We start from the raw sequence: 280,141 nt of genomic DNA, 5'->3' as shown, positions 1-280,141 counted from the left end.
GGATGTTTGATGCACCTTTATGGTCCCCACAAGGATAGTAAAAACAAAACAAACACACTGGGGCTAATGTGTTCCCGATCAACTTGTTGAGTTAGCTTTGTTAATCCGGCCCGCAGGATTCAGATAAGTTATTGTCATTGAATCTGCATAATTAGAAAACCACAAACGCTCCCCCTCCCTCTCCCCTAGCCTTGCAGTACACCAAGCATTAAAGACACACTCTGGAACTTTGGCGACTACTAAACTACATATACAAAAGTATGTGGACACCTCTTCAAATTAGTGGATTCGGCTATTTCAACCACACCTGTTGCTGACAGGTGTATAAAATCGAGCACACAGCCATGCAATCTCCATAGACAAACATTATCAATAGAATGGCCTTACTGAAGAGCTCAATGACTTTGAACGTGGCACCGTCATAGGATGTCACCTTTCCAACAAGTCAGTTCGTCAAAAGTCTGCCCTGCTAGAACTACCCCGTCAGCTATAAGTGCTGTTATTGTGAAGTGGTAACATCTAGGAGCAACAACGGCTCAGCTGCGAAGTGGTAGGCCACACAAGCTCACAGAACGGGACCGCCTAGTGCTGAAGCGCGTAGTTCGTTAAAAGCTGCTGTCCTCAGTTGCAACACTTACAACCGAGTTCCAAACTGCCTCCGTCAGCACATTAACTGTTCGTTGGGAGCTTCATGAAATGGGTTGATATGGCCGACCAGCCTCACAACAGCGTAAGATCACCATGCTCAATGCCAAACGTTGGCTGGAGTGGTGTAAAGCTCTGGAGCAGTGGAAATATGTTCTCTAGAGTGATGAATCACGCTTCACCATCTGGCAGTCCGACAGACGAATCTGGGTTTGGCGGTTGCCAGAAGAACGTTACCTGCCTCAGTGTAAAGTGCAAACTGTAAAGTTTGGTGGAGGAGGAATACTGGTCTGGGGCTGTTTTTCATGGTTCAGGCTAGGCCCCGTAGTTCCAGTGAAGGGAAATCTTAACGCTACAGCTTACTAGGTGATTCTATGCTTTTGAGGAAGGCCCTTTCCTGTTTTAACATGGTAATCCCCCGTGCACAAAGCGAGGTCCATATAGGAATGGTTTGTCGAGATCGGTGTGGAAGAACTTGATTGGCCTGAACAGAGCCCTGACCTGAACCAAATCGAACACCTTTAGGGTGAATTGGAATGCCAACTGTGAGCCAGGCCTAATCACCCAACATCAGTCCCCGCAGAAATGTTTCAAATCTAGTGGAAATCCTTCCCAGAAGAGTGGAGGACAAACTCCATTTTAATGCCCATGATTTTGGAATGTCTGACCGGCAGGTGTTCACATACTTTTGGTCATGTAGTGTAAAGTATTTGTTAAACCTCCCGCTTTGGGCCAAATGTGTCAATGTGTAGTTCATACATGTATAATCTATGAGCAGAATTACTGTCTTACTTCAATTAGCCACGAAATCCCTAGTTTGAAAGCATCTGTTTTTCTCAAAGTTGTGCTGTGCCATTTTCCCTACATTTTCCTCCATGTGGGCCAGCCCCCTAGCAATTTGATTTCAACCAATGAGCTTCAGCTCCCCGTCATTTGAGTGACAGCTAGCCAGATGCACCCACAGCAGAGCGAGAGAGAATAATGATGTGTAGCACATATTGTGACGCAGTTTTTTAAGGGACCACTTCTGGTTTGTGCGCGCTACTTTCAGAACTACTGGCTAAAAAGTATTCAAATGACCGGAGAATCTCTTGAATAATCATGAGATACACCCAGCACTGCAGGCAGAAAGGGCACTGCAAGGCAGACCTCGCTAAAACGCACTGTCTTTCTGTTCTGGAGGTCTTTTTCTCTATCTGTCTCTCTCTCTCTCTTTTTCTCTCCCTCTCTCGTGGTAAGATGCCCATCTTACACAACAGGTCTGGCGACTGCTGGGCTTTATCAGTGGAGCAGAGAGCTGCGTTAACTCTTAGTGCTCATTAGGGACATGTCATTCCCCTTGGGATCTGTGTGGTGCCCAATGAGAAGTGACAGCAAGGCTAGACAATGGAGCCGTCTTCACAGGCTCTTCACTGGCCCACACACACACACACACACACACACACATTGTTTTAGGGACAGAGGGTCGTTCAGCTGCACTACACATAGTTCGTGTTTAATAGTGCTAGACAGGTTTAATGTCCACTCAGTCACTCTCATCATTCATACAAACATGCTCTAGTTTCTGATGTAGTTCTTCTTTGCGATTTGTTTAATGCAGCCTAATGCCAAACTCTTCTATTCTTAGCCATGCTCTCCAAATAACCTCATAGCCGTAACCTGAATAACGTGATGCTTTGCTGCTCTCTGCTGGCACAAGTTTAAATTGCACTCAGCTCCTTTCCTTCCTTGGATTTGCTTGCTTTCAGTAGGGATGTTATAGTGATTGTTTGGTACCAAAGTAAATACAATGTAACTTACATAAATGCTTTTATCTTGTAGGATTCACCAGATTATACCAATGTGCAGGATCTGAAATACCTAGACATGGACATATCTGAGGCTCTGCGTCTCTATCCTCCTGGTTTCAGGTAAGTCTTCTCTCCGTGCAGTATGATAGTATGAAACGTAGTGATGCTATTGACATTATGTATGTTTAGAATGATTCCCGATCCCGACATAGCTTATTCTAATATTTCTCCTACTGGACATTGTGTTTTAGTTACACTGTTTATACACACCACATATTTGTATTTGTAAACTGGATTCTTGACATAGCTCTCTGTAATATAGCTGCTGCTGTACATATCATTCTTAGTTTAGCGTGTGTAAATCCCCCTGCTGTACATATTCTTAGTTTAGCGTGTGTAAATCCCCCTGCTGTACATATCATTCTTAGTTTAGCGTGTGTAAATCCCCCTGCTGTACATATCATTCTTAGTTTAGCGTGTGTAAATCCCCCTGGTGTACATATCATTCTTAGTTTAGCGTGTGTAAATCCCCCTGGTGTACATATCATTCTTAGTTTAGCGTGTATAAATCCCCCTGGTGTACATATCATTCTTAGTTTAGCGTGTGTAAATCCCCCTGGTGTACATATCATTCTTAGTTTAGCGTGTGTAAATCCCCCTGCTGTACATATCATTCTTAGTTTAGCGTGTGTAAATCCCCCTGCTGTACATATCATTCTTAGTTTAGCGTGTGTAAATCCCCCTGCTGTACATATCATTCTTAGTTTAGCGTGTGTAAATCCCCCTGCTGTACATATCATTCTTAGTTTAGCGTGTGTAAATCCCCCTGCTATACATATCATTCTTAGTTTAGCGTGTGTAAATCCCCCTGCTGTACATATCATTCTTTGTTTAGCGTGTGTAAATCCCCCTGCTGTACATATCATTCTTAGTTTAGCGTGTATAAATCCCCCTGCTGTACATATCATTCTTAGTTTAGCTTGTGTAAATCCCCCTGGTGTACATATCATTCTTAGTTTAGCGTGTGTAAATCCCCCTGCTGTACATATCATTCTTAGTTTAGCGTGTGTAAATCCCCCTGGTGTACATATCATTCTTAGTTTAGCGTGTGTAAATCCCCCTGCTGTACATATCATTCTTAGTTTAGCGTGTGTAAATCCCCCTGCTGTACATATCATTCTTAGTTTAGCGTGTGTAAATCCCCCTGGTGTACATATCATTCTTAGTTTAGCGTGTGTAAATCCCCCTGCTGTACATATAATTCTTAGTTTAGCGTGTGTAAATCCCCCTGCTGTACATATCATTCTTAGTTTAGCGTGTGTAAATCCCCCTGCTGTACATATCATTCTTAGTTTAGAGTGTGTAAATCCCCCTGCTGTACATATCATTCTTAGTTTAGCGTGTGTAAATCCCCCTGCTGTACATATCATTCTTAGTTTAGAGTGTGTAAATCCCCCTGCTGTACATATCATTCTTAGTTTAGCGTGTGTAAATCCCCCTGCTGTACATATCATTCTTAGTTTAGCGTGTGTAAATCCCCCTGCTGTACATATCATTCTTAGTTTAGCGTGTGTAAATCCCCCTGCTGTACATATCATTCTTAGTTTAGCGTGTGTAAATCCCCCTGCTGTACATATCATTCTTAGTTTAGCGTGTGTAAATCCCCCTGCTGTACATATCATTCTTAGTTTAGCGTGTGTAAATCCCCCTGGTGTACATATCATTCTTAGTTTAGCATGTGTAAATCCCCCTGCTGTACATATCATTCTTAGTTTAGCGTGTGTAAATCCCCCTGCTGTACATATCATTCTTAGTTTAGCGTGTGTAAATCCCCCTGGTGTACATATCATTCTTAGTTTAGCTTGTGTAAATCCCCCTGGTGTACATATCATTCTTAGTTTAGCGTGTGTAAATCCCCCTGCTGTACATATCATTCTTAGTTTAGCGTGTGTAAATCCCCCTGGTGTACATATCATTCTTAGTTTAGCGTGTGTAAATCCCCCTGCTGTACATATCATTCTTAGTTTAGCGTGTGTAAATCCCCCTGCTGTACATATCATTCTTAGTTTAGCGTGTGTAAATCCCCCTGGTGTACATATCATTCTTAGTTTAGCGTGTGTAAATCCCCCTGCTGTACATATCATTCTTAGTTTAGCGTGTGTAAATCCCCCTGCTGTACATATCATTCTTAGTTTAGCGTGTGTAAATCCCCCTGCTGTACATATCATTCTTAGTTTAGCGTGTGTAAATCCCCCTGCTGTACATATCATTCTTAGTTTAGCGTGTGTAAATCCCCCTGCTGTACATATCATTCTTAGTTTAGCGTGTGTAAATCCCCCTGGTGTACATATCATTCTTAGTTTAGCGTGTGTAAATCCCCCTGCTGTACATATCATTCTTAGTTTAGCGTGTGTAAATCCCCCTGCTGTACATATCATTCTTAGTTTAGCATGTGTAAATCCCCCTGCTGTACATATCATTCTTAGTTTAGCGTGTGTAAATCCCCCTGCTGTACATATCATTCTTAGTTTAGCGTGTGTAAATCCCCCTGCTGTACATATCATTCTTAGTTTAGCGTGTGTAAATCCCCCTGGTGTACATATCATTCTTAGTTTAGCATGTGTAAATCCCCCTGCTGTACATATCATTCTTAGTTTAGCGTGTGTAAATCCCCCTGCTGTACATATCATTCTTAGTTTAGCGTGTGTAAATCCCCCTGGTGTACATATCATTCTTAGTTTAGCTTGTGTAAATCCCCCTGGTGTACATATCATTCTTAGTTTAGCGTGTGTAAATCCCCCTGCTGTACATATCATTCTTAGTTTAGCGTGTGTAAATCCCCCTGGTGTACATATCATTCTTAGTTTAGCGTGTGTAAATCCCCCTGCTGTACATATCATTCTTAGTTTAGCGTGTGTAAATCCCCCTGCTGTACATATCATTCTTAGTTTAGCGTGTGTAAATCCCCCTGGTGTACATATCATTCTTAGTTTAGCGTGTGTAAATCCCCCTGCTGTACATATCATTCTTAGTTTAGCGTGTGTAAATCCCCCTGCTGTACATATCATTCTTAGTTTAGCGTGTGTAAATCCCCCTGCTGTACATATCATTCTTAGTTTAGCGTGTGTAAATCCCCCTGCTGTACATATCATTCTTAGTTTAGCGTGTGTAAATCCCCCTGCTGTACATATCATTCTTAGTTTAGCGTGTGTAAATCCCCCTGGTGTACATATCATTCTTAGTTTAGCGTGTGTAAATCCCCCTGCTGTACATATCATTCTTAGTTTAGCGTGTGTAAATCCCCCTGCTGTACATATCATTCTTAGTTTAGCATGTGTAAATCCCCCTGCTGTACATATAATTCTTAGTTCAGCGTGTGTAAATCCCCCTGCTGTACATATCATTCTTTGTTTAGCGTGTGTAAATCCCCCTGCTGTACATATCATTCTTAGTTTAGCTTGTGTAAATCCCCCTGGTGTACATATCATTCTTAGTTTAGCGTGTGTAAATCCCCCTGCTGTACATATCATTCTTAGTTTAGCTTGTGTAAATCCCCCTGGTGTACATATCATTCTTAGTTTAGCGTGTGTAAATCCCCCTGCTGTACATATCATTCTTAGTTTAGCGTGTGTAAATCCCCCTGGTGTACATATCATTCTTAGTTTAGCGTGTGTAAATCCCCCTGGTGTACATATCATTCTTAGTTTAGCGTGTGTAAATCCCCCTGCTGTACATATCATTCTTAGTTTAGCGTGTGTAAATTCCCCTGCTGTACATATCATTCTTAGTTTAGCGTGTGTAAATCCCCCTGCTGTACATATCATTCTTAGTTTAGCGTGTGTAAATCCCCCTGCTGTACATATCATTCTTAGTTTAGCGTGTGTAAATCCCCCTGCTGTACATATCATTCTTAGTTTAGCGTGTGTAAATCCCCCTGCTGTACATATCATTCTTAGTTTAGCGTGTGTAAATCCCCCTGCTGTACATATCATTCTTAGTTTAGCGTGTGTAAATCCCCCTGGTGTACAATGTGCATGGATTGCATTTTGATACCAAATGGATTCGTCCCACCGTTCTTGATTTCTTTCTTTTTTTGGTATATTTATTTTCTTAAAATTGTAGCTGTTTGACATTTGCATTGTTAGGAGCTAGTAACATAACCTTTCCCTGCACCACTATAACACCTGCTAAACTATTGATGCGACCAATAAACTTATCTTATGTACTGTACATGGCCGTGTCCCCCATGTTTCCACAGTTCACCATTTCTTATTCGCATTGTTGAAACTGAGCAGCCATTTTGTTTCAGGTTTGCCCGGTGACGTAGACGAGGACTGCATGGTCAACGGACAGTTCCTACCGAAGGGAGCCACTCTGGAGATCCCTGCAGGCTATCTGCATTATGATCCAGAGAACTGGGCCGAACCAGAGAAGTTCATCACTGACAGGTAGGAGACAGTCAGTCTACTGTAGCTCAGTATTCTTGTTCCATTACTCTGGGTCTAGTATAAAGATACCATAGACAAGTCCCAGCACAGTTACATCGTTACACAGCACAGCTACACTCAGTCATTGCCTCACGTTATGTCCCACTGTGGGTGTTCTGTACAACGGGGAGTGCTTTTACATTGACACAAGTGATAATACAATGATACAATACAGAATGCACGTTCAAGTGTCTATCAGAGTGTACACTCTATCAGAGTGTACTCCAGACTGACCACTAAAGGCCTCTACTCTCTCCCATGCAGATTCACAGCGGAGGCCAAGGCCAGCAGACACCCTTTTGTGTACCTGCCGTTTGGGGCGGGGCCCCGCAGCTGTATGGGCATGAGGCTGGCCCAGCTGGAGATCAAGATGGCCCTGGTGCACGTCTTCAGGAAGTTCAACATCGTGGCCAGCACAGACACTAAGGTGGGTTCAACCTGCGATGGCCCTGGTGCACGTCTTCAGGAAGTTCAACATCGTGGCCAACACAGACACTAAGGTGGGTTCGACCTGCCATGTCCCTGGTGCACGTCTTCAGGAAGTTCAACATCGTGGCCAGCACAGACACTAAGGTGGGTTCAACCTGCGATGTCCCTGGTGCACGTCTTCAGGAAGTTCAACATCGTGGCCAGCACAGACACTAAGGTGGGTTCGACCTGCGATGGCCGTGGTGCACGTCTTCAGGAAGTTCAACATCGTGGCCAGCACAGACACTAAGGTGGGTTCGACCTGCGATGGCCCTGGTGCACGTCTTCAGGAAGTTCAACATCGTGGCCAGCACAGACACTAAGGTGGGTTCGACCTGCGATGGCCCTGGTGCACGTCTTCAGGAAGTTCAACATCGTGGCCAGCACAGACACTAAGGTGGGTTCAACCTGCGATGGCCCTGGTGCACGTCTTCAGGAAGTTCAACATCGTGGCCAGCACAGACACTAAGGTGGGTTCAACCTGCGATGTCCCTGGTGCACGTCTTCAGGAAGTTCAACATCGTGGCCAGCACAGACACTAAGGTGGGTTCGACCTGCGATGGCCCTGGTGCACGTCTTCAGGAAGTTCAACATCGTGGCCAGCACAGACACTAAGGTGGGTTCAACCTGCGATGGCCCTGGTGCACGTCTTCAGGAAGTTCAACATCGTGGCCAGCACAGACACTAAGGTGATTCAACCTGCGATGGCCCTGGTGCACGTCTTCAGGAAGTTCAACATCGTGGCCAGCACAGACACTAAGGTGGGTTCAACCTGCGATGGCCCTGGTGCACGTCTTCAGGAAGTTCAACATCGTGGCCAGCACAGACACTAAGGTGGGTTCAACCTGCGATGTCCCTGGTGCACGTCTTCAGGAAGTTCAACATCGTGGCCAGCACAGACACTAAGGTGGGTTCGACCTGCGATGGCCCTGGTGCACGTCTTCAGGAAGTTCAACATCGTGGCCAGCACAGACACTAAGGTGGGTTCAACCTGCGATGGCCCTGGTGCACGTCTTCAGGAAGTTCAACATCGTGGCCAGCACAGACACTAAGGTGATTCAACCTGCGATGTCCCTGGTGCACGTCTTCAGGAAGTTCAACATCGTGGCCAGCACAGACACTAAGGTGGGTTCAACCTGCGATGGCCCTGGTGCACGTCTTCAGGAAGTTCAACATCGTGGCCAGCACAGACACTAAGGTGGGTTCAACCTGCGATGTCCCTGGTGCACGTCTTCAGGAAGTTCAACATCGTGGCCAGCACAGACACTAAGGTGGGTTCAACCTGCGATGGCCCTGGTGCACGTCTTCAGGAAGTTCAACATCGTGGCCAGCACAGACACTAAGGTGGGTTCGACCTGCGATGGCCCTGGTGCACGTCTTCAGGAAGTTCAACATCGTGGCCAGCACAGACACTAAGGTGGGTTCAACCTGCGATGGCCCTTCTTTTGACACTTATCTCAACCTAAGTGTTTAAAGGTCACTTAGTTGATTTCGTTAAAATATTGAAATACAGAGTCTAAGATTCCAACAAACCGTACTTCACTTGACGCTTAAAGGTAATTTACGCTTGAGCAGACATCCGAGACGTTTAGCGCAGATGCCATCTTTGAGAATGTCAGGGAAATGGACTTTAAAAGTCAAGTGCAGTGCAGCGTTGATGCAGTTTGTTTGTTTGAGTCCCCGTTTGAGTCATATGGAGACGGCTCGGTCTATGCTGTGACCTTGCTCTCTCTAACCTCTGCCCTATATTGCTCTTTATGTTCCAGGTTCCTCTGGAGTTGAAGTCTCACACCACGCTCGGTCCTAAGAATGGCATCTATGTTAAAATCACTAAAAGAGAGACAGAGGGGGAACCAGTGACTCCCCCTGCACAAAAAGAATAGAAGCTCTGTTCTCCTTTATCGGCTCTTATGAAACTGATACATCATCCATCCAATGACTGCTTATGTGAAGTAGCGCTAACCTAGCCTGGTCCCAGATCTGTTTTTGCTGTTTTGCTAACTTCTATGGTCATTCTCACCGGTTTGGTGCTGTCCCTTTAGATACTAGGACCGGGCTAGCATTAACCTCTTCTTTAACTAGAAAATCTCAATGCACGTGCCTATCCCTGAGGGAAGTGGACCGAGGAGCAGCAGCATTACTATGATAAATGACCATTAGCACATGAAAAGTGAGGTTGGGCCAGGGGCGGCTAACCTTTTTAATCAGGCAGTGTGCTGGACAGAGGTCAACACCTCATCAAGGCCCACGAGGCCCCTGCCAATGGCACATCGATCGCCAAGGTGATTCTGGAGGACTAGTGAGAGAGAGAAAGAAGCAGGCTGGGGGAAATCACATTGCTCATGTCTCCGCCCTAACAATGGGAGTCGTTGTCCCGAAAGCGGGAAGGCAGGCGACAAGCATAAGTCCAAAAGAAGACCATAGAGACGGGCTTATTTTGGCGAGAGTGAAACCTCTCGCTTCGCCTCTTCCTCTCTGGTTGGGGGGAGAGGAAGACTATGGAAAAGGCTGTTCTGATTACAATAGAACAACAACACACTTTGACCTCTGTATAATTTCATATTGGAGTATTGATGTTAACATGCCCGTGAACTATTAAATCATCACTGTATGTCTAATAAATCACTGTGTGTGTTTTCTACCATTTTGCCATCGAAATGCTGTCTGATCGTTTGGGCGGTTTGATACTATTGTAAATTTATTTACATACTCAGCCCTGATTGGCGGATAGGATCGTCTACTCTAGAGTCTACCTTGCTTACCCCTTCAAAGTAGGAAACATAAGTATTGGTCGGAATAATCAGATAAGATTGTGGCGTCATGCTGTGGTCCAAAAACAGCCCCATTTTCACAATTTCCGTGTTATTTCGACCCCATAGCGTGGAAATATCATTACAAGAACTGGAAAATCACATTGTTGACCGCACTGCCCCGTTAAAGGGATAGTTCATCCAAATGACAAAATAACATTTTGGATTTCCTGTAAGCAGTCTATGGACAAGGTAAGACTGCGGTCCATGCTTTGGTTTTGTTTACCTGGCCAGTCTCCCTTGTCCAAAGACTGTATACAGGATAAAGTAATGAGTGTAATTTTGTAATTTGGAGGAACTAACACTTTAATTATTTGCAAAGTCTCCACCAACTGCTCTATGGCAAGCAAGCGAGTTTAATCTTCCTCACAATCATCCATCCAATCAATCATAATATTGTATTGTAACAGTTCAGGTATTGACTCAATGTTATGTCATGGTCCAAACACACCACGATAGTCGTGAAGAGGGCACGACAACACCTTTTCCACCTAAGGAGACTGAAGAGATTTATCGTGGGTCCCCAGATCCTCAAAAAGTTCTACTGCTGCACCATCGAGAGCATCTCGACCGGTTGCATCACCGCCTGGTATGGCAACTGCTCAGCATCCGACCGTAAGGCACTACACAGAGGGTACGGCCCAGTATATCACTGGGGTCAAGTTTCCTGTCATCAGAGGAAGGCCCAAAGAATTGTCAGACTCCAGTCACCCAAATCATAGACTTCTCTCTGCTACCGCACGGCAAGGGGTACTGGAACATCAAGTCTAGGTCCAAAAGACTCTTTAACAGCTTCTACCCCCAAGCTAGAAGACTGCTAAACAATTAATTAAATGGCTACACGGTCTATTTACAATGATCCTCCCCCTACCGGTTTCCATGATGTTAATAACTGCACCTACCGGTTTCCATGATGTTAATAACTGCACCTACCGGTTTCCATGTCAATATCTGCACCTACCGGTTTTCATGATGTTAATAACTGCACCTACCGGTTTTCATGATGTTAATAACTGCACCTACCGGTTTTCATGATGTTAATAACTGCACCTACCGGTTTCCATGTCAATATCTGCACCTACCGGTTTTTATGATGTTAATAACTGCACCTACCGGTTTCCATGATGTTAATATCTGCACCTACCGGTTTCCATGATGTTGATATCTGCACCTACCGGTTTTCATGATAATATCTGCACCTACCGGTTTCCATGTTAATATCTGCACCTACCGGTTTCCATGTTAATAACTGCACCTACCGGTTTCCATGATGTTAATATCTTCACCTACCGGTTTCCATGATGTTAATATCTTCACCTAACCGTTTCCATGTTAATATCTGCACCTACCGGTTTTCATGTTAATATCTGCACCTACCGGTTTCCATGATGTTAATATCTGCACCTACCGGTTTCCATGTTAATATCTGCACCTACCGGTTTCCATGTTAATATCTGCACCTACCGGTTTCCATGTTAATATCTTCACCTACCGGTTTCCATGATGTTAATATCTGCACCTACCGGTTTCCATGATGTTAATATCTGCACCTACCGGTTTCCATGATGTTAATATCTTCACCTACCGGTTTCCATGATGTTAATATCTTCACCTACCGGTTTCCATGTTAATATCTGCACCTACCGGTTTCCATGTTAATATCTGCACCTACCGGTTTCCATGTTAATATCTTCACCTACCGGTTTCCATGATGTTAATATCTGCACCTACCGGTTTCCATGTTAATATCTGCACCCACCGGTTTCCATGTTAATATCTGCACCTACCGGTTTCCATGTTAATATCTTCACCTACCGGTTTCCATGTTAATATCTTCACCCACCGGTTTCCATGTTAATATCTGCACCTACCGGTTTCCATGTTAATATCTGCACCTACCGGTTTCCATGTTAATATCTTCACCTACCGGTTTCCATGATGTTAATATCTTCACCCACCGGTTTCCATGTTAATATCTGCACCTACCGGTTTCCATGTTAATATCTGCACCCACCGGTTTCCATGCTAATATCTGCACCTACCGGTTTCCATGTTAATATCTTCACCTACCGGTTTCCATGTTAATATCTTCACCCACCGGTTTCCATGTTAATATCTGCACCTACCGGTTTCCATGTTAATATCTTCACCTACCGGTTTCCATGTTAATATCTGCACCTACCGGTTTCCATGTTAATATCTTCACCCACCGGTTTCCATGTTAATATCTTCACCTACCGGTTTCCATGATGTTAATATCTGCACCTACCGGTTTCCATGTTAATATCTGCACCTACCGGTTTCCATGTTAATATCTGCACCTACCGGTTTCCATGTTAATATCTGCACCTACCGGTTTCCATGTTAATATCTGCACCTACCGGTTTCCATGATGTTAATATCTTCACCTACCGGTGTCCATGTTAATATCTGCATCTACCGGTTTCCATGTTAATATCTGCACCTACCGGTTTTCATGTTAATATCTACATCTACCGGTTTCCATGTTAATAACTGCACCTACCGGTTTCCATGTTAATATCTACACCTACCGGTTTCCATGTTAATATCTACACCTACCGGTTTCCATGTTAATAACTGCACCTACCGGTTTCCATGTTAATATCTGCACCTACCGGTTTCCATGTTAATATCTGCACCTACCGGTTTCCATGATGTTAATATCTTCACCTACCGGTTTCCATGTTAAGATCTGCACCTACCGGTTTCCATGTTAATATCTGCACCTACCGGTTTCCATGATGTTAATATCTTCACCTACCGGTTTCCATGTTAATATCTACACCAACCGGTTTCCATGTTAATAACTGCACCTACCGGTTTCCATGTTAATATCTTCATCTAACGGTTTCCATGTTAATATCTGCACCTACCGGTTTCCATGATGTTAATATCTTCACCTACCGGTTTCCATGTTAATATCTACACCTACCGGTTTCCATGTTAATAACTGCATCTACCTGTTTCCATGTTAATATCTTCACCCACCGGTTTCCATGTTAATATCTGCACCTACCGGTTTCCATGTTAATATCTGCACCTACCGGTTTCCATGTTAATATCTTCACCTACCGGTTTCCATGATGTTAATATCTTCACCTACCGGTTTCCATGTTAATATCTGCACCCACCGGTTTCCATGTTAATATCTGCACCTACCGGTTTCCATGTTAATATCTTCACCTACCGGTTTCCATGTTAATATCTTCACCCACCGGTTTCCATGTTAATATCTGCACCTACCGGTTTCCATGTTAATATCTGCACCCACCGGTTTCCATGTTAATATCTGCACCTACCGGTTTCCATGTTAATATCTTCACCTACCGGTTTCCATGTTAATATCTACACCTACCGGTTTCCATGTTAATAACTGCATCTACCTGTTTCCATGTTAATATCTTCACCCACCGGTTTCCATGTTAATATCTGCACCTACCGGTTTCCATGTTAATATCTGCACCTACCGGTTTCCATGTTAATATCTTCACCTACCGGTTTCCATGATGTTAATATCTTCACCTACCGGTTTCCATGTTAATATCTGCACCCACCGGTTTCCATGTTAATATCTGCACCTACCGGTTTCCATGTTAATATCTTCACCTACCGGTTTCCATGTTAATATCTTCACCCACCGGTTTCCATGTTAATATCTGCACCTACCGGTTTCCATGTTAATATCTGCACCCACCGGTTTCCATGTTAATATCTGCACCTACCGGTTTCCATGTTAATATCTTCACCTACCGGTTTCCATGTTAATATCTTCACCCAACGGTTTCCATGTTAATATCTGCACCTACCGGTTTCCATGTTAATATCTTCACCTACCGGTTTCCATGTTAATATCTGCACCTACCGGTTTCCATGTTAATATCTTCACCCACCGGTTTCCATGTTAATATCTTCACCTACCGGTTTCCATGATGTTAATATCTGCACCTACCGGTTTCCATGTTAATATCTGCACCCACCGGTTTCCATGTTAATATCTGCACCTACCGGTTTCCATGTTAATATCTGCACCTACCGGTTTCCATGTTAATATCTTCACCCACCGGTTTCCATGTTAATATCTGCACCTACCGGATCCATGTTAATATCTTCACCTACCGGTTTCCATGTTAATATCTTCACCCACCGGTTTCCATGTTAATATCTTCACCTACCGGTTTCCATGATGTTAATATCTGCACCTACCGGTTTCCATGTTAATATCTGCACCTACCGGTTTCCATGTTAATATCTGCACCTACCGGTTTCCATGATGTTAATATCTTCACCTACCGGTTTCCATGATGTTAATATCTTCACCTACCGGTTTCCATGATGTTAATATCTTCACCTACCGGTTTCCATGATGTTAATATCTTCACCTACCGGTTTCCATGTTAATATCTGCACCTACCGGTTTCCATGTTAATATCTGCACCTACCGGTTTCCATGTTAATATCTGCACCTACCGGTTTCCATGATGTTAATATCTTCACCTACCGGTGTCCATGTTAATATCTGCATCTACCGGTTTCCATGTTAATATCTGCACCTACCGGTTTTCATGTTAATATCTACATCTACCGGTTTCCATGTTAATAACTGCACCTACCGGTTTCCATGTTAATATCTACACCTACCGGTTTCCATGTTAATATCTACACCTACCGGTTTCCATGTTAATAAATGCACCTACCGGTTTCCATGTTAATATCTGCACCTACCGGTTTCCATGTTAATATCTGCACCTACCGGTTTCCATGATGTTAATATCTTCACCTACCGGTTTCCATGTTAATATCTGCACCTACCGGTTTCCATGTTAATATCTGCACCTACCGGTTTCCATGATGTTAATATCTTCACCTACCGGTTTCCATGTTAATATCTACACCAACCGGTTTCCATGTTAATAACTGCACCTACCGGTTTCCATGTTAATATCTTCATCTAACGGTTTCCATGTTAATATCTGCACCTACCGGTTTCCATGATGTTAATATCTTCACCTACCGGTTTCCATGTTAATATCTACACCTACCGGTTTCCATGTTAATAACTGCATCTACCGGTTTCCATGTTAATATCTGCACCTACCGGTTTCCATGTTAATATCTGCACCTACCGGTTTTCATGTTAATATCTACATCTACCGGTTTCCATGTTAATAACTGCACCTACCGGTTTCCATGTTAATATCTGCACCTACCGGTTTCCATGTTAATATCTGCACCTACCGGTTTCCATGTTAATATCTGCACCTACCGGTTTCCATGTTAATATCTGCTCCTACCGGTTTTCATGTTAATATCTACATCTACCGGTTTCCATGTTAATAACTGCACCTACCGGTTTCCATGTTAATATCTACACCTACCGGTTTCCATGTTAATATCTACACCTACCGGTTTCCATGTTAATAAATGCACCTACCGGTTTCCATGTTAATATCTGCACCTACCGGTTTCCATGTTAATATCTGCACCTACCGGTTTCCATGTTAATATCTGCACCTACCGGTTTCCATGATGTTAATATCTTCACCTACCGGTTTCCATGTTAATATCTACACCTACCGGTTTCCATGTTAATAACTGCACCTACCGGTTTCCATGTTAATATCTACATCTACCGGTTTCCATGTTAATATCTGCACCTACCGGTTTCCATGATGTTAATATCTTCACCTACCGGTTTCCATGTTAATATCTACACCTACCGGTTTCCATGTTAATAACTGCACCTACCGGTTTCCATGATGTTAATAACTGCACCTACCGGTTTCCATGTTAATATCTACATCTACCGGTTTCCATGTTAATATCTGCACCTACCGGTTTCCATGATGTTAATAACTGCACCTACCGGTTTCCATGTTAATATCTACACCTACCGGTTTCCATGTTAATAACTGCATCTACCGGTTTCCATGTTAATATCTGCACCTACCGGTTTCCATGTTAATATCTGCACCTACCGGTTTTCATGTTAATATCTACATCTACCGGTTTCCATGTTAATAACTGCACCTACCGGTTTCCATGTTAATATCTGCACCTACCGGTTTCCATGTTAATATCTGCACCTACCGGTTTCCATGTTAATATCTGCACCTACCGGTTTCCATGTTAATATCTGCACCTACCGGTTTCCATGTTAATATCTGCACCTACCGGTTTTCATGTTAATATCTGCACCTACCGGTTTCCATGTTAATTTCTTTACCTACCGGTTTCCATGAAGTTAATATCTGCACCTACCGGTTTCCATGTTAATATCTGCACCTACCGGTTTCCATGTTAATATCTGCACCTACCGGTTTTCATGTTAATATCTGCACCTACCGGTTTCCATGTTAATATCGGCACTTACCGGTTTTCATGTTAATATCTACATCTACCGGTTTCCATGTTAATAACTGCACCTACCGGTTTCCATGTTAATAACTGCACCTACCGGTTTCCATGTTAATATCTGCACCTACCGGTTTTCATGTTAATATCTACATCTACCGGTTTCCATGTTAATATCTGCACCTACCAGTTTCCATGATGTTAATATCTGCACCTACCAGTTTCCATGTTAATATCTACACCTACCGGTTTCCATGATGTTAATATCTGCACCTACCGGTTTCCATGATGTTAATATCTGCACCTACCGGTTTTCATGATGTTAATATCTGCACCTACCGGTTTTCATGATGTTAATATCTGCACCTACCGGTTTCCATGTTAATATCTGCACCCACCGGTTTCCATGTTAATATCTTCACCTACCGGTTTCCATGATGTTAATATCTGCACCTACCGGTTTCCATGTTAATATCTGCACCTACCGTTTTCCATGTTAATATCTGCACCCACCGGTTTCCATGTTAATATCTTCACCTACCGGTTTCCATGATGTTAATAACTGCACCTACCGGTTTCCATGTTAATATCTGCACCTACCGGTTTCCATGTTAATATCTGCACCCACCGGTTTCCATGATGTTAATATCTGCACCTACCGGTTTCCATGATGTTAATATCTTCACCTACCGGTTTCCATGTTAATATCTGCACCCACCGGTTTCCATGTTAATATCTGCACCCACCGGTTTCCATGTTAATATCTGCACCTACCGGTTTCCATGATGTTAATATCTGCACCTACCGGTTTCCATGATGTTAATATCTTCACCTACCGGTTTCCATGTTAATATCTGCACCTACCGGTTTCCATGTTAATATCTACATCTACCGGTTTCCATGTTAATATCTGCACCTACCGGTTTCCATGATGTAATATCTTCACCTACCGGTTTCCATGTTAATATCTACACCTACCGGTTTCCATGTTAATAACTGCATCTACCGGTTTCCATGTTAATATCTGCACCTACCGGTTTCCATGTTAATATCTGCACCTACCGGTTTTCATGTTAATATCTACATCTACCGGTTTCCATGTTAATAACTGCACCTACCGGTTTCCATGTTAATATCTGCACCTACCGGTTTCCATGTTAATATCTGCACCTACCCGTTTCCATGTTAATATCTGCACCTACCGGTTTCCATGTTAATATCTGCACCAACCGGTTTCCGTGTTAATATCTGCACCTACCGGTTTCCATGTTAATATCTGCACCTACCGGTTTTCATGTTAATATCTGCACCTACCGGTTTCCATGTTAATTTCTTTACCTACCGGTTTCCATGATGTTAATATCTGCACCTACCGGTTTCCATGTTAATATCTGCACCTACCGGTTTCCATGTTAATATCTGCACCTACCGGTTTTCATGTTAATATCTGCACCTACCGGTTTCCATGTTAATATCGGCACCTACCGGTTTTCATGTTAATATCTACATCTACCGGTTTCCATGTTAATAACTGCACCTACCGGTTTCCATGTTAATAACTGCACCTACCGGTTTCCATGTTAATATCTGCACCTACCGGTTTTCATGTTAATATCTACATCTACCGGTTTCCATGATGTTAATATCTGCACCTACCGGTTTCCATGTTAATATCTACACCTACCGGTTTCCATGATGTTAATATCTGCACCTACCGGTTTCCATGTTAATATCTGCACCTACCGGTTTCCATGATGTTAATATCTGCACCTACCGGTTTCCATGTTAACATCTGCACCTACCGGTTTCCATGATGTTAATATCTGCACCTACCGGTTTTCATGTTAATATCTGCACCTACCGGTTTCCATGATGTTAATATCTGCACCTACCGGTTTTCATGATAATATCTGCACCTACCGGTTTCCATGATGTTAATATCTGCACCTACCGGTTTCCATGTTAATATCTGCACCCACCGGTTTCCATGTTAATATCTTCACCTACCGGTTTCCATGATGTTAATATCTGCACCTACCGGTTTCCATGTTAATATCTGCACCTACCGTTTTCCATGTTAATATCTGCACCCACCGGTTTCCATGTTAATATCTTCACCTACCGGTTTCCATGATGTTAATAACTGCACCTACCGGTTTCCATGTTAATATCTGCACCTACCGGTTTCCATGTTAATATCTGCACCCACCGGTTTCCATGATGTTAATATCTGCACCCACCGGTTTCCATGATGTTAATATCTTCACCTACCGGTTTCCATGTTAATATCTGCACCCACCGGTTTCCATGATGTTAATATCTGCACCTACCGTTTTCCATGTTAATATCTGCACCCACCGGTTTCCATGTTAATATCTTCACCTACCGGTTTCCATGATGTTAATAACTGCACCTACCGGTTTCCATGTCAATATCTGCACCTACCGGTTTCCATGTTAATATCTGCACCCACCGGTTTCCATGATGTTAATATCTGCACCTACCGGTTTCCATGATGTTAATATCTTCACCTACCGGTTTCCATGTTAATATCTGCACCCACCGGTTTCCATGTTAATATCTGCACCCACCGGTTTCCATGTTAATATCTGCACCTACCGGTTTCCATGATGTTAATATCTGCACCTACCGGTTTCCATGATGTTAATATCTTCACCTACCGGTTTCCATGTTAATATCTGCACCTACCGGTTTCCATGTTAATATCTACATCTACCGGTTTCCATGTTAATATCTGCACCTACCGGTTTCCATGATGTAATATCTTCACCTACCGGTTTCCATGTTAATATCTACACCTACCGGTTTCCATGTTAATAACTGCATCTACCGGTTTCCATGTTAATATCTGCACCTACCGGTTTCCATGTTAATATCTGCACCTACCGGTTTTCATGTTAATATCTACATCTACCGGTTTCCATGTTAATAACTGCACCTACCGGTTTCCATGTTAATATCTGCACCTACCGGTTTCCATGTTAATATCTGCACCTACCCGTTTCCATGTTAACCTTTCTGATCTCCCCATCCCGGATCCGGGTTCGTGAATACAGACTCAAGCTCATTACCATAACGCAACGTTAACTATTCATGAAAATCGCAAATGAAATGAAATAAATATGCTAGCTCTCAAGCTTAGCCTTTTGTTAACAACACTGTCATCTCAGATTTTCAAAATATGCTTCTCAACCATTGCAAAACAAGCATTTGTGTAACAGTATTGATGGCTAACGTAGCATTTAGCATTAACATTCAGCTGGCAACATTTACACAAAAAAACAGAAAAGCATTCAAAAAAATCATTTACCTTTGAAGAACTTCAGATGTTTTCAATGAGGAGACTCTCAGATAGCAAATGTTCAGTTTTTCCTGAAAGATTATTTGTTTAGGACAAATCGCTCCGTTTTCTGCGTCACGTTTAGCTATGAAAAAAACCCTGTATCCAGGATTGTGTAAATCTATCAGCAAGCTCATTAGCATAACACAACGTTAACTATTTATGAAAATCGCAAATGAAATGAAATAAATATGCCATCTCTCAAGCTTAGCCTTTTGTAAACAACACTGTCATCTCAGATTTTCAAAATATGCTTCTCAACCATAGGAAAACAATAATTTGTGTAAAAGTAGCTAGCTAGAGTTAGCATTTCGCGTTAGCATTTAGCGTTAGCATTAGCGTTAGCATCCAGCACGCAACATTAACAAAAACATAAAAGCCTTCAAATAAAATCATTTACCTTTGAAGAACTTCTGATGTTTTCAATGAGGATACTCTCAGTTAGATAGCAGATGCTCAGTTTTTCCAAAAAGATTCCTTGTGTATTAGAAATAGCTCCGTTTTATACATCACATTTGGCCACCAAAAAAAATCCATAAATTCAGTCCTCAAAACGCAAACTTTTTTCCAAATTAACTCCATAATATCGACTGAAAACATGGCAAACGTTGTTTAGAATCAATCATCAAGGTGTTTTTCACATATCTCTTCATTGATACATCGTTCTTGGACACATGCTTTCTCCCCTGAATCAAATGGTAAAGTGGAAGCAGCTGGCAATTGCGCACCGAATTCGACGCAGGACACCAGGCGGACACTTGGGAAATGTAGTCTCTTATGGTCAATCTTCCAATGATATGCCTACAAATACGTCACAATGCTGCTAAGACCTTGGGCGAACGACAGAAAGTGTAGGCTCATTCGTTGCGCAATCACAGCCATATAAGGAGAGAATGGAAAACAGAGCTTCAGAAATTCTGCTAATTCCTGGGTGATGCATCATCTTGGTTTCGCCTGTAGAATGAGTTCTGGGGCACTTACAGACAAAATCTTTGCAGATTCTGAAACTTCAGAGTGTTTTCTTTCTGATCTCCCCATCCCGGATCCGGGTTCGTGAATACAGACTCAAGCTCATTACCATAACGCAACGTTAACTATTCATGAAAATCGCAAATGAAATGAAATAAATATGCTAGCTCTCAAGCTTAGCCTTTTGTTAACAACACTGTCATCTCAGATTTTCAAAATATGCTTCTCAACCATTGCAAAACAAGCATTTGTGTAACAGTATTGATGGCTAACGTAGCATTTAGCATTAACATTCAGCTGGCAACATTTACACAAAAAAACAGAAAAGCATTCAAAAAAATCATTTACCTTTGAAGAACTTCAGATGTTTTCAATGAGGAGACTCTCAGATAGCAAATGTTCAGTTTTTCCTGAAAGATTATTTGTTTAGGACAAATCGCTCCGTTTTCTGCGTCACGTTTAGCTATGAAAAAAACCCTGTATCCAGGATTGTGTAAATCTATCAGCAAGCTCATTAGCATAACACAACGTTAACTATTTATGAAAATCGCAAATGAAATGAAATAAATATGCCATCTCTCAAGCTTAGCCTTTTGTAAACAACACTGTCATCTCAGATTTTCAAAATATGCTTCTCAACCATAGGAAAACAATAATTTGTGTAAAAGTAGCTAGCTAGAGTTAGCATTTCGCGTTAGCATTTAGCGTTAGCATTAGCGTTAGCATCCAGCACGCAACATTAACAAAAACATAAAAGCCTTCAAATAAAATCATTTACCTTTGAAGAACTTCTGATGTTTTCAATGAGGATACTCTCAGTTAGATAGCAGATGCTCAGTTTTTCCAAAAAGATTCCTTGTGTATTAGAAATAGCTCCGTTTTATACATCACATTTGGCCACCAAAAAAAATCCATAAATTCAGTCCTCAAAACGCAAACTTTTTTCCAAATTAACTCCATAATATCGACTGAAAACATGGCAAACGTTGTTTAGAATCAATCATCAAGGTGTTTTTCACATATCTCTTCATTGATACATCGTTCTTGGACACATGCTTTCTCCCCTGAATCAAATGGTAAAGTGGAAGCAGCTGGCAATTGCGCACCGAATTCGACGCAGGACACCAGGCGGACACTTGGGAAATGTAGTCTCTTATGGTCAATCTTCCAATGATATGCCTACAAATACGTCACAATGCTGCTAAGACCTTGGGCGAACGACAGAAAGTGTAGGCTCATTCGTTGCGCAATCACAGCCATATAAGGAGAGAATGGAAAACAGAGCTTCAGAAATTCTGCTAATTCCTGGGTGATGCATCATCTTGGTTTCGCCTGTAGAATGAGTTCTGGGGCACTTACAGACAAAATCTTTGCAGATTCTGAAACTTCAGAGTGTTTTCTTTCCAAAACTGTCAAGAATATGCATAGTCGAGCATCTTTTCGTGACAAAATATCGCGCTTAAAACGGGAACGTTTTTTATCCAAAAATGAAATAGCGCCCCTAGAGCTCTAACAGGTTAATATCTGCACCTACCGGTTTCCATGTTAATATCTGCACCAACCGGTTTCCGTGTTAATATCTGCACCTACCGGTTTCCATGTTAATATCTGCACCTACCGGTTTTCATGTTAATATCTGCACCTACCGGTTTCCATGTTAATTTCTTTACCTACCGGTTTCCATGATGTTAATATCTGCACCTACCTGTTTCCATGTTAATATCTGCACCTACCGGTTTTCATGTTAATATCTGCACCTACCGGTTTCCATGTTAATATCGGCACCTACCGGTTTTCATGTTAATATCTACATCTACCGGTTTCCATGTTAATAACTGCACCTACCGGTTTCCATGTTAATAACTGCACCTACCGGTTTCCATGTTAATATCTGCACCTACCGGTTTTCATGTTAATATCTACATCTACCGGTTTCCATGATGTTAATATCTGCACCTACCGGTTTCCATGTTAATATCTACACCTACCGGTTTCCATGATGTTAATATCTGCACCTACCGGTTTCCATGTTAATATCTGCACCTACCGGTTTCCATGATGTTAATATCTGCACCTACCGGTTTCCATGTTAACATCTGCACCTACCGGTTTCCATGATGTTAATATCTGCACCTACCGGTTTTCATGTTAATATCTGCACCTACCGGTTTCCATGATGTTAATATCTGCACCTACCGGTTTTCATGATAATATCTGCACCTACCGGTTTCCATGATGTTAATATCTGCACCTACCGGTTTCCATGTTAATATCTGCACCCACCGGTTTCCATGTTAATATCTTCACCTACCGGTTTCCATGATGTTAATATCTGCACCTACCGGTTTCCATGTTAATATCTGCACCTACCGTTTTCCATGTTAATATCTGCACCCACCGGTTTCCATGTTAATATCTTCACCTACCGGTTTCCATGATGTTAATAACTGCACCTACCGGTTTCCATGTTAATATCTGCACCTACCGGTTTCCATGTTAATATCTGCACCCACCGGTTTCCATGATGTTAATATCTGCACCTACCGGTTTCCATGATGTTAATATCTTCACCTACCGGTTTCCATGTTAATATCTGCACCCACCGGTTTCCATGTTAATATCTGCACCCACCGGTTTCCATGTTAATATCTGCACCTACCGGTTTCCATGATGTTAATATCTGCACCTACCGGTTTCCATGATGTTAATATCTGCACCTACCGGTTTCCATGTTAATATCTGCACCTACCGGTTTTCATGTTAATATCTTCACCTACCGGTTTCCATGTTAATATCTGCATCCACCGGTTTCCATGATGTTAATATCTGCACCTACCGGTTTCCATGATGTTAATATCTGGACCTACCGGTTTCCATGTTAATATCTGCACCTACCGGTTTTCATGTTAATATCTTCACCTACCGGTTTCCATGTTAATATCTGCATCCACCGGTTTCCATGATGTTAATATCTGCACCTACCGGTTTCCATGATGTTAATATCTGCACCTACCGGTTTCCATGTTAATATCTGCACCCACCGGTTTCCATGTTAATATCTGCACCTACCGGTTTCCATGATGTTAATATCTGCACCTATCGGTTTTCATGTTAATATCTGCACCTACCGGTTTTCATGTTAATATCTTCACCTACCGGTTTCCATGTTAATATCTGCACCCACCGGTTTCCATGATATTAATATCTGCACCCACCGGTTTCCATGATGTTAATATCTGCACCTACCGGTTTCCATGTTAACATCTGCACCTACCGGTTTCCATGATGTTAATATCTGCACCTACCGGTTTTCATGTTAATATCTGCACCTACCGGTTTCCATGATGTTAATATCTGCACCTACCGGTTTTCATGATAATATCTGCACCTACCGGTTTCCATGATGTTAATATCTGCACCTACCGGTTTCCATGTTAATATCTGCACCCACCGGTTTCCATGTTAATATCTTCACCTACCGGTTTCCATGATGTTAATATCTGCACCTACCGGTTTCCATGTTAATATCTGCACCTACCGTTTTCCATGTTAATATCTGCACCCACCGGTTTCCATGTTAATATCTTCACCTACCGGTTTCCATGATGTTAATAACTGCACCTACCGGTTTCCATGTTAATATCTGCACCTACCGGTTTCCATGTTAATATCTGCACCCACCGGTTTCCATGATGTTAATATCTGCACCTACCGGTTTCCATGATGTTAATATCTTCACCTACCGGTTTCCATGTTAATATCTGCACCCACCGGTTTCCATGTTAATATCTGCACCCACCGGTTTCCATGTTAATATCTGCACCTACCGGTTTCCATGATGTTAATATCTGCACCTACCGGTTTCCATGATGTTAATATCTGCACCTACCGGTTTCCATGTTAATATCTGCACCTACCGGTTTTCATGTTAATATCTTCACCTACCGGTTTCCATGTTAATATCTGCATCCACCGGTTTCCATGATGTTAATATCTGCACCTACCGGTTTCCATGATGTTAATATCTGGACCTACCGGTTTCCATGTTAATATCTGCACCTACCGGTTTTCATGTTAATATCTTCACCTACCGGTTTCCATGTTAATATCTGCATCCACCGGTTTCCATGATGTTAATATCTGCACCTACCGGTTTCCATGATGTTAATATCTGCACCTACCGGTTTCCATGTTAATATCTGCACCCACCGGTTTCCATGTTAATATCTGCACCTACCGGTTTCCATGATGTTAATATCTGCACCTATCGGTTTTCATGTTAATATCTGCACCTACCGGTTTTCATGTTAATATCTTCACCTACCGGTTTCCATGTTAATATCTGCACCCACCGGTTTCCATGATATTAATATCTGCACCCACCGGTTTCCATGATGTTAATATCTGCACCTACCGGTTTCCATGATGTTAATATCTGCACCTACCGGTTTCCATGATGTTAATATCTGCACCTACCGGTTTCCATGTTAATATCTGCACCTACCGGTTTCCATGATGTTAATATCTGCTCCTATCGGTTTTCATGTTAATATCTGCACCTACCGGTTTTCATGTTAATATCTTCACCTACCGGTTTCCATGTTAATATCTGCACCCACCGGTTTCCATGATGTTAATATCTGCACCCACCGGTTTCCATGATGTTAATATCTGCACCTACCGGTTTCCATTATGTTAATATCTGCACCTACCGGTTTCCATGATGTTAATATCTGCACCTACCGGTTTCCATGATGTTAATATCTGCACCTACCGGTTTCCATGTTAATATCTGCACCTACCGGTTTCCATGATGTTAATATCTGCACCTATCGGTTTTCATGTTAATATCTGCACCTACCGGTTTTCATGTTAATATCTTCACCTACCGGTTTCCATGTTAATATCTGCACCCACCGGTTTCCATGATGTTAATATCTGCACCTACCGTTTTCCATGTTAATATCTGCACCCACCGGTTTCCATGTTAATATCTTCACCTACCGGTTTCCATGATGTTAATAACTGCACCTACCGGTTTCCATGTTAATATCTGCACCTACCGGTTTCCATGTTAATATCTGCACCCACCGGTTTCCATGATGTTAATATCTGCACCTACCGGTTTCCATGATGTTAATATCTTCACCTACCGGTTTCCATGTTAATATCTGCACCCACCGGTTTCCATGTTAATATCTGCACCCACCGGTTTCCATGTTAATATCTGCACCTACCGGTTTCCATGTTAAGATCTGCACCTACCGGTTTTCATGTTAATATCTGCACCTACCGGTTTCCATGATGTTAATATCTGCACCTACCGGTTTCCATGATGTTAATATCTGCACCTACCGGTTTCCATGTTAATATCTGCACCTACCGGTTTCCATGATGTTAATAACTGCACCTACCGGTTTCCATGTTAATATCTGCACCTACCGGTTTCCATGTTAATATCTGCACCCACCAGTTTCCATGATGTTAATATCTGCACCTACCGGTTTCCATGATGTTAATATCTTCACCTACCGGTTTCCATGTTAATATCTGCACCCACCGGTTTCCATGTTAATATCTGCACCCACCGGTTTCCATGTTAATATCTGCACCTACCGGTTTCCATGTTAATATCTGCACCTACCGGTTTTCATGTTAATATCTGCACCTACCGGTTTCCATGATGTTAATATCTGCACCTACCGGTTTCCATGATGTTAATATCTGCACCTACCGGTTTCCATGTTACAACAGTGGTAGGCTTGATTACCAACAACGATGAGACGGCCTACAGGGAGGAGGTGAGGGCCCTCGGAGTGTGGTGTCAGGAAAATAACCTCACACTCAACGTCAACAAAACTAAGGAGATGATTGTGGACTTCAGGAAACAGCAGAGGGAACACCCCCCTATCCACATCGATGGAACAGTAGTGGAGAGGGTAGCAAGTTTTAAGTTCCTCGGCATACACATCACAGACAAACTGAACTGGTCCACTCACACAGACAGCATCGTGAAGAAGGCGCAGCAGCGCCTCTTCAACCTCAGGAGGCTGAAGAAATTCGGCTTGTCACCAAAAGCACTCACAAACTTCTACAGATGCACAATCGAGAGCATCCTGGCGGGCTGTATCACCGCCTGGTATGGCAACTGCACCGCCCTCAACCGTAAGGCTCTCCAGAGGGTAGTGAGGTCTGCACAACGCATCACCGGGGGCAAACTACCTGCCCTCCAGGACACCTACACCACCCGATGTCACAGGAAGGCCATAAAGATCATCAAGGACATCAACCACCCGAGCCACTGCCTGTTCACCCCGCTATCATCCAGAAGGCGAGGTCAGTACAGGTGCATCAAAGCTGGGACCGAGAGACTGAAAAACAGCTTCTATCTCAAGGCCATCAGACTGTTAAACAGCCACCACTAACACTGACACTGACTCAACTCCAGCCACTTGAATAATGGGAATTGATGGGAAATGACGTAAATATATCACTAGCCACTTTAAACAATGCTACCTTATATAAATGTTACTTACCCTACATTATTCATCTCATATGCATACGTATATACTGTACTCTATATCATCGACGGTATCCTTATGTAATACATGTATCACTAGCCACTTTATACTATACTATGCCACTTTGTTTACATACTCATCTCATTTGTACATACTGTACTCGATACCATCTACTGTATCTTGCCTATGCTGCTCTGTACCATCACTCATTCATATCCTTATGTACATATTCTTTATCCCCTTACACTGTGTACAAGACAGTAGTTTTGGAATTGTTAGTTAGATTACTTGTTATTACTGCATTGTCGGAACTAGAAGCACAAGCATTTCGCTACACTCGCACTAACATCTGCTAACCATGTGTATGTGACAAATAAAATTTGATTTGATTTGATTTGATTTAATATCTGCACCTACGGGTTTTCATGTTAATATCTTCACCTACCGGTTTCCATGTTAATATCTGCATCCACCGGTTTCCATGATGTTAATATCTGCACCTACCGGTTTCCATGATGTTAATATCTGCACCTACCGGTTTCCATGTTAATATCTGCACCTACCGGTTTTCATGTTAATATCTTCACCTACCGGTTTCCATGTTAATATCTGCATCCACCGGTTTCCATGATGTTAATATCTGCACCTACCGGTTTCCATGATGTTAATATCTGCACCTACCGGTTTCCATGTTAATATCTGCACCCACCGGTTTCCATGTTAATATCTGCACCTACCGGTTTCCATGATGTTAATATCTGCACCTATCGGTTTTCATGTTAATATCTGCACCTACCGGTTTTCATGTTAATATCTTCACCTACCGGTTTCCATGTTAATATCTGCACCCACCGGTTTCCATGATGTTAATATCTGCACCCACCGGTTTCCATGATGTTAATATCTGCACCTACCGGTTTCCATGATGTTAATATCTGCACCTACCGGTTTCCATGATGTTAATATCTGCACCTACCGGTTTCCATGTTAATATCTGCACCTACCGGTTTCCATGATGTTAATATCTGCACCTATCGGTTTTCATGTTAATATCTGCACCTACCGGTTTTCATGTTAATATCTTCACCTACCGGTTTCCATGTTAATATCTGCACCCACAGCAGATATCTCTCATCCACAAGTTTCCCTCCATTCTTCACCTTCATCTGTTCCTTCTGCCTGGCCACAAACACACCAACCAACACATCCATGAGGCACTCCTATAAGTGGACAGTTTAAAACCTAAATGTTCCCTCTGCACTCCAACGTTACCGTCTTTACCACTAAACCAACACTAACATAGTGTAGTGTACATACCACTGGAAGACCCTCCAGAGTGAGGGGTTCTGGATCCTGTTGATTTTGTGGATGGTGCTGGTGGACATGGTACGTTTGAACAGACTCTGCACCATTTGGTACTCTGTCATCAGGCCTAAGACTGGAACCAGCTGAAGGAAACAGATTAATCATTTGGATTGCGTGTGTGTGTGTGTGTGTGTGTAACCGTATCAGCATATTATGACTGGGAGTACCTTGTATGTGAAGTCAGGCAGGGCTCCCTTGTCCCAGTGTGGAGGGACAGACACAGTAGAAGAGCTGGTGCTCTCTGGAGATCCACTACCATGGAGACAGAAATACAGGAAGTTCAAAAAGGGAAGCTTTCTGTTTTGATTGATTCAGAGATATATCCAACAGGGCTTCCTCTACAAACCCTAACTACAACATTTCCACTTCAAATAAAATAACATTTTAGATAACAAACTAGTAAACTTACGTTGTGGAAATTACCACCAGGGACACTAGAAGTCAATCTTAAATGAATCATTCTTTATTAACAGCAAGTTGGAGAGGTCACGGTCAAACTTAGATGCATAAAGTACGGGTCTGAAGTGAGCTTCTATGGGGCAGTCCCGTTAGTTCTCTTATATACTGCTTACAGACAAGCTACATAGGCATGGTTCATAGGGTTGGTTCCTGCATGTGTCTAGCACCGTCTCCCATCTTAACTTATAGAACATATTCTGGGGGTTCTGCCAAAAGGTCTGAGGAGGGAGTCATGACCGTCTCCCCCAAATACCTCTACCCAGCACCTACAGGAACTCATGATTTTATGAGACAAGATGTACAGTTCAAGGCTCTCTCTTCAGACAACAGAGATTCCCACACACTTGTACAATCTTTAGTAGTATTACAGTCAGTAAATATCCTGATGATGTTTTGAAGGAAAACATGAAATACTAAATCGCGATGAACGATTTCGCTCTAAACGAAGAGCTATAATAACAGGTTTCCATGTTAATATCTGCACCTACCGGTTTCCATGATGTTAATATCTTCACCTACCGGTTTCCATGTTAATATCTACACCTACCGGTTTCCATGTTAATAACTGCATCTACCGGTTTCCATGTTAATATCTGCACCTACCGGTTTCCATGTTAATATCTGCACCTACCGGTTTTCATGTTAATATCTACATCTACCGGTTTCCATGTTAATAACTGCACCTACCGGTTTCCATGTTAATATCTGCACCTACCGGTTTCCATGTTAATATCTGCACCTACCGGTTTCCATGTTAATATCTGCACCTACCGGTTTCCATGTTAATATCTGCACCTACCGGTTTCCATGTTAATATCTGCACCTACCGGTTTTCATGTTAATATCTGCACCTACCGGTTTCCATGTTAATTTCTTTACCTACCGGTTTCCATGAAGTTAATATCTGCACCTACCGGTTTCCATGTTAATATCTGCACCTACCGGTTTCCATGTTAATATCTGCACCTACCGGTTTTCATGTTAATATCTGCACCTACCGGTTTCCATGTTAATATCGGCACTTACCGGTTTTCATGTTAATATCTACATCTACCGGTTTCCATGTTAATAACTGCACCTACCGGTTTCCATGTTAATAACTGCACCTACCGGTTTCCATGTTAATATCTGCACCTACCGGTTTTCATGTTAATATCTACATCTACCGGTTTCCATGTTAATATCTGCACCTACCAGTTTCTGCACCTACCGGTTTCCATGATGTTAATATCTGCACCTACCGGTTTCCATGATGTTAATATCTGCACCTACCGGTTTCCATGTTAATATCTGCACCTACCGGTTTCCATGATGTTAATATCTGCACCTATCGGTTTTCATGTTAATATCTGCACCTACTGGTTTTCATGTTAATATCTTCACCTACCGGTTTCCATGTTAATATCTGCACCTACCGGTTTCCATGATGTTAATATCTGCACCTACCGTTTTCCATGTTAATATCTGCACCCACCGGTTTCCATGTTAATATCTTCACCTACCGGTTTCCATGATGTTAATAACTGCACCTACCGGTTTCCATGTTAATATCTGCACCTACCGGTTTCCATGTTAATATCTGCACCCACCGGTTTCCATGATGTTAATATCTGCACCTACCGGTTTCCATTATGTTAATATCTGCACCTACCGGTTTCCATGATGTTAATATCTGCACCTACCGGTTTCCATGATGTTAATATCTGCACCTACCGGTTTCCATGTTAATATCTGCACCTACCGGTTTCCATGATGTTAATATCTGCACCTATCGGTTTTCATGTTAATATCTGCACCTACCGGTTTTCATGTTAATATCTTCACCTACCGGTTTCCATGTTAATATCTGCACCCACCGGTTTCCATGATGTTAATATCTGCACCTACCGTTTTCCATGTTAATATCTGCACCCACCGGTTTCCATGTTAATATCTTCACCTACCGGTTTCCATGATGTTAATAACTGCACCTACCGGTTTCCATGTTAATATCTGCACCTACCGGTTTCCATGTTAATATCTGCACCCACCGGTTTCCATGATGTTAATATCTGCACCTACCGGTTTCCATGATGTTAATATCTTCACCTACCGGTTTCCATGTTAATATCTGCACCCACCGGTTTCCATGTTAATATCTGCACCCACCGGTTTCCATGTTAATATCTGCACCTACCGGTTTCCATGTTAAGATCTGCACCTACCGGTTTTCATGTTAATATCTGCACCTACCGGTTTCCATGATGTTAATATCTGCACCTACCGGTTTCCATGATGTTAATATCTGCACCTACCGGTTTCCATGTTAATATCTGCACCTACCGGTTTCCATGATGTTAATAACTGCACCCACCGGTTTCCATGTTAATATCTGCACCTACCGGTTTCCATGTTAATATCTGCACCCACCAGTTTCCATGATGTTAATATCTGCACCTACCGGTTTCCATGATGTTAATATCTTCACCTACCGGTTTCCATGTTAATATCTGCACCCACCGGTTTCCATGTTAATATCTGCACCCACCGGTTTCCATGTTAATATCTGCACCTACCGGTTTCCATGTTAATATCTGCACCTACCGGTTTTCATGTTAATATCTGCACCTACCGGTTTCCATGATGTTAATATCTGCACCTACCGGTTTCCATGATGTTAATATCTGCACCTACCGGTTTCCATGTTACAACAGTGGTAGGCTTGATTACCAACAACGATGAGACGGCCTACAGGGAGGAGGTGAGGGCCCTCGGAGTGTGGTGTCAGGAAAATAACCTCACACTCAACGTCAACAAAACTAAGGAGATGATTGTGGACTTCAGGAAACAGCAGAGGGAACACCCCCCTATCCACATCGATGGAACAGTAGTGGAGGGGGTAGCAAGTTTTAAGTTCCTCGGCATACACATCACAGACAAACTGAACTGGTCCACTCACACAGACAGCATCGTGAAGAAGGCGCAGCAGCGCCTCTTCAACCTCAGGAGGCTGAAGAAATTCGGCTTGTCACCAAAAGCACTCACAAACTTCTACAGATGCACAATCGAGAGCATCCTGGCGGGCTGTATCACCGCCTGGTATGGCAACAGCACCGCCCTCAACCGTAAGGCTCTCCAGAGGGTAGTGAGGTCTGCACAACGCATCACCGGGGGCAAACTACCTGCCCTCCAGGACACCTACACCACCCGATGTCACAGGAAGGCCATAAAGATCATCAAGGACATCAACCACCCGAGCCACTGCCTGTTCACCCCGCTATCATCCAGAAGGCGAGGTCAGTACAGGTGCATCAAAGCTGGGACCGAGAGACTGAAAAACAGCTTCTATCTCAAGGCCATCAGACTGTTAAACAGCCACCACTAACACTGACACTGACTCAACTCCAGCCACTTGAATAATGGGAATTGATGGGAAATGACGTAAATATATCACTAGCCACTTTAAACAATGCTACCTTATATAAATGTTACTTACCCTACATTATTCATCTCATATGCATACGTATATACTGTACTCTATATCATCGACGGTATCCTTATGTAATACATGTATCACTAGCCACTTTATACTATACTATGCCACTTTGTTTACATACTCATCTCATTTGTACATACTGTACTCGATACCATCTACTGTATCTTGCCTATGCTGCTCTGTACCATCACTCATTCATATCCTTATGTACATATTCTTTATCCCCTTACACTGTGTACAAGACAGTAGTTTTGGAATTGTTAGTTAGATTACTTGTTATTACTGCATTGTCGGAACTAGAAGCACAAGCATTTCGCTACACTCGCACTAACATCTGCTAACCATGTGTATGTGACAAATAAAATTTGATTTGATTTGATTTGATTTAATATCTGCACCTACGGGTTTTCATGTTAATATCTTCACCTACCGGTTTCCATGTTAATATCTTCACCTACCGGTTTCCATGTTAATATCTGCACCCACCGGTTTCCATGATGTTAATATCTGCACCTACCGTTTTCCATGTTAATATCTGCACCCACCGGTTTCCATGTTAATATCTTCACCTACCGGTTTCCATGATGTTAATAACTGCACCTACCGGTTTCCATGTTAATATCTGCACCTACCGGTTTCCATGTTAATATCTGCACCCACCGGTTTCCATGATGTTAATATCTGCACCTACCGGTTTCCATGATGTTAATATCTTCACCTACCGGTTTCCATGTTAATATCTGCACCCACCGGTTTCCATGTTAATATCTGCACCCACCGGTTTCCATGTTAATATCTGCACCTACCGGTTTCCATGTTAAGATCTGCACCTACCGGTTTTCATGTTAATATCTGCACCTACCGGTTTCCATGATGTTAATATCTGCACCTACCGGTTTCCATGATGTTAATATCTGCACCTACCGGTTTCCATGTTAATATCTGCACCTACCGGTTTCCATGATGTTAATAACTGCACCCACCGGTTTCCATGTTAATATCTGCACCTACCGGTTTCCATGTTAATATCTGCACCCACCAGTTTCCATGATGTTAATATCTGCACCTACCGGTTTCCATGATGTTAATATCTTCACCTACCGGTTTCCATGTTAATATCTGCACCCACCGGTTTCCATGTTAATATCTGCACCCACCGGTTTCCATGTTAATATCTGCACCTACCGGTTTCCATGTTAATATTTGCACCTACCGGTTTTCATGTTAATATCTGCACCTACCGGTTTCCATGATGTTAATATCTGCACCTACCGGTTTCCATGATGTTAATATCTGCACCTACCGGTTTCCATGTTACAACAGTGGTAGGCTTGATTACCAACAACGATGAGACGGCCTACAGGGAGGAGGTGAGGGCCCTCGGAGTGTGGTGTCAGGAAAATAACCTCACACTCAACGTCAACAAAACTAAGGAGATGATTGTGGACTTCAGGAAACAGCAGAGGGAACACCCCCCTATCCACATCGATGGAACAGTAGTGGAGGGGGTAGCAAGTTTTAAGTTCCTCGGCATACACATCACAGACAAACTGAACTGGTCCACTCACACAGACAGCATCGTGAAGAAGGCGCAGCAGCGCCTCTTCAACCTCAGGAGGCTGAAGAAATTCGGCTTGTCACCAAAAGCACTCACAAACTTCTACAGATGCACAATCGAGAGCATCCTGGCGGGCTGTATCACCGCCTGGTATGGCAACAGCACCGCCCTCAACCGTAAGGCTCTCCAGAGGGTAGTGAGGTCTGCACAACGCATCACCGGGGGCAAACTACCTGCCCTCCAGGACACCTACACCACCCGATGTCACAGGAAGGCCATAAAGATCATCAAGGACATCAACCACCCGAGCCACTGCCTGTTCACCCCGCTATCATCCAGAAGGCGAGGTCAGTACAGGTGCATCAAAGCTGGGACCGAGAGACTGAAAAACAGCTTCTATCTCAAGGCCATCAGACTGTTAAACAGCCACCACTAACACTGACACTGACTCAACTCCAGCCACTTGAATAATGGGAATTGATGGGAAATGACGTAAATATATCACTAGCCACTTTAAACAATGCTACCTTATATAAATGTTACTTACCCTACATTATTCATCTCATATGCATACGTATATACTGTACTCTATATCATCGACGGTATCCTTATGTAATACATGTATCACTAGCCACTTTATACTATACTATGCCACTTTGTTTACATACTCATCTCATTTGTACATACTGTACTCGATACCATCTACTGTATCTTGCCTATGCTGCTCTGTACCATCACTCATTCATATCCTTATGTACATATTCTTTATCCCCTTACACTGTGTACAAGACAGTAGTTTTGGAATTGTTAGTTAGATTACTTGTTATTACTGCATTGTCGGAACTAGAAGCACAAGCATTTCGCTACACTCGCACTAACATCTGCTAACCATGTGTATGTGACAAATAAAATTTGATTTGATTTGATTTGATTTAATATCTGCACCTACGGGTTTTCATGTTAATATCTTCACCTACCGGTTTCCATGTTAATATCTTCACCTACCGGTTTCCATGTTAATATCTGCATCCACCGGTTTCCATGATGTTAATATCTGCACCTACCGGTTTCCATGATGTTAATATCTGCACCTACCGGTTTCCATGATGTTAATATCTGCACCTACCGGTTTTCATGTTAATATCTTCACCTACCGGTTTCCATGTTAATATCTGCATCCACCGGTTTCCATGATGTTAATATCTGCACCTACCGGTTTCCATGATGTTAATATCTGCACCTACCGGTTTCCATGTTAATATCTGCACCTACCGGTTTTCATGTTAATATCTTCACCTACCGGTTTCCATGTTAATATCTGCATCCACCGGTTTCCATGATGTTAATATCTGCACCTACCGGTTTCCATGATGTTAATATCTGCACCTACCGGTTTCCATGTTAATATCTGCACCCACCGGTTTCCATGTTAATATCTGCACCTACCGGTTTCCATGATGTTAATATCTGCACCTATCGGTTTTCATGTTAATATCTGCACCTACCGGTTTTCATGTTAATATCTTCACCTACCGGTTTCCATGTTAATATCTGCACCCACCGGTTTCCATGATGTTAATATCTGCACCTACCGGTTTCCATGATGTTAATATCTGCACCTACCGGTTTCCATGATGTTAATATCTGCACCTACCGGTTTCCATGATGTTAATATCTGCACCTACCGGTTTCCATGTTAATATCTGCACCTACCGGTTTCCATGATGTTAATATCTGCACCTATCGGTTTTCATGTTAATATCTGCACCTACCGGTTTTCATGTTAATATCTTCACCTACCGGTTTCCATGTTAATATCTGCACCCACCGGTTTCCATGATGTTAATATCTGCACCCACCGGTTTCCATGATGTTAATATCTGCACCTACCGGTTTCCATGATGTTAATATCTGCACCTACCGGTTTCCATGATGTTAATATCTGCACCTACCGGTTTCCATGATGTTAATATCTGCACCTACCGGTTTCCATGTTAATATCTGCACCTACCGGTTTCCATGATGTTAATATCTGCACCTACCGGTTTCCATGTTAATATCTGCACCTACCGGTTTCCATGTTAATATCTACATCTACCGGTTTTCATGTTAATATCTACATTACCGGTTTCCATGTTAATAACTGCACCTACCGGTTTCCATGTTAATATCTGCACCTACCGGTTTCCATGTTAATAACTGCACCTACCGGTTTCCATTTTAATATCTACATCTACCAGTTTCCATGTTAATATCTTTACCTACCGGTTTCCATGTTAATATCTACACCTACCGGTTTCCATGTTAATATCTACATCTACCGGTTTCCATGGCCTCTCCAGTTGAAAAGCTTGGATGTCGCTGTGTATGATATTTTAAGCTTGACTGTATACCTTTCTTACTCATGGGATGGTGTAACTTCTGTTGATTTGGAGTGTTGCTCTGCTATTTTATGTTGCATATGAGATGTGGTCAACAAACAAAAAAAATCTGGAAAAGAATGTGTAACCAGTATAATTTCAGAAAATCTTTTTATGATTGAAAGGGAAAACGACATGCCATGGAAGAGTACATGCAATGGTGAAATACATGTTGAAATGGGACACCTCATGAATAAAGTTTTATTCCAGTAGGTGCACACTGTATAACTTTGGAAAAATACATATCAAGTTAACAGTGTGCTTATAGTAATATAGTGTTTATAGTAATGCCATGTGAGTTTAAAAAAAATGCTTTTTTGTTTTACTGACAAGACATTTATATATTTTACACTTTGAAGAAATTACTCAACTACTTTAGCTAAAATGTTTTTAATTAAAAAAAAATGGTACACCACATATTGTACTTTCGTATTACAGGAATAAGGTTGATGTTTCATCTACCTGAGAGAAAAAACACAAGTCATCATAATAAAAATCATACACATCTGGTTACATAGGGCCTTTACACATTCATTGGCACTAAATCCTATGACCTTGGTATAAGTCACCAAAACAGTAGTTTTGAACCCAGTAAAAGAGAAACCCCTAAACTGTTTTTATATTCTGAAGAATGATTTTCAAAAAATTCTCCCACAATAATGGATGCATTTGCAACGTGTCTAAAAACATACTTGATGACCACACAATTACTCGTTTTCATAAAAACATGATGCTACGCACTACCGTGGATTCTACGAGTACTCAATGATGAATTCTGGGTAAATCTGCTGTTTCTCAAACACAACAAAAATGGCTGGGTTGCTTTCGGAGTCGACACAGCTGTCGTAGAGCCCCTTGCTGGTGCCTTTCTGAGGGGGGCGAAGGTAGTCCCTGTTTCCCTTAGTGAACTCCCCGACCAGCACCAGAGCCACAAACATGATCTTCTTGCCAGAGGCCGAAGACTTGGAGTATCTATTAGAGTACGAGGCATCTCTGGCAAAATAGCTTCCTGGAAAATAATCGTAAACATGTTAGAGTAAAACGAAAAACATGCTTAAAAACGTTCTCAGAAGCAGTGGATATTAGTCATTGATATAGCTGTATAAACATTCACCTTTGCCGTAATGTGTTCCATGGATGCCACAGACCCTCCAGTCAAAGTTCTGTTCACAGATGGCATCTAAGATGGGCAGTTCTGTGCCGTGGAACAAGTGTCTCTCATCCACAAGTTTCCCTCCATTCTTCACCTTCATCTGTTCCTTCTGCCTGGCCACAAACACACCAACCAACACATCCATGAGGCACTCCTATAAGTGGACAGTTTAAAACCTAAATGTTCCCTCTGCACTCCAACGTTACCGTCTTTACCACTAAACCAACACTAACATAGTGTAGTGTACATACCACTGGAAGACCCTCCAGAGTGAGGGGTTCTGGATCCTGTTGATTTTGTGGATGGTGCTGGTGGACATGGTACGTTTGAACAGACTCTGCACCATTTGGTACTCTGTCATCAGGCCTAAGACTGGAACCAGCTGAAGGAAACAGATTAATCATTTGGATTGCGTGTGTGTGTGTGTGTGTGTGTGTGTGTAACCGTATCAGCATATTATGACTGGGAGTACCTTGTATGTGAAGTCAGGCAGGGCTCCCTTGTCCCAGTGTGGAGGGACAGACACAGTAGAAGAGCTGGTGCTCTCTGGAGATCCACTACCATGGAGACAGAAATACAGGAAGTTCAAAAAGGGAAGCTTTCTGTTTTGATTGATTCAGAGATATATCCAACAGGGCTTCCTCTACAAACCCTAACTACAACATTTCCACTTCAAATAAAATAACATTTTAGATAACAAACTAGTAAACTTACGTTGTGGAAATTACCACCAGGGACACCAGAAGTCAATCTTAAATGAATCATTCTTTATTAACAGCAAGCTGGAGAGGTCACGGTCAAACTTAGATGCATAAAGTACGGGTCTGAAGTGAGCTTCTATGGGGCAGTCCCGTTAGTTCTCTTATATACTGCTTACAGACAAGCTACATAGGCATGGTTCATAGGGTTGGTTCCTGCATGTGTCTAGCACCGTCTCCCATCTTAACTTATAGAACATATTCTGGGGGTTCTGCCAAAAGGTCTGAGGAGGGAGTCATGACCGTCTCCCCCAAATACCTCTACCCAGCACCTACAGGAACTCATGATTTTATGAGACAAGATGTACAGTTCAAGGCTCTCTCTTCAGACAACAGAGATTCCCACACACTTGTACAATCTTTAGTAGTATTACGGTCAGTAAATATCCTGATGATGTTTTGAAGGAAAACATGAAATACTAAATCGCGATGAACGATTTCGCTCTAAACGAAGAGCTATAATAACAGGCCAAGATGAGGAACATGAGTTATGGTGTGGGAGGACATTAACATTACATAGGCCTACAGTAGAGTGATGAAGGACAGTCATAATAGGCGTACTGTACCTCTTCAGCTTGGCCTCCACATCCTGTCCAGAGAGAAAGCAGGGTCTCCTACGAACCTCTCTTTTGGTTTTGAATCTAACATTCTGCTGATACATCTCTGAAATAGAGAATCTATCAAAATGCATCTAGTATGACAAAACAGTTTACGGGGTTGTTTACTGACGAACGTTTAACCAGGTAAGTTATTGAAAACAAATTATATTTTGTAATAATGGCAAATAGCTGCTGAAAGGCTACATAGTTGTCCCAAACTGTTTACAGTACCTTTGAAATAGAGAATGTACTGGTTATGGCCAGATCCAAATGGAATCTCGCTGTCCGAGTCAGCTTGGTATACATTCTCCAGGGTCTTGGATGTGACAGAGGCCACTTTCTCCTTATCATCATACATCTACATAGAATACGAACAAAGCTCATATAAACCCACAATGAAAACATTCCCTAACACATTAAAACGGTACAACTTGCACTTATTCCTGTGTAGTAACACTGGTTACTATAGTAACAGCATTGCTCAACTCCATTGTCCATTAACTTAACAGAGAACTGAAACTTTACTTTATGCACAACCCAACCCCCAGAGACAGAGACAGACACACACACACACATCACCCCCGAAGGGCTGGAAGCAAATGGGTCAGCCACAGTGCAGTGCCAAAGGAGCAATTATAGGTGGCTAAGTGCCTTGCAAGGGCACAACGGCAGGTGATGGTTTCTAGGATAATACTAACAACCCTCCGGTTGCAGGCTCATTCCGCACCAGATTTTCCTGTCTGAGCTGGGATTCACACCCCGCTTCTTGAACCACTGGGCTACCTTCCGCCAGTTATAATGCAGTTACTAAAGTACCACGTAACATGTTAAAATAACAGTGTTGTTCTCTGAAGGACAGGACCTAGAAGTATTAATTGAACCGACCTCCTGGCCATACTCTATCCACTGTCCCAGCTCACCCGACCAGTACCACAGCCATTCTGTGGTAAGGATGAAGTGAGGAGGTTTGGTGACCGACGACACAGTGGACAGACGACGCACTGGAGACCTTCCACATGTCATGGTGAGGAAGTTCACTGGCTGGACACCTCCACTAGGGGCAACAGAGAGAGAATGCTGTACTCCAACAGTCAAATAAAAACAACATGTTGTCACATGCGAACACAACAGGTGTAGAATTTAACGGGAAACACTTACTTACGAGCCCTTTCCCAACAATGCAGAGATAAAAAGTTAGACAAAAAGGTCAAATGTAGGTAGGGGTAAAGTGACTAGTCGCAGCAGCGTATGTGAAGAGTTAAAAAGTGTGTGTAAGTGTCCGTTTGTGGTGTCAATATGCATGTGTATGTGTGTATGTTTTGTGTGTGTGAGCATATGTAGTGTGTGTGTTGGGAGTGGGTGTCAGCGTGTGGGTAGAGTCCACTGAGTGTGCATAGAGCCGGTGCAAGAGAATCAGTGCAAATAAAAAGGGGCTCAATGATAATAGTCCAGGTAGCCATTTGATTCATTATTCAGCAGTCTTACGGTTTGGGGGTAGAAGCTGTTCAGCAGTCTTACGGCTTGGGGGTAGAAGCTGTTCAGCAGTCTTACGGCTTGGGGGTAGAAGCTGTTCAGCAGTCTTACGGCTTGGGGGTAGAAGCTGTTCAGCAGTCTTACGGCTTGGGGGTAGAAGCTGTTCAGCAGTCTTACGGCTTGGGTGTAGAAGCTGTTCAGCAGTCTTACGGCTTGGGGGTAGAAGCTGTTCAGCAGTCTTACGGCTTGGGGGTAGAAGCTGTTAAGGAACCTTTTGGTCCCAGACTTGGCGCTCTGGTACCGCTTGCCGTACGGTAGCAGAGAGAACAGTCTATGACTAGGGTGGCTAGAGTCTGACGATTTTTAGGGCCTTCCTCTAACACCGCCTGGTATAAAGGTCCTGGATGTCATGGAGCTCGGCCCCAGTGATGTAGTGGACCATACGAACTACCCTCTATAACGCCTTATGGTCAGATGCCAGGCAGTTGCCATACCAGGCGGTGGGTGATGCAGCAAGTCAAGATTCTCTCAATGGTGCAGTTGTAGAACTTTAAGGATTTGAGGGGCCCATGCCGATCTCTTCAGCCTCCTAAGTGGGAAGAGGCATCGTCGTGCCCTATTCACGACTGTGTTGGTGTGTTTGGACCATGATAGGTCCTTAGTGATGTGGACACTGCGGAACTTGAAGCTCTCGACCCGCTCCACTACAGCCCTACCGTTGTGAACGGGGTTGTGCTCGACCCTCCATTTCCTGTAGTCCTTTTTCTTGCTGACGTTGAGGGAGAGGTAGTTGTCCTGGCAGTGTCTCTGACCTCCTCCCTATAGGCTGTCTCATCATTGTCAGTGATCATGCCTACCACCGTCGTGTCATCGGCAAACATAATGATGGTGTTGGAGGGAGGTGTTCAATCTCAGGGTCCTTAGCTTACTGATGAGCTTGGAGGGCACTATAGTGTTGAATGCTGAGCTATAGTCAATGAACAGCTTTCTCACGTAGGTGTTCCTTTTGTCCATGTGGTAAAGGGCGGTGTGGAGTGCAATAGAGATTGCGTCATCTGTGGTTCTGTTGGAGTGGGTCCAGTGTGTTTGGATTGATGGTGTTGATGTGAGCCATGCCTTTCGAAACATTTCATTGCTACAGATGAGTTCATTGCGACAGGTTATGTTGGTGTTCTTGGGCACAAGGACTATGGTGGGCTGCTTGAAACATGTATGTATTACAGACTAGGTCTGGGAGAGGATGAAAATATCATTGAAGACATATGCCAGCTGGTCAGTGTATGCTCCAACTACATGTCTTGGTAATCCGTCTGTGAGTGTTAACCTGTTTAAAGGTCTTGGCTACAGAGAACATGATCACACAGTTGTCCGGAACAGCTGGAGCTCTCATGCATGGTTCAATGTTGCTAGCCTCAAAGCAAGCATTTCGCTTGTCTGGTAGGCTTGCGTCACTGGGCAGCTTACGGCTGGGTTTCCCTTTCAATCCGTGATAGTTTACAAGCCCTACCACATCCGACGAGCGTCAGAACCGGTGTAGTAGGATTATATCTTAGTCTTGTATTGACACTGCTTGTTTGATGGTTCGTCTGAGGGTGTAGCGGAATTTCTTATAAGCGTCCGGATTAGTGTCCCACTCCAAGGCGGCGGCAGCTCTAGCCTTTAGCTCAGTAAGGAGGTTTCCTTTAATCCATGGCTTCTGGTTGGTATATGTAGGTATGGCACTGTGGGGATGACATCGTCGATGCACTTATTAATGAAGCTGGTGACTGACGTGGTAAACTCCTCAATGCCATCGGATGAATCCCAGAACATATTCCAAATCGGTGCTAGCGAAACAATCCGGTATCTTAGCATCCGCTTAATCGCACAACTTCCATATTGAGCACGTCACTAGTCGAGTGTAGTACATTAAATAGGATTTTGTTTGTATTTAAAAAATATGTTTAAAAAAATAACATCTGATATGACGACAACTGTACCTTGTATCTTTTCCTGGGATACAGTAGGCCTTTTCAATCTCCTCCACATTGGGCAGGTCTCTCCAAGTCACTCCATCTCTCTCTAAGATCTGCCATTTGTAAGGCAGGTGGTAGTGGATACGGACACACTTCTCTGACAGCACACACAGCCACAGAAACACATGTAAACACTTCAAACACAGTACTGTAAACTAAAATGTTGATAAAGTAGGTTTAGTTCATGTTACCTTTGAAGCTGCAGTGTCTGCGGATGAAGAAGAGGCAGATTTCATTCCTGTCGGTTTCACTGATGGAGCGGGACGAAGACTTACGAGAACGCTCTTTCCCAACTGGCTCTATGGCTGGGGCAGGGGAGGGTACTACAACTAGACACAGGACAAACACAGTTACTACATTATATTACAATGATATTTCCATTGATTCTACCTGGTCATTTCCTTACCAGATGGCTTTTCTTCGTGACTCTGACCGATGATGATGAATTTGTTATTGTAGATCTTGTCGAGGATGCTGATGTTCTCTTGGCTGAATCCTCTGCCATTTAGGATCTTCATGGTGGTGGCGTCAAATGTGTGGGCCCTCTTACATCCAGCACCAAACTTACAGTCTCCCTGGAGGAAGTGCAGGCAGAGGTGGAGGCTGGTGCAACTGGTTTTAAACTTGCAGGAGCCATGCTCACCAACACCCTTGTTGTAATGGGAGCAGATCTGGAAAGAGTTGAAAGGAGATGGTAAAACATCCAGATACTACTGTAGACTACATGCAAATCACATTTGGCAAGGCATTTGGCAAGGCATACTCGTTTTCCTCATACAAGTAGGCCTACATGAATGCATGCATATCTATTGAAGTTGAAAAACAGGACTAACTGAATGTGAAACTTGCAAAAGCCAGTCACCCAGTCAACCGATTGGTACATGTCTAGCCCTGAAATAAGTTTGATATGTGTAACAATATGGCAGGTATACCCTTAAAATGGCAAGTTATCCAAGATAGGAAACAATTAGGCGGCCAGTACGATGCAAAACACTTCATTTAAATATTTACAGAGAATACATAAGTAGAAGCAGATCAGCCTATAGTTTACACATGTATCTGCATTTTGTTTTTACCCCTTTTTTCTCCCCAATTTCATGGTATCCAATTGGTAGTAGTTAGTCTTGTCTCGTCGCTGCAACTCCCGTACGGACTCTGGAGAGGCGAAGGTCGAGAGCCATGCGTCCTCCGAAACACAACCCGCACTGCTTCTTGACACAATGCACATCCAACCCGGAAGCCAGCCGCACCAATGTGTAGGAGGAAACACCGTACACCTGGCGACCTGGTCAGCGTGCACTGCGCCCAGGATATCCCTGCCGGCCAAACCCTCCCGGCCAAACCCTCCCTAACCTGGACAACGCTGGGCCAATTGTACGCCGCCCCATGGGTCTCCCGGTCGCGGCCTGCTGCAGAGCCTGGACTCGAACCCAGAATCTCTGGTTAGCCTTAGACCACTGCGCCACATGAGAGGCCCTTGACTGAAGACCTTTTTAATGCCACTTGGAATGCAATATAATACAAATTCTGAGGTCTGTGCACACCACATAACTGCGAATATTCTCCTCCAGAAATTAGCCCATGTTGGCAAAAAGTAGCATTTTTAGGGCTAGCTCTTTCAGCAAAGGCTATAGCCTACATGGCTCATATTACTAGGGAGATGGCCTTTACCGATGTACAGTAGTAGTATAGCGGTCAGGCTATAAAATGGTTGAAACATGGAGTTGCCCATCTGCATTTGTTTAGGCTACCGCAATGGGCTAATCATTAGCTAGATCCCAATTTCTAAGTGTTCAGAATGTTGGCTTCAATACCAATACCAGCTATACTGATACTCAATAACATACCAATACCACTGAACAAATGCCTTAAAGTCAAATATTACAGCACCGTTACTGTATAAAACCTGTGGTCAGCTAGTCGCCTGTGCAGGATTTTGATCCAGCCCTGCTTTAAAAGGTCCTGTTGAGCAGTTGATTTGTAGAACACGGCGTGCTAGAGTGGGGCTGGAACAACAAGTCGACACCCAGTGGCTCTCCTGAAGGTAAATGCGCTATAACATTAGAACACTAGCCTACAACAAGCAAAAAATCATTCAGTGAATCAGGTATCAGATGGCTATACCTCGAAGCAAGGTACTTAAGCGGGAGGGCTCTAGACTGACTTTTTCCAGGGCCAAGTAAGACATAGAAGACGTTAGTTATTTCATCTAACATGTTCAGGGAATGCATGGTGGATATGTGCAACATGTTAAATAGGATCAAGAACAATCTGATATACTTTTTGAAATTAAATTGCCTGCATATTCTTTTGTGCATATTGGCCAATTATTCTACATAATTTACCACCTGAGGAAGTGGGACCTCAAAACACATTAGCTAGATCGCTAACTCTAAATATGATATTGCTGCTAGATAGCAATGCAAGTGATCTAACATTATGTCCTACAAAAACATTCCATTGGTACGCTACATGATGTAGGCCTATTCACTGCATATGGAGTGCTATGCTCCATTCCACTGGCGCATGATCTCAATTACATACGCCATTTGTAAAGTGGTGTTATTTACTCTATCGTCAGTTGTGAAACAATGTTTAGAGTCACATAAAGTTGAGGCTCCTCTATTTTAAAAGTACAGTAATTGTTTAAATAAAGGTCTTTCCCGCAATTACATTTCGAAATGTTGCTCAACTGTCAGTACGCTTCCGTTTATCTGCATCTCTCCCTTTATATCTTGTGCAAAGGGGGGAGCGGGAATGAGAGCCAGCAGCAAAACAGGAACAGGGCCATAGCTGCGGGAAGTATACTTTTCAGGAGACTGACAAGATTTGGCATGGGTCCCCAGATCCTCAAAAAGTTCTACAGCTGCACCATCGAGAGCATCCTGACCGGTTGCATCACCGCCTGGTATGGCAACTGCTCGGCATCTGACCATAAGGCAGTACAGAGGGTAGTGCGTACGGCCCAGTACATCACTGCTGCCAAGTTTCCTGCAATCCAGGACCTATATAAAAAGGCGGTGTCAGAGAAAAGCCCATAAAATTGTCAGAGACTCCAGTCACCAAAGTCATAGACTGTTCTCTCTGCTACCGCACAACAAGCGGTACCGAAGCACCAAGTATAGAACCAAAAGGCTCCTTAACAGCTTCTACCCCAAGCCATAAGACTGCTGAACAACTAATCAAATGGCCACCGGGCTATTACCCCCTCCCCCCCCCCCCCCCTCTCATTTGTTTTGTACAGTGCTGCTACTCGCTGTTTATTATCTATGCATAGTCACTTCACCCCTATCTACATGTACAAGTTACCTTTAACCTGTACCCGCACACACTGACTCGGTACCTTCTGTATAGAGCCTCGTTATTGTGTTACTTTTTAATTTATTTTTTAACTTTAGTTTATTTGGTAAATATTTTCTTAACTCTTCTTGAACTACACTGATGGTTAAGGGCTTGTAAATAAGCATGTCACGGTAAGGTTGACACTTGTTGTATTCGGCGCATGTGACAAATAAAGTTTGAATTGAAGTAGGGGTGCTGCAGCCAACTCTTATAAATCGTAAAAAAATTATCTTATAAATCATAAAAAAATTATAAAACCCCGATCAGGTGTCCACATAGTTTTTATCATTTACTGTAACTTCAGCAATTGCACTCGTCATATTACTCTGTAGGCTACTGACCGATGCAAAGCTTCCTCCTTGGTCAGTAGCCTACAGAGTGGTATGAGAAGAGGGCCATCCTCCTGCATCTCACATCTACCTGTTGTTATTGAACTCTGCCTGCTGGACCCATGGGTTGAGGCAAACTCTGTCATATCCAGGATGGAGTGTCATGCATTCCACCTCTCCTGCTACCTGGCTGCACCTGTCCATAACCTGTAATCCATTACATACAGTAGATGGCACACACTGGAGACCTCACCCAGAGAGCTGTGCATGTCAGTGAGTGGTTAGACAGCCAAATCCTTAGATTAGGCCAAACAGACAAATGCCTTACCAGTTCTGGTTAGACAGCTGAAGTTGTGTGTAGAGTACAACTTATTTGTATTTGCTAGGTAAGTGTAAGAATACTGTCTTTATATCACAAAGCTATGTTAACTAACATTAGCTGCTGTCAGCTTGGCTAAACACAAGGTCAGCGCAGGCTTTAGAACTGAATTAGCTGACCATCTTGAGATAGTCAGTCATTCAGGAGGGGAGAAGTCCTCAACTTCAAAACTTTGTTCAAGCTGGCTTGGCTTACCTTGCTGTACTCGCTACTAACCTTGTTTGTTGTGATTGAATGGCAAAGACAAACCTAAGAAACACCCACATGAAGCCACACCCCCAAGACAAATCTCTCAAGTTATTTTGTTGAGATCATCAAAAGTACCACGCATCATCCATTCATTTGTTCAGATGCATGAGACAACCACTTCAGCAAGGAGTCCTGCTGCAGTGTTGATCTCAATGCTGGGCATTTAAGCCCTGAACAATGCCTGACAGGCAAGTATTCTCCCAGCTAACTTGGCTAGTCTTGCGAGCTAGCTAGTTGGTCTTGTTGACTAGCTAGCTTGTTATCTATGCTGGTTGTTAGCTTGCATAACTGATGTGTATAAGGGACACTTCATGTTTTGTGGATAATATAAAACATGTACAGTGGCTGAGCTCCATTCCAGACAGGCTGATCAAATTCCATTTATTAAGTGGCTCATAAGTCAGGTTGTTGCCAGGCAAGGAGGGTGGTTCGGTCAGCCCAACCCATCACTTGGGGCACACTGCCTGCCTTCCAGAACATCTACAGCACCCGTGTTAAAGGAAAGCTAAGAATATCATCAAGGACCGCAACCACCCGAGCCAGGACCTGTTCACCTCGCTACCATCTACAAGACAGAGACAGTGCAGGTGCATCAAAGCTGGGACCGAGAGACCCTGAAAAAATGGCTTCCATCTTCAGGCCATCAGACTGTTAAATAGTCAACACTAGCCGGCCTCTGCCCACTATAGCCTTCCCTGAATTTAGTCACTGTTACTAGCCGGCTACCACCCAGAACTCTACCCTGCACCATAGAGACTTCTGCCCTATGTATATAGTCAAGGCTGCATTGAGACAATGACTTATCAGTGGCCCAAACCCTGCTCAGATAATCCCTACCATTGTGTCGCTGAGTGGTCGTAATGCTGCTGCAAATGTACATTGTCCTGCGCCAAATACAACAGTTGTAGAACTTACCGTGAAATGCTTACTTACAAGCCCTTAACCAACAATGCAGTTAAGAAAATATTTACTGAAATATTTTTACTCTAAGTAAAAAAAAATATAATAATAACAACAACAATTTAAAAAAAGTTATAATAAATAATAATGAGGCTATATACAGGGAGTACCGGTACAGGTCAATGTACAGGGGTACAGGTTAGTCAAGGTTATTTGAACATGTAGGTAGGGGTAAAGTGACTATGCATAGATAAAACTGAGTAGCAGCAGTATAAAAACAAAAAGGGGGAGGGTATCAATGTAATAGTCCAGGTGACCATTTGATTAATTGTTCAGCAGTCTTATGGCTTGGGGGTAGAAGCTGTTAAGGAGCCTTTTGGACCTAGAGTTGGCGCTCCGGTACTGCTTGCCGTGCAGTAGCAGATAGAACAGTCCAGGACTTGGGTGACTGGAGTCTTCGACAATTTTATGAGTCTTCCTCTGACACCGCCTAGTATACAATTTAGGTCCTGGATGGCAGGAAGCTTGGCCCCAGTGATGTACTGGGCCGTACGCACTGCCCTCTGTAGTGCCTTATGGTCAGATGCCGAGCAGTTGCCATACCAGGCAACCGGTGATGCAACCGGTCAGGATGCTCTCGATGTTGCAGCTGTAGAACTTTGAGGATCTGGGGAACCATGTTAAATCTTTTCAGTTTCCTGAGGGGGAAAATGCATTGTCGTGCCCTTTTCAGAACTGCCTTGTTGTGTTTGGACCATGATAGTTTGTTGGTGATGTGGACACTAAGGAACTTGAAAGTCTCGACTCGCTCCACGACACCCCCATCGATGTTAATGGGGGTGTGCCATGTCCTCTTTTTCCTGTAGTCCACGATCATCTCCTTTGTCTTGCTCATGTTGAGGGAGAGGTTACTGTCCTGGCACCACACTGTCAGGTCTCTGACCTCCACCCTATAGGCTGTCTCATTGTTGTCGGTGATCAGGCCTACCACCGTTGTGTCGTCAGCAAACTAGATGTTGGAGTCGTGCTTGGCCACACAGTCGTGGGTGAACAGGGAGTACAGGAGGGGACTACGCACGCACCCCTGATTGGAGTGGGTCTAGGGTTCCTGGGATAATGGTGTTGATGTGAGCCTTGACCAGCCTTTCAAAGCACTTCATGGCTACCGGCATGAGTGCTAGGGGGCGGGACTCATTTAGGTTGGTTACCTTCACTTTCTTGGGCACATGGACTATGGTGGTCTGCTTGAAACGTGCAGGTATTACAAACTCGGTCAGATAGAGGTTGAAAATGTCAGTGAAGACGCATGCCAGTTGGTCCGCGCATGCTCCGAGTACACGTCCTAGTAATCCGTCTGGCCCTGCGGCCTTGTGAATGTTGACCTGTTTAAAAAGTCTTGCTCACGTCGGCTACGGAGAACGTGATCACACAGTCGTCCGGAACAGCTGGTGCACTCATGCATGCGTCAGTGTTGCTTGCCTTGAAGCGAGCATAAAAAGGCATTTAGCTCTTCTGGTAGGCTCGCATCACTGGGCAGCTCGCGGCTGGGTTTCCCTTTGTAGTCCGTAATAGTTTGCCTGCCCTCCCAAATCCGATGAGCATCAGAGCCGACAAATAAGACACACACCACCACCCCTCGTCTTACCGGATGAGGGTGATCAATCCTGCCGATGCACGGAAAATCCAGCCAACTGTATATTATCTGTGTTATTGTTCAGCCACGACTCAGTGAAAAATAAGATATTACCGTTTTTTAATGTCCCATTGGTAGGATAGTCTCGAACGGCGCTCATCCAGCTTATTCTCCAGTGATTCCACGTTTGGCAATAGCACAGATGGTAGAGGCGGGTTACCCACTCGCCAACAAATTCTCACAAGTCATCTGCGCCCCCTGTATCTCCATCTTTTCTTCATGCGAATGATGGGGATTTGGGCCAGGGAGAAACATTATATTTCTTCAAATCAGACTCTGCATCTCAAGTCAGACACTGAATCTCAGTGCTTGAGGCGTCTCTACAGACCCTGGTTCGATTCCAGGCTGTATCACAGGCTGTATCACAGAAAACGGGCTCCTCCCAATCGCACAATTGGCCCAGCATCTCCTGGGTTTGGCCGGTGTAGGCCATCATTGTAAATAAGAATTTGTTAACTGACTTGCCTAATTAAATAAAGGTAACGATTTTTTAAAATGTTTTATCTTAAAATCTAGGAAAACCAAAGTTCCAAAGGTTGGGCCTAATAGTGTATAAGGAGGTCATGCAATACAAGTATTGTAATGATTCCTACAGTTTGTTGAAGATTAAAATCATATTTTCTAGTCTGTGGTGTGTAATGAGAAGCAACCAGACGCTGTACTTGACACATTTATGAAAATGCTTATTACAGTTACTAATAAGCATGCACCCATTAAGAAAGGGAATGTTAAAACTGAGGAAAAAGGAATGGAAAATAAGTTTGGCTGCATCGCTCTGGATGGGAAGCTGTTAGATGACTAATGTGATGTCGTTGTTGAGTGGCCTCACTGCAAGTATATTGTATGTTTTAAATTTAAAAAATATATATATAAAAGAAAAAGTCTGGCTGTACAGCCGATTGACAAAGTACTGTAAATTGAGGAATCATGTGACTACACTGAACAAAAAGACGAAGAAACTTTACTATGAAATAAAGAACAATTATATCATGAATAATAGTAAAGCCTTCAAATAAAATTGTACGCAAAAATACTCCATTCATTGAATCAGATGTCTCACTCAACACAAAGCCCACTGATATTGCCAACTACTTAAAAAAAATAATAATAGGCAAGATTAGCAAATGTAGGCATGATATGCTAACAACATGTGACCGACCGGCTCGATTCTGTCTCATGAAGAAACATTTGAAATGGTGTTTATTTTTTTTTATACATTGGATCACACACTACAGTTGAGGAACAATGTGAAAGTAATTCTGTCTTTGAAAGTTGAACTTCACTTCTGAGAAAATGGCCTTTGACTGAATGTTTTGTTACACCTACTGGAGAGCTCTTCTTTGTCAACACCTATTCAGCACGTTCACACTCTCTTAAGCTTTAGCCCCACCCATCTCTGTAAAGGGTTGATCCGAACATTCTGTTCTAACAACAGTAGTCAAGCACCCAAGCTAACTGGCTAACGTTGGCTAGCTAATTCCAGACACAAATGAGAGAATAGCGCACTGACAATTTCACTCGCCCTAGCAGAGCTAGTTAGGCTGTTGTGTTATCTAGAGCGTTTGTGACTGCAACTGTGCTGCTGGAAAAAATGTATGCCTTTTTGCCAACTTTTACTGACACCGGCCATATTCAACGGGTGTTGAGCGTACGTTCATTCGTCAGTTATTTTGAGCTCTGGCACACTCAGACCAGAGTACTCTGAAATTGGAATTTAGCAGTTATGTCTATCAACAGCTGTTGCAGTGACATCATGAGCATTCTATTGAAATGGATACTTGCATATTGGAGTCTTTTGTTAAGACATGTAGCTAGCTAGCTAAACAATTAACCATAATCTCAACTCATGACGTTACTACCCTGCATGAATCTGCAGGTAGCTAACCAACCAGATTCAATGTTAGCTAGCTAACATTAGGCTATAACTAAACAAAGCAAATGGCGCCAAGAACCAAATAATATTACTACATAGATCATACACGTAACGTTAGCTAGCAAGCCAGCCAGCTAATGTTAGCTAGCTAGCTAACAGTACACTAACTTTAAATGAAAACAACTTTATGACAAAATTAGAAATGTGTAATATCTGAAAATGTAGCTCATATACATCTTACGTATACATGGATGGACGCTTCTCCCTCTCTGTCACGGATGCCACTATTATTATGAACCTACTCATCCATGCATATCTGACCAAATTATGAAAGACAAGCATTGTAATTCAGAATTCCGTAAAGGGTGTGGAGAAAAAAATTGTAGTCTAACAATGACGAGCCACCTGAGTCTGACAACATGGATTGAAAATTACTGCGAATGATAGTGGAGAATATTGCCACTACTTTTTTGCCATCTCTTCCATCTAAGCCTACAGGAAAGTGTGTGCACTCAGGCCTGGCGGGAAGCAAAGCACACTTTACTGGCTCAAACAGCCGACCAATCAGCCTGTTCCCCACCCGTAGTAAACTATTGGAAATAAATTGTGTTTAACCAGATAATTAGTTTACTGTGAAATACAATGCTAACAGATTTTCAGAATGCTTATAGGGAAGGGCATTCAATATGTACAGCACTTACACAAATGACTGATGATTGGCTGACAAATTGATAATAAATTATTGTGGGAGTGGTTGTGTTAGACTTCAGTGCAGCTTTTGACATTATCGATCATAATCTGCTGCTGGAAAAACTTGTGTTAAGGCTTTACATCCCCTGCTATAATGACCTGTCACTGACTCTGGGCAAAGCCTGTGTGTCTATGTATGCTGATTAGAGGTCGACCGATTAAATCGGAATGGCCGATTAATTAGGGCCGATTTCAAGTTTTCATAACAATTGGAAATCTGTATTTTTGGGCGCCGATTTTTTTAAACACCTTTATTTAATCTTTATTTAACTTGGCAAGTCCGTTAAGAACACATTCTTATTTTCAGAGACGGCCTAGAAATGGTGGGTTAACTGCCTCGTGAAAATCTGTCGTTCTGCCCCTGAACCTTGTCAGCCCGGGGGATCCAATCTTGCAACATTACAGTTAACTAGTCCAACGCAATAATGACCTGCCTCTCTCGTTGCACTCCACAAGGAGACTGTCTGTTACGCAAATGCAATAAGCCAAGGTAAGTTGCTAGCTAGCATTAAACTTCTCATAAAAAACAATCAATCATAATAGTTAACTACACGTGTCCTTTGTTGCATATAATCTGACTGAGCATCTAACTCCGCTCTGACTGAGCGGTGGTAGGCAGAAGCAGGCGCGTAAACATTCATTCAAACAGAACTTTTGTGCGTTTTGCCAGCAGCTCTTCGTTGTGCGTCAAGCGTTGTGCTGTTTATGACTTCAAGCCTATCAACTCCCGAGATGAGGCTGGTGTAACCGAAGTGAAATGGCTGGCTAGTTAGCCTGCGCTAATAGCATTTCAAACTTCACTCGCTCTGAGCCTTGGGGTGGTTGTTTCCCTTGCTCTGCATGGGTAACCCTGCTTCGATGTGGTGGCTGTTGTCGTAGTGTTGCTGGTTCGAGCCCAGGGAGGAGCGAGGAGAGGAACGGAAGCTATACTGTTACACTGGCAATACTAAAGTGACTATAAGAACATCCAATAGTCAACGGTTAATTAAATACAAAATGGTATAGAGGGAAATAGTCCTATAATTCCTATAATAACTACAACCTAAAATGTCTTACCTGGGAATATTGAAGACTGTTAAGGAACCACCAGCTTTCATATGTTCTCATGTTCTGAGCAAGGAACTGAAACGTTAACTTTCTTACATAGCACATATTGCACTTTTACTTTCTTCTCCAACACTTTGTTTTTGCATTATTTAAACCAAATTGAACATGTTTCATTATTTACTTGAGGATAAATAGATTTTATTGATGTATTAAGTTAAAATAAGTGTTCATTCAGTATTGTTGTAATTGCCATTATTACAAATCCATAAAAAATAAATAATAATATATTTTTTTTTAAATCGGCTTTTTTGGTCCTCCAATAATCGTCGTTGAAAAATCATAATCTGTCGACCTCTAATGCTCATGACTCAACACTATACACATCAGCTACCAAAGCAAATTAAATCAATGCAACACTTAGAGCTGCAGTCAGTTTCAGAATGTGTGGCAAGAAATAAGTTCATCCTAAATATTTCAAAAACTAAATGCATTGTTTTTGGGACAAATCGTTCACTAAACCTCAACTAAATCTTGTACTGAATAATGTGGAAATTGAGCAAGTTGAGGAGACTAAACTGCTTTGAGTAACCCTAGTTTGTATACTGTCATGGTCAAAACATATTGATGCAAAAGTAGCCAAGATGCGGAGAAGTCCGTCCATAATAAAGCGCTGCTCTGCCTTCTTAACAGCGCTATCAACAAGGCAGGTCTTACAGACCATACTGTAGTTTTGTTGCACCTGGACTACTGTCTAGTTGTGTGGTCAGGTGCCACAAAGAGTGACTTAAATGTACACAGAGCTAACATTACGGTCTGTCCATGTTAAACTTTCCTGGCTCAAAGTAGAGGAGAGATTGACTTCATCACTACGTGTATTTTGAGAAGTATTGGCATGTTGAATGCACCGCGCTGTCTGTTTAAACTACTGGCACACAGTTCAGACACCAATGAATACCCCACAAGACATGCCACCGGGGACTGTGAACAGACCTGTGAGGTCAGAACAGAGTATGGGAGGTGCACAGTACTATTCCACATCAAGTAACTCATGCAAGCAGTAAATAATATTTTTTTTTAAATATGAAAATGAATCTTATGGAACAGCGGGGAATGTGAAGCGATAACGCACACACACACAGATTTTGTGTTGTAGATATGTGGTAGTAGAGTAGTGGCCTGAGGGCACACACTTAATGCTTTGTGAAATGTAATGTAATTAGTATATACACCACCGTTCAAAAGTTGAGTCACTTAGAAATGTCCTTGTTTTTGAAAGAAAAAAAATTGCCTTTCTCCATTAAAATAACATCAAATTGATCAGAAATACAGTGTAGACATTGTTAATGTTGTAAATGACTATTGTAGCTGGAAACGACAGATTTTTTAAATGGAATATGTACATAGGCGTACAGAGGCCCATTATCAGCAACCATCACTCCTGTATTCCAATGGCACGGTGTGTTAGCCTTTTAAAATTATAAACTTGGATTAGCTAACTGATCATTAGAAAACAGCACAGCTGCACAACTGTTGTTCTGATTAAAGAAGCAATAAAACTGTCTTTCTTTAGACTAGTTGAGTATCTGGAGCATCAGCATTTGTGGGTTCGATTACAGGCTCAAATTGGCCAGAAACAAATACATTTCTTATGAAACTCGTCAGTCTATTCTTGTTCTGAGAAATGAAGGCTATTCCATGCGAGAAATTGCTAAGAAACTGAAGATCTTGTAAAACGCTGTGTACTACTCCCTTCACAGAACAGGGCAAACTGGCTCTAACCAGAATAGAAAGAGGAGTGGGAGGCCCCCGTGCACAACTGAGCAAGGGGACAAGTACATTAGAGTGTCTAGTGTGAGAAACAGACGCCTCACAAGTCCTCAACTGGCAGCTTCATTAAATAGTACCCAGTCTTAACATCAACAACGAAGAGGCAACTCCGGCATGCTGGCCTTCTAGGCAGAGTTGCAAAGAAAAAGCCATATCTCAGACTGGCCAATAAAAAGAAAAGCTGGGCAAAAGAACACAGATACTGGACAGAGGGAGATTGGAAAAAAAGTGTTATGGACAGACGCAGATGAAATGAAAAGAGGATGGAGTGCTTGACGCCATCTGGCAAGCATGGTGGAGGCAATGTGATGGTCTGGGGGTGCTTTGGTGTTGGTAAAGTGGGATATTTGTACAGGGTAAAATGGATCTTTAAGAAGAAAGGCTATCACTCTATTTTGCAACGCCATGCCATACCCGGTAGATGGCACTTAATTGGAGCCAATTTCCTCCTACAACAGGACAATGACCCAAAGCACAGCTCCAAACTATGCAATACCTATTTAGGGAAGAAGCAGTCAGCTGGTATTGTGTCTATAATGGAGTGGCCAGTCACTGGATGTCAACCCTATTGAGCTGTTGTGGGAGCAGCTTGACTGTATGGTACGTAAGAAGTGCCCATCAAGCCAATCCAACTTGTGGGAGGTGCTTCAGGAAGCATGGGGTGAAATATCTTCAGATTACCTAAACAAATTGACAACTAGAATGCCAAAGGTCTGCAAGGCTGTAATTGCTGCAAATGGAGGATTCTTTGACAAAAGCAAAGTTTGAAGGACACAATTATTATTTCAATTAAAAATCATTATTTATAACCATGTCAACGTCTTGACTATGTTTCCTATTCATTTTGCAACTCATTTCATGTATGTTTTCATGGAAAACAAGGACATTTCTAAGTGACCCCAAACTCTTGCACGGTAATGTAACTGCCTTAATGTTGCTGGACCCCAGGAAGAGTAGCTGCTCTGCCTTGGTAGCAGGTGATGGGTATCCATAATCAATTAATACATATAAAACAGGCATTGAACACTGGTCACTTTAATAATGTTTACATGTACCATTTTACCCACTTCATATGTACAGCATATAACGTAATTCCATACTGTATACACACCATCATACAGTATGTAGACATTCTAAACAGTGTTTTGATAACTTTCAAGTCTAACAGTTCCATGTAGAATAAGCCATACTTCACATTATACTTTAAAAGTAGTTCTGCTGTGTGCAAATATAATACCTTCATGTATGGTGTTCCGTATTAGACAGGACTTCCCTGACATGTTTGAAGAACATACAGTACAATTCGATTCAATAATAACAAAAGACGACAGAAAGTAATAGATGTGTCTTGTTTAATTGTCGTGCAAGGTCTCTCCCAATACAGACATCAGTATCAACCTTTCTTTCAAAGGACTCCATTTAAAAAGCATCTATTCTGCCCATCTGTAGAAAAACAAGGAAGAGTTGACGAGTGACACGTATTGAAAAGGTGATATTACTAAACACTTGTGATGTACTGTCTTATTAGTAATCACCTTCTGTCCCTTCTGAGGTGTTTGCCAATGCCTGATGGGCATGGCAGAGTAGATCAGCTCCAGGCCACTCATCATAGATACTGGTCATGAAGGAGCCTGACTTCAGCTCCTATATCACACAGACAGTCACCATACAGTCATAGAAGCCAACAGTAAACACACGGTTGAACATAGCTGTGAATTAGGATCTCTGATTGGCTAATTCACAAGGGACACGTGCCAGCATGGCACTGACTGGTTGGCATTACTCACTCAGGCCCAGGAGCAATGTTCCCTCAAAGCTGCAAGCGCAGGCGAGCCGCTTCCCTCGACTGCTGTGCAGAAGTAGTATCAGCCCACTCAGAGAAGCACTAGAGTTTTACGTTTCGCTCTAGTGTGGGAATTGTGATCAAATCACTTTCAATGTTACATACCAAAACAAAAACGAACATAGTATGCAAAACTAACTTTGCAAGAGATTTTCTTGTAGGCAGAGTGCATTGGAGTAGGATTCTATTGCATTGACAGGCACAGACCGGTGCACCATAACCAGTAAGAGCTGCAGTCGGCCTATATGTAAATATCCATTGCCATATATGGATCTGTGCCATTCACTTTAAACTGGACTGTGTTTAGGCTACAGCATGAGCGGTAGTGAGCAGATGCGCTTGTTTTGAGACGAAAGCGAGAGCTGCATGTAGCCACGTGCACATTTTTTCATATTCTAAACTAGTAGGTGAGTTATTAGCCCAGTTATAGCTAATTTCTAGTCAATAATGGGGGAGTGATTGCTTCCTACAAGAGCACAAAATGTGTGCATTTCTAGAAATCTTTGAAAAACTAGCCAGGTAAAGAGCTTTTTTGTGTCTTAAAATGGGCAGTGTTGTATTTTGAAACTTTTTGAATGCTAAGTAGCCAACAGGCAGAACGTAGCATAATTTATCTGATTCTCTAATAAATGGTATGGCAATAATAATGATCTTTATTTTGAAAGTGGTTTCTTGCATCAAACATTTTCAGTCATGTCCTTCTCTGAAAGACAAGTGGATAAGCAGGTTAATGTCAAGCCTGCATGTGTTTTTCAAAGGTCTCTACATTGAACACCACACATTGGTTGCTACTGTAGATTGAATGATAGAACAGCTATTTCCATGTTAAAATGTTATGGGATGCATTTTCTCCATTGTTTCTGATGGTAGGCCACTCTGGAAGGTCTACATTATGATCAAATTGCCACAGTAGACTACTTGGCCACTGTTAAACCTGTAACTGAAAAAGAGGATACAACCTCAGTGTTCACAGTAAACGCGTACCGGAAGTTGCTCAGTGCGGATTTTTTTTTTTGGGGGGGGGGGGACATTGCCCAATAGTAGTCCATAGTCACAGTGGAAGCGGACAACATACAAGACACACAGCACTGATTACATTATCAATGGTGTTTAGGTGAATTCCAGGACGGACCACAATGCTGCTGAACAACAAATCCACCAGGTTTTGTATGTGGCCTGTGAATTAAATATCGTCACTCAAACATATAGTGAGAAAATAAATCTAGTTTAGAAGTAATGTACAGTACCAGTCAAAAGTTTGGACACACCTATTCATTCCAGGGGTTTTCTTTATTTTTTGCATTGTAGAATAATAGTGAAGACATCAAAACAATGAAATAACAAATAAGGAATCATGTAGCAACCAAAAAAGGTGTTAAACATGAATATATTTTTTTACATTTGAGATTCTTCAAAGTAGCCACCCTTCACAGCTTCACATTATCTCAAACAGCATCATGAGGTAATCACCTGGAATGCATTTCAATTAACAGGTGTGCCTAGTTAAAAGTAAATATGTGGAATTTTTTTCCTTCTTAATGCATTTGAGCCAATCAATTGTGTTGTGAAAAGGTAGGGTTGGTTCGACAACATACGGTGATCGCTACATAAATAGTCATATTAAACATTCATGAAAATACAAGTGTCTCACATGTTTCGAAAGCCTAGAATCTTGCTAATCCAACTGCGTTGTCAGATTTAAAAAAGGATTTACTGCGAAAGAATACGATGTGATTATCTGAGGATAGAGCCCCATAAAAAACAACTATTTCAACCAGCACAGGCGTGACAAAATCACAAACTGCAATAAAATAAAATTGTTTACCTTTGACGATCTTCCTCTGTTTGCAATACCAATGTTCACTGTTACCCAATGAATGTTTTTTTGTTTGATAAAATCCATTTTTATAGCCTAACACGAAACATTTTGTGAACCGCTTGTGTCGTGAATTCCGTCTCATTCCATTTTCGACGACACATTCGAGGTAAATATACACACAAAACGTGACTTTTCCAGTCATGTTTGGTTTCATTGCAATCAACTAGTTTTGGGTCATTTCGCAGGACGTATTGCTCATATATTTTTTGAACGGAGAGGACATCGTTTTGGACTGGTAAAGTCTTCTCATGCTAATGCCGTTGTATGAAATTAATAATATACAATTTTATTTGTGAAATGAAATAGCCTATTTGAGGCTGTTGAGGGGAGGGCAGGCCCACAACAATGGCCAAAGTGAAATGGAGACAGTAGATACAGCTGGTCTGTTGTAATATAATAAAGACAGTAGATCTAGCCGGTCTGTCATAATATAATAGAGACAGTAGATCTAGCTGAAATGTCATAATATAAATGAGACAGTAGATCTAGCAGGTCTATAATAATATATTCAACCTTATGTTCCCTGTACTCATATACAGTGCCTTGCGAAAGTATTCGGCCCCCTTGAACTTTGCGACCTTTTGCCACATTTCAGGCTTCAAACATAAAGATATAAAACTATTTTTTTGTGAAGAATCAACAACAAGTGGGACACAATCATGAAGTGGAACGACATTTATTGGATATTTCAAACTTTTTTAACAAATCAAAAACTGAAAAATTTGGGCGTGCAAAATTATTCAGCCCCTTTACTTTCAGTGCAGCAAACTCTCTCCAGAAGTTCAGTGAGGATCTCTGAATGATCCAATGTTGACCTAAATGACTAATGATGATAAATACAATCCACCTGTGTGTAATCAAGTCTCCGTATAAATGCACCTGCACTGTGATAGTCTCAGAGGTCCGTTAAAAGCGCAGAGAGCATCATGAAGAACAAGGAACACACCAGGCAGGTCCGAGATACTGTTGTGAAGAAGTTTAAAGCCGGATTTGGATACAAAAACATTTCCCAAGCTTTAAACATCCCAAGGAGCACTGTGCAAGCGATAATATTTAAATGGAAGGAGTATCAGACCACTGCAAATCTACCAAGACCTGGCCGTCCCTCTAAACTTTCAGCTCATACAAGAAGAAGACTGATCAGAGATGCAGCCAAGAGGCCCATGATCACTCTGGATGAACTGCAGAGATCTACAGCTGAGGTGGGAGACTCTGTCCATAGGACAACAATCAGTCGTATATTGCACAAATCTGGCCTTTATGGAAGAGTGGCAAGAAGAAAGCCATTTCTTAAAGATATCCATAAAAAGTGTTGTTTAAAGTTTGCCACAAGCCACCTGGGAGACACACCAAACATGTGGAAGAAGGTGCTCTGGTCAGATGAAACCAAAATTGAACTTTTTGGCAACAATGCAAAACGTTATGTTTGGCGTAAAAGCAACACAGCTGAACACAGCATCCCCACTGTCAAACATGGTGGTGGCAGCATCATGGTTTGGGCCTGCTTTTCTTCAGCAGGGACAGGGAAGATGGTTAAAATTGATGGGAAGATGGATGGAGCCAAATACAGGACCATTCTGGAAGAAAACCTGATGGAGTCTGCAAAAGACCTGAGACTGGGACGGAGATTTGTCTTCCAACAAGACAATGATCCAAAACATAAAGCAAAATCTACAATGGAATGGTTCAAAAATAAACATATCCAGGTGTTAGAATGGCCAAGTCAAAGTCCAGACCTGAATCCAATCGAGAATCTGTGGAAAGAACTGAAAACTGCTGTTCACAAATGCTCTCCATCCAACCTCACTGAGCTCGAGCTGTTTTGCAAGGAGGAATGGGAAAAAATGTCAGTCTCTCGATGTGCAAAACTGATAGAGACATACCCCAAGCGACTTACAGCTGTAATCGCAGCAAAAGGTGGCGCTACAAAGTATTAACTTAAGGGGGCTGAATAATTTTGCACGCCCAATTTTTCAGTTTTTGATTTGTTAAAAAGTTTGAAATATCCAATAAATGTCGTTCCACTTCATGATTGTGTCCCACTTGTTGTTGATTCTTCACAAAAAAATACAGTTTTATATCTTTATGTTTGAAGCCTGAAATGTGGCAAAAGGTTGCAAAGTTCAAGGGGGCCGAATACTTTCGCAAGGCACTGTGTATATATATATATATATATATATATATATATATATATATATATGTTTATTATACCTGTTGATACAGGGCTCATATGTGAAACTATTCTAACTGGACATTTTCTTTCACATTGACACTGAATCTGAAAGAGAGCCCCCAGTCCCAAGGTGTCCACCCCACACTGAAGCTGGTTCATCCAGCTCCTGCCACAAGTGGTGTTCATCTGCCCAAATGTATTTCTGCAGGCATGGATGTGCTATGGCACCTGGCATCAGCAGTATAATATTGTGTAGAGGACTGAGGGTCTTCCAAATATTGAAAGTGTTATTTTGTAAATGTATATTTTTTTGGGGGGGGGGTCAGAATACCATTTTGGTATTTTGTATATAGTTATTCCATTCAAAATGTATAACTTCACCAATTTGGACACTTGGGTACATTTGGGCTACTTGTGTGGGACACCTGGGTGACTTCATGATAAATGTCATGTAGCACACTCATTTTGGAAGTTATCATTCTGAAACTTTGCACAAGTACTGTTGCCCTCTATGTTTTTCACTGAAATTCCCATCATCCTATCTGAATGTTTGTTTTATCTTGTTCATTTTAAAGATGATACAACAATAAAAAATAATGTTTTTTTTCATTGTATTATCTAAACCAGATCTATTGTGTTATATTCTCCTACATTCAATTCACATTTACACAAACTTCAGAGTGTTTTCTTTCAAATGGTACCAAGAATATGCAGCTACAGGCAGTTAGAGTTGGGTGTTTCTTCAGGAGGAAATTGAAAAAAGTAGGGGGTAGCTCTAAGAGGTTATTAACCAGCATGGCTACCACAGCATTTTGTGCTTCGTGGGACTATCACTTGTTTTTCAACAGGACAATGACCCAACACACCTGCAGGCTGTGTATGGACTATTTGACCAAGAAGGAGAGTGATGGAGTTCTGCATCAGATGACATGGCCTCCACAATCACCCAATCTCAACCCAATTGAAATGGTTTGGAGGGAGTTGGACCGCAGAGTGAAGGAAAAGCAGCCAACAATTGCTTAGCATATGTGGGAACTCCTTCAAGACTGTTGAAAAAACATTCCAGGTGAGCTGGTTGAGAGAATGCCAAGAGTGTGGAAAGCTGTCATCAAGGCAAAGGGTGGCTACACTCATGCAGACTTGACAACAAAGTGTCCACATGGCAACCCTCTAGTACAGGGGTGTCAAACTCAAATACCCAGTGGGCCAAAATGTAAAACCTGAACAAAGTCACGGGCCAACATTGAACAAATTAACCTTTTAATATGGACCCAAACAAGTTTTGCTTTAACATTGAATATGGAACAAGCATCGCTTATTACCATACAATATATAATTTAATAGTGGAGACATGCAAAATCGAATTTCAAATGAAAAAACACATCAATGGCATTCATTTATTAAATAAATAAAATGTAAATAAAAATTGTATGCCTCTTTTCTATTTGCAGCCTTCTGATTTAAATACCAAAATAAACTTTTCCACTGGCTAATAATTTTACAAATAAAATGATAATAAATCAATCAACCATTCAAGCCCATGCCTTGTAGCAAAAAAAAGTGCATAAAGAAAACGTTAATTATTGCACACTGGTCTAATCTGATGTGCCCAAGCCAGATACCTGGCATCTCTTCTTGGATGCTAGTTCATCAATGTCTGGGCTCAAGCTCTGAGCTAAAGAAATCCTCAGTATCGAGCGAAGACGTCAGTCAGACGTCTCCTGTGAGTTGTTTTGGTCATCTTCATCGAGGAGAAAAGTTGCTCGCATAGATAAGTGCTGCCGAACATGGAGAGCATCTGAGCAGCTTGGTTGCGGAGCTGAGGCATTGTGTCAGGGATGAACCGTGGAAACTGTGCGGCGCCCACAGCATCATACTTTGACTTCAGCGTGTCGTTGCACTGGAGTTCAATCAGCTCCATTTGGATGTTGGTTGGTGCATTTTCCACATCAACTGCAAAGGGATTACTAAGCAGTTCAAACTTGCATTTCTGGGCATCGAAGTCGGCAAATCGCCGGCTAAACTCAGCGGTGAGAACACTGAGTTTTTCAGCAAACTGTGCGCATGGGTTCACGGCGGTAGAGATCTGCGCTTTTATGGATTGGCAGCAGGGAAAATGGCAAGGGTTTCCTTGCAGCATCTGATTCTCCCACAGGCACAGTTTAGTTTTGAAGGCCCTCACTGCAGCGTACATGTCTGTGATGATGCGCCCCCGCCCCTGAAGCTGCAGGTTCAGCGCATCGAGATGGCTCGAGATGTCACAGAGAAAGGCCAGCTCACACAGGAACTTTTGCTCCCGGAGCTCTGCTGTATCCTTCCCTTTGGTTTCCAGGAATTGACATATTTCCTCACGCAGCTCGAAACATCTGTTCAGTACTTTTCCTCTGCTTAGCCATCTCACCTCTGTGTGATACGGCACGTCTGCGTATTCCGAACCACACTCCTCCAGAAAAGATTTAAACTGGCGGTGATTTAGACCTTTGGCTCTTATAAAGTTAACTACCTGTGTTACTGTGGTCATAACATGTTCCATCTTTAGGGCTTTGGCACACAGTGCTTCCTGATGTATGATGCAGTGGTAAACAGTTAGCTCACCTGCACAGTTCTCTTCCCGCATCTTCTCCCGAACCATGCCCACCAGTCCACTCTTTTTACCGCACATCGCTGGCGCACCATCTGTCGTTAATCCAACGAGTTTATCCCATGGCAGCTTTATTTCAGTTACACATTTGGAAACCTCCTCAAAGATTTCCTTTCCTGTGGTTGTGCCATGCATTGATTTGAATCCTAATAGCTCCTCCGTAACACACAGATTTGAGTCCACTCCACGGATGAAGACTGACAGCTGAGCAGTATCAGATGCGTCGCAGCTCTCATCCACAGCGAGGGAGAACGCAACAAAATCTTTTCCCTTTTCCATCAGCTGGTCATACAGATTGGTGGCAAGATCACATGTGCGATCAGCTACTGTGTTCCTGCTCAGGCTCACGTTTGAAAATGCTTGTTTTTTCTCTGGGCATACATACGAGGTCACAAACCTTCATCATGCACTTTTTCATGAACTCTCCCTCATTAAAGGGCCTGATTTTGCGATCTCTGCTGCCACTATATAACTAGCCTTTACAGCAGCCTCGCTTTGTGATGTGGCTTTTTTAAACATATTCTGTTGTGAAACCAAACTTATTTTCATCTCCTCTACTTTCTGGCTCCTTTGAGTCATGTCCAGGTCCTTGTATTTGTCATGGTGTTTTGTTTCATAGTGTCATCTAATGTTGTACTCCTTACTTACAGCCACGTTGACTCCACAAACAAGACAAACAGGTTTGTCTTTTACATATGTAAACAGATATTCTGCCTCCCACTTGTCCAGAAAGCTCCTGTTTTCAGCCTTTCTTTTCGCCATTTTTGGGAAGGGTTAGCTCGCTGACAGTTGTAGCGTCTATGTTGCTATGACTACTGTCACAGAGGAGAGAGCGTTTCTGGGTCCTGTCCTGATTGGCGCGCGAAAACAGCAGAGCATTATGGGATTCGTAGTATTAGTGGTGAATGCGCTGTATAATACCGGCGGGCCAGCTCTAGTAGTAATTTGGTATTGTCTCGCGGGCCAAATATAATTACCCCGCGGGCCAAATTTGGCCCACGGGCCAGAGTTTGACACCCATGCTCAAGTAAGTCGCGATGAACTCACAATTTTGACACTATAATTAATGTTTGACTCATATCGATGCCATATAGGCCATTTAAAACCAGAGAAGTTGATTCTAAAGGCCAGTTGACCTTTAATAAACAGTATGGCAGAAATTCCAGCTATTACAGAGTAAGGAGGTGACCTTACAGTATTACCTTATTGCTAACCTTCCCAGTAACCTATCCAATCTTTTTAGATCCACTAATTGGTAGAGGTCATTTTGGGAGCCACCCACCTCAGGCATCAGGTAGGGGTCATTCTGCAGCAGTAGTGGAAACAGCTCTGCCTCCCCCAGCTCATGGTGATCCACACTCCTTATAAGAGCTGTGTTGTGTGGGGAATCTAGACTGTGGGCATTTTTGCACTTGTTCCTTGAGTTTAAAGAGAAATGCGAACAATGTAAGTACATTGACAAAATATGAGCAAATTAAACCAAGACAACAGAAGAGTCACATTACTAACTTTCAAGCATTAGTCAGGTCAACAAATGCTGTTGGCTCCTCAGCAAAAATATGTTGTTGTTATATCTATTCACTAACTAGTCCAATCAAAGCTTATATCTGATACTCATTGCTTGAGATACCAAATAAATGAGTCACAGGGCCAGTTACAACAGGTGTGTTTGTGGTCAAAGTGTAACAATAACAGATTCTACACCCGAATTATCAACATACATTACTAAATTCGGTTTACCACTTAGGTAAAAATGTTTTTATATTGGATATTCAGTTCTCTCTGTCAATAGCATGTAAACAAATCGTGCCGTGACTATGAAAGTGATATATTCTGAATCAAGGGAAGATGGAGAAAATCCACACCTTTTTTGTTGTTGAAATGTATATTTTATTTTTCTGGATTTCAATCTTCAATAGCTCTTAAATAAAGCGTGCCGTGACTATGAAAATTATATATCCTGGATCATGGGAAGATGGAGAAAACTCCATCCTCCATCTCCCTTGATTCAGAATACATGATTTTCATAGTCACGGCACGCTTTGTTTTAAGAACTATTCAAGATTTTAATTCCATTTTGTTATTAAAAATAAAAGTAGTGGATTGTTCACCATTCACCTGGTACAGAATATACAATTTGTATAGCCATAGTATGCCTGGTTCAATAGCTATTGATGAGAGAACCGAATATCCAATATAAAACTAATTTGACCTCAGTATTTACCTATGATATGAAACATCTGCAGTTCCACTATGAGATAAAAAAAAATATATGTTTATAGTCTCACAGAACATGACACCTACCCGAACCTGCAGTTACCGCATACAAAGTATCTGCACAAGTGTAAGTTCTCGCAATGAAGACAATCGCCAGGAGGGCTTTGACAGACTCGCAGTGAAGTCTTTGCAACAATAACACTGTTCTGGCTTATAGCGAGACGCGAGGCCTTTCCTTCGCCTTTACTGATGGCATATTTTCCTCTGTCACAAAGTATTCCAAGTAGGACGTCATCTGCAACAGTGAACTTTTGACCAACGATCCGGTCAAGCTGCTTGAAGTCCAAGCATCCTTGATTTCCACACAGAATTTGTGTTACATATCGAGACACGACAGACGACATCGTGTTTCGGTCGGGGAAATTATATTTTTTGATCCTCACCTCACCCAACTTGCAATTGGACGTCAGTCACGCTTCCGGAGAAACGAAACTCAAAGTCAAAGCCCTTTAAAACTGGTTCCACAGGATTTCACAGCCATAACGTCAAAACGTTCTATAATATTGTAAAAATTAATGAAAAAAAATATAATTATGTATTTTTGGTTAGGCACAAGGTTAGCAGTGAGGTTAAGGTTAGGTTTAACATTTAAAGTAGATATAGGCGGGGTTTATGACTGTGGAAGCTAGTGACCAGCTCCTAGTGACGACACTTTAAACCTCTGCTTTCAACATGGACAATTTGGTAGTTGTTGAAAATTCACACCACCAGGTCCTCTGTTTATATGACCAACATAGGATTTTGCATAACCTCTGCTTTTTATTCCACTGTGTTATGTAAAACATGAAATACATAAATTCATGTAATAATACCTAATGGTCACACGATGGCAGTACAGTATAGCAATGAACAATAGACCTCCGCAGGCAACTTTTGTTACCTGTCAAGTTGCTTCTACAAAGTATTGACTCAGGGGTGTGAATACTTATGTAAATGAGAAATTTCTAATAAATTACTAAACATTTGTAAAAACTTGTTTTCACTTTGTCAATATGGGGTATCGTGTGTAGGTGGTGGATAATAAAATATTGAATTCAGTCTGTAGCACAGCAAAATGTGGAGTAAGTCAAGGGGCATGAATACTTTCGGAATGAACTATAAAGCAGCAGCACTAAATCTACGTCAGATTTAAATATGGACTAGCCGCTAGAGAATAAGGAACTGAATTGCATTTACTATATGTAACACCTTAATTTGCGTGCATTGAATGGTGTGGTTTATTCTTATGGACTTTCAAACATATCAGCAGCTTAGGTCTTATACAGTTGAAGTCTGAAGTTTACATATACCTTAGCCAAATATATTTAAACTCAGTTTCACAATTCCTGAAATGTCATCCTAGTAAAAATTCCCTGTCTTAGGTCAGTTAGGATCACCACTTTATTTTAAGAATGTGAAATGTCAGAATAATAGTAGAGAGAATGATTTATTTCAGATTGTATTTCTTTCATCACATTCCCAGTGCGTCAGATGCTTACATACATTCAATTAGTATTTGGTAGCATTGCCTTTAAATTGTTTAACTTGGGTCAAACGTTTCAAGTAGCCTTCCACAAGCTTCCCACAATAAGTTGGGTGAATTTTGGCCCATTCCTCTTGACATAGCTGGTGTAACTGAGTCATGTTTGTAGGCCTTCTTGCTCACACACACACTTTTTCAGTTCTGCCCACAAATGTTGTATAGGATAGAGGTCAGGGCTTTGTGATGGCCACTCCAATACCTTGACTTTGTTGTCCTTAAGCCATTTTGCCACAACTTTGGAAGTATGCTTGGGGTCATTGTTCATTTGGAAGACACATTTGCGACCAAGCTTTAACTTCCTGACGGATGTCTTGAGATGTTGCTTCAATATATCCACATAGTTTTCCATCCTCATGATGCCATCTATTTTATGAAGTGCACCTGTCCCTCCTTCAGCAATGCACCCCCACAACATGAATCTGCCACCCCTGTGCTTCACAGTTGGGATGGAGTTCTTCGGGTTGCAAGCCTCCCCCTTTTTCCTCCAAACATAACAATGGTCATTATGGCCAAACAGATCTATTTTTGTTTCATCAGACCAGAGGACATTTCTCCAAAAAGTAAGATTTTTTTCCCCCATGTGCAGTTGCAAACCGCAGTCTGGCGTTATTGTGGCAGTTTTGGAGCAGTGACTTCTTCCTTGTTGAGCGGCCTTTTAGGTTATGTCAGTATATGACTCGTTTTACTGTGAAAATAGATAGTTTTGTACCGGTTTCCTCCAGCATCTTCCCAGGGTCCTTTGCGGTTGTTCTGGGATTGATTGGCACTTTTCACACCAAAGTATGTTCATCTCTAGGAGAGAGAACGCATCTCCTTCCTGAGCGGTATGACAGCTGTGTGGTCCCATGGTGTTTATACTTGCGTACTATTGTTTGTACAGATGAACGTGGTACCTTCAGGTGTTTGGAAATTGCTCCTAAGGATGAACCAGACTTTTTCTGAGGTCTTGGCTGATTTCTTTTGATTTTCCCATGATGTCAAGCAAAGAGGCACTGAGTTTGAAGGTCGGCCTTGAAATACATCCACAGGTAAACCTCCAATTAACTCAAATTATGTCAATTAGCCTATCAGAAGCTTCTAAAGCCATGACATCATCTGGAATTTTCCAAGCTGTTACATACACTAAGTTGACTGTGCCTTTAAACTTCCGACCCACTGGAATTGTGATACTGTGAATTATAAGTGAAATAATCTGTCTGTAAATAATTGTTGGAAAATGTGTCATGCACACAGTAGATGTCCTAACCAACTTGACAAAACTATAGTTTTTTTGAACAAGAAATGTGTGGAGTGGTTGAAAAACGAGTTAATGACTCCAACCTAAGTGTATGTAAACTTCCGACTTCAACTGTACCCATTTTCCTCAGAGTAAGATATAATGTACATTAACTTGAAAATGAGTTGTAAATAGTGAAGTATTTCCTGTAACACAATGACCAGAGGTTTAGAGTGCTGCTGACAACATGCACAGTGCTAATTTTATCAGAAGAGGACAAAAGACCACTTCAGACTGAACAATTGCCTTTATTAGAAAGAAAAACCCTTGAGGAACAACCCTCAAATAGCTCTAAAAGTTAAGATATTTCATGCCAAATATACAGTTCTATACATAAAAGTGCATTGTCACAATGTATAAGCAGTATCTTTATTATTCAATAATTAATAACTTTTTCTAAAATGGCATCATCATTATTAATTCATTCATCTCGCTTCCTACTGCTCTTAACACAGGGTCTGAAATGAGAATGCAACAGTACAGAACATAGTTCAAGTTCCTCTAAAACATTTTCAAAGGCACTTTCACGTGTACATACTACAGATGTACAAGGACACAAGGTTAGTCAACAGGCAGGATACTACTGTGTATGATTGGCATAGAGAGAAAACACAGAATACAACAGGGTCATGTTCATTAGGAGACACTGTAGCAAAACGGAAAACTAAATGAGTGTTTCTTCTTGGTACTCCCTCCGTTTGTCAGTTCTCTTCCATTTGGTGTCGAATGAATACGATCCGGGTTTGGGTGGGACACCTGCAACTTAAGACATTTTTGAATTTCTACATCCTTCGTTCAAAAAATCCTATCCAATTCTAACAAAACTAAAATCGTAAACAAATAAACATTACAGAACTCAGAAAAAAGGGTTGTAAATCCAGAATTCAGATCATATTCACTTTTAATATACATAAATGTTTTGCAATAGACAAAAATAAACCTGTTGCAGTTTGTATTTCAAGGAAAACATTGCTTATTGGGAATTTGTTTTTGTTTGTCCTTGCTCTTTAACCAGATGCAAGCTTCCCCACACATGCACCTATCAGTCTTCTTTCTTCAGCTACACAGACAGACTTCTAGAGGGCACTGTCACAGAATTGGAAAACAGGGGGGCATTCAGTTCCAGTATGAGTAGGCCAGTTCCCTTGGTGGTCAGTTGTCACATACACCCACATCATGTGACATGGTCTTCAGTGAACATGCGAGTATGTATTCCCCAGGACCAAATCAATCATTCAAGAGGGGGTTTATCACATACATGTAATGACAAATTCCTGATGGAGAATCTAAACATCAGTCACATCTCCCCCACAGAGTAATGGACCAGCCCATCTCTCTATCCACAACACAAGGATTAGCCTACATGGTCAGAGGGGGCTATTGGGATAGAAAGCTCCTCACACACTGACATTGACAAGAAACACAAGAAGCAGTATGATGAACAAGGTAGTATTTTACAGTAACAGTCAGTTAGTCCATGGCTACTGGCAGCACTCCGTCGTTGGGAGAGTTGCCGTGAGTCTTTCCACAAGTTTCTGGAGTCTTGCACAAGGAGAGAAAGAGAGAGTAACATCCATGCTCTAAAACTATGATTCATTTGGACAGAGAAAGCCAGGCATTGTGTGTTGTTGTACAGTAAAGCAAGCTCTTGTGTGTTGTGTATAACATTGGTCATATGCATTGTGGGGCGTCTATAGTACAGCAAACCATTCTCAACCGGCCCCTTGATTCTAAAAACAGAAGGCCAACGAAGGTTCGACACAGGTCTTTAGGAGTATATAACAATTTTCACAGAATTTCCATAATGGGTAATATTTCACATAGTGGTTGTATCCTCGTCTCCCTCCAGACCTTGTTTAGAACGATGCTGCTGTGTTAAAATAAAGCCATGTGAAATCAACATGTACAACTTATATCTTGTACAAGTTTTCATAATTCATATATATATATGAGTGTACCCTTATGATCACACACATATCTGGACTCTTCCACTCCCTGCTTCAGTCTCTGTTTCAATCTCAGCTATAAATATTAGTTAGCTACACCCATACTTCCAGCAGCTTTCGATTGGTGGTTTGAACACTATTGACAGCTTATATTTCTGAGTGGCAGTAAGGCCTTACGATCAGTACTCTAAACCTAAGTATTTTTCATCTAAGTGAGAAGCGAACTCCAGTCACAGCCGACACGGACTACATTTCCCATAGTTCCCCTGGCTGAGTAGTAAACAAAACGTGCACCACTTTGTTTCTTTAGTGTTCATTCTTTTGTAGTTCTCTAGTTTCTGTAACCTCGAAGGAAGCCTTTGTGATTTGTTACGGTGTATAGTAATGATGAAGAAAAAGTTGACTTATCTAGCGATGCAAGGCATTTCAGCAGATTCTACAGTATTTTCCACATGATCTTGACAAACTATTTGTCTGTTGAAAATATTCACACTGAAACATGCCCTTTTCTTTGTGGTAGTTCAGTCTGTTTAGCAGACCAGAGAATATCCCTATGTTGTCGTTGTCAATAAATGTGGTTAACTTCTAGACACTGCAAGAAAACAAATCCACCTCACAAAGAAAACAAATACAGCATCCTTGCTTACTTGAATGTCTCAGATCTCTTTAATCAATGTCCAGGCAATGGACTGTTCTTATACTGTCCTCACAATGTTATAATTATTATTAGAATCTATAGACATCGATAACATGTTGCTACTGTATCCCATTGGCCTCTGCTCCCGTCCCAGAGTTCAGCGTTCACATGGTGCACGACTTGTCCAGGGGGTCCTGGGGAGGGGGTGCGGCGGGGAGGTGGGTCGGGCCCGTCTTGGGCAGAACCAGGGGCTTTGGTCTCAGAGCGGGCGGCTTGAGCTGCACCCCCATGCGGGGCACCACCACCGGCTTGAAGGTGCTCATGGTGTCACTGGAGGAGCTGGTGCTGCGGCGCATCGGCGCCCCCCCGGCCCCGCCGGTCTGGGCCCTCAGCAGGATGTTGTGGAGGGGGCTGAGGGACTCGCTGGAACTAGCTGGGGTGGGGCCCCCGGTCGACTGCCTCTGCTCCAGAGTGTCCAGCACAACGTCGGGGGCGTGCTTGGCTGAACTCTGCCTCTCGAGCTCCCGCAGCTCGTTCAGCGCCGTGTTCATTGTCTCCTCTATGTCCTGAAGGGAGAGAGAGCAAGCGGTAGGTAAACAGAGAGGGAAAAGACAGAGAAGTTAATAAATATACAGTGACATCCTTATGGGACTCCCAATCACTGCCGGATGTGATACAGCCTGGAATCGAAACAGGGACTGTAGTGACGCCTCTTGCACTGAGATGCAGTGCCTCAGACCTCTGCGCATGCGAGCTCAGTCAGGACAAGAGTGCTGCTTGAGACTGAAATCCCTGGGCATGTGCCCGACTTCGAATACCAAAGACAAGATGCAGAGATGACAAGACATTCATCAGGGCATCTCCCTACTAGACAGAGACAGACAACCCAATGGAGAGAGACATCATCCTCTTTTTGACCATCAGCTTCCTAATTAGAAGTCTCTTCACACTGCTGATGGCTTCTCATGATTTCCCACAATGCATACTGTTACCGCCAAGACGCATCGCATTGTTATCAGAGCTCTGATAAGGTAATTGTGGCCTGTAACGACACAAAGTATCACCATGCAGACACTGATGCCTGCTTTGAAATAATGACTTTCTATTTTCTGTTCTGACAAGCGGCACTCGGACCAGATTAACAGCTTGTGTGACGGTGTGGAACATTACAAAAATAGATACTCGATTCTCAAAAGCGATTTAACTCCACGTCAATATCCCAGAAGCTATATGAAGCAACAAAAACACATTTTTTGTGTTATTCTTACTAGCGCTGCGGTTGCTGCTAGCAGCAATTCTTTAAAGCAAGTTTTACTTGCAATGATGGTGACATGTGGTTGTCTCGTCTCACCTACATTTGTTGACTTCACTTATTGTAAGTCACTCTGTATAGGAGCATCTTGATAACATGACAACTAGATTGTCAATGTGAATGTGTTTGGGAGTGATGTGACAGAGGTGTTCAGGAGCAGAATACAGAATTAGCACTGACTAGGTTTACAGGGCGGTGCAGGGCTGTGGTGCTGGAGTGAGCTGTGCTCGTCCCTCGTTGCTGATGCTGACCTGTGCGATGGTCTCCGGGTCCAGGGGCTTGCCGCCACCACCGTGCGGGTGTGGGTGGGGCTCCTGGAACACGGCTGTGTACTGGCCAGAACTCGTGGAGCGTCGGATGGGCGGGCTCTCCATCTTCTTCAGCGACTCGTGGCGGCTGATGTTGGTCAGGCTGCCGTGGCCGGTACGCCGCCGGCGCTCTGGGCTGTCCATGGGCAGCTGGCCGTGGTTGCGGCTCCGCAGCAGATCCCGGGGGCTGAAGGAGTGACCTAGCACCGGAGAACCCATCTCAGGGGTGTGAACCTGGCCCCCGTGGATCTGCTGGGAGTGCACTACGCAGTGGACGTCACTGGGGCGGACAGGGGGGCGGCGGGATGGGGGCTCCGTCCTCTTTCTGTGCCTGCCGTGGGAGGGGTGGTGCAAAGACACAGAGGTCAGGTTATTTTATTTAACCTTTATTTAAAACTAGGCAGGTCTATGGCGTTATACTTTATAAATGTTGCCTTGTCTTGCAGACGGGCCGTGGTAATGTAGCTACAGTCCCTCACTGACTCTTAGTCACTAAGTGGATCGAGACACCAGGCAGAGTTGTTGAAGCCTTCTGTCTGAATTTAGTGTTCAGATGTAAACCTATATGGCAGTCCCAAAGTGCTCCTAGTAGCTTGTTCAGAGCCCAGGTATAGTGAGGGCTGGCAGGGCTCACGCTGCAGCACTGAGAGGCCTGCAGGCTGGGTCATTATCAGCACCTCCAGCCACAGCAGGCCCCCTGCCTGGGAGAAGGTACAGCTGGCTCAGCATTAGAGCTGTCCTCCATCTGAACCTGGCTGTCTCAACACACCCTCCGGAACATAGATATAGACACACGCAAGCACACACACAAGTCATTTCTACCGGGGCTCTAAAAAGACACTGCTCTGATCCGCATATTTATAACACCCAGCCAGCCTAGCAGGAGACAGCAAAGTGTGTGTGTGAGTCATAACGTTATATCACACAACCTGATCAGCACTAAACACTGAAGGCTGGCTTGTTGGCAAGACAGCACAAAACAGATGTGGGACCAGGCTAGCTGCACATCACTTCCTGTCTCATATCATTGTTGTGACAAAACCTTTATCTCCATGAAATGTCATTCATGAGTCTAGCAGCTATTCATTCCTTAATCATCCCTCCCAGGCTTTTCAGAGTGTTTCAAGTCCCAGTCTAATTCCTGCCTAATGAACACTGTCTCAGCCACCGTCATTAAGAGCCTGAGGGAGAGGGACCTTCATCATTGAGCTAAATATGGGCCATGATGTGTTCTGGTACAGTATGGAGGACTGGCTGGGGGTTGGGAGAGGAGTGTGTTACTGCAGGGGGTAAACAAGTGCAGGGACTCATCATGACCAGTAGGGGGGAGTAAAATCACAACTTAATCTATGAACAGGCTTATAAGGAGGAAGATAACTGCTACAGTACAACCCATAGACAGTCATTGTGTACTTTTAAACCCTATTATACACTAGCTATTCATCCAAGATTCTACAGTAAATGATATGCATTCCTGTCTATCAACACAATACAGAGACAACGGTTCACTGATATGACGGCATTCCTTCCCATCTTATTGATGTCATACAAATGCAAACCAGATAATACAATAATGTCTGGCTGACTGACTACAATTCTATGCTGTAATTAATACAGTTGTATAACAGAAATTATGTACATCGCCTGACGACAAACCAGGCACTTCAGGGCTTTTGACTAGCTAGTGAGTGCATCATTGTTGATCGCGAACAGTGGGAGTAGATGTCTAAATAAAGCCAAAGATATGAATGATTCAACAGTGCCGAGCCATGTCTGCATAGAACAGTGGAGAGAGGCGAGAGAGAGAGGGGCGAGAGAGAGAGAGAGGGGCGAGAGAGAGAGAGAGAGGGGCGAGAGAGAGAGAGAGAGGGGCGAGAGAGAGAGAGAGAGGGGCGAGAGAGAGAGAGAGAGGGGCGAGAGAGAGAGAGAGGGTAGAGAGAGGGGAGCGAGAGAGGGGCGAGAGAGAGAGAGAGGGGAGAGAGAGGGGAGAGAGAGGGGCGAGAGAGAGAGGGGAGAGAGAGGGGCGAGAGAGAGAGGGGAGAGAGAGAGGGCGAGAGAGAGGGGCGAGAGAGAGAGAGAGGGGCGAGAGAGGGGCGAGAGAGAGAGGGGCGAGAGAGAGAGAGGGGCGAGAGAGAGAGAGGGGCGAGAGAGAGAGAGAGGGGCGAGAGAGAGAGAGGGGCGAGAGAGAGAGAGAGAGGGGCGAGAGAGAGAGAGAGAGGGGCGAGAGAGAGGGGCGAGAGAGAGGGGCGAGAGAGAGAGAGAGAGGGGCGAGAGAGAGAGGAGCGAGAGAGAGGGGCGAGAGAGAGGGGCGAGAGAGAGGGGCGAGAGAGAGAGAGAGGGAGAGAGAGGGGCGAGAGAGAGAGAGAGGGGCGAGAGAGAGAGAGAGGGGCGAGAGAGAGAGAGAGGGGCGAGAGAGAGAGAGAGGGGCGAGAGAGAGAGAGAGGGGCGAGAGAGAGAGAGAGGGGCGAGAGAGAGAGAGAGGGGCGAGAGAGAGGGGCGAGAGAGAGAGGAGCGAGAGAGAGAGAGAGAGGGGCGAGAGAGAGAGGGGCGAGAGAGAGAGGGGCGAGAGAGAGGGGCGAGAGAGAGGGGCGAGAGAGAGGGGCGAGAGAGAGGGGCGAGAGAGAGGGGCGAGAGAGAGGGGCGAGAGAGAGGGGCGAGAGAGAGGGGCGAGAGAGAGGGGCGAGAGAGAGGGGCGAGAGAGAGAGGAGCGAGAGAGAGAGGAGCGAGAGAGAGAGAGCGAGAGAGAGGAGAGAGAGAGGCGAGAGAGAGAGGAGCGAGAGAGAGGCGAGAGAGGAGCGAGAGAGAGAGAGAGAGGAGCGAGAGAGAGAGAGAGAGGAGCGAGAGAGAGAGGAGCGAGAGAGAGAGAGAGAGAGAAAGGAGCGAGAGAGAGAGAGGAGCGAGAGAGAGAGAGAGAGAGAGAGAGAGAGAGAGAGAGAGAGGGGAGCGAGAGAGAGAGATGGAGGAGCGAGAGAGAGAGCGAGAGAGGAGCGAGAGAGAGGAGCGAGAGAGAGAGAGAGAGAGAGAGGGGAACGAGAGAGAGAGAGAGAGGGGAACGAGAGAGAGAGAGAGGGGGGAACGAGAGAGAGAGAGAGAGGGGAGCGAGAGAGAGGGGAGCGAGAGAGAGGGGAGCGAGAGAGAGGGGAGCGAGAGAGAGGGGAGCGAGAGAGGGGAGCGAGAGAGAGAGAGAGAGGGGAGCGAGAGAGAGAGAGAGAGAGGGGAGCGAGAGAGAGAGAGAGAGAGAGAGGGGAGCGAGAGAGAGAGAGAGAGAGGGGAGCGAGAGAGAGAGAGAGAGAGAGAGAGAGAGAGAGGGGAGCGAGAGAGAGAGAGAGAGAGAGAGGGGAGAGAGAGAGAGAGGGGGGAGAGAGAGAGAGGGGAGAAAGAGGGGATTGAGAGGGGAGCGAGAGAGAGAGAGGGGAGCGAGAGAGAGAGAGGGGAGCGAGAGAGAGAGAGGGGAGCGAGAGAGAGAGAGGGGAGCGAGAGAGAGAGAGAGGGGAGCGCGAGAGAGAGAGAGGGGAGCGCGAGAGAGAGAGAGGGGAGCGAGAGAGAGAGAGAGGGGAGCGAGAGAGAGGGAGAGAGGGGAGCGAGATAGAGGGAGAGAGGGGAGCGAGAGAGAGAGAGGGGAGCGAGAGAGAGGGGAGCGAGAAAGAGAGAGGGGAGCGAGAGAGAGAGGGGAGCGAGAAAGAGAGAGGGGAGCGAGAAAGAGAGAGGGGAGCGAGAGAGAGAGAGAGAGGGGAGCGAGAGAGAGAGAGGGGAGCGAGAGAGAGAGAGAGAGGGGAGCGAGAGAGAGAGAGGGGAGCGAGAGAGAGAGGGGAGCGAGAGAGAGAGAGGGAGCGAGAGAAAGAGGGGAGCGAGAGAGAGAGAGAGGGGAGCGAGAGAGAGAGAGAGGGGAGCGAGAGAGAGCGAGAGAGGGGAGCGAGAGAGCGAGAGAGAGGGGAGCGAGAGAGCGAGAGAGGGGAGCGAGAGAGCGAGAGAGGGGAGCGAGAGAGCGAGAGAGGGGAGCGAGAGAGCGAGAGAGAGAGGGGAGCGAGCGAGAGAGAGAGGGGAGCGAGCGAGAGAGGGGAGCGAGAGAGAGGGGAGCGAGCGAGAGAGAGAGGGGAGCGAGCGAGAGAGAGAGGGGAGCGAGCGAGAGAGAGAGGGGAGCGAGCGAGAGAGAGAGGGGAGCGAGCGAGAGAGAGGGGAGCGAGCGAGAGAGAGAGGGGAGCGAGCGAGAGAGAGAGGGGAGCGAGCGAGAGAGAGAGGAGCGAGCGAGAGAGAGGGGAGCGAGCGAGAGAGAGAGGGGAGCGAGCGAGAGAGAGAGGAGCGAGCGAGAGAGAGGGGAGCGAGCGAGAGAGGGGAGCGAGAGAGGGGAGCGAGAGAGGGGAGCGAGAGAGGGGAGCGAGAGAGCGAGAGAGGGGAGCGAGCGAGAGAGCGAGAGAGGGGAGCGAGAGAGGGGAGCGAGGGAGAGAGAGAGGGGAGCGAGGGAGAGAGAGAGGGGAGCGAGGGAGAGAGAGAGAGGGGAGCGAGCGAGAGAGAGAGGGGAGCGAGCGAGAGAGAGAGGGGAGCGAGCGAGAGAGAGAGGGGAGCGAGCGAGAGAGAGAGAGAGAGAGGAGCGAGCGAGAGAAAGAGAGAGAGGGGAGCGAGAGAGAGAGAGAGAGGGGAGCGAGAGAGAGAGAGAGGGGAGCGAGCGAGAGAGAGAGGGGAGCGAGCGAGAGAGAGAGAGGGGAGCGAGCGAGAGAGAGAGAGGGGAGCGAGCGAGAGAGAGAGAGGGGAGCGAGCGAGAGAGAGAGAGGGGAGCGAGCGAGAGAGAGAGAGGGGAGCGAGCGAGAGAGAGAGAGGGGAGCGAGCGAGAGAGAGAGAGGGGAGCGAGCGAGAGAGAGAGAGAGGGGAGCAAGAGAGAGAGAGAGGGGAGCAAGAGAGAGAGAGAGGGGAGCGAGAGAGAGAGAGGGGAGCGAGAGAGAGAGAGAGAGGGGAGCGAAAGAGAGAGAGAGAGAGAGGGGAGCGAGAGAGAGAGAGCGAGAGAGAGAGAGAGAGAGAGAGAGAGAGGGGAGCGAGAGAGGGAGAGAGAGAGAGGGGAGCGAGAGAGAGAGAGAGAGAGAGGGGAGCGAGAGAGAGAGAGAGGGGAGCGAGAGAGAGAGAGAGAGGGGAGCGAGAGAGACAGAGAGGGGAGCGAGAGAGAGAGAGAGAGAGGGGAACGAGAGAGAGAGAGAGGGGAGCGAGAGAGAGAGAGGGGAGCGAGAGAGAGAGAGAGAGAGCGAGAGAGAGAGAGAGAGAGAGGGGAGCGAGCGAGAGAGAGAGAGGGGAGCGAGCGAGAGAGAGAGAGGGGAGCGAGCGAGAGAGAGAGGGGAGCGAGCGAGAGAGAGAGAGGGGAGCGAGAGAGAGAGAGAGGGGAGCAAGAGAGAGAGAGAGAGGGGAGCAAGAGAGAGAGAGAGGGGAGCGAGCGAGAGAGAGGGGAGCGAGAGAGAGAGAGGGGAGCGAGAGAGAGAGAGGGGAGCGAGAGAGAGAGAGGGGAGCGAGAGGGGAGCGAGCGAGAGAGAGGGGGAGCGAGCGAGAGAGAGAGAGGGGAGCGAGCGAGAGAGAGAGAGAGGAGCGAGCGAGAGAGAGAGAGAGGAGCGAGCGAGAGAGAGAGAGAGGGGAGCGAGAGAGAGAGAGAGAGGGGAGCGAGAGAGAGAGAGAGAGGGGAGCGAGAGAGAGAGAGAGGGGAGCGAGAGAGAGAGAGAGAGGGGAGCGAGCGAGAGAGAGAGAGGGGAGCGAGCGAGAGAGAGAGAGGGGAGCGAGCGAGAGAGGAGCGAGCGAGAGAGAGAGAGAGAGGGGAGCGAGAGAGAGAGAGAGAGGGGAGAGAGAGAGAGAGAGAGAGGGGAGCGAGCGAGAGAGAGAGAGGGGAGCGAGCGAGAGAGAGAGAGGGGAGCAAGAGAGAGAGAGAGAGGGGAGCAAGAGAGAGAGAGAGAGGGGAGCAAGAGAGAGAGAGAGGGGAGCGAGCGAGAGAGAGGGGAGCGAGAGAGAGAGAGGGGAGCGAGAGAGAGAGAGAGAGGGGAGCAAGAGAGAGAGAGAGGGGAGCAAGAGAGAGAGAGAGGGGAGCAAGAGAGAGAGAGGGGAGCGAGAGAGAGAGAGGGGAGCGAGAGAGAGAGAGGGGAGCGAGAGAGAGAGAGAGAGGGGGGAGCGAAAGAGAGAGAGAGAGAGAGAGGGGAGCGAGAGAGAGAGAGGGCGAGAGAGAGAGAGAGAGGGGAGCGAGAGAGAGAGAGCGAGAGAGAGAGAGAGGGGAGCGAGAGAGAGAGAGAGAGAGAGGGGAGCGAGAGAGAGAGAGAGAGAGAGGGGAGCGAGAGAGAGAGAGAGAGAGGGGAGAGAGAGAGAGAGAGAGGGGAGAGAGAGAGAGAGAGGGGAGCGAGAGAGAGAGAGAGAGAGGGGAGCGAGAGAGACAGAGAGGGGAGCGAGAGAGAGAGAGAGAGAGAGAGGGGAACGAGAGAGAGAGAGAGAGAGGGGAGCGAGAGAGAGAGAGAGAGAGGGGAGCGAGAGAGAGAGAGAGAGGGGAGCGAGAGAGAGAGAGAGAGGGGAGCGAGAGAGAGAGAGGAGAGCGAGAGAGAGAGAGAGAGGAGCGAGAGAGAGGGGAGCGAGAGAGAGGGGAGCGAGAGAGAGAGGGGAGCGAGAGAGAGAGGGGAGCGAGAGAGAGAGAGGGGAGCGAGAGAGAGAGAGGGGAGCGAGCGAGAGAGAGAGAGGGGAGCGAGAGAGAGAGAGGGGAGCGAGAGAGAGAGAGGGGAGCGAGCGAGAGAGAGAGAGGGGAGCGAGCGAGAGAGAGAGAGAGGGGAGCAAGAGAGAGAGAGAGGGGAGCGAGAGAGAGAGAGAGGGAGAGAGAGAGAACGAGAGAGAGAGAGATAATTATTAATGTTTACTGTAGACTGTTACCATTTTATTGTTATTATTTTTGTATTTAATTTTGTATTATTATTTACTACCATTTTATATTATTATTTGCTATCATTTATAATTTTGTTACAATGTATATTGTATACATTGTTGCTTTGGCAATATTGACACAATGTTTTTCATGCCAATAAAGCAGCTTGAATTTGAGAGAGAGAGAGAGGGGAGCGAGAGAGAGAGAGAGAGGGGAGCGAGAGAGAGAGAGGGGAGCGAGAGAGAGAGAGAGAGAGAGGGGAGAGAGAGAGAGAGGGGAGAGAGAGAGAGAGAGAGAGGGGAGCGAGAGAGAGAGAGAGAGGGGAGCGAGAGAGAGAGAGAGAGAGAGGGGAGCGAGAGAGAGAGAGAGAGAGAGAGAGAGAGAGGGGAGCGAGAGAGAGAGAGAGAGGGGAGCGAGAGAGAGAGAGAGAGGGGAGCGAGAGAGAGAGAGAGGGGAGCAAGAGAGAGAGAGAGGGGAGCGAGAGAGAGAGAGAGGGGAGCGAGAGAGAGAGAGAGAGAGGGGAGCGAGAGAGAGAGAGAGAGGAGCGAGAGAGAGAGAGAGAGGGGAGCGAGAGAGAGAGAGAGAGAGGGGAACGAGAGAGAGAGAGAGAGGGGAGCGAGAGAGAGAGAGAGAGGGGAGCGAGAGAGAGAGAGAGAGAGGGGAGCGAGAGAGAGAGAGAGAGGGGAGCGAGAGAGAGAGAGAGAGAGGGGAGCGAGAGAGAGAGGGGAGCGAGAGAGAGAGGGGAGCGAGAGAGAGAGAGAGAGGGGAGCGAGAGAGAGAGAGAGGGGAGCGAGAGAGAGAGGGGAGCGCGAGAGAGAGAGGAGAGCGAGAGAGAGAGAGGAGAGAGAGAGGAGCGAGAGAGAGGGGAGCGAGAGAGAGGGGAGCGAGAGAGAGAGGGGAGCGAGAGAGAGAGGGGAGCGAGAGAGAGAGGGGAGCGAGAGAGAGAGGGGAGCGAGAGAGAGAGAGAGAGGGGAGCGAGAGAGAGAGAGAGAGGGGAGCGAGCGAGAGAGAGAGAGGGGAGCGAGCGAGAGAGAGAGAGAGGGGAGCAAGAGAGAGAGAGAGGGGAGCGAGAGAGAGAGAGGGGAGCGAGAGAGAGAGAGGGGAGCGAGCGAGAGAGAGAGAGGGGAGCGAGAGAGAGAGAGGGGAGCGAGAGAGAGAGAGGGGAGCGAGCGAGAGAGAGAGAGGGGAGCGAGCGAGAGAGAGAGAGAGGGGAGCAAGAGAGAGAGAGAGGAGAGCGAGAGAGAGAGAGAGAGAGGGGAGCGAGAGAGAGAGAGGGGAGCGAGAGAGAGAGAGAGAGGGGAGCGAGCGAGAGAGAGAGAGAGGGGAGCAAGAGAGAGAGAGAGGGGAGCGAGAGAGAGAGAGGGGAGCGAGAGAGAGAGAGAGAGAGGGGAGCGAGAGAGAGAGAGAGGGGAGCGAGAGAGAGCGAGAGAGAGAGAGGGGAGCGAGAGAGAGAGAGAGGGGAGCGAGAGAGAGAGAGAGGGGAGCGAGAGAGAGAGAGAGAGAGGGGAGCGAGAGAGAGAGAGGGGAGCGAGAGAGAGAGAGGGGAGCGAGAGAGAGAGAGAGAGAGGGGAGCGAGAGAGAGAGAGAGAGAGGGGAGCGAGAGAGAGAGAGAGAGAGGGGAGCGAGAGAGAGAGAGAGAGGGGAGCGAGAGAGAGAGAGAGGGGAGCGAGAGAGAGAGGGGAGCGAGAGAGAGAGGGGAGCGAGAGAGAGAGGGGAGCGAGAGAGAGAGGGGAGCGAGAGAGAGAGAGAGAGGAGCGAGAGAGAGAGAGAGAGGAGCGAGAGAGAGAGAGAGGAGCGAGAGAGAGAGAGAGAGGAGCGAGAGAGAGGGGAGCGAGAGAGAGGGGAGCGAGAGAGAGGGGAGCGAGAGAGAGGGGAGCGAGAGAGAGAGGGGAGCGAGAGAGAGAGGGGAGCGAGAGAGAGAGGGGAGCGAGAGAGAGAGGGGAGCGAGAGAGAGAGGGGAGCGAGAGAGAGAGGGGAGCGAGAGAGAGAGAGAGAGAGAGAGAGGGGAGCGAGAGAGAGAGAGGGGAGCGAGAGAGAGAGAGGGGAGCGAGAGAGAGAGAGAGAGAGGGGAGCGAGAGAGAGAGAGAGAGAGGGGAGCGAGAGAGAGAGAGAGAGAGGGGAGCGAGAGAGAGAGAGAGAGAGGGGAGCGAGAGAGAGAGAGAGAGGGGAGCGAGAGAGAGAGAGAGGGGAGCGAGAGAGAGAGAGAGGGGAGCGAGAGAGAGAGGGGAGCGAGAGAGAGAGGGGAGCGAGAGAGAGAGGGGAGCGAGAGAGAGAGAGGAGCGAGAGAGAGAGAGAGAGGAGCGAGAGAGAGAGAGAGGAGCGAGAGAGAGAGAGAGAGGAGCGAGAGAGAGGGGAGCGAGAGAGAGAGAGAGAGGGGAGCGAGAGAGAGAGGGGAGCGAGAGAGAGAGGGGAGCGAGAGAGAGAGGGGAGCGAGAGAGAGAGGGGAGCGAGAGAGAGAGGGGAGCGAGAGAGAGAGGGGAGCGAGAGAGAGAGGGGAGCGAGAGAGAGAGAGGAGCGAGAGAGAGAGAGGAGCGAGAGAGAGAGAGAGAGGAGCGAGAGAGAGGGGAGCGAGAGAGAGGGGAGCGAGAGAGAGAGAGAGAGGGGAGCGAGAGAGAGAGAGAGAGGGGAGCGAGAGAGAGAGAGAGAGGGGAGCGAGAGAGAGGGGAGCGAGAGAGGGGAGCGAGAGAGAGAGGAGCGAGAGAGAGAGGAGCGAGAGAGAGAGGAGCGAGAGAGAGGGGAGCGAGAGAGAGAGGAGCGAGAGAGAGAGAGGGGAGCGAGAGAGAGAGAGGGGAGCGAGAGAGAGAGAGGGGAGCGAGAGAGAGAGAGGGGAGCGAGAGAGAGAGAGGGGAGCGAGAGAGAGAGAGAGGGGAGCGAGAGAGAGAGAGAGGGGAGCGAGAGAGAGAGAGAGAGGGGAGCGAGAGAGCGAGAGAGGGGAGCCAGATAGAGAGAGAGAGGGGAGCCAGAGAGAGAGAGAGGGGAGCCAGAGAGAGAGAGAGGGGAGCGAGAGAGAGAGAGAGGGGAGCGAGAGAGACGTGAGTGAGAGAGAGAGAGAGAGAGGGGATCGAGAGAGAGGGGAGCGAGAGAGAGAGAGAGGGGAGAGAGAGAGTAGCGAGAGGAGCGAGAGAGGAGCGAGAGGATAGAGAGAGTAGCGAGAGGATAGAGAGAGGCGAGAGGAGAGCGAGAGAAGAGAGAGAGAGGGGAGCGAGAGAGGGGAGCGAGAGAGGGGAGCGAGAGAGGGGAGCGAGAGAGGGGAGCGAGAGAGGGGAGCGAGAGAGGGGAGCGAGAGAGAGTAGCGAGAGGAGAGAGAGAGAGAGAGAGTAGCAGCGAGAGGAGAGAGAGAGTAGCAGCGAGAGGAGAGAGAGAGTAGCAGCGAGAGGAGAGAGAGAGTAGCAGCGAGAGGAGAGAGAGTAGCAGCGAGAGGAGAGAGAGAGAGAAGCGAGAGAGAGAGTAGCGAGAGAGAGTAGCGAGAGAGAGTAGCGAGAGAGAGTAGCGAGAGAGAGGAGCGAGAGAGTAGTGAGAGAGAGTAGCGAGAGAGAGGAGAGAGAGAGTAGCGAGAGGAGAGAGAGTAGCGAGAGGATAGAGAGAGTAGCGAGAGGATAGAGAGTAGCGAGAGGAGAGAGAGAGGAGCGAGAGGAGAGAGAGAGGAGCGAGAGGAGAGAGAGAGGAGCGAGAGGAGAGAGAGAAGAGAGAGAGAGAGAGAGAGAGAGAGAGAGGAGCGAGAGAGGAGCGAGAGAAGAGAGAGAGAGAGGAGCGAGAGAAGAGAGAGAGAGAAAGAGGAAATGGAGGGCTGCCAGGAGCGAGGGAGGGGATAACAACTTGGACACGGCAAGGGAATTGGGAGTGGAGCGGGGGTGTGGGGAGGGGAGAGACAGGAAATGACTATGGAACATGATTGGAGAAGGTGACTGAGGCTCTGAATCTGCAGAATGGAACACATAGCTAGGATACTACAAAACACAGTATGATTCATCAACATTCTCTCCAGCAGAGAGACAAGTGAGCAAGCCCTTTAATAAAACAGTATCTTAACTTGCATTTGGGCCGATGCCAGTGGTATATTCTCCAAGGTCGCCTACACCGCCACACAAACTAGAATGCAGCAATGAATGGAAGATAAAAATAGGAAATACTAGCGCTCTCCCAGAAGCCAACATAGTCCCTGCCAAAAGGATACACCAGGAGAGTGAGTGTGTCCAAGCCCTGGACTGGTCTGAGAATGACCAAGCACCACCATTAAAAAAAAAACGTCTAATGTATTTACAACATACTCCCTAAAGCCGACTCATTTGAAAACTGAAATGACCCACTGACTGGGACAACTCATTAACGAGAACTCTATTGGCCATTACGCTGAGAGAGTAGGTGGGAGTGGGACAGGACAGGGAAACAGGGCCCGTAATTCAAACATTCTCTTAGAGGAGTAGGAGTGCTGATCTAGAATCAGGTCCCGCTGTCCACATAATAATCTTTCTAAAAAAGGCAAGCTCTACTTTCCTAGACTGTTTGTGAATACGGGCCCAGGTTTCGAAGTGTGGAAGCATCTGGTCATTCTGACGCAATGACTTACTCCAATAACCCCTCAGTCGTAACCAGATGTAAAGCCAGGAATGCACAACCTCTTTTCCTTCATTGGAACTCATAGATTCATTTTTTACATTTCATGTGCCACTTTTGCCTTTTAAACTCTAGTTGCCCACAGGCAGTACAGTGGAGTCAGAAGAGGGTGTGGTGGTGCTGGTGGTAGTCCGAGCCAGAGCCCTGGCAGACAGACCGTCCCCATCAGTCAGGCAGTTATTGGCTTGGCCATATAACATTAGCTAAATGCTTGAGAGGATACCACAGTGAGATGTCAAGGTGTGCTGGGGGGGGGGGGGGGGGGGGGGGTCACACAAGGGTTGCCATCCTCGGTAGGCTAGTGTGTGTGTGTGTGGCAGGTGGGCAAGCAGCATAAAACGTTTTAAAATATTTTGCAACAGAAAACAGAAATGCACGTCCAAGTAGCCCCCCCCCCATGTTTAATTCCGTCTTCTTCCGTTTAATAAATACACCCTCACTACATGAGGTAGAGGTCAGATGTGGTCGAACTCGCCTGCCAATGTAGGCGTCAGGGATCTTGGTGTCTGTAGGGGAGCCCATGTCTTTGCCTGAACACATGTCTTTGTCCTCAGCTCCATGACCGCTGCTGGCCTCACTGTCAGCCTTCTGACTTAGTGTGTCTGAGAAATTATCGTCCCTGTAACACACACACACAAAAAATTATTTGTTTCCCTTTTTTTGTTTATGCAAAAAAAGCTTAGAAGTGGAAAGCTTTTGACCACAGTGCATTCAGTTAATAATAATACTAAAACCCATTTGGCAGACACTTTCATCCAAAGCGACTTAACCCTGGCGTTACAAGTGCCACGCTCTATCCAACTGAGCTACAAAGGAGCTCAGTCAATCATACCTAACTAGCCTCTCCTCCAGGTTCATGTTGACTCATAGGCCTGCATCTATTAGCATGCCATTAGTCATGGTGTGTCCAGGACTGCCAGGCAGCTTGACCAGTGCCAGCTGTCTGGTTTATCTCAGTGGGCTGCCTGTGTGACTGAGCGGAGCTGAGCGCTAGCTGCAGACACTGCAATTGGTGCCCGTTCCTGTCAGGTGGCAGCAATCAGACCTGCTTACTAGCCACTGAGTCTGGTGGAGGGGTGACTAATGGACTGGCTGATAAACCACGCACGCTGCAGTGCACGTATCACAAGAAGGATGACCGTGGCCCAGCCATCTGATACGCAAAGCTATATCTTACTGTATTTCAACCAAGTGCTCAGACAGTACACACCATGCTGTGAATTTGCTCAGTCGTGCCTTAGAGTTCCCCAGGCCCCACAGCGCAGCTCTGAAAGAGGATACCCTGGCTGCTAAACAGAGACAGAGAAAGGGCGAGATATCTCCCAGACATCACTTTATTCTGGGCCCTTTGATGGGGCCGTGTGTCTCGGAGCCCTCTAGTACATTATGCTATGTTACGGGACACATGGCAGTAAGTTCTCTGGGCCGTTCCATTAACTAAGAAAACAGCCATCAGAGGGACAGCTGGAAAAGGACCCGCAGCACTGAGGGAGGAGGGGCCTTCTGACCATCTTGCCCTCTTAATGAGGATTTAGATCCATCCCATTAGGCAGCAACTGTTGCTGGGGAGGAGGGATGGTTCCCGGGGCAGAGGGATGGTTCCCGGGGCAGAGGGACGGTTCCCAGGGGAGGAGAGGTGCTCCAGGGGAGGAGAGGTGCTCCAGGGGAGGAGAGGTGCTCCAGGGGGGGGAGAGGTGCTCCAGGGGGGGATGAGGATGACAGATGGGGTAGTTAAGGACCCCTAGAGGACACCCGGGAAAGACGGACGGAGGCCTGCAGCCCAGGGCCCTGCTTTACACAGCCCCAGAGCCTTGGCCAAGGCCCCTCAAAGTCAGTGTCAGGGAGGACTTGACCACCAAGACGGGGACAGTGCAGTGATTAATCCAGAGAGAGAACATTAAATATGGACGGGTGACGGCACTTTCACTATGAAAAAGGACCCTAAATGGGATTAAGGGAGGTTGGGTTTCCTCTGTTTTAAGAGTAAAAATACAATACAAAATGCAGTACAACGTGATTGATTTATTAACTGATTGGTCAGTTATGCAGGAGGGCGGTTATACTGCTGTACTGAGGAGTCCTCCTCAAGAATGTAGACACATTTACTGCATGCAAGAGTCGCTAATCGACAGTCTAACGTATTGGTAAGGGAATAGGAGTCTAGACTTCAAGGATGGTGACATATCGTAATGTTGTGCAACTACAAATCCTGCCCCACTAACAATTCCTGTGCAAAACTGCTTGTCTGGATTGTACCGTCTTTGGAAAAATAATAGATTTAATTCAACATATTGTCATGTCACCAGATTGATGGATAATACCAGTCCATTGATGTCTGAAATGGAATAAGAACATGAGCGTAACATACTGTATGTGATAGTAGCTCTAGAAGCTGTGCGTTTGGCTGCATACTCACATGTCCTGCACCACAATGTACTGGTGAGGCACCAGGCCATCGATGCCGTTGTGCCGGCCCTCCCACCAGTCGTCCGATGCCCGCTGGTACAGCAGCAGGGAGGCGCCCTTCTTGAAGGACAGCTCGCGGGCCGAGCGTCCCACGTAGTCAAATTTGGCGATCGCTTCGATGGGCTCACTTTCTGCAGGAGACGAGGAGGAGCAGCACACGATCAGGGGTGTCAAACTAACGGCTGATAAAGTACCAGGAAACTTTGTCATCACGGAGATTGTCGATCACTCTGGCAATACACTGTCACTTGTTAAATCCACTTCAAATCAGTGTTAATGAAGGGGAGGAGACAGGTTAAAGAATAATTTTTAAGCCTTGAGACATGGGTGACAAAATACTTCAGTGCCTTTGAATGGGATATGGTAGTATTTTTGTATTTATTTATTTAACCTTTATTTAACTAAGCAAGTCAGTTAAGAACTAATTCTTATTTACAATGACGGCCTACCCCGGCCAAACCCGGACGACGCTGGGCCAATTGTGCACTGCCCTATGGGATTCCCAATCACGGCCGGATGTGATACAGCCTGGATTCAAACCAGGGCCTGTAGTGACGCCTCTTGCACTGAGATGCAGTGCCTCAGACCTCTGCGCATGCGAGCTCAGTCAGGACAAGAGTGCTGCTTGAGACTGAAATCCCTGGGCATGTGCCCGACTTCGAATACCAAAGACAAGATGCAGAGATGACAAGACATTCATCAGGGCATCTCCCTACTAGACAAAGACAGACAGCGCAGCGTTTTGAGTGTGTCAAGAACTGCAATGCTGCTGGGTTTTTCACGCTCAACAGCTTTATGTGTGTATGTCAGGAAAGGTCCACCACCCGAAGCACATCCAGCCAATCTTGACACAACTGTGGGAAGCATTGGAGTCAACATGGGCCAGAATCCCTGTAGAATGCTTTTCACCCCTTTCAGAGTCCACGCTCTGACGAATTGAGGCTGTTCTGAGGGCAAAAGGGATATGTTTTGTACAGTGTATGTGTTTGTACAGTGTATGTCAGTATTATGTAGTCTGTATGTCACAGTTATGTATGTCTGAATTATGTCACAAATTGGTATGGTATTGTTGATCTATGATTGAAGGTAGCAGTCAGCCTATTTTAGTCAGTGTCAATTTTTATTTTTTATTTTATTTCACCTTTATTTAACCAGGTAGGCTAGTTGAGAACAAGTTCTCATTTGCAACTGCGACCTGGCCAAGATAAAGCATAGCAGTATGAGCAGACAACACAGAGTTACACATGGAGTAAACAATTAACAAGTCAATAACACAGTAGAAAACAAAGGGGGAGTCTATATACAATGTGTGCAAAAGGCATGAGGTAGGCGAATAATTACAATTTTGCAGATTAACACTGGAGTGATAAATGATCAGATGGTCATGTACAGGTAGAGATATTGGTGTGCAAAAGAGCAGAAAAGTAAATAAATAAAAACAGTATGGGGATGAGGTAGGTGAAAATGGGTGGGCTATTTACCAATAGACTATGTACAGCTGCAGCGATCGGTTAGCTGCTCAGATAGCTGATGTTTGAAGTTGGTGAGGGAGATAAAAGTCTCCAACTTCAGCGATTTTTGCAATTCGTTCCAGTCACAGGCAGCAGAGTACTGGAACGAAAGGCGGCCAAATGAGGTGTTGGCTTTAGGGATGATCAGTGAGATACACCTGCTGGAGCGCGTGACCAGTGAGCTGAGATAAGGCGGAGCTTTACCTGGCATGGACTTGTAGATGACCTGGAGCCAGTGGGTCTGGCGACGAATATGTAGCGAGGGCCAGCCGACTAGAGCATACAAGTCGCAGTGGTGGGTGGTATAAGGTGCTTTAGTGACAAAACGGATGGCACTGTGATAGACTGCATCCAGTTTGCTGAGTAGAGTGTTGGAAGCCATTTTGTAGATGACATCGCCGAAGTCGAGGATCGGTAGGATAGTCAGTAATAACAACCGAGCTAAACACAGAGGAGCCAGGACAACAGGCCCTAAAGGCCCTGAACAGGGATATTTATAGTGCAGGGACATCTACTCTACTCAGTACTGAGGTTAAACTACTACACACCAGAGAGTATGTATCCAAACTACAAGCTATCACACATATCTATGGAGATTTGGCATGGGATGTCCAAGATGTCAATTTTAAGGTCAACAATAGAAACACTGTCATCAAATAAAATGCAGAACGAGCTCTATTTGTGGCGGCATTCTCTGGTACATTCGGTGTAGATTCCATCCGAAATACACAGCTAAATGATTGAATACTTTAACGACTTTACCTCACAGATTGGTAAAATCAGCTGTGACATTGACTAGCGGTAAAATGTATCTATAATCTATAATCAATAGCCTAACTATTAAATGTGCCTGGCTTTATAAATCCTCCTTATATGGTGACTCGTTTCAGGAAACTAGGAGGATGTCAAGCATCACTACTACACAGAAGAGCCATTTGAACGTAAACTTTTTTTTAAATTTTAATCAAAATGCATTTTTTGGCAGAAATGCCTTCTGGAACATGTGAACTTTCATGTGCCTTAATAACAAACGTATGTGCCATCTGTAAATATGAATAAAATTGTTCAATTGCGAGCCTAGGTGTTTTAGCCACAGAAAAAGGGAGCAACCTTCCCGCTAGCCATGATTGGCTGAGATAATGAGTGGGCTGGACATGCCGAGAGATGAGTTTAGATTGGTCTGCCATGTAGCACGCTTCTGTCTATTTGAGCTAGTCAGTATATGTAGGTAATCCTGTCTAATGCAGTTAAAAAAATATATTGCGTAGTAGAACTACATAAGTGTTGCTCTCTACTTTCTGGTGGACCGAGTTTTGAAATCAGTGGAATTAGAATATACTAGCTAAAGAGATGGAGAAAACACCTGTCTCCATATTAAATCTTCAAAATAAGGGCAACCACGGCATACATGACAGAGGTCCATCCATGCTAGCTACATTTTCAGTTATTACACGTTTCTAATTTTCTCAGAAAGTCGTTTTAATTTCAAGTTAAAGTGTACTGTTAGCTAGCTAACGTTACGTGTATGATCTGTGTAGTAATATTATTCGTATTTCAGAACCATTTGCTTTGTTAGTTATAGCCTAATGTTAGCTAGGTAACATTAAACCAGGTTGGTTAGCTACCTGAAAATTCATGCAGGGTAGTAACGTCATGAGTTGGGATTATGGTTAATTGTTTAGCTAGCTAGCTACATGTCTTAACAAAAGACTCCAATATGCAAGTATCCATTTCAATAGAATGTTCACTGCGACAGCTGTTGATAGACCTAACTGGTAAATTCGCTCTGGCGTAGAATTACTGACGAATTTACAAACGCTCAACACCCGTTGAATACAGCCGGTGTCAGTAAGCTTTGGCAAAAAAATAAATAATAATTGTTGCCAGGAGCACAGTTGCAGTCACCAACGCTCTAGATAACATAGAAACAGCCTAACCAGCTCGGCTAGGGCAAGTAAAATGGTCAGAGTGAGATGTTCTCTCATTTGTGTCTGGAAGTAGCTAGCAAGCTAGCCAATTAGCTTGGGTGATTGACTACTGTTGTTAGAACCGAACACTCGGATCAACCCTTAAAGAGATGGGTGGGGCTAAAGCTTAAGAGGGTGTGAACGATGCCGAATGAGTGTAGACACAGAGCTCTTCACTAGATACCAAAACATTCAAAGGCCATTTTCTCAAAAGTGAGGATACAAGTTGATCAACTTTCAAAGCAGAATTACTTTCCCATTACTCCTCAACTGTAGTGTATGCCATACCATTTTCTACCTCAGTCTCTACTTTTATCCAATGTAAAAAAAAAAAAAAAACATTACAAATTTTGCTACATAAGACCGAATCAAGCCGGTCGGCTTGTGGACCAAAGTGCAGCGTGGTCATGATTCTTTATTAAATCCGAACGCCAAACAAAACAACAAAGAACAACATCACGTTCCGTAGGCTACGCAGAGCTAACTAAAAACAACATCCCACAACCTAAAGTGGCAAAACAGGCTGCCTAAGTATGATTCCCAATCAGAGACAACGATAGACAGCTGTCCCTGATTGAGAACCATACCCGGCCAAAACATAGAAATAAAGAACATAGAATACCCACCCAAATCACACCCTTACCAAAACAAATAGAGACATAAAAAGGCTCTCTAAGGTCAGGGCGTGACGCATCCTGCTTCTGTTGCCTAAATACACGTGTTTGTTTAATATTCCGAAAGCACCAAGCCTCACACAACCACAACATGTAGGATAAACCATTAAAAAAATTAGGCTGTTTTTTAATCTTTGCTATGCTGTAATGAAGGCGTCACACTTGTTTTTCTTCGTTTGAACAACCTCTCTGGTATTACTTATAATTGATTTAGTGTTGTTTACACTGTTCCAAATTGTGAGGAACTACTATTACATTGTGAGGAACTACTATTACATTTATAATAATAATAAATTATTAATCTCCTTATTGTTATTATTACTATAATGACCATCATTATAATAATAAGTAACGTCATCATCATTAGTAGGCTTAGTATAAAGCAGCCTTGTGTAACCACCGTCGAGCTGTAGGCTTAAGAGCGCATCCTGTTTAATCTTACTTAGGCCTATGTTGTGATACTACTGTATCAATCATTCATTTATTCATTGATGCATTCATGTCATCACACAGAATACGAGTCACTCCTAATTTAAAAAACAAACGAGCATTTTAGTTGTAAAATAAAATAAAGCGGCCCTTGAATAATTAGCGTAATAAATCGTTCCATTTCAGCAATTGTATTCACCAATGCAATGCAGCAGTTTTTAGTGTTTGCTGTAAGAAAGGCGTTACAAAAAATACACACAAAAAAACCAACCGTACAGACTATCTGGTACGCTTATTTATTTTGGGTTGTTTACATTGTTCCAAACAGGCAGAAAAACAGCACCTGTTTGGGACACATAATATGCATGCAGAGCTTGCTCCTTACCACCCCTTCTTTATCTCCAGTATTTTCCACAATTAGTCAAATTTATTCCGCAGATTTTACTTCCCCTTTAACGCATGAGCAACCAGTTCCCATTTTGAGTTTGTGTCAAGTCCTCTGCATTCCATTTTGAGTTTGTGTCAAGTCCTCTGCATTCCATTTGGAGTTTGTGTCAAGTCCTCTGCATTCCATTTTGAGTTTGTGTCAAGTCCTCTGCATTCCATTTGGAGTTTGTGTCAAGTCCTCTGCATTCCATTTTGAGTTTGTGTCAAGTCCTCTGCATTCCATTTGGAGTTTGTGTCAAGTCCTCTGCATTCCATTTTGAGTTTGTGTCAAGTCCTCTGCATTCCATTTTGAGTTTGTGTCAAGTCCTCTGCATTCCATTTTGAGTTTGTGTCAAGTCCTCTGCATTCCATTTTGAGTTTGTGTCAAGTCCTCTGCATTCCATTTTGAGTTTGTATCAAGTCCTCTGCATTCCATTTTGAGTTTGTGTCAAGTCCTCTGCATTCCATTTTGCGGTCACATGTGTTATGGTGTTTGGAGTTTGTTATAACTCATTTATTGGTGTGTTTATGATATGATATAGGTCAGGCTTTCTTGGTCACATGCATGCGATGCAAACGTGTCACGTAAAGAGTTAAGGGAAGAGGGAATGTTTTTCCTGAACTAATTAGGGATTTCGGTAACAGAACTTTTCAGTCAGAAACAGCCAATTATGTTGCAGCTTCAGCATAACACAGACAGTGCAATAAACACTGTTGATGTTCTGTAGTGGTCGCTGTAGCAGGGAGGAGAGAGAGACAATGGGTGTTACTCAGTCACTCGCTGTCATTCTTTTTTACACAGCCTGGCACAATCAAATGAATTGCAGTCGGGCTCCCTCTAGTCATTTGTGTGTCTTATTTAATCAATCAGTGCGCTTAAAGCATCAGACAAGTTCAGTGCATGTAGTTGATTAAAACACATAGGATTTGTCTATATATGGAAAAATACACATTAAAAGAATTTCGACTCATGGGTAACCACAATTATTATTATTTAATTTTTTTGTCGGGGACAGATCTAGATTCAAGTCATATTTACAGTTTTACTGCACGTTTTGAATTGTTCTTCGAATTCTGTATTTTATGGTCAATGCTGCTATAAAGAGACAAATGTGATACTTTGTCATTTGTTTATTGTGGCAAAAACCTAAGAAAAAGGTTGTGTTCTCTCAAGTGAACTTGGATTCCCTGTTGAGAATCATAGAACTGCAGGAAAATGTATTTTAAAATCTACAGGGGGAGGATCCCCGGACCCCCCGCCAGATTGTGCACCACCATTTTTATACAGTCAAGCTCCCATGAATAGACATACAGGTATGATTGAAGAACGAAGCAGGCGCTAAACACAGGCTTTGCTACACAGAAAACAAACAGTTCACTCACTATTCCATTGTCAACACTTTAATTGAATCATTAGGCCAATATCAATATCTTTAATAATGTCATAAACAGTGCCCTCCACAGTTATTGGGACAGCGAAGCATTTTTTATTATTTTGTCTCTCTGCTCCAAAAGTCTGGATTTGAAATGAAACCGTGAGGTTAAAGTGCAGACTTCCCATTTTAATTTAGGGTATTTTCATCCATATTCAGTGGACAGTTTAGAAATTACAGCACTTTTTACATAACCACCCCAAATATTACAGGACCAAAAGTATTGGTTTGATTTATGTATGATTTATGAATAGCAAAGGAGTTTTCTAGCCCATTACCTGCAATTCTATACTTATTGTCATGTCTATTCATGTCATATTTGAGTGATTCAAACATTACAATAATCTATGGGCTAAAAAACCTAGCTAAAAATGTTGGCTGACATGGGCTAGTTGATCTGGACACTTCTTACAAGTTCTAAATATCTCTCGAAGGTATGCAATGACTAGCATGACAAGAGGAACTGATGATGTACTACCCAATTTCGAAATTGCACCTTGTGCATTCTACTATTACAACTTTCAAGAGTAAGTTGAAAGCCGGACTGAGTTTCTTAAGGCACCATGTGTACCCTGCCCACAGTTTGGGAACCATTAAACAGGTCAACACAAGCTGTTCGTCGAAAATCAAATAGTAAATAGCCTATGCCCCCCAACTCCAAGTCTGTCGAAAGGCATATAAAACACTAGTTAATTTTTTTAAATAAAAAAGCCACAAAACAATACTTTTGTGGATTTCAACTCATCTTTACCACTTACAAGGTACATGTAAATTCCCTCACAGAAAACAATGAAGAAGCATTATGGTCTCCCTCCTCCGTGAAAAGAAATTAGACCGCAGCCAACCACAACGCACAAACATAACACAGGTAGCCTACCGAGAGGCGGGACTGACCTCTCCTATCAATAAATCACTAGAAGATGCATACAAGTGCGGCAAAAAAGTATTTAGTCAGCCACCAATTGTGCAAGTTCTCCAACTTAAAAAGATGAGGCCTGTAATTTTCATCATAGGTACACTTCAACTATGACAGACAAAATTAGGGGAAAAAAATCCAGAAAATCCCATTGTAGGATTTTTAATGAATTTATTTGCAAATGATGGTGGAAAATAAGTATTGGAATGTTTTCTTGGTGTTTTAGAAACTTTAAGAGTGTTTTCTATCCAAATCTATATGCATATCCTAGCTTCTGGGCCTGAGTGGCAGGCAGTTTACTTTGGGCAGGCTTTTCATCCGGACGTGAAAATACCGCCAGCTATACCAAAAAAGTTAATAAAGTGGAGAAACACTGGTATGGAAAACACTGCTCTCTTAGGAGACCCATGCCAAACTCCCGACTAATGACAACACAGCAATGAAACAAACGAAGCCAAAAATAGCTCATATTCTTTTATCCCCCCTCTAATTAAGTAATGCCCCCCAGAACATCCAACCACCAGAACCCATTAAACCAGACAGTGGGTCCCTGGACACTGACATTCACTTTTGCTGCTCCTCTGCACAGCTTCATCAATAGGAAGAATGTCACTGGAGAAGCACCATAGAGCTGAGATAGCAGGAACCTGAGCATGTGTGAAAAGACACCATGATATTCTTTTAACAGGAACAACTCAGTACCATTCCCTGGTGAGCATCCTGGGGAGGGAAGCAGTGGAGCGAGGACAGTGATTCCACATGTATCTCGGTTCTCTCCCCCTCTCCCTCCTGGGGAATGACAGGCGTGTTGTGGAGTCAATGAGATGTGACAAGCAGGAATTTAGTCTGTCTGATTTAATAAAGGTGACAGATCTGAGATCAATACAGGACGTCTCTCTCTCTCTCCATAGGTACATGTGTGTATGTGAGAGAGGGTGTGTGTTTCAAGTTTCACATTTTTATTGTCACAAGCACTAGTACAGTGAAATGCCCTTCTTGCTCTTTCCCAACAATGCAGTAATCAATATTATAGTCAATGGGAGTGGGTGAGAGGGTGTGCGAGAAAGAGAGAGCGAGAGGTGTGCGAGAGAGCGAGAGAGGTGTGGGGGGAGAGAAAGGGAGAGGTTGTGGGGAGAGAAAGAGAGGGTGTGGGAGGGAGGGAGAGAAGGAGAGAAAGAGATGGAGGGAGGGAGAGGGTGTGAGAGGGAGGAGAGAGGGTAAGGGAGGGAGTGGGGAAGGGTGGGAGTGAGGGAGAGGGTGAGGGGGTGTGGGGGGGAAAGGGTAAGGGAGGGAGGACAGAGGGTAAGGGAGGGGAGGGTGTGAGAGAGAGAGAGGGAGAGAGTGTAGGAGGGAGGGAGGGAGGGAGGGAGGGAGGGAGGGAGGGAGGGAGGGAGGGAGGGAGGGAGGGAGGGAGGGAGGGAGGGAGGGAGGGAGAGAGAGGGTGTAGGAGGGAGGGAGGAAGAGAGAGGGTGTAGAAGGGAGGGAGGAAGAGAGAGGGTGTAGGAGGGAGGGAGGAAGAGAGAGGGTGTAGGAGGGAGGGAGGAAGAGAGAGGGTGTAGGAGGGAGGGAGGAAGAGAGAGGGTGGAGGGAGGGAGGAAGAGAGAGGGTGTAGGAGGGAGGGAGGAAGAGAGAGGGTGGAGGGAGGGAGGAAGAGAGAGGGTGGAGGGAGGGAGGAAGAGAGAGAGAGCGAGAGCTGTGTGCAAGTGAAAAACTTCAAGAACATTGATAACAGGGAGGAGGCCTGCTGAAACATTGATAACAGGGAGGAGGAGGCCTGCTGAAACATTGATAACAGGGAGGAGGAGGCCTGTTGAAACATTGATAACATGGAGGATGAGGCCTGCTGAAACATTGATAAGAGTGAGTAGGCCTGCTGAAACATTGATAAGAGTGAGTAGGCCTGCTGAAACATTGATAACAGGGAGGAGGCCTGCTGAAACATTGATAAGAGTGAGTAGGCCTGCTGAAACATTGATAAGAGTGAGTAGGCCTGCTGAAACATTGATAAGAGTGAGTAGGCCTGATGAAACATTGATAAGAGTGAGTAGGCCTGCTGAAACATTGATAAGCGTGAGTAGGCCTGCTGAAACATTGATAAGAGTGAGTAGGACTGCTGAAACATTGATAAGAGGGAGTAGAATTACTGAAACATTGATAAGAGTGAGTAGGACTGCTGAAACATTGATAAGAGGGAGTAGAATTACTGAAACATTGATAAGAGGGAGTAGGACTACTGAAACATAGCTACAGCTATAAAATGCTCCATATGTTAGTGACTTTGGTGTTGTTTATGGTAAATGTTATTAAACCATTCTGATGTAGATAATTGTGTTTCCGTCCCTTACAGTCAAAGCATAGCATGTCTAACTCAATGCACTGCTTTTTAAATGGAAAAATCTTTCCAAATTTGAGCAAATTCAAAAACGGTGATTAATCGCAATTAACTAATGTCATTAATTCAATTATTTGAATGGTTTGACAGCCCTACTCCAGATATGTTTACACACTGAGATGAACAACCGTACAGGGTAGGATGCCGTTACACCCCAGGTGGAGCAGCCCCATGGCTCGCTCTGCTCAGTGTTCATGTGCATGCATGCGAATAGGGACTGCAACCTTGGGAGTGAGATATGGCTACAATCAATAACGCAAGAGACAGAAAAAGAGCAGCCAGGCAGGCCCCAATGAATCCACTCTCTCTCGTTACCTCGCTCTCCAGACAAACATAAATCTAAGGTCCTGTTTATTCATGGCTACAGCATGGCTACAGAACAGGACACACCATTCTGATCAGAGACAGATGTGTGGGTGTGTCTGTCTGTGTGTGTGTCTGTGTGTGTGTGTGTGTGTGTGTCTCTCTCTTAGAGGAAAAGTAATGACCTTTTCAGTGTATACTACACTGGGTAGAGAAAATGCACTACTCCAACCACAGCTGTCCCAACATTCAGCTACCAGGGTTTGACATGAAACAGCACGCGGAGATAAAAATCACTTTTGACCCTATAGTGTTATACCAGAAGAGGGTACACCAATGTATTGACAGGGAGGGAGAAATGGCCGTCTAAATAAAGATTATGCAGCGTTGTCGTGCATGTCATTGCCGTCCAGAAACGTGTTGCAGGAGCTGATGGGATGCGGTTCATTAAGAATGAGTTCTGTCTGTAGCATGTGAAAGAGTTACCAGACACGGGGAAATTACAATGTCTGGGACGTAGTAGGTTGTCTGGGACGTAGTAGGTTGTAAACGATTTTCTTCTGCCTTACATGACCACACAGACAGAGGGTTGTTGTTGGTGTCAGGTCTGTAAATGTGGCCTCTTCAGGTATAGTCCATCAGAATAAATGGGCTCTGACACACGCCAGCGGGGGCTGAGCCTCCCAGCCAAAGGAATTTCCGGACAGCTACTTAGACCAACACGTGGAATGACTTTCCTTATTTTTCTTATTCAGTTTCTCTCTCCCTCTCTATCCTGAGTAAAGAGGACAGACACATTTGCATTGAAGAGGAGAAGGGATTGAGGGGGAAGCGGAGGAGGGATTGAGGGGGAAGCGGAGGAGGGATTGAGGGGGAGGGGAAGAAGAATGGAAAAGAGGGAGAGGGAGGGAAGAGGAGGGCACTTGGCCTTATTTCAAGTATTGGTAGCTGCAGCCCAATATGGTGAACGAAGTATGGGCGAGTGGGTGTATGGAAAGTGAATCAGCTAACTGGGCACATTTGTTGCCACTGAAGAGTTTGTGCGGCTGATTGGGCTGCAGAACGGGTCGATAAGCCGGTGCGAATGACTAGTGCACCAGTGTTGTATCGACGTGCCTGCCAAACTGAGGTGCTTCCCACCGGGCAGCTGTATCATGGTGTCGCGACCGGGAGACCCATGAGGCGGCGCACAATTGGCCCAGCGTTGTCGGGTTAGGGGAGGGTTTGGCTGGCAGAGATGTCCCTGTCCCATCGCGCACTAGCAACTCCTGTGGTGGGCCAGGCGCAATGCATGCTGACAAGGTCGACAGGTGTACGGTGTTTCCTCCGACACATTGGTGCGGATGGCTTCCGGGTTAAGCGGTGGGACAAGAAGCAATGCGGCTTGGCAGGGTCGTGTTTCGGAGGACGCATGGCTCTAGACCTTCGCCTCTCCCAAGTCTGTACGGGAGTTACAGCGATGGGACAAGACTAACTACTACTTTGTACTAAAAAGTACAAAAATAAGTAAATTTTAAAACTGAAATCGTACAATTATTTGTGTAAAACAGTGAAATACGATTCAGACATCCTCTGGATTCAAAACAGATGTCCGTTGTATAATTAAAAAAATATATTTTTTTAACACAGCTCAACATAGAGCAGAGTACTTTAGACACACCCACTCCTTTCCTTTCCACACACCCACTCCTTTCCTTTCCACACACCCACTCCTTTCCTTTCCACACACCCACTCCTTTCCTTTCCACACACCCACTCCTTTCCTTTCCACACACCCACTCCTTTCCACACACCCACTCCTTTCCACACACCCACTCCTTTCCTTTAGACACACTCACACTCTGGTCGCCATATTGGGCTGCAGCTACACCCTTCACCCTTATTGGCTAGTTACAGAGGTGAGCTTAATCCCTGAATCCCTGAATACAGCTAGGATCTAACATTGACGTCATACAGCAGAACTGTACATTTTCATACGGTAACACTAAAGAAACAAATCATTCAGTGACTCTGTAAATCTGAGTAAGATCCTAAAGTATTTTCAACTACTAACCCGGGACAATAGGCCTGTGAACGGACTTGATAGGCCCACCGGGAATGACAATAACATAGGGGTCAGAAAGGGCTTCCGCTCAAACGGACAGGGAGACAATATTTGGACAAAAACCATGGTAGCCCGAGTTAGAAACCATATGAACCTAAGGTTTGCTTGTCCTTAATTAATAGCTTTGCAATAGATCGCTAAAAATGTGTGTTCTAGTTTTAGAATGGAAAACTGTGATGTAGCCTACGTGCCCTAGTCTGTACTATCCGGTGTCATTCATTAGGGCATTTAACGGAAAACGGTTTTTAAATGTTTTGCAGCAAAAAAAAAATAGTCCATTAGAAGCCGAATGAACACGACCCAGGTGTCTTCATTAGTTGGAATGGACATGTGGATGAATGTGTCTGACTGAAAGATGGTGTGCTAGTAAAGCTATGTAATGAGAACTATGGCCTACATTTCCATCCTGGAGCTCTTGTATAAATTCTGTCTACAGACTGATGATAAATGGCTATTATTGTGATTAGGCTACTAACGTGTGTTTATTATTACCATGGAAACGAAAAGGGTTTGGAAGTTCGGGTTGAAAGAGTTGCCGCCCACACTGTCTGCCCTCCCAAAAAACATTTTTGAAACATAATTGACCAGGTTTCGTGAGGTTTCTGTGACGTTTCCCTGAGAAACGACCGGTTTCTGGACTTCTACTCAGGCCACCTGAACCTTTAGTAGTCCGCTGAGGGAGTGAGTCAGTGTGTTTGATTTGGAACAGAGCAACTCCATCGCACCCCCACCCCCCCGTCTGAGACCAGGTCCAACAGACCAGGTGGAAGAGCAAGCAGACATCTGGGCGGGGGGGGGGCTGCTTGTGTCTCTGAGGCTGGTGTGAGTGAGGCCTATCATATGAACACATGGTGAAGTAATTTAAAAAGCAGGGACAATACAGATGGTATTATTATGCTAGTCTGGAAAGTCTGAAGTTGTATAGACCAACTCTCACATCAAAACAATCATTCATCCTCATCACTCCTCATTCCAGGTTGGAGTTCAAAAGGTAACCGATTGAGAACTCGCCAAAAAGTAGTTAAATATGCTGGGGATACTTGAGTGGCCAACCCATAGAATTAAGAGTTCTTTAGAATTCTATGGGCTGACCCCCAAAAAATTAAACCCGAAGGGGTCCAGAGGGGTGCAGAAGTGCCCACCAGGGGCCTGTGAGGGGGGTGTGCAGCAGGGGCCTGGGAGGGGGGGGGGGTGCAGCAGGGGCCTGGGAGGGGGGGTGCAGCAGGGGCCTGGGAGGAGGGGTGCTGCTGCCAGCGTGTGACCCAGGTCCCATGGGGAGATGGTGATGCAAAAATCATTTGAATATCAATAGACACCCACATCTCTGGTGTCCAGTTCCCTGCCCCTTTAAGGTCATTCCATTTAGCAGGCTGAAAGGCAGGATTATCCACACAGACCAGTGTGCTCTGGGTTTAAGAAAGTGTATGCTTTTCCCATGATGTTCACATCTGGTATGTCATTACATCATAGCCTTACGAGGGTGCTTGAAGGGTACTCACCGTCCTCGCTGGTATGTGTCTCTGTCCCTCCCTCGTTGTCCACCTCCTCAATGGCCCCATGTTCACTGTAGGGACTCTCACTGTGTGTGTGTGGGGGGTCAGAGGTCAGAGTTTATAGGTTAGGGTCAGGGTCCGGCTACCATGGATACAACCGTACCAGCTACTCAATTTCATTTCAGCCTATGGGCGTATCTTAATAGTGTGAAGTGGATTCCCCTCCTCGTCTCCTTTCCTTCTACGGGCACTGATGTGACATTGGACTGGATTGGTGAAAGCAAATACCTGGTAAGTGGAACACCTCATATAGATCTCGACCGTCTAATACTTTTAGTGTAGATGAAGGGGAGCAGGCAAGCAGTGGACTTTAGACGGCTGAGATGCATCTACAGCCACATTAAGAGGTAGCCACCGACTATTGATATGCACAAATCGAGGGCATCGGCAGTATTCCCATGACACAGCCTGGGTTTGAATGATCTGTTTTCAGCCAATGTCCCCAGGAACCCTGTGGCATGAACCTGGAACTAACACCCCTTACATCTTCCACAGATTACCCCCGGCTGGCACTTAGCGCCATTTCCCAGGGTAACACACCACCGCCACCCGCCTTCCATCACCCACTGGGGGAGGAAGCGAAGACAGAAAATCTCCACGGGTTTGATGTGCCTCGGTCAGGGACGGCGTCCTGACGGCTGTGACTGGTGATTAGCTCTGGCGGAGCTAACGCTAACACTCCGCCAAGGAACAGAGAGAGAGAGAGAGAGAGAGAGAGAGAGATAGGGACAGAGAAACAGAGAGAGAGACGTGCTCGTCAGAGGAAGCAAGTGATAGGCTGTCATCCTCACAGCTGTGGAACGTCTTGACTCTGGTCTGTTTTAATGGACTGTACTTCTATGTGCTGCACTTTAGGTTAGAGTTTCCTTACTGACCTCGTCAAGGCCGATATGTAAAGCTAAGGAGTTGTCAATACAGCACTAACAGATGTGGGACCGGGCTAGTGCTCTTCGGGGGTAGATGACGCTAACCTCTCGCTGCTCAGCTGTGGAGCTAGTTGGCTTGGGAACTTTACTCTGCTCTGTTTTAACATAGGGCTACGTGCTCCACTACTTAACATTATAATGATGACAGTTTCCTTGCCAAGTGACTTGTCTCCTTTCCTCTACCCCGATGAAGGGTCTTTACGGTGATCGTTTAGTCCGTCTCACCTCGTCGAGGCAGATACCGAAAGATTCAAGATCTCGAACGCATATTTTCTCACCAAAGACACCTCATCATTTAGCCTAATTAGCTGCATTAACTCTCGCTAATAATGTATTGAGACAGCTGTGGCCCTTGGACGGGCTCCACACCGCGTGCGTACATACCTGCAGCATGGAGCATTATGTCCCTTATGAAGGGGTCATTTGGCTGCGAGCCGGAGTTAGACTACAATCACAGGATGGGAATGAGAAAAACACCCACGACTTTGTAAAGAGCTCCCCGGCCAACACCTCACCTTGCACATCTGTGAAGCTCGTCTAAATGACATCATCACAAGTTGCCCGTATCGGGTTTCACTAACGAATGACCCCTGACCCCCTAAACGGGTGACCCTGCTCACTCAATCATTTCACAGGGTCCCACAGGTCAGGGAACTTATGGAATATCAGGGAAATTTTGATTTCAGACAGGGAAAGTCAGGGAATTTAACACATTACATTGAAAACTTGTGGAATTCATAGTGTCGAACAGTGGGAACCCTGACCTCACCAGTAGTCTCCGCCGGCTATGCATGTAAACGGGCTCATCCAGGTCCATTCTAGTAGTTATATTTCGAAGCTCAGGTCTATGTTCTAGTAATTACATTTCTATGTTCAGCTCACCAGTAGTCTCCCCCGGCCATGCACTTCTCGTAGACGGGCCCGTCCAGCTCCTTGGCGTCGGGGAAGATGGTCTCGTGGTGGATGATGACCGTCTTGATGACCTCGTTGACGTGCGCCTGGCATGACACCTGGTCCTCGATGTTGGGCGTGGGCATGAGGGTGGGGCCGAAGCAGATTGCCAGGTTATAGGGGTCCATCATGTTCTCATCACTGTACTGGGACAGGCTGGGGGAGGGGGGGGGAATAGAAAGATACAGGGTTTACACAGATAACTTGGCGTAATCTTGTCAACAAGACAACTTTGCCCTTCACAAAACACAGCATTTTAATTTGTTTGTGTACAGACAGAAATGGGTTCAGCCGTGGTACAGCTGTATTTTCAGCCGAGGCACCAGACAGCCTGCGTATCCTCTCACTGTCTGGGTAGTGATCAATTCTCCAACCTTGAAATAACCTAAAGGAGTTCACGGCGTCATGACGCTCCTCCCTGTATCACCTAAACAGTGAATGAACAATGACAGCCTTTCAGGTAGAGTAAATTACTAAGGAATGAATACATCTCTCCAGTCACTCCTTATTAGTGGACACGTCTAACTTAACGCTAGCTTATCATTTTCTCTCCCGCTCTCTGCATACAGTTTCAAACCAGAGTGTACTCTACAATGATCTTAAAAGGTTCAAGTTTAGGGCTACTTGGTGATTGACTTACATGTCCCCCATACAGTAGTACAGTCAATGTGTGTTTTGTACTTACTAATGGTATATCAAATAATGAAGAGTTAGTGAACAAGCCTGGGTTATATTATTCATTAGGGCACACAATGGAAAACAAACATTTGGAGTTTCCTATTGGACAAGTCCCTTGCAGTCAATTGTCATCCGTTTGATGCCTAGTGAATATGACCCTGCACTGGTTGGTGAGGACTTACTGGTTGAGAAAGGCGAAGAGGTAGCGCATCACGACGAGGACAGACCTGGGCACGGCGGTCAGGAGGATCTTACGGATGTACAGGGATCTTTCATACAGGTTCTCTATTCCTGAGAGAGCGATCGAGCGGGAGAGAGAGAGAGGGAGAGATGTATTAAATCAATCACTATTGCACATCATGTAAATACAGACCGGAGCCATTTAGGCTACAATGATTTAGATTCAGGTTGAACAGTTTTTAGCTTGACCTATATTTCTTATTAGTATGCATAAAGCTATTTAAAATACATGTGTCCGAGGTGGTGTGTGTGTGTGTGTGTGTGTGTGTGTGTGTGTGTGTGTGTGTGTGTGTCACACACGCGAACGTATCAGCCATTAAGCTGATTAAAGTCTTCCTGTCACAGTGAATCGGGTGACATTCAGGGACAATCTCTGTCTGTGCGTCGTCCCTGATCTTCTCTAAAATGTGCCTGACATGCCACTTTGCAGGGCTGCATATTTAATGGCGGATATCCATCTGAATGTGCCCACTCACTCATTGATACCCAGTGTGCCTGCAGCTGTAAGCAGCATATTAAGGGCGAGACCATTAGAATAAGGCCCAACTCTCTATAGCAGGGGGGCCAGAACATAATTATAATAATTTGTGCACTGCGTATTTTAAAATAACAATATTTCATACCTTGATTACATTGAGACACGATCCCATGTCTCTCTTTTTTTGTTGGGGGTGGGGTGGGGGGGGGGGGGGGAGTAGTACTTGGGAACAGATTTTCTATAATATTCCTTGTCTTTTTTTTACAATTTTATTTCAACCAAAAACTCAAATACAACCCCCCCTCTCAATGAAATCACTTGTGGGCTGGATATGGCACACCTGTTGCAGGCTCCTGCTCTATAGCCTGGTTGAACCAGATTGAATGCTACATTCACTCTGGTTTAATCAGGCTACAATCTCATGGGCCCTCACAAATACTTACTAACCATAGATGAAGCTCTGAGCAGCTCCAAATACCAGTAAGGATACTCACGGTTCTTAAAACCGTTAGAAATATCATTGAGGACAATTCCACAGTTATAAATCACACTGGAATAAATGCTGCCGTTTCCAGTTCTGTTGCTGCCCTAAATATCACAAGAAAGTGACACTAACAGATGGGAAAGGGAGCGTGCGTGCACATGCATGCGTACCTACTTTAGTTTAAAAAAAGCACTGATTGTAAGTGCTTGGGCAAGAGTGTCTACTAAAGGACGAAAGTACAAATGTACCTCGCACTGTTTCTCTCTCTCTTTGTATCTCTCTCTGTTATCATCTCCCTCTTGATTCTCTCTTGCGAAGAACATTTTTTAAATAAACTGCCGTATTGATCCATTTTTTGTCACTGCTGCAATAATTATGACAAAGCATCTCACAAAACTTTAGTCTTGTGTCAGAACGATCATACAAAGCGTTGAGCGCTGCTCAATTACGCGTTAACCCGCCCATCTCCTCTGTTCCAAAGCAGCCCATTTCATGTTTTTCCATTGGCCACGACGATGGCTTCCTGAAATAGCGCTGTCACCATGAAACGAGTTTGGGCCATCTGGGAGATGGGCTTTAGGGAATACTTGTGATGTTATTCATCTTACGTGAGTTCTCTTCTGCATGGTTCCTGAACACTTCAGAAGGATGCTATTTAAAGAACTGCCCCCCCCCCCCCCCCCCCCCCCCCCGCTCTTTCCTCACGATCACCCCACCTCACTCGCTGTGGAAGACAGTAGACAGACAAGGCAGAAACGTGCAACTATACAACCTCATGTACAGACACGTGTGTTTGTCCAATCTTGACACTGTGCTGGAGACAGGGTTTTATTCATATGGAGACTGCTGGCTGGGCATGAGGCCCACTCTCCAAGCGCTGGTATGTTAGGCCTTAGAGAATGTAAACAACAGGGAATCCCCATCCCTCACAAGTGTAAGCCAATGCCATATCTCGCTCACTCACACACACACACACACACACACACACACACACCACCAAAGGCATTACATCACACGTCGAGTACAGTACATGTGACTCACACTAGCCAGTTTATTGTTCTTGAACAACAGTGGCTACTCCACTAGTCCACCCTCAAAGCCCTCACATGACATCTTATAAGGTCAGAGCGAATCCCACAAAGGCCTGACTGAACTACGTCAGACCGTGTCACACCACTGTTACGGTAAGAGAACAATATGGCCGTCTGTGTGAGAGTAGCAAAGTCACCACTGTTTGGTTTGATGTAAACACTACTGTACTTCTGCCTTTCTACATTTCATCACCCAACACCAGGCTGTACGGTGAGCTTCGTGTCCCAGCTCATCCCATGAATGCTCTAGTCAGCGGAGAAGACCGAAGGACACACAGTGGTACTATTCACACCCGGGCACAAAGACAGGGTAACACAGCAGCATGCTATTGACGACCGGGAGGTCCGTGGGGCGACGCACAATTGGCCTAGCGTCATCCGGGTTAGGGAGGGTTTGGCCGGTAGGGATATCCTTCTCTCATCGCGCACCAGCGACTCCTGTGGCGGGCTGGATGCAGTGCGCGCTAACCAAGGTTGCCAGGTGCACGGTGTCCGACACATTGGTGCGGCTGGCTTCCGGGTTGGATGCGCGCTGTGTAAAGAAGCAGTGAGGCTTGGTTGGGTTGTGTATCGGAGGACGCATGACTTTCAACCTTCGTCTCTCCCGAGCCCGTACGGGAGTTGTAGCAATGAGACAAGATAGTAGCTACTAAACAATTGGATTCCACGAAATTGGGGAGAAAAAGGGGTAAAATTGAAAAAAAAAAAAACAACTTACTGATACAGGAGAGGAGGTCGTTAAATCTTTCCTTGGGCAGGAGGGACTTTTCCAGGCCCCGGAAGTAGAGTTTGAGAACACCGGCCACTGAGTTGATGTCGTGGTTGTTCTCGTCATCTGTCAACGGGTCGTTACCTGGGAGACCGATAAGTGTATGTGAGGGATATGTATGCAGGCAATGATGTGATTTCCCCTCACTAGAAGGAAGTTAAACTTACACACTGGCAACGCCTCAGGACTACCTGGCCTGATGACTCCTTTGCTGTCCCCAGTCCACCTGGTCGTGCTGCTGCTCCAGTTTCAACTGTTCTGCCTGCGGCTAACATGCAACCTTGTCCCAGACCTGCTGTTCTCAGCTCTCTCCTCCTCCCTCGTCACTCACTCTTTTTAATGCGCCTGCTGTCTCAACCTCTGAATGGTCAGCTATGAAAACCCAACTGACATTTACTCCTGAGGTACTGACCTGGTGCACCATCTACAAACACTGTGATTATTATTTGACCCTGCTTGTCATCTATGAATGTTTGAACATCTTAAAGAAAGATTTGGCTTTAATAATGGCCATGTACTCTTATAATCTCCACCCAGCACAGCCAGAAGAGGACTGGCCACCGTGCTTCTACACCTGCATTGCTTGCTGTTTGGGGGTTTTAGGCTGGGTTTCTGTATAAGCACTTTGTGACATCTGCTGATGTAAGAAGGGCTTTAGAAATACATTTGATAAGTTCCTACCAGTGTAAACAAATGATTTTAAAATAGTAAATGAAGTGGCAACTAGACCAAGTCAAAGTCTGTAGCTCAAAAGTATTATATAATCAATTAAAGTCCACTCATATCCATTCATTTCAAAATGTGTGAAGTGTCAATTGACTGTAACATGTTAATAACATCCCACCTCTCTCGAATGAGTTCTTTATGTCATTGATTTCCATCTGAGACCCGGACACACGGAATATCCCTTGATGTTGAAGGCCTGAAGAGAACAAAGAACAGAGCGAGAAAGAGAGGAGATAGAGACACACACACACACACACTTAGTTCATGATGACAGGCAGCCATTACAAAAAAAAACACCAGTGAAAAAAGCCAGTTTAAATCCCAACTAAAAGGCCACATCCCGTTCCTCCACACTTCACTTTTCCAATTAAAGATAATTCAGGAGCGAGAGAGACCGCAATCAAGTCTCACTAAAGTGTCCTCCAGCCGGGATTTAATAAGGAGATAGGTCAGAGGTTAGCGCAGAGCTTAATTAGCCGATGTCTTCCCCGTCACAAGACGGCCGCCCCAGTATTGTAAGACGTTGCCGGTGTCCGCAAAACATGGAAAGAGGTCATTAGCGTCAAAAGATTAAGCTGACATGTTCTGTAGGAGTTTTATTAACGTTACTTACAGTAATAGCCTAACTAACCTATTTGACAGCGTGTGTGAAGGAAGTGTGTGTTGCATCGTTAAGAGATGTATAGAGAACTCAGGTGCCCAAAAGCCTGTTATAGCATGGGCAGCACCATTGAGGACTTTCAACCATTTTGAAGTAGTCAACTGGGTGGGACTTCCTATGGGTTAAGGAAGGATCACATAATTCCATCCAGGTCATCAGGAGGGATCACACCCTTTCAGTTTGTTTACCAACTCATTGAAGTAGTAGAATGAAATTGACTACTTCAAAATGGAGATGGCCTCAATGGCGCTTCCTGCGTGCTCACAGACACCAAAAAAAGGGACAGATACAATAAAAGGGACAGATACAATGTTGCGATCGCTCTACATCTCTACGGTTGCATCCCATTGGCTGTATGGATGGTTGCAGTAAGCAAGATGGTATCTGCGTAGTCTTTCCCATGACGGACTAAAATTAAACGGATTCTAACACTGACACGGGAAGAATGGACACACGCAAACAATGAACACTGAAATTGACAGAATGTTACATTTGACCAAACTTGGAAAGGTCAAGCATTGAACAGGTTAAACATTGAACAGGTTGAACACAATTCACGCTTTTAAAAAGAGAAAAATCTGCACCAAATAGCAATTTGACTGTTACACTTGGTTGGCCTGCAAGAGTTGTGAAATTGAAAGAAAACCATAGCTGTTGCATTGCGAAATATTAGTAAGTCACGGGTGATCAACTCACCATACAGATTGATGAATCGAATACAGCTCTCGACCACGCGGGGGATAGCTTGTCCAGAGTCCTTCACAACAAGAGGAATGGCATGTCATTAGTGATAGATGGATCATCCTGACCTCCGACGCAACATATTATATAGACTTTACACACACATTTTTATCTACATGCATGTCCACCATTGGACTGATAATGATCGGTAACATTTTACTGAAGCCCCCCTTATGTATGCATTTATAAAGCCTTTATAACAACTATATAAGACATTATACCGTCTGTCATAGGCATGAGAGGGACTACAGTAGTGTTACTAATGATCATATTGAAAGTTTACAGAGACGGACTGGAGTTTTGCAGCTGTAGAACCATTCACTCCCCTCAACAACATCTCCATGAGTTTAATAGATCACTAACTCTACAGTGGTGACTCACTGACCACAACGACAAGCCTGTGCAAGTGTTCCTCTTACCCAATACAACTCTACGGGGCTCCAGAGGTGCAAAAGAAATGGCCCCTTTATCATGTTAATGTTTTACGTCAACACTCGAGCACACTTGGGAGTGATAAGTGATGGGAGGTTATGTAACGGTGCTACTAACACACTCCTATGGAGTGGAGAGTGAGAAAGGGGAAGAGGAGGAGCTGTCCCTTTACAGCAGGGGTCCCCAATTACATTCATCCGGGGACAGATTTTTCCCTGACCGGATGGAAGGGGGACTTGAACATTGTTATAAATCATTTGTACAGTGCAAACTGACCTCAAGATTCCCAAACAGATTGAGTATTTGACAAAAACATAATAATTTCAACCCTTGATTACATTGGGATGAGTCTTTATGCGTGGGAATAGTTGGGAACAGATTTTCTAAATTAAATTAACCTGATTTAATTAAGCTAATTTCCTGGTGATTTCACAAAAATATAAAACACAACATGTAAAGCGTTGGTCCCATGTTTCATGAGCTGAAATAAAAGATCACAGACATTTTCCATACGCACAAAAAGCTAATTCCTCAACAACAAAAACTGCACAAATATGTGAACATCCCTGTTAGTCAGAATTTCTCCTTTGCCAACATAATCCATATATAAGAGGTTCATTAAACAGAATTACCATTATACAGCTGCACCTTGTGCTGCGGACAATAAAACGCCACTCTAAAATATGAAACTGCCCGGGTGGCTGGTCTCAGACGAGCACGCAGGTGAAGAACTCAGATGTGGAGGTCCTGGGCTGGCGTGGTTGTTAGGCCAGTTTAATGTACTGCCAAATTCTCTAAAACGACGTTGGAGGTGGCTGCCAATTGCACGCTCCCTCAAAACTTGAGACATCTGTGGCGTTGTGTGACAAAACTACACATTTTAGAGTGGGCGTTTATTGTCTGCAGCACAAAGTGCACCTATGTAATGATCATGCTGTTTAATCTGATATGCCACACCTGTCAGCTGGATGGATTATCATGGCAAAGGAGAAATGCTCACTAACAGGGATGTAAACACATTTGTGCACAACATTTGAATAAACTAATTGTGCATTTGGAAAATATCTGGGATGTTTTATTTCAGCTCATGAAATAATGGGACCAACACTTCACATGTTGAGTTTACACACTTACACACAGGCACACACACACACAGGCACACACACCTACACATTTTTCTTTATTTTTACTTTTTTCTACATTGTAGAATAATAGTGAAGACATCAAAACTATGAAATAACATGGAATCATGTAGTAACCAAAAAAGTGTTAACCAAATCAAAATATATTTAATATTTGAGATTCTTCAAAGTAGCCACCCTTTGATGACAGCCTTGCACACTCTCGGCATTGTCTCACAACCAGCTTCATGCGGAATACTTTTCCAACAGTCTTGAATGAGTTCCCACATATGCTGAGCACTTGTTGGCTGCTTTTCCTTCACTCTGCAGTCCAACTCATCCCAAACCATCTCAATTGGGTTGAGGTCGGGTGAATGTGGAGGCCAGGTCATCTGATGCAGCACTCCACCACTCTCCTTATTGGTCAAATAACCCTTACACAGCCTGGAGGTATGTTGGGTCATTGTCCTGTTGAAAAACAAATGATAGTTCCACTAAGCACAAACCAGATGGGATGGCCTATTGCTGCAGAAGGTCGTGGTAGCCATGCTGGTTAAGTGTGCCCTGAATTCTAAATAAATCACACAGTGTCACCAGCAAAACACCATCACACCTCCTCCATGCTTCACGGTGGGAACCACACATGCGGAGATCATCCGTTCACCTACTCTGCGTCTCACAAAAACGCGACAGTTGGAACCAAAAATCTCACATTTGGACTCATCAGACCAAAGGACAGATTTCCATTGGTCTAAAGTTCATTGAAAGTGTCTTCTTCGTATTGGTGTCCTTTAGTAGTGTTTCTTTGCAGCAATTTGACCATGAAGGCCTGATTCACGCAGTTGATGTTGAGATGTGTCTGTTACTTGAACTCTGTGAAGCATTTATTTGGGCTGCAATCTGAGGCGCAGTTAACTCTAATGAACTCATCCTCTGCAGCAGAGGTAACTCTGGGTCTTCCTTTCCTGTGGCGGTCCTCATGAGAGCCAGTTTCATCATAGCACTTGATGGTTTTTGCGACTTGAAGAAACTTTCAAAGGTCTTGCAATTTCCCGGATTGACTGACCTTCATGTCTTAAAGTAATGATGGATTGTCGTTTCTCTTTGCTTAGTTGAGCTGTTATTTCAATAATATGGACTTGGTATTTTACCAAATAGGGCTATCTTCTGTATACCACCACTACCTTGTCACAACACATTGAGGAAATAAATTCCACAAATTAACTTAAGACACACCTGTTAATTGAAATGCATGTGTTATTTCATAGTTTATGTCTTTACTATTATTCTACATTGTAGAAAATAGTAAAAATAAAGAAACACCCTGGAATGTGTAGGTGTGTCCAAACTTTTGACTGGTACTGTATTATTTGTGTTTGCTCAGAAAACTTAAGGGGCCAAACAAACGCACCGGGCACGGGCTGACCATTGGGGAACACTGCATTAAAGAAAACACATTCCTCCCTCCCTCAGAGAGTAGCTTACACTTTGCAGAAGTACCAGCTGCCATCTCTCTGCTAAGGCAGAGAACTCTTACAAGCTTCTAATAATGTTTTGGCTCTGTTTTCACCCCAGGGAATATATACACACGGCCCCAAACACAGAAATCATGACAGGATTCCAGGAATCACCGGCTACCAATGCTCCGTAGCGGAGATGGACAGGGCCTGGGCCACTATAGTGCATGCTGATGTAATACAATCACATGTGACGTGAGCACTAAGCCAGATGGGTATTGGATTTCTCCCAACATATACTATCAATGTAGATGTTGGAAGGTTTAAAATAACTGTTGGGTATTCTAATAATTGTACAATGTAATCTGAGCCAAATTGTAAGAACGGGGTAGATGTGGAATTTATTGGGTACGGGCCAAGTTATACTTCAGTATCCAGCTCAACCATGGATATAAGGATTTAGGATATCAAATGAAATCTATAGATGTGGGCAGTTCAGTCTTTCAGATCAAACCTCCAGGGAGTTAGTAGTGCACATCAACACACACAGGTCCAAGGTTTTCACAGACAGGAAGTGGCAGTGGTGTTAGGGGCAGGGCAGAAAAGGAGACAAACAGACAGGAGGGAAGTCAATATAGACAGACAGGCAGCAGTAGGGATCGGTCCCTTTAGACTCCAGGTTCTCCACCCTACCTGGTGTCTGGCGTGCGAGTTCCGTCGTCCACGGCTACAAGGAAGAATAAAAGGAAGCAGAGAGAGCAGGAGGAGAGAGAGGCGAAACCCAGATTAAATCACCACAGCAGCCACCTACAGTACCACAGCCGAGCCCAGCCCTCACTGAGTACAGAGCGGCTATCAAACGCGGGGGAAGGAACAGGGAGGACAGCAGGGCACTATGAGGTGGTGAATCCCTTATCACTCTGGCCACCGTCCCCTGGCTGTCACATATATCCTGCTGACTATGGCTGCTTTTATGCCAGAGAGGGGGGGGGGAGAGAGAGAGAGAGGGGGGGGAAGAGAGAGAGAGAGGGGGGGGGGGGAGAGAGAGAGAGAGAGGGGGGGGAAGAGAGAGAGAGAGGGGGGGGGAGAGAGAGAGAGAGGGGGGGAAGAGAGAGAGAGAGGGGGGGGAAGAGAGAGAGAGAGGGGGGGGAAGAGAGAGAGAGAGGGGGGGGAAGAGAGAGAGAGAGGGGGGGGAGAGAGAGAGGGGGGGGGGGGGGAGAGAGAGAGAGAGACAAAGACAAAGACAAAGAGAGGGAGAAATACCAATGCCATAGCTGACAGCATGGACTCCGGAGGAAAGATGGAGACAAACATCTCCCCTCAATCCTCTCCTCCTTCACCCCCCCCACTCTGTTATCGCGTGCCCTCTGCTCTGCCATTATTCCACCTCCCCTGGATTCACCCTGTCAGTACCAATGCTGTCTCTGTGCTTCCCCAGCGTTTGAGACTACACAGCTGCAGAGAAAACCCAGAAAAAAATAGAACCACAGAGTTGTAGTCGGCGTAATGATCAAACCCCAGGAAAAAGGCCAAGCGAGAGTGGTTGAGTTACGATCATCATTATGGTAACGGTCGGAGAGACGGTCGGTCGCGGTGCGAGGCCGGACTTGACCAGTACCTTGACAAAGGACTCCAGATTGCCATTAAACAACTTGACGTTAAAGACCGAGCGGGGCCTAGCTCTCCTATTCGTGCCACCGTGAGGTTTTGGCGGCACATTGGGAGGCCTAGAAGATGGAGATGCTGTTACAGAAGCTAGAGAAATCGTCCACCATGAACATACAGTGTAGATAGTTTGGTAAAACATTCTGACATTGAGAGTCCAGATGCTCAGACAAAGTAAACACGCATTTTCTAAACTATGGCAAAAAAGTGACTTGTTGTGTTGTCGCTTATGGGGTCAGTCAGGGACCGATAAGCCTGTTCTGAGAGTTTCCGAGTGTTCGTCGTGAAATGATGCTGGGCCCCGATCGGATATCCCCACTAGTCTCATTGAGCGGTCACCAACTCCTATAGTTAGAGGGTTTGATATCCTTCCTTTTCCTTTCCACCAAACATCAAAAGGTCATGAAAATAACAGGCCTGCTGGGGGGAGTGTGAGGGGGCGCCGTGCGGTAGCATCCACCTCACGACATGTCCCGGTGGGTGAGGGTGTGTGTGGCACCCAGGGCGGGGGTGGTTGTCCCGTGAGTTAGTTCAGTAATCTCACGACAGTTACTAGCGGGGTTGTCCCTCTAGTCATCCCCCGTTGCTCCCCTACCCATACTGATATTAACTACTGTCAATCTCATAGTTTCCACTGGAATAGGCAAGAGAAAAATGCTCATGGAGCATAACTAACGAAATGACAGTTAACTAAAATGTACGCTTAATCCAGTCTGAAGTAATATAGAGAATTTATTATACAAGAGACAAAATTGACAAGTTCTACAGCACAATGGCAGAGTCATGTCTCAAGTGTAAAAGGAATGACTCAATCCATGCTCTCTGGGAATGCTGTGAAGTCCGGAAGTTGTGGGCGGACCTAGAAAGTTTGCTGTCAAAAGTATTACAATGTAAACTTTGTTTTAATCCGTCTGTCTGCATATTTCAAGACATGTCATATGGGGGTGTAGTGAGATACACAATGGGCTGGACAATTCTCTTCTCATCTCTCATCTTGAAATATTGTATACTAAAAAGTAGGAAGTCAATCAATCTGCCATCATTAAAACAATGGAAAAATCAAATGATTTATTATTGAAATAGCATGGGCAACCGAGAAAAACTAATTGGTACAATTTAAGGCCAGGTTACAAACAACAATACAGGCACTAGGGATGGGGGTGTGAGCATGTGGGTCTGGGCAGATGAGATGTAGTCATTGTTTATATGTCTAAGTTGTCATTCGTAATTATAAGTTTGTATGTGGAGTAAACCATTTTACTCCACATACAAAGTGTCAAAACAATCAATATATCAGACTGCTTAAAGTGGAGAGAAATGTTTCATTATTCATAGAATCACCCGTAACTTTAAATGTGATCCGTTTCACCTCACTACTTCACAGGCGAGACATTTTAATTATCAAAATGCATTTTTTGGGCAGAAATGGTACATGTGAACATTCATGTGCCTTAATAACAAACTTGTATGCCATCTGTAAATACAAATAAAATGGTCAAATTACGAGCCTAGTTGCTTTAGCCATGGAAAAAGTCACAACCTTACCGCTAGCCATGATTGGCTGAGATAATGAGTGGGCTGGACATGCCGAGAGATAATTTCGGATTGGTCTTCCATGTAGCATACTTCTGTCTATAACATGAGCTTCTAAGTATGTGTACATACAACGCGGCATTAGAGTTGGGATTATGGCTCATTGTTTAGCTAGCTAGATGTCTAAACCAAAGACTCCACTGTGCAAGTAACCATTTCACTGTACTGTTTACACCTTCTGTATCCTGTGCATGTGACACATTTATATTTGATATAGTTTCTGTTTACCAGAGACGGTAATGCGAAGAACATGACCTGCACCAAAATCAGATTAGGATACAGGGCAAGGACTAGAGTGTATTTTTACTACTACTTTTTGCTTCAACTTCCACCACGTTTAGTCTTGAAAATCTTTGGTTATTTACTACACTACCGTACTCACTCTGTTTAGCAAATGGCCTCACATGTGAACCCTTAAAGAGATGGGTGGGGCTAAGGCTTTAAAGGGTGTGAACGATGCTGAATGGGTGTTGATAAAAGAAGAGCTCTCCAGTCGGTGTACCAAAACATTCAGGGGCCATTTTCAAAAAAAATGGGGTTACAAGTTTATCAACTTTCAAAGCAGAATTACTTCCCCATTGTTCCTTAACTGTAGTGATATACCATTTTCTAGCTCTGAGTCTCTACTTTTATCCAATGTAAAAACGCCATTTCAAATTTAGGACTGAATCCAGGTGGTGGGTCACAAATAATCCCTCCAAAGGGACTTTGATCTTGATACTAACACACAGTGCATTTGCATGCAAATGACAGTATTTATCCCTCTCTCTCCCCCTGTGAAAGAACATTGCTTTGCTATCTCAGAAAATTCAAAGGGGGGGGGATTCGGAATAATTTCCATGCCATGCTAGGCATATGGCAAATTAAATCCCAGGGGAGTCCAGAGCAGTAACATCTGCTCTCTCTGCTCTCTATCTCTCCAAGGTCAGGAGTTAGGGTACAGTAGGGATTTCTTCACTGTGCACATAGTGCTAAGGGAGAAACTTTTCAGATGCCTAACTTTTATTTTCTTTACAAACCAGTGTAAATGTGTCTAGACGTTATTGGAAATTTGACTCTAGGAGGATAATGATAAATAGTGTTCGGAATGGAAAGTACAATGACTTTTGGGGAAGGTTTTTAAAGAACTGAATGTGGACAACTCAGTCTTATAAAGGGTCTTAGTAAAACCTAAGAGGTCTGTATATGAGATAGTGGTAGTGTCTTACCTTGTGGTCATATAGTCCCCTCTGTGACCTGTGGAGATCGAGGGGAGAAAAGGGGAAGAGAGAGCGATTAGAGGGGGGATATGAGATGAGACTTGGGACACGTCCCCGAGACACTGCAGTGCTTTGTGCACACGCTCAGTAAAGCACGATGCAGCCCTGCCATCTGCCCATAACCTTTGGCCTCATTATTATACTCTTAGGTAAAGAGTATTGATTTTTAGGGCAATCTCAGTAGACATGGTACAAAAAGAGAGGGTAAAGACCCTCGTGACACATCACAGTAAAATTGAAGGATGTATTGTATAAGGAAATGGTAAAATACTGGTAAAAGAGCAGTTACTCTGTGGACATCTGAGGGGTGGAATTAAGATTTTTAATTTATCCGTTATTTTACCAGGTAGGTTGACTGAGAACACATTCTCATTTGCAGAGATGACCTGGGGAATAGATACAGGGGAGAGGAGGGGGATGAATGAGCCAATTGTAAACTGGGGATTATTAGGTGACCGTGATGGTTTGAGGGCCAGATTGGGAATTTAGCCAGGACACCGGGGTTAACACCCCTACTCTTACGATAAGTGCCATGGGATCTTTAATGACCTCAGAGAGTCAGGACACCCGTTTAACGTCCCATCTGAAAGACAGCACCCTACACAGGGCAGTGTCCCCAATCACTGCCCTGGGGCATTGGGATATTTTTTTAGACCAGAGGAAAGAGTGCCTCCTACTGGCCCTCCAACACCACTTCCAGCAGTATCTGGTCTCCCATCCAGGGACTGACCAGGACCAACCCCACTTAGCTTCAGAAGCAAGCCAGCAGTGGTATGCAGGGTGGTATGCTGCTGGCCAAAAGATTAGCGGGATTTGCCGATGCACTTGGGAGTCCAGTAAAAATAGGAAGAGGCTATATGTATGTATATTGAATGTTTACGTTTTCCACCAGGTCCTCCAACCAGGGGAGGGGGTGGTTAAAATTAATACAAATAAAAGATAAAGATGCATGACGACTCACAAACAGTAACACACACACACACACACTCCCGCAACTGAAAGCTTTGTAGAAGGCAGGGTCCCTTGGCTCGTCATAGTGACGAGCCAAGGGATCCCAATTCTCCATCTCAACTCCCTGTACAGTCAACAGATTGACAAAGACCGACCGATTGAGACCACCCTGGGAGCAGCCTTTATTGCTGCGATCAGGAACAGGAGGAGCAGCTCAGTGTTGACAGAAGCTTAGTCAAAGGCCTTGAGGAGATATACCACCGTTGTAGAACACAGGGACCCCAGACATAACAGTAATATGCGCTAATGCTGCCGGGCCATTAAGCTAACCGCTAATCAATCTCTAAGAGGGATAATACAGCAGCAGTCCCTTTAGCTCTGACTTGGCTCGCTAATGGTGAGATTATTTCTCAGTCGTGAGACCCGATGGAGAAAGTAGCACAAGGGAAATGTTACCACATCCAGAGGAGATTGAAATGGACCATTTTAGAATCAACCAAGTATGTTTTTAACTAGCTGAGTTCTAAAGCACAGTATTTTGTTCAGAAAGTGCATGCAATCTTTCTCTTTCACTTAGCCAGGAGGTCCTTTACAAACCCCAGCCCACTGAAAACAGACAATAGCCAAGAATTTGAGTCAGTGTACTGTTTAATACATATGGAAACCTGCTTAGTTAACTGAGCCAAACCAAGCCCAGTCATTTTCCTCCTGTCTTGATGGACCGACCGAGGGGAGACAGACATGAAGTAGGCCATGACACTGGGGTCTCTGACCCCTTACCTTCTCCCAGAGTCCTCTTCAGCAGGTCGTGCTTGGCCTGCAGTTTGGAGATGAGATTGCTGCCCTCCAGAAACTCCCGGAATTTCTGTGGAGAATTCAGAGTAATTACTAGGGCTGATGAGCCAAGTGAGCGTTGCCTGCCCTTAAGACACCAATCTCTGATAAGGCAGCCAAGGGCAAAGGACACAACGACAATGGGAGGTTTTAAAAAAATAAATAAATAATAATAAAAAAAAAAAAAAAAAGCTTTATCGCACCATGTCCATCTTTAGACAGCCAGGAGGACACAATAACAGAGAATAGCCTAGTCGCTCACTAAGGAAGATATACTTTTGGAGAGCTTTGTGTCAGAGTTACATTGCCCAGAGAGGGAATACATAATATAAATCAGCATTTTACTAGAAAAACAAGTACAGTGAGCACATATTTATGTCACATGCTCTATTACTAAGATACTTTACAACTACTATCACGACACCACGGATCACAACGATCCAACGTTGTCCACATGTATTCATATTTTCCAGCCAATCGATCAACAGGAGCAATTTCTATAGCGACTGTCAGTCTGAATTCAAAGTCAGTACAAAACTTACTGAAAAAATGTTTGCTACTGTGTTCAATGAATATGACCCTGACCAGTTCTCTCCAGTCATAACCCAGAGGTTGCCATTAGCGGGCGCTCCACTCACCATGAAGTAGAACTGCTCCGTCTCCTGCTGGTTGGCCCTCCGCTTGGCGATGCTGGGCTTGCTGAGGTAGGTCTCCGACACGGTGGACTTGACCGACTCGGTGGAGCGGCTGTGGTGGAAACACTCGGACACGTCATAGTCCTCGATGGTCACCATATCCTGGATGGTGGTCAGGGTGGCCTCTGACGTCTTCTTTATCTGAACAGAACACAAGAGGGGACCACAACTTTGCCACAGGTGTAAACACACATTCAACTGTAGGTTGCTTTCCCTCGAGTAGCGACCACTGACCCAAGATCCAGGAGACCGAGGTTATGACCCCTAAACTACAGGCACTGGCTGGGAGGGTGCATGAGTAAGTTGCAGAAGTTATCTAGCGCTGGAGAGACTTAGTGTTACGACAACGCAGTTAATCAATATTTATCTATTTAACTGTGTTAAGCCTACCAACACGACCCAACAGTAGCCAAGTCTGAGCGCTATCAGAGTACAGCATGGTTGGTACCATATTGTAACCAGGGCTCCCGAGTGGCGCAGTGGTCTAAGACACTGCATCTCAGCGCTGGAGGCGTCACTACAGACCCTGTTTCGATTCCAGGGCTGAATCACAACCGGCCGTGATTGGGTGTCCCATAGGGCGGCGCACAATTGGCGGCCGTCAATGTAAAAAATTATTTGTTCTTAACTGACTTGCTTAGTTAAATAAAGGTTAAATAAATACAAATAAAAAAACAATTCAAATAACTTATAATAACCACCCTCTTAATGTGAGAAATTCATGGCTTTCTGCCAGCCTCAGGCGCAGCATGACAAATACACCAGTCCTTGAGCATGACTCCAGACCAGGGCAATCAATTTACAGACAGATAGAATAGAGCTGGAAGGTAGGTAGGTAGAGAGGAATGGTGCTCAGTCCCAGGCTTTTCATTCTTATCTCCATAGCCGCCACTTCACTGTCAGCGATTGCTTTTCCAAGAGCTTATAAAACGCCAGGGCTTGGCCAAGCATATCCCATCACCTCCAACAGAGGGAGGACACCACAATGCAAGATTCCACTAGACACTGACGGTAACCGTGACTAAGTCAACAAGATACTCCCTTCCAGGGGGTGATATATGCATTGTGTTAAAGCTTTAATGAAATGCATGTTATTCGCAAACAAACTCTTCCCACCTTCAAAGAGGTCTCACTCAGAGACGTTTAGGCTCCTGAAAACACTCCCATTCCACTGATGCCCTGATGTGATACATTTGGGGGGGAGGACTGAAGGAGAGAGATGAAAGAGAGAGAGAGAGAGACTAAGAAGAGAGTTAAGAGGTAGACAGACGGGGGAAAGGATGGTGCTGCATGCCAAGGGCTCACATGATTTCAGAGAGCATGTGTTCACCTGATGACAGGGTTCAGAGAGCATATGAGAGAGAGAGATACCTGCCAAAACCTGAGATTGACTGTCGAATGTGTCAGCGTGAGTCATCGACACAGAAAAGATGCAGAGAGAGAAAGAAGAGCGAGAGGGGGAGAGAGATAAAGGAGAGCGAGAGGGGGAGAGAAAAAGAAGGAGTGAGAAAGAAGGAGAGCGAGAGAGAGAAATAAGGAGAGAGATAAAGGAGAGAGAATGTCAGAGAGAGCGAGGCCAACTCGCAAAGAACAGAAAAAGCCTAACCACCATCTGAAGCAGAAAACGCCACTCTGCATACAACACAGAATTCTGACAGGGAGGTTAAGGCGTGTGACCATCAGTCAGAAGGCATGTACTTCTGATAGACAAGCTAGTAACTAGTCGAGATGTGAGTGCTTGAATGAGAAATCTCAATGAAAACCATGACTACATTGGCGTTACATGGTTTCACATGTAACTACGACACACAGAGACAGGAACAGATTATAGCTCGCCTTACTAATTGTCTGACCCATGACTCATTCAACCTTTGACCCACCTGAGAAAAAAAGGGTGGTATGAATGAACCCAAGGCTCTCTTTCTCTCAACTCCCCTTTCATCTGTGTGTTACGTTTAACGGATCACACAACTGATTCTGCGTACGCACGCACACACACACACACACACACACACACACACACACACACACACACACAGAGCGGCTGTAGTTACTGTCATTCATCGCTATGTGGAGCAAAGAAACAAAAATGACACACCATGCCGAGAAAGCATGCCAAGTCCCACTGGCATTCGTCACTATGTTAAGCAAAAAACAGAAATGGCACAACATGCCAAGAAAGAGAGGCCATCTGGTGGGCAGGACACAGAGCAGTGGTTCCCTGTCTTGACCTGTGTGGGGCATCCGTTTCATCCAGGCAGACAAGGTCACGCAGCACAATGGCTTTTCACGACCCCCCACGCAGAGGGGTGCTGCCTGCACTGACTGCATACAGCCAGTGTGAAAGCACCAGCTGGGCTTAGGTGTACACAACAACTCCCCGTTCAGAAATACATTACACACCCAGTGTGATAGCCTGAGCCTTGTAGCCCAGCATGAAATACCCCAGTTAAACCACAAACATACAGTACTACAACACAGGTCTGGACAGGGAGAATGACAGTGTACGATAGGAAATTGAGGGTTGGCAGGCGATTAAGCTTCTCATAACTTCTCACAAACTTTTCAGGCTATCACTATTATAGTACTACCTTCAATTACTAAGGAAACTGGATCATCTGAACGTTTCAGATGAGTGGTGATACCGAGTGGAATGAGGAGGAGTGATGATACCGAGTGGAATGAGTAGGAGTGGTTATACCGAGTGGAATGAGGAGGAGTGGTGATACCGAGTGGAATGAGGAGGAGTGGTGATACCGAGTGGAATGAGGAGGAGTGGTGATACCGAGTGGAATGAGGAGGAGTGGTGATACCGAGTGGAATGAGGAGGAGTGATGATGATACTGAGTGGAGTGATGATGATACTGAGTGGAATGATGATGATACTGAGTGGAATGATGATGATACTGAGTGGAATGATGATGATACTGAGTGGAATGAGGAGGAGTGATGATGATACTGAGTGGAATGAGGAGGAGTGGTTATACCGAGTGGAATGAGGAGGAGTGGTGATACTGAGTGGAATGAGGAGGAGTGGTGATGATACTGAGTGGAGTGATGATGATACTGAGTGGAATGATGATGATACTGAGTGGAATGATGATGATACTGAGTGGAATGATGATGATACTGAGTGGAATGAGGAGGAGTGATGATGATACTGAGTGGAATGAGGAGGAGTGATGATGATACTGAGTGGAATGAGGAGGAGTGATGATGATACTGAGTGGAATGAGGAGGAGTGGTGATGATACTGAGTGGAATGAGGAGGAGTGATGATGATACTGAGTGGAATGAGGAGTGGTGATGATACTGAGTGGAATGAGGAGGAGTGGTGATGATACTGAGTGGAATGAGGAGGAGTGGTGATGATACTGAGTGGAATGAGGAGGAGTGGTGATGATACTGAGTGGAATGAGGAGGAGTGGTGATGATACTGAGTGGAATGAGGAGGGATGATACTGAGTGGAATGAGGAGGAGTGGTGATGATACTGGGTGGAATGAGGAGGAGTGGTGATGATACTGAGTGGAATGAGGAGGAGTGGTGATACCGAGTGGAATGAGGAGGAGTGGTGATACCGAGTGGAATGAGGAGGAGTGATGATGATACTGAGTGGAGTGATGATGATACTGAGTGGAATGATGATGATACTGAGTGGAATGATGATGATACTGAGTGGAATGATGATGATACTGAGTGGAATGAGGAGGAGTGATGATGATACTGAGTGGAATGAGGAGGAGTGGTTATACCGAGTGGAATGAGGAGGAGTGGTGATACTGAGTGGAATGAGGAGGAGTGGTGATGATACTGAGTGGAGTGATGATGATACTGAGTGGAATGATGATGATACTGAGTGGAATGATGATGATACTGAGTGGAATGATGATGATACTGAGTGGAATGAGGAGGAGTGATGATGATACTGAGTGGAATGAGGAGGAGTGATGATGATACTGAGTGGAATGAGGAGGAGTGATGATGATACTGAGTGGAATGAGGAGGAGTGGTGATGATACTGAGTGGAATGAGGAGGAGTGATGATGATACTGAGTGGAATGAGGAGTGGTGATGATACTGAGTGGAATGAGGAGGAGTGGTGATGATACTGAGTGGAATGAGGAGGAGTGGTGATGATACTGAGTGGAATGAGGAGGAGTGGTGATGATACTGAGTGGAATGAGGAGGAGTGGTGATGATACTGAGTGGAATGAGGAGGGATGATACTGAGTGGAATGAGGAGGAGTGGTGATGATACTGGGTGGAATGAGGAGGAGTGGTGATGATACTGAGTGGAATGAGGAGGAGTGGTGATGATACTGAGTGGAATGAGGAGGAGTGGTGATACCGAGTGGAATGAGGAGGAGTGATGATACCGAGTGGAATGAGGAGGAGTGGTGATGATACCGAGTGGAATGAGGAGGAGTGGTGATGATACTGAGTGGAATGAGGAGTGGTGATACTGAGTGGAATGAGGAGTGGTGATGATACTGAGTGGAATGAGGAGTGGTGATACTGAGTGGAATGAGGAGTGGTGATACTGAGTGGAATGAGGAGTAATGATACTGAGTGGAATGAGGAGTGATGATACTGAGTGGAATGAGGAGTGATGATACTGAGTGGAATGAGGAGGAGTGGTGATGATACTGAGTGGAATGAGGAGGAGTGGTGATGATACTGGGTGGAATGAGGAGGAGTGGTGATGTTACTGAGTGGAATGAGGAGGAGTGGTGATACCGAGTGGAATGAGGAGGAGTGATGATACTGAATGGAATGAGGAGGAGTGGTGATACTGAGTGGAATGAGGAGGAGTGGTGATACTGAGTGGAATGAGGAGTGATGATGATACTGAGTGGAATGAGGAGGAGTGGTGATAGTGAGTGGAATGAGGAGGAGTGGTGATACTGAGTGGAATGAGGAGTGATGATACTGAGTGGAATGAGGAGGAGTGATGATACTGAGTGGAATGAGGAGGAGTGATGATACTGAGTGGAATGAGGAGGAGTGGTGATACTGAGTGGAATGAGGAGGAGTGGTGATACTGAGTGGAATGAGGAGGAGTGGTGATACTGAGTGGAATGAGGAGGAGTGGTGATACTGAGTGGAATGAGGAGGAGTGGTGATACTGAGTGGAATGAGGAGGAGTGGTGATACTGAGTGGAATGAGGAGTGATGATGATACTGAGTGGAATGAGGAGTGATGATGATACTGAGTGGAATGAGGAGTGATGATGATACTGAGTGGAATGAGGAGTGATGATGATACTGAGTGGAATGAGGAGGAGTGATGATGATACTGAGTGGAATGAGGAGGAGTGGTGATACTGAGTGGAATGAGGAGGAGTGGTGATACTGAGTGGAATGAGAAAGAGTGGTGATACTGAGTGGAATGAGGAGGAGTGGTGATACTGAGTGGAATGAGGAGGAGTGGTGATACTGAGTGGAATGAGGAGTGATGATGATACTGAGTGGAATGAGGAGTGATGATGATACTGAGTGGAATGAGGAGTGATGATGATACTGAGTGGAATGAGGAGTGATGATGATACTGAGTGGAATGAGGAGGAGTGGTGATACTGAGTGGAATGAGGAGTGATGATATTGAGTGGAATGAGGGTGTTTAAAATTCCCTTCCTTTCGCGTGACAGGATTGACCAACATTCTGCTTTGATGGGACCCAAAAGACCTGCGTCTTCCTTAGCACTCCTTCTACGAGAGACGCTTTGTGAATACGGGTCCAGAGTTGCACTGTTTAGGACCAGCCCATGGGTTCCATCACCTCCGTGCCCTTGGCACGGGAGTACAGTACCTTTCCTAACAAACTCCTGGGTATGAGACGAGCCCCCTCTTTCCCCAGCCTCTCCTGGGTGGGCATGTGGAGGCCAATGGGCCCAGCTGTCACAGTATGGAGAGGACCCACGCATGCGAGAGAATCGCTCCCAGCTAAAAAGCTGTTGAAAGTCCCTGTATTATTCAGCAGACTACTAGTTACCAGTGTTGACTGCTAGGCTCAATTACAGCCCGGTCTTTTAGACAGAGGCGCTCACTGGGATATGCCCATTGGGGCCCAGCAGGATTAGAGCAGGAGGCCTGGATGTGATCCCTGTGACTGCTGGGGGGGGGGGGGGGGGACGGACTATGAGGCCATAGTGAGAAAGATACTTGTCCCTTATGGAATATAGACATATCTTATCACCTTGATTCTAGAACTACAGACCTTCTTGACATTTGGCATTTAGGGTCTTCAAGGTGTATTTGGCTTCTGAACTCCGGGGTTGAATATAATAATAATTAATAATAATGTATTTAGCAGACACTTATCCAAAGTGACATACAATCGAGAGCATACATTTTACGTATGGGTGGTCCTGAGAATCGAACCCACTACCCTGGCATTACCAGTATACTGGAGATGTGTCAGTTGTGAATTCACTTGCCATGCTCTACCAACTGAGCTACAAAAGGACCATGGGCAGGACCATGGGCAGCCTGACAAGTGACTTCACAACTAACACATCTCCAGTATAAAACTTGTCTGGTGAGGAGCAGGACTTCTATCCACCAGGGCCCGTAGTGAGGAGCAGGACTTCTATCCACCAGGGCCCGTGGTGAGGAGCAGGACTTCTATCCACCAGGGCCTGTGGTGAGGAGCAGGACTTCTATCCACCAGGGCCTGTGGTGAGGAGCAGGACTTCTATCCATCAGGGCCTGTGGTGAGGAGCAGGACTTCTATCCATCAGGGCCTGTGGTGAGGAGCAGGACTTCTATCCATCAGGGCCTGTGGTGAGGAGCAGGACTTCTATCCATCAGGGCCTGTGGTGAGGAGCAGGACTTCTATCCATCAGGGCCTGTGGTGAGGAGCAGGACTTCTATCCATCAGGGCCTGTGGTGAGGAGCAGGACTTCTATCCATCAGGGCCTGTGGTGAGGAGCAGGACTTCTATCCATCAGAGCCTGTGGTGAGGAGCAGGACTTCTATCCATCAGGGCCTGTGGTGAGGAGCAGGACATCTATCCATCAGAGCCTGTGGTGAGGAGCAGGCTAATCTCCTGATCAGTGAGTCAGGGCTGCGGCTGGCCAACACTAAGCTAACACTGAACACACATCTCCTCGGCTTTGATGTGCCACCCTGAGGTTTATCTGTAGAAAAACAAACACTGGCTCCCTACAAAGGAGACCGTATTGGATTGCCAGGGTTAGTGCAAAACGCCTGGAGAATATGCATTAAGTTCGGTACACATCTAGCGAGAGAGAGAGAGAGAGGAGGAAAGAGACTCCGTCTGTATCTATCTAAAGCCGTGTTTCATCCAAATCTCCGAGGCAAAGGGAATTTAAATAACTGGATTAATAGCTTGCTCTGAGAAACACCCACATTGAATGGCGAAGGAATTGTAATAAACAAAACTCTGTCCTCTAAGAAGGGTAGAGGTTTAACCAACACAGCATAACATATTCCAGAATTTCTGCAAATATATCTGCATATATACACCCAGACCACAGTGGGCCGTCCCATACCAAATAGCTCCCAGAGTCTTCCATCTCTGACGATAATAAATCATCTTATCCATGTTTTCTTACACCCTCTCATGGTGTCAAGGGTCGAGGAAACAGCTGCATGTCAATTGATAGCAGAAAACAAAAAACTGCTTTTCACTTCCTGTCTGGAACAGATCTTGGTCAGTCAAATCCTTGCCTCCTCTGTCCTTGTTTCCTCAATTCCTTTCAAAGGGCATTGGAGGAGAGGATCCAAGGTCCCTCCCTCAGACCTCCTCCTCCAATGAGCTTGGAGATTAATTGAGAAAACAAGGACGGAAGAAGCAAGGAATTGACAGTTTGAAATAGCCAATGTGTGTACAGTTCTGCTTCAGTGTTTTGACAGCCCCTGGAAAGGCCTTTTCAATTACACACCATGCCAAGAAAGAGGCCATCTGGTGGAAGAGAGAAAGAGGCCATTTGAGCAGTGGTTCCCCGTCCTGACCTGTATGGGGCATCCGTTTCATCCAGGCAGACAAGGTCACGCAGCACAATGGCTTTTCACGACCCCCCACGCAGAGGGGTGCTGCCTGCACTGACTGCATACAGCCAGTGTGAAAGCACCAGCTGGGCTTAGGTGTACACAACAACTCCCCGTTCAGAAATACATTACACACAGCAGAGTGATAGCCTGAGCCTTGTAGCCCAGCATGAAATACCCCAGTTAAACCACAAACATACAGTACTACAACACTATAGGTCTGGACAGGGAGAATGACAGTGTACGATAGGAAATTGAGGGTTGGCAGGCGATTAAGCTTCTCATAACTTAGACAGTACTAGACCCTACAATAGAAACGTTTAAAAAGATACTGAGAACTTGCAGACATATCATGCATCATCTCTGACAAAAACACATATCTATCAACTTTATTTAGTTGTATAATCAAGCCAGTCTGAAATCTCTTGAAGCAGCAGAAACTGACTGACACATTCACAAGCATTCATTCCTAAGTCCTTATTTCTTTGTGATATCAAAGAGAGAAGGCTGTGCGCACTGATGTGAGACGAGTGGAGATAGCAGGTCAGACGGGAGACAACGTGAGACACAAGAAGCCAGACTGATGGACGTGATTGCACTCCCTAACACCGCAGCAGCAGACAGACATTTCCTTCCAGTTGTCTTTTTACTTAGCAAGCACTCAGGCATGCCAGCCAGCACTGGTCTGATTAAAATGTTACAGCCAGGGATGGATCGCCAATGTCAAAACCGAGAGGTGGGGCACAGAGTGTTCAAATAGAATATATAGTGTGTGTGTGTGTGTGTGTGTGTGTGTGTGTGTGATAGTGAGAGAGAGTGAGAGAGACAGTGATTTTTTTCCCACCATTGGGACAAGGGAAAAACATCTCTGTGTGGTACTGAAGGCTGCCTGCAGGGCATGAGAGGTTTTTGTTGTACGGTAATTATTCCAACTTCGATATCTAAATTATTTAAGCCATCAACTCTCCTTGGCTGACTTCTGACTTAAGGTAACTTTTCACACAGCATTTTACTTCCTTCCCAACATGTGACCACAATGGACCCAAACAGTTGTGTTCATTAAGCTCCAAGTAAAACATATTTTTTTAAAGGACTAAAACAGGGAGGACCACCTGACCTTCAGGACTAATTGGTCCAATAATCAACACTCATTTGCGTTTTCCATGGCATCACTTTTTCTGTTGCATGGCTGACTAAATAGGACCACGGTATGTCAGAGCTGGACTCTCTCTTACCTCCTCGTTCTCAATGTTGAGAGTGGCCAGGCGGGACTGGAGCTGCTGGAACCTCAGCATTAGCTCGCCATTCACCGGGGGCTGCATCGCAATCTGACACACCTGTGCAGGAAGAGGAAATGCATCATCACTGAACAGGAAGTCACTTCATCACCGCCGTCGGACAAATGGCAAATTAACCTAAGAAATAAATCAGTTTAAACTACACCACAAACCACAATGGTTTCCAATGACCCAGATCTGAATCCAGACAGCCGCAGAACAATAGTTTGTGAACAAACATGATGTCAGGGACGCCAGAGCCAACGACTCCTCAGTAAAACGTATTGTACTCGGCTTAAGGCTGAGAAATGAGACATGCTTATCATTGGCTTCGGCCTATAAAAACCTGCTCTGCCGGCTTAGACACAGTAAAGTTATGCAATTAAGCCACCAAAACCAGGGCTCATTTAGTACGAGACATAATCAAATTCTAATTCAATTCCACACTGTGAAGCATTTAGGACTGAACATATTGATTCTAGTATAAACATGGAGGTGTCTTCAACCATTTTGACAAACAGCACTAGCCTTCACTACAATAACGGATGAATGAAAGAGCAGATGACAAATTAACTCGGTGTCTCACCTCGTCGCCCATGTGGGGCTGGAACTCAAACTTCATGGGCGGGCAAAAAGCAGTGGGGTACAACTCCATGAAGCGCTGGCGGTCGCTGCGGGGGTCCAGGCTGTCCACGGCGTTCTCGATGATGTCCAGGCCCTCGTGGCGACTAGTCTCCAGGTTGTACTCCGCTGACAGGTAGGTTCTCAGGGCCCGGTTCAGGCTGGCGTGGTAGCCCAGATCACAGCACTGGTAGAGGGGAAGAGGAAACTATACTTGGATCAGGAAGTCCCGTTTACTGGATCTTCTGGTAAACTGATAGTAAGCCAGAATGTTCCAGGCACTAAAAGGTTATGCCCAAACACAGTTGAGAGTTTAGTCAAGGTGGTTGATGTCCTTTGGGTGGTGGATCATTATTGTTGGGAGTGGAAAAACCAGCAGCATTGCAGTTCTTGACACACTTAAACTGGTGCGCCTGGCAACTACCTACTACCATACCCCGTTCAAATGAACGTCAATGTTTTCTCTGGCCCATTCACCCTCTGAATGGCACACATAGACAATCCATGTCTCAATTGTCTCAAGACTTAAAAATCCTTCTTTAACCTGTCTCCTCCCCTTCATCTACACAGATTGAAGTGGATTTAACAGGTGACACCAATAAGGGATCATGGCTTTCACCTGAATTCACCTGGTCAGTCTATGTCATGGTGTTCCAGTTTGTTTATGGAAAAACCAACAACTTTGTAACAGTTTCAACAAAGTCGACAATGTATGCTCTCTTAGTCTTTCCACACACTGTAGTCATTAACATTATTGGCCGTTAAGGGAATAGTCTGATACTTTCTCTGACAGCTGCCTTGGCCCTGAGTCATAGAACCTGAATACTGTTTCCAACATGAATAGTTCCTTCAGCATCTGACGCTGGATCTCATTAACTAGGACATCGGTTAGCCAGGGCCTGTGAGTTCACACGGACAGCATTGGAAGCTGGTGGAAGACACCCAGACTCAGAAGCACTGTGCCAGGCAAGCTAACCGCCCGGTTTGTCTAGCCTAAATAACACTGGATCAAGATAGGTCCAATTCATCAAATCCAACTTTTTTGAAACCCTGTCCTGTTACCTCCAAGACAGATCACAAGTGTGTGTGAACACCAGCACAAACACAATTAAAGCAGAAGGAAGGCAATTTTAGCACCCAGCATGGAGGCTTGGTCGAAAATATAAAGGTGAGGACGTGAGGATTCTAATAAAAAACATCTAGTATTCATAAATGTGGAAGAATTCTAAACAAAGGGGACTAGCAATACTGGAAGTAAATGTTCAGTACGGAAAGTTCTCCATCAAATTGGAAAAGAAACACATTCCTAGTGAATTTCAGCTAACTAGTCTGCAAGCACATAACTGTTTTACAGTCATTCAATTCATTTAAACGTTGTTCAAATTATCTACAGCCATTTCATTACTTTTCCTGACCACTGGTCACGTTTTCAATGATAATCCTGTGGAATCAGCAACGGTGATGGTCCAATGAATTTGTTGATTTTTGAACGCTGCCACATGGAATTATTACATTGTTGTTACCTCTATGTTTTCAACCTAGCATGGAGGTCACATTTCTCACGGATCCCCTTCCTTACTGACTATCTGGAATTGATTTATTTATCTGTTATTTTAACAGGTAAGTTGACTGAGAACACGTTCTCAATTGCAGCAACGACTTGGGGAATAGTTACAGGGGAGAGGAGGGGGATGAATGAGCCAATTGTAAACTGGGGATTATTAGGTGACCGTGATGGTGTGAGAGCCAGATTGGGAATTTAGCCAGGACACCGGGGTTAACACCCCTACTCTTACGATAAGTGCCATGGGATCTTTAATGACCTCAGAGAGTCAGGACAGCCGTTTAACGTCCCATCCGAAAGACAGCACCCTACACAGGGCAATGTCCCCAATCACTGCCCTGGGGCATTGGGATATTTTTTTAGACCAGAGGAAAGAATGCCTCCTACTGGCCCTCCAACACCACTTCCAGCAGTATCTGGTCTCCCATCCAGGGACTGACCAGGACCAACCCTGCTTAGCTTCAGAAGCCCGCCAGCAGTGGTATGCAGGGTGGTATGCTGCTGGCTAATACACCATCACTAAAAGTACCCAGCGTTCTCCGGGGCTGTGCTGGCAACTCCAGAGACACGGTACAGTACATATTTTACTAAAGGGGAAAAATTATATCCCAGGTAGGCCAGTGTATAAATAACTAACTGGGTTCTGGAGAAGCAAACAAAGTAATCTGCTGGGTAGACAGAGTACAGAGCACATAGTAGTACTGAGTACAGAGTGGTGATATGAGGGATGGGACTGCTGAACTACAACATATATCGAAAAATGTGTTTCAGGAGTAGGGCTTTTTCCCACACCCCATTCAAGCTAAAGATGTGATGAAGTGTGTGTGTAGGTGCGTCTGTCTGTACTGTCCGTCATGCAGTACTGTGTATAACATGAGGACATGGATGGTAGAATAGTAGAATAGCTTGAGTCACAAGCGCTACTAGACCACTGGGCTTTTTATTTCTCTTCCTCCAGTCATTTCTATCCCACAGTTTGTTGTGTCTGTTCACCATCGTTCATATTTCAGCTCTCCTGCTAAACTCATCAGTTTCATTCTACAGACCCAGATATTAGGTCTGGAAAGGACCTAGAAAAATACTGCTGAATGGCAGGGTGTCTTCAACATTACGAGGATCGAAAAAGAGCGTAATACAATTTACCTTAGCAGTGAGACGCGTTTTTGTTTTTAAACACATACCGTATGATTGGGTGTGCAGACGACTTAATTTGAAGTCTGGGGAATGGGAGAGGCTTAGACTGAGAAGCGGCTCTCAGTTTGTGGCAGAGTGAATCTCTCTGCGGCTTGTGTTATGGAGTAATGTGTACATTCCCTCAGATCTTTAGGAATGTATGAGTGAACATCATTAAGCATGCTAAGAAGGCTATGTCTAAAATGGCACCCTATTCACTTTATAGTGCACTACTTTTGACCCGAGGCAATTGGGCTCGGGTCAAAAGTCGTGCACTAGGTAGGGCATAGGGTGCCATTTTGGATGCAACCAAGGGCTTATTAACGAGAGAAGAGGGAGTAGAGACGCTGTTTGGTAACACACTTTCTAATTTGGCCTTGACAACCAAACTTTCCCAGTTATACAGTGCAGATAAATGAGTGTCTGTTCTTTAGCTGGAAGGTTCTCCCAACTAAAAACAAGTCATGCGGTTTACTTACATCAATTAAGTCAGACAAGTCGTGGATGTAGTACTTGAAGATGGAGGAATTTGTCGCCTCCAGCGTCAGCAGGTACTCGTTTCGCGCTTTGATTGACTTCAGCTTATTCTCAGAGTACTTGGCCTGGCGCTGATATGAGAGAGAGTGAGGGCGTGAGGGTGAGAGTGAGAGAAAGGGAGGAAGAGAGCGAGAGAAACAGAGAAATGAATGATAAAAAATGCCTTTAGTGACAGTGGCGCATGCTGTCATGTCTCCATGCACACTGTACGGCGGCTCTCACGTAACACATTTCAGGATGACTGGCAAACAGGAGCTGGCGCAGATAGACAACTGCGGAGCGGAGGGCAAATAACAGCTACTACGGCAACAAAAAAAGAACAAAAACACAATGGGCCTAAACTATGCATGCTTAAAATCGACCTTCACAACATCTAGGATTAGCCACTTCCCAGCCCAGCTGTGCTCATTCTGACTTACTCTTAAGTCTGCCTGACAGACGGACCGTTAGTCACCAGCCAATGACCAATGAACATTGACTCACATACGGACATGGTCTTAGATATTTTAACGCTTTGCAGGAGCCTGTGAATAAAATGCTGTTCCCGTGGCCATTAAACCATTGGTCACAGAGCTCTAACAGAAAACAGGCCTGCTCCTTCTGAGAAGAACACAAAGCAATCTGGCTGTTAAGTGACAGTGTGGTTTCCATCACACACATGGGAGAGAGAGACACACACACACACACACACACACACACACACACAACAGCAGGGCTGCTTCTGATACAAAATGGAGGTCTGTTTCTGTTACAAATGATGAACACTTTCAGGCACACCTGGACGGCAACGTAAGTTCCTCAAAGTTGGGGCCGTAGAAAGTGAAAATATACACTATTAATGTAGAGGAGAGCTTGACCATAGAAATATAATCTATGTGCGTGACTAATCACAGCTGGCCAACTGTGTTAAATGAGAAGACATTCCAACATTCCCTACAGCAACCATTATCATCATTAACAGTGTAAAGACCTTCACAATACACATCGTCTCACACCGTTGTGCCTTCCCAAACCATACTGTGCTGGCTTGATTACGTTCACCTGGTCCTTTCAAGCACGGTTCCAGCAAATATGATGGATGTGTAACCAGGCCCGTGCAGAACAGCTTGGCTTGGCCCATTCGTGTCAAGCAGGCAATAAGTGTGCTGTACCTTCTCCTTCATCTTCTCGATCTTCTTGACGGAGCTGCGTCTCTGGTGCTTGTCCTCCAGACGGATACTGAAGACGGGCTCGGCCCGGCCGATCTGCTTCTCCTCCTGCTTCTCCGCCTCTTTCAGCTTGCTCTCGGCGCTGATGCTCTCCGTGTGGTACATGTGGTAGGTCTTCATCACCTGGGGGGGGGGGGGGGGGGGGGGGGGGGGGGGGTTGGAGGAAGAGGTCAGAGGTCAAGGGTCAGTCATTCAACCTCACAGTAAGAGGCTGCTTTGAACCAAACAAAGCTTTCATCTACTTCCCACCCACTCTTCACAGACCGATTCAGCTCTACTTCACAGTGGGACATTCTTATTTCACCACCACAAATTAAAGGCAGATTGTCTCGCTCTGTTTTTATATGAGGCTCTTATACAGTATGAACTCAACAATCACGATTCACTGCCATTCCCATTTACCATATTGCTCTGCATTTGAAATTCCATTGACAGAGAACTCCATCTACACTTAACAGCTTGCTGGAATCACCACCACCACCGTTTAATATGGGATGACAATTCCATCGGATGCGTATAGGTAATGCTACAGCTCTGTAATGGGGCACCCAGGGACAGACACACAATCATCCCTGGCTGCCATAGCCCAAGACGAAGTGCCATCAGTGGGGTGCCAGCAGGCAGGCAGGGCCCATGTCAGATCAGGTGGAGGTGGTGACGGACGTACAGACTAAACCACATTCACAACAATCCTGTTCCCTCCCCTTTGAAGTGGAGAGCTATGATCCCTCAAAGGTAATGTAAAATTCCTGAGGCCAGGAGTTTCAAAAGACACCAAATTGTAAATAAGTTTGGCATGAGGTGATACGCAGACCTGGGTTCAAACACTATTTGAAATCATTTCAAATACTGTTGCTGTGCTTGATTGAGCTTCCCTGTTGCAAGGGAATCAATAGAACAGTACCTAAAAGTGCAAGCACTGCCCATCTGGCACTCCAGGCAGGCTAAAGCAAACACTCAAAGTAATTAAAAGATTTAGTCATGTAATCAGATCTGGTGATACACTACATTTTAAGTGGGTATGCTCCCCTTGTCAATGCATCTGAACCAGAATTGAGGAAGAGTGATGGAGGCATAGTGGGAAATGCATTACCACCACAGCAAAACACAGATTAAAGCGGCTTCCTCTGGTTTGACTCATTGTTATCCAAACAGGAGGGAGCTATTACCATGACTCACACAACTGTAGAATACATTAGGAAGTGGCTCATGAGTAGCCAGGTACAACTGCTGCTCAAGTAAACCATGATTTCTTCAAGGGCCGTGACAAGTTCATAAGAGACTATTTATGACACATCCTAATGGCTCTTTGAGTGTAGGGATTGGAATGGAAAGCTGACATAGGCAGTCACTGAATGAGACGAATCACCAAATCAAAACAAACTTTATTTGTCACATGCGCCGAATACATCAAGTCTAGACTTCACTGTGAAATGCTTTCCAGACCAACGGGAGTCACAACTGACAACCACACATGCACTCTACTAAAGTTTTTGTAAACACTGCTTTCATCCGGACACGAGCAGCTAGCTTGTTAAGCCACCCAAAAGCGATAAGATCTCTGACCTCTGAAAAAACGCACATCTCTCTCCTTCCGGACCTTCAGAGGTCATTGACAGTGTGGCCATAGGATGGGGGAGGTACTGACAGAAGGCTGCTGGGGAGAGGAAAATACCTTAGCCTGGCTTTCACTGTAACCCTGTTGGGTCTGAGAGAATCAGTCCCCTTCCCCTGCTGGGGCAGGCCAGCCCTAGCCTGAGTCCTAGATCTGTTTCTACGGTCTTGCCAACTTCTTTGCTGTCAGTAGTAGGGCTAGCCTGTGTCCTAGATTTGTTTGTGCTGTCTTGCCAACAAACAATAACAAGTTGGCGAGAGCACAAACTGAACTAGGACTTGCCATGGCTGTCGCTGCCAAGGCTGTCCTTAAACCCACTACTGACGCAAGACCAGCCACTGAAAATAAAGTCACCCTGAAGCTGACGGAAAAAAGTGATCCCACGGCTTAACCCAGTAAATTACAGTTACATCGTCCGTATACATTAGAAAATCGGTCTGCATAACCTCAATCGGAATCAAAATACAGACCTAAAACCTAAACATCTCCGCTCCACCCCCCAAAAACAAGATATTTTCATAACGGGTGGACAGACTTTGCAATGCTTGTCTTGTGCTGGTGGCCAGAGCCACGTAATAGGAACCAGTGGAACGAGCCTGGAGGGGCGACCAACCACAGGCCATACTACTGACTTACTGGTCTGGAGCCCTGGTCTGTTAAAGTTAACTCTCCTCTGCTTCTTTTAGAGGGACAGATTTAGAACAACTGGGACCAGACCTGTTATTTCACAGGCCCTGAGGCAGCAGGTAGCCTGGTGGTTAGAGCGTTGGACGTGTAACCGAAAGGTTGCAAGATCGAATCATAACATGATACAGGTAACTGCCAAAATAAAGGAAACAGTATCCGAATACCCATACTAGTGTACTACAACATACTTAAACTGCATTCCTATTACTCATCGTCCATACTATTTAGCGCCTACTGTTCAGTAAAACGTATCCTGTATGCCACGGCCGCAACGCAGTAGCGGCTCCTGATTGGCTGAGTAAGTGGGGCCGAGTTCGGGTGTTCGAAATTAAACAGATATACATCGCATTAACCAGCCTGATAATGTCTCATTTCCAATTTGATACATTTGGGTAAACTCAATAGAATATAAATTGATATTTATAGCTACTCAGGCTGGTTATAGGCAGACTATCACATTCAACACATACCACAGATGACCATGTAGCCCATATAGAATATTTTAAAAAGACTGAAGACAGAAACAGATCATTTGGTTCCATTTCAACATGCTGTAACATATCAAATAGCCTGGTACACACACCAAAACTCTTCAAATGTATTGCACAGAAAAACATAGGACAGTTGGGTGCTTCGCAAACTCTCTGGACCTCTGGACAGCAACATAATAAATTAAAGCACTGATCATTGGGAATGAGATCAGAAAGACTGCGAGGGACTTGATCCAGAAATTAAATCATTTAAAAAGGTAGCTTAGCCTACAAAACTAAAATAATCCATATGTTCAAATCAAAAGGCCTGTTTAACATGACATCATTAACGCAGCCACATCCCGAGTCCCCGGTGCCGACACATTTAGAAATCAAAAGATGGTTTAGTATTTAGTTTAACTTCTTTGGGTATATGGGGCAGTATTTTCACATCCGGATGAAAAGCATGCCCAGAGTAAAGTGCCTGCTACTCAGGCCCAGATCCTAGGATATGCATATATTATTAGTCGATTTTGATAGAAAACACTCAAGTTTCTAAAACTGTTTGAATGATGTCCATGAGTTTAACAGAACTCATATGGCAGGCAAAAACCTAAGAATAAATCCAACCAGGAAGTGGGAAATCTGAGTTTGTAGGTTTTCAACTCTTTGCTTATCCAAGATAGTGGAAATGGGGTCATGTTGCACTTCCTAAGGCTTCCACTAGATGTCAACCGTCTTTAGAACCTTGTCTACTGTGAAGTGGGGCTGAATGAGAGGGGAATGAGTCAGGTTTCTGGCAGAGAGCCACGGGCTCATGACGCGCATTCATGTGAAAGTTACCTCGCGTTCCATTGACCCTAATCATGGTGGGATGTTAATGGCTTAATTAACTCAGGAACCACACCTGTGCAGAAGCACCTGCTTTCAATATACTTTGTATCCCTTATTTACTCAAGTGTTTGCTTTATTTTGGAAGTTACCTGCATCTTTGAGGGTTACACACCTAAATAGATTATCTAAATTGTCACCGAGCACTTACAACCTGCAGTGCAGAGTGATGCATTTAATTTGACGTTATTGATTTGACGCAAAATTATTACCTCAGAATCGCTCTCCAACAACAGTGTTTTTGACCGTGACTACCTTCTGCTTCAGAAGACTGAAAAGGCAGGAGAGAACACTTTACCATATGTCTTTATACAAGACAATATTGTTAAATAGGAAAAAATTATCTGTTTTTAGATTTATTTTAGATTGACATGGCTAACTACTTATTTACCTCAGCTAGCCAGACAGCTATCTAGCTAACGTTAGCTAAATAAACCAAAGTGTTATTGTAGCTTTCTGTTTGTATGTAGCTTGCACTTTAATGGCATTAATGAGATTTTATTTTATCTTCCCAACCAGGAGAATTACTATGAAGGCACCACTGATTTCGACATTGAAGCAACATTCGTAGGAGGGCAGACAAATTCACAATTCAGGGTAACATTAAGCAGTCAACTTCTATTATATCACAAAGTATTTGTGTACAACCATTTTTCAACAACCATTTTGCATTTATGATGTATCCCCATTAGCTGCTGCCAAGGCAGTAATATACATAATAAAAATGTTTAACATTAAAATACATTTTACAACAGATTTCACAATACATTAAGTGCGTACATACATACCCCAACCAGAAGCCATGGATTACAGGCAACATTCACACTGAGCTAAAGGGTAGAGTTGTCGCTTTCAATGTGCGGGACTCTAACCCGGAAGCTTACAAGAAATAATGCTATGCCCTGCGACAAATCATCAAGCAGGCAAAGCGTCAATACAGAGCTAAGATTGAATCATACTACACCGGCTCCGACGCTCGTCTTATGTGGCACGGCTTGCAAACTATTACAGACTACAAAGGGAAGCACAGCTGCGAGCTGCCCAGTGACACGAGCCTACCAGACAAGCTATATCACTTCTATGCTTGTTTCGAGGCAAGCAACACTGAGTCATGCATGAGAGCATCAGCTGTTCCGAACGACTGTGTGAACACGTTCTCCGTAGCCGACGTGAGTAAAACATACACAAGGCTGCGGGGCCAGACAGACAACCAGGACGTGTGCTCCGGGCATGTGCTGACCAACTGGCAGGTGTCTTCACTGATGTTTTCAACATGTCCCCGATTGAGTCTGTAATACCAACATGTTTCAAGCAGACCACCATAATCCCTGTGCCCAAGAAAACAAAGGCAACCTGCCTAAATGACTACAGACCCGTAGCACTCACATCCATAGACATGAAGTGCTTTGCAAGGTAGGTAATGGCTCACATCAACACCATTATCCCAGAAACCCTAGACCCACTCCAATTTGCATACCGCCCAAACAGATCCACAGATGACGCAATCTCTATTGCACTCCAAACTGACCATTCCCACCTGGACAAAAGGAACACTTAATGTGAGAATGCTATTCATTGACTTAAGCTCAGCGTTCAACACCCTCAAAGCTCATCACTAAGCTAAGGATCCTGGGACTAAACACCCCCCTCTGCAACTAGATCCTGGACTTCCTGACGGGCCACCCCCAGGTGGTGAGGGTAGGAAGCAACACATCTGCCACGCTGATCCTCAACACTGGAGCTCCCCCCAGGGGTGCGTGCTCAGTCCCCTCCTGTACTCCCTGTTCACCCACAACAGCATGGTCAGGCATGACTCCAACACCATCATTAAGTTTGCAGACGACACAACAGTGGTAGGCCTGATCACCAACAACGACGAGACAGCCTGTAGAGGGAGGAGGTCAGAGACCTGGTCGGGTGGTGCCAGAATAACAACCTATCCCTCAACGTAACCAAGACTAAGGAGATTATTGTGGACTACAGGAAAAGGAGGACCGAGCACACTCATCGACGGGGCTGTAGTGGAGCAAGTTGAGAGCTTCAAGTTCCTTGGTGTCCACATCAACAACAAACTAGAATGGTCCAAACACACCAAGACAGTCGTGAATAGGGAACGACAAAGCCTATTTCCCCTTAGGAAACTAAAAATATTTGGCATGGATCCTGAGATCCTCGAAAGGTTCTACAGCTGCAACATTGAGAGCATCACTGCCTGGTTGCATCACTGCCTGGTACGACAATTGCTCGGCCTCTGACCGCAAGGCACTACAGAGGGTAATGCATAGTACATCACCGGGGCCAAGCTTCCTGCCATCCAGGACCTCTACACCAGGCGGTGTCAGAGGAAGGCCCTAAAAATGTTCAAAGACCCCAGCCACCCCAGTTATAGAATGTTCTCTCTACTACCGCATGGCAAGTGGTACCGGTGTGCCAAGTCAAGGACAAAAAGGCTTCTCAAAAGTTTTTACCCCCAAGCCACAAGACTCCTGAACAGGTAATCAAATGGCTCCCCGGACTATTTGCATTGTGTACCCCCCCCCCCCCCCCCCCCCCCCCCCCCCAACCCAACCCAACCCAACCCAACCCCTCTTTTTAGGCTGCTGCTACTCTCTGTTTATCATATATGCATAGTCACTTTAACTATACATTCATGTACATACTACCTCAATTGGGCCGACCAACCAGTGCTCCCACACATTGGCTAACCGGGCTATCTGCATTGTGTCCCGCCACCCGCCAACCCCTCTTTCACGCTACTGCTACTCTCTGTTCATCATAAATGCATAATCACTTTAACCATATCTACATGTACATACTACTTCAAATCAGCCTGACTAACCAGTGTCTGTATGTAGCCTCGCTACTTTTATAGCCTTGCTACTGTATATAGCCTGTATTTTTACTGTTGTTTTAATTCTTTACTTACCTATTGTTCACCTAATTCCTTTTTTTGCACTATTGGTTAGAGCCTGTAAGTAAGCATTTCACTGTAAGGTCTACACTATACTTATTTTCCACCATAATTTGCAAATAAATTCATTAAAAATCCTACAATGTGATTTTCTGGATTTTTTTTCTCATCTTGTCTGTCATAGTTGAAGTGTACCTATGATGAAAATTACAGGCCTCTCTCATCTTTTTAAGTGGGAGAACTTGCACAATTGGTGGCTGACTAAATACTTTTTTGTCCCACTGTATAATGTCAAAAGCCGCAGTGAAGTAAAAAAAAAACAACAAAAAAACAGCTCAATCTTTTTATTATTTTCCATCTAGCTAGTTGGGAGGACAACCTGTAGGCAATTCTGTTTTCACCCAACAGCAGCGTCCAGGCCTCCACTGAGTATTCACCATTCGCCTAGTGTACGGATGGGAGCTTCAGCTGTTGACTGAGGTAAACAAAGTACTGTATATACAATTATTGCAATTGATTGACTTAGTGTTGTTTGTCTATTGCTATTTTTGCATAACATACTTTGCATCAACGTTTGACTGGTACTGTACATTTTTTTATAAAGGCACACATAGCATACATATCAATACATATAAACTATCTAGGTCAAATAGGGGAGAGGTGTAATGTTTTTTTTACACCAGGATTGCTGTTTATTTGAAAAAAATGAGAAAGAACGGTTCTATGCAATAATGGATCTATATAATACTGTACGCTTTCTTGAATTTGTTCTGGATTTGGGTAATGTGAAAAGACCCCTGGTGGCGTGTCTGGTTGGATAAGTGTGTGCGTCAGAGCTGTGTGTAAATTGACTATGCAAACAATTTGGGATTTTAAACACATTCATGTTTCTTATAAAAAGTGAGGCAGTCAGTAGCTTCTCAACTCTTAGCCAAGCGAGACTGGCATGCATAATATTTATATCAGCCCTCTGATTACAATGAAGAGCAAAACGTACCACTCCGATGCTATGCCAGCTTCAGCTTAACTAGGTCTTTCCTTGCAGCACTGGACGACACGACTGGACAATAATCAAGAGAAAACTAAACTAGAGCCCGCAGAAATGGCTTTTTGGAGTGCAGTGTCAAAAAAGCAGAGCATCTCTTTATTACGGACAGACCTCTCCCCATCTTTACAACCATTAAATCTACATGTTTTGACCATGACAGTTTACAATTTAAGGAATGATTTGTACCAAATACAATGCTCTTAGTTTTATATATGTTCAGGACCAGTTTATTACTAGCCACCCATTCCAAAACAGAACTCTTTGTTAAGGGTTTCAGTGACTTCATTAGCTGTGGTAGCTCATGCGTATATGGTTGAATCATCAGCATACATGGACACATATGCTTTGCTTAATGCCAGTGGCAGGCCATTGGTAAACATAGAAAAGAGGGCCTAGAGAGCTGCCCTGCAGTACACCCCACTTTACATGTTTGACAGAGAATCCTCCATTAAAGAAAACCCTTTGAATTATATTTTATAGATAGCTCTGAATCCACAATATGGCAGAGGTTGAAAAGCCAAAACACACATTTTTTTCAACAGGTTATTGTCAATAATATCAAAGGCGTCACTGAAATCTAACAGTACAGCTCCCACAATCATCATTTTACCAATTTCTTTCAACCAATCATCAGTAATGTGTCAGTGCAGTACATGTTGAGTGCCCTTCTCTATAAGCATGCTGAAAGTCTTTTTTTAAATTGATTACAGAGAAATAGCATTGTATTTGGTCAAACCATTTTATCTAACAGTTTGCTAAGAGCTGGGAACAAGCTGATTGGTCTGCTGTTAGAACCAGTAAAGGCTGCTTTACCACTCTTGTGTAGCGGAATTGCTTTTGCTTCCCTCCAGGCCTGAGGACAAAGACTTTCCTCTAGGCTCAGATTAAATATATGACAGATAGGAGTGCCTACAGAGTCAGCTACCATCCTCAGTAGCTTTCCATCTAAGTTGTCAATGCCAATACTTTTTCCACCTCTCCCACGCTAATTCAAACCTGCAATGCTTTTCTTTCATTATTAGTTTTTTTATGCATGAACACGATGGCTCACTGTTCGTTGGCATTTGCTGCATAAGTTTGCCAATGAAGTAATAATTTGGATGAAGGACGAGACCTATGAATCCTCGCTGCTCTTTCGCTCCTAGCTGGGGTCACGATATGTTAAGGTGAATATAAAAATGTCAGACAACTATTTGCATTTGCACTCAAAATAACCCAAAGCTAGTTTTAGTTTTCCTATCACTGATATTTTTATCTTTGTCTTCCTAGGGTTACCTCGGTGGAAGCCAACAATCTTCTCCAGTTGGAGTAGTTGGACGGTCGACCACTGAAAGCCCTGACGCTCCCTACACTTTGGTGAAGCCCATGGGACAAAGTATGTCAAAGCTAACCACTGGGTCACGGTAAGTAACCTCCGCTGCCAGGTAGGTACTATTAAGGTGTATGACTCCAGTGGTCATGACACCACCCCAAACTCCCCTCTCTCTTATCTTCTCCAGGGACCATCCCTTACCTCCTTCCTAAACCCTGCTGATGTAAAAAAATAAAATACAGAGTTATGATTTCTTTCTTTTCTGTCTGCATTTAACATTATTGCATGTCTAATCGAACATTTAATTTAAATAAATCTGTAGAAATGTATTTTTATATACCTGATCTACCTGGAACCTGACTGCCTATGTCGGTTATGCCTCGAGCCAGCAGTGCCGGTTCAACAAAATCTTCCTCCAAAAGGTTAGAAAGTCTAACACTGCAGATAGCATGGTCACCAGATTAATGGGAAAGTACATAAACTACATGTCACACAATATATGTGAGTAGGTTATCTTCTTGATGCACCCATCCCGTTAGCAGGATCATTTACGTCAACATCAGCTGGAAATTCAAATTAAATTACTAAAGATATTTTATTTTGATGAAATCACAAGTGCAATATAGCAAAACACAGCTTAGCTTGTTGTTAATCCACCTGGCGTGTCAGATTTCAATAAAGCTTTTCGGCGAAAGCTTTCCAAGCGTTTATGTAAGAACATCCCTCTCAGTAGACAAAATATTACAAACAGCTAGCCGCCAAGTAGATTGGTCACGAAAGTCAGAAAAGCAATAAATTAAATCGCTTACCTTTGATGATCTTCGGATGTTAGCACTCACGAGATTCCCAGTTACACAATAAATGTTCCTTTTGTTCCATAAAGATTATTTTTATATCCAAAATACCTCCATTTGTTTGGCGCGTTATGTTCAGAAATCCATAGGCGCGAGCGGTCACGTCGCAGACGAAAATTCCAAATAGTATCCGTAATGTCCACAGAAACATGTCAAACGTTTTTTATAATCAATCCTCAGGTTGTTTTTTCAATATATAATCGATAATATATCAACCGGGACTTTAGCTTGGTCAATAGGAGAGAGAGACACACAATGGCTGCTCCAAACTGTTGCGCAAGCAAAATTCTGGGGACACCCAGCTATACACTGACGCGATGTGATCTTTCTCGCTCATTCTTCAAAATAAAAGCCTGAAACTATGTCTAAAGACTGTTCACAATATGGGGAAGCCGTAGGAAAAGGAATCTGGTTGATATCTCTTTAAATGGAGGGAAGGCATTCAATGGAACATGGAGCTTTCAAAATAGAGGCCACTTCCTGGTTGAATTTTCCTCAGGTTTTTGCCTGCAATATCAGTTCTGTTATACTCACAGACAATATTTTGACAGTTTTGGAAACTTTGGAGTGTTTTCTATCCTAATCTCACAATTATATACATATTCAAGATTCTGGGCCTGAGAAATAGGCAGTTCAATTTGGGTATGTTTTTCATCCAAAAATCTAAATACTGCCCCCTACACGCAACAGGTTATACAAAAGGGAAGATGCCAAGACCATATAGACCACAAAAGCCATTCCCTTCTACCTGAGGAAGTATTAGAACGTCGGGGTCTTCAGGGCCACCTGGGGAACATGAATCTCAGCTGCCACTATTCCAGGCCTGATGGCAGCAATTAAAGCTACTGAATTAACTATTGATTAGTGGTTTAAGCACCCTGCTCTCCCCCAAGGTCAGAGACCTGAAGTGGAATTATCCACATAGGCTGGTCCCAGATCTGCTTGTAACAATGACCATAAGAGTTGGTATGCAGCTACTTTAAGGCCAGACCAGGTAGGCCCTGATCTGAGAGGCCTGCCTTAACGCCCGAATCATGATTTATCATTCAGGCTGAGAGTTGTTCCCAACTGTGACCTGATCAGGAAAAACTTGATACACTATTTTTACAGTACAGTGATACAGCAAAACAGGAACCAGGAAATTAAATGACAACTTACAGTGTAGAGCTCGTTGAGGACCTTCATCAAGTCTTCCTGGAGCTGAAACGTTATCTCCTTACTCTGAAAAAGAGAAAACAAAGAACATGTTCAATGTGAGATATCTGTCGACTTTGCAGTACAGTAACATATTCATACATGGAACAAACAAGCAGTGTCAGGAGTACAGTAGGGCATAGAGCTGGAACGAGGATATCAAACAGAGACACAGTTGCCCATAGAGCCCGCTGTCTGCAGTGTGAGTGATCTCAAATGAATAAATTCAATCAGCCATCCCATGACACAAGATTCACTCAATGACATCAGACATTAGCCCACAATTGATAATTCTGAGATTTTGGTTAAAGCAGGGGTCTCAAACTGACGGCCTGCAGACCAGATGTGGCCCGGTGAAAATAGAATATGGCCCCCGGGCAAAATTGGTTTCAAACCCCTGGGTTAAAGGTACTTTTACTACGCATGCCACCTATTTTTTCACTATGTAACATACAAGTCATGGGGTGGGTTTATGCGATATATAATAAGGTCTGACAAAGCATTTGGATATCCCTTTCAACGTATGTATTACCTGGGTGTTATCACACAGTCTTCCACTGCACTTAAAGTCTCCCACTAACCCACTTATCTGGACCCTAATCTTATTGTTGAGGCCTTTCCCAGCAACAGGGCCTCAGAGGGCAGTGACAATTTGGTCTATCCCACCACCACTATCCAAATTGAGGGAGAGAAGGGGCTTAGATCTGATCTGGAGTTAGTAGGGGTAGTCGTCTCGATCACAGAGCTTACAACGACTCTTATAGGCAACCTCTGTGCCCACCTTAACAGTCAGTCAAACTGGGTTAACAGAGAGGAGGACAGATCTTTCAATGCACCAAACACCCAAACGCTGTGCCGCTTACCACAAGTAAATAAAGTTGGGTGGATTTTAACTTGATTCTCACTATACATATGAATCATACTGGGTGCCAGTAGTTATATTTCAAAGGCACACATTTGTACAATAACAGTGTGTCATTTGAGAGAAGCACATATCTGATAGGAGAGGTCCTGTCCAGGGTTACTGTAGTTCAACATGGGGTTTCATACAGCCTTGTAATACACATGTGGTTTCCTGTGGTTGTGACCAATGAGGAAGTGTCTCTGCTGAGGTCACCAACCTCACTGATCCAGGTGGATCCGTACACATCCTAGTTGGCAACTGCAGATACAGTCAATGATACTCCAATAGAAATGACTGACCACTGAGGAATTCCCCAGGTCGAAGTAGTGAATCTCTAACCTGGCCGCCAGAACTGAATAATATGCATTATCCAACACCACTTTGATGCTTGTTGTCATGACATACATGTTTGGCGTGACAACGAACACAACATAACAGGGGAGTTGGCTGAAGCACCAAAAGACATGCAACAAAGCCATGATTAGGGTGAAAGGCGTGCTCTTAGTCAGATCATAATTTGATTGTTTGAAGGAGGAAGTTAGTACACAAATAAACACAGGTCCATCCCAAAAAGAGCTACACTCTAAATCCTGCTGACTGACTGACTGACTGACTGACTCCGGTAGAAAGGGTAGTGCCAGTCCAGACATGTGGGCGTAAACCAGAGAGGATTAGTTCTCGTCGTTTGTGCGTGTGTTTGTGCATGAGTAAGTAATCAGCCAGTCTCCTCGGGCTGACCTAGTCTAGTCAACACCTCCTGTCCTGGCCCTCACCTCCACCTACTCAGCCAGCTCTCTGTTTTACTTACCTATTCACACAGGCACCGGACAAATAGACTTAGCCCTGTATAAATAGAACTAAGTCACCGAAGCTTAAGCTAGGGTGCTCTCACGCACATTTAGAGAACGGAGGGCAGGATCTATAGGCTGGTTGGGGCACTGAGTTTTGGGCCAGGTAGGTTGCTGAGGCTGCTGAAGGGAGGGCGGCTCATAATAATGGCTTGAACGCAGTGAATGGAATCAAACACATGGAAACGTGTTTGGTGTATTTGATACCTTTCCACTTATTCCGCTCCAGCTGTTCCCACGAGTCTGTCATCCCCAATTAAGGTGCCACCAACCTCCTGTGGTAGGTTATGGACTGGTGAGATCGTTCCTCTTGCCCAAGTTTGTGAAGCAGGCTGCAAATCTAAATAAATGTACAAGTCTATGTTGTTCATTCTGGGCCGAGAATAGAGCTTTAATGCAACATTAAAGCGTTATTCTCGGCCCAGAATGAACAACGTAGACTTGTCCATAACTGTATTCATGAACATTACCAACAGCTGAATTGGGCTGCAAAGTGAGATCTTTGCTGAAATTACTCGCACTTTCTCCCCAGGGAAGAGCCATTAGAAGCATCCGTTCAGAGAAGAGGACCTCAGTCAACTTGTTAGATCTAACACTTGTTAGCCCTTCCCTATTGAGAGAACTGGGAAGCAGTCCAGTGGTCAATGAAAAGGCCTCTCAGGAGAGCTTGGGCACAGCTCCGACAGCTCATCCATTTCCTGGCTCTGCAGATGCCCCAATTATGTGACCTGGGCAGGGCCTCTGACAGGAAGCAGCCACCTCAGCCACTCCACTGGTCACTGAAGACACAGTAAATCAGAGAAGAACATCTGAAGTACAAACCATTCACTTTGGGAGTGAACGTTAATTATAATAAGGGTTAAAAGGAGAAAATCGGACCTCTCAGAAATAAAAATGGATGGCCCTCCCTTTAGCAAAATATATTTTACCTAAACCCTCCCTAAATGCTTGAAAATTATTTTGCAATTTCACTGAATTTGAAAAAGCATGACCCTCCCCCATTTTCCGCCAGGAACCCATTATGTACATTTAAATCCATCCTTTAATGATTCATTATAACTGTAAAAAATTTGCCTTGGAGCCGTAATCACTCTTGGCCTGTACGTTTTGCAACGATGCCCACCAATGTTATGATTCAATTTAAAAGGGTAGGAAGCATGAGTTTTTAGTCAAAGTAACACAGTGTGGCCAGACCCATTTGTGACCAAGCTTTAACTTCCTGGCTGATGTCTTGAGATGTTGCTTCAATATATCCACATCATTTTCCAACCTCATGATGCCATCTATTTTGTGAAGTGTACCAGTCCCTCCTGCAACAAAGCACCTCCACAACATGATGCTGCCACCCCCGTGCTTCACGGTTGGGATGGTGTTCTTTGGCTTGCATGCCTCCCCCTTTTTCCTCCAAACATAACGATGGTAATTATGGCCAAACAGTTCTATTTTTGTTTCATCAGACCAGAGGACATGTCTCTAATACGTACAATTTTTGTCCCCATGTGCAGTTTTTATGGCAGTTTTGTAGCAGTGGCTTCTTCCTTGCTAAGCGGCCTTTCAGGTTATGTAAATATAGAACTCTTTTTACTGTGGATATACATACTTTTGTACTCGTTTCCTCCAGCATCTTCACAAGGTCCTTTGCTGTTGTTCTGGGATTGATTTGCACTTTTTACACCAAAGTATGTTTAACTCTAGGAGACAGAACGCGTCTCCTTCCTGGGCAGTATGACGGCGCATGGTCCCATGGTGTTTATACTTGCGTAGTATTGTTTGTACAGATGAACGTGGTAACTTCAGGCGTTTGGAAATTGCTCCCAAGGATGAATCAGACTTGTGGAGGTCTACAATTTTTTCTGAGGTCTTGGCTGATTTCTTTTGATTTCCCCATGATGTCAAACAAAGAGGCACTGAATTTGAAGGTAGGCCTTGAAATACATCCGCAGGTACACCTCCAATTGACTCAAATTATGTCAATTAACCTATCAGAAGCTTCTAAAGCCATGACATCGTTTTCTGGAATTTTCCAAGCTGTTTAAAGGCACGGTCAACTTAGTGTATGTAAACTTCTGACCCACTGGAATTGTGAAACAGTTATAATTATAAGTGAATATTTAGTGAAATAATCTGCCTGTAAACAATTGTTAGAAAAATTACTTGTGTCATGCACAAAGTCGATGTTCTAACCGACTTGCCAAAACTATAGTTTGTTAACAAGCAATGTGTGGACTGGTTGAAAAACGAGTTTTATTGACTCCAACCTAAGTGTATGTAAACTTCCGACTTCAACTGTAAGTTAAGTCTCCTGTGCATTTGATAGTTGTAGTAAAGTGAGCGAGTTAGTGTTGTCGTATTTTTCTTTGGCTTGTAGCTAGTGCAGTAATACCCACATGGTGCAGTAATACCCACAAGGATGGATGGAGTTACAACTCATTTGTGGCCCAAAAATGAGAAGCAAGCTTTAAAGTCGGAACGGTTTGTCAGGTTGAATCGACGGACCTCTATTTCCTACCGACCTACCGGTACATCAAGAGTGTCAGCAGTGATGGAGATAAAATTGGTAAAGTCGATGTGGATTTACCTCAAAACGCTATTCTATTAGCTAGCCGACTCTCCCTCTAAAAGGCCTCGCTCTTCTTTGACTTTGGTAGCCAACTCAGCAGTCAATCGGTAAGTCTCCGCTCTCTACTTTATATCTGATAGATATTTTTGTTGCGTTCTGTGGATTCCTGCCAAATCATTTGCACTCATGACTACTCGTTTCAATACAATTTTCAGCCAACTTACAAGCAAATACAATAAATTCATAAAGTATTTGCTGTTGGATGAAAGTTGGATGAAAATGATATTGAAACAAGTAGTCATAAGCACAAATGATTTGGTTTAATTTGACGTTATACATTGCAATGTTGCTAGCCAACTAGCCTGCTAACATTACGTTAGCTCTGCGTGAGTCAGGTCCTCCATATTAAGTCACATCCCGCAAATGTTTTTTTCCGGCATGACTTCGACATTCTTCAGAATTCTCATCAGTTTTATATAAAAACTCGAAAAATGTAAAAGTGAGGTGTAACTTTGCATTGAGACTTTTGATATTTATTCTAATGCAAATTCATATGTTACATGTGGTTATGTTTATTCTACCTACAAAGGCCATGCTCCCTCTTAATTGAAAGACCAATGCAGCAGTTTTCATCCAAATATCAAGGACGGTAATGGTGTGGTCTGAGTGAGGGGCCTAACTGAGCGAGCCTAATGGGATTGATCAGTAACCTAAAAACTAGCTGCATTGGCAGAGAGGTTTGAAACTTGTTATTGATCGATTAACTTACACCGCCTGGTGATGTCACCATGCAGGCCAAAACTCCATCCCATCAAAAAAAGTGCATTATCAGCATTTTCACAATTTCAGTATTATTCCCACCTCAGTGTGGAAATACACACAACTGTTCAAAAGTTGTGTCACTTAGACATTTCCTTGTTTTACATGAAAATATACATGAAATGAGTTACAAAATATAGTCACGGTGTTGACAAGGTTATAATGATTTTTAATTTAAATAATTGTATCCTTTGCTTTCGTCAAAGAATCCTCCATTTGCAGCAATTACAGCCTTGTAGACCTTTGGCATTCTAGTCATCAATTTGTTGAGGTAATCTGAAGAGATTTCACCCCATGCTTCCTGAAGCACCTCCCCAAGTTGGATTGGTTTGATTGGCACTTTTTACGTACCATACAGTCAAGCTGCTCCCACAACAGCGCAATAGGGTTGAGATCCAGTGACTGTGCTGGCCACTCCATTATAGACAGAATACCACCTGACTGCTTCTTCCCTAAATAGTTATTGCATAGATTGGAGCTGTGCTTTGGGTCATTGTCCTGTTGTAGGAGGAAATTGGCTCCAATTAAGCGCCATCCACAGGATTTTGGCATGACTTTGAAAAATGGAAGTGATAGCCTTCCTTCTTCAAGATCCCCTTTACCCTGTACAAATCTCCCACTTTACAACCACCAAAGCAACCCCAGACCATCACACTGCCTCCCCCATGCTTGACAAATGGTGTCAAGCACTCCTCCAGCATCTTTTCATTTTTTTCTGCGTCTCACAAATGTTCTTCTTTGTGATCCAAAGACCTCAAACTAAGATTTGTCTGTCCATAACACTTTTTTCTAATCTTCCTCTGTCCAGTGTCTGTTCTTTTGCTCATCTTAATCTTTTATTTTTATTGGCTAGTTTGCGCTGTTTTGTCAAGGGAGTAGTGCACAGCGTTGTATGAGATCTTCAGTTTCTTGGCAATTTCTCACATGGAATGGACTTAATTTCTCAGAACAAGAATAGACTGACGAGTTTCAGAAGAAATGTATTTGTTTCTGGCCATTTTGAGCCTGTAATCGAACCCACAAATGCTGATGCTCCAGATACTCAACTAGTCTAAAGAAGGCCAGTTGTATTGCTTCTTTAATCAGAACAACACTTTTCAGCTGTGGTAACATAATTCCAAAAGGGTTTTCTAATGATTAATCAGCCTTTTAAAATTATAAACTTGGATTAGCTAACAATGTGCCATTGGAACACTGGAGTGATGGTTGCTGATAATGGGTTTCTGTACACCTATGTAGAGATTCCATATAAAAAAATATATATATATTTTTTAAATCAGGCATTTCCAGCTACAATAGTCATCTACTACATTAACAATGTCTACACTATATTTCTGACAAATTTCTTTGCATTTCTTTCAAAAACAAGGACATTTCTAAGTGACCCCAAACCTTTGAACGGTAGTGTATATAAAACACATGATCACGTTTTGACTGCACTAGGCCTTTTGAAAGGGGAATGCCAACTGGGGATTTTCCAATACGGATAATTGTCCCCCACGATTAAATCGGGGAGGGGACTATTCATCCGTACGTTCATTCATACTTACATTTGTAAGTTAGCCACACGTGATATCTCAGAAAGCACTTTCCCCATTTTTACGAAACTTGGTTGAATGATGCGTCTTGCCATAGAGATCCGGCATTTACAAAATTACACTGATTGGACCAAGTTAGGCGCTGCATAATTTGTGGGGGACGACATGTTTACTGTTGTTAAGTTTATTAGAGGACTAGCACAAATAGGCTTCCCCTTTAAGGGTACTGTTTGTGAGTGACGCTAGCCACATCTGAGAGAGAAGGCTGGGAGAGACTGGAATCCACTAAACCACGTGGGGGGTGGGCATGGAATTCACATTGCCTCCAACATCAATCAGGCCCCAGAGAGGGGCCGTACTCCTAGGGTCCATGTCTGGTGGGTAGCGCACCAGGGGCATGACTGCTCCATATGGCAAAACTCTAGTGAGAGTCGACACAAATCATATTGGCTCCTACACAGTCAGCTCAAAAATGATTGCCACCCTTAAAGATGAGCAAAAAAGACAGTATAAAATAAATACAAATACTGAGCTATTATTGTATGCCACCCCCCACCACCACCCAAACAAAAAGTTCTTATTTTATACTAGTACAATTGCTCAAAGAAAAGAGATTGTTTATCAAGTAATGATTATTTTTCTTAAAAAGAATGGGTCAAAATTATTGGCACCCCTGTTTTCAATACTCCGGCACCCTCCCCTTCAAAAGGATAATGGCACTGAGCATTTTTGTTAAATGTTTTATATTGATTGGAGAACACATTGGGAGAGATCTTAGACCACGCCTCCATGCAGTGTCTTTCCAGATCCTTGATTTTCTTTGTCTGTGCTTATAGACTGCCCTTCAATTCAAACCACAGGAGAGATGGCCATTGCAAAATGTTCAATTCTTGGTAAATTAACAATTTATTTGTGGAGATATTACCCTTGAGCAAGGCACTTAACCCTCATTTGCTCCAGGGGTGCCGTACTACAATTGCTGACCCTGTAAAACAACACATTTCACTGCACCTCTCTGGTGTATGTGACAATAAAACATGTTTTTTTTGTGTCTTGCTGAAAGATCCACGTTAGTATAAGATCCGCTTCTTATACTAAAAAGTCAAGTTTCAGCCTCCTGGCAGAAGCAACCAGGTTCTTGGCTAAAACTTGCTGGTAATAGGCAATTTTCTTAGTTTAAAAATACTAACTTCTGTTCTGCATACACTACATATACAATACAGCTCAGTATTTGTAATATTTATTGTATGCAGTCTTTTTTTCCTCATCTTTATCAAGGGTGCCAATAATTGTTGACCTGATTGTACTATACAGAAGCAGCCCAGGAAGGTAGTCTAGTGATGGACTCCACCAAGCCAGGCAGTAAACTGTCAAGCTTTAAAAACACATTGCACTCCGCTTGATCAAATGCCAATACCAATTTAGTAGTACCTGGTGCTGTTTCATGTTTCCCCTCACCCTCCTTCCTACCTACCACTGTAGCGAATCAATTTGCAATGTAGGAACTAGATGAACGAATCCCTTCCTTCCGCCATACAGCTAAGGCTTTCAAGCCCTGGGATCTCAGTTCCACCAGAATGTGACCTCCATAAATAAAATATGACTGAGTAAAAAACAAAGAACCAGTTGTATGAATGAGGAAGAGAATACATGTGATAAGACCTGCCCGACCAATCAATGGACTGCGTGACAAGACTTGTATTTAGAGGTTTCGGCATCGAACAAAAGACACAATTCGAGGTAAGCTGTGACTTTTAAAAATGACGCTAAAACATGAGAGCACCCGCAGCACAGAGAGCTCAGACCCATTTGTCCACAGTACTACTCATAAATAAAACAACTACTGCCGAAGGCATGAACACAAATCAACTGACTATTTTCAAAAGGTCCACCATGCTGAAGCCTGATAGGATATGTCATTTAAGGTCCTGTACGGATTCAACTCATAACTTTAAAAAAGTTAGAAAACATAAGAATTTGGAAATATAAAAAACACTGCTCTTTGATGTCAGGATGACAAAACAGCATCTGTCTCGTGTTAAAACAAGACGACCTGTACTGACTGTGTTGTAACTGGGGGGCCTCCCCTGGTGTTTGTCTATCTTTACTGGAGCTCAGCGGAGATCAAAGACAATGGGATGTACTAATTAGAGGGCAGGGGTGTCTCTGCTCCCCTGTGACAGACTGCACCCCACGAGGGGGATGGCGTTTGATTTGGCCCCCGGCTGCCAAACGTCACTATACCAGCCAGAGGGGAGACACAAACACACACACACACACACTGAAGATTTACTGTAAGTGCAGGTCATTGCCTGTTGTGCACAAGGCCAACCAACAACTAATTGGTAGAGCAATAAGGAAAGTTGGTACATGAGGGGAAAAATGATCTGTGTGTAATGTCAATGCAAACCTCTTTATATGAGGGATGCTATGAACTAAACTTCATACATTAAAAAGTCTTGATTGAAATGCCTAAAAATGAATACATACAGTGGATGTATTCAGGTCTGGACTTTGACTTGGCCATTCTAACACCTGGATATGTTTATTTTTGAACCATTCCATTGTAGATTTTGCTTTATGTTTTGGATCATTGTCTTGTTGGAAGACAAATCTCCGTCCCAGTCTCAGGTCTTTTGCAGACTCCATCAGGTTCTTCCAGAATGGTCCTGTATTTGGCTCCATCCATCTTCCCATCAATTTTAACCATCTTCCCTGTCCCTGCTGAAGAAAAGCAGGCCCAAACCATGATGCTGCCACCACCATGTTTGACAGTGGGGATGGTGTGTTCAGCTGTGTTGCTTTTACGCCAAACATAACATTTAGCATTGTTGCCAAAAAGTTCCATTTTGGTTTCATCTGACCAGAGCACCTTCTTCCACATGTTTGGTGTGTCTCCCAGGTGGCTTGTGGCAAACTTTAAACAACACTTTTTATGGATATCTTTAAGAAATGTCTTTCTTCTTGCCACTCTTCCATAAATGCCAGATTTGTGCAATATACGACTGATTGTTGTCCTATGGACAGAGTCTCCCACCTCAGCTGTAGATCTCTGCAGTTCATCCAGAGTGATCATGGGCCTCTTGGCTGCATCTCTGATCTGTCTTCTCCTTGTATGAGCTGAAAGTTTAGAGGGACGGCCAGGTCTTGGTAGATTTGCAGTGGTCTGATACTCCTTCCATTTTAATATTATCGCTTGCACAGTGCTCCTTGGGATGTTTAAAGCTTGGGAAATCTTTTTGTATCCAAATCCGGCTTTAAACTTCTTCACAACAGTATCTCGGACCTGCCTGGTGTGTTCCTTGTTCTTCGTGATGCTCTCTGCGCTTTTAACGGACCTCTGAGACTATCACAGTGCAGGTGCATTTATACGGAGACTTGATTACACACAGGTGGATTGTATTTATCATCATTAGTCATTTAGGTCAACATTGGATCATTCAGAGATCCTCACTGAACTTCTGGAGAGAGTTTGCTGCACTGAAAGTAAAGGGGCTGAATAATTTTGCACGCCCAATTTTTCAGTTTTTGATTTGTTAAAAAAGTTTGAAATATCCAATAAATGTCGTTCCACTTCATGATTGTGTCCCACTTGTTGTTGATTCTTCACAAAAAAATACAGTTTTATATCTTTATGTTTGAAGCCTGAAATGTGGCAAAAGGTCGCAAAGTTCAAGGGGGCCGAATACTTTCGCAAGGCACTGTATCATTGGGAACACATTGATGAGTTTAGTAGTCTGTCATTTTAAACATCAGTAATGTGGATTGAGTCGGGGGGGGGAGAAAGAAACATCTGACAAACCACTTCGCTCCAGCTTCACATCTGGCCCATTAGTAAACCAGGAGCCTCGAACTACGACCAAAGGGAAATTACTGCCTTAACTTCCTGTGTGTGTTGCAGTTGTTTGAGCAGAGGATTGGAGTGGGGTGGGGTGCAGAGCAGACCACTCCTCTGTACAAGCCAGATGAAACCACCAACATCAAGAGACAATAATGACTTTAAGATGAATAAAATAACTATTTTCTCTGTCTCCATCTAGCAGACGGATCTAAAGACCCCGCAGCGAAAGAGAGAAAAAAAGCCAAACACGTTGACGCTAAGCACCCCACTGAAACAGGCTCTGGTTTGTCATTTTCGGGACTGTGGTCAGTTCATGTGACTCCTAGTGCATAAGAGAGCTCAAAATCTGGTAGGGAGTGGTCCGAGTGAAACAGGCGGCAGCAGCATTAACAGGGTTTCGGTCACGAGGCGACCGACTTCGGATGGGAGGGTTAGATAGGGCGTTCAGTCTTATGATCAAGGCTGTGTAGGAAGAGGGTTCTTCTCTCTCAGCATAGAGATTCACAGAACTAAACCACAACCCAATCATTGAACTGCTATCAAGATGTCATCAAACAACTTGTAATGTAATATGTTAAACCTACATCCAGCCAAACATCACATCTGAGTGCAGTCCAGTGCCTGGTTTACTTAAAAATGGGCAATCAGCAGCTGCTACATGTATTGTTGGACTTATAAATTAATGATATATATCCATTGATACGTGAAGAATATAACTTACAAATGCTTCATGAGCTTAGTTCAACTGTCACACTCCATGAGAACCCAAAATATAAACTTTTTTACTCCAACTTCTGTAAACAAAGCCAATGTAAACAAACACTATATAGCCTCAAAACATAGATAATCCATAATAGAAAAATTACAGTTTTATCAGTCAGTGCATCCATAGCTCTGCCCATGAATTTGAGAGGGGTTACATTTCTCCAGCCCCTCAGCTTTTTACCAAAACAGGAGCAGGGAGTGTGCTTTGTTATAATTTTAACTGCCGATCGCCGCTTTAAGGCTGTAGGATGATAGACGTATCATTAGCAGCAGGGCCCAGAGTTTTCTCCTGACTATGTGAATGTGCCAAGGATATATCCAATATAACGAGGTACCAGAGTTCTCCCTGTTCATTTCAAGACAAGAAACTACTTCCGTCAGATCAGTGGGATCTCACCTGGTCTGACCTCTTACCTCTACAGAAGAGCTTACCTTTTTGAGCAAGCGCGTCGAGTCCTCGCTGATCTGCATGAAGCGCATGATGACGTTGTTCAGGTAGATGTCACTGAGGGTGGCGTGGTCCTTGCTCTCCCTCCTCACCTGGTTCAGCAGCAGGTACCAGCAGTTGACCGGTGACAGCAGGTTCTGGTCCTTCCTTATAGGGGGACACAGCAATCAATCAACTGGGTTGTATTCCTTAGACACCAAAACATATGAAAAAAGACCGAAACGGGGATGGACTAAACTGCTCATTGGCATTTTTCGTTGCAAAACGTTTTGCTACAGAGTGCCCTAATGAATATGACCCTGACCTCCTTACAGAAACTGCTTCCCCTGACTGCTCAGGTTCATTCATACAAAAAAAACACACTCAAAAAAAGAGACAGGTCAGTTAAGGTAGCTTATTCATTATACATTTCACTGGTGATCACACAGAGAGAGAAACAAGAGACAGGCACAAGAAGAGGCGGGGACATGTAGGGAAGTATTCATGCTCCCTGAGAGACAGAGAGAGCGAGTATGCCTGTGCGCACATGTGTATGTGCGCGTGCATTCGTGTGTCCTCGCCTGGATCTCTGCCGGCTGTCTTTGCAATCTGTGCTGAGAGATCAAGGTCTCAGCTACCTGACAGCTCTATCCTGTCAGCCTAACTGTCCTCATCTAGCGAGATGTTTTAAGACTTCCTAAAGTGGATCAAGTCCCATCATAAAAGTAATAGCTAGTGGGGATGTTTCTTCCACAGCCCTCCCCTGGTGATGAATGCCCTATATAATAGCATGCACTCTATATAATCAGCACCGAGTGCATACTGCACCTGAAGGAGAGTTTGTATCAACGACATTTCTGGGGCATAGCCGGAGGAGCGATGTTCTGAGTGGATCGGACTTCTCGCAACAGGGGAGAGCGCCCTCCACAAGTAAGCTTAGGAGACTCGAGACTTCCTTGTAAAATAATTTGTTAGAGAAGGTACTTTACATGTAGTAAAGTTTTGGAATAGTGCATTACAAGAAACAAGACAGGAAGAGAGAGAGAGAGGGGAGGAGAGGCGTTTCCCCGATAGTGCGCCTGCCTGTCCGCATACTGCGGGATATTGTCCAGGCCTGAGCGAGAGCGAGAGAGACAGACACAGAGTGAGCCACGGCTGTGCATAAGCAACGGCCTGCAGCAGGCTGACTCCGTTGAATCTAAAACATTCCTCCTGCTATGGAGCTAGCCAAGGGAAGGCAGGAGGCCAGAAGAGAGGCCAGGGCCTGAGGCTTTAGGGCCAGCAGGGAGGAACCATATGGAAACCCTCCTCTGGAACTCTGGAAGGGCTTCCCCCTGAACGTCAGTCAAAGACAGGCAAACACAACAGGTGAAACTTTGTACATTCACCCTGGCCCACGACTCATGCTGCAGCCCTTAACTACATATCTCTATGATGATAGCTGCTGGAAGAGCAGATGTTTTTCTCCTGACAGACAGTGGACAAAACATTCCAGACCACAGAGCTGAAACATTGTCTCTCCCTCTCTTGGAAAACAGGAAATGGTGCATGTGACAAAAGACAGGACTGGAAATGAAAAACATCCCGGCGAAACGCAAGGCCATTTTTCATAGACGATGTAAAATAAGGAATAATCCAATTTAGCTAAAAGTGGTGCGTGGGGGCAACATGTACAGACCTGCATTCAGAGGGAAGTTACCAAGAAGAAACAGTTACTGTGACTTCAGAAAGTATTCACACCCCTCGACTCCTTCCACATTTTGCTGTGTTACAATGTGGGGTTAAAACGGATTTAATTAGATTTTTTTTGTGGAGGATCACAAAGTACTCGAATGTCAAAACGTAAGAAACCCCCCCCCCAAAAAAAAATCTTGATTAGATAAGTATTCAAACCCATGAGTCAATACATGTTAGAATCACCGTTGGCAGCGATTACAGCTGTGACTCTTTCTGGGTAAGTCTCTAACAGCTTTGCACACCTGGATTGTGCAACATTTATGACTCGTTTCAAGAAACTACTACTTCACAGAAACATTTGAATGTAATTTTATTTATATGTTTTTGAAGATAAATTCCTTCATAACAACCTTGTATGCCATCTGTAAATCATAATGAAATTGTTAAATAATGAGCATAGTTAGATTTGCCACGGTAACCTTCCCGCTAGCCATGATCGGCTGAGATAATGGAGAGGCGGGACATGCCGAGAGATGACTTCGGATTGGTCTTCCATGTAGCTTGCTTCTGTCTATAACACGAGCTGCTAAGTATGCGGGGATAATCCTGTCTACCACAGCTTTTTTTGAAAGCTCAGTGGGAAAATGTTGTGAAGGACTACTTTCTGGAGGATGATCGTGTTTGACTTTCTTGGACTCTGAAAATTAATCAAACAATGGAGGAAATCCCTGATTTAGGTAAAAATATTTTAATTGAACGAGACAATATAGCGTCTTCTGATAACAATGTTGGGGAAGAAACAGTGTCGTTGTCACGGAAGAAGTTGACCGAGTTTTGAAATCAGTGGAATGCCTGGTGGAAGCAGAGAGATGATTGCCAAATGCGGAGAGCCCAAAACAGAGAACACAGAAAGAAGACTGATGTATAAAACACCTGTCTCTGGATTACATCTTTAAACTAAGGGCAACCAGGGCATCCGTGACAGAGGGATGTATACAGGTTAGAGTCTAGCTACATTTTCAGATAGTATACATTTCTAATTTTGTCAGAAAGGTGTTTTTATTACAAGTTAAAGCATACTATTAGCTAGCTAGCTAACGTTAGATGCATGATCTATGTAGGAGTTCAAGAAAGAGGCCCAAGTTCCAGTTGGAATTCTGAGTTGGATGACCGTTCAAATCGATATTTTCCAGTCCAAGTGTTTTTTTCTTCTCCGGAGTTCGCAGTTGTTTTGAAAGTGGCATTAGAGTTGGGATTATGGTTCATTGTTTAGCTAGCTAGCTACATGTCTAAACAAAAGACTCCACTATGGAAGTAATCATTTCACTAACATTTACACCTTCTGTATCCTGTGCATGTGAGAAATAAAGGTTGATTTTATTTGATATAGTGTGTGTTTACAAGAGATGGTAATGTGAAGAACAACATGAGTAGCACCAAAGGACTATATTTAAACAAATTACTACTACTTTTTGCTACAACTTTCACCAATTTTAGGGTTGAAATCTTTGGTTGTTTACTACACTGTGAATCCTTAAAGAGATGGGTGAGCCGGAGGCTTAAGGTGTGAACGATGCTGAATAGGTTTAGACAAGTCCTCTCCAGTAGGTGTACCAAAACATTCACAGGCCATTTTTCAAAAGTTGGGTTACAAGTTTCTAAAATTTGAAAGCAGAATTACTTTCTCGTTGTTCCTCAACTGCAGTTTCTAATATACCATTTTGTAGCTCTGAGTCTCTACTTTGTTCAATGTAAAAAACACAAAATCAAATGTTGCTACATTGGACCGAATCCAGGTGGTGCGCATTATTATTTTAAAATTCTTCAAGTTCTGGCAAAATGGTTGTTGATCATTGCTAGACAAACATTTTCAGGTCTTGCCATTGATTTTCAAGCAGATTTAAGTAAAAAATTGTAGCTCGGACACTCAGGAACATTCACTGTTCTTTTGGATTGCAACCCCAGTGAAGATCTGGCCTTGTGTTTTAGACTATTGTCCTGCTGAAAGGTGAATTAATCTCCCAGTGTCTGGAAGAAAGAAGACAACCACATTTCCCTCTAGGACTTTGCCTGTGCTTAGCTCCATTCGTTTCTTTTTTTATCCTGAAAAACTCCCCAGTCATTAACAATTACAAGATACTCATAACATGATGCAACCACCACTATGCTTGAAAATATGGAGAGCTTTACTCAGTAATATGTTGTATTGGATTTGACCCAAACATAACACTTTGTATTCAGGAGAAAAAGTGAATTGCTTTACCATATCTTTTGCAGTATTAGTTTAGTACCGTGTTGCAAACAAGATGCATGTTTTTAAATATTTGTATTCTGTATAGGCTTCCTTCTTTTCACTCTGTCAATTAGGTTATTATTGTGGAGTAACTACAATGTTGTTGCTCCAACCTGTTTTCTCCTGTCACAGCCATTAACTCTGTAACTGTTTAAAGTCACCATTGGCATCATGGTGAAATCCCTGAGCGGTTTCCTTCCACTCCGGCAACCGAGTAAGGAAGGATGCCTGTATCTTTGTAGTGACTGGGTGTATTGATACACCATCCAAAGTGTAATTATTTACTCCACTATGCTCAAAGGAATATTCCATGTCTGTGTTTTATTTTCACCCATCTACCAATAGGTGCCCTTCTTTGCAAGGCATTGGAAAACATCCCTGGTCTTTGTGGTTGAATCGGTGTTTGAAATTCCCTGCTCGACTGGACCTTACAGATAATTGTATGTGTAATTGTATGTGTGGTGTACAGAGATGAGGTATTCATTCAAAAATCATGTTGAACACTATTATTACAGAGTGAGTCTATGCAACTTATGTGACTTGTTAAGCACATGTTTACTCCTTTATTTAGGCTTGCCATGACAAAGGGCTTAAATACGTATTTACTCAAGACATTTAAACTTTTCATTTGTATTAATTTGTAAAAAAATGTTTTAAGAATAATAAATAAATACAAATCTATAAAGGACATGATGGGGTATTGTGTGTAGGCCAGTGAAAAACATCTAAATGTAATCCATTTTAAATTCAAGCTGTAACAACAAAATGTGTAAGGAGTCAAGGGGTTTGATACATTCTGAAGGGACTGTATGGCAATTGAAGAGTTGTGGCAGAGTTGCTGGACAGCGTCACACACACACTGTCAAGACTGGAGTTACCGTAAATCCTTTCTGCCTTATGCTGGAGTGGAGTGCCAATCTCTCATTTCTCCTCTGTTTCTGCGCATGTGTGCGTGGATATAGCCTAGAGTGTATGGGAGGGAGAGGCTTGTCAGCAAGTGGTGAGTGTGTGAGAAGAGGGTGTGTTTCCTTAAAACACCCCCAAATGAGGGAGACAGTGGTCAAAACTGATTACCCACCAGAGAAAAGGAAAACGTTCTTGGATAAGGTCCTGTGGGAGGGGGGGGGGGGGGGGAATGAGCTCAATGCAGTGTTACGTACAAATGTGGCTCATTTACCCACCCCTACACAGGACAAAGATTAAACATCAATGGCCTGATTACCTGCATGCCCACCAATGTTGTTTACATGTTGAAATGACCTTGTGGTCTGTCCTACATTGGGAAAACCAGCAGAAGGTTTAAGACTTAAATATTTATCACATTCCTCATGTGTGGTTCAATATTTTGATATTGAACGTTGATATTGTGAAATCAAATCAAATCAAATTTTATTTGTCACATACACATGGTTAGCAGATGTTAATGCGAGTGTAGCGAAATGCTTGTGCTTCTAGTTCCGACAATGCAGTAATAACCAACGAGTAATCTAACTAACAATTCCAAAACTACTGTCTTGTACACAGTGTAAGGGGATTAAGAATATGTACATAAGGATATATGAATGAGTGATGGTACAGAGCAGCATAGGCAAGATACAGTAGATGGTATCGAGTACAGTATATACATGAGGTGAGTATGTAAACAAAGTGGCATAGTTAAAGTGGCTAGTGATACATGTATTACATAAGGATACCGTCGATGATATAGAGTACAGTACATACGTATGCATATGAGATGAATAATGTAGGGTAAGTAACATTATATAAGGTAGCATTGTTTAAAGTGGCTAGTGATATATTTACATAATTTCCCATCAATTCCCATTATTAAAGTGAAGCGATATTATACATTTTTACCTCCCGTTACAGGAAGTGATGTCACTGAGCACTGCCCCTATATATAGGACCTTCCATCCCCACCTGGGATATGGATGCCTGATGAAGACCTAAGAGTCTAAACGTTGTTATAAATAAAATCACCTGGGAGCCTGAACAGCAGTGTGCAGCGTTTTCCTCTTTATTTTTTCAGTTCATATAAACACCAGCACCTGCAATTTATTATTATTATTTTTTTTAATCCCTGGACGTGCATATATATGTTCTCCAGCTTTTTGTGTGCGTTTCTACTATTCTATCTCTGTGTGTGCGCATGTACGTGAGTATGTGATTGGCATGTCTCGAACTGTAATGAGCTTGGGCAAGGGACATCAGCTGTGACCGGAGGGTTATATAACTGGGCACTGTGCACTAGTGTGTGTCCAACCCACCGACCCTCTCTGGCTCGCCTCAGTGCACAGAGCGGCACAGTGGGGCCCAGGCGCTGTGAATGGAGTGACCCGATTCGCCAGACAACGCACGCCACGGCCCAGTTCCTCATGAATACAGACAGTGCACTAAATGGCTCCCTATATAGTGCACTCGTATAGGCCCCTGGTCAAACGTTTTGCACTATATAGGGATTGTAAATAGGGTGCAATTTGGGATGCATTCTTTCACCCCTTGCTATAACACATCCAATACAATGAAGAACAGACGGGAACTTACAATCACAGTCTCCGAAAAGTCAGCGCGAATGGAGGAAACGGGGTCATTATTCCAAATGCGGGACTTAGTGTAGATGGAAACACCACAGGGAGCCATTGAATGAACACTAGCCATTCCAATAAATCAATGGCCAAACAGTGGGGCTGTGTGCTGGCTAATGAGACAACCTGCTGGACCAAATGACAGGCCATGCGCGCGAGCTTGTGTGTGTGTGTGTGTGTGTGTGTGTGCAGAGAGGGCCATGGCAGCAGTGACCTCAGGGACTCTACTACCTAGCCTACATAACTGGCAGGAAACTCTCTCAATGTCATAACTTCCCCACAATGCAGGGATTAGGTCAGACAGACAGGTATAGACAGGAGGGTGAGAACTACGGTCCTCAGAGGAGAGGAGAAAGAAAGACAGAGAGAGTGTGCGTGTGTTTAGGAGTGAGCTTACAATTGCATACAGGTGTGTGTGTGTGTGTTCTCACATACATGCATGCATGACATTGCAGTGCATTCAGAAAGTATTCAGACCCCTTGACTCCTTCCACGTTGTTACGTTACATCCTTACTCTAAAACTGATTAAATTGTTTTTTCCTCGTCAATCTACACACAATGCACCATAATGATAAAGCAAAAAAAAATAAAAATATCACATTTACATAATTATTCAGACCCATTAGTCAGGACTTTGTTGTAGCACTTTTGGCAGCGATTACATCCTTGAGTCTTCTTGGGTATGACGCTACAAGCTTAGCACACCTACAGTACCAGTCAAGACTTTGGACACCTACTAATGCAAAGGTTTTTCTTTATTTTTACTATTTTCTACATTGTAAATTAATGGTGAATACATCAAAACTATCAAATAAACACATATGGAATCATGTAGAAACCACAAGTGTTAAAAAAATCAACATTTTATATTTGAGATTATTCAAATAGCCACCCTTTGCCTAGATGACAGCTCTGCACACTCTTGGCATTCTCTCAACCAGCTCATGAGGTAGTCACCTGGAATGCATTTCAATTGACAGTTAGTTAATTTGTGGAATTTCTTTCCTTCTTAATTCTTCATGCATTTGAGCCAATCAGTTGTCATGACAAGGTACTGTAGTGGTGGTGTACAGAAGATAGACCTATTTGGTAAAAGACCAAGTCTATATTATTGCAAGAACAGTTCAAATAAGTAAATAGAAATAACAGTCCATCATATCTTTAAGACATGAAGGTCAGTCAATGCAAAAATGTAAAAGAACTTTGAAAAAAACATCAAGCGCTATGATGAAACTGGCTCTCATGAGAACCGCCACAGGAAAGGAAGACCCAGAGTTACCTCTGCTGCAGAGGATACACTCATTAGATTTACCAGCCTCAGAAATAGGCAATTAACTGCACCTCAGTTTGCAGCCCAAATAAATGGTTCAGAGTTCAAGTAACAGACATCTCAACATCAACTGTGTGACTCAGACCTTCATGGTCAAATTGCTGCAAAGAAACCACTACTAAAGGACACCAATAAGAAGAAGAGACTTGCTTGGGCCAAGAAACACGAGCGGTGGAAATCTGTCCTGCGGTCTGATGAGTCCAAATTTTGTTTCCAACAGCTGTGTCTTTGAGAGACGGAGAGTAAGTGAAAGTTGATCTCCGCATGTGTGGTTCCCACCGTAAAGCATGGAGGTGATGGTGTGAGGGTGCTTTGCTGGTGACAAGGTCACTGATTTATTTGGAATTTAAAAAATAGGTACACTTAACCAGCATGGCTACCCCTACATTCTGCAGCAATACGCCATCCCATCTAGTTTGCGCTTAGTTTTTCAACAGGACAATGGCCCAAAACACATATCCAGGCTGTGTAAGGGCTATTTGACCAAGAAGGAGAGTGATGGAGTGCTGCATCAGATGACCTGGCCTCCACAATCACCCAACCTCAACCCAATTTAGATGGTTTGGGATGAGTTGGACCGCAGAGTGAAGGAAAAGCAGCCAACAAGTGCGCAGCGTATGTGGGAACTTCAAGACTGTTGGAAAATCATTCCAGATGACTACCTCGAAGTTGGGTGAGTGAATGCAAAGAGTGTGCAAAGCGTTCAAAGCAAAGGGTGTCTACTTTGAAGAATCAAAAATATATTTGACACTTTTTGGTTAATACACGATTCCAGGTGTTATTTAATAGTTTGATGCCTTCACTATTATTCTACAATGTAGAAAATGTTGTTTTTTTAAAACTTGAATGAGAAGGTGTCCAAACTTTTGACTGGTATTGTATATTTGGGGAGTTTCTCCCATTCTTCTCTGCAGATCCTGTCAAGCTCAGTCAGGTTGGATCGGGAGCGTCGCCGCACAGCTATTTTCAGGTCTCTCCAGAGATGTTCGATTGGGTTCAAGTCCGGGCTCTGGCTGGGCCACTCAAGGACATTCAGGCTTGTCCCGAAGCCACCCCTGCATTGTCTTGGCTGTGTGCTTAGGGTCGTTGTCCTGATGGAAGGTGAACCTTCGCCCCAGTCTGAGGTCCAGAGCGCTCAAGCAGGTTTTCATCAAGGATCTCTGTATATTTCTCCCTTAATCTTTCCCTCAATTCTGACTAGTCTCCCAGTCCCTGCCGCTGAAAAACATCCCCACAGCATGATGCTGCTACCACCATGCTTCACCGTAGGGATGGTGCCAGGTTTTCTCCAGACGTGACGCTTGGCATTCAGGCCAAAGAGTTCAATCTTGGTTTCATCAGACCAGAGAATCTGGTTTCTCATGGCCCGAGAGTCCTTTACGTGCCTGTTGGCAAACTCCAAGAGGGCTGTCATATGCCATTTGCTGAGGAGTGGCTTCAGTCTGGCCACTCTACCATAAAGGCCTGATTGCTAGAGTGATGCAGAGAGGGTTGTCCTTCTGGAAGGTCCTCCCATCACCACAGCGGAACTCTGGAGCTCTGTCAGAGTGACCATTAGGTTCTTGGTAAACTCCCTGACCAAGGCCCTTCTCCCTCGACTGCTCAGTTTGGCCAGGCGGCCAGCTCTAGGAAGAGTCTTGGTGGTTACAAACTTCTCCCATTTAAGAATGATGGAGGCCACTGTGTTCTTTGGGACCTTCAATGCTGCAGACATGTTTTGGTACCCTTCCCCAGATCTGTGCCTCGACACAATCCTGTCTCGGAGCTCTACAGGAAAGTCCTTTGACCTCATGGCTTGGTTTTTGCTCTGACATGCACTGTCAACTGTGACCGTATCTAGACAGGTGTGTGCCTTTCCAAATCATGTCCAATTGAATTTAACACAGGTGGACTCCAATCAAATTGTAGAAACACCTCAAGGATAATCAATGGATACAAGACAGAAATACCTTATTTACTTATCAACAGAGGCCCTATCTGTCAGGGCCTCTACCATAAGATATTTCCCATTAATTTCCTCATCACTGGCTTAAATGGCAGTCTCTCTCTGGGTGGAATGCAAACGGTTATAATGTTAGTATTTTAATTAATTGACTGACAATTGAGGCTATACACTGAGTGTACAAAACATTAGGAAAACCTCTTTCCATGAAATTATACTGAGCAAAAATAAATGCAATATGCAAAAATGTCAATGATTTTACTGAGTTACAGTTCATATGAGGAAATCAGTCAATTTAAATAAATTCATTAGGCCCTAATCTATGGATTTCCATGACTGGGCAGGGGCGCAGCCACGGGTGGTCCTGGCTCCCAAGTGGGTGGGCCTATGCCCTCCCAGGTAACGCTGTTGGGTTTTTCAAGCTCAACAGTTTACTATTTGCATAAAGGGGAAGCCTTGGAGTCAACTTGGAACCAACAGCCCTGTGGAACGATTTCGATACCTTGTAGAGTCCATGCCCCGATGAAATGAGGCTGTTCTGAGCTCAGAGTACAACTGTAGGCAATTGGTCTTCTGTGGCTCAGTTGGTAGAGCATGGCGCTTCCAAAGCTAGTATGGTGGGTTCAAGTCATGCTGGGGCCACCCATTTGAAAAATGAATGTATGGCATGAGTCGCTAAGTCGATTTGGATAAAAATGTGGCATATATTATGAGTATTTGACAATTGCAAGAGGAATTTACAAAAATGGAATGATAGCTACTATTTGGGGGTATATTTATTGAATCATATCAACATGAATGAAAGTCCCTTAAACCGATTGGCTTTATTGTATGGGGGAAAGAAATCTGGACTATTCAAGTCACTCCCTCTCAGGGGTGGCACCATAAATAATTCAATTATCGCTCTCCCTTCCATCCCTCTGGCACTAAAAAAACAGAACTGCATAATGTGTGTATGTGTGTGTGTGTGTGTGTGTGTGTAATGTGTTCGTTTTGCAAACAGCCATGTCACTACCGCAGCAGTGGACGGACTGACTGACACTCCCTGGAACGGGGTTCTGGCCACTCCGCTGTGGGGCCTGTTGTAGCTCTCTCCCCACTGCATTCTGGGAAGAAGAAAAAAAAGAGAAAGCCAGTGGACAAAAGAGCTGCTGATCCAGCTGGAGGCTTGTGTGCTCAGGGTGTCTTTCTCCTGTGGAGGGGAGCGGCGAGGAGAGAGTATCACTGTCCACACAGAAAAACAGTCCGTTTGGTTCTCAAGAGACGAGAGAAAAAAAGAGAGAGAAAAAAGAAAGAGGTGCTAGCAGATAAACCGTCCCATTGGTTTTATTTTTGTAATGATCAGGGTTGACTTTCTAGCAAATAGAACTCCCGCCCTAACAATACACCTCCTGCAATATTAAAAACTCTGTTCATTACATGTCTAGTGATCAGGGTTGATCAACGGTGCAGATAATCAGATCTAATAAACTGTGCCCGTTGACTGAATGAGCTTGATGAGGGAACTGAGAGGTGACAGCCATTTGACTAAACCAGACCCTATCCATCTAAGCATCAGTAATAAAGGGGCCAACAGATATTGCTGTCGGCCCCATCCGTGCTGCAGAATGGGATGTAGAAAATGGACAGGCTTGAAAATTACGCAATAGTCTGAATAATTTAGGCACAACGAATAATATGTGGGATGATGTTGACAGATTATCACCGAGAAGTGTGAGTCACAGAGCTTAATGTCAAGGGTTGGATGTCCAACATACAGCGATGTGATTACCATACACAATATATCCTGTGTATACCAAATGTAGAATCATTTACTAGACCTGGGTTCAGCGGGGCAGGGTTTGCAGTTGTATGCCTATCCCATTGGTTCCACTGTGTCAGGAAAGCTCAATCAAGCCCAGATAAAAGTATTCTTAAATGTTTTCAAATAGTACTTGACTGTATTTTCATACCAGTTCCACCTCCTGCTGGTCCCTCAGTGCCAACCTTCATCCATCACAGCGAGTTTAGAGAAGCTGCAGAACGGGCCTATACCGCCTACCGCTGCTGTGCCCAAGCAAGATTGATTCTGGGCCAACTGAGGTGCTGTAGCAATAATTCCATAGGTATCACAAATAGTGTATTTTCACTTTCTCTCACTCCTGAAGGCGACCCGATAAATGTGTTTGAAGAGGCATTCCTGGTCCTGAATACTGAAATGTACCACAGCTCCTCTGACTATTTTCTCCTCAGAGGAAACCGAGGCTAGACATCAGGGTTAGCACAAAGCATCCTACCCTTAACACACTGACAGAAAGATTTGAATTCTCTAACTTCGTCACATTTTTTGCAATTTGGGCATCGACAAACCGAATACACATGACTTGGCTCCCTGTCAAATCTGACGAACACTGCATTCAAATCTGTGACTGAATTCTCACCTCAGTCAGTAGCACTTAGCAGCCCAACTGCACGCAGCGTGTCAGTATTCACTGCTCTCCAGTGCGGAAACGCCAGCTAATTAGCCAGTGATTTAATGCGCTAATTTTAATGCTAATTCAGCTTATTACACACACAGCCAGCCAAAGCTGGGCTGAGGCTCTGCACTACCACGAGGCCAGAAAGCTCAAAGTCCGAGTGAAAGTGCACGTTTACAATCCTCACAACATTAAAAAAATAAAGAAAACCTAGAGAATGTGGAGAACACAGAAGCGCCTCTGTATTCACCTTGTTTGTACGAATACAAAGAAATACGGGCCAAGTCTTAAAACTGTTATTCAAACGTCTCGCGTTTACAGAGCACCGAAATATGCTGCTCGCTTGGCACTGTGCAAATGTTGACCCTGCGAATGAACTGACCAGACACTATATCACGCGATGAAAACCACAGCTTACAAGCCACGCTGTCGGAATCTCCTCAGCCTCCCGGGTTCTGCATACCCAGCTGCTAGAGTCATTAACAGGCCCAGTAGACTCCGTAGAGGAATATTTCCAGACACAGAGTAGGGCAAACAGGCGTGTTATTTTTGGTCCCTACCGCAAGTTCAAACAATATGCCAATATCTCTGTCTTTTCCATAAGCAGTCTCCTAAAGCGTATTGAGACTGCGTGTCAACATTCCAATAAGGCTCATCCATGCCAGTCTGCTGTACCACACAGGGGTAAGGAAAGTAACGCTATGGGTGAGAGATGAAGTAGTTCTTCTCTTACAGCGTGATCATATTTCAATTGATTCGGAGCGAGATTCCCACAGTGTCTTTCATCATTTCAGGTCTCATTTGTGGTTAGATCGAAATGACCGAGACCAACTCACTGTAGACATGGACCAAGCTGGTTAGGTTATTCGCCACAAGAATGATTGTAACACTAGGAGTCCTTTCACCGTTCCATGTATTCTGTACTGTGGATCTGGGAGCAGTCAGGAACCTGATGTCCATTTTTTTTCTTTCTTGAACCACTCATAAAATCTATATCCATTCTAGGGAGGTATCAGTTACTTCATTGGAGTTTCTCCAATTCCATAATTCACAGTACACTGTGCCGGAAATACCATCTGCACATTGACAGAGGGTGACTGTTGAATTGTGAGGCTAGATGGGGAAAGTGTTTTAAATATAGGGCGCCCACTGCTACCCAGATGAGCTACAGAAGAACAAAGGGACATTATGCAGAATCGGCTGAGAGGGGTAAAATAGTTTGGGATATTTATCGCTGGAGCCCCTGGTGTAACAGTCTGCCTTCACAGGATATTTCCTTCCAATAATTCATGTAAATGTATTCATAAAATCGGGAACACACATTTTAAAAGTATGAAAAAAATTGGTAAAGAAAGCCCGCAGTCCAAAACGATTTCAGCTGTCGAATGGAGGAGATGAAATGAGTAGAATGACATGACAATAAAACACCTGACTGATGGAGTTTGATAATGAGAAATAAATAGGAAATTGAGTCATTGAGCACTGCTGCTGTGCGTCTTCTCAGACCGACTGTAAATAGAAACCAGATTGATTCGCCTCATCAACATTGTAATAAAAAATGTGAATATATTTTTCCAGATTGATATGTCATCAATGTTATAATCAAATATGAAGTTGATTTTGGTTGCCTAATGCAACAGGTATTCATGAACACTGAACCAGAGGGGCATATTTCAGACCGAGGCAGTGTTCCATGCAGTGACTTAACTTCTTCAGGAAAAATGCATAGACCGACAGAAAAACGCTCCGACCTAGACCCAGGTACACAGACCCAAAGTCAGACACAGACAAGACCTAGACACACTTGTACTTACTTGTACTGCTGGTGGTCCTTGGTGCTCCGCGTCTTCGCCATGAAGCGTTCAGCCAGTTTCTCCAGGTTCCTGGAGTACTCCATCTCGATCTCCGACTTCTTCCTGAAGAAGTCCTGCAGGTCCTGGAGGAGCTGCACCCTCATCTCGGTCTGCTGGTCCAGGGATTTCTGCTGCTCCACCAGCTGGGCACGGATCTCTGAAGACACAGACGGACACAACTAGGTCAGATTGATATTTACAACTACACACAGAGCACACAAGTCAGGGGTATGCAACTCTCTTAGCAACTCACACATCAGACAGGTCAGAAATATATGTCTCTGTAGTCAACACCAGCCCATAGACTAATGACATAGATAAAGGAGAGGGGTGATCACGAAGCACAAATAGGTGCATTGTGAGAGGTTGGCAGCGCTGGTCTCAGGTGGTTCATTAAAGCCACTATAGAATTCATTAGCCCCGTTACTAATCAATCACCCACTGAGATGGAGCACGGACACGCTTTCTTGGCATCCTGCTGGGAAACACCAGGTTCTTCACTAGTGCTACTTGTTGACTGCACACCACATTCACCAGCAGGGAAACAGGAGAGAGACGGGAGGCTTCTCTTAACCATATGGAGCTAAATGACCCTGCAGCATGAGATATCTCACCAGACAATGGGAATGTTTGTCATTAAAATGTACATCAGCCACTACTGTAGGCTACATCCCCCCTACCGTAATGTTGTGTGTGAGTGAACACAGTGTCCTGTGATGGCTATGTGACCCTGGCTATGTAGAATGGATTTGTCATGAGGTACCAGGGCTTGACATCGCCACTATGAAAGGAAACAGATGCATGAGGTGATTTAAAAAAAGCACACAAAATTCCAATAGAGGCCACAAAATGACGTCGCTCTAATGAAAAATCACGGGGCCTTGTGCCCGGTCACAAACGCCAATAGGAATTGCATGGTAAGTAGCTAACTAGAGGCCTATGTAACTGCTGCTGCTTAGCCCTGCTGTCAAAACTTTCGAACATTACATAAAAACAGAGTTGTTATATAAGAAACGCATTTTCAAATTAATTTCTGACGCGAAATCACGTCTTATCTCTAGCAACGCGGTGGCTTAAGCCTCAACAAATCTATCAGATTGTATAGCGTTGAGAATCCAGTGGAAATCGACTCAGGCCAAGACCATCATATGGGCTTCATCGGCTTTAATCCCACACAAGAAAAGCCTTCCAAAATGAACTGGCCCTATTACATGAAGTATAGAGCAAACACGCTGATTGCAGTTAAGGCCTGTCATACTCGTCAAGTGTGTGTATTCACACCGAGTATCCCTAATCATGACTGGAGTCTGGGGTGGATGTGTTTTGGAGACGAGCTCCTGTAAAAAGGAGAAACTCAATGACGAAAGTCAGACCAAAAATCACTGTCAAATGTCTCTGGAGGTTATAGTTTTAGTAGTCAGCCAGCATGAAACTACTATACTGACAAACTGTCTAATACCACAACACACACCTCACCTGGCCAGTTCAGACAACGGTCTTGAACATCAGTTCAACACAACTTGATGCTTGAGGACCACTCAGTCATTAACATCTGTAAAGTACAGGCTAGTAGACTGTAGGGCTGAAAATAGCAACGGGGAGGGTTTTTCAATATCATCAATACCGTCAAAACTATTTCTAAAGTTTGACATTTTAATATTTGTCGCTACTTTTTAAGTAAATACTTGCAGTCAACTTGTGTGATACTTTAGATAAAGAATATTCCATTCTTCATTTCACCTGTCTAAATGTTTCATTATGAACTGTACTGGTATTCCCCAGTCACATGGTGTTTGTTTACAAGCACACAATGAAGCAATACTGGAGCTTTGTGAATATTTCTGCCGAGGTGCAGTTTGAAGATACTAGAACATTCCACATTTACTTTTCCTCTCCAAACAAATGAGTAATGAATAGAAAAATCTGAATACCACATAGCAGAATAGTTATCTATTTACCTAGTCGCCTTGTTGTGCGGGAGAGGAGCATTCAAGTTAGGAGTGCCATAGCGAGGGAAACTTTCCATTCCTAAATTATTTATTTATTTATTAAGAATAACTTGGGGTAAAATGGTGATGAGACAGATTACATTTTAAGATGAGTAGTGGCAACCAAATGCACTCATTAGCATTTAGTTAGCATTCTCTATGAGATTTTGCATGTACTTGTTAGCAAGTTACAAAAACAAACAAAACGAAGTGGGTTTTGAAAATAGTGCCCCTTGTGTCCAGTGCCAGTATTACTGAATATCCCAGTATTGCACAAGGTCAGTATGAAGATATGACAAACCGGATACCACCCAAGCCTAGTCCGAATACAGACAAGGAGTTCTGATTTTTCATGTTTTTTTAAACAGCGAAAGAGATATTTTCCAAACGGCCCAAATGATTCCCCATAGAGTAGACTGCTCTAGTAGACCGCATCCATCAATAACTGGCCAAAATCAAGCGATTGAACCAAATCATATATCAATTAACTGCTGACTCAATTAAACTGTTCAGTCACAGAGCTCCTCATCGTGTTTCCCAAAATGCAAGCAAGTGGAATAAGCCGAGAACTTGGCTTCATTCATCAGCTTTAAATGCCTACACAATCTTGAGAAACGAATGATTTATGTGGGGTCTATTAGAAATCCCTGGTAAATTTTCTTTCCCAAGGCTTTGGGAGTGGCTCTTTCATCCTGGCACCTCGTGGGGGAATAAACAAATCAAATTGGGAAAGGTGGGACAGGAAAGGAGATATGGGGGGGGGGGGGGGGGTCAGGGTAGCCTAGTGGTTAGAGCTTTGGACTAGTAACCGGAAGGTTGCAAGTTCAAACCCCCAAGCTGACAAGGTACAAATCTGACGTTCTGCCCCCGAACAGGCAGTTAATCCACTGTTCCTAGGCCGTCATTGAAAATAAGAATTTGTTCTTAACTGACTTGCCTGGTTAAATAAAGGTAAAATAAAAATTAAAACTTGGGGGGCCGGGGGTGCTGAGTCTCATTTGTTGAGGAAACAAACTGCAGTGATATGCATCCAGTGTCTGACTAGCCAGATAGAAACCAACAATCAGCCAGAAGTACATTTGGCTGCAGTGTAGCAAAGAGTCCCTTTACTCCAATGGGTAACCACGCCATGGCTACTTGTGTCTGAACTCGGTTTAATCCAAACAACATTTTAGATTGTAGGTCCAGTGCAGGTAAAATAGGCCTATAGAGGGCAGATTGAGATTGGAGCCAGTTTCCTTTTTCAATCATGATGGGCTACCAAGGCCTGATGTTCATTGTTTGGATGTCACAAGTTCAACCAGGTTCTCCAGCAAAGCATTTGCTCCATTGAGAGAGCGAGATACAGTGCCTTGCGAAAGTATTCGGCCCCCTTGAACTTTGCGACCTTTTGCCACATTTCATGCTTCAAACATAAAGATATAAAACTGTATTTTTTTGTGAAGAATCAACAACAAGTGGGACACAATCATGAAGTGGAACGACATTTATTGGATATTTCAAACTTTTTTAACAAATCAAAAACTGAAAAATTGGGCGTGCAAAATTATTCAGCCCCTTTACTTTCAGTGCAGCAAACTCTCTCCAGAAGTTCAGTGAGGATCTCTGAATGATCCAATGTTGACCTAAATGACTAATGATGATAAATACAATCCACCTGTGTGTAATCAAGTCTCCGTATAAATGCACCTGCACTGTGATAGTCTCAGAGGTCCATTAAAAGCGCAGAGAGCATCATGAAGAACAAGGAACACACCAGGCAGGTCCGAGATACTGTTGTGAAGAAGTGTAAAGCCGGATTTGGATACAAAAGATTTTCCAAGCTTTAAACATCCCAAGGAGCACTGTGCAAGCGATAATATTAAAATGGAAGGAGTATCAGACCACTGCAAATCTACCAAGACCTGGCCGTCCCTCTAAACTTTCAGCTCATACAAGGAGAAGACTGATCAGAGATGCAGCCAAGAGGCCCATGATCACTCTGGATGAACTGCAGAGATCTACAGCTGAGGTGGGAGACTCTGTCCATAGGACAACAATCAGTTCGTATATTTCACAAATCTGGCCTTTATGGAAGAGTGGCAAGAAGAAAGCCATTTCTTAAAGATATCCATAAAAAGTGTTGTTTAAAGTTTGCCACAAGCCACCTGGGAGACACACCAAACATGTGGAAGAAGGTGCTCTGGTCAGATGAAACCAAAATTGAACGTTTTGGCAACAATGCAAAACATTATGTTTGGCGTAAAAGCAACACAGCTGAACACACCATCCCCACTGTCAAACATGGTGGTGGCAGCATCATGGTTTGGGCCTGCTTTTCTTCAGCAGGGACAGGGAAGATGGTTAAAATTGATGGGAAGATGGATGGAGCCAAATACAGGACCATTCTGGAAGAAAACCTGATGGAGTCTGCAAAAGACCTGAGACTGGGACGGAGATTTGTCTTCCAACAAGACAATGATCCAAAACATAAAGCAAAATCTACAATGGAATGGTTCAAAAATAAACATATCCAGGTGTTAGAATGGCCAAGTCAAAGTCCAGACCTGAATCCAATCGAGAATCTGTGAAAAGAACTGAAAACTGCTGTTCACAAATGCTCTCCATCCAACCTCACTGAGCTCGAGCTGTTTTGCAAGGAGGAATGGGAAAACATTTCAGTCTCTCGATGTGCAAAACTGATAGACATACCCCAAGCGACTTACAGCTGTAATCGCAGCAAAAGTTTTTTTTTTTGTTAAAAAAGTTTGAAATATCCAATAAATGTCGTTCCACTTCATGATTGTGTCCCACTTGTTGTTGATTCTTCACAAAAAAATACAGTTTTATATCTTTATGTTTGAAGCCTGAAATGTGGCAAAAGGTCGCAAAGTTCAAGGGGGCCGAATACTTTCGCAAGGCACTGTATTTCTATGGGGAGCTAAAGGAGTAAGGATGTTCCTAGAGAGGCTACCAGAGCTTCGGGAGTTCTTTTGATGAATGAGAAACCCAGAATTCCAAGTGTGAATAATTCCTCACTCCAAACAGTGAATGAGGATGTGGAATTAAAACAAAGCAGCCCTGACATTTACACAAAGGAGCAGAGCGGATCATTTAACAGAATTATATTCATGACTGAACATTAAATCATTCATATTGCAAGTCAAACATTGACCAGTGACACCATGCCACGATGGATGACATTGTAGAAAAATCACCGTTCAACATTTGGTGCATATTATTTACCCATGACAATTTAGGCACATGTAAAACAGGGATACAATTAGGACTCTCTCTACCTACACAACATTGTATTCAACTAAGATACAATCAGACAAATCATATTATAATTCTTTCCCTTGAGTGACTCGGGAGCTGAAATGCATTTCACGGAGAAGCCTAATCCACTAGTCAGTGAGGCAACTCAAGTGGATATCGCTGAGAATTCCACAGGTTCGCTCTGTCATCTCGGGACAGGTGAAAGCCTCACTTTGATCAAACAGCCTGGGCATCAAGTATTCTGCTGTAGGCAGTTTCAAATCAATTGTCTGAACTGAACACTCCCGATTCCCACAATATCCACAGACCCTCCAGATAAATATTACACAAACAATGAACATTACTCTATCCCACACTGGCACAGTGCTATACACAATGAACCTTGAATTTCCTTCATAGAATAATACACATTAACTCAGTGTGTAAAAAAAACACCTTGAACAAAAAACGCTCAGCTAATGACAGGTTCACAACATTGTATCCTTTGCACTCTCCGCGCATGCAAACGCTGCATTGAGTGGTCATCCTCTATAAATACAGTGGTACAATCCTGTCTCTGAGGTCATCTGTATGGTAAACACGTGCAGAGAGGCCCACTGTGGAGCTTGAGGGGGGTGACTGCGATCAAAGCACTGTGATCCACTTCAAACAGGCTGCAGGGAGATGAGTGCACCTGTGCACTGCTGTGAACTGACACTTGCAGGACCTGGAAATAAAGTCAACGGGGCAGCAGGAGGCTGGGACGGTCAACAGGTGGCTGGCTCTCTGTGGCTGTCTATGGATGGGCTTTGAGGGTTTCTGGAAGTTCATGGCTGGTTCCTGGAACCAGAAATGTCACAGTTCAGCCTGGTTTGGCCCCGTTGTTGGAAAGGGGCATACGTAGGCATGTATATAGACTTTGTAGGCCTTCGTGCCCACTGCATGTCCAGGGCTGACAGCACAAAACCAAACATCCAATAGAAATGAAGGGTATGTGTCCCAGAATACACACTGGGTGGACGTGTACAATCAGAGAGCGAGACGTTTGGTCTTTATGACGATCTGTTGGAACCAAAGGCTGTTTGTTCTGGACTGGATGTCATCCAACCAGCTCTTTTCAAGAGCGCACGACAACATATTTCCCATAACCCCATTCACGGTGGCAAATATGTCCAAAGTTGCAACTCTGAATTGCTTTTGATTGCGGGCCATTTGTTGTGAGAGAGAAAGTGCAGTGTCAGCAGGACGACAGAGAATGAAACACTGTTGACCTCCTGAGGAAAAACAAGCATCAGTGAAAACAACCCGCCCACTGTCCGAGAAGCAGGGCCAAGTTTTTCCTGCCTCTGCCACGTGAAAAGGCTCTTCATTGTTCCACCAATTCACTTTGCTATGAAACAAATTGAATAAACAGCACCCCAGGCCTGCTTGCTGCTCTTCTTCCTCTGTTATATTTTATCATTAGTTATATAATAATTAGTCCTCCAAGGGTCCCGCTGCTGACTTCTTCTCTGGTTCTTCCTACTTTATCACTGCCTCTGCCAAAAGCTATCTCGGGCATACTATACTGTACTGTGGACCTGACTCCCTCATGTCTAATATAGACAGAGGTGTGTGTGTGTGTGTGTGTGTGTGTGTGTGTGTGTGTGTGTGTGGTGTGTGTGTACTGTAAAAAGTAACTGCTTAACTCATTAAAGAAATTGAGTAGTGGCTACTCAAACATCTCCAACTGTCAATAGAACTCAAAATCATAAAAAAGTGGTACTAACTAATTTTGTCAATATCATTTCTTATAACTTGCTGTTTTTGAGTACTGTTAACAAATATTAGGTTATTGAATAAATATGACTTATTTGTGTACTGCTAATCTAAAGTAGGTTTTATAAGTTATGATTTTATTACATTTTAAAGTCAATCTAACGTTTATTAAATAAGTTGTTCTTACGTGATTCTAAAGAAATGTCCTCTCACTGTCAACTGCGTTTATTTTCAGCAAACTTAACATGTGTAAATATTTGTATGAACATAAGGTTCAACAACTCAGACATAAACTAAACAAGTTCCACAGACATGTGACTAACAGAAATTGAATAATGCATCCCTGAACAAAGGGGGGGGGGGGGGGGGGGGGGGGGGGTCAGTATCTGGTGTGGCCACCAGCTGCATTAAGTATTGTAGTGCAACTCCTCCTCATGGACTACACCAGATTTGCCAGTTCTTGCTCTGAGATCCGGGCTCTTCTCTGGCCATGGCAGAACACTGACATTCCTGTCTTTCAGGAAATCACGCACAGAGTGAGCAGTATGGCTGGTGGCATTGTCATGCTGGAGGGTCATGTCAGGATGAGCCTGCAGGAAGGGTACCACATGAGGGAAGAGGATGTCTTCCCTGTAACGCACAGAGTTGAGATTGCCTGCAATGACAACAAGCTCAGTACGATGATGCTGTGACACAGCGCCCCAGACCATGACAGACCCTCCACCTCGATCCCACTCCAGAGTACAGGCCTCGGTGTAAAGCACATTCCTTTGACGATAAACGTGAATCCGACTATCACCCCGGTGAGACAAAACCACGACTCGTCAGTGAAGAGCACTTTTTGCCAGTCCTGTCTGGTCCAGCGATGGTGGGTTTGTGCCCATAGGCAACAATGTTACCGGTGATGTCTAGTGAGGACCTGCCTTACAACAAACCTACAAGCCCTCAGTCCAGCCTCTCTCAGCCTATTGCGGACAGTCTGAGCACTGATGCAGGGATTGTGCGTTCCTGGTGTAACTCGGGCAGTTGTTGCCATCCTGTACCTGTCCCGCAGGTGTGATGTTCGGATGTACCGGTGTTGTTACACGTGGTCTGCCACTGTGAGGACGATCAGCTGTCGGCCTGTCTCCCTGTAGAGCGGTCTTAGGCGGCTCACAATATGGACATTGCATTTTATTGCCCTGGCCAAATCTACAGTCCTCATGCCTCCTGCGTTCACGCACATGAGCAGGGACCCTGGGCATCTTTCTTTTGGTGTTTCTCAGGGTCAGTAGAAAGTGTCCTAAACTTTCATAACTGTGACCTTAATTGCCTACCGTCTGTAAGCTGTTATGGTTTTAACAACCGTTACACAAGTGCATGTTTATTAATTGTTTATGTTTCATTGAACAAGCATGGGAAACAGTGTTTAAACCATTTACAATGAATATTATGTTATATATTATATTATGTTATTTGGATTTTTACGAATTCTCTTTGAAAGACAGGGTCCTGAAAAAGGGACGTTTCTTTTTTGCTGAGTTTATTAGGTTTTACGTCTTTACATAAAACATTAAAGTAGTAGTCAAAGACATGATATTTGAGTAGAAAACCCTGATTTATCTGCTGATAGAATTATTACGTTTTTGAAAGTTAAAAATACTTAAGTGTCATGTGGCTCTGTTTTTAGAGGATTGTGGGTAATTCAAAATGTTTGACTTGATACTTTTACGAAGTTGTATTCATGTTCGAAGAAAGAAACATTTCCTAAAATAGTATTAAGCCGTTTGTTGTGCTATGAGTTGTAATTCAAATGAGATCCAAAACATCGGGCAAATTGACGTTCAATGATGAGACAAACCACTCACCATTAAAAAGGTAATGTCAAATAAAATTGTATTTGTCACATGCGCTGAATTACAACAGACCTTACAGTGAAATGTTTACTTACAAGCCCTTAACCAAAAATGCTTAAAGTTAAGGGGAAAAAGGTGTTAGCTGTTCAGGAGTCTTATTTCTTGGCGGTAGAAGTGTTTAGAAGCCTCTTGGACCTAGACTTGGCGCTCAGGTACCACTTGCCATGCGGTAATAGAGTGAACAGTCCACGACTAGGGTGGCTGTAGTCTTTGCCAATTTTTTGAGCCTTCCTCTGACCCTGCCTGGTATAGAGGTGCTGGATTGCAGGAAGCTTGGCCCCAGTGATGTACTGGGCCATACGCACTACCCTATGTAGTGCCGAGCAGTTGCCATACCAGGCAGTGATGCAACCAGTGATGCTCTCGGTGGTGCAGCTGCAGAACCTTTTTAGGATCTGAGGACCCATGCGAAATCTTCAGTCACCTGAGGGGGAATAGGCTTTGTCGTGCCCTCTTCACAACTGTCTTAGTGTGTTTGGACCATAGACCACTGCGCCACTCGGGAGGCCCTAAGGCACCGCATCGCAGTTGCTAGCTGTGCCACTAGAGATCCTGGTTCGATTCCAGGCTCTGTCGCAGCCGGCCGCGACCGGGACACCCATGGGGCAGCGCACAATTGGCCCAGCAACGGCCGGGTCCCATCGTGGGGACCCAATGTGATTTTCTAGATTTTTTTTCTCTCATTTTGTCTGTCATAGTTTAAGTGTACCTATGACGAAAATTACAGGCCTCTCTCATCTTTTTAAGTGGGAGAACTTGCACAATTGGTGGCTGACTAAATACTTTTTTGCCCCACTGTATTGGTGTTGGAGTCGTGCCAGGCCATGCAGTCATGAGTGAACATGGAGTACAAGAGGGGACTGAGCACGCACCCCTGAGGGGACCCTGTGTTGAGGATCAGCGTGGCGGATGGGTTGTTACCTACCCTCACCACCTGGGGGCAGCCCGTCAGGAAGTCCAGGATCCAGTTGCAGAGGGAGGTGCTTAGTCCCAGGGTCCTTAGCTTAGTGATGAGCTTTGAGGGTACTATGGTGTTGAACGCTGAGCTGTAGTCAAGGAATAGCATTCTCACGTAGGTGTTCCTTTTGTCCAGGTGGGAAAGGGCAGTGTGGTGTGCAATAGAGATTGCATCATCTGTGGATTTGTTGGGGCGGTACGCAAATTGAGTGGGTCTAGGGTTTCTGGGATAACAGTGTTCGTGTGAGCCATGACCAGACATCCAAAGCACTTCAGATGTATTAGCTTCAGACGTGAGTGGTAGTCATTTAGGCAGGTTACCTTAGTGTTCTTGGGCACAATGAGAGATTCAAAAGCTTCCTTTGCGGGCACATTACTGAGGACCTAAAATGTTCCTACCACACCGGCACAGTGGTGAAGAAGCTGTGCAGCGACACAGGCGGCTGAAGAAATTCAGCATGGCCCATAAGACCCTCAAACTTCTTCAGCTGCACCATTGAGAGCATTCTGTAGGCTGCATCACCCCCTGGTACGGCAACTGCACTACCCTCAACTGAATGGTGCAGTCAGCCCAGCGCGTCACCAGGGGCACGCTGCCTGCCTTCCAGGACATTTACAGCACTCAGTATCAAAGGAAGGCCAAGTAGATCATCAAGGACCTCAGCCACCCGAGTCATGGTCTGTTCACTCTGCTACCATCTAGCAGACAGAGACAGTACAGCTGCACCAAAGTTGGGACCTTAAGACTGAAAAACAGTTTCCATCCCCATGCCATCAGACTGTTGAATAGCTATCGAGCCCACCACCTCTTGTAATAAGAGACAAAGACTCACTCACATAAAATACACACACACACACACACACACACACACACACACACACACACACACAACACTGCTGTCCCATGTTCTGTATATAGGGACATTAAACGCTGAGCTGTTTCTTTTACATTGTGTATTAATTTACTGTATTCTTCATAGTTAATTGTAAAATACAGTATCTACTACTGTACATTGCATTTTCTTACACTATTTATACACTGGATTCTCAACATAGCTTACTGTAATATATCTACTGCTGTACATTCCATAGTATATATTTTGGTGTATATACACTCATAGATTGCATTTGTATTACTGATACAGTGTTATAGGGCTGTTAACCGGACATGATTTTATAGTTATCCGTGTACTTGACATTTTTGCTGCACTATTACGAGCTAGTAACACAAGCATTTTGCTGCACCCGCTATAACATCTGCTAAACTTTGTACGCAACCAATAAACTTTTCTTTGTTACGGGTTACTCGGTTCTAGGCAACGGGTTTCCCTCTATAAGCTCACAAGCAGCAGCTGAAACAGCTCAGCAGATGTGGGGTCTGGGAGTATGATTTGATCTGTTAGGACAACTGGTCCAAGCATTTAACGAAAGAGACCTTACAGACAAAATACTTTACTATTTACATACATTGTAAATTATGCAGGAGGGTACCTTGCCTCACCATCTAGTAGAGATCTGGGGTTAGGAGGGTACCTTGCCTCACCATCTAGTAGAGATCTGGGGTTAGGAGGGTACCTTGCCTCACCATCTAGTAGAAATCTGGGGTTAGGAGGGTACCTTGCCTCACCATCTTGTAGAGATCTGGGGTTAGGAGGGTACCTTGCCTCACCATCTAGTAGAGATCTGGGGTTAGGAGGGTACCTTGCCTCACCATCTAGTAGAGATCTGGGGTTAGGAGGGTGCCTTGCCTCACCATCTAGTAGAGATCTGGGGTTAGGAGGGTGCCTTGCCTCACCATCTAGTAGAGATCTGGGGTTAGGAGGGCTGCCCAACATGGCGTTATGTGAAGGAGGACTGACTGGATAAACAGCAGATCACACGCTCTCAATACCCGCAGAGAGCTGGATCACGCGCTCTCAATACCCGCAGAGAGCTGGATCACACGCTCTCAATACCCGCAGAGAGCTGGATCACACGCTCTCAATACCCGCAGAGCTGGATCACACGCTCTCAATACCCGCAGAGCTGAATCACACGCTCTCAATACCCGCAGAGAGCTGGATCACACGCTCTCAATATCCGCAGAGCTGGATCACACGCTCTCAATACCTGCAGAGAGCTGGATCACACGCTCTCAATACCCGCAGAGAGCTGGATCACACGCTCTCAATATCCGCAGAGCTGAATCACACGCTCTCAATACCCGCAGAGAGCTGGATCACACGCTCTCAATATCTGCAGAGCTGGATCACACGCTCTCAATACCTGCAGAGAGCTGGATCACACGCTCTCAATACCCGCAGAGAGCTGGATCACACGCTCTCAATACCTGCAGAGAGCTGGATCACACGCTCTCAATACCCGCAGAGCTGAATCACACGCTCTCAATACCCGCAGAGAGCTGGATCACACGCTCTCAATATCCGCAGAGCTGGATCACACGCTCTCAATACCTGCAGAGAGCTGGATCACACGCTCTCAATACCCGCAGAGAGCTGGATCACACGCTCTCAATACCTGCAGAGAGCTGGATCACACGCTCTCAATACCCGCAGAGAGCTGGATCACACGCTCTCAATACCCGCAGAGAGCTGAATCACACGCTCTCAATACCCGCAGAGAGCTGGATCACACGCTCTCAATACCCGCAGAGAGCTGGATCACACGCTCTCAATACCCGCAGAGAGCTGGATCACACGCTCTCAATACCCGCAGAGAGCTGGATCACACGCTCTCAATACCCGCAGAGCTGAATCACACGCTCTCAATACCCGCAGAGCTGGATCACACGCTCTCAATACCCGCAGAGAGCTGGATCACATGCCAGTCTCGTTTCAGACTTTTAGCATTTTGAAATTCAATCTATTTCGATCAATTTAGCAGAAGCAATGTTACATGTATAAAAGTTAAGATATTGCATACTGATATTGAAAGTATGACTTAAGCAGGTTTTGGGGGTATCTGTACTTCACTATTTATATTTTGGACAACTATTATTTTTACTTCACTACATTCCTAAAGAAAATGATGTACTTTTTACTCCATACATTTTCCCTGACACCCAAAAGTACTCGCTACATTTTGAATGCTGGATAGGAAAATGATCCAATTCACAGACTTATCAAGAGAACATCCCTGGTCATCTCTACTGCCTCTGATCTGGCGGACTCATTCAACACAAATGATTAGTTGGTGCCGTCTGGTTTTCTTAATAAGGAATTTGAAATGAATCATACTTTTAGCAAATGCATTTACTTTGATACTTAAGTATATTTATAACCAAATACTTTTACTCAAGTAGTATATTACTGACTTTCACTTTTACTTGGAGTCATTTTCATTAAGGTATCTTTACCTTCACACAAGTATGACAACTGGGTACTTTTTCCACCACTGCTGTGAAGGCTACAGGTTGGCTACCGGTCTTTTTATGGGGCGCACTGTGCATCACATAAAAACGACTTTGAAAAGTTTGTTTTATCAAATGAATCATTTGAAACGTCATGGTATATCCTTGTATGTAACAATGTCACATGGATATTTTTAATTTAGGAAAAGTGTGTGTTAAAATATGCCAATATTTTCTTGGCGTTGGCAAAAATGAATGCTCACACAAGTATTCGATTACTAAGGTCTGTTCGGATTTTCTAATAACCGTGCACATCCCTAGTAAATATCATTTCAGCTTCAAGTTCTGCCCTGCTGCTGAATATTATACTGCACCTCCTGCCCCCCCAGCCCTCTGCCCCACGCCCCCCCCAGCCCTTTGCCCCATGCCCCCCCCCAGCCCTCTGCCCCCCCCAGCCCCAGCCCTCTGCCCCCCCCCCCCCAGCCCTCACAGAATTCTGTGATGTTGGGCAAGTTCCCTCTCCTGTCCCTCATGTTAAAGTATTGTTATCAGGCAGGGAGTCTCTGGGTTGTTTTGTCGGGAGCAGCAAGAGCAGCTGTTTGTTTGTTTGTTACTACAGCCACATCAATACCTCTGAGGAGCAGATGTCTGTACTACTGTTAGCCTGTCACGGTCTCCTGGCTGGTGCTCACACACCCTCAAACACACACTAAGCCTAGGGCATGGCCACACACACACACCCTCAAACACACACTAGGCCTAGGGCATGACCACACACACTAGGCCACGGCCACACACACACACACACACTAGGCCTAGGGCATGACCACACACACACACACACACACACACACACACACACACACACACGTGTAAACACACACTAGGCCTAGGGCATGGCCACACACACACACACACTAGGCCTAGGGCATGACCACACACACACACACACGTGTAAACACACACTAGGCCTAGGGCATGGCCACACACACACACACACACACACACGTGTAAACACACACTAGGCCTAGGTCATGGCCACACACACTAGGCCTAGGGCATGGCCACACACACTAGGCCTAGGGCATGGCCACACACACACAAACACACACGTGTAAACACACACTAGGCCTAGGGCATGGCCACACACACTAGGCCTAGGGCATGGCCACACACACTAGGCCTAGGGCATGGCCACACACACACACACACACACACACACACACACGTGTAAACACACACTAGGCCTAGGGCATGGACACACACCTACGTGTAAACACACACTAGGCCTAGGGCATGGACACACACCTACGTGTAAACACACACTAGGCCTAGGGCATGGCCACACACACACACACACACACACGTGTAAACACACACTAGGCCTAGGGCATGGCCACAAACACACACACACGTACGTGTAAACACACATTAGGCCTAGGGCATGGCCACACACACACACACACACACACGTGTAAACACACACTAGGCCTAGGGCATGGCCACACACACACACACGTGTAAACACACACTAGGCCTAGGGCATGGCCACACACACACACACACACTAGGCCTAGGGCATGGCCACACACACACACACACACGTGTAAATACACACTAGGCCTAGGGCATGACCACGCACGCGTGTAAACAAACACGGGAAATACTGCTCTAGTGGCCAGCTTTGTCTTTTGTTTTCTCTGTGGCTCAAGAGGAATGAGGGCTGCTGACCAAGAGAGCTCTTGTTTCTTCCTGTACCCTGATTTTTATTTATAGGCTGATTCAGAAAATATATCTCCGTCTGTCTCAGCCGATCGGCCATGCCCACTTACACATAATTAAAAGCTATACTTAAAACAGTAAACAGAGACTAAAGCATTGCCTTGCTATGTTGTTGTCTTTGGTCTATCTTTATGTAGTGTTGTCTCTTGTTGTGATGTGTGTTTAGTCCTGTATTTATATATATTTTTAAATAAGAATTTGTTCTTAACTGACTCGCCTAGTTAAATGAAGGTTAAATCAAATAAATAGGCCTCAAATTCTTGTAATGCTGAAGTAGCAGTTGAAGTAGCAGTTGAAGTAGCAGTTGAAGTAGCAGTTGAAGTAGCGTTGTTTCAGTGGTAAACGTAGAATGCACTGTGTTTAATGAGTTAAAAACATTATCAGATTTCTGCCTATTAATATCTGACTAATGTTGGTTAACCCAGAACTTAAGTCTGGCTTAATAAGTCAAATGCTCGATAGAGTTCTGGGTCCAAACGTGCTAAGAGAACCGATAGAACGAGGATCAGAACCGGAACGAAGACATCCACCCTCTCTATTTGCAAGTTACTGGCATGGCTATCTGGCAAGGCTATGGGCCAAATGCCCCCCCCCCCCCCCTTCGAAATTCAAAAGGCGCCGACACTTGCGAAATTGTGACTCGTCCAAATGATGAAAAACCCAAGCACCAGGAACTAATACTGCTCGTTATCTCATGCATCCAGTTGTTTCATGACAAATCTAAGCTACCATTTATATTTACATAGTCATAGGATTCTCGAAGCTAAATCCTTCAAACAGGCCAGGCCAAAGCAGCTCATTGCATTACGATATGAACACATTTCACCCTCATTCAACAGGGTGATTATTCAAGTGTATAATCACCCAGGCAATAACTGAGATGTAATAATCCTCAAATCAGCATTAGGTCATCTCTGCCAAGCGGGCACAATAGCCGATGGTGACGGTTGCCAAGGCGACGCTTCAACAAGAATGAATACCGACAGAGCAGGCGGGGGGGGGACATCAATCACCACGGGCATCATTTTGGTGGCCTGCGAGGATCCTCATTCAGCTCCAACCCAAATAGAAGAGCGGGGTTCTAGGAGATTAATGTGAGCACACTTTAGAAGGAAATGATATTTACTCAGCTGCTATGTGATATCCAGCAGCAGTCCTGTTTGCTCTGGATGCCTTGGGTTCTGCACTTGGCCATTCTCTGTCTTTTCATCCTCCGTGCCTTTCCCCTACATCCTCACCTCTCTGCTTCACCCCTTCAACCTCCCCCTCATCATTTATCTCCAGTCCCTGCCTAGCTGCCATGTCTGTCTGCCCTGAGGGGACAGGAGTGGAGAGAGGACTCCTTTGTTTTGGAAACTCAAAAACAGGTATTCAGGCTACGGTTGTGTGTGGAATAGGGCCTTCCCTTTTATACACTCCCATTTGGAAAATGACATCAACTCCACACTTCAGATCTACCGCCTATTTTCTCCCAGAGCTCTGAAAAATGACACTTGTGAGACTAGCATCTGTGTTGGCTTTGTACTTTTGTTTGGCAATAACAGTGATGGGAGAGCGATGGAGGGGGCCGAGGCTCGTATATCAGCCACCACACACAGGTCAGACCACCACCTCCCTGCTCCATCACACAGTGAGCTGACCCTGGAGTAATAAGCCTGTCCAGGCAGGCCCCAGTTCTTCAACTTTGGATGGTTTGTTTGAGAAAATCCTGAAGTCGAGAGATCCTACGGTGCTAAAGTCAAAGAGTAATTACATGGGGGGTTCCCAAAAACAACTTCAAGTGTGGCCCATATGCAAATTCCATATGAATTTAGTTAACACTCGTTTTGAAAGTAAAGGCATGTCAATCTACAATGGAAATATGGACTGACCACATAAATAGGTGAATCACATTAAATGGGTTGTTGTCATGCCCAGGGGGATGAGCATTTGAGGGGAAGTGGCAGAATTACTTCTGAGCCCTCTGCCTGAGGGCACCCTGGGACAAAGCATGCAGCCTTGAGAGGAGAGGGGCCACACAATGAGGTGTCTAGTCCAAAGCCAATGCATATGCACACACTCACAGGCAAAAGAATAGGCCTAGAGTTCAGAGGACAGAGATACAAGACCATACACCTGTGTGTGAGGAGTCATTCCTAGCAATGCAAACCAGATTCAGGCCATTCTTCTGACACATCACAGGGTAAGTTTGACAGTCCTCCTCACCCCTGTTCCTCAATGCTCACACTGTCTCCCTCCACTGAACAGCCTGATCTCGGTCTGCTCCAGTCTGATAAGGCCTTGTCAGCAGCCCCTGACAGAGCCTCTGCGCCCAAGTCAATCCATTTGAAATGAATCACCTTTGGATATTAAACTAAAAACTTTCCATACAAGTTTGCCCATGGAAGAAGTGGTCAGAAAGTCACTTTTTGGACTTGAATGCCAAGACAAAAATGTGTCAATAATCACTGACTGAATTTCTTGATGTCTATAGTATTCTCTCTGGTATGCAATCTGGTTTACGCTCAGGTTATGATGTGTCATTGCAACTTTAAAGGTTCTCAATCATGTCACCATTGCCCTTGATTCTAAGCAATGTTTTACTGCGATTTTTATTGACTTGGCCAACGTTTTTGATACGGTAGACCATTCCATTCTTGTGGGCCGACTAAGTATTGGTGTCTCTGAGGGGTCTTTGGCCTGGTTTGCAAACTACCTCTCTCAAAGAGTGCAGTGAATAAAGTCAGAACATCTGCTGTCTCAGCCACTGCCTGTCACCAAGGGAGTACCCCAAGGCTCAATCCTAGGACCCACGCTCTTCTCAATTTACATAAACATAGCTTCCTACTGCCTGAGCTCTCATCCATGTATATGCAGATGATACAGTGTTATACTCAGCTGGCCCCTCCCTGGATTTTGTGTTAAATGCTCTACAACAAAGCTTTTTCCAAAAAGCTTTCTCTGCCCTTAACCTTGTTCAGAACACCTCTAAAACAAAGGTAACGTGATTTGGTAAGAATGCAACAAACACTCAAACTGGACAGTTTTATCTTAATCCCTTCATTCAAAGACTCAATCATTGACTAAGACTCATTGACAAAATCAAAAGACTCAATCATTGACACTCTTACTGACAGTCTCTTGTTGTGATGTGTGTTTTGTCCTATATTTATATGTTTGTTTTTTTATCCCAGCCCCCGTCCCCGCAGGAGGTCTTGCCTTTTGGTAGGCCATCATTGTAAGTAAGAATTTGTTCTTAACTGACTGGTCTAGTTAAATAAATGTTAAATTAAAATAAAAAGGTTCTCAAAGTTCACCCATTTTGCTTACCCACCATACCATGAGACATCCATGTCTTCATCACTGGAAAAGATAAACGGTTGAGTTTCAAGCTTACAAACAGTGTTGTCAAACTATTTTATCATTTCTTAAAATACCAACAAAAAAAAACATAACAATTGTAATGTTTTAACCTTTAACGTCAACTATCTAAAAACATGTTTTAAAATGCATATGTTGTAGCTTAGACCCTACTTTACATTATCTGAGGTTTTGTGTTGTGTCAGCCATCGATTGAGACACAACATGCCCTTGAATACAGGCTGGGTGCTAAATGTACTAAAATGGGAATCAAATTGAAATGAGGGGGCCCTATAGCTCCAACCCTCTAATAAATCCAGACTGACCCCCAAAAATGAAGTACTGACTATCCAGTGATCTTTCTGGCAGAATGTCTGAGTAAGTGGAGTTCAGTTCAGCCATGACCCCACTTCCTTTGAAACCACTAGTTAATGGTCCAATGGTCCCTAGGAAACATATCACGGCCTAGCCCTTCAATAATCACTTAGAGATGGGTCTTCACCGGGGCTGGTGGAGTAGGGTAATATAATATTACTAAAAGGCAAACTGATGCGAGACCATGGAGGAGAGGGGAGAGACAGTGCTAAGTGCTTGCTAACATATATTGCATTAGCGGCTAGCTAAAGAGTTCTGGCACAGGACCAGAGAGAGTCTACAGGCCCATTGAGGTCCCTCTCTGCTATAGGTCACCTCTTTTTGCATACTCCATCACCATAAACAGACCGGCTGAATGTGTCCCTTCAGACTGTTCAGTGAGGCTACAGTTAGACCCTAAATACAATGTGTATGGCGTCCTTAATAATTTGACAGATTAGAGGGCAGTAGGGGGTAAGGATGCAAAGGAGGCTTAGGTTGATTCTCTCTCCCAACTTTCTTATAGAAACAATAACAGCGAGTTCGGCCATTTTCTTAATCCTGTTCTTATAACTGAGGAAATATCAAACGATGACGAAAGAGGCTGTGCTCTTCAAAGCACTTTAATGTAGTAATTAAATGTATGTTTTCAAGGGAAAACGCTGTAAGCGGTCTACACAAATCAATGGCTTGATCTTCAAAATCATGACTTGTCTTCTAGACCAGTTGATTCTTAACCAGGGGGCCTAAGACCCCTGGGGGTGGGGGATTAGAGAGCTTTCAGGGGCCGTCTTTGAAAACGCTGGGATGAAACTAAGTTAAAAAAAATAACAGCAGCAAGCCCAAAATATCTTACATGTAATATTTGACAAGCATTAAAAACATTGGACGATTTCCTATTTGGAGTGTTTTGAACACACATTTCACTATGGTGAAGATTTGATTAAAGCGTTTCAGTAGGCCTCAGAATGGAAAAGGTTGAGAACCCCTGCTCTCGACAAAAGTCTCAATACTGTCGGTCTCGATAGATTTTCTCCACATGACCCTAAGGGCTGTTGGGTCCAAAATTCAATTATCTCCCTTTATGAATCTCAATCCCATCAGATGACAGATATACTCCTATGCAGGCTTTGAATGAAGAGAGCATTCTCCCGCGGCAGAAACCCAACAGACACGGACACCTTTTGAAGTGCTTATAGCCTGACTACCCATCGCCATGGTAACGCAAGGTGGTGTGACTTCACCTCTAACATTATTACCCGATTCGGTGAGTAGCAGCACGAAGTCCTGTCAGGGTGGTAAATCGCTAAGTCCATGATGTAATACGGTAATACCCTCAGGCCGTGTGATTGACACCATGCCTGCTAGTGCTAAAAACATACTATAAGTCTTAGTTGGCTAGAATCATGTTAAATTACACACGCCTATTTATTGACTAAGGTAAGAGGCTTAGTCCACTTTTCAAAGTTGCATTAGAACTCTGTGGAGCATAAGGGTCCATACACGCATGACTAGAACTGTCGACTAGAACCAATTACTTCCTTTCTGGCATAGTTTTTCTTTACCACGAGCAGTGTGTACGGACCCTCAAGTAAAGCACATTTCACCATGTCAAACCCAACCGCAGACAACCACATTTCTTGTGCTCTTATTGTGGACAGCAGGCAGAGATTTCCCCAGATGATCCCCCCTCTAATCATCCTCTAGTCTCTCCGCCATGCAGCTGACTGGTGTATGACATCTCCTCGGGAAAGGGAACACACAATCGGACAGCATGTCTGCTGCCAGAGAGACCGACCCGAGAGACTACAGACCTCAAACTGCAGAGAGCTGAGGAGTGCATTGAGGTAAATGTCAGATGAGAGCATATATATGACTTGAAACTGGCAGAAAAAGCCACATGGGAAACATTACCCATTACTTAGTGATTTGTATGACTGAATCCTCTAAACAGCAAAAGAAAAACATATTTTTCCACTCATGTGTTCTTTCTCCATTCCTGACCGCCCTTCCATCCTTCTCTCCGCCCCTCCCTCTTCCTCGATCGACCACAAAAGATGGCACCTCGCAGAATGTGTGGTTTAGCCCGCCTTTGATAGAGTTGAGCCGGTTGGAGGGAGGGTAACTAGAGAGGAACAGCACTTCCATTCAAGACCCAGCCTGTAGCTCCAGAGGTGCTGACATGCGGGGGGGGGGGGGGGGGGGGGGGCTGGTTCAGAGTAATAACAGGGGAACCACCATGAAAGCCTAGACCAGGACACGGGATGGTTGGGAGACCAGATGAGAAGCTAAGCTCCAGTAGTGATCAGGGCCTCCTATTTCCCCATCTCTTGTATATGGACTAATACTTTTTGACCTGGAGCTATGAAGGAGGTATGTGAGAGAGAATAGTTGGAGAGACGTGGGGATCATGTATGTGTACACCTCTAGGGGTTGCATGCAATCTGGGTTTAACACACCATAATACCCTTTTCATTGTATAGGCATCAGATAAAGTGGATGGTATGGAAAGTAACAAAAAAGCATGTGCATGTTGATGACAAGGTCCATGAACAATTCTCTTCTCTGGACCGTACACAAAAGCCTTTATCTCGCTTTCACTTATCCTGGCCAGAAATCAGGGGATTCTTTCCTATCCTCCTCTTGTTACAGTCTCCCACTTAAAAATCAAGGTCTTTGCACAGCATTACCCCCCACACCTCATCCCCAAACCCCATCTACAAATTAGAAACAAAGCTATCCTTTGAATGACAACAGAAAACAAAAAAAGAACAGACAGCGAAGAGGACTGTCCAATGTTTATCCAGGTTTTGTTTTTATCTTGAGTTTTTAAAACGGGAAAAGGGGCTTCTTTTGAGAAACAGCTCAGATTGGGGGATAAACGTATCTACAAGAAGCAGCTGGCTGGTGGACAGAGTCAAAGCACAGCTGGACATTCATCGCTCACATGCACTCTCACACGCACAGAAAGAAAAAAAAGACACTGCCACACACACAGTTCTCTCCTTCAAACACACAATCAGGCACGCACACATGGACATACAGTGCCTTCAGAAAGTATTCCTACCCCTTGACTTATTCCACATTTTGTTGTGTTACAGCCTGAATTCAAAATGTATTACATTTAAAAAAGTCCTCCGATCTACACATAATACACCATGATGTCGAATTGAAAACGGGTTTGATTTTTTTGCAAATGTATAGAAAATTAAATACAGAAATCTCATTTACATAAGTATACACACCCCTTTGCTATGACACTCCAAATTGAGCTCAGGTGCATCCAATTTCCTGATCATCCTTCAGATGTCACTACAACTTGATTGGAGTCCACCTGTAAGCCAATTCAACTGTTTGGACATGATTTAGAAAGAAACACACCCGTCTATATAAAAGATCCCACATTAAGTCCAAGGAACTGTCCGTAGATGTCCGAGATAGAATTGTGATGAGGAAAATATCTGGAGAAGTGTATAAAACAATTTCCAGAATGTTGAAAGTCTCCAAGAGCACAGTGGTCTCTATTATTAGGAAATGGAAAACATACGGAACTACCCAGACTCCGCCTAGAGCTGTCTGACCAAACTGAGCAACCTTGGCCAAGAACCCAATGACCACTTGGACAGAACTACAGAGTTCCTTGGCTGCGATGGGAGAACCTGCCAGGACGACAACAGTATCTACAGCACTTCACCAATCTGGGCCTTATGGGAGAGTGGCCAGACGGAAGCCACTCCTGAGAAAAAAGGCACGACAGTACGCCTGGAGTTTGCAAAAAGGCATGTGAAAGACCGAGCATAAGACAAAAGATTCTGTGGTCTGATAAGAGAAAAATGTAACTCTTTGGTCTGAATGCAAAGCGCTATGTCTGGAGAAAACCAAGCACAGCTCATCACCCGTCTAACACCATACCGACCGTGAAACATGACATTTGAATAAATCCATTTAAAATACACCATCACAATAAATCCATTATTTACTTTAGGCAGGTCTAAAGAAACATTATGATATGAATAAAATGTATTTCAGAAGAACAGAACATGAGTCGGCCTACTTTATGTTATCTAGCTATATATTCATTTAGCAGACAAGACATGCTTACAAGTCCTGTGCCATTATTTTATAGTAAGAAAAATATATTTGCACTTAGCTGAATAAAATAGAAAGGATATTTTTTACATTCCGGAGCGAGTGCTCATATGAAGTGGCTATGTTGAGCATAAAAGTGGTCATTTGAAACAGGTCCTATATGCTAGATTTAGAGTTATTTGGCAACTTTAGTTGTGAATGATACAAATCTTAGAATTACTTAGAAATCAAAACATATATGGGCTGAAAGATGCGACTAGGCAAGTGAGGATTTGAGAAAGTAAAAAAAAGAAGCTTGCTCTCTGTTCTTGCCTCAGGCTGCACACACTGCTCTCTCATCAAGTGATCATATTTTCACCCATCAGACTATTCTCAATGTAATCTTGTCTTTACTAAGAACATTGGCAGGGGGAAAAATATATATATAATGTGGGGTAGGCTACTCTGGTTCATCAGGAAGTGTATAGGAGATGTTGTTAGGGTAGGCTAATCTGGTATTATAGCAGAGCATGTGCTTCATATAAGAAGCTGAGAAATATAGGAGGAGCTGGGATCCTCCTCTTTTGAGTGGCAACCAGCAAAACTCTGCTTTCACACAGGATTGCATATAGAAATTACTTGGCTTATAAAGAACACACTTATTTCACGTGTCAAATCACTGAGGAGCATGCAGCCTCTTGCTGCATGACAGGTGATAATCCACCCAAACTATGTATGCCATGGGCTCTCCAACCCTGTTATTGCAGCTACCCAGAGCTTAATTTGTGAAACCAAGTGAAATCTGTTCGGGAACATCGATAGTAAAATGATTTCTTACTTTCCAAAACTATAGTTTGTTAATTAACAAGAAATGTATGGAGTGGTTGAAAAACGAGTTTTAATGACTCCAACCTAAGTGTATGTCAACTTCCGACTTCAACTATACATGCATACAGTACCAGTCAAAAAAGTTGTGACTAGAGGTTGCTTGAATGCTTGAAGCACAGCGCTGTTCATGACTTCAAGCCTAACAACTCCTGAGATTGGGCTGGCAATACTAAAGTGCCTGTTAGAACATCCAATAGTCAAAGGTATATGAAATACAAATGGTATAGAGAGAAAGTCGACACGTCATAATTCCTATAATAACTATAACCTAAAACTTCTTAACTGGGAATATTGAATAACTGGGAAAATTGAACCACCAGCTTTCATATGTTCTGAGCAAGGAACTTATACATTAGCTTTTTTACATGGCAAATATTGCACTTTTACTTTATTCTCCAACACTGTGTTTTTGCATTATTTAAACCAAATTGAGCATGTTTTATTAATTATTTGAGACTAAATAGATTTTATTTAAGTATTATTTTAAGTTAAAATAAAGTGTTCATTGAGTATTGTTGTAATTGTCATTATTACAAATATATATAAAAAATAAAAATAGTCAGATTAAATCGGTATTGGCTTTTTGGTCCTCTTAACCAGCATGGCTACCACAGCATTCTGCAGCGATACGCTATCCCATCTGGTTTGCGCTTAGTGGGACTATCATTTGTTTTTCAATAGGACAATGGCCCAAAACACACCTCCAGGCTGTGTAAGGGCTATTTGACCAAGAAGGAGAGTGATGGAGTGCTGCATCAGATGACCTGGCCTCCACAATTATCCAACCTCAACCCAATTGAGATGGTTTGGGATGCTTTGGACCGCAGAGTGAAGGAAAAGCAGCCAACAATTGCTTAGCATATGTGGGAACTCCTTCAAGACTGTTGGAAAATCATTCCTCATGAAGCTGGTTGAGAAAATTCCAAGAGTGTGCAAAGCTGTCATCAAGGCAAAGGATGGCTACTTTGAAGAATCTAAAGTTGTTGAAATGTTTCGTATTCACTGACCATGTCTTAAAGTAAATGGACTGTTGTTTCTCTTTCCTCATTTGAGCTGTTCTTGCCATAATATGGACTTAAGTCTTTTACCAAATATGGTTACACTTTTTTGGTTACTACATGATTCCATATGGGTTATTTCATAGTTTGATGTCTTCACTATTATTCTACAATGTAGAAAACAGTAAAAAATAAAGAAAAACCCTGGAATGAGTAGGTGTGTCCAAACTTTTGACTAGTACTGTATACATTTATACTCCAACATTGCTCATCCTATTATTTCTTAATTCCATTATTTTATTTTGAGTTGTGTGTATTGTTAGTTATTACTCAACTATTGGAGCTCTCTCTACACCCGCAATAACATCTGCTAAATATGCGTATCGCCAAATTTGCAAAGCTGATACAGACATACCCAAGACAACTCAAAGCTTTACATCTCCACCAAAGGTGCTCTTACACTCTGGGGAGTAAATACTTATGTAACCAAGATATTTCTGTATGTTTCTGTATTTTGAATTCAGGTTGTAACAAAATGTGGAATAAGTCAAGGGGTATGAATACTTGGCTCTTGTCTAAGAATAATTTGACAAATCCCTGTGTCTGAACAGTGGCAGTACTGATTTCTTCTGAATGTATTTTCACATTAGCCACACTAGGTAACACACTGTGCCCATGTGTCCTAGCATGCTGAGAATGTCAAGGATATATTAAGCCAATGAGTCCCACCACATCACCGGTGAGTTTCAGACTTCTATCCCCTTTTAAAAGACATTGTGTGATTGAGCTATAGAATTCTGGTTTGTACCATTGGATTCATCTATTTTTATTGCATCCATTTGGTCTACAAACAGATATTGAAACCTTTGTGTGTCACAACAAGGAAATGAAGGTTGGGATTACAATTATGTCAACAAATCATGCTCCCTTTTGCCAAGCCCCTACACGCACTTCACTTCCTATCATTGAATGAGGCTCTGTTCTGTCAACACATTCAAAGGAGCACAGCCGTTTGAGACTGAAAAGACCTTTACAGGTTGACCATGCGATGCATGATTTCAGCAGGCTGCACCACCAACAACTATGGTTTGCATGCCCAGCTGAAGGATCCCATCATGCGGAATAGGTGGTGGGAGTTCATTGGTCCCCAGTGGTTATGAGTATACCAGTAGCTAGACCATAGACTGTTGGTTATGCATCTAGTTAGTCATGTATATTTTGATCATTATCGTCGCTAGCATAGCTGACGTTCACTAGATACTGTAGCTACCAACTAGCTGGCTAGCTATCATTAGAATACCTCAATACAATGTGGATTTGGCTTGGAAAGACAACATTTCAAATGAAAGTAAATAATTAGTAGGAAAACCTTTTGTCCTGATTGTGATGTCGCCAGATTGACTTTAGATGCAGTATAACTTTAGCCATCTCACTAAGATTGAGGGGACCACACTGCTTGCCATTTTTGACTAACTTTGCTAGTAACAGCTAATGCCATCTCTAAATAAATTTGACAACAACCTAATATGGCAAAGTTGTTTACTACTAATTATTTTGGTTGTGAAGTGCAATTTACCACTTGGCTGTCTATTATATCACCCTGTCACAGGCCCTACCAGTCAACACCAGCTCATAAGATTGCCTGCTACAGTTGCTCGAGATGCTGCACGTTCGGCTTCAAACTGGGCATACAGAAGGCCAGCAAGAGGGCCCTCATCATCATTATGCAGACATGCCCTTGCTGTGAGCATTCCTATGAATGGAACATATTGAAAAGTATCTGGCCAGCAACCTACACCTGTCAACGGCAACAGCTTTAACAGGCTCATAATTTGTACAAATACAGAAGGTAACCCCCACTTCATTGCTTCTTCGTTCCACGTCATTGCTCTGCCTGTGTGCACACCAGTATCTTTGATGAGGGGCCAGGAGCTGATCTACACTGCTATGCTCATCAAGGGTACTCTGGCAAAGACCTCCCCACCAGCCTCACCTCTTGCCTGCTCACCAACGGTCGTCGATGAGGAGAACAGAATTAGGTAGGTTTAGTCTGCCTTGTTCAAACTTCAACATAGTATATGTTTGTGTGTCAGATACCACCTATCCCAAACTGCTATTGGCAATAGAACCGTGACTGTGTGTATGTGTTCACAGATACATGAGACGCAGAGATGCCTGGCACTCAACACATCCACCATGAAGTGATTAATAATAATAATAATAATAATAATAATAATAATAATAATAATAAGGTACAGCATAAATGTCCAATAATAACAACAACACCCTTTTCATTCCATGTGTTGCTGATGAACTCTGCCTCAACTCCGCCTATTTCTACTGATGGACTGGAGATGCTATTTCCAGACGGCAGCCTCCGTGGTTTGATGGGGAGACCATAATTGGGTAGGTTTTTACCTGAAAAAATAATCTTGGTCGACCGAGTCATCCTGCTCTTTAGACCAATGGACTGGTCGAAATGTTTAAACTTATTTTCCATATAGATAGATACACCCCATGTGTTTGAATAAAATCAACTACATATGCACTGAGCTTGTCTGATGCTTTAAGCCCACTGTTTGATTAAATTATTAAGACACACACACACGACTCAAGAAAGAGCCCGATGGTCACACTTAAAAAAAGACAGCGAGTGCCTGTGTGACTGGCACACATCGTCTCGCTCTCCTCCCTACTGCAAAGAAAAGGCACCACAGCACAGCAAATGTTTATTGCACTGTCCGTGCTGACGCTGTAACAATTTCAGCCATTTAGTTTCTTGTTTCTGACTGGAAAAAATTATATATACACACTACCGTTCAAAAAGTTTGGGGTCACTTAGGAATGTCCTTGTTTTTGGAAGCAAAGCAACAAAGAAAATCCATTAAAATAACATCAAATTGATCAGAAATACAGTGTAGACATTGTTAATGTTGTAAATGACTAGTGTAGCTGGGAACGGCAGATTTTTTATGGGATATCTACATAGGCGTACAGAGGCCCATTATCAGCAACCATCAGGCCTGTGTTCCAATGGCACGTTGTGTTAGCTAATTCAAGTGTATCATTTGAAAAAGGCTAATTGATAATTAGAAAACCCTTTTACAATTATGTTAGCACAGCTGAATACTGTTGTTCTGATTAAAGAAGCAATAAAACTGTCTTTCTTTAAACTAGTTGAGTATCTGGAGCATCAGCATTTGTGGGTTCGATTACAAGCTCAAAATGGCCAGAAACAAAGACCTTTCTTCTGAAACTCATTAGTCTATTCTTGTTCTGAGAAATGAATGCTATTCCATGCGAGAAATTGCTAAGAAACTGAAGATCCCGTACAACGATGTGTACTACTCCTTTCACAGAACAGCGCACACTGGCTCTAACCAGAATAGAAAGAGTGGGAGGTCCCGGTGCACAACTGAGCAAGAGGACAAGTACATTAGTGTCTAGTTTGAGATACAGAGGCCTTAACATTAGCAATGTCTACACTGTATTTCTGATCAATTTGATGTTACTTTAAATGGACAAAAAAAAAGAAGATTTTATTTAAAAAACAAAGACATTTTTAAGTGACCCAAAACATACATTTGTGAATTGTGGTGAATTGCGGTTTATGTATTGTTTAGGATAGTTTTTTGAAAGCTCATTTTTTTCAAAGCTAATTTTGTTATTTTAATGCTGGATTGCATTTCAAAGCATGAATGTCTACTACGCTGTGTGATGTCATGAACAAATTAATGATTGATTGATTCAGTAGCCTATATATTGAAATATAGGCATAAGTAAGTTACGGTATTAAGACTAAACAGGACACGCTCTTAGGCCTTCAGCTCGATGGTGGTGAGCACTTGAGTATGAAAGAAATGACCCTGATAACCACATTGTTTAAAAAGTTTAATCACTGGAGTGCACTATAAATGTAATAACTCCATATCATAGGCTGTAACATAAAACTGTTTAGGGATGCTCACTGCTCATCTCAGAACAACAGCATGAGCATCTAGACTTACTAACGGTCTGCAGTCTCTCTAACTAGACAGGCAGCAGATAAACACATTTACTATCCTGAGAGCCGAGGCAGAAAGAGATCCTCATGCTCTCAAAGTGCTCATCACCCTGCTCAGTTCATCTATCCCCAACCATCCCCAGGAAAAACACCAGCCACAGGCAAGTGGACAAAAACATCAACTTCAACAGCGTAGAGCATCTTCACTGCAGCCAGACAGCCCTCCGACGTTTGTACTGCGTGAAGACGGTTCTCTTGACAGTCTTAACAGCCAGTGAGCTCTTCTGAGGAAGAGCAGCCATCTTTTCCCGCCTCATGCCTGGAGTTGTGACAGCTGAGATAATCCACTTGTAGATGGATGCTTTAGCCCCGTGTAAACATCTTGACTGCAAAGAACGTGAAGCAGCAGCATCTCTATTCCGAGGCTTGGAGGAGTGTGTCGGCAGCCAGGACCTGTTTCACCACAGAAACACCTTAGGATGCCACCCTTATACAATGAGTCTCAGACCAATCTCATATCTGGTTTCCTCAGTTATTCCTTTGTGCTGTGTGTAATAGCCTTGTTCATTATTGTGCTATATCCATGCAAGCCAATGTGTGCTTGCGCCAGACAAGTCAGAAAATCGAGAGACCAATGGTTCCATTCCTTCCTGGAATTCCCACAGGGAGAATTGACAAGTTAACCCATAATCACGGTACTTCTGGGAACTCGTCACAAAGCACTCGACAGACCAGACCGGGTTTGACAAGCCAATGGGAGAAGTGAAAAATGTGTCCTTAGGTTGTCAAAGGCAAACCTAGATTTGAGCTAATGTCTTAAGTAGCTGAACCTGCCATTACTACAACCTTGTGAAAGTGACACATTTTCATTTTTGTCAAAAACAACCAATATATCGAAGGAGAGCCTTTCATTTAACGGCCTGCACATGCGCAGTTCAGCGCGACACAACGGTTTGACCCAATGACGTGTTTCTGCTCACGAGTATGCTAGCCAACATCATTATTAACATTATTGGAGAAGCAGTTTCTTCACATCTTCATATTGTACTGCCATTAGTACAGTAGTACGTTCTTATTTCATGCTGCTAGCATGCATTGGCTTGCACGGATGTAGTGCAGAAATCGGTAAATAGCTATTGTCACCATCAAACGAACTCCCTTCTAAGCACAGCCAATGACCACAACTCCCTACAATAGAGCACAAAGTGGAGGCAGCAGAGCAAGGTATATCTGGACAGCTGGTCAGTCACAAGGAGAATGTGAGAATGGGTCTGAGCCAAGGCCCCGAGACACAGCGGGTCAGCAGAATGAAGACAGGCTCTGGCTGGGGCTTACGGGCCAGCGATCTGGGGTGGGATATCGCAATACATAGCAAGTAGGGTCGTGTACGGTTATTACACAAGTATTAGAATACTAACGTCCGTTGGGATATTTGAATATTCTGAGTATTCACTTTTGCGAGAGAAAAACAATTAGTCCCATTTTAACAAAATGCTTTTTCTACATTAAAATACCCATGTGACATTGTTACATACAAGATATACCATGACATTTCAAATTAAGTTAATAAAACAAACGTTTAAAAAGACCGATAGACAACCGATAGCCTTCACGCTTGTTGTTTATGATGGCCAATCAAAGCGGCTGAGGCTCAATGTGTAGCAAGTGGAGTGAGTCCACCAATGCAATGCTATGCAACATGGAATATAATTATGAAATAAAAGTTAGCGAAATGAGGAGTAGGCTACAACATGCAACCAACAGGTAGGCTGTTATTTTATCTGAATGTGGTTGGGGAGAAAGCATAGCATGTAGCCTCAAATGAGCTATATCTGGCTAGAATAGGCTACTCCAGTCAAGACCGGCACTGTTACATGGAATGATAAATAACATTATGGCTGCTACAAGTTAGCTAGACTTGGCTGTAGTCGGGTTGCGTTGGCTTCTTGCTCTCTCACTCAGTCTGCACAATTCTATCTCATACAAACCGGTCCCTCCGCAGCTTCAGCAATAGAACGCCAGCCTCTCTCCCTCGCGCAGCAATGCTCAGGTTAAAAACGGACGTTTAAAAAAATAACACACGTATTTACAATATCCGGATATCTGACAAACATTCATGCTACTATTCGAATAGTGAAATGATTTCAAACCCCCATCCTTAATAGCAACATGCTCTCACAGGAACCTAGAGAGAAGGATATATCCTACAAAGGATGACTCTCCACAATGGGGTTGAACTGTTACCTCACTGACTCGAGATCAGTTTGTGGATGGTGATAGTAAAAGGTCAATGAAAATATGCTATGAAACTGGAGAATGAGGCAACGTAGGATGTCCGAACGCATCAGGCAATGCCCAATTCAATTGCATCACTTCCTTCTTGCCGAAAACCATTGTAGGCGCACAACACTTCCACAATTCCGCTTTTACCGTCAACACTTCAGACACTTGTGGAGCATGTGTTCATGACGTTTTGCCAAGAGCCCGTCTTCAAAGCGACAGCCTAATCCCAACTGAAAAGAGACATAATTATGCAGATAGGCACACACTTTAGAGTTTCTGACCAGAGATGCACATGTCTTTTTAATGGCTGGTTTTCAGGCCCATCTGCTAATGACTCAGGCTGTTGGGATTTATCAGCATTCTGACACTGCAGAGAGAGAGGGAGAGAGTGATGTACACACCCTCCCATCATTACGCATGCAGGCTGCAGCAGCCTCAGCGGCCCCCACCCAGACTGGTGCAACACAAGTCTATACTGACAATAAACTAAGTACGAGAACTCCACCTCACCAAACTAAAACTGACACCTCAAAAAGAAAAAACAAACAAAAGAGTGCAGCACTATTAAAATCAGGAGGACTTCACATTCCCAGGGCTAAAAAACATTGTGGCAACAATACCGGCGATGACATGCTATCGCTATTTGGGCACGAAGATATCCCCTGTTTGAAGAAAGCTGATGGTGATTGATTGCATTTGTGGTTTTACCCTGCGGCATCATGGATAAACATTTCCTCACACATCCCTCATACCCAAATCTATTGAGTGATGGCAGAATGACATTGGGCTTGGAGACGAGGCGGGGGTGTGGGAGGATCCCAGACAATGGAGGGGTTGGGCGGTTTAGGGAAGAGGTAGGTTAATTACATGTTTACACCTGACTGGGCGCTGAGGAGAGTGACAACGCTGTAGAGGGTCACTGCCTTTAGCAAAACCTCCACTGTAGTCACTCTTGCCATGGAGGTAAAAATATCTATCAATGCTTTGCTATGCTTGTTCAAATTAGGTAACAGGAATTTGGGCCCTAACTCCTGTTAAAAAAATAAATACAATTGAAAAAAATAATCTGTGTAGTTTACATTTTTGCTCCTGAAAGTCAAACTGTGACAAGTCTTCATAGGTTTAGTCCACATGATATTGCTTTCCCCTTCACTCAGGTTTCAAACATTTTAGGAGGGCCCCAACCCCACCTTGCAGCCTGCGGCTAGCTCAGTCTCACTCCCCCCCCTCAGTCTCCCAGCCTGTATTGATTTTTCAGCAGGCATCTGTAGTGAAAGCTAAGCCGTAGAGAATGAGAAAGTGTACAAATAAGAAATACCCTGTTCCCACAGGGCACCAGAGGCCATGGGAGGCTAATGAGATCACACCCCCCTCCCCCCAATCGCAGAGCATTAATCTGGGGCCAGATCTGAGGAGGACTCTTCAAAGCCCAAGTTCCCAGGTAATTACAGCGGAAAACAATATGGAGGTAGTGACAGAGGGTCACATCCTGTTGTCTCCACCTGTGACTGGCCCTTAGGGGCTGTTCAGCACACCGGTCCTGCCCTCTTTTTCAAAGCAAATGTCCCAATTCAATGGGCTTTATTGGCATGAGAAATTTACTTTGCTAAAGCAAGTGAAATAAACAAAAAATGAACAGTAAACATAACTCATAACACTCACTGTTGCCCTTTTCTTGTGGCAACAGGTCTTGCTGCTGTGATTGCACACCGTGGTATTTCAACCAATAGACATGAGTTCATCAAAATTGGATTTGTTTTCAAATTCTTTGTGATCTGAAGGAAATATGTCTCTAATATGGTCATACATTTGGCAGGAGGTTAGGAAGTGCAGCTCAGTTCCCACCTTATTGTTTGGGCAGTGTGTACACAGCCTGTCTTCTCGAGAGCCAGGCGGCTTTCTCAATAGCAAGGCTATGCTCATGGAGTCTGTACATAGTCAAAGCTTTCATTGATTTTGTGTCACAGTGGTCAGGTATTCTGCCACTGTGTACTCTCTGTTTAGGGCCAAAAAGCATTCTAGTTTGCTCAGTTTTTTTGTTAAATACTTGACACATTGGAAATAATGATCTTTTTATTTTCTCATATTTGTTTGGGTCTAATTGTGTTGCTGTCCTGGGGCTCTGTGGGGTCTGTTTGTGAACAGAGCTCCAGGACGAGCTTGCTTAGGGGACTCTTCTCCAGGTTCATCTTGCTGTAGGTGATGGCTTTGTTATGAAGGTTTGGGAATCGCTTCCTTTTAGGTGGTTGTAGAATTTAACGGCTCTTTTTGGGATTTTGATAATTAGCGGGTATTTGCCTAATTCTGCTTTGCATGAATTATTTTGTGTTATACGTTGTATACAGAGGATATTTTTGCAGAATTCTGCATGCAGTCTCTCAATTTGACCCCACACCTCACAACCATAAAGTGCAATGGGTTCTACAACTAATTTAAGTATTTTTAGCCAGATCCTAAATTGTAAATTTAATTTTATGTTCCTTTTGATGGCGTAGAAGGCCCTTCTTGCCTTGTCGCTAAGATCTTCCACAAAGCTGTGAATTTTACCTGTGGCGCTGATGTTTAGGCAGAGGTACATATAGTGCAGAAAATCTATGTGCTGCTGTAGGACCTCCTTGGTTGGGGACAGAAGCACCAGATTGCCAGCAAACAGACATTTGACTTCAGATTCCAGTAAGGTGAGGCTGGGTGCTGCAGACTGTTCTAGTGCCTTCGCCAATTCGTTGATATATACGTTGAAGAGGGTGGGGCTTAAGCTGCATCCCTGTCTCACCCCACAGCCCAGTGGAAATAAGTGTGTTTTTTGACCATTTTAACCACACACCTGCTGTTTGTATACATGGATTTTCTAATGTTATACGTTTCCCCCATCCCCACTTTCCATAAATTTGTATAGAAGACCCTCTTGACAAATTGAGTCAAAAGATTATTTGAAATCAATAAAGCATAAGACTGCCTTCTCTCTCTGGGTCTTCAATCCTGTGTCTCAATACTCAAACTGTTAAGTTTCTCGCCCTTTTTCCTTTGATTACTCAGTAGGCCTATAGGTGAAACCGAATGCTAGTTTTGGCTATTCACATTATTGAGTTGACATATCCAGGCATTTGAGTAGAATCAACAGTTGCCCCAAAGCGCTTAACAGTAAGCCGTAAGTCATGCAGGATATGATAAAGAGAAGAAGCCATTTATGAATATTTGGGCCACAGCAGTAGAGAACCACAAGGCATCTGCCCACATTGTGTATGAGTGAAAGAGAGGAGGAAGGGAGGATATCAGATTTCAGAGCCAGCCCTTTGTTTCTCCCCACTATAGAGAGCAGGTCTGTCTAGGCCTTTCTCTGTGGGTCAGCTCTCTCCTATGCACTGCGGGTGTCTACATGTATGTGTCTGAAGCCTCAGACCTCTCCACTCCCCTCATGGCTACGCCACACGTCCAGGTGACCATACATCACCTCTCCTGTGACACGTCGTTAAACAGAACAAATCACAGCACCCCAGGGAAGACCGCTGCTTCCTCCACGCACACACACGCGGCCTGATTAAAAAGTAAGATATACAAGTCAGGCGTCTATCTCAGGACTCACACACGCAACTTCCCAGTATTTATTCAGTATGTCCATACAGCCAGGAAACTATTTTCACCAAAACATGGATACAAATGTCTTTGGTGTCGGTGAGAATAAAGTGTTATGCTTTCAGACATCCTCCACATCCTGATATATTGCATATATTTGATGTAAATCCCCAAGCCATCATTTTGATTACGCAACTGATTGTGTTATTAGAATCATGATTAAAATGTAGCATTATAATGAGCAATATTATAGCCTATGATTCAAAGACTTTGAAAACACAATAGCCCTTTTCCATTCTTCATGGGTGTCCACTTTGGCTAAAAGTGTATTTGCTCTACTTGGGTCAGTGACTCATGACTAAAAGAACTGAACAAAACAGTGTCAGGCAGACAGTCTATTTCTAGACCAACCTGAGCTCAATAGACTAACTTTGGATTGCTGCATGCGTACTGCTAGTGCCCCTCCAGACTCAACCATTATAAAAATGAGTTGCCTAGGCCTACAGAGACTTGCACTATGCTCCATTTCATTCTAACCCAAAAAACTAAAACAACGCCCCCCTCAAAAATGTGGATGACAAAAACAAAACAAAATCATAACCGCATTGCAGCCATATCTGTCAGGGCCGGAGGCTCCACACTACACCCACCGTGGGGGGGGGGGGGGGTCAGTGTGCTCTGGACAGAGGGGGGACAGCAGGGGGTCAGGAAGTGGACAAAGGAGAATAAATGGGGGGGGGGGGGGGGGGGGGGGGGGGGGGGTTGTCATGTTTCTCTTTGATAAGTCTGCTCATTTTTCAAGGCCCCTTCACTTGACCCGTCAGGCCTCTACGCTTTCAAGATGCACGACTGGTGAACAAGATGACTCTAGCACAGACTGTGTGGGTATGCGCGTGTGTGTATTCTCAAGTGTGTGCGTGAGAGAAATGAACTGTATTTCATTATCACATTGCACTGTATTTCCTGAAATGCTGTACCACTATACTGCTTTGGCAATATCTACACATTGTATTTCATGCCAATAAAGCAATCGATCTGAGCGAGAGAAAAATGTGTGGGTGCCTGTCTAACTCAGCATTTCCTGCAGCAGAGGTGGTGACTCAGTAGGGATCTTTTACAGATATTTTTTGTTCTTGTCTGTATCCCCCAGCCTACCGGGTGATACAGTAGAAACCAAGCTTTCAGGTTGGGCATCCCTTAAGAGATATGGTGCATCCATTCTGGAAAAGTCTGAATAGTGCAGCCACTAACAAACATAACACATGTATGGAGAGCCAGAGGGGTCATTACATTGACATCTAAGCACATTTATACCCAATGACCTTAGCATTATGACCCTTATGGCATTATGTCTAACTTCTTCTGTAGTTCTCATAGGGACCTAATTTCAGACAGAGGACAAATCCTCTCCAAGAAACCCTAAAATAGACTGCAGGCAGAGCCAAGGACAGACAGAGGTTTTTCTTTAAACTCAGTGAAGACCAAAGGAGGACCGTGTCTTTCTAACCACTTCTCCATGTGTGGACCGCTGGCGGCAGGCACACAATGAGGAACATGGCGCACAGATCTCTATCTCCTGAATGGGCCTTTCTTTCTCAAAAAGAACATCCGTGTCTGGAACCGAACCCATATCTCCAGTTTCCTCCTCCAGGGAGGGTCCAGGGGAGTTCAGGCCTGCCCGCTGCTCACAAGACCAGCCTGGAGCTCTCGGATCAGACAGCCAAGCCCTCCTCCAGACAGGCCTCGGCCCTCTCCTCAGTCTCATGCTTCCTACAAAAGTCCCTTTATTGTGTGGGTGATAAGCCATGGAAGACCAAGGGAAACTACTCTTCCCTCTTCCCGGCACTACTTCTCCCAGATTGGGGACAGAGTTAATGAAAAAGGTGGCAGTGGCCACATAAGCCAGTGGAGACATTAAGGGTGTCCACAATGGTGAAACGGCATTGAATTTTTACATAAGGACAGAGGGTAGCTTATTTTGCCTCCCAGCTCTAATTCAAATCAGACTTAGAGGATACAATGGAGACAAGGTCTTTGGCTGACATTTTATTGAGCGTGGTGTTTTAAAAAGAGCAGCTTCCCCCTCTTGTCTCCCCCTCATTGTGGTCCTGGACATCTGTTTGAGGCTGCCTGGCCGAAGGGGTGGCCTTTGGCTATTTATTTGGCAGGTCAAGAGGTCAAGGTAGAAGAAAGGGGGATGTGGGTCAAAAGATCAGCAGATGAATCTTCTCTCCATCAGAACAAAGAGCAAATGCAACCAGTGTGTTGTCCATTGTCTTTCACTCCATCCAGGTGACAAAAACTATTCTAACCGCTGTGAAAATAAATCAAATGGAGCGTCTTGGTATAACCACACAGACACACACAGGAGAACTGGTGACAGACAGTACCCCCCTATCCAGAAACACTAGTAAATGGCAGCAACAATTAACTAGCATCACTAGAATATTAAGATGGGTGATTGTTTCAACTACTTCAGACATGAAGAGGAGCATTTATATGCTAATCCCAAAGAACATTAGCACTACAACCACTAACTAAGTTCACCATGAGGTGGAAAAATCACATACTGTAAAACTAAAAATAAACTGTTTAACAACTAAACAAATCTATTGTTACCCAGCGGTCTTTGTCAATTCCAGGAAATATGACTGACCGCCTATTTTATGAAGGAGGGAGGCATGGCTTGTCAGCACAATAAAGACTGCTCCATTGCTGTCTCTGCCAAACATTGGATTGTTTCAAATTCCATTAAATTAGCTGTTGAACCACGTAGCGAGACGGTTTGAGCAATGGGAAGTAGGAATAGCAGAGATGGGCTGCGTCCAAGATAGCACCATATTCATTATGTAGTGCAGTGCTTTTGGCCTGGGCACTATATAGGGAATATGGTGCCACTGGGCTCGAGTGGCGCAGCGGTCTAAGGCACTGCATCTCAGTGCAAGAGACGTCACCACAGTCCCTGGTTCGAATCCAAGCTGTGTCACATCCGGCCGTAATTGGGAGTCCCATAGGGCGGCGCATAATTGGCCCAGCATCGTCCGGGTTTGGCCAGGATAGGCCGTCATTGTAAATAAGAATGTTCTTTAACTGACTTCCCTAGTTAAATAAAGGTTAAATAAAATAAATTAATAAAAACAAATTGGGATTCAGCCAGGGAGGCCATGCTGCTTGGGAACACCCAAAACCAGAGCTTAGCTTTGGGATATATCTATGCAGTGGAAGAGAGAACAGACCTAAAGCCACACAAAATGAGTCTCACATAATGCCACTGTACAGTAACAAATGACTGTAAGGACAAAGTTCAGCCAAACAGCGATGATATCCACGAGAAAATATTGAGAGAAATAATCATCATAAAAGATCGGCCACCAGGTTTGGTCAGACATTGAATTGGAGAGAAGGACATTCGTTTCTCCAATTTGGGGCTGAGCCAACCCCATACGCCAACAAGAAGGCCTAATCATATCATCGCTGTGACACATCCACTTAAGAGAGTCTCTTCTCTGAACGCATCAATAATGGATGAGATGACTTCCTGACTCAATAGTTTACATGTCTTGGTAATGAAGTGGTTTCAGTACAGGGTCATCACGTTACCGTATGCACTTACAGTACCAGCAATGCATCTCGTGATCTTCTGCATCCCGGACTAAGAGATATTCAATAGAGATTCTACATTGAAATAGCTTCTTAGCCCAGGACTAGGACAAATCAGTGTCCAGGAAGTAAGTCAAAGGCCTGAAAATGTTGTGGCTTCTTAAAAGGGAAGAAGTGGAGACTTGTGAGGGGATTTGTTGAGGACGTGTTAGCTTCTTCCCAGGGGGTTGTTACAGGACAAGCCATGTACCTGAGCCTAGCAGCAACAGCTTGTGGACAAATGGCTTTAAAAATAGAAAGGAGGAAGTGAAGTGGCAGATGTCACATTGTTTAAGAAAATCGTGGAAATAGGGGGGGGGGCGGCACTGACTCAGCCTGCCTTCTAGGATGTTTACACTTGTCTTAAGAGATCCCTCCACTGCAAAATGCATCAACAGCTTCCCCCCACACACCAGAGGAGTTGGCTAAACATGCACACACATTAAAACGACTTGTCAACCGTGAAACTGAGAGGTGATGACCTGAACCCTGTCTGATTCCTAGTCTGAACACATATAGACACACACACACACACTCTGAGTGTACAAAATAGGCCTAGGATTGAGCCTTGGGGTACTCCCTTGGTGACAGGCAGTGGCTGAGACAGCAGATGTTCTGACTTTATACACTGCACTCGAGGTAGTTAGCAAACTAGGCCAAAGACACCAATACTCTTTATTGTTGGCCCACAATAATGAAAAGGTCTACCGTATCAAAAGCTTTGGCCAAGTCTACAAAAGTAGCAGCACAACAATGCTTAGAATCAAGGGCAATGATGACATCATTGAGGACCTTTAAGGTTGCAACTTGACAACTGTGGGAAGCATTGGAGTCAACATGGGCCAGCATCCCTGTGGAATGCAGTTCTTGAGACAAACCGGTGCACCTGGCACCTACGAACATACTTTGTTCAACAGCACTTCTTTCCCCCGTCTTGCCCATTCACCCTCTGAATGGCACACGTACACAATCCTGTCTCCTCCCCTTCATCTACACTGATTGAAGTGGATTTAACAAGTGACCTCAAGAAGGGATCATAGCCTTCACCTGTTTCTTAATGTTCTGTATACTCAGTGTAGATGTATTGTCACATACACCGCGCTCCCCCCATTTTGCAAATGTATTAATACAAAAATAGAAATACCTTATCTGCATAAGTATTCAGACCCTTTAATATGAGACTCGAAATTGGAGCTCAGGTGCATCCTGTTTCCATTGATCATCTTTGAGATGTTTCTACAACTTGATTAGATTCCGCCTGGGGTTCAATTGATTGGACATATTTTTATTTATTTTTTACTTTATTTAACTAGGCAAGTCAGTTAAGAATGTTTTTTTATTTTAAATTTCAGTGACAGCCTAGGAACAGTGGGTTAACTGCCTGTTCAGGGGCAGAATGACAGATTTGTACCTTGTCAGCTCGGGGATTTGAACTTGCAACCTTCCGGTTACTAATCCAACGCTCTAACAACTAGGCTACCCTGCCGTACCTGGAAAGGCACACACCTGTCTATATAAGTTCACAGTGCAGATCAGAGCAAAAACCAAGCCATGATGTCGAAGGAATTGTCCAAGGAGCTCTGAGACAGGATTGTGTCAAGACACAGATCTGAGGAAAGGTAACAAAACATTTCTGCATTATTTAAGGTCCCCAAGGACACAGTGGCCTCCATCATTCTTAAATGGAAGAAGTTTGGAACCACCAAGACTCTTCCTAGAGCTGGCCACCCAGCCAAAAATGTTTTTTTTTGCTTTGCCATTATGGGGGGATTGTGTGTAGATTGATGAGAGAAAAAAACAATTGAATCAATTTTAAAATAAGGCTGTAACGTAACAAAATGTGGAAAAAGTGAAGAGGTCCAAATATGTCAATTTGCTGATCATTCCCAAAGATTGATACCCAACTCAGCCCTACGGAGTGGCAGGCAGCAGCCTCGCACAATGCACAGTCTAGGGGTCTGTCTGTCCATCCGTTGGTCCTCTCAGGAGGTTCAAAGGAATGGATTGGCTGCCAGGCAGGTTGGGTGAAATCCCAGCAGCCTCGATCCACAGTGTGGTCCAATTTCATTAACACCGCATATCTCATATCGGCACTGATGCAGTGCAGATCTACGCAGCTCTATCCTGATTCCCCATCCAGCTCATTACCGGCTCTTCAGTCAGGTCCTGTCCCACCCAGATATCCCACTCTGTGACTAACACCACAAGCAGACAGAGACTGGGGGGGGGGGGGGGGGGGGGGGGGGGTGGATGAGGGTAGTGTAGTGCATATATAATGTGGCTTGCATTTTGCAGGGTTAAGAGAACGGAATTAAATTAACCAGTATCAGTTACAGTTTGTTAATCGGTTCCCCCTGCAACAGTGCAACTTGAAGGCTCGTACACATTGCACTGAATGGAAGGCTTGTACACATTGCACTGAATGGATCTAGCGTTTGTATGCCGATCGTTCAACTCGCTGTGTTTTAGGGACCACCCGCTGTAGACATCTGACAGCAGGCATTTTTCACATGATTCTACATGTAAAGTAGGTGCGCACTCGGTTCGCAAATTATGTTCAGAGGTGCTAAGTACTCTCAGCCAGTAAACGCTATTGGTGTGTCTGAGCCCTTAGTGTCTGGCATGGGATGGGGCCTGACATGGGATGGGGCCTGGCATGGGATGGGATGGGGCCTGGCATGGGATGGGGCTGCACTGTTGTCCCAATGGCTTTTGTGGCCTGAGTGAAAAGCACAGCAGGGGTGGCCCTTGTGTTTGTGCTCAGTTGAGTTTATTAAATAGCAACAAGGGTGATTGCACACAGATGGTGCTGTCAATCACCTACCGCCCACACCAACACCCATCGCCATACCACCAGGGGTGAAGACAGAAAGGCGTATCCGCAAGGCGGCAAACCTCGGCACAAAGCGGAGGGGGTTGTGGAAAACAGATGGTAGGTGTGTGTGAATGGATGTGTGTGGTGCTGTTAAAGACAACGTTCTGTAGAAAGTGTCTGAATCCCATTAGCTTCTCTGAAGCCCAATCTTTATTAAACACCCCTGTGCCCTGGGGAATTAGTGAGCTTAACAGGAGCAGGGGCTGAGCTCTGTTAACAGATTCCCTGTTACTCTGTTAGAATCTCAGCTGACACAGAGGACTTGACTCTTTGGAGTCAAAAATATGTAGCGATTTGGATCCGATTTAAGATTCATGCATTGGCCTGCATGGAAAGTTAACGAGGCGACGTCTGTATAGTATGAATCAAGTCCAAGAGAATATATAACAACGGAGTTCATCAATCGTTTCACATTTTGAGAATATAGGAACTTGCATTTTATGACTGTATTTCCGGCTCCAGAGTGGCGCAGAGGTCTAAGGCACTGCATCTCAGTGCAAGAGTCGCCACTACAGTCCCTGGTTTGAATCCAGGCTGTATCACATCCGGCCGTGATTGGGAGTCCCATAGGGCGGCGCACAATTGGCCCAGCATCGTCCGGGTTTGGCGGGGGTAGGGCGTCATTGTAAAAAAATTATTTGTTCTTTAACTGACTTGCCTAGTTAAATAAAAGGTTAAATAAAATGATGTCGCCATTCACCCCTGCATAGCATGGGGGAACTGTGTTCATTAACACATCTCCAGTATAATTAGCTACGCCCAGGAGTCAGCAGCACGGAGCCATGCGACCCGAGAGTTAACGAGATGATGAGATGCCACCCCAAATAAGGCGGTGACGCTGACAGCCGGCTTCAGCTTAACTCACACTTCACACACCTTTTATGGATGTTTACCAAGAGAGGATGAACGGTGACAACAAGGCACAGCCATTGTGAGACAGACTTCTTTCATAGCGTCAACAGAGCATGACCATGCACAAACCGTTTAATCTCGCACCATTGTCTGCCACCTCAACCCGAATGCAATCACACAGACCACAGAGTTTGAATGTGGCTCATAACCTGGCACATGATGACACCTTTTAGTCTGTTCCAGAATGAAGATGCTGAGAAAAAACAGCTGCCTGCCCATAAACTGCTCACTGGTGTCAGCCAGCATCCTCCTGGGAACAGTTTGACTATATTGCTAATCAAAGTCCTGGTATTACATGCTCCGAGGCACCGCCATAAAAATCGGCTGTGTGACCATAGGAAAGCCGACACGTGATGTGGATTGGGATCTCTTAGTGTCATCAACATCTCTGTAGAGGACATTGAGTCCATTGCATACTGTAGGAAACAGCTGTTAACTAGGAAGTCCATCCAGATTGGCCATTTGAAAAAAGTCCTGATAGTGTATTTTTTTGTTATTTGATATGGACAGTAAACAAAAGTAATGAAAAACAGGATATCCTTGACAAGAGTCAAGACTTTAGGAAACTAGTATGCCGAGCAGCGAGACAGACAGCAGAAAACGCCCCACATGTTCAACATTCTGAGCAAACTTTCTAAGAGCTGCTCTTGTTCGTGAGTCTTCCCTCTATAGGACTATTTGGTAATGACCTGTAAAAGAGAAGGTCTCAATGTTTTAGCAATCCAAAATGGTGGTGTCAGCACAGCTGCACGATGAGCCACAGGTACAGCTGGGAATCATGTCAAAATAAAGAGCAGGCAGCTTTATTGTACACGGCTCTCTGGAGTACCACCACACATTTGGATTCACATAGACTACCGTCTCTGTGCCTCACCCACCAGCCAATCACAGTACTGGCTGCGCAGGGCTTGTTTTGATTACTCATAGAACTAGAAGTCCACTTATGTTTAGTTATGAGCTATTAAATCATGTACACCATCTATTTTGTTCCAGTATACTCACGACAGTTTTTGCTCAAGTAAACAAAATATGAATCTACTGTATGTAGTCAAGCTAAACAACATGAACATCCTTTACCCCAATACAAATCCATTCTATTAAAACATAACTAGAACAACATGGGCTATGATGTGTGCCCCCATCCATTGCCTTGCAAATATATGAACACTCCCAGCCATTCTTATCGGCAATGCAGAGGGGCGAGCATCGCATTTCAAAAGCTGTGGGGCAGACCACATAGGGCACCCTTCATGATGGTTTAGGACAGGACCACTGCCAGCAGCTCGTGGGGACTGGCCGACAGAGTCACGACCCGGGGCCACAGACGGCAATGCCGTCGCCAGACATGAAACCAACAAGAGGGTCCTCTGGGGTCAGGAGAAAACAGACAGGGGAAGGTTGTCGTCCTCGATTCAGAACGACATGTCCCATTTCACACAAACCCCTCACCTGGCTTAAAGAATGAGCTAACCAATGTATCATGATAAAACATGATGTGTAAGCCTAAATCAGTGAATAGAACACACGGACGTCTTGATGAAGTTTAAAACCTGGATGTTAATTTCCGAGTCGCAGACTTCCCAGTAATATAACCAATTAATCATTTCCTTTAACATATTATTTGGTGGGGAAGAATTTTTTTTTCAAACTGTTCCTGGAAGATGCTTAAGAAATGAATGTCAGTTGAATGACAGATTAGGCCTTGATTGAAAACACTGCCAGCCTGTCAAGAGAGACTGCCAAAGCCAGACAGCAAAGAACTCCAGAGGATTAAATAAGAGGATAAACTATTGACTTAATAATAATCACTCTTAGCTTTTCTCCATGAAGCTCTCAGAAGTTGTCAGTAGAGAGTGGGAAAGTAGAATCACTGGGGTTGATGTCAGGCATATCTGTCAGGTGGACAATGTTTGACTACTAGTCGGATAAAAGACCAATACTCATGTAAAAACTAAAAATAATAATACATGAGGCTGGAAAGTAGCACATCAAACAGACTCTCCTTTTCTTTGTGGTTGCTTGTTGTTCTGCTCCTTGAGGAATCAATGTCTGTACAAAAGTCGCCTCCAGCTTCAGAAATAGGCTTTGGCTGATGGTAATTTGCATGTAAAAGGACCCATGAGCACTAACATGTGAAGTTCATAGAAGCATGTCAAATTGGGTGTCCAATGAAAGAGAAGAGTCTATACAGTTTCAAACTTAAGACATACTGTATATACATATTTCAACAATTTTCCATCCTAAACATTAGGAATAAGCAAAGGATATGATATATTGTCAAACAGATTGAAAGGGGTCTACCAGAAAAAGTCTTAAAGGTATCAGAAATACATCAAAACACCATTTTGAAGTCAATACCCCTGCAAACTAATATCAACACATATTTAGTTTCAGAAAAAAAATATGTCTGCCTTCTGTAAGTTTCAGAAACATTGCCTTGTAACTCCGTTACCAAAAACCCACATATCTTAAAGATATTCTCATTTCTCTCCCTCACGAGGGAGAATAATGAAAGCTAACAGAAGTAACAAGGTAGGCCTATCAATTAGTTACGGTGTTACTAATAACAATTCATAAACAAAATTAATAAGTGTTTAAAACGCAAAATCCGGTTACCTAATTGGTAACAGAATTCCTGAAAAATCAGTAATGGAATTGGTTGCAATGGGAAATCAAAGTAGTCACAAAACACAGTTGGGTCACCTACTACGGTCCTCCCTTCCACTGGCATACTGTTATGTTCAGCTCAATACTATTTTCTTTCTCTTTCTGTCTGGTGGTCAAAGCAAGATGTGAAAACAGTCTTGACTCTCCCCCTCTCCTCTCCAATTAACTTCTGTAGGGTAGGGGGCAGCATTTTGAATTTTGGATGAAAAGCGTGCCCAAATTAAACTGCCTTCTACTCAGGCCCAGAAGATAGGATATGCATATAATTGGTAGATTTGGATAGAAAACACTAAAATTTCCAAAATTGTTAAAATAGTGAGAGTATAACAGAACTGATTTGGTAGGTGAAAACCTGAGAAAAATCCTGAAACATGAGGGAGTAAGAGGAGTCTGAATGAGTGGACCCTGACACTTTTTCATGCGCGCGACCGAGAGAGCGCCTTTCTTGTTTACCTTTTATATTGACGACGTTATTGTCCGGATGAAATTTTATTGATTATTTGGGCTAAAACCAACCTGAGGATTGATTATGAACATCGTTTGAAATGTTTCTACGAACTTTACGGATAATATTTGGATTTTTTTGTCTGCCTGTTGTGACTGCGTTTGAGCCTGTGGACTACTGAAGAAAATGCGCAAACAAAACGGAGGTTTTTGGATGTAAAGAGACTATTGAACAAAAGGAACATTTATTGAATAAATGAATGTCTTCTGGGTGCAAACATATGAAGACCATCAAAGGTAAGTGATTAATTCTCTATTTCTGACTTGTGTAACTCTTCTACTTGGCTGGTTACTGTTGTAATGGTTTGTCTGCTGGGCTATGTTCTCAAATAATCATAAGGTATGCTTTCACCGTAAAGCATTTTTGAAATCTGACAGTGGTTGGATTCACAAGAAGTTAATCTTTAAACCTATGTGAAATAGTTGTATTTTTTCTGAATTATTATGAGTATTTCTGTATTTGAATTTGGCACTCTGCAATCTCACTGGATGTTGGTCAGGTGGGCCACATATCCTAGAGAGGTTAATGTCACCTCTCCTAGCGCTTACTGACACCTACCCATGAGCCCCCTCTTTATATTTACTGTAAGCAACATCCTCACCCACTGAACATCCAAGAACGTTGAAAAGTAGTTGAAATTTGGTCAGTTGGCCCTGGCCTTGATTTAAACGTCCACAGATGTCATTCTTTGGTCCAGTCCGGACCAGGCTTGCTTTCAATGTTCACAGATGTCCGGACCGGCCTTAATTTTGCCCAAACATAGACATCTGTTATTGGACCAAATCTGAACCATCATCGACATCTATGTTTCACATGTTTGGACAGCACAGTACAGTAGAGCACAGTAGAGTACAGTAAAAAGTAGCGTTTTTCGGTACAGTAGAGTTCACTAATGTACTGTGCTATACTGTTCTGTACTCTACCTTGCTGTACTATGATGTCCAAATGTGTGATTGGTTCAGATTTGATCAAGACCGGACCAACCAAATGTGGTCTTGATTGGTGGCGGAGCTCATTAAAATATTAGCCAGTATGTAGAAAACCCAAATATTCAAAAAGGAGGATATTGCATATTTCAACCTTTGTGTACCTATTTAGGATACGTCACCATGAAGAGAACAACATTCATATCCAATATTATGCATGTATGTAGTACAGATCAGGGACCAACGGTGAAAATGCTGTTACCGCAATTCTGTTACAGGGTGTAAATCCACTTCACCTACTGTAGTTCAATAACCTAAATAGATTTTTTTCAAACTCAAGGTGTCATGTCATAGCTGACACCCCATTCTTTCTGCAGACATGTTGAAATTTAATGTGGAACAGATATTTAACAGTTCTTGTAAAATGTGGTCACAAACTGAGGGAGATTTAACTGAAATTCTGTTACCAAACTCTGCATCTGTACAGTACTTCCAGTAAAATGTGTTTGTAAAATGTTCAATGTAAACCAGTAAAAACAGTCCTCGTGCATACAGTTGTAATGGTTTGACATACATTTTTAAGTGAAGAATCGATGATGTCGCCGCGCAATTCCGTTAATATTAGGGCAATCCCAAGCTAACTTACATATCTAAACTCTTAGAGACTCCCTATCAAAGCTGCTACAAAACTGGGATGCCATAAGGATTTCACAACCTACTGTTTACGGTGAATGGAGAATGTTGTTTTTAGTAAGTAGCCTATTTTACAAGTATAACTCATGTCCTTGAGTTCAGTAACACCAAATTTCTTCATTTTGAGCCAGTTGGAGCATAGCAGGACTGGGACGATACCAGTATAGTGATATTTTCTCTTTTTGGTCCTTCAAAAACCTGCTATATGTAAAATATTGTGTACTATAGCTTGGGAAATAAATAAATGTTACTCTGAATGACGACATAATTGTTTCCTAATGGAGTTAAATCCGCTTTGTGTGGTTTACTTGCCGTGATACTAACGAGTACTGGTATCGTCCCAGCCCTTGAATCTAGTAAATTCCTGTAAAAAAAATTGACCCAATTTTTTTTTTTTTTTTACAAAATGATAGTGACAGCTTTAGCTGAGTATGAACATTTGAAACACCTTTCCTGGTAAGGGTCAGGATTATGGTGAATAAAAGAGCCAAGGAATTTGTATACAAATCAAGATGCTGGAAGTAGAGACTGGTGGCAATCTACCTTAACATATTAAGATGGAATCTTTTTCTAAGTATAGCCACTCATTCAAACGTATATCACACAGACTGGTCTATAGCCAATGCGTAAGGGAGATATCACGTCCACTCCCTTGTTTCCAAATGTCGCTGAAATCATTAGTCCATGCTTCCTACCAGTACTGATGAAAAACTGGGTGGCTATATAGGATGAATGTAGAACACATCTAAGGTAAATAATCTTGAACAGACACTTCTCACACTGAGTAAACAGAAGTTAGAGATTTACAATGCAAAGCAGACAGCAAGGTATGCAAATAATAGGACAATGCCATCTTGGAACACTCCCCTTAACTGAATCATGGGGTGCACTCAATATTTTTCAAAACGTAATATGTGGCAAACTACTACAAACACAACTGTAAAACCAACAGCCAGATCAAGGCTGATTGGCCATAGAGTAACACGTTGTCTGTCTGTGTACTCTACTCAGACCTCCGTTCCCCATGAGGAATGCTAGTTTTCTCAGTTGAATCAGCCGTGTATCATTACCCCTTTACATTACAAACGGAAGGTCCCGCACCCAGTGTCCCTTATGACTGTGCATCACCCTTCTATTACAGGCTGAAGGGCCTTAGTCATCACAGGCGAAGGTGCTGCACACATTCCTCGCAAATGATAGCTTCTCACACGCATACACAATCTGGTAATTCCTCAAGTGACATGACCCCCCCACCATCACCAGCCCTCTCTCTGGATTGAAGGTTTGCTATGGAGATGTGAATAGGTGGCATTTCAGAGCTCCTAACAGCTCTGGAGAACAGCAGTTCCTTGGCTGGGGGCCAAGTCCTCATGGTTACCACAGAGCAGGTGCAACTGCCTCTTTCCTGTGCACTTTGGTCTGGAAAAAAAAGCCTTCTGTCTGTTTGCAGGGGGCTTGGAGGAGACTGAAGAAGTTGGAAAATACACATAAACGTCAGCAAGCTAAGTATCAAGAGAAGCACCTGTATAAACACCAGGTTTTGTTGCTAGTGTTTGTTATTTTTAGATCCAGGCTAGGTTGAGGAGACAAGAACACTCCAAGCCAAAGTGGAGCTATTTAAATCAGTACCTTCGGTTGAGAAGGATTAGGACACGCCTGAAATAAGATTTGGGCTAGACTACTTTTACTGACCTGTGTTGCAGACAGTGACCGATGATGGAAGGCAAAACAAGTGAACCCAAAATAGGGGATAGAGCATTTGAGAACAGTGAGGATAAAAGGGAACACAGACTGACAAATGCTAATCTTTCAATCTACCTAAATAGGTTTCAATCTCTCGCTCAATATTCAGCCAGACTTGTATATAATATTGGATACTAAACCAGAATAGAACAGTTTGTTCAATTCTTTTTACGTGGCCCAAACATCTTTTTGATCTCTCATCAGTGACTGAAGCTTGACAAAAGCTTTAGTGAGTTAACTAAGCTATACGAGTAATTCCACCTGAAACAGTACAAGAGGGTTGACACTCACCATCTCAAATTGTTCTGAAATCTGTTTCTAACTGCATAAACTGATCAGCATTCCTGAAACATTTTGTTTAAATATAATTTAATCACTGAGAAATTAAGCTAATTTATTGAACCCAAATTGGCCAATGTATTTTATAAGTAGTGTTGGACTAGTAACCGAAAGGTTGCAAGATTGAATCCGCGAGCTGACAAGGTAAAAACAAATGTTGTTCTGCCCCTGAACAAGGCACTGTTCCTAGACCGTCATTGAAAATAAGATTCTTAACCAACTTGCCTAGTTAAATAAAGGTAAAAAATATATATATATTATTATTTATTTGTTTTTTTTTAAATATAATCTTCAGAAAATAGAACCCAACATCCAATTTGCACCATAATCTTTCATAACAATGAGTAAGACATGAGGAATCCATGAATCCCACACACACACACACCACACCAATCCAACAACCAGTATCAGTTCTCTATGTCTAACAAGTAGTATGGAGCTGCTGCTTGGAGTATTGCTTCTTCATCTTTTTTGTTTGTTTTTTACCTTTATTTAACTAGGCAAGTCAGTTAAGAACAAATTATTTTCAATGACGGCCTAGGAACAGTGGGTTAACTGTTCAGGGGCAGAACAACAGAACAACAGCTCGGGGATTTGAACTTGCAACCTTCCAGTTACTAGTCCAACGCTTGAACCACTAGGCTACCCTGCCGCCCCGGCACCTGTGAATGTGGTGATGTTTTCCCCTGTTCAGATAAAATGGCCATTGAAGTCACTTGCATTATTTACCATAAATTAGTGATTAAGAACAAAGTTTTACCCAATAGATGCCGCTGTTCCTGCTACTGCCACCACACCCTTATATCAATTTAGCTGGATTCTTGTGTTTATTAAATGGATCACAACATCTTCTTTGCAGCTTTGGGTAGAAAGCCAATAACTTTTGCACATGATGAAAATAAATGGTGTGGTCATCCTCACAATTCAAACCAGTCCTCTTGGAAAGCAATTCAGTTTGTCTTTTTTTGTAAGATTACATTTTTTAAACAACACAAAAACATATGCAAACAACAGCATACAGATGCACACAAACATCAATGACATAACACCTGCCCAGACACACCTGCTCACACCCATCTCCAGCGCTCGCATCACTCTTCCCCACATGGCCTCAAACTACACCATTTTAATTCTCTCAGTCACCCACACACATTCAACATTAAGATAAAGCATTTGACCTTTCCATTAGGTTAAGGATGGAGGATTTGTTGATTTCCAGTTATGTATAGTTTTTTTTCCCAAGATGATTGACAAGAAAAATATCGTCCAATATCTCACTGCACCCTCATATGCCATGCCTTGAAATATACAGACAGACTGATTAAAAGTTCATTTACATTGTAATACTTCTGAATGACAACTTTCTAGCTCCACCCATAACTTTTGGACTTCATGGCATTGTTTGTCCTGCTCTTAGGCTTAATTTGTGTCCAGAAAACAGCGCCCCTGTGTTTGGTTTATTGCCTTCAAGGTCTGGATCTGGATTAGTTAGAACATTCCTGTTGAACAAGTGAACCATTAGGCAACAGCAATTCTAATGGTTTCAATGGTATGGTCTCTAATGGTCTTCGATGGTAAAAGTCCCAAACAAACACTGTATAGTGTTTTGTAATGGGTTGAATGGTAAATGTCACTGTTCACACTACATATAGAGGTGTCTTTTTAAACCATTTTTTTGAAAACCATTTGAGTGCTATGCAATGGTTTATAATTGTATTATTTTATTAGGGTTGTCACATTTTAGTCACTAGCTAATTTCTCATTCAAAAGTTCGGGACTTGTAGGAAAAGTCTTCATATGGGAACTGCACCATACCAATAGCCATCTCAGAGAGCTGCCATTTGTTGGACTATTCAAGGAGAGTTTGGTTGTGAAGGACAAACGAAATTGCTTTCATGGAGGACTGGCTTGACCACATAATTCATTTTCATAATAAGCCAAAGTTATTGGATTTCTACCCAAAGTTGCAAAGAAAATGTGATCCATTTAATGAACACAAGAGACAATTAAAATGGATTAAAGGGTGTGGTGGCAGTAGCAGGAACAGCGTCATGAACAGCGTCATGAACAGCAGCAGCCCCCCCACCCCCAAGATAGCGTGTTAATCAGTGGAGGCTGGTGGGAGGAGCTATAGGAGGATGGGCTCATTGTGATGGCTAGAATAGAAGAGCCAAACATGTGTTTTTCATGTTTGATACCATTCCAACCATTTCAATGAGCCCGTCCTCCTATCGCTCCTCCCACCAGCCTCCACTGATATGAACATAAACCATGGCAACACACAAAATGTGTAGAATAGCAGGAAATTCACTTTTTTTTTTAAAGAATTTCTCGCAGTCCCATTGCCAAAATGTGCAGAATAGCTGGAAATGTGCTTTAAAAATGCAAATTTATCTCAGCCTCATTGCAAAAATGTGTAGAAAAGCTATACAACTCTGTTCCATGGCAATGTGTAGAATTGGAGGAAACTGCGGTATGCCACTGACCCATACATCTTATGGTCTGAGTTTAGACATTGGACACACGGATTTGGTTTGTCATTGAATAGAAGTTTGCCTCATGGGGATAAAATAAAATGAACCTAAATTATGTTCATACAACATTATAAACAAACTTACCTTTAACTTGACTCTCGTAATCAGCAATGATTTCTTTATCCTTTTTGAACTTTGTATTAGACATTTTCAGGTCGATTCAGAGTAGTTCGGAAGTTAAACTATTAGTCAACACAAAAAAAGTTCCTTTTCAACAAAACGTTCAGTCCATTGCCCTACGCGAGTAGACTATTGCTGGAAAAGACTAGGCCAACACGAAATCCTGATATCAATCAATGAAATCACTGATAACCGCTGGCTATGCCGCGGCAGGCAGAGCGAAGATGTCGAGTCGGTGCAACAGCATAACCTTTGATAATCAGATCAACCGCGCAGTAAAGTATAACGTTACAATTTTCAACGCAGGTAGAGAGGGTGCGAGGTTTTACTGCACGCGGAGTACAAATATATAGTATGTAGACTTTAATCTTATACTTCCTTTGGTGCTCTAGTTTCCCCGGTCCCACACTTCACATTTGCCTCGTTGTTTTTCACAGACAAGACTGACTGCAGCTCAGCTGCCGGAGAGTCACTGTGGAAATGGGAGGGATCGAAGAGGCATAACGGAAACAAGACATGGATTGACATGCTTTTTGTCTAACCAGTAGGGCCGATTACAGGGGCGGACTTGGGCAAGAATTCGGGCCTGGCATTTTATCCACACCAGCCCACATCACTGCGATCCGCAAACAACCCTATACCAGCCCATGATTTGGTCGGACCCCCCCCCCCCCAAAAAAAATGTGGTTGTGCATCAGCAGTTTTTCTCTTATGTCAGTCACTGACAGTCACTCAATTAGCCATGTCTGCTACAATGTTTAGATTGGTGGTTCGTCTAGCCAGCTATCTAAACTTGTCTTAATTATGGCCGAATACCAACCGGGCACGTGCCCAGGGGCCCTGACCTCCAGGGGGACCCTCGATGACTTTGTTAGTCTTTCCCACTCAGATATCATATTAACATGGCATAGCATAAGTCCTTACAAAATGTGTAGAATTGCACGAAATTAGCTTTAAAACTGGATTTAAAAAATGCTATCTTCACCCCATCGCAATATGGGTAGAATTGCAGGAAATAAGCTATAAAACTGCAATGTTTTCTCTCCGCCCCATGGCAAAATGTTTAGAATTGCAGGAAATGTTATTTAAAAAAAATTTCTCTCCACTGTCAAGAGGGAGGACAATAAAATGTTTTGCTACGAGAAGGGGTGCCCCTTGGTAAACATAGGAAGCAGGGGCGGACTTGACGATTTATAGGATCCAGGAGAAGGTCGTCCCCCCCCCCCCCCCCCCCCCCTTGACAGGGACATGGGTACGAAGCTTCCAAAGCTGTGTTTTTCACAGGAGGCACCTGTGGTGGCACAGTAATTGTGGAGGACAGGCTTGTGGTAATGGCTGGAGCAGAATGGGTGGAATGGTATCAAACACATGGTTTCCACCTATTTGATGCCATTCCATTAGTGCCGTTCCTGACATTATTATGAGCCATCCTCCCCTCAGCAGCCTCCACTAGTGTCTTTCCCGCAATTGCATTTTTAAACGTTATGTGACCAGGACACATTTCTCTCTCAAGCGCATGGGGGAGAGGAGAGTGGCTCACTCATTACAGCAGCAGGCCCCAGCAAAACAGACACAGGGGCACAGCACACACTTTCATTACAGGACTCATGAGGATAATGCACTACTGTTTGACCGAGTCATGGCTTTAGCCACCTGAAAATAGAACGTTTAGAGTGAGAGGACAATGTAGAATGTGCTCTTTCTATGTTTACAGGCACCCTTTCCATGTTTTACCATCCATGATCTTGGCTCTCTAACTGATGACAGAGTCGGAACAGGTCTATGCCGATGCTGCGTTTTCACTTTGAATGTGAGTTCGCGTGACCTCTGCTCAGCCTATCATTAAACCGGGCCTGACAATCTTGGTAGGGGGACCGGTCATTGCTCAATGACCAGCCAAAGGCTCATCATAGATTAGTATAACAGATAAATTGTGAGTACATTTTTTTTTTTTTTTAAATATCACCTTAACAGGCCAATGGGCCACCGGCCTTGTCACCTACCATTTATTTATTTTTGTATATATATAAAAATATTTTTGTGTGTCAGTTTTGTGTGTCCAGCCCATCTGGAATTTGCCAGAATTGCTAGATGGCCGATTATGTATTCTGATAATATGGGGGAAATCCCTGCTAGAAGTTCCCCAGGTATGTACAGGGTGTGATCCACATATACATACTCCCCAAGGCAGTGTTGATATTATAAACATGGCTGTTCATTGCATCAAAGTGGCACCAGTGACATTGAAATTATTATACAAATTAGGCCTCACCTGCTACCAGTGTAACAATACTTCCATTGGTGAAATAGCTTTGGCGGTTTCTACACTTCAAAATGGTTTTGTCAAATAAAATATATTCCATACAATATTACAAGTCACCCATCCATCCACTAATCTGTGGTGTGTGACATAAACCTCAAATTAGGTGCGTCTACTGTATGAGACTAGAACCAACAGATCAGTGAAAATATATGTATGAAATGATCTTATGTAAAAAGTGACCAACTTACATCAGTTGTTTTCTTTAACAGGATCAATGTCCCTGATAAGGACCCTATGAGAAAATAGAGCATATTTGGTGTTCAACATGCTTTTTGAAAAGAGACCTTTTAATATTTTCAACTATTCCCATTCTAACTGAGTAACAATTGTGTACATTATGGGGTTTTCTCGTTTGGGCAAAATACCGTTTTCCGTCCTCTCTCCTCCGTGACCTGGAAAACTATAAGTGGTAGAGGAGTGCCAATTCGTTAGTAGACAAACGGAAGCGTCCTCCCCTCCTTGATTGCCAACTTTCATTGAGGATACTCATGTGTATCCTACCACAGAAGAGTTTTGAAATCTGCCACACCACTTTTGAATCACCTTTTGTTGTGTCAGAAGATAAAAACAAGCACACGTTTAAAAACAATATGTTACTTTATTGCAATATGTCAGTCTACACAGTTCTTTTGGAATCCACCCCTGTAAACATAATTTGCCTAATGACGCGAGCGGAGAAGGACCGCCTCATTTCAAGCAAACCAATTTCCATCCATCACCAACTCTCCTCGATTAACTTGGACCCTTTTCAAAAGGAGGCGAGAGAGGACGGAGGAGAGGACGCAAGAGGTGAGAGAAGACGGAGGAGAGTGGACGCAGCAGATGAGCAAATCTAATTGAGAAAAGGTCCATCTATACCTATATTGAACAAAAATATAAACGCAACATGTAAAGTGTTGGTCCCATGTTTCATGAGCTGAAATAAAAGATCCCCGAAATTTGCCATATGCATAAAAAGCGTATTTGTCTCAAATTTGGTGAGCATTTCTCCTTTGCCAAAGTAATCCAAACACCTGACAGAAGTGGCATATCAAGAAGCTGATTAACACAGGTGCACCTTGTGCTGGGGACAATAAAAGGGCACTCTAAACCAGCCGGACAGCTGATGAAACTGTGGGTTTGGACAACTGAAGAATTTCTGCACAAACTGTCAGAAACCATCTCAGGGAGGCTTATCTGCGTGCTAACCATCCTCAACACGGTCGTAAACGACTTCAGTGGGCAAGTGCTCACCATCAATGGCCACTGGAGAAGTGTGCTGGATGGATTCATCCCGGTTTCAACTGTTCCCGGGCAGCGGGAATTATATCCTGTGGGCGAGTGGTTTGCTTATGTCGACGTTGTGAACATAATGCCCCTTGGTGGTGGTGGGGTTATGGTATGGGTGGGCATTAGCTACAGACAATAAACACAATTGCATTTTATCTATGGCAATTTGAATGCACAGAGATACCGTGACGAGATCCTGAGGCACATTGTCATGCTATTCATCTGCCGCCATCAACTCATGTTTGAGCATAATAATGCACGGCCCCATGTTGCAAGGATTTGTACACAATTCCAGGAAGCTGAAAATGTCCCAGTTATTCCATGGCTTGCATACTCACCCGACATGTCACCCATTGAGAATGTTTGGGATACTCTAGATTGACGTGTACGACAGCATGTTCCAGTTCCCGACATGTCACCCATTGAGAATGTTTGGGATACTCTAGATTGACGTGTACGACAGCATGTTCCAGTTCCCGACATGTCACCCATTGAGAATGTTTGGGATACTCTAGATTGACGTGTACGACAGCATGTTCCAGTTCCCATCAATATCCAGCAACTTTGCACAGCCATTGAAGGGGAGTGGGACAACATTCCATAAGCCACAATCAACAGCTCAATCAACTCAATGGGAAGGAGATGTGTCACGCTGTATGAGGCAAATGATGACCAACAGATGCATATCTATATTCCCAGTCACAGACTAGGGCCTAGTGAATTCATTTCAATTGACTGATTTCCTCATACTATAACTCAGTCAAATCTTTGAAATTGTTACATGTTACGTTCAAATTTGCTCAGTATATATACAGTGCCTTGCGAAAGTATTCGGCCCCCTTGAACTTTGCGACCTTTTGCCACATTTCAGGCTTCAAACATAAAGATATAAAACTATTTTTTTGTGAAGAATCAACAACAAGTGGGACACAATCATGAAGTGGAACGACATTTATTGGATATTTCAAACTTTTTTAACAAATCAAAAACTGAAAAATTGGGCGTGCAAAATTATTCAGCCCCCTTAAGTTAATACTTTGTAGCGCCACCTTTTGCTGCGATTACAGCTGTAAGTCGCTTGGGGTATGTCTCTATCATTTTTGCACATCGAGAGACTGACATTTTTTCCCATTCCTCCTTGCAAAACAGCTCGAGCTCAGTGAGGTTGGATGGAGAGCATTTGTGAACAGCAGTTTTCAGTTCTTTCCACAGATTCTCGATTGGATTCAGGTCTGGACTTTGACTTGGCCATTCTAACACCTGGATATGTTTATTTTTGAACCATTCCATTGTAGATTTTGCTTTATGTTTTGGATCATTGTCTTGTTGGAAGACAAATCTCCGTCCCAGTCTCAGGTCTTTTGCAGACTCCATCAGGTTTTCTTCCAGAATGGTCCTGTATTTGGCTCCATCCATCTTCCCATCAATTTTAACCATCTTCCCTGTCCCTGCTGAAGAAAAGCAGGCCCAAACCATGATGCTGCCACCACCATGTTTGACAGTGGGGATGGTGTGTTCAGCTGTGTTGCTTTTACGCCAAACATAACGTTTTGCATTGTTGCCAAAAAGTTCAATTTTGGTTTCATCTGACCAGAGCACCTTCTTCCACATGTTTGGTGTGTCTCCCAGGTGGCTTGTGGCAAACTTGAAACTACACTTTTTATGGATATCTTTAAGAAATGGCTTTCTTGCCACTCTTCCATAAAGGCCAGATTTGTGCAATATACGACTGATTGTTGTCCTATGGACAGAGTCTCCCACCTCAGCTGTAGATCTCTGCAGTTCATCCAGAGTGATCATGGGCCTCTTGGCTGCATCTCTGATCAGTCTTCTCCTTGTATGAGCTGAAAGTTTAGAGGGACGGCCAGGTCTTGGTAGATTTGCAGTGGTCTGATACTCCTTCCATTTTAATATTATCGCTTGCACAGTGCTCCTTGGGATGTTTAAAGCTTGGAAAATCTTTTGTATCCAAATCCGGCTTTACACTTCTTCACAACAGTATCTCGGACCTGCCTGGTGTGTTCCTTGTTCTTCATGATGCTCTCTGCGCTTTTAATGGACCTCTGAGACTATCACAGTGCAGGTGCATTTATACGGAGACTTGATTACACACAGGTGGATTGTATTTATCATCATTAGTCATTTAGGTCAACATTGGATCATTCAGAGATCCTCACTGAACTTCTGGAGAGAGTTTGCTGCACTGAAAGTAAAGGGGCTGAATAATTTTGCACGCCCAATTTTTCAGTTTTTGATTTGTTAAAAAAGTTTGAAATATCCAATAAATGTCGTTCCACTTCATGATTGTGTCCCACTTGTTGTTGATTCTTCACAAAAAAATACAGTTTTATATCTTTATGTTTGAAGCCTGAAATGTGGCAAAAGGTCGCAAAGTTCAAGGGGGCCGAATACTTTCGCAAGGCACTGTATATATACTCCCCAAATATACAGTACCAGTCAAAAGTTTGGACACACCTACTTTACCTACTTTACAATTTTCTACATTGTAGAATAATAGTGAAGAAATCAAAACTATGAAATAACACATTTGGAATCATGTAGTAACCAAAAAACGTTATATTTGAGATTCTTCAAAGTAGCCACCGTTTGCCTTGATGACAGCTTTGCACACTCTTGGCATTCTCTCAACCAGCTTCATGAGGTAGTCACCTGGACGACAATTCAATTAACAGGTGTACCATGTTAAAAGTTCATTTGTGGAATTTCTTTCCGTCTTAATGCTTTTGAGCCAATCAGTTGTGTTGTGACAAGGTAGGGGCGGTATACAGAAGATAGCCCTATTTCCCCCTCAGGAAACTAAAAAGATTTGGCATGGGTCCTGAGATCCTCAAAAGGCTCTACAGCTGCAACATCGAGAGCATCACTGCCTGGTACGGCAATTGCTCGGCCTCTGACCCCAAGGCACTACAGAAGGTAGTGTGAGCAGCCCAGTGCATCACTGGGGCTACGCTGTCTGCCATCCAGGACCTCTACACCAGGTGGTGTCAGAGGAAGGCCCTAAAAATTTTCAAAGACCCCAGCCACCCCAGTCATAGACTGTTCTCTCAACTACCGCATGGCAAGCGGTACCGGAGTGCCAAGTCTAGGAAACAAATGCTTCTCAACAGTTTTTACCCCCAAGCCATGACTCCTGAAGAGGTAATCAAATGGCTACCCGGACTATTTGCATTGTGTGCCCCCCCAACCCCTTTTTACGCTGCTGCTACTCTCTGTTTATCATATATGCATAGTCACTTTAACTATACATTCATGTACATACTACCTCAATTGGGCCGACCAACCAGTGTTCCCGCACATTGGCTAACCGGGCTATCTGCATTGTGTCCCGCCACCCACCACCCGCTCTTTTATGCTACTGCTACTCTCTGTTCATCATATATGCATAGTCACTTTAACCATATCTACATGTACATACTACATCAACCAGACTGACTAACTGGTTCCTGTATGTAGCCTCACTACTTTTATAGCCTGTCTTTTTACTGTTTTATTTCTTTACTTACCTATTGTTCACCTAATACCTTTTTTGCACTATTGGTTAGAGGCTGTAAGTAAGCATTTCACTGTAAGGTCTACACCTGTTGTATTTGGCGCATTTGACAAATAAACTTTGATTTGGTAGAAAACCAAGCTCAAATAAGCAAAGGGAAACGACAGTCCATCATTACTTTAAGACATGAAGGTCAGTCAATCCGGAAAGTTTCAAGAACTTTGAAAGTTTCTTCAAGTGCAATCGCAAAACCATCAAGCGCTATGATGAAATTGCCTCTCATGAGGACCGCTTCAGGAAAGGAAGACCCAGAGTTACCTCTGCTGCAGAGGATAAGTTCATTAGAGCTACCGGCCTCAGAAATTGCAGCCCAAATAAATTCTTTAAGTAACAGACACATCGCAACATCAACTGTTCAGAGGAGACTGGATGAATTAGGCTTTCATGGTTGAATTGCTGCAAAGAAACCACTACTAAAAAACACCAATAAGAAGAGACTTTCAATGGTGGAAGTCCAAATTTGCGATTTTTGGTTCCAACCGCCATGTCTTTGTGAGACGCAGAGTAGGTAAACGGATGATCTCCGCATGTGTGGTTCCCACCGTGAAGCATGGAGGAGGTGTGATGGTGTGGGGATGCTTTGCTGGTGACAATGTCTGTGATTTATTTAGAATTCAAGGCACACTTAACCAGCATGGCTACCACAGCATTCTGCATCGATACACCATCCCACCTGGTTTGCGCTTAGTGGGACTATCAATTGTTTTCAACAGGACAATGACCCAACACACCTCCAGGCTCTGTAAGGGCTATTTGAACAAGGAGCGTGATGGTGCTGCATCAGATGACCTGACCTCCACAATCACCTGACCTCAACCCAATTGAAATGGTTTGGGATGAGTTGGACCGCAGAGTGAAGGAAAAGCAGCCAACAAGTGCTCAGCATATGTATGAACTCCTTCGACACTGTTGGAAAAGCATTCCAGGTGAAGCTGGTTGAGAGAATGCCAAGTGTGCAAAGCTGTCATCAAGGCAAAGGGTGGCTACTTTGAATAATCTTAAATATAAAATATATATTTTGATTTGTTTAACACTGTTTATTACATGATTCCATAGTGTTGATGTCTTCACTATTATTCTATGTAAACTTTTCACTGGTACTATATATATATATATATTCAGCATACAATGTGTACTGAAATTAATGTGGTTATTTTGCTCCATCTGCTGGTGATCATGTTATGGTACAGATACATTTTCTCTCGTCTCATGAAATGAATAAAACATTTACAACTTAACAAATATTACACGTTTTAATAGCAAAACAAACAGTTTACAACATTTCACAGAAAACAAGATGCAACAGGAACAGTGTTAATCATTTTTCAAGCTCTAATACATTAACCTCTCTTTCGTGTCGTCTGAGCTTCCCAAAGATTGGAAAGCAGCTGCAGTCATCCCCCTCTTCAAAGGGGGGACACTCTTGACCCAAACTGCTAGAGACCTATATCTATCCTACCCTGCCTTTCTAAGGTCTTCGAAAGCCAAGTCAACAAACAGATTACCGACCATTTCGAATCGCACCATACCTTCTCCACTATGCAATCTGGTTTCAGAGCTGGTCATGGGTACACCTCAGCCACGCTCAAGGTCTTAAACGATATCTTAACCGCCATCAATAAGAAACAATACTGTGCAGCCGTATTAATTGACCTGGCCAAGGCTTTCAATTCTGTCAATCACCACATCCTCATCGGCAGACACGATAGCCTTGGTTTCTCAAATTATTGCCTCGCCTGGTTCACCAACTACTTCTCTGATAGAGTTCAGTGTGTCAAATCAGAGGGCCTGTTGTCCGGGCCTCTGGCAGTCTCTATGGGGGTGCCACAGGGTTCAATTCTTGGGCCGACTCTTTTCTCTGTATACATCAATGATGTCGCTCTTGCTGCTGGTGAGTCTCTGATCCACCTCTACGCAGACGACACCATTCTGTATACTTCTGGCCCTTCTTTGTGGACACTGTGTTAACAACCCTCCAGACGAGCTTCAATGCCATACAACTCTCCATCCGTGGCCTCCAACTGCTCTTAAATACAAGTAAAACTAAATGCATGCTCTTCAACCGATTGCTGCCTGCACCTGCCCGCCCGTCCAACATCACTACTCTGGACAGTTCTGACTTAGAATATGTGGACAACTACAAATACCTAGGTGTCTGGTTAGACTGTAAACTCTCCTTCTAGACCCACATTAAGCATCTCCAATCCAAAATTAAAACTAGAATTGGCTTCCTATTTCGCAACAAAGCCTCCTTCACTCATGCTGCCAAACATACCCTTGTAAAATTGACCATCCTACCAATCTTCGACTTCGGCGATGTAATTTACAAAATAGCCTCCAATACCCTACTCAATAAATTGGATGCAGTCTATCACAGTGCCATCTGTTTTGTTACCAAAGCCCCATATACTACACTACCCACCACTGCAACCTGTACGCTCTCGTTGGCTGGCCCTCGCCTCATACTCGTCGCCAAACCCACTGGCTCCAGGTCATCTACAAGACCCTGCTAGGTAAAGTCCCTGCTTATCTCAGCTCGCTGGTCACCATAGCAGCACCCACCTGTAGCACGCGCTCCAGCAGGTATATCTCTCTGGTCACCCCCAAAACCAATTACTCCTTTGGCCGCCTCTCCTTCCAGTTCTCTGCTGCCAATGACTGGAACGAACTACAAAAATCTCTTGATACTGGAAACATTTATCTCCCTCACGAGCTTTAAGCACCAGCTGTCAGAGCAGCTCACAGATTACTGCACCTGTACATAGCCCATCTATAATTTAGCCCAAACAACTACCTCTCCCCCTACTGTATGTATTTATTTATTTTGCTCCTTTCCACCCCATTATTTCTACTCTACTCTCTACTTTGCACATTCTTCCACTGCAAATCTACCATTCCAGTGTTTTACTTGCTATATTGTATTTACTTCGCCAACATGGCCTTTTTTTGCCTTTTACCTCCCTTATCTCACCTCATTTGCTCACGTTATATATAGACTTATTTTTCTACTGTATGTTTGTTTTACGCCATGTGTAACTCTGTGTTGTTGTATGTGTCGAACTGCTTTGCTTTATCTTGGCCAGGTCGCAATTGTAAATGAGTACTTGTTCTCAACTTGCTTACCTGGTTAAAAAAATGTGAAATAAATAAAATAAAATAAAAAACAGCATGAAAACATGAGGTTATGGTTTACCACAGGATATGGTTTACTGCAATCGCACTGGAGATAGACCTACTCCTGTCACAATAACAAGCCCTACATAGTTCAAGGACAGGTCAATGATAAACGTAAAGGAAAAGGAGATATCCACCCGACAAATTTCTAGATGGAAAAAATATCAGAGGATGCTGGTGGGAGGAGCTATAGGAGGAAGGGCTTATTGTAATGGAATAAATGGAACGTCAAACGTGGTTTCTATATGTTTACTGTGTTAGATACAGTTCCATTCATTTCATTCCATTCCAGCCATTACAATGAGCCTGTCCTCTTATAGCGCCACCCTCCTCGGGTAAAAATACAATAACTGGGCCTTACTGAAAGGTTGAATACAATGTTGCTTTGGAGTGTGCATTCAGCAAGTAGTTCAAGAGCAACTGAAATCCCTAATATTTTAAGTTACAACATAAATACATGTAAATCTTGAACTATGTCAAATAAATTATGGAGAACAACAAGATTTACAGCCACCTCATTCTAATATAATTCACCCATAGCCTGAAATCAATGTTTTGTTTGAACATTATCTTGTGAGAGACAGTTGTCAGCTACTAGTGGAAACCTTACAAAATGGAGCCATAAGCCCACAAAATCCACAAAAATGTGGCTTTTCTCCCTTAAACACACTGCCAATGAGATCCACAGAGTACCTCGTAATTATGTGCCATTTTGTGTTTTACTCTGAGCTTTAAAAAGACTTAGCTGTTTTTGAAGAAGGTCTCCTCTAAGACCTCGGTGAACCTGTCCTTCATCTGCTGGCGGAAACTGCTATACCACTCCAGCAGTTTCCTCCTCCTCTCAGTCCTTTCCTCCTGGCTCATCATCTTCTCCTTTTCCAGGAGGCCTGGAAGCTCCTTCCAGTCTTTGAGAAAGATGAAGGGGGCTCCTGCAGTTTTGAGGAGACGCAGTGGGGAGCTGCGTGCAGCAGAGCACCCACCTGGGGTCACCATGTCTTCCACCACGGGTACGGAGCCATAGGCACAGGCCTCGTAGATGCGGTAGCACTCCGTGTTGATTCCCACGGGGCAGAGGGTGAGCTCGCTTTGGGCCAGGGCTGTTTGGTACCGTCTCAGACTCTCCACTGTCTCCTGAGGAAGCCACCTGATGCAGAAGAGGAGGAATATTAACGTCTAGTGAGCAGGGAGTTCGTTGAATGTATTACGTATTTAAACAGTGCTTCTGTTGTGAATATATATACATAGTACTTGTAAATTCCCCTTTGCGCTTCATTAATTTTTAAATGCAAAGATCAAAAAAGGGTTGAACTTCTATTTGAGCGTGCTCACTCAATTGATATTTCACTGGTAAACAAAGCATACCAACAAAAGTAATTCCACTGAAGTGAGCTACTAGAGGTCCAAACCTCATTGAGAAAGACAGGATGCAAAAATTGGACTTAAACCCATTATTGTGAATTGATACAGTGCTTGACAGTGACAGCATAGCATAGTGAAATACTTCTCTCTGCCAGTAGTGATGCACTCTTTGTCCAGTCCGGTTTGTTTCAAGATCCCCATGAGCGTTTCCCTCGAGGAGTTCTTGTAGATAGTTCCCAGGAAGTTACAGAGGAAGGGCCTTGTGGAGCTCACCATATGGGAGTTTGGCATGACCACAGGAAACTGCCTGTATCTGAACAGAGTGGGCATACAAGTCCACTTTTAAAATATGCTCCTCTCTGGTGCAATGCTTTGCCTAAAATGTACTATTATGTAGCCTACAATGGAAACACGAGTGAAAGAAGGGAAAAGTGGCCTCCCGGGTGTCGCATTGGTCTAGGGCACTGCAGGGCTAGCTGTGCCACCAGAGACTCTGGGTTCGCGCCCAGGCTCTGTCGCAGCCGGCCGCGACCGGGAGGTCCGTGGGGCGACGCACAATTGGCCTAGCGTCGTCCGGGTTAGGGTGGGCTTGGCAGGTAGGGATATCCTTGTCTCATTACGCACCAGCAACTCCTGTGGCGGGCCGGGCGCAGCGCACGCTAACCAAGGTCGCCAGGTGCACAGTGTTTCCTCCGACACATTGGTGCGGCTGGCTTCCGGGTTGGATGCGCGCTGTGTTAAGAAGCAGTGCGGCTTGGTTGGGTTGTGTTTCGGAGGACGCATGGCTTTCGACCTTCGTCTCTCCCGAGCCCGACTGGGAGTTGTAGCGATGAGACAAGATAGTAATTACTAACAATTGGATACCACGAAAGTGGGGACAAAAAGAGGGTAAAATAATATTTTAAAAGGGAAAAGTACATGGTGAGGGAAGAAAGACAAACAAGAAATGCAGAATTCTGAAACATGAGAAACAAACTCAGAGAAACCTTCAAACTAAATCAGGGCCTATATTAACAAACCATTTCAGAGTAGGAGTGCTGATCTAAGATCAGGTTCTCTTTCCATATAATTATGAACTCAAAGATAAAACTGCTCCTAGATCAGCACTCCTTCTCTGACACTTTATGAATAAGGGTTCAGATAACCTACGTGGCTACTCCGAGGGGCCACTGGAAGACATCCTTGTCGTTAACCCAGGGGCTGTCATAGACCAGGAAGAGCAGGTCCACAAAGCCCCCGTGTCTCCTCAGGTAGGGGCTGATCCAGTCATTGGTGCAGCGCTCGCTGCCCAGCAGAACCACAGCCACACGATTCACAGCGTGGAACTGCATCAAGGTCTGGACATGCTGCAGCCACCGGGTGGCGTAGGAGATCTTCTGCTGCTCCCGGCCATTCAGCACCAGAACCACACTGTCTGTGTCCAGAGGAACATGGCCTTGGATCACCGCTGGACCTGTGTAGAAACTATAGATAGACAGACAGAGAGAGAGATGGTGGGGTGGAGGGCTGTCAGAATAGCTGACATCAGCTAGATCATATGCATCTTATATTGTGATTGGAGTCTCATTTGTGATGCCTTACCTGAAATCTATCTTTCCCACTTGTATCTCCCCCTCTCTCCACTGTGCTTGTATGTCGGTGGGGTTGAGGGGACCTTCTAAAATATGTTCCCAAAGGTAAAGTCCTGATAGAAGAGAGAAGTTACTTCAGAGGGACAATATCCATAAGAATGTTTTTTACTCCATAATGTAACCTAACATTGTAAGAGGAAGCATCAAACAACAAAAAGATACCAAGCAATATTGTACAACTTATCACAGAAGATCCGTAAAAAGGCATTACCTATGGCCGCTTTCCCCCAGATTTGAACTTTGTATCTCTTGGGCCTGTTCTTGTCAATGCGCTCCTGGTATTGTCTGAAAGCCTCCCTCTGTTTGTGCAGAGCAGAAAGTGCATTAGCCTGCTCATCCTCCCAAGGGTTCCACACATCATCCCCAATGTAAGGAGCCACAACACCACCACCTGTAATCACCAAAACAACAGTACAATAACACTTATTGGAGCTAGCTAGTTAGTGGTTTTCAAATAGCCAATTTACATGACCAGTCCATAACCATGTGAGGGTATTCACGTGTTGACTGTATATTCTCATCTACAACATTGGACATGACCCGCAAACTATGGACAGTGAGTTTATTTTGTCAGATATGTAGCTAGCTAGGTAATTTACCTGAGGTTGCGACTGTAATTTTCTTCACCACTCTGTGGACACGGGTGATCACCTTCGTATTAAAAAATACATTGTATGCAGCATACAAGGAAAACACCACATACACGAAAACTATCAGGATGAATATTTTTCTGTGATGTTTTTTCATGTTTTCCTTCTCACGTTACCATTCTGCACTCGAGTATCAGTTAAAGTGACCAATCTCTGTACAGCTTGTTGTCTCGGAAACACTGAGAAAGCAATCAAAAGCGACTGTTTACAGTTCAAGGACCCAGCTCAAAGGCTGGCATAAGATTTGCCGGAGAAAAATGATTCCCCTTTTGGAATTAATCTACGTGAAGCATGTTCTTCTTATCGTCAAACAGAACCGATTTTTATTTTGATAAATAAAACGACTCGTGTGGCATAATTGACATTAAATACAAAACAAATTGCTTACAAAGATGTTATAAGAATTGAGACTGCGCGCTGAAACATAATCCCGGATGTTACCCAGGGCGTACCTAAGGCGGATCGAGCTGACAGTTAAGGCAAAGACAGAAACTGCTCTCCTTTATAAATCCACTATCACGCTCGTAGGCGATGTCATGGCGACGTTGGCTTGCGAAACTCATGCACAGAAACACGTAATCGGGTCTAACGGTCGACACACGCCAAACTGCGCATGTGCATTCCATCAAATCAAAGGCAATCCAATATAAAATAGTGTTTGACGAAAATGAAAAGGTGCAGTTGGAATGTCATCAAACACATGGAAACCATGTGTTTGATGTATTTGATAACATTCCACATATTCAGCTCCAGCCATTAATCCGAGCCCACCCTCCCCAATTAAGGTGCCACCAACCTCCTGTGGTTTCCATCCCAATTTTTTTATGTGAGTAAAGTCACACCATCCCCAGCAAAAAATCAAAACAGCTGTGATGGAAACAGGTATTTTCGGTACAATTTTATAAATACAGACAGATAATTTGTTCATTCGACATGGTGGGGTCTTCTTGTGTTGGTCAAATTAATAATGCGAGAAATGGTGGTGGAACGCCTTTATGCGCAAATATTGATATAATAACCATCATATCAAAGTAAATTTGGAGTCACGCGATGGTATGGTGTGTGTTCCTCCCGCTATGACTTGGGAAACCATGCAGTTTATTAGGCTACAGATTAAATACATGATAATGAATTTCACAGGGAGGTGAAAGTGCACAGGGGGTCTTGATGCTCCTTTCCAATAAATATTGAGGGTTTTATATTGGTGACATGATGATTGATGCTTGACTGCCTTTTGACAAATAAAAATATGCATAATAATCTCATCATGTAGACCAGGGGTGTCAAACACATACCACGGAGGGCCTAGTGCGTGCAGGTTTACTGTTTTCCCTTTCAATTAAACCCTAGGTGTGGGGAGTTCCTTACTAATTAGTGACCTTGATTAATCAATCAAGTACAAGGGAGCAGTGAAAACCCGCAGATGGACTTTTGAAGTGAAGAGTTTAGATTTTTGTAGCAAAGCACCGTTAAAAGGTGTCATCTCTGACGTTACGTTGGATGTGGAGGCCTCGTGGTTACGAGGAGCATACCAAGAGTAGTTGGAGCACACCGAATGAACCGTGTAGTGGATGGGGGAAAAGAAGAAAGCCTGTCAGTATTATTTCTGTTTGACGAAGAGTATCTCCCTTCACATGTCAAAGTGGGGATATGTTAAGATATGCGACGAAAGCTTTTGTGTTCAAGCCGTTTTGCCGAAATTGCTAAAGGTATGGACATGTATCAAGTGTGTGCCGAAGGAATGTTCTTGAAGAATCTGAGGGTGTACAATGTTGTAATTGTGATGGCAACCATGTTCTCAATTCCCCGGAGTGCCCGGGTTGGGATAAAAGAGTATGAAGTGGCAAGGGTCAGGGCTATACAGCAGGTCTCCTACACGGAGTGTCAGGGCTATACAGCAGGTCTCCTACACGGAGGGTCAGGGCTATACAGCAGGTCTCCTACACGGAGGGTCAGGGCTATACAGCAGGTCTCCTACACGGAGTGTCAGGGCTATACAGCAGGTCTCCTACACAGAGGGTCAGGGCTATACAGCAGGTCTCCTACACGGAGGGTCAGGGCTATACAGCAGGTCTCCTACACGGAGGGTCAGGGCTATACAGCAGGTCTCCTACACGGAGGGTCAGGCTATACAGCAGGTCTCCTACACGGAGGGTCAGGCTATACAGCAGGTCTCCTACACGGAGGGTCAGGGCTATACAGCAGTTCTCCTACACTGAGGGTCAGGGCTATACAGCAGGTCTACTACACGGAGGGTCATGGCTATACAGCAGGTCTACTACACGGAGGGTCAGGGCTATACAGCAGGTCTCCTACACGGAGGGTCAGGGCTATACAGCAGGTCTCCTACACGGAGGGTCAGGGCTATACAGCAGGTCTCCTACACGGAGGGTCAGGGCTTTACAGCAGGTCTCCTACACGGAGGGTCAGGGCTATACAGCAGGTCTCCTACACGGAGGGTCAGGGCTATACAGCAGGTCTCCTACACGGAGGGTCAGGGCTTTACAGCAGGTCTCCTACACGGAGGGTCAGGGCTATACAGCAGGTCTACTACACGGAGGGTCATGGCTATACAGCAGGTCTACTACACGGAGGGTCAGGGCTATACAGCAGGTCTCCTACACGGAGGGTCAAGGCTATACAGCAGGTCTCCTACACGGAGGGTCAGGGCTATACAGCAGGTCTACTACACAGAGGGTCAGGGCTATACAGCAGGTCTCCTACACGGAGGGTCAGGGCTATACAGCAGGTCTACTACACAGAGGGTCAGGGCTATACAGCAGGTCTACTACACGGAGGGTCAGGGCTATACAGCAGGTCTACTACACGGAGGGTCAGGGTATACAGCAGGTCTACTACACGGAGGGTCAGGGCTATACAGCAGGTCTACTACACGGAGGGTCAGGGCTATACAGCGGGTCTCCTACACGGAGGCACGGGAAATAATTGAATGAGTTTAGGGAGCTGAAGATATGGCGGTGGATGTTCCACAAACTGTGAAGATTGAGGACTGTTAAACAGTTGAGGGAAACTGATATGCTGATTGTGAAGAAGGTGGATATTATGTTTATTGTGAATGTGATTAATTGTACTGCACAAAAGAGAACAAAAAGAAAGAAAGAAACTGGACATAATAGAATCAACCAAATAATTGTGTTTACTATTTAGGTTGATATACAGCCAAAACAGTAGGTGGCGGCATGCACCGATAGTATTTGTTTGCGGCCCGCCATAATATCCAAGAAGTCCCTGTACAGTAGGTGGCGGCAATACACCAATAGGTGTAGTCTGCCATAAACTTAAAAGAAGAAGAAGAAACCTGCAGACGGCTGCAAGAGGCACAGGTCACAAAAGAAGGCGGTGAGGACAGCCGAGTTTGGGCCTCATCCCAAGGATGAAAAGGATGATTCTGGCCCAGTGGGGGAGAGAATTGCATTTTGGCTGATCCATATGTGGTGTCAGGTTGGGGGACTGTTTAGTTGGTGAGAGTAACTCAGAGTGGATTAGTGATGATTTGTGTTTCTTCAGTCCAGAGGGAGCAGGTGCTCCGGATCACGCGATTAGAGACAGGAAATGTGACTTGCTTTGCTCTCTGGAGTAGGGTGTCGTGGAGAGGAGTGAAAAAGGGGGATTAAGTGTTGAGGAGGATTAGTTGAAATTGAAGATTCCCAGTACCTGTCATTCTTGCTGTTTGGTGCGATGCAGATCCGGTGTCGAGTCTGGGGAAAAAGAGAAGACATTGTCTGTCCTGTTAAGTTTTGATGAAGTCTTGACACGGTCAAGTTAGGAAGTGTAAGTCATTTAAGGCAAATCATTCAAGAACACATTTATTTACAATGACAGTCTAGGAACAGTGGGTTCAGGGGCAGAACAACAGATTTTTACCTTGTCAGCTCAGGGATTTGATCTAGCAACCTTTTGGTTACTGGCCCAATGCTCTAACCACGAGGCTACCTGTTATCCTTGAGAGCTTTTGTTCTGAAAATACTACAGTGTTTCAGGTGTCAAGTTTATGGGCATGTTACAGCAGTGTGTAGGAGGGAGATTCCTAGATGTGAGAAGTTTGCAGGAGGGCATGAGTCGAAGGAATGTGTAGTATCGGTGGAGAAAGTTGTGTGTGTGTGTGTTAGCTATGGGATTGCCCATGGGGATGGAGATTGGAGGTGTCTTGAGAGAGAGAGAGGCAGGTTTAGGTTGCTAGGGTTAGAGTAGTACGGAAAGTGGTGTATGCCAAAGCAGTGAAGTGGGGGGTAGAGGAAGATGGGTACAGGGTGAGGGATACTGAGAGGATTCCTGTGGATCGGCAGAGACCAAGAGAGAGTGATTAGAAGAATATGTGCTTCAGTAAGGTGGGATTTTCAGCATTTATAGCCATGGTTGTCAATTGTACTGCAGAAATGGATCATAGGTCACAGAAAATAGAAGTTGTGGTGGCAGCGGCAGAGAAGTACTTGGGATTGCGAGGATTTATTGCAGAGCAGTTGTAGGGGGTGTTGATTAGTAGTGTTCTGTCCTCTCAGACCATCGGTCTGGAGTATAATTAGATCGGGTTAAATAGTGGACTAGTGTTTTATTTTTATTTTTTGGAGAGGGTAAATTGTTGGCGGGGAAATTTTCCTTTTCCACAATTTTGTATATTACTGTATCAATAATTTAATGTACGTAGGCTGTGAATGGCCTCACACACCAGTACAGTAGGTGGCGGTGTACGCACCCAAAAGTTGGATGCGATCCGCCAACCAAATCCTAAAGAAGAAACCCATAGACACTCGGCCAAAGATTTTTATAACTAAACCAAGATAAACCACAGCATGTCATTTCAAATGCGAACAAATGAGTCATAGAGCCAAGCACGAGCTAGCGAGGTCATATTGGTGCATTCTAGCTACATTTGCATATTTCCGTTAGGGATCGCCTACTCTGAAGTGTGCGTGTGCAATAACTCAATTTGCCTTTGCACACCTTCTAAACAACTCTGTTCGTAACAGATTGTAGTTTTGGGAACAGAAAGCTGAATTGAGGTCAATTGTTTAATTGATAAGAAAATTAGTAGAATGTCGGCCACAATCCATCTCGTTCCATCTTCTCCCACTGCCTGCCACTTCAAATCAAATGTATTTTGTCAAAAGCGCCAAATTTAACAGACCTTACTGTGAAATGCTTACTTACCTTAACCAACAATGCAGTTTTAAGAAAAATAAGTGTTAAGAAAATACTGACTAAATTATCTAAAGTAAAAAATTTTTTTTTAAAGAGTAACAATAAAATATCAATAACTAGGCTATATACAGGGGGCACTGGTACCGAGTCAATGTGCAGGGGTACAGGTTAGTCAGGGTAATTGAGGTAATTTGTACATGTAGTTTGATGGCTTGGAGGTAGAACGTGTTAGAACCCTTTTGGACCTAAACTTGACGATCCGGTACCGCTTGTCGGGCGGTAGCTAAGAGAACAGGCTATAACTAGGGTGACTGGAGTCTTTGGCAATTTTTAGGGCCTTCCTCTGACACCGATTGGTATAGAGGTTCTGGGTGGCAGGAAGCTTGGCCCAAGCGATGTACTGTCCCGTACACATTACCCTCTGTAGCGCCTTGCTGTCAGAGGCAGAGCAGTTGCCATTTCAGGCGGTGATGCATTCAGTCAGGATGCTCTCGAAGGTACAGCTGTATAACTTTTTGAGGATCTGAGGACCCACGCCAAATCTTTTCAGATTCCTGAGGGGGAAGAGGTGTTGTCATGCCCTATTCATGACTGTGTTGGTATGTTTGGACCATAGTAGGTCCTTAGTCATGTGGACACCAACAAACTTTAAGCTCTTGACCGTCTCCACTACACCCCCGTTGCCATGAACGGGGGTGTGCTTGGCCCTTTTCCTTTAGTCCCCAATCAGCTCTTTTGTCTTGCTTGCATTGAGGGAGAGATTGTTGTCCTGGCACCACACTGTCACGTCTCTGACCTCCTCCCTATAGGCTGTCTCATCGTTGTTGGTGATCAGGCCTACCACCGTTGTGTTGTCAGCAAACTTAATGATGGTGTTGGAGTCGCGCTTGGCCACGCAGTCATGGGTGAACAGGGAGTACAGGGGGGGATTAAGCATGCACCCCTGAGGGGCCCCCGTGTTGAGGATCAGCGTGGCATATGTGTTGTTCCCTACTTTTACCACCTGGGTGTGGCCCGTCAGGAAGTCCAGGATCCAGTTGCAGAGGGAGATGTTTAGTCCCAGGGTCCTTAGCTTATTGATGTGCTTTGAGGGCACTATGGTGTTGAACGCTGAGCTCTAGTCAATGAACAACATTCTCACATAGGTGTTCCTTTTATCCAGGTAAGAAATGGCAGTGTGGAGTGCAATAGAGATTGTGTCATCTGTGGATCTGTTGGGGCGGTATGCGAATTGGAGTGGCTCTAGTGTTTCTGGAGTGATGGTGTTGATGTGACCCATGACCAGCCTTTCAAAGTACTTCATGGCTACAGATGTGTGTGCACGGGTCGGAAGTCATTTAGGCAGGTTACCTTGGTGTTCTTGGGCACAAGGACTATGGTGGTCTGCTTGAAACATGTAGGTATTACAGACTTGGTCAGGGACAGTTTGAAATTGTCAGTGAAGACACTTGCCAGTTGGACAGTGCATGCTCTGAGTACACGTCCGTCTGGCCATACGGCCTTGTGAATGTTGATCTGTTTAAATGTCTTACTCACATCGGCTACTGAGAGCAGGATCATGCAGTCGTCCGGAACAGCTGGTGCTCTCATGCATGCTTCAGTGTTGCTTGCCTCGAAGTGCGCATATAGAAGTCATTTAGCTCGTCTGGTAGACTTGTGTCACTGGGCAACTCGCGACTGGGCTTCCCTTTGTAGTCCGTAATAGTTTGCAAGCCCTGCCACATCTGACGAGTGTCAGAGCCAGTATAGTAGAATTTAATCTTAGTCCTGTATTGAAGCTTTGCCTGTTTGATGGTTCGTCGGAGGGCATAACATAGCGGGATTTCTTATAAGCGTCTAAGTTAGAGTCCCACTCCTTGAAAGCGGCAGCTCTACCCTTGCTCAGTGTGGGTGTTGCCTGTAATCCAAGGCTTCTGGTTGGGGTATGTACGTATGGTTACTGTGGGGACGATGTCGATGCACTTATTGATGAAGCCGGTGACTGATGTGATATACTCCTCAATACTATCGGATGAAACCTGGAACATATTCCAGTCTGTGCTAGCAAAATAGTCCTGTAGCTTAGCACCTGCATCATCTGACCACTTCATTATTGAGCGACTCACTGGTACTTCCTGTTTTAGTTTTATACATGTGGTGAAAGATCTATCTGTGACTCGGCCCTAAGTTTGACATTTGATGTACACACTGTATCTGCAAGCTCTTGTCTAGAGCTCAATTGCCAAGACGAGTAGAAACATTTACTACTTAACGCAGTTGTGACAAAACTATGAGTGGAGTTGAAAATGCAATGGAAACACATTGATCTTGAGATTTGTATTCGATACATGAAAACTTAAGCGCTTTTTCTGGTGGTGGGGCAGCCAGTGGAAAATACGGAGCTTAGGGGTTGGCAATGTTCTCTAATTGCGCCGTGATTGGCTGTCACTCACAGGGACAGTATGTCACCGCAAAATCTACGGGGAGAGCTCGAAAATTCAAGCCCCTTGGGTACTGCCACAGAATTACATTAAAAGTGCCCATCCATGAGCACGTGATGTGGCGGAGTTGAGCAGACGTCTACAAACCAAGCTCTTCAAAGTTATTCCATTATTACATAAACAACAACGTTGAAACGATATTCTAACATCGGCTGATAAATTGTCAAGTACTTACCTTTCCAAAGAGCCATGGACCTCCGACCGAGAGGCAAGAAGGATGACCAAAACGTTGTTGATTCCCAAGATAACGATAATGCTACAGCTAGCAAGATTAGCATTAGCCCTCATACCTCAGACAACAGTTCCAGACTGTTGCTCTCAGCAGGCTCGCAATGCTTGCTACTCTCCTCCAGGAAATTCAGGATGGTAAAAGGTCTTTCTCTAAAAATTGACAAGAAATCGTCTGAACTCCATTCTTTCTTTGACGGCCAGAAAACCTCCACAAATTATCTCCTTTTGACAACGACTGAAGCTGAGTTGCGCATTAGCACAGTTGAAGATACCATCGCTCGACATGACAAGGTCTTGATACAACTGCACAAGGACAATGCCTTCCTCAATAACAAGGTAGACCAGATGGAGAACCTGAACAGACATAGCAATATCCGTGTGGTGGGATTGAAAGAGGACAGTGAGGGTCGTGACCCGGTCCGTTTCTTCACTCAATGGATCCCGGATGTCCTAGGCATAATCAACTTCACCAAGCCGTTGGAAATCGAACGCGCCCACAGAACATCAGCACCGAAACCCCACCCAGATGTGCCCCTCCGTTTCCAGGACAGAGAGAAGATACTGCAACTCGTAAGACCCAAAGGGGACATCACCATCGATGGCAAGAGGGTCAGCCTTTTCCCGGATATGAGCGCGGATCTCGCCAGACGTCGCAAGCAGTTCAGACCTGCCGCCAAAGCACTGAAGGAGAAGAACATCACCGGCTACCTCATCCACCCTGCGCAGATGAAAGTTCAGTACAAAGGCCGAAGCCATCTCGTCAACACACCGGAAAAGTGTTCACTTTTCTCAAAGAACTGAACCGCGTCTGAACCAGGATGGTCTCTCTGGGGGATAAGATGCAGTTTGATGTTTTCTCTTATCCGTTCTGACCTGGGACTGAACTGCTGATAACTTCTTGGAATTTGGATCTGTTTAACCCGCTATCCGGTTGCTAAAATTGATTTGTACATTTTCAACTAACCATTTTTTCCCCCGGGTGAGTTCTATTACATTTACAAGAGAGTATATTTTGGTTTAGTCAATATCCACTGGGTGAAGCAAATTAGTGGTCTTAGGCCCACTGATTTCCCCCCCATTTATGTTTCTCTTCTCCTGAAAAGAGACTCAAGCAGCCCTTACTGTGGGCAGTAAATATTCAGCCATAAATGTCTATTTACAACGTTTGTTTTCAACTTAAGAGAGCTCGCAGGTTTAAGTTTACGCCAAGGTTTAGCTAGTAAGAGCAAGATGGAAAGCGAGTAACAATGTATTTCTACAAGTGTATTCATGTTTGTTTGTTGGGATTGTGGTTTTAGTCTGACAATCGGGGTGGGTGGGGTTTCTGTTTTTTTTCTTCTTTTGTTTCCTTCCTAAAAAGACACATAGGTCACTTCAGTGTTCAAACTACAGTTGAAACATTTCCTGACTATTTACATATGAGAGATTTCCATTCGGTTATATATTTGAAACCCAACCTATACTTAATCCACTAAAATATGTCACATTCAACGTAAAAGGTCTTAACAGCCCGATTAAGAGGAAAAGAGTTTATACATACCGTAAGATATTAAAGGCTGACATTGTGTTTTTACAAGAAACACATCTTACAGCCAGTGAACACAAGACATTGAAGAGTGAATGGGTAGGACAAGTTTTTGAGTCCTCTTTTAACTCCAAAGCAAGAGGAACTGCAATTTTGATAAGTAGACACATCCCCTTCTGCGTCAACAACACCATCTCTGATCCCTCTGGCAGGTTTGTTTTGGTGCAGGGGCATATGTTTTCAGAGTCTTGGACCCTATTGAATATTTATGCTCCTAACTTCGATGACCATATGTTTATTCAGAATGTCTTCCTTCAGGTCGCTCAAGCACCACCAGGCTGGCTACTGGTTGGAGGAGATTTTAGTTTTTGTTTAGATACAGTTCTTGATAGGTCCTCTGATAAACCCTCCCTTCTTACCAAAGCCGGCAAGCTCACCATGTCATTCATGAAAGATCTTAATTTGCTAGACATCTGGAGACAGTTGCACCCACAGGATAGGGCCTACTCTTTTTATTCAAACCCACACAACACACACACACACACGCATAGATAACTTTTTACTATCGACCCAACTGTTTCATAGAGTGGTAGAGTATCTCCCCAGATTGCTTAGTGACCATTCTCCTCTGGTATTATCAATCTCCATTCCTACCAAGGAAAATGGAGCAGAAAGATGGAGACTGAATTCTACACTCCTGAAGCAACCTGAATTTTGTGCATTCATCAAAGTGCAGATCAATATTTTTACTTTGACAAACAAACCCTCTGCTCCTGACACTTTCATTCTTTGGGACACATTGAAAGTCTATCTGAGGGGACAGATCATTTCCTATACTAAAGGGTTGAACAGAAAACACGGTGCGGAACTGAATGTCCTTGAATCTGAAATCTCTGAGCTAGAGAAAACCTACCAAAGAGGCCCGACTAAAGATCTATACAGGCTTTTGGTAAATAAAAAACTGAAATATAATACTCTGAACACTTATCAAGCTGAGAGGGCCATCACTAAATCAAAACAGCATTACTACGAGCTTGGAGAGAAAGCACACAAAGTATTGGAATTGCAACTGAAAGTAAGAGGACAATTAATGCTATAGAAACTCTTACTAATGATATCTTTCGACTCTACTGAAATGAATGATACTTTTAAGAAATACTACGAAGACCTCTACACTTCCCAATCAAGCGATGATCTATGAGAGATTGATTCCTTTCTCTCCTCTCTCAACCTCCCATGCCTGTCAGAGGAAGACACAGAGCGCCTGAGTGAACAGTTCTCAGTTCCTGAATTGTTGGAGGCCATTAAATCCTTACCTTCTAAAAAACTTTCCTTGGGAAGATGGCTTCCCTCCAGAGGTCTATAACGAATTTAGGGAGCTGTTGGTCCCCTACCTATGGAGGTACTTAAAAAAGTATTTCCAGAGTCTTTCTCTCAAGCAGTGATTACTATAATCCACAAGAAAGGGAAAAACCCGCTAAAGTGCACCTCCTATAGACCAATCTCTCTCAACACAGATTGGAAACTGGTCACCAAGATGCTATCTAAGAGACTGGAGTCATGTCTTCCCCTGTTGGTCAACCCAGATCAGACTGGCTTCATAATTAATAGATTGTCCTCCAATAATCTCTGAAGGTTCTTTAATATAATGCACCTCGCTAACAAAAAACAAATACCCAGTGTCACAATCTCCCTCGACACTGAAAAGGCCTTTGATAGGGTTGAATGGCCATACCTCTTTCGCGTCTTGGAAAAGTTTGGTTTAGGTACCGTGTTTGTAAATTTGATAAAATCACTCTACAAATCTCCTAAAGATAGGATTGCTACCAGTGGGATTACTTCCTCCTCTTTCCCTCTATAGGGGGAACAGACAAGGTTGCCCAATTAGCCCCAACCTCTTTGCCCTCGTCATTTTGGCTGAGGCTATTAGAACATGCCCTGACATACATGGCTTTGAGGTGGGCCCCCATACCCATAAATTATCACTCTTTGCGGACGACCTTGTCTTATTTCTAACAAACACAGAACATTCCCTCTCTCACTTGCAGATCATACTACAGTGTTATAGTTCTTTCTCTGGATTTAAGGTCAATTTTGATAAAAGCGAAATCTTACCGTTGTCTGTCTTTGACCACCATACCATCAAGCACAAGTCTGCACAGTCTATGTTTCTGGCTCAGAGGTTTGAAAATGGTCCCTCTCCCTCATGGTTGAACATTGAAAAGTTTGAGGTAAATGATGACACTGGGGCAGAATTGTTTTACAAATGGGACAGAAAATCTATAAAAACCATCACAGACAACCCTTTAATCATACATTCTGTCCTGGCATGGCGCAAACGGCATAAGCTGTTCGGACGAGGGGGATTCCTTTCCCCTAAAACCCAGAATAGTAACTTTAGACCATGGTCTGATAAGGGGATCACTCTTCTGGAACATTGTTATGAGGAGGGAGTTCTTATGTCTTTTAATCAGCTGAAACAGAAATACCATTGCCTAACAGGGACTTCTTTAGCTACGAACAACTAAGAAACTTTAATAGGGTACTCTGAAGGGACAATGGAACCTACCTAAGATGTCACCTATTGAACAACTCTGCCACGCAGACCAACCACTGTTCAAGACCATTTCCCGTGTTTACGATGCTCTTATGTCAGGACTAACACTGCCTGAGTTAGATAGACCCCGACTTAGATGAGAAAAAGATCTGGGTATTGATCTTGATGAGGGTCTATGGAGTGACCTATGCAGGGATGGTGTTACATCCACATTGAACTCCAGAAACAGACTGAACCAGTTTAATTTCCTCCATCAGCTTTATATCAGCCCATCTAGACTGCACAAATTCAACCCTGATATCTACTCCCTATGTTTTAGATGTGGCTCAGATGAAGGAACATTCCTCCATTCCACTTGGCAGTGTTCAAAACTACACGGTTTCTGGCAGGGGGTATGCAATACCATATCCTCAATTCACGGGGTTGCATTTCCTTTAGACCCAGAGGTCTGGCTACTGGGCAACTTTACTAACTCCAATCTTAGGCAAAGTCATACTATAAAGCTAACATAAATATTGCTAGTGATTGCCAAGAAATGTATTGCCTTGAAATGGAAATCGGATTCCCCCCTGCCAGTTGCAATGTGGCTAACGGAAGTTAATAGTTGTATCCCACTGGAGAAAATAACTTACTAATTGAGGAAGAAATTGAGACATTTTACAGAATTTGGCAACCTTTTGACTATATGGAGAATCTCCCCTCATATCACATTGATTGAATCTCTATATAATCCTCACAATGTTTCACACGTAATGTATAATATGTAGCTTACCATATGATCCAATATCTTATTATTTTTTATTTTACTCTTTATTATGACTTATTTATTGTATGTTTGTATATGTAATTATTTTATTTTTTTGTTACGCTCGTCTGTTGCTGTCACATTGTTGTCTAATATCTTTTCACTTTTGTATTGAATGTTCTTAATTGGAAAATGCAAAAAAACCTTTTTTTTTATTTTTAAAGTGCCCATCCATGAAGGCTTAAGGTTATTGGCCACAGATAAAATGACGTCAAATCACATCTACCATAGTTTTGACTGGACTGATCATGTCAATATCATACCTTCAAAATCTTAGCTAGCAAGCTAGACAAAGCAATCACTACCCTGCTATTCAGTGGAGTGGGTGTGTGGTCCAAGTCTGGGTTTAAGGATCTCTTTTTCCAAGCTTAAAGTTAAAAACATTCACATGCAACACCATGGGCCAGAAAATATTGAATACATTGGCCATGCTGTCAATCCAGCATGACTTCTGCTGCATTCAAAACAACTGGAAACTCTGAACTGGGAAATCTCAGACTTCAGTGAGTTCAAGACAACTGGGAACAAGCTCCGACTGGGAAAATACGTTTTGAACGGTCATCCAACTTGGAATTCCAAGTCAGGATCTCAGGCCTCTTTCTAGAGCTCCAACCTGAAGATCACTGACATCATGACTCAACCTTGTTTTTTTTTCTGAGTTCCCAGTTGTCTTGAAAGCACCATAAATCCAGAAAATACCAGACTTTGATGACAAAATTTGCCCACAAGAAGGACCACCATGCCACCTTCCTGTTCAAGTGAGAACAACAGGATGAGTCCAAAAGTGTCTTGTATGCTGCTGCATAAATTATGTAATATGCCAGGGAGATTTGTATACTCTAGCTAAGAAAGTAACACTAAGTGTATGTTTTGTAGTAGGCCTTTAAGTAGCCCATGTGCCTCACCCTAATAATTTGGTTCCTTTCCCCCTCATAACTTAGCCTACTGTTCTGACTTGGTGGTGCACATGTAGCCTATAGCCTGTTTTAGAGAAATGCAATCATTGAATATTGTAAGAGCTTTCATTGTCTGCTTATATGCCCCCTTTATTTATCCTACGGTTCTGACTTGGTGTAAGGGGAGAATACTGTAAGAACGGCTCATGTTCTGAATTCTTTCACTGTACATTTCAAAAGTGCTGAACAAATAGTTATATTGACTATGTTTGTCCTAGATCCATCATTAATGTCTTAATTGAAATTATGGATTGCCTCATCCACTCGTCGTCCCCTTTATGCCATAGTTGCTAGATCTCAATTGTCAGTAGAAACCACATTTGTTTAAGCAAGTCAGCCATATCATCTGTTTTTTTAAGGCAGTAAATGAGGCTGAATTAACTGTTTCGCTGCCAGACAAGGCTCCACTGATACCACTACTACACCTGGCTAAGGATTCACTCCATTGTGCTAAAAAGAAGGCTCTGCTGCTAGGACAGCTTTATGTAGGCCCTAACAGTTTGTGAGCACCGTTTGTCACCATTATAGTGCAATTCATGTATTGCTTAGTATTTTGTTTGTGCAGTGGTTTTGCTGGTATGCATCTAAAAACATACAGTATATATATATATTTTTTTTTTTTTACCTGAATTAGGGTCAGACTAGTTACCATAATTTTCTCACATTGCCATTGACAGTTTTTTCTATTGTCTCTTTTTGGTCCATTTAATTCAAAAATAAATTGTTATGGTTAAAAATGTTCATGTTTTACTGTGTTGTGACATTGTGACATTAATAAAAACAAGAATCAACAGAAGTTCATTTGTAGTTCTAAACATATTTAGGGTGTTTTTACTCACTTATTGTCTCTCCCTCGACGTTATTCCTCTCTCCTATAGCGTCCATCACAATTACATGCACATGGCCAATTATGCAAATTAGCTTACAACGTCATTTAGCGACTTTTAACGACTTTTAGGACAGCCAATAGCTACTTTTCTTACTGAGGAGTTGGCAACACTGTGTGAAGGGAGATTCACTGCTGAAATTCAGCTCAAAGAAATTGTTATGTGTGAAGGGAGATTCACTGCTGAAATTCAGCTCAAAGACAGCGCCCGCTATTCCAGTTTGTGTCAGTGGTAAAGTCACAAAATTGCATTTCGCTAGCTAGTTGCTGATGTTGGGCTTACTTTACTTGAGCATTGTAGAGAGTAATTTTTTACCTGCCTCAATGTCAGTGACATGATCTATCTATGACTCATTTTTGGTTTGGGATTTGGTTGATTTAAGTCTCAACCAGATTGTTTTAGTACTTTACTCCTTGGCTTTAGTTTGTTATGGTTGTCTGGTCAACTTCATGTTTTGTGATCAAGAATGGCACCCTTGATCAGACAGACAAGGTCATTGCATCAATGCTACGTATAATACATTTATTTGTATTTATTTATTTAACCTTTATTTAACTTGGGAAGTCAGTTAAGAACAAATTCATATTTACAATGGCAGCCTACCAAAAGGCCTCCTGCGGAGACGGGGGCTAGGATTAAAAATATAGGAAAAAACACACATCACGACAAGGGAGACAAAACAACACTACATAAAGAGAGACCTAAGACAACAACACAGCATGGCAGCAACACATGACAACATGGTAGATTCCGCAGTCAAACTTTTTTCATAATGTAATCCAAAATTTTTACTGGATATGTGTGCAACAAAATTTAAACATTCACCTTTTGCTACTATTTCTGTAAATACTACGCATACAATTTCCACTGAAAAGGTTACAAACACATTTACTTGAAGAACAGTGCAGAATATGCAAACAGTCATTCTTGTTCTTCAAGTAAACGTTTTTGTAAAATTTTCTGTGGAAATTGTTATAAATCCAATTTATGCATCAAATTGTATAGTCATTGTGCATAGTTTCACTTTGCAATCATTGGTGTTTGTTTGGTGTACATTTTAAAGTGAAACAGTCTTTTACAGTCTTTTACTGTGGAATTGCCCACAAAGAACCTGTCTAATAACTTGAACCATTTTCTTAAATTGTGAACATAATGTTGTTGCTATTTTACATTTTATATGTCTCATATGCAGCCCCTGGTGGAATTCGCATGGCCCACACCAGTGGAAGCTGGTGGGAGAAGCTATTGTAATGGCTGGAATGGAATAAATGGAACTGAGTCAAAGATGTGGTTTCCAAATCTTTGATGTTTTATACTGTTCCATTAAATATATTCCAGCCATTACAATGAACCTGTCCTCCTATAGCTCCTCCCACCAGCCTCCACTGGCCCACACCAACCTCAAGGTCCCAGTCTTCTCAGATTACAGTCATCTTGAGTTACCGGACCCCAAGAAGTCCACCCAGGAGAGCAGTGAGTCCAGGAAAATGTCAGGGAACTCATAACACACTACTACTGCTCCTGCCACAGCTCCCACTATGATGCCTCGGGGAGGATTAGGAATGGACCTGCGCGCCTCAAGCTGGAGGTGTCCTATAACGAGTTCCCGGGCGACGACACAGTTGTTGTGGGATATAAGTTGGAGCTCCATTCCCTCCCTCTCTAGTACACTATGTATACAGACGTATGTGGACACCTCTTCAAATTAGTGGATTTGGCTATTTCAGCCACCCCCGTTGCTGACAGGTGTATAAAATCTAGCACACAGCCATGCAATCTCCATAGACAAACGTTTACAGAAGAATGGCCTTACTGAAGAGCTCAGTGACTTTCAACATGGCACCGTCATAGGATGCCTGCTTTCCAACACGTCAGTAAAATTTCTGCCCTGCTAGAGCTGCCCCGGTCAACTGTAAGTTGGCTCAGATGCGAAGTGGTAGGCCGCACAGGCTCGCAGAACGGGACCGCCGAGTGCTGAAGCGTGTAAAAATGGTCTGTCCTCAGTTGCAACACTCACTACCCAGTTCCAAACTGCCTCTGGAAGCAACGTCAGCACAAGAACTGTTCGTCGGGAGCTTCATGAAATGGGTTTCCATGGCCGTGCAGCCACACACAAGCCTAAGATGACCATGTGCAATGCCAGCTCCATATTAATGCCCATGATTTTGGAATGAGATGTTCGGTGAGCAGGTGTCCACATACCTTGTCATGTAGTGTATGTTTTTAAAGATGGGTCTGGCTGAGAACTCTTAGGTGAAAAAGAAAGGTTACTCTACTTTTTTGTTTGCCAAAAGCAAAAAAGTGATTTGAAAATGTATAAGTCCATTACAGTTGACATACTTTCTATATAGTTTGTTTAAGAATGGCCAGGAGTGTTTCTTTCCCCCAAAATAATAATGTATGTGTATATACTTTACACTGAACAACAATATAAATGCAACATGTAAAGTGCTGGTCCCATGTTTCATGGCTGAAATAAAATATCCCAGAAAATTGTCACATGCTTTAAAACCTTATTTCTCAAATGTTGTGCAAAATTGGTTTACATCCCTGTTAGTGAGCACAATAAAAGGCCACTCTAAGAAGTGTCTCAAGTTGAGATAGCGTGCAATTGCCATACTGACTGCAGGAATGTCCTCCAATACGTCCAACTGGCATCACAACCGCAGACCACGTGTATGGCGTCATGTGGGCGAGCAGTTTACTGATGTCAACATTGTAAACAGAGTGCCCCATAGTGGCGGTGGGGTTATCGTATTGCCAGGCGTAAGCTACGGACAGCGAACACAATTGCATTTTATCAGTGGCAATTTGAATGCACCGTGACGAGATCCTAAGGACAATTGTGAGGCGCATTTCTTTTTTGGTATCTGTGAGCAACAGATGCATATCTGTATTCCCAGTCATGTGTCCTGTGTGACTCAGTTGGTAGAGCATGGTGCTTGCAACGCCAGGGTTGTGGGTTTGTTTCCCACGGGGGACCAGTACGAAAATGTATGCACTCACTACTGTAAGTCGTTCTGGAGAAGTGTCATTTAACATTTTTTTAAATCCATAGATTAGGGCCTAATGAATTTATTTCAATTGACCGATTTCCTCATATGAACTGTTGCGTTTTATATTTTTGTTCAGTATATTATTTTTACTCAAACCTCCCCCATGTCAGATTGAATAGCCTCGCGGGCCGGATCCGTATGTTGCCCACCCCTGCTCTATAATCATTGATAATATTACAATCATCAACACATTTCAGATGGGTGTGAATCCCAGTGTATCAGCATGTGAATGTCAGTTTGTCAACATTTCACTCATTTAAATGATCTTGATCTTTGGCACCGAATGCATAAAAAGACTCCGGTCTGAGTATGATTGACCAAACCCTCAAGAAGTGTTAGGCGGTCTAACTTAGGCCCCTATATTCTCGCTGGTTAAACTTGCAGAGCACACCAGTCTATGAGAAACAACATACTTGATAAGTGCCAGCTTTCACAGATGTATATAATTGACATCCAGGAGTACAGAATTGAAAGGATTAAAAGGTTGTATTTCTTTTCACACAATTTTTAGCTCAGGTAGTCAATACATAGTCACACAAACCCTTGAAATAATTAGCCACAACTCATTTCATGCACTTTCAATCAGTGGCTCCTTCCCTTCTCACAGACCATGGAGGTTTTCATCCTTGAGTGTACAGCCCCACTTTTAATAAATAATGTATTGTCCTTTGACATTGTGCAAAATGTCATACCAGCATCATTTCCATTTTCCTTTGAAAACCCTAAAGAGATGTGCTCTCTGATAGAGGCCTTGTCAGTCTACATAGTGCACCTCTGCCTGGAGCTCTTTGGTCACATAGCCCAGGAGGGCAGCGGTCACCTGCTGCTGTAGGGTAGCATTGCCCATGACCAGGGCAGTCAGCTGGGCCATGTCAGTCCACTGGACCTCGCCCATGATGGCCATGATGTCATCGTAGAGCTTCTGCTGCTGCACCGGGGTCAGTTCCATGATGATCTGAGGCAGCGGCTTGAACTGTCCACTGGTCATCCAGCATCCCAGTAGGCCACCGACCGCACCCCCTGACAGAGATAATGAGGAAGAGGCAATGATGATGAGGTAAGGATGTATGTCTGAAATCAATCATCAATTTCCTTGGAAACATTGTTAACACTGTTTAAAATGTGTTACAGACTATGAGCCATTTTTATGCATTTTTCTGTGTATGGACCTCTTATGTGTGATCTCAACCCTGCACACAACATTATCAATTCAAATGTTTATTGGTCATATACACATGGTTAGCAGAAGTTGCTAAGTGTAGCTAAATGCGAGTGTAGCTAAATGCTTGTGCTTCTAGTTCTAGTTAGTGCAGTAAAATCTAACAAGTATTCAAACAATTTCCCAACAACTACATAATACACAAATCTAGAGGGTTGAATGAGAATATATACATATAAAAACAGCTGAAGTCGGAAGTTTACATACTTTTGTTGCAGTCATTAAAACTCATTTTTCAACCACTCCACAAATTTCTTGTTAACAAACTATAGTTTTGGTAAGTCGGTTAGGACATCTACTTTGTGCATGAAGTAATTTTTCCAACAATTGTTTACAGACAGATTATTTCACTGCCGTCGGTAGCAGCAAGAGGGGGCTACAACAGACTTCTTCCGTCGTGACATCCCTCTAAGGCCCTTCTGCTAGCTTGCTAGCCCCGGCCGCTAGCTGTCTGAATCGCCGTGTCTCCAGCCCGCCGAGCTACTCACTGGACCCCTATGATCACTCGGCTACACATGCCTCTCCCTAATGTCAATATGCCTTGTCCATTGCTGTTTTGGTTAGTGATTATTTCCTAATTTCACTGTAGAGCCTTTAGCCCTGCTCAATACGCCTTAGCTAACCCTTTAGTTACACCTCCAGTTACACCTCCAACACATGCGGTGACCTCACCTGGTTTAAATTATGTTTCTAGAGACAATATCTCTCATCGTCACTCAATGCATAGGTTTACCTCCACTGTATTCACATCATACCATACCTTTGTCTGTACATTATGCCTTGAATCTATTCTACCGTGCCCAGAAACCTGCTCCTTTTACTCTCTGTTCCGAACGTACAAGACGACCAGTTCTTATAGCCTTTAGACGTACCCTTATCCTATTCCTCCTCTGTTCCTCTGGTGATGTAGAGGTTAATCCCTGCAGTGCCTAGCTCCACTCCCATTCCCCATTTGCTCTCATTTGTTGACTTCTGTAACCGTAAAAGCCTTGGTTTCATGTTTGTTAAAATTAGAAGCCTCCTCCCTAAGTTTGTTTTATTCACTGCTTGAGCACACTCTGCCAACCAGGATGTCATAGCCGTGTCTGAATCCTGGCTTAGGAAGACCACCAAAAACCCTGAAATTTCCATCCCTAATTATAACATTTCCCGACAAGTTAGAACTGCCAAAGGGGGCGGAGTTGCAATCTACTGCAGAGATAGCCTGCAGAGTTCTGTCATACTATCCAGGTCTGGGCCCAAACAATTTAAAGCTTCTACTTTTAAAAATCCACCTTTCCAGAAACAAGTCTATCACCGTTGCCACTTGCTATAGACCGCATTCTGCCCCCAGCTGTGCCCTGGACACCATATGTGAACTGATGGCCCTGCATCTATATTCAGAGCTCATACTGTTAGGTGACCTAAACTGGGACATGCTTAACACCCCGGCCATCCTACAATCTAAGCTAGATGCCCTCAATCTCACACAAATTATCAATGAACCTACCAGGTACAACCCCAAATCTGTAAACACGGGAACCCTCATAGATGTCATCCTAAACAACCTGCTCTCCAAATACACCTCTGCTGTCTTCAACAGGGATCTTAGCGATCACTGCCTCATTGCCTGCATCCGTAATGGGTCTGCGGTCAAACGACCACCCCTCATCACTGTCAAACGCTCGCTAAATCACTTCAGCGAGCAGGCCTTTCTAATCGACTTGGCCCAGTTATCCTGGTAGGATATTGACCTCATTCCATCAGTAGAGGATGCCTGGTTAATCTTAAAGTGCTTTCCTCATGCATCACATCATTCAGTACAATTTTAAGGAATGGGAACCTAGATAACTTCCAGGACCTAAGTTTAAAAAAAACATGGCTTGGATAAACAAGATTTTTACAGATTCCTACAAGTTCGACACTATTTCTTAAGGGAGAGAAAAGTGACTGACCCTCGAGCACCTCCAAAATTAATCCAAGTATTCACTAACGCATACAACTTGGGGAGTAACAAAAAAACTATTTCAAATCTCTACTTGGGTATTCAATCCTCAAAGAAACATTCTAGAAACTATATTAAAAAGAAATGGGAAGAGGAACTTAACATTTAAATAACTGATGAAACATGGTTGAACATATTAGAGACTCAACAAAGCTCCACCAACTCAAGGTCATGGAGAGAATTCTGTTGGAAGAATGTTATACGTTTCTTCATAACACCTAAACTGAAATAAAAAAAGACTGGCTCACTACACGCTTGTTGGAGAGAATGCGGTCTATTGAGGGTGGACCACTCTCATATCTTTTGGACTTGCCCCACAATCGGACCCACAACTTACTGGGGAGAAATAAGATCTAACATTGGAAAAATAATGGGATTTGACATAGAACAAACATTAATTTATTTGTACATGGGTGAAATACCTGATAACTTACACAATAGAGAAAAGTACCTCTTGAAGGTCCTACTGGCAGCCAGTAAAAAGGCTATCACTAGGAAATGGCTACAAAAAGACCCTCCCACAGTGACACAATGGATAGACATTATAGAAGAAATACACCACTTGGAGCGTATGACCTTTGCTTTAAGAACTCAACAGGAGAGAGGTCAAGAATACTGGGAAAAATGGGTTTCATACTTGGAAAAGGTCAAATTCAAAGATGTCAACGTAACTAATATGATGAGGAAGGTATGAAGTGCACTGTAACTGCCAGATCTTTTTTTTATTTTTTTTTATTTGAATTTATTTGTAATTTCTTTGTGTTCCTACAATAAAAACTAAGTATATATTTTTTATGTGCTTTCCTCACCATTTTAAATAAGCATGCCACATTCAAAAAATTCAGAACCAGGAACAGATATAGCCCTTGGTTCACTCCAGACCTGACTGCCCTTGACCAGCACAAAAACATCCTGTGGTGTACTGCATTAGCATTGAATATGCAACTTTTCAGGGAAGTTAGGAACCAATATACACAGTCAGTTAGGAAAACAAAGGCTAGTTTTTTCAAACAGAAATTTGCATCCTGTAGCACAAACTTCAAAAAGTTCTGGGACACTAAAGTCCATGGAGAATAAGAGCACCTCCTCCCAGCTGCCCATTGCACTGAGGCTAGGAAACACTGTCACCACCTATAAATCCACGATAATTGAGAATTTCAACACGGATTTTTCTACGGCTGGCCATGCTTTCCACCTGGCTACCCCTACCCCCGGTCAACAGCCCTGCACCCCCCACAGCATCATGCCCAGGCGTCCCCCATTTCTCCTTCACCCAAATCCAGATAGCTGATGTTCTGAAAGAGCTACAAAATCTGGACCCCTACAAATCAGCCGGGCTAGACAATCTGGACCCTCTCTAAAATTATCAGCCAAAATTGTTGCAACCCCCATTACTAGTCTTTCTTTTTTTTCACAACTTCTTATTTTCAATGACGGCCTAGGAACAGTGGGTTAACTGTCTTGTTCAGGGGCAGAACGGCAGATTTGTCTGAGATCCCCAAAGATTGGAAAGCGGCCACGGTCATCCCCCTCTTCAAAGGCGGAGACACTCTAGACCCAAACTGATACAGACCTATATCCATCCTGCCTTGCCTTTCTAAGGTCTTCAAAAGCCAAGTCAACAAACAAATCACCGACCATTTCGAATCTGGTTTTCGAGCTGGTCATGGGTGCACCTCAGCCACACAAAGTCCTAAACGATATCATAACCGCCATCGAAAAGAGACAATACTGTGCAGCCGTATTCATCGAGCTGGCCAAGGCTTTCGACTCCGTCAAATCACAACATTCTTATTGGCAGACTCGACAGCCTTGGTTTCTCAAATGACTGCCTCGCCTGGTTCACCAACTACTTCTCAGACAGAGTTCAGTGTGTCAAATCGGAGGGCCTGTTGTCCGGACCTCTGGCGGTCTCTAATGGGGCGTCACAGGGTTCAATTCTCGGGCCGACTCTTTTCTCTGTATACATTAAGGTCGCTCTTGCTAATGGTGATTCTCTGATCCACCTCTACGCAGACGACACCATTCTGTATACTTCTGGCCCTTCTTTGGACACTGTGTTCACTAACCTCAAGACGAGTTTCAAAGCCATACAACTCTCCTTCCATGGCCTCCAACTGCTCTTAAATGCAAGTAAAACTAAATGCATGCTTTTCAACCGATCGCTGCCCAGACCTGCCCGCCCGTCCAGTATCACTACTCTGGATGGTTCTGACTTAGAATATGTGGACAACTACAATTACATAGGTGTCTGGATAGACTGTAAACTCTCCTTCCAGACCCACATTAAGCATCTCCAATCCAAAATTAAATCTACAATTGGCTTCCTATTTCGCAAAAATATCATCCTTCACTCATGCTGCCAAATATACCCTCGTAAAACTGACTATCCTGCCGATCCTTGACTTCGGCGATGTAATTTACAAAATAGCCTCCAATACCTTGCTCAATAAATTGGATGCAGTCTATCACAGTGCCATCCGTTTTGTCACCAAAGCCCCATATACTACCCAACACTGCGACCTGAATGCTCTCGTTGGCTGGCCCTCGCTTCATATTCGTCGCCAAACCCACTGGCTCCAGGTCATCTATAAGTCTCTGCTAGGTAAAGTCCCGCCTTAGCTCGCTGGTCACCATAGCAGCACCCATCCGTAGCACGCACTCCAGCAGGTATATTTCATTGGTCACCCTCAAAGCCAATTCCCCCTTTGGCCACCTTTCCTTCCAGTTCTCTGCTGCCAATGACTGGAACAAACTGCAAAAAAAAATCACTAAAGCTGGAACCTGTATCTCCCTCACTAACTTTAAGCACCAGATGTCAGAACAGCTCACAGATCACTGCACATGTACATAGCCCATCTGTCAATAGCCCATCGAACTACCTCATCCCCATACTGTTATTTATTTATTTTGCTCCTTTGCACCCCAGTATCTCTACTTGCACACTCATCTTCTGCACATCTATCACTCCAGTGTTTAATTGCTATATTGTAATTATTATTTCGCCACTATGGCCTATTTATTGCCTTACCTCCCTTATCTTACCTCATTTGCACACACTCTATATAGACTTTTTCTATTGTATTATTGACTGTATGTTTGTTTATTCCATGTGTAACTCTGTGTTGTTTGTGTCACACCGCTTTGCTTTATCTTGGCCAGGTCACAGTTGTAAATGAGAACTTGTTCTCAACTAGCCTACCTGGTTAATTAAATAACGGTGAAATAAATAAAACATGTCAAATCTGTGGATGTATTTCAATGCATACCTTCAAACTCAGTGCCTCTTTGCTTGACATCATGGGAAAATCTAAAGAAATCAGCCAAGACCTCAGAAAACAAATTGTAGACCTCCACAAGTCCGGTTCATCCTTGGGAGTAATTTCCAAACGCCTGAAGGTACCACGTTCATCTGTACAAACAATAGTACGCAAGTTTAAACACCATGGGACCACACAGCCATCATGCCGCTCAGGAAGGAGACGCATTCTGTCTCCTAGAGATGAACGTACTTTGGTGTGAAAAGTGCAAATCAATCCCAGAACAACAGCAAAGGACATTGTGAAGATGCTGGAGTTAACAGGTACAAAAGTATCAATATCCACAGTAAAACAAGTCCTATATCGACATAGCCTAAAAGGCCACTCAGCAAGGAAGAAGCCACTGCTCCAAAACCACCATAAAAAAAGCCAGACTACGGTTTGCAACTACATATGGGGACAAAGATCGTACTTTTTGGTGAAATGTCCTTTGGTCTGATGAAACAAAAATAGAACTGTTTGGCCATAATGACCATCGTTGTGTTTGGAGGAAAAAGGGGGAGGCTTGCAAGCCGAAGAACACCATCCCAACCGTGAAGCACGGGGGTGGCAGCATCATGTTGTGGGTGGTGCTTTTCTGCAGGAGGGACTTGTACACTTCACAAAATAGATGGCATCATGAGGCTGGAAAATTATGTGGATATATTGAAGCAATATCTCAAGACATCAGCCAGGAAGTTAAAGATTGGTCACAAATGGGTCTTCCAAATTAACAATGACCCCAAGCATACTTCCAAAGTTGTGGAAAAATGGCTTAAGGACAACAAAGTCAAGGTATTGGAGTGGCCATCACAAAGCCCTGACCTCAATCCTATATAAATTTTGCAGGCAGAACTAAAAAAGCATGTGTGAGCAAGGAGGCCTACAAACCTGACTCAGTTACACCAGCTCTGTCAGGAGGAATGGGCCAAAATTCACCCAACTTATTGTGGGAGTTAAGGTGTATGTAAAGGTGTATGTAAACTTCCGACTTCAACAGTATGTGGATGAGCAATGGACGAGCGGCATAGGCAAGGTGCAATAGAGGGTACAAAATATAGTATATAAATATGATTAGTAATGTGAGATATGTAAACATTATTAAAGTGGCATTGTTTAAAGTGACTAGTGATCCATTTATTGAAGTGGCCAGTGATTGGGTCTCATTGTAGGCAGCAGCCTCTCTGAGTTAGTGATTGCTGTTTAGCAGTCTGATGGCCTTGAGATAGAAGCTGTTTTTCAGTATCTCGGTCCCAGCTTTGATGTACCTGTACTGACCTCGTCTTCTGGATGGTAGCAGGGTGAACAGGCAGTGGCTCAGGTGGTTGTTGTCATAGATAATTTTTGTTGGCCTTCCTGTGACATCAGGTGCTGTAGGTGTCATGGAGGCCTGGTAGTTTACGCCCGGTGATGCGTTGTGCAGACCGCACCACCCTCTGGAGAGCCTTGCGGTTGATGGAAGTGCAGTTGCCGTACCAGGCTGTGATACAGCCCGACAGGGTGCTCTCGATTTGTGCATCTGTAAAAGTTTGTCAGGGATTTTGGTGACAAGCGAAATTTCTTCAGCCTCCTTGAGCCTTCTTCACCACACTGTGTGGGTGTACCATTTTCAGTTTGCCTGTGATGTGTATGCCGAGGAACTTAACTTTCCACCTTCTCCACTGCTGTCCCTTCGATGTGGATAGGGAGGTGCTCCCTCTGCTGTTTCCTGATGTCCACGATCATCTCCTTTGTTTTGTTGATGAGTGAGAGGTTGTTTTCCTGACACCACACTCCAAGTGCCCTCACCTCCTCCCTGTAGGCTGTCTCGTCGTTGTTTGTAATCAAGCCCCCTACTGTTGTGTCGTCTGCAAACTTGATGATTAAGTTGGAGGCATGCATGGCCGTGCAGTCGTGGGTGAAAAGGGAGTACAGGAGGGGGCTGAGCACGCACCCTTGTGGGGCCCCAGTGTTGAGGGTCAGCGAAGTGGAGATGTTGTTTCCTACCTTCACCAGCTGGGGGCGGCCCGTCAGAAAGTCCAGGACCCCATTGCACAGGGCAGGGTTGAGACCCAGGGCCTCCAGCTTGATGATGAGCTTGGAGGGTACTATGGTGTTGAATGCAGAGCTGTAGTCAATGAACAGCATTCTTACAGGGGTATTCCTCTTGTCCAGATGGGATAGGGCAGTGTGATGGCGATTGCATCATCTGTGGACCTGTTGGGGCAGTATGCAAACTGAAGTAGGTCTAGGGTGGCCAATAAGGTGGAGGTGATATGATTCCTTGACTAGTCTCTCAAAGCACTTCATGATGACAGAAGTGAGTGCTGAGTCATTTAGTTCAGTTATCTTTGCCTTCTTGGGTACAGGAACAATGGTGGCCATCTTGAAGCATGTGGGGAGAGAAGATAGGGAGCGATTGAATATATCCGTAAACACACCAGCCAGCTGGTCTGCGTATGCTCTGAGGACACGGCTAGGGATGCCGTCTGGGCCAGCAGCCTTGTGAGGGTTAACACGTTTAAATGTTTTACTCACGTCGGCCACGGAGAAGGAGAGGGGGGGTGGCACAGTCCTTGTTAGCGGGCAGAGACGGTGGCACTGTATTATCCTCAAAGCGGGCAAAGAAGGTGCTTGGTTTGTCTGGAAGCATGACGTTGGTGTCCGTGACGTGGCTGGTTTTCTTTTTGTAGTCCGTGATTTCCTGTAGACCCTGCCACATACGTCTTGTGTTTGAGCCATTGAATTGCGACTCCACTTTGTACCTGTACCGGCATTTCACTTGTTTAATTGCCTTGTGGAGAGAATAACTACACTGTTTATATTCAGCCATATTCCCAGACCTTTTTCCATGGTTAAATGTGGTGGTTCGCACTACTATATGAGAGGACAAGTTGTGTAAGTATTCTCATTTAGATGGAAGACAAACAACTTGTGATTAATATAAAACTCACTCACCCACAGCGATGCCAAGGGGGCCTCCAACCAGTCCTCCTGCAAAGGCGAGTCCTCCTGCTGCCACCGCCCCTTTGGAAGATCCCTTCACTGTGGTCTTTATCTGTTGGTTTGCAGATAACTCGCAACACAGCCGCACAACATCGTTAATTCGTTGCGACATTCTGGGGAACAAAGGTTAAGGGTTTAGACCCACGTTTACAATAATTCAACAATGACACTGACAGCGACATAGAGTGAATGGGCTGAGGGGAAAAACATAATAGGCTATTGCTGTTTAAAGCCACAATCTGCCAGTTCAACAGTCTAACCCACCAACTTTTGGGGTAAATTGAGGGATGGGGCTGGGGAAATGTAAACGCTCTAAAATTCATAGAAAGCACTATGGATGCAAGGATTGACAGTCTGAGATTGTCATGATAGTTTAAAACATATAAGTTATAAATTGTCTACAAACACTCAAATGACAACAAACATTGACTAATACAGCCATAGATCTTGGGCTATGACAAGACAGCTGTACTAAGGTCATAAAACATTTGAATTTGCATTTTATAAGAATCAAATGGGTATATGATTACCTTAAACACCCTATGCATGACCTTTGAACAGCAGGAAATATGTGGCTAAAATAAATAGATATGTATTGTCATCAATGTCATGTTATTTCAGTATATAGTCTATAATCGAAATGTAAGTATTGTTCTTGTTTTGGTGAAGACATTTTTTATTTATTAACCGACAATACATTTAATGCTTATTCTATTTGCTAGAATGCATTTGCTACAATTCAAGGTAAAATGTATCACTTCGGGACGTTAAAGATGATCACGTGACGATGATAAGTCAATTTAATCTCGGACATTGCATGTGTTTTACATTGTTTCGCTAAACAAAGTTGCAGCGATAAGATACAAATATTGTAATATAAACTAATAGTCAACATACCTTGATGATGAACTAAATTCCTTGTATATTGTCTGCTTGCTATATTTATATGAAGGTTCAATGCCAGTCAAAACTAGAGGTTTTTTCAAGCGTCATTCTTGATTTCCCGAGCATTGAGGGAGTTCCATTAGAATGAACCGGGGAAAACCGTCCTATGGCCCGTCACATCACCAGGCAAAAGCAGTGAGGGAGGAGGACCTTTTTTCATCGAGCATCTTCTGGCGATAATGTCAACAAAACATGATGAATCGTTCAGAAACACAAAGCATGTATTTTTTTTATATAAAATATATTTGACAATTTGTTTACAAATAGTTTTCCTTGGGAAGTGTGGGTAAAGTGATATATGCGTTTTTATAAAGATCTAACACTTTTGCATGTGAAAACACTGAATCCTAACTCATTAATCCACGTGCTTAATATACTTCACTTTTGTTTTCAGAGGACTTCACCGTGTGATTTGACCGTTTCACCCGGCTCACCACCAGGAGGCAGCCCAGTTTCAACACTAATGCGATCAGCACTAACCCGGCGTACCCGGGGCATTAATCGAATTCCTTCCTTGTCACAGGAAATGAACCAACTGGTTCATTTCCTGGAAAGCCACAACGTCAGAGAGCGATGAGCCAATAAGAAGAGGTCTGAAAATTACCTTATCGTGTTGGATTGATAGTATTTAATATGATGTGTTTTTTTCAATAATAGGCTATTCAAACATTCCCATTTTGGGAGTCAAACTACATACAATTAGCATACATCTCTAATGAATTAGATTGATAAACATTGCTGGTAGAAGTTGTCTTTGAAACACAGATCTAGGATCAGCCTACTTGTCCCAAATTACAAAGACATGGCCACAGTACTGTCTTTGATATGACTGGGAGTGGAGACGATGCAAAAATGTACCTCAGAATGATCAGGTGTTGTCACTAGTTACCACAGCCACAAAGTAAAATTGTCTATATATTAGAAATTCATGAATATATATATATATATATATATATATATATATATTTGTCTTAATTTAAGGTTGGGTATAAGGTTAGCAGTGTGGTTAAGGTTAGGTTTAAAATATAATTTTAAGAAGAGAAATTGTAGAAATAGTCGGGGTTTAGCCATAATTTTTTTACTTTGTGGCTGTGGTAACTAGTGACGACCCAGATCAGGTCAACTTCGTTCGACTTCGCTGAGCCGCTACAGAGCGCAGTGGACCACGTGGTCCACAGGCAGCGTGTTTACACATGTGACTTCTTTGACACATCTCCGGTGTTCAGAGTTCTGAGCCTGTGTGCCGCCCTCTTGCTAAGATTGTGCCATTTGAATTTACTGTATATAATTCTGCAAAAGAGACAGACTATTAATCTTCCCAACTACACTGCTGTCCTCTATCATGAGAGCATCCGGTCAATTAATTATACCATGTGCATCTTGAAGCAACATTATAAATAGATTATTAGATTTTGCATTATGCCAAAGAATGTAAAAGACCATCATCACAGTAATTTTACAACCTCAGTCATCATACTAATTGGATTGATGGGATAATATTATTGAGTGAGAATTGTTTCTTTATTCTGTAAATATGTCTCATCTCTGTAACTAGTGAATTTACAACTGTAACTAGAGATATAATTTGCAATATAAGGTCAATGTTTAAAATGAAGTTATTAAAGCATTTGATGGGGAATAAAGATAAATATGTTTGATTTAATACCCTTGCAAGAGAGGGAAATCCTGTTTATATGTAGCCTATTGGATACAGTCTTACATAATGTGATCCTTTCCATGCATTGTTGTGAAAGTGAGCTTTTTTTTATTTTACCCAGAGTACACCGGGAAACAGACCGGGGAACATGGCGCAGGGTCGATGAGGAGGACGCTGAACATCGAGGATTATATTACGTGGATATTTTTGAGATCATGCTGAAATCCTAAAATGAGAGTGTGAAATGGTCTCACTTCCGAAGTCTTGGATATCTATCACTGCCCCTTTGATGAATAAGAGGAAAACGCGTCTCAGGAATACCTGCAATTGTATTCATAAACATTTCTTTAGGACTTACAACCCCTGAGCATTGTTTTGGATTCACAAACGTCACATTTCATTTGATTATTACATGGGAAGATGGCTGAGAGAAATAAAAGGCACATAGAGGTCCTACAAGGAGTTGACAGACTTCGAGTGGAGCATAAGAAGGTAAAATAAACGAGCTAGATGGATTGTGTGTGCTCTGTCTGACAATGCACGCGGTCGATTTATAATTATCAAATTGTTTTACATGTTCATTAATGAGACCGCCTAGCGTGCATTCTCTTTCAGAATGTTGCAAGCTAGCTATTTAATTGCATATTCATTTATGCGCTTGTGGCATCTTCGACAGATAATTAATCGTGGAAACTTTCTAGCTAGTTCAACCTTTTTCTAGAAGCTTCCTTGAGCCAGCGGTCACATGTTGCTTCTTGTTTATTTCAGCTTGGATCCTGGCCAAACCATGTTTAACTACAACCATAGAATATGCAAAGTCAAGTTTGTCAATTGCTCTGATGTTGAATTATATTTTTCAGCAAGCATAATGCATAAATAAACAAATGTACTTGCCCAATGCGTAAAGGATAGTTTAATGAACTTACCATACACTTACGCACACAAGCATTACCTTGTGTGGCCTAACGTTAGCTAATTTACTACTGGCCTTTCAACACTGACCTAGATTCAACATCCATAGCTAGCTAGAGCTAGTATGATCGTATCTAAATGTTCAGAGAATATCAATACACAGTGTTGGTCATTGATTGGATGTTTATTAACATGCATTGATGGCAATGCAGGACAAAAGTAAAGCTAGTCAGTTGGCAAAGTAATGTTCGTGTTGTGTTTCAGTAGAATTTGACTCATGAAGGAGGGTGCAACTTTACTGTAGGCCTACTTTCAAATAGGAACAGGCCGAATGTGTTGACCAGGCATGCTTAGCTAAATTTCTGTCGTAATGAGTAAAGAATTGTATCTGCCGCATCCATGGTACACGTCATATTTCATACCCCTATCAAAAGTGTAATATTATAGGCTACTTCCTAGTATGACATCCACTGTAAAGTGTACAGATGCCTCTTCCTGTCCCCAAGTAGGTGCTTCTGTGTAAGTATATCCTGTGAGTTCCAGAAAAGCCTTTGTCAATTAATCTTTGACAGCTGTTAAATCAAAACACCCTAAACTTCCTGAGAATTTGCTTCCCCAACATTGAGTAGGTGTAAAGAACTGTAAAATGGAGGGGGTTATTCAGAGGTTTTTTTAAAAATAAAAATGCTAAGTTTGACCTATAGAATTGTCACTCTGTCAACAACAGGTGGTGAAAGGCTGCGAAGTTCAGATCCAGCACTGGTGAGTCTTGTGTAGCAATTCCGCGTAGTGACTGGCGTAGGAGTCAAACAGAATCTCATAAATTATGATGCTACTGTGCTCCTAGATTACTAGTTACACCTAGTCCCTCACCACGTCCTTGATAGTACATAGATAGGCTAAACATTAGTTCTGGGATAGCCGGTAGTTTAGGAAGGGCATGTGGATCATTGTGTGTGTGCCGTTACTTTACTAAAATTATAATCTTTGGACTTTCAGGGAGAAGGTAAAAGGTGACTATGAAGCCCTTGAGGATCAACTCAAAACTCTTCCAGAAGAGGTGTCCTATGACATCATGGTACGTTCTCTCTTATTAAATGCACCGGGGAGAGTTTCCATAGCAGGGGCTTATTTAAAGTTTATTATATGAGGTGTGTCAGAGTGAATTCCCAGGCCATGCATCCTTATTATAAATTGTCTTGATCTGGAAAGAAACACGCATCAATTAATACAGCTCTTATGATGGGTGTGTGTATATATGTTGTGTGCAGGGAAGGCCTTATCTTTGTCTACCAGTTTATGTTCTCCTTTTCTTTCAGCTATTTAATTTCACTTTCAGTTTGTGAAAAATATGCAGAACCATGTTTCAATTGCCGTAATATAAAACTGATTTTAGTCGAGGTGAAACTTGAACTTGAAACTTAAATAATGCAGTATTTATTTTAAAAACCTTTTTCCTCCCCTCTCTGCTGTAACAGGTGCCGTTTGGCCCTTTGGCATTCATGCCTGGGAAGCTGGTCCATACCAATGAGATCACTGTGCTACTGGGAGACAACTGGTTTGCCAAGTGCTCTGCCAAGCAGGCCCAGAAGCTCTTGGAGCACAGGAAGAAACGTGAGTTTATTTTGGAAGCCATGTAGAATTTTCTCAGATACCATGATTCCTTGGAAAACTTTGATAGTTAACTCGTCAATTGTGTATGTATGGTAGTGGTTATGCTTATTGTGAAAGATTGAGGTCATATTATGAATGTCTTAACACTCCAAGCATTTGCCCAGCAGAGGGGGCTGTTGTTATAGACTTGCTGTCAGAAACAAAGAGGTGATCACTCAGTGTTGTCAAGGAAAGTTGAATGGCTACTCATTTTGTGAATACTTGGATTATTCTAATATTTGTTGTAGTCTTTCTGGTGGGCAATTAACTATTGAAAATGTAGAATTGTGACCAGAATGTGACACATTGATAAAGCCATTGTTTGGTTACTCAAGGCTATTTGACCATGTTCTGCTATCATTTTGTCACAACAGTCCAGCCTTAAAAATCCTCCTGCCCATTCCACTGCTGGCCGTTCTTTCTTTCTCTTACCCATGTAAGGGAGAGCAGTTTCCCCCTGCTTTCTTTGGTATTCACCCTACGCCCCGAAAAGCTATTTAATATTGTGTCAAATCGTCCTAAATAACAATGTGTGATAGTGATGGGAGCTTTATTAGACTGATGTTTACCGAAGCGTGAATGTGCCATAACCCTGCCCACCCCTCCCTGACCCTGCCCAGGCTGATTTTACACAGCTAAGTGCCATAATGCAAACATGGCTGGCTGAGATCTGTCAAACAGCCCCGCTGAGTTGTCAGGCTGTCCGTGTTTGACCTTTCCCCAACGCTTCGGAGACGTACGGCTTGAGGGCTCGGCGTCGCCATGACGACGGGGCCCTTTGCTGCCATTAGCAAACGGGGGTTTAATTGTTGTGAAGATTTAATGATCCGAAGTAGCACCGAGGGCATGAGATATTATGAACTGTTTGTGTCATCATTTTCCCTTTTTTGTCAGTGTGTTCAGGATTTAACCCCTTACTGGTCTGAATACTGTGGTTTTTGTTTCTCTTTTCTACTGACTACGACCAATCTGGTTCACAAGCTGCATGTCTTGACCCTTTACACACACATTTGTCCAATTCCACACTAATCACACAATTTTTGTTTTTCAAATTAAATCCAATTTTTGTTTTACAAATGATATAAAATCAAATTTGTCCTTTTTTCTTTTTTTTTTTTTTTAGATGTAAGGAGTGCGCTGGATGACTTGCACAAGACGAAGAAGAACTTTGAAGCCAGGGTTGGGTTCACAGAGGATCTTGAAAAACTCTCAGGCGTAAGTACCATCTAAAGCATATTCACATGTTCTAAATCAACATTGCAGAGCTCTCCCTGTCCTCTGCCGTGCCCTGATTGTGTTATTGCTGATTATATCTGGAAATGTGCATGTACACCCTGGCCCATCTACTGTTGCTAGCCCCAATTCTGATTTGTGCTCCGATATCTGCTTCACTGACTTCTGCTCTTGTAAAAAGCCTGGGTTTTCTGCACGTTAACACTAGAAGCTTATTTCCTAAAAGTGTGTGTTCACAGCTCCAGACCAGACTTGTTGGTCATTACTTAGACATGGTTAAGAAACAGTGTTTTGAACACTGATGTTAACCTTTCTGGTTATGAACTTTTTTGGCAAGACAGATCTTCCAAAGGTGGTGGAGTGGCAGTCTTTACCAAGGAACACCTTCAGTGTTTGGTTGTCACCACCAATTCTGTCCCCAAACAATTTGATTTTCTGGTTTTACGCATTAAACTTTCAAATAACTCTTTGTTGACTGTTTCTGGGTGTTATCGGCCACCATCAGCACCGGCCTCTACCCTAAATGCCCAAGCTCTCACCTGGCCCCTTACACTAAGTCTGAATTTGTCCTGCTAGGTGACCTAAACGGGGACATTCTTAAACCACCTGAGCAAGTCTTAAAGCAATGGGACTCTCTAAATCTTTCCCAGATTATTACCAATCCCAGAAGGTATGACTCCAAACACCCAGAAAAGGCTACTCTCCTTGATGGTATCCTTACAAATAATCCTGATACGTATCAGTCTGGTGTTTCCTGTAATGACCCTAGTGATCACTGTTTTACAGCCTGTGTTCGCAATGGCTGCTCAGTGAAACGGGCCTGTCCTGATTTGTCATAGACGCTTGCTAAAAAACTTTAATGAGCAAGCCTTACTTGATGACTTGGCCTCTGTAAATTGGTATAGAATCAGCTTGATCACCTCTGTCGAAGACTCTTGGACCGTTCCTTGATATTTTCAGTGGTATTGTTAACAGATACATGAAGAAAATGAGAATTAGAAACAGGTTCAGCCCCTGGTTCGACCTTGATCTGGCAGAGTTACTCCACCTCAATAATTCCATTTGGCAAATCGCTCGGCACACGCATACTCAGGCTGACTGGCTCTCGTTCAGGCAAATTAGAAATAAGTGCACTGAGGCTATCCAGAAGGCCAAAGTTAGTTACTTTAAGGAGCAGTTCTCTCTCTGTGGGTCTAACCCCAAGAAGTTCTGGAAAAAGGTTAAAAACCTGGAAAATAAATCCTCCTCCTCACAGCTGCCCATTTTTTATTTATTTATTTCACCTTTATTTAACCAGGTAAGCTAGTTGAGAATAAGTTCTCATTTGCAAGTGCGACCTGGCCAAGAGAAAGCATAGCAGTTCGACACATACAACAACACAGAGTTACACATGGAATGATCAAAACATACAGTCAATAATACAGTAGGAAAAACGAAAACAAAGTATATATACAGTAAGTGCAAATAAGGTCAAATAAGGGAGTTAAGGCAATAAATAGGCCATGGTGGCGAAGTAATTACAATATGGCAATTGAACACTGGAATGGTAGATGTGCAAAATATGGATGTGCAAGTAGAGATACTGTGGTACCAAAGGAGCAAAATAAATAAATACAGTATGGGAATGAGGTAGACAGATGGGCTGTATACAGATGGGCTATGAACAGGTGCAGTGATCTGTGAGCTGCCCTGACAGCTGGTTCTTAAAGCTAGTGAGGGAGATGGGAATCTCCAGCTTCAGTAATTTTTGCAGTTCGTTCCAGTCAGTGGCAGCAGAGAACTGGAAGGAAAGGCGACCAAAGGAGGAATTGGCTTTGGGGGTGACCAGTGAGATATACCTGCTGGAGCGTGTGCTACGAGTGGGTGCTGCTATGGTGACCAGCGAGCTGAGATAGAGCATGTCCCTTAATGTTCATGATGTGGTTGTTACTGATAAGGAGCACATGGCTGAGCTCTTTAATCACAACTTCATTAAGTCAGGATTCCTATTTGACTCAGTCATGCCTCCTTGCCCATCCAATAAATAAATAAATATGTTTCCTTCTTCAGAAGTTACAGCTAGGCGGGCTAATGACAGTTACCTAATTAATTTGCTATCATACAGTAGGCGAACACTACTGTTCAAAAGTTTGGGGTCACTTAGCCTGTCTAGACCAAGCGTTCCGCTAGCGGAACCCCACCTCAACATTCCGCTGAAAAGGCAGCGCGCGAAATTCAAAAATATTTTTTATAAATATGTAACTTTCACACATGAACAAGTCCAATACAGCAAATGAAAGATAAACATATTGTTAATCTACCCATGGTGTCTGATTTCAAAACTGATTTACAGCTAAAGCACCACATATGATTATGTTAGGTCAAGTCACAAAAACACACAGCCATTTTCCAGCTAAAGAGAGGAGTCACAAAAAGCAGAAATATATAGATAAAATTAATCACTAACCTTTGATGATCTTCATCAGATGACACTCATAGGGCATAATGTTACACAATACATGTATGTTTTGTTCAAGAATGTGCATATTTATATCCAAAAATCTCAGTTTACATATTGGCGCATTACGTGCAGTAATATTTTGATTCCAAAACATCCGGTGATTTTCCCAGAAATACTCATAATAAACATTGATAAAAGATGCAAGTGTTATTCACAGAATTACAGAGAGACTGATCCTCTATGCAACCACTGTGCCAGATTTCCAAAAGACTTTACGGAAAATCATAATCTGAGAACGGAGCTCAGTACCTGCTTATAAACAATTAGACAATTCCGCCATCTTGGAGTCAACATTAGTTAAAAAAAACACTAAATATTCACTTACCTTTGATCTTCATCAGAAGGCACTCCCAGGAATCCCAGTTCAACAATAAATGACTGATTTGTTCCATAAAGCCTATCATTTAGCCACCTGTTGTTAGCGTATTCAGCCCAGTAATCCATCTTCATGGAGGCACGACCAATTCCTCCATGACAAAAACTCAAAAAGTTCCGTTACAGGTCGTAGAAACAAGTCAGAACATGTCTGCACTCAATCTTGAGGATATTTTTAACATATATCATCAATAAGGTTCCAACCGGAGAATTTCATTGTCTGAATAAAAGCCCTGGAACGAGAGGATACTCTCTCGGGAGCGCGCTTCATGAGACTGAGGCGCTCTGACAGAACACTCACTAAAAGGGGTCTCATAAGCCCCTCCTTTATAGTATAATCTTAAAACTAGGATCTAAAGATGGTGACATTTAGTGGAAGCCCTGGGAAGTGCATGTACATCCATAACTATCAGGGATTTAAATAGGCTCTGTTTTGAAATTCGACTTCTCACTTCCTGTTTGGATTTCTTCTTCTCTTCTCTTTCTTCGCTTGCCAAATGAGTTCTGTTATACTCCAACATCATCCAAACAGTTTTAGAAACTTGAGTGTTTTCTATCCAATACTAATAATAATATGCATATATTAACATCTGGGACAGAGTAGGAGGCAGTTCAGTTTGGACACGCAATTCATCAAAAAGTGACATGCTGCCCCCTAACAGGTTAAAAATATCCTTGTTTTTTGAAAGAAAACCAAACAATATATTTGTCCATTTAAAATAACATCAAATTGATCAGAAATACAGTGTAGACATTGTTAATGTTGTAAATGACTATTGTAGCTGGAAATGGCAGATTAAAAAAATAATAATAATCAAATATCTACATAGACGTACAGAGGCCCATTATCTTGGCCAGGTTGCAATTGTAAATGAGAACTTGTTCTCAACTTGCCTACCTGGTTAAATAAAGGTGAAATAAAATTACCAGCAACCATCACTCCTGTGTGCCAATGGCACTTTGTTAGCCTTTTAAAATGATAAACTTGGATTAGCTAATTGATCATTAGAAAACCCTTTTGTAATTATGTTAGCACAGCTGGAAACTGTTGTTCTGATTAAAGAAGCAATACAGCTGGCCTTCTTTAGACTAGTTGAGCATCAGCATTTGTGGGTTCGATTACACGCTCAAAATGGCCAGAAACAAAGAACTTTCTTCTGAAACTCGTCAGTCTATTCTTGTTCTGAGAAATGAAGGCTGTTCCATGCGAGAAATTGTCAAGAAACTGAAGATCTTGTAAAACGCTGTGTACTACTCCCTTCACAGAACAGGGCAAACGGGCTCTAACCAGAATAGAAAGAGGAGTGGGAGGCTCCGGTGAACAACTGAGCAAGAGGACAAATACATTAGAGTTTCTAGTTTGAGAAACTGGCAGCTTTATTAAATAATACCCGCAAAACACCAGTATCGACATCAACAGTGAAGAGGTGACTCCGGGATGCTGGCCTTATAGGCAGAGTTCCTCTGTGCAGTGTCTGTGTTGTTTTGACCATCTTAATCTTTTTTTATTGGCCAGTCTAAGATATGTCTTTTTCTTTGCAACTCTGCCTAGAAGGCCAGCATCCCGGAGTTGCCTCTTCACTGTTGAAAAAAAGGCTATTTTGTAAATGACATCGCCGAAGTCAAGGATCGGCAGGATAGTCCGTTTTACGAGGGTATGTTTGGCAGCATGAGTGAAGGAGGCTTTGTTGCGAAATAGGAAGCCGATTCTAGCTAGAAAATTTAATTGGAGATGGTTAATATGAGTGGAAGGAGAGTTTAAAGTCTAGCCAGACACTTAGGTATTTATAGTGATCCACATTCTAAGTCCGAACTGTCCAGAGTAGTAATGCTAGGTGGACTGGCGGGTGCGGGCAGCGATCGGTTGAAGAGTATGCATTTATTTTTACTTGCATTTAAGAACAGTTGGAGGTTGTATGGCATTGAAGCTTGTTTGGAGGGTTGTTAACAGTGTCCAAAGAAGGGCCAGATGTGTACAGAATGGTGTCGTCTGTGTAAAGGTGGATCAAAGAATCACCCGCAGCAAGAGCGAAATCAAGAGCGAAAAGAGTCGTCCCGAGAATTGAACCCTGTGGCACCCCCATAGAGGCCGCCAGATGTCCGGACAACAGGCCCTCCGGTTTGACACACTGAACTCTGTCTGAGAAGTAGTTGGTGAACCAGGCGAGGCAGTCATTTGAGAAACCAAGGCTGTTGAGTCTGCCGATAAGAATGAGGTGTTTGATTCGAAGCTGCACAGTACTGTTTTTCATCTATGGTGGTTATGATATCGTTTAGGACCTTGAGCGTGGCTGAGGTGCACCTGTGACCAGCTCGGAAACCAGACTGCATAGCGGAGAAGGTACGGTGGGATTCGAGATGGTCGGTGATCTGTTTGTTCACTTGGCTTTCGAAGACTTTAGAAAGGCAGGGCAGGATGGATATAGGTCTGTAGCAGTTTGGGTCTAGAGTGTCTCCGCCTTTGAAGAGGGGGATGACCGTGGCCGCTTTCCAATCTTTATGAATCTCAGACGATATGAAAGAGATCAGGGTTGCGACAATGGAGGCGGATAATTTTAGGCAGAGAGGGTCCAGATTTTCTAGCCCAGCTGATTTGTAGGGATCCAGATTTTGCAGCTCTTTCAGAACATCAGCTGCCTGGATTTGGGTGAAGGAGAAGCGGGGGGGGCTTGGGCCGGTTGCTGCGGGTGGTGCAGAGCTCTTGACTGGGATTGGGGTAGCCAGGGGGAAAGCGTAGCCAGCTGTAGAGAAATACTTATTGAAATTCTCAATTATCGTGGAATTATCGGTGGTGACAGTGTTTCCTAGCCTCAGTGCAGTGGGCAGCTAGGAGGAGGTACTCTTATTCTCCATGGACTATACAGTGTCCCAAAACATTTTGGAATTAGTGCTGCAGGATGCAAATTTCTGTTTGAAAAAGCTAGCCTTTGCTTTCCTAACTGACTGTGTATATTGGTTCCTGACTTCCCTGAAAAGTTGCATATCGTTTGCACTATTCGAAGCTAGTGCAGTGTGCCACAGGATGTTTTTGTGCTGGTCAAGGGCAGTCAGGTCTGGAGTAAATGTTTTTTTAAAAGGGCATGCTTATTTAAGATCGTGAGGAAGGCACTATTGAAGAACAACCAGGCATCCTCTACTGACGGGATGAGGTCAATATCCTTCCAGGATACCTGGGGTCAGGTCAATTAGAAAGGCCTGCTCGCAGAAGTGTTTTAGGGAGCGTTTGACAGTGATGAGGGGTGGTCGTTTGACCCATAACGGATGCAGTGACCCAAAACTTTTGAACAGTAGTGTATATTAATAATTATTTATTTAATATAAGTAGCCATGCAATCATAATTGACTGTTGTGCATTTAAAGCACCCACAAATTACCGGTGGCTGAAAAGGCAATCATCGCGGGATGAACGAATTTCCGGTCAAGGGTGGTATACTCGTCATACATCATCAGAAGTGTCCACTTAATTTGAGGGCTGAGTGGATAGGGTGTGTCTTCTAAGTGTTTGGACCGCAGCCACTGAGTCCGAGGTGCTAAAGGGGATCCTTAAACTTCAACTCCAAAAAACATCTGGGTCAGATGTTTAGATCCTTTTTTCTTTAAGGTTGCTGCCCTTATCATCGCCAAGCCTATCTGACATTTTTAACCTGTCTCTGCTCTCTGGGGAGGTTCCCATTGCTTGCTTTTTTTTTATACCTTTATTTAACTGGGCAAGTCAGTTAAGAACACATTCTTATTTTCAATGACTGCCTAGGAACTGTGGGTTAACTACCTTGTTCAGGGGCAGAACGACAGATTTTCACTTTGTCAGCTCAGGGGTTCCAATCTTGCAACCGCACAGTTAACTAGTCCAACGCTCTAACCATTGCACTCCACGAGTAGTCTGCCTGTTATGCGAATGAAGTAGAAGCCAAGGTAAATTGCTAGCCAGCATTAAACTTATCTTACAAAAAACAATCAATCATAATCACTAGTTATAACTACTGATCCAGTTTAGCAGGCAATATTAACCAGGTGAAATTGTGTAATTTATCTTGCGTTCATTGCATGCAGAGTCAGGGTATATGCAACAGTTTGGGCTGCCTGGCTCATTGCGAACTAATTTGCCAGAATATTATGACATACATTGAAGGTTGTGCAATGTAACAAGGATATTTAGACTTAGGGATGCCACCCGTTAGATAAAATACAGAATGGTTCCGTATTTCACTATTTCATCTGGAAACTATCATTTAGTTTCTGGATTCGATCATATTAATGACCAAAGGCTCGTATTTCTGTGTGTTATTATGTTATAATTAAGTCTGATTTGATAGAGCAGTCTGACTGAGCAGCAGCAGGCCCGTAATCATTCATTCAAACAGCACTTTCGTGCATTTTGCCAGCAGCTCTTCTCAAGCACAGCGCTGTTTATGACTTCAAGCCTATCAGCCTAATGGCTGGTGTAACCAATGTGAAATGGCTAGCTAGTTAGCTGGGTGTGCGCTAATACTGTTTCAAACGTCACTCGCTTTTAGATTTGGAGTAGTTATTCCCCTTGCGCTGCAAGGGCCGCAGCTTTTGTGGAGCGATGGGTAACGATGCTTCGAGTGTGGCTGTTGTCGATGTGTTCCTGGTTCGAGCCCAGGTAGGGGCAAGGAGGGGGACGGAAGCTATACTGTTACACTGGCAATACTATAGTGCCTATAAGAACATCCAATAGTCAAAGGTATATGAAATATAAATGGTATAGAAAGATAGTCCTATAAATACTATATTAACTACAACCTAAAACCTCTTACCTTGGAATATTGAAGTCTCATGTTAAAAGGAACCACCAACTTTCATATGTTCTCATGTTCTGAGCAAGGAACTTAAACGTTAACATTTTTACATGGCACATATTACTTTCTTCTCCAACACTTTGTTTCTGCATTATTTAAACCAAATTGAACATGTTTCATTATTTATTTGAGGCTATATTGATTTTATTGATGATTTGATTGATGTTTTATATTAAGGTTAATTCAGTATTGTTGTAATTGTCATTATTACAAGTAAAAAAATCGGCCAATTAATCGGTATCGGCTTTTTTTGGTCCTCCAATAATTTGGTATCGGTATCGGCGTTGAAAAATCATAATCGGTCGACCTCTAGTTGCTACCATGCTGTGTTGTTGTCTTAGGTCTCTCTTTATGTAGTGTTGTGATGTCTCTCTTGTCGTGATGTGTGTGTTGTCCTATATTTTTATTTTTAATCCCAGCCCCCGGCCTTTTGCCTTCTGGTTGGTCGTAATTGTCAATAGGAATTTGTTCTAAACTGACTTGCCCAGTTAAATAAAGGTTAAATATAAAAAAAGTGTAATTACAGTGAAAACAAAGAGCTTTGAGGATCCTCTTCAGCCAGCTTGTCTGATAGACAACTCCTCTGTGCAGATAAAGCTATTTGTATGAGCAGATATTGTTAACATGCTGGCTTCTACCCTTCTGTTTCCTCAGGCTAAAGGGGACTATGTGGACATCAGAGAAGAGGTTGGAAGTATTGAAGAATTTGTATGCAAAGGAAAGCAGCGTGTGGCCCTTAAGCCCCACACTAAGCCCAAAATGGAGGCTGTTGTGAAGATGGAGGAGGGCGGTGGAGAGGGAGATGGAGGGAGTAGGAGAGGAGTGCTGTCTGAGGAGGAGCTGTGGGCCAGACTGGATGAGCTGGAAGCAAAGGAGAAGCTTGAGGAGGAGCATGACCGGTAGAGTTGCACACGCACACACACACTCACGCACACAAAACGCATGGACTTTCACATTGAGAAGTGATTCAGGGCACTCTTCCCACATTCACACCTGTGTTTCATTGCAAAAGTGAAGATTAGATTTCTCATGATGCCTTGTTTTGATTTGTTTTCAGACACTTTGGAAGTGCAGACACCAACGGCAATGACGACACAACATCATCCTCTGAGGAAGAGAAGGAGGGAGATGGTGGCGGCCATCATCGCGTCAACGGACATGACGAGAGGAGTGAAGGCAAGAAGACTGTGCCTCACAACAGTGGCCAAGTTAACGGTACAACCAGGGACAGGGAGGAGGAGGAAGACAAGGGAGAGGAGGAGGAAGGCAACGGTTTGCCTACCATCTATTTCACTCATACAGTGGAACCCAAGAAGGTCAGTGTTTTATAAATCGTATTAAACTCAATGCAGTCAACAGTCAACAATGTCGTCAATTATGTTATTTGAGTCATGTAAATCAATGTACTACATTTTTCTCGCTGTCGCTTCGTCTCCAGGTGAGGATAAACACAGGGAAGAACACAATGTTAAAGTTCAGTGAGCTGAAAGAACAGAAGCAGCAAGCCAAGAGGAAAAAGAAGATCGGCACCAGCAATGGTCACTCTCACCACGGGCTCCACAACATCACCACACCCACAGACATCTACAGGTAAACCCACACTACACATCATTTATCTAGTTCTTGGTTGGCATACCTATTAGCAACATTTTGGGTCCAATGTATTGGCATATATTAAATGTTATTTACTCTGAATGTTTCCAGGTACTTTGTTCTGATTCGGTATGGTGTCTGTCTATTAACAAGTTCTGCAATCTGATTGGGTATAATGGCTGACTAGGCCTATGTTTGTGGACTTTTGTCAGGTTGTTTGTGGATGTGAAGAATGGCGAGCCCATCCCCAGGAAGTCCATCCTAAAGTCCCGGAGCAGAGAGAACAGCGGATGTAGCGACACCAGCGAGAGCAGCGCTGCCGACTTCGAAGAGCGCAGGACGTTCGGACGCACCCTGAGCCACGACGAGAACACGTGCAGCGACACCAGCGACGGCATCACAGAGGAGGACAGCCCCACCGGGAACCCTCTACACCCCACCAGACGCTTCGAGGTAAAACTCAGCTGGGTCATGTTCATTAGACAGTAAACGGAAGACAACTGACAGAGGGACTACCTGAACATCTTGTGCAATAAAAAAACATGAATTTTCCATTGCAGGCCCTAATTAATACGACCGTGGTCCTCTGCTGATTTGTTTTTCGAATCATGATCTTTGAATGTTGAATAGGGATACACCTTGAACAAGTTGTTTGTCTGTGCACTGTCCAGCTCTACAGCCTCTCATTAACCACCTCCTGTTAATGTTTTGTTGATCATCCAGGCCTTTTCATGCACAGTGGTGGAGAAGGAGCCCATTCCCTTGTCGATCCCCCACCTAACCATCGTCCCTCCAGCTCTGCCCACAATCCCAGAGCGGAAGCTGGAGGAGGTGGCTCCCGACGCCCCCCGTGAGGCCCCTAAGCGGGTGTCCAAGTTCAAAGCTGCCCGGCTGCAGCAGAAGTGACCCTGCAAAGCCAGTCTCCAGGATTCACACGACTGGCCCCTTTTTAACATAGATGTTCTACACCAGCACTTTGTTGAGCTGGACAGACTGTGAACCCTCCCTAATATCTGCCATGTCTCTTCTTCTTTTTGTCATCACTCTTCAAGCCTTTATTCTTCTCTTTCACAATGCTTTTCCTGTTAGTACACAGGGTATCTATTACAGTAGGACTGTTCTATAAGAGGCTCTGTAAGAGTAGCATAGCATTGTTTAGAACGCTTGCACTTAACCATTTACCTGCCTTGTAAGGAACATCAAGCTTTTGTTGCTAAGTAAGCACTTCATTGCAATATGTATTTAAGTCAAGAGGTTGTTTATTTAGAGCCCTCATCCTCCAACATTATGGCACTACACTAGTCCACACTGCCTAGGTGCTCATTTTATGGTGGTTGCTCTCGTGTCAGTGTCTTGACAAGGCCAGTGGTTTACCACTCTATTTGTTTGATCTATAATTTTGCCCGCTATGCTAAAAACGTTACGCTCTGTGTCATTTATTTTTTTCCTTTTTGATTTTCTACGATTATTCTACACAGGGTCATATGCTGACTGCCCTTTATTGTCCCCAATCCCCTTGTACCTGCCTAATGCCCACCTCTGTGACCAGCTTTATGTCAGAATAAACATTGTTGTAAACTGGAAGGAAAATAAAAGATTTTGAGGAAAAAGTCACGTGTTACTCCCCTTTGGGTAGATTTTTCTCAAACCTTTTCTCCTTTTTTCACTAAAGGACGAGCCAGACCAACACAAACGTTGACTGTGCGCAGTAGATCACCTGCTGAGTGTCAAAGAGGGTGGTGATTCTACATGTAGAATTGTGGGGAAATTAACAAGATGACGGCTGATGTTCTTTGGCCAGAGGTGATAGGATGGCTGCCCACTGCTGATGTTCTTTGGTCAGAGGTGATAGGATGGCTGCCCACTGCTGATGTTTGTGTTGGTCTTTATTGTCCATAACAGGTATGCCACATATACAGTACATGACCAAAAGTATGTGGACACCGGCTCGTCAAACATCTCATTCCAAAATCATGGGCATTAATATGGAGTTGGTACCCCCTTTGCTGCTATAACAGCCTCCAGTCTTCTGGGATTTTTCTGCAGTAACTTGCTGGGCAATGATGTTGGGCTGTTAGGCCTGGCTTGTAGTTGGTGATCCAATTCATCCTATAGATGTCCGATGGGGCTGAGGTCAGGGCTCTGCAGGCCAATCAAGTTCTTCCACACCGATCTCGACAAACCATTTCTGTGTGGACCTTGCTTTGTGCACAGGGGCATTGTCATGCTGAAACAGTAAAGGGCCTTCCCCAAACTGTTGCCACAAAGTTGGAAGCACAGAATCATACCGTTAAGATTTCCATTCACTGGAAATAAGGGGTCTAGCCCGAACCATGAAAAACCAGACCATTATTCCTCATCCACCAAACTTTACAGTTGGCA

General features: G+C 43.8%; 6 protein-coding genes and 1 long non-coding RNA gene across 9 annotated transcripts in view; 2 read left to right on the top strand and 5 right to left on the bottom strand.

The window, feature by feature from the left end:
• Nucleotides 1–10,012, top strand: part of LOC110532319 (thromboxane-A synthase) — a 110,061-nt gene extending 100,049 nt beyond the window's left edge. Inside the window, 5 exon segments of the mRNA XM_036977694.1 lie at nt 2,467–2,555; nt 6,745–6,754; nt 6,756–6,883; nt 7,187–7,349; nt 9,157–10,012. Of these exon segments, the coding sequence (XP_036833589.1) occupies nt 2,467–2,555; nt 6,745–6,754; nt 6,756–6,883; nt 7,187–7,349; nt 9,157–9,273 (507 nt within the window). The 3' untranslated portion in view covers nt 9,274–10,012.
• An 18,520-nt stretch (nt 10,013–28,532) lies between these two features.
• On the bottom strand, nt 28,533–29,228 carry LOC118964613. Its single transcript, XR_005051747.1, has 3 exons — nt 28,956–29,228; nt 28,741–28,871; nt 28,533–28,602 (listed from the first exon to the last, which is right to left on the bottom strand). It is a non-coding gene; the product is annotated as an uncharacterized LOC118964613 (long non-coding RNA).
• A 7,569-nt stretch (nt 29,229–36,797) lies between these two features.
• Nucleotides 36,798–66,357, bottom strand: parp12a (poly (ADP-ribose) polymerase family, member 12a). The gene is made up of 12 exons (XM_021601474.2): nt 65,928–66,357; nt 64,906–65,041; nt 43,105–43,369; nt 42,890–43,027; nt 42,663–42,795; nt 40,096–40,264; nt 39,442–39,568; nt 39,178–39,274; nt 38,326–38,410; nt 38,105–38,235; nt 37,815–37,966; nt 36,798–37,709 (listed from the first exon to the last, which is right to left on the bottom strand). The coding sequence occupies exons 1-12, from the start codon at nt 66,242–66,244 to the stop codon at nt 37,453–37,455; spliced, it is 2,007 nt and encodes a 668-aa protein (XP_021457149.1). The 5' UTR covers nt 66,245–66,357; the 3' UTR covers nt 36,798–37,452.
• A 2,569-nt stretch (nt 66,358–68,926) lies between these two features.
• Nucleotides 68,927–221,494, bottom strand: srgap1a (SLIT-ROBO Rho GTPase activating protein 1a). 2 transcript variants are annotated; one of them, XM_036977675.1, is made up of 22 exons: nt 220,915–221,494; nt 169,487–169,682; nt 155,394–155,556; nt 143,651–143,713; nt 132,648–132,827; nt 131,439–131,567; nt 128,188–128,409; nt 127,560–127,661; nt 118,253–118,450; nt 117,561–117,645; nt 115,779–115,806; nt 112,931–113,039; nt 108,258–108,318; nt 107,019–107,096; nt 106,124–106,258; nt 103,295–103,403; nt 102,366–102,590; nt 100,504–100,583; nt 86,800–86,980; nt 84,859–85,002; nt 72,845–73,232; nt 68,927–71,847 (listed from the first exon to the last, which is right to left on the bottom strand). In XM_036977675.1, the coding sequence occupies exons 1-22, from the start codon at nt 220,976–220,978 to the stop codon at nt 71,446–71,448; spliced, it is 3,342 nt and encodes a 1,113-aa protein (XP_036833570.1). In that variant the 5' UTR covers nt 220,979–221,494; the 3' UTR covers nt 68,927–71,445. The 2 variants fall into 2 exon arrangements, with proteins under 2 accessions (XP_036833570.1, XP_036833574.1); XM_036977679.1 differs by lacking the exon at nt 112,931–113,039 and adding an exon at nt 112,006–112,039 and having other exon boundaries at nt 220,915–221,491.
• Nucleotides 221,495–231,155: 9,661 nt separating this feature from the next.
• On the bottom strand, nt 231,156–235,486 carry rxylt1 (ribitol xylosyltransferase 1). Its single transcript, XM_021601454.2, has 6 exons — nt 234,877–235,486; nt 234,489–234,668; nt 234,228–234,330; nt 233,796–234,110; nt 232,789–232,959; nt 231,156–232,431 (listed from the first exon to the last, which is right to left on the bottom strand). The coding sequence occupies exons 1-6, from the start codon at nt 235,022–235,024 to the stop codon at nt 232,029–232,031; spliced, it is 1,320 nt and encodes a 439-aa protein (XP_021457129.2). The 5' UTR covers nt 235,025–235,486; the 3' UTR covers nt 231,156–232,028.
• A 17,522-nt stretch (nt 235,487–253,008) lies between these two features.
• On the bottom strand, nt 253,009–263,125 carry zgc:112052 (protein C19orf12 homolog). Of its 2 annotated transcripts, XM_021601443.2 has the most exons (4): nt 262,969–263,112; nt 262,602–262,646; nt 262,024–262,184; nt 253,009–253,604 (listed from the first exon to the last, which is right to left on the bottom strand). In XM_021601443.2, the coding sequence occupies exons 3-4, from the start codon at nt 262,181–262,183 to the stop codon at nt 253,339–253,341; spliced, it is 426 nt and encodes a 141-aa protein (XP_021457118.1). In that variant the 5' UTR covers nt 262,184; nt 262,602–262,646; nt 262,969–263,112; the 3' UTR covers nt 253,009–253,338. The 2 variants fall into 2 exon arrangements, with proteins under 2 accessions (XP_021457118.1, XP_021457111.1); XM_021601436.2 differs by lacking the exon at nt 262,602–262,646 and having other exon boundaries at nt 262,969–263,125.
• Nucleotides 263,126–264,794: 1,669 nt separating this feature from the next.
• uri1 (URI1 prefoldin like chaperone) lies at nt 264,795–279,370 on the top strand. Its single transcript, XM_021601430.2, has 10 exons — nt 264,795–265,165; nt 266,313–266,347; nt 266,585–266,663; nt 267,064–267,199; nt 268,362–268,453; nt 276,821–277,065; nt 277,224–277,482; nt 277,605–277,756; nt 277,972–278,212; nt 278,483–279,370. Exons 1-10 carry the CDS (start codon nt 265,094–265,096, stop codon nt 278,663–278,665), a joined length of 1,494 nt encoding a protein of 497 aa, XP_021457105.2. The 5' UTR covers nt 264,795–265,093; the 3' UTR covers nt 278,666–279,370.
• The last annotated feature ends 771 nt before the right edge of the window (nt 279,371–280,141 follow it).

The sequence above is a fragment of the Oncorhynchus mykiss genome, chromosome 1 (genome assembly GCF_013265735.2).
Source record: "Oncorhynchus mykiss isolate Arlee chromosome 1, USDA_OmykA_1.1, whole genome shotgun sequence".
Classification (NCBI taxonomy): domain Eukaryota; kingdom Metazoa; phylum Chordata; class Actinopteri; order Salmoniformes; family Salmonidae; genus Oncorhynchus; species Oncorhynchus mykiss.
This window is presented reverse-complemented; position numbering and strand designations above follow the sequence as displayed.

What these genes read in the sequence shown, in the direction of transcription:
- parp12a (XM_021601474.2), bottom strand. Translation starts at nt 66,244, where the DNA reads ATGTCGTCTGTCGTGTCTCGATATGTAACACAAATTCTGTGTGGAAAT. An exon ending in TCACGAAGAAAAGCCATCTG is followed by an intron (nt 43,028 to 43,104) that starts GTAAGGAAATGA and finishes TCCTGTGTCTAG; the next exon opens with TTGTAGTACCCTCCCCTGCC. An exon ending in TGGAACACATTACGGCAAAG is followed by an intron (nt 37,710 to 37,814) that starts GTGAATGTTTAT and finishes ATTATTTTCCAG; the next exon opens with GAAGCTATTTTGCCAGAGAT.
- srgap1a (XM_036977675.1), bottom strand. Translation starts at nt 220,978, where the DNA reads ATGTCTAATACAAAGTTCAAAAAGGATAAAGAAATCATTGCTGATTAC. An exon ending in GAAGAGGACTCTGGGAGAAG is followed by an intron (nt 115,807 to 117,560) that starts GTAAGGGGTCAG and finishes CGATCTCCACAG; the next exon opens with GTCACAGAGGGGACTATATG. An exon ending in TCGATTCATCAATCTGTATG is followed by an intron (nt 107,097 to 108,257) that starts GTGAGTTGATCA and finishes TGTTCTCTTCAG; the next exon opens with GCCTTCAACATCAAGGGATA.
- rxylt1 (XM_021601454.2), bottom strand. Translation starts at nt 235,024, where the DNA reads ATGAAAAAACATCACAGAAAAATATTCATCCTGATAGTTTTCGTGTAT. An exon ending in AATTACAGTCGCAACCTCAG is followed by an intron (nt 234,669 to 234,876) that starts GTAAATTACCTA and finishes TGGTGATTACAG; the next exon opens with GTGGTGGTGTTGTGGCTCCT. An exon ending in GTGGGAAAGATAGATTTCAG is followed by an intron (nt 234,111 to 234,227) that starts GTAAGGCATCAC and finishes GTCTATCTATAG; the next exon opens with TTTCTACACAGGTCCAGCGG.
- zgc:112052 (XM_021601436.2), bottom strand. Translation starts at nt 262,183, where the DNA reads ATGTCGCAACGAATTAACGATGTTGTGCGGCTGTGTTGCGAGTTATCT. An exon ending in CCCCCTTGGCATCGCTGTGG is followed by an intron (nt 253,605 to 262,023) that starts GTGAGTGAGTTT and finishes TATCTCTGTCAG; the next exon opens with GGGGTGCGGTCGGTGGCCTA.
- uri1 (XM_021601430.2), top strand. Translation starts at nt 265,094, where the DNA reads ATGGCTGAGAGAAATAAAAGGCACATAGAGGTCCTACAAGGAGTTGAC. An exon ending in TTCGAGTGGAGCATAAGAAG is followed by an intron (nt 265,166 to 266,312) that starts GTAAAATAAACG and finishes TGTCAACAACAG; the next exon opens with GTGGTGAAAGGCTGCGAAGT. An exon ending in ATCTTGAAAAACTCTCAGGC is followed by an intron (nt 268,454 to 276,820) that starts GTAAGTACCATC and finishes CTGTTTCCTCAG; the next exon opens with GCTAAAGGGGACTATGTGGA.